The sequence below is a fragment of the Schistocerca piceifrons genome, chromosome X (genome assembly GCF_021461385.2).
Source record: "Schistocerca piceifrons isolate TAMUIC-IGC-003096 chromosome X, iqSchPice1.1, whole genome shotgun sequence".
NCBI lineage: Eukaryota > Metazoa > Arthropoda > Insecta > Orthoptera > Acrididae > Schistocerca > Schistocerca piceifrons.
In genome coordinates this window covers 790,712,387-791,000,744 of record NC_060149.1, presented here as the reverse complement: position 1 = coordinate 791,000,744, position 288,358 = coordinate 790,712,387, and the positions used below count along the sequence as shown (strand labels likewise).

At 40.1% G+C, this 288,358-nt stretch overlaps 1 protein-coding gene across 1 annotated transcript; it reads left to right on the top strand.

The window, feature by feature from the left end:
* The first annotated feature begins 49,602 nt into the window (after positions 1–49,602).
* On the top strand, positions 49,603–277,444 carry LOC124721998 (WD repeat, SAM and U-box domain-containing protein 1-like). The gene is made up of 18 exons (XM_047247174.1): positions 49,603–49,650; positions 49,745–49,858; positions 52,534–52,705; positions 58,285–58,430; positions 94,086–94,291; positions 112,481–112,719; positions 137,377–137,467; positions 145,943–146,055; positions 161,003–161,148; positions 193,189–193,360; positions 200,304–200,449; positions 207,595–207,794; positions 213,460–213,692; positions 223,565–223,655; positions 252,075–252,184; positions 258,499–258,646; positions 262,053–262,208; positions 276,058–277,444. Exons 2-18 carry the CDS (start codon positions 49,749–49,751, stop codon positions 276,216–276,218), a joined length of 2,640 nt encoding a protein of 879 aa, XP_047103130.1. The 5' UTR covers positions 49,603–49,650; positions 49,745–49,748; the 3' UTR covers positions 276,219–277,444.
* Positions 277,445–288,358: the final 10,914 nt, after the last annotated feature.

Here is a 288,358-nt window from a genome sequence, read left to right as displayed (position 1 = left end):
CCAACCAATTGCTCAATACATAGTATCAGTACTAGGAGTAAGAATAGTCCACATAAAAACCTAAAATCACTTACCTTGGATCAGAAAGGGGTCCAATATCCAGGAACACACATTTTCAATAAATCACCAGCAACCATTAAAAACTTGGTTTCAGATAAAGCACAGTTTAAACAGAGTTTGAAAGACTTTCTGGTAGGCAACTCCTTCTACTCTACAAATAAATATCTTAACAGCGACTGTTAGACCATCTTAAGGAAAAATTTTAGTTTGCACTAATAGGTCACAACTGACAAGATTAGGTATTTTATGAATGATAAATTTATTAAAAGTGCATAGCTGTGTTTCATCCTGACAGAGTATTAATTCTGTAAATATTAGGTGTTCTAGTTTGCTGAAATGCATTTACCTATTTTGACAGTCTGCTGATAATTGATCAGGGTAGTGATTATTATATTCAGATGTTTTATGTTTTTTTTTTTTTTTTATGTTACACTTTCTGACTTGTTTCACACCCGTGAGAATCATCTCATTTTTGGGTCTCTGGCACAAAAACTAAATCTAATGTAATCTAATTCCATTTCATTATAGTCACAGAACTTTGTAGGTAGTAGTCCTAGTGCTGTGTTGACATTGCCAAGTCTTGTAAACATTCTCTAGTCCATGTAGTAATTTTGCCGCAAGTGTCATATCAGAGCAGACTTGATCACTTATTCTACATTATTTGCCCACAAAATTGAAATACTGAATGGGGATGAGGTATTCATTTATTTTTGTCTACACCAAATCATTCACATGCAGTCAATGGTTCCGTGAATAATTTTGATAACTACTTTTACATTGGGAATTGACAAAATGCGGTTGTGGGAGTGATGTAATCAACTAATTGATATGTGACAAGTGCAGTGTCTCTCTAATTTCTCATGTTCTTTGATGCTTCCTGTTCTGGTTTGTTTGCTAATGTGTACACATGTGTCTTTTGTATCTGTGTACAATAAAGTGTGGTTTACACTGAGGTGAAAAACAGTCATAGAATAGCAATGTGCACATGGTGGTAATATCATGTATACAGTGTATAAAAGGACAATGCATTAGCAGACCAGTCATTTGTATTTGAGTGATTCATGTGAAATGTTTCCAACCTGATTACAGCCATATGAGGCGAATTAACAGACTGTGAACATGGAATGGTAGTTGCTGCTAGATGTGCGGGACTTTCCACTTCAAAAATCATTAGGGAATTCAGTATTCTGAGATCCGCAGTGTCAAGAGTGTTTCGATAGTAGCAAATTTCAAGCACAGTGCAAGCTATTGGTGGCTCCATAATTGTGTGGGCTGTGTTTACATAGAATGGACTTGCTCCTCTGGTCCAACTGGACCAATCATTGAATGGAAATGTTTATGTTCAGCTACTTGGAGACCATTTGCAGCTATTCATGTTTGAAACAATGGTGGAATTTTTATAGATGACAGTGTACCTGGTCACCGGGCCACAATTGTTCGCACTCGGTTTGAATAACTTTCTGAACAATTCAAGTGTATGATTTAGGCACCAGGATCACCCAACGTGAATCCTTTCATACATTTATGGGACGTAATTGAGATGTCAGTTCATGCACAAACTTGTGTACCAGGAACATTCACACTTATAGAGACAGCATGGGACGATATTTCTGCAGGGGTCTTCCAACAATGTATTGAGTCCACGCCACGTCATGTTGCTACGCTACTCCGGGTAAAAGCACGTCCAACATGATATCAGGAGGCAACCCATAACTTTTGACACCTCAGTGTATTACACTGTTAGTCCGTGAATGTATTTTATTTGTAGGAGATAGTGTTCTTCCATAATTTGTGAACCCAAAGAAGCAATTCTGCTCTCGTGGATAGGTTATCTGCTGCAGTTGGCATAGATAAGTACCATCAGGCATACCACACGTAACCTTCTACATTCCATCAGTGGTACCGTCCAGGTCATTAAAAATGAGATACAGATTCTACATTGCCCGCCTCCCGTTTTTCAACCACTAGACTCCGTGCCACACACCGATCCACTTTGCAACATCATGGTTTCAAACACACTGGTCATGACATTGGACACAGTGATATAATCACATAACATTGCTTCACACATAATTACAGCACTGTTGTAAGACATCAAATTCAGAGTGAACATATTTCCAGTCATTTCGCGTTCACTGGTACCGCATGTGAGATCAACAGAAATATCCACTCATCAGCTTTCGCAGTCCTCCCACACTGTATTTGCAAATTCAGGCCCCACTGTTTGCAACTAGTCAATTGAAAACTTAGTTGCAGTAAATGGAGAGCATTTTCATGTAACAGCAAATTAGTGACTCTTTTAAATAGTTCACTTTGGTGACCAGTAATCTTGATCAACGTGTTACTTCAGTAGTGTTGGACATTATACAGGGTGATTCCAAAAGAATACCACAACTTTAGGAATTTAAAACTCTGCAACGACAAAAGGCAGAGCTAAGCACTATCTGTCGGCGAATTAAGGGAGCTATAAGGTTTCATTTAGTTGTACATTTGTTTGCTTGAGGTGCTGTTGACTAGGCATCAGCGTCAGTTGATGCTAAGATGGCGACCGCTCAACAGAAAGCTTTTTGTGTTATTGAGTACGGCAGAAGTGAATCGACGACAGTTGTTCAGCGTGCATTTCGAACGAAGTATGGTGTTAAACCTCCTGATAGGTGGTGTATTAAACGTTGGTATAAACAGTTTACAGAGAATGGGTGTTTGTGTAAAGGGAAAAGTTCTGGACGGCCGAAAACGAGTGATGAAAATGTAGCACGCATCCAGCAAGCATTTGTTCGCAGCCCAGGAAAATCGACTCGCCGAGCTAGCTCGAACAAGAAGCACAACAATTCATATTTCAGCAGGATGGAGCGCCACCACATTGGCACTTATCTGTCCGTAACTACCTGAACGTCAACTACCCGAGGCGATGGATCGGCCGCCAGGCAGCCCGTGACAGAGCACTTCATCACTGGCCTCCAAGAAGCCCTGATCTTACCCCCTGCAATTTTTTCTTATGGGGGTATGTTAAGGATATGGTGTTTCGGCCACCTCTCCCAGCCACAACTGATGATTTGAAACTTGAAATAACAGCAGCTATCCAAACTGTTACGCCTTATATGCTACAGAGAGTGTGGAACGAGTTGGAGTATCGGGTTGATATTGCTCGAGTGTGTGGAGGGGGCCATATTGAACATCTCTGAACTTGTTTTTGAGTGAAAAAAAACCTTTTTAAATACTCTTTGTAATGATGTATAACAGAAGGTTATATTATGTTTCTTTCATTAAATACTCATTTTTAAAGTTGTGGTATTCTTTTTGAATCACCCTGTATTATGATGCTCCCTGCACCAAGCCTGCAATGCCCTCATGATGGTGCTTATTTCACATTGCACAAAATCAATGGGTTAAAGGCTCACACAAGTCCTGTACCATGAGAGGCATGATGACATGATTCTGTCTGAATTCTGGAGACATCTGCATGGAATGATTATCAGTTTGGATGCTTTACTGTTACACATTTGTCAACAACAATTGCTACCAAAATGAGGTTAATTTTAATTTCTCAGGAAGGGCAACCATTATATTAGTTACCAATAAAGCACACACCTTGCCCAAAACATATGTCACAGTGGCCACCGTGATAATTTCCATTCACTCTGAAGGAAGAGTGACCAGCCCAACATGCTGCTGCCTCGCTACCATGCCACATCTGCCTGAAAGTCACAGAGTGTTCTCGAGGACCTGTGAACTCCCCATGCCACTGTCAAGCGGCTAACTAAGCAGTTGTAAATGTTGCAACTATTGATCATGACAGCTGAGCACAAACGAGCCCCTTGCACATGCCCACAGTGGTTTCATAGCCATGAGATCACTCAGACAAATGTTTACTGTTCCACAGACATTTTGGTCAACTGGCAATGAAGTGCAAGAAATTATGTTTGCACCTCAATGCCGAGAGATGATTTGGCTCAGGTGCAACAGTTTGACACCCATTTACAGCACCTACTGTTTTAGAACAGTTAGCACCCTATGTCAAAAAGACAGTATAGGACTGCTCAGCCTAACGCTTTTATCGGCATGCCCCCAAAGCTGCCGACTACCGAATGACTACACGGCACTACATCACAAAGGCTGTTCATTACCAACCCATATTCGGGGCTAGTGTTATTAATCAAATGGGATCAGAGATCAGCACACTGCCACACTAAGGCCAATTTAATGGCAGTTAACAAGTCCGTCATATGTGCATATGGTCACAATACGTTTGAGGCTGACAATTGCCTCTTTGAGAACTGCAAGTGGACTTACAAATTAACCAACATTGCTCAACCTATTTCAGGTGCTGATTTCCTCACACAGGCTGCACTGACCACCAATTTACTAAATGAATGACTGATACACTCTGTCAACAGTCATACTATTCTTGCAGGAAAGGCTCATTCATCAAAGTACACAATGTGCAATGTGTATAATTTAAGTGCTAACACCTCAAATGACCATCATCATTACTGGGAGTCCTACTGCTGCAACTTGAAATTACATCTCCATACCATGAAACAAGATTATATAACAATCAGGTGTGAAATAATCAAGTTGCATGAGGACAATGTGGTGTTGAATGCTACCCTATTGGAAACAGAAGGCAAACTCCTAGTGGCCCACAAAACATAAGAACAACATAGGACACCTCCACATTGCATCTGTGCTTTGCACACAACTGCGTCCACGGAGTAACTGTGGCCCGTAGAATCACTGGGCATGGGCACACATACTACGGTTCACCATATCTCTACCAGACCTGGTCTGCAATATCGTCACAAGTCCATTGGATTGCTTGGAAATGACTACCACTGATATCCAGTGGCTACACAATGTTACCAGGGGAAGGAACACCTCACACCCCTCCCCCTCTGTCTGCTACCAATGGCACTCCTACCAACCATCATTCTACGGTTCTGGCTGTGTCATTGACAGTCAGTTACATGTCCATCATGCCCAGCCACCCACACACAAGCTGGCTGTGAGTTCAAATTTGAACTCCCTCTCATCTTTTAGGAGGGGAGGGGGGGGGGGGGAGGGAGCAAATGCTGTGTGGGAGTGACATAATCAACTAATAAATGTGTGACAAGTGCAGTGTGTCTTTAATTACTCATATTCTTTGTTGCTTCCTGTTCTTGTTTGTTCACTAATACACTGTTTTTCCCTGTATGTATTTGATATGTAGTAGATGGTGGCCCTACATGGTCCCACATTGTACAGTAATTCATACTGTAGACCTATACTGAAATGTACATAATAAAATTAATAAATGCGTACATTTGGTAGACTTTGCAACTGAACATCTTATAGAAGCCTCTTTATGGACCTAGGGATTGTTACATGTATACACTCCCAGGTGGTATTTTTGGTTAACAGCAAGAGTGAATTTAGGATGAACTCAGCAATTCACAATCACATAACTAGATGAAGTAATAATTCCCATGTCAGCTATGTATCCCTTTCTAGGGTTCATAATGGAGTTTTATTTTTGCGTACAAAAGTCTATAAAAGTGGGCTGCAAGCAGAAAACTGAACATTTGCAAATATTTAAAAACAAAACAAAATAATACCTCATTAGCCACTCTTTCAACAATTTATCAGAATATTTGAAGTGAAGAACATAAATTCTGTTAAAAATTAACCTCACTGTTTCATATAGATACATGAAAGTGGCAAAACATTGAGTTCTTTCAAAGGTGTCAAGTGATGGAAGAGAAAGGCACTTATTTCATTATTTCCTCTTTTGTGTAATAAATATATTTTTGAGAGATATGTCCTAAAATGTAATGCAGTGTGGCATTACAAAATGTACAACTGCAAAGCAGGCACATTTGACTGTTTCTGTGTTGATGACTTTACTCAGACTGTTTAATGACTTCTCTTTTAAGTATTCCTACTGTCGAGTACTGTCTGTCAACATACTCTGAGGAATTTTGTAGTTGCATTTTTATGTTTGTATCAGCAGTCAGAGTTTTGAGTTGATGAGAACAGTATATTAGGATCACCAGAAGACATTACCAATAGACCATTCTGAATGCTTAGGGACAGATCATTGCAAAGTATGATAAACAGAATTGCTCAAAGTGTGAAAATTGAGGAATTCCTTGTCTTACTACTTACTGCTTTAACCAACACTTTCACTACTTGTTTGGTGATTACAACTTTTTGGACTCTGTTCAAAAGGTATGATCTGAACTGATAACTGCATTTTCCCCTAATTCGATACTACCATAATTTCTCAAATGTAATGTATGGTTGCCAAAGTTTGTGAGCTCAAGGAATAGCCTGTTGTGTGTTTTTTTAAATGCACTATAGAATTAATCAAAATGAATATAAAGCTCCATTTATCATTACCCTTTCTAAAAAGACAAACTTTTGGAGAACCAATAAGCAATAACTTCTAAGGAAGCTCTTCAGGCCAATAGTTGTTGCACTTGCAGCTAACCCACCAGCACTAGTTTATGTGGCCAACTGGTACTGAAACATGGAATTTCATCTAAATTACTCTAGCATAGGAATGATTTGTTAACAATTAATGAAAATTTTGAGAATTGTTAACAATAGTCCTTTATTATGCATTAAATACAGATGATAACTTGAAATGAACTTCCAGTGTGCTATATTTTAAAACAACTGTTGAAACAAAACACATACACCACAGTCTCTCCCAGTGAGTTTCCAATAGTTCTATTACAAAAGTCAGCATGAAATTTTTATGATCGTCCACCTTTCCCTTTTCAGTGGCTTAGTAAACAATAAATGCATTATTCACTGAAGTATTTAGTAGTCTTCTAATATGGATAAGTTATTTGGAGGAAGTAACTTCTTTTGTGATCACAATATCGCCTTTAGAAGGGTTGGTCAATGACAGCAGCAGTACTTGACTTAGTTACAAATATAAGTCGGGGTTTTGAAGACAAAAGAGTCTAGAGCACTGGTACCTTGTGAGCTTAGTAAGGTATTCAATTGTACCTCATGTAAGGCCCTCGTCAGCAATGTAAAATCATGTGGTGCTGGGGGAGCTGTTGAGCGAATTCCTACCTAAATAACAGACAGCAGATTGTATCAGTGCAAGGAGTAGACTCAATTGAAAAGAAGTTGAAATGGAGTGCACCATAGGAACCTGTAATGGGGTCTCTGTTGTTCCTGATTTTTGTTAGTGACATAAGCATCAATGGGCACACCTTGCAGTTTGCAGATAATAACATTTGTTCTCAAAAAGGGAGAGTGTCGCTCAGGCTTTTCAACCAGCAGAAGTCCTATTAAGCAAAGCCAAGGCCTAGTTTATTATGAACAGGATGAAATTTAGTGAATACAAAACACAGAATGACATGGAGCCTTATTGAAACTGGAGCCCTGTGTGACACAGCAGCCATGGGCTTTTTCATTGATTCTATGTTAACATGGCAACAGCCCACAAAATGGTATATTCCAAACTTTCCTGGGTCCTGTATCTCCTGGGGAAATTACAAGGTGTAATATCGGACAAGTAGCAACCAACAGTGTACCATGTAATTTTCCAAAGCTGCATGAGACATGGGCTGCTGCTGTGGAGGCACTCTGCAGGCTGCAAGAATATACTTTGTTTTAGCCAATCTTTATTCAACTGCGTTGCTCATATGGAGGTAAATCATGCACGCTACAGAAAGAGAAATAAATTTCATCACCACAGCACTGACAATAGACAGTATAGAAAGCCCTGGATGTTGATTAACAAAAACACAAAAGGTGTCCACAGGGCGGCTCTCAAACTGTTGAATGCAATACCTAAGGGTATCCTGTCATTACCAGTGGAGCAATTTAGGACTAAAATTTTGTCTGGACTGTGCACTATGTTCTAGAACTGATTTCATAGTTGTATTGTCATTGTACATTAGACTATAATCGAGTTGTTCTCTTCATTATATATTTTATAGCATCATAGTTTAAACTGCAGTCTTTCATTCATTTTATTGTTGTAATACTACTGTAATCTCGATGCAGTCTGTCCAGCTATGGCTGGTTAACAACACAGAGCTGGTAATAAATGGACAAGATGTCAGACTGGTTTTTGAAGATAATCAGCAATATTATCCTAACCACAGGATTATTCATTAGGCTTTGTGTTATAATACTGCAAATTTCAGTAGGTGTGAGCGGGCAAGGAAAAAGTTATCTTGGGAGCAGCACAAAGCTTGTACAGTGACTGAGTACAGAAGGATTGATAAAAGAAGAAAGTTTGTCACCAATGTTTATAAAGTGATTGTTGAATATTTCACATACATTTTTTGATCAGAGGAAACACCATCTTCATCCTTAATGCATGTTATTGATTGACGTCTTTCCTTTTCACCACCCGTCTCACTGATGACTTTCCATATAGCTTTCGATTTATTACTTGAATTGAGTATAAACTGCCAGTTGTACATTCTCTTGGCTTCACAACAAACTTGTTCACTTTGAAATAGTTATTGAATAACTTGTTGTATGTAGTTTTACTGTAAGCGTAGAGTAGTCTTTTGTTTGTACAAGAGGTTTGTGTTCCTGACACCAGCAGTTTATTACTAGACATTTTCCATACAGTTTGCTTAGCTCTAAGTTTGGTTGGAAATGCTACATCTTTATGGTTGTACAGAATACTCAAATTCTGGTACCTTACAGTTAACATCACTATCACAATGTACACCCTTCCAGTCAGCTTCATGGAGCACATGTGTGAAGGTGAATAGGCTATATTATTTTCTTCAAACTTTCCTAACGGTCTGTCAACATCTTGAAAGGTCAGGTACAGCCCAAGCCTTTGCAGCACCTGTGCTGAATGTCTATCTTCCAGCTGTTCTTTTTGCCCTCCCTTGGGAAATATGTCCGGGTAGTTTTGGGAATTCGTTCTGAAGCTTTAGTATCCTGACATCAGAACAGTCCCTCAACTGTTTTTCTTTCTTTCTTCATTCGCCATCTCCTGCCCTTCCTCTGCTTCAACATTTGAGGTTCCTCTTTGTTTCTTCTTCCTTCCTGTTTGCTCCTGAAGGCTGGCCTATATGTTTGACGTGTAACAGCTGACTGGTAATGTGTTATTCCTAGCCCCGGGTCAACAGGTAGTGTTTGCACGTAGCCCCTGCTACAGGCCAGGCGCAGGGAGGGATGACTGCCTGAGCTGTTACCTTCCCCAATTGCCAATATGTCACTCTATCAGGAGTTTGGGAGGTGTGACGTGAGGTGTGAACAATCACGTAAGGCAGGTGAGGCCCCCTTGGTAAGACCCCAGTTGGAAGGAAAGCACCATCGAAGGCACTGTCAATCATGGGGGAATTTTCTCACATTGAGCCAATCATCATTTCTGTCTACATCTACTAAATGTAAACAGAATGAGGCTAAAGATTCAAAGAATCTCCCAGTGGCACCTCAGTCCCTCATGGTATCAAATACTGAAGAAGGTCAGTCCTTTGCTACTGTTAATGTGTTTATTATTCAAAAAGGTTTTGCTGCAATTGCAGGTCCTGTGAAATATTGCTACCATTTATGTAATGGAACTTTGTATTTGGAGTATAATTGTGATTTTCAGGCCCAATCATGTTGAGGCCCACTGAATACTGAATTCTTTGTATGGTGTTATTTACACTAGACTGCTTGGAGGTCTGACCGAGGGAGAAATCCAAACTTACCTCTCAGATCAGGACATCACTGCAGTCCATCAGGTAATGAAAAAGGTTGATGCAACTTTAGTGCCTACACACACTCTTTATCTCACATTTGATCAAGCAGTGCTTCCACCGAAGATCAAAGTAGATTATGAAGTGATCACGATCAAACTGTACATTCCAAACAGGATGTGTTGCCACCAGTGGCAACATTACAACCAAATTCACATGTCCTGTTGAAACAAAACCAAATGAGTTATTTGTGGTAGGGTTGCTCGCAAGGACAATTGCCACCTCCTCCTCCATGCTGTATCAATTGCAACAGCGACCATGCAGCCTCCAGCAGAAGGTCCACAGCATTAGATCCAAATAGGAGGAATTATGGCTGCTCTTCGAATCATAGCATCCACTCTTTCTCTGCCTCCAAGAAACAAAACTGCATCCTTGAGATCGCTATGACCTCTCATATTTCCTTCTGGTCTGCTTTGACCTTCCTGCAGAAGACAGCATTCCATCTCATGGGGGAGTCATATTGCTCATCTTGGATGACATTCATAGCCAGACCATCTTACTGAACACTTGGCTGCCAGCTGTTGCAGTTGACACTATCCTTCCTTGCTTAACCTTTGTTCTTTGCAGTGTATACGTCCCTCCATCATTTGGTGTCGCCAGGGCAGGCTTCCTCCAGCTTATTGATCAACTGCCTCACCTCTGCTCGGTGACTTTAATGCACACCATCGCATTTGGGGCTCTTCCAGAACCTGTCAGAGGGGTGCTCTCTTGGCTGACCTCAATCAACTCAACCTCTCTATCTTAATAATGGAGCACCGACATTCCTCTCAGACTCCACACACACCTATTCCCATTTGGACCTCTTGTTCTCCAGTGCCCACTTTTCCTGTCATCCTGAATGGTCCATTCTCTGTGATATGTACTAGAGTGACACTCTCCCATGTGCTATCTGTTTGCTGACTCCTATCCCACCTATGTGTAAAGCCAATTGGAAGCTTTCTGAGGCTGACTGGAGCCTTCAGTCCTCCCTGGAGACCTTCAAAAAACATTTCCCCAGTTGTGATGACCAGTCATAGTTCCTCACAAACATTATCCTTACCATCATAGAACATTCCATACCTCGCACTTCATCTCTACCATGCTGTGTACTGGTCCCCAGGAGAACTGAGGCATACTGTGATGTGAGTCACATGCGAAGACCTGTTCTCTGCGTTTATAACCATCATCCTTTGATGGCAAACTGTATTTGCTGTAAACAGTTGCAAGTGCAGTGTCATTGCATTCTTCACTATATCAAAACAGCTAGCTGGATTTCATTTACTAGTTCTTTTAACAGTTCCACTTCCTCTTCCGTCATGTGTGGGGCAACCTCCATCGTCTGTTTGGGACTAAGGTCTATTACCTGATTTCCAGTATGACTGTAGCAGGTGATGTCATTGTGGACCTGGTAGCTATCTCCAACACCTTGGGCTGCTATTCTGTGGAGATTTTGAGCTCCACCCAATATCACCCCACCTTCCTCCCTCGGAAATGAGTGGAGGCGGCTTAGATGATACCCTCCTCCTCTCAGAAGAGTGACTGCTACAATTCTGTCTTTACCATGGGGGAAATAGATCATGTTCTCACTTCATCCTGGTCTTCCACCCCAGGGCCAGATGATGTTCACATTCAGATGTTGCAGCACCTTTCTCTTGAGGGCAAGCACTTCCTCCTTCATACACACAATCACATTTGGGCAGATGGCACATTTCCCAGATGCTGACGTGAAGTCATTATCATACCCGTATCTAAGCCCAATAAGGACAAACACATTCCTTTTAGCTACCACTCCATTTCTCTCATCAGCTGTGTTTGCAAGATGATAGAATGTATGATTAATGGCTGGTTGGTATGGTGGCTCTAACCTTGCAATCTACTAACCCTTGCACAATGGGGATTTCGAGCTCATCATTTTGCTGTTGACCAGCTCATCACTTTATCAACTCATGTCATTAACCATTTTCAGCCAAAATACCCAATGGTGGCTTTGTTTTTTGATTTGGAGAAAGCCTATGACACCTGCTAAAGGGCTGGTATCCTCTGTACTCTATACACATGGGGCTTTCGATGCCGCCAGCCCTGTTTCCTTCAGAAATTTTTAAAAGACCAAGTATTCAAGATATGTGTGGATACAACCTAGTCAGACATCTTCATCCAGGAGACTGGGGTGCCTCAAGGCTCCGTCCTGTGCATCGTACTCTTTGCTGTAGCCATTAACCCTATAATGGCCTGTCTCCCACCAGACATCACAGGCTCACTTTTCATCGATGACTTTGCGGTGTACTGCAGTTCTCCACATACTTGTATCCTTGAGCAGCATCTTCAGCCATGTCTTGAGCATCTTTACTCGTGGAGTATCGACAATGGCTTTCGCTTTTCCACTGACAAAATAGTCTGTATGAATTTCTGGTAGTGCAATCTCTTTCTTCCACCATCTTTACATCTTGGGCTTGTTGCTTTTCCATTTGCTGAAATTATGAAATTCCTTGAACTCATGCTTGATAGAAAACTTTCTTGGTCCTCCCATGTGTCTTATCTGGCTGAACGCTGTACCCAGCCTCCTAATGTCTTACGTGTTCTAAGTGGTACTTCCGGGGGAGCAGATCATACCACCCTCTTCCATTTGTACAAATCCCTTGTCTGTTCGAAACTAGACTCTTGGTGTTTTATTTATTCATCAGCACATCCATCAATTTTATGCCATCTTAATACAATCCACCGTCTTGGGATCCGTTTGGCCACTGGTGCCTTTTACACTAGCCCAGTTGAGAGGCTCTATGCAGAAGCTGCTGCGCAACTGCTGTTATACCGGTGTGATGTTCTCCTCAACAGATATGCTTGCCATTTATCTGCTATGCCTAGCCACCCATCCTACACCTCCTTTTTCGATGACTCCCTTGACTGCCAGTATGGGGTGCGTCCCTCTTCTCTGTTACCTCCCAGAGTTTGCTTTCAGTTCCTACTCCAGCAGCTTAACTTCACACTCCTTGCCAGTTTTCCAGTGGGTGTGAACCCATCACTACCTTGGCATTGCGCGGTGGCCTGTGTTTATCTTGGACTTTATTTACTCCCTAAGTAAACTACTCCCAATTTGATCTATTGCAGTAAGTTTCTACCTCCGCACACAACATAGTGACAGCACCTTTGTGCACAGTAATGGTTCTAAAACTGACTGTGGTGTCTAGTGTGCCTTCGTCATTGACATGGACCATTTCCGGTACTGGCTTCCAGAACACCACCCAATATTTACAGCAGAGCTCTTCGCCCTCTATTAGGCTACCTAATACATGCAGCTGGAGAGGCTTTTTAATTTCCATCAGTCGATTGGACTTAATGTATAATTTCTTTTAAGTTCTTTTACTTCTTGATATTCTAAGGTTACGACATGGGCACCTTAGTTGTCTTTGTGCCAGTGGGTTGGCGATGACTGGGTCTGCAGGATTACATGATTGAAGTATGTGTTGCAACGATAACTCCTATCTGTATTTCAGGAAATCTGGCGTTGGAGGGGAAGGATCCAGATGACAATGGTTAGGAAATGCTAGTACATTAATAATCAGGTAATGACCATTCATTCCTCTGGGCTGCTTGTAGGCGACAATGTCAAAATAAAATGTTCTGCAGAAATTGTGGCAGTACTGTGACTGCCAGAAGTAAGATTCCACCTATTTTCTAACTCCTCCACCCACAATCTGTACCATAGTGATCCCCTCACAGAAGCACAACATAACCTTCAATTCCTACTCAAATCCATATGCCTATCCCAGAATCTGTTCCCTGAATCCATCTCCCTCCCCCCTCCAACAACCACCCTCCCTCCCCCCCCCCCCTCCCCGCACACACATATTTTACAAGCTTTCTAAAATCTATAAACCCAACAATGCTGGATGTCCAATTGTAGGTGGTTACTATGCTCCCATTGGAAGATCACCACTCTTGTTGACCAGCACCTCCAACCAGTTGCCTGTAGCTTAGCCTCTCATATCAAACATACAAGCCACTCCACTTAGCAATTCTCAGCCATCCCTACTCCATAGCCACCTGGATCCTTATTTGTCACAGTTGATGACACCTCCCTACACTTCAACATTCCTCAGGCCAATGGCCTGCCATCCAACACAACCACTCTCAATGTCCTTCTGACATCAACCCACTACCTCACTCCTTCTAAACCTTACTGATTACATCCTCCTTTGAGAGGAAGATACATTGCCAGGAAAAAAAAATCACAACCCCAAAAAATAATTAATGTAGAGTATTGAAATTTCAGGAATACATTGGTCTAGGTAACATATTTAAATGATTAGCATTGCAGGATCACAGGTCAATGTAAGCACAAGATAAACCAATGCAAATGTGAAATGCTGGTACATTAATAATCAGTTTACCTGCCAGAATTCTGAATGTGAGCATGCAGACATGCATGCATTGTGTTGTACAACTGCTGAATGTCTCTTTGTGGGATGGAGCCTCTTGCAACTGATCAGTCAATACAAGGATGGTTAATGCTCTTTGTGGATGACACTGGAGATGTCATCTAATGGTGTCCCATAGTGCTCGATTGAATATGGATCTCATGATTGAGTAGGCCAATGCAACATTTCATCACTCTGTAGAGCTTGTGGGATTACAACAGCAGTACGTGGGCGAGCTTGATCCTGTTCAAAAATACTCCCTGTAATGCTTTTCCAGAATGGCAGCACAACAGGTTGAATCACTAGATTGACATACAAATTTACAGTCAGGATGCGTGGACTAATCCCGTGATTGCTCCTGGTGTCATACAAAATCATATTCCAGACCATAACTCCAGATGTAGGTCCTGTGTGTCTAGCACATGAACTGGTTGGTTGCAGGCCCTCATCTGGCCTCCTTATAACCAACACACAGCCATCACTAGCACTGAGGTAGAACCAGCTTTCATTTCAAAACACAACAGTCGTCCACCCTGGCCTCCAATGAGCCACTTGACACCACTGAAGTCACAAATGACAGTGGTTTGGGGTCAGTGGAAGGCACACTACAGGGCATCTGTTTCAGAGCTGCCCTTGAAGCAACCAATTGGTAAAAATTCATTGTGTCACTGTGTGCTAATTGCTACTGCAGATGCAGCACAATTCGCCAGAGCCTCACGCCAGACATGATGGTCTTCCCTCTCAGTAGTGTCATGTGACTGTCCAGAACCCCCCATCTTCTTGTGACTGTACTTTCTCGTGACCACCCCTGCCAATGATCATCTATAGTGGTTACATTTCTGCCAAGTCTTACTGCAATATCACAGAAGAAACATACAGTTTCTCATAGCTCTATTACATGACTTCGCTCAAACTCAGTGAGGTGCTGATAATGGCATTTTTGTTGCCTTAAAGTGGTTCTTGACTAATATCAAGTCGTTATGTTTAGTCCCAAATTCAACCAACACTATAGTCGTTACAGCATGTATTTAAAGCAAGCCTCATTTGCATCCTCATAGTGGCGCTACTACCAGCACTCTTATGCGACTCGCATGAAATTTTAATAGACATCAGAAACACACATACCAACTTTCATTTGTTTTGCACAACTGCCTCTTGGTACTGCAATATTTTTTAGTCAGTGTATTTAAGCAAATCCACAGCACAGCCATGGGCACCTGCATGGCACCCTTCTATGCCAATCTGTTTACAGGCCTTCTAGAGGAATCCTTCCTACAACCCCAAAACTCCAAACACCTTGTCTGGTTCTGATTTGTTATCGATATTTTCATGATCTGGACCTAGGGTCAAGATATCCTATCTTCATTCATCCACAACCTTAACACCTTCTCTCCCATCTTCTTCATCTGGTACTTCTTAGCCCTATGTGTCATCTTCTTGGCATTGTCCTCCATCTCATTGATGGCTTCATCCATATCCAGCTGTGTGGCTGGATTGAAGAGTTGTTAGCAAACAGAACACAGGATGTTGTTGTCAATGGAGAGACATCTACAGACATTAAAGTAACCTCTGGCGTGCCACAGAGGAGTGTTATGGGACCATTGCTTTTCACAATATATATAAATGACACAGTAGATAGTGTCGGAAGTTCCTTGCGGCTTTTTGCGGGTGATGCTGTAGTATACAGAGAAGTTGCAGCATTAGAAAAATGCACTCAAATGCAGGAAGATCTGCAGTGGATAGGCACTTGGTAAAGGGAGTGGCAACTGACCCTTAGCATAGACAATTGTAATGTATTGCGAATACATAGAAAGAAGGATCCTTTATTGTATGATTATGTGATAGCAGAACAAACGCTGGTAGCAGTTACTTCTGTAAAATAACCGGGAGTAGGCGTACAGAACAATTTCAAGTGGAATGATCATATAAAATTAATTGTTGATAAGGCAGGTGCCAAGTTGAGATTCATTGGGAGAGTCCTTAGAAAATGTAGTCCATCAACAAAGGAGGTGTCTTACAAAACACTTGTTCAACCTATACTTGAGTATTGCTCATCAGTGTGGGATCCATACCAGGTCGGGTTGACAGAGGAGATAGAGAAGATCCAAAGAAGAGTGGCGTGTTTTGTCACAGTGTTATTTGGTAAGCGTGATAGTGTTACGGAGATGTTTAGCAAACTCAAGTGGCAGACACTGCAAGAGAGGCACATTGTATTGTGATGTAGCTTGCTGTCCAGGTTTTGAGAGGGTATGTTTTTGAATGAGGTATCGAATATATTGCATCCCCCTACTTATACCTCCTGAGGAGATTACAAATGTAAAATTGCCGAGATTCGAGCGCGCACGGAGGCTTTCTGGCAGTCGTTATTCCCGCGAACCATACGCGACTGGAACAGGAAAGGGAGGTAATGACAGTGGCACGTAAAGTGCCCTCCGCCACACACTGTTAGTTGGCTTGCGCAGTATAAATGTAGATGTAGATCTCTGTCCATGTCAAACTCACTAATCACCAACAATACCTACTTTTTGAGCACTGTCACCCTTTACACATCAAAAAATTGTTTCCATTTAGCATGGCCACTTGTGCACAGCATATCTGCTGTGACGATGATTTGTGACATACCCATAACCTGTTGATGCACTTGGCTCCATGTATCTCAAAGTCTCAAATTTCAGGGTTTTGAAATAATATGCTGAATACCAATTCTATAAAGCATAGTGCAAAATTATGTAGACCACACAATAGTTAAATTTCAAAGTGAATATTCCTACTTTATTTGCACTATAGCATTGTTGATTGTCAGTTCAAGTTTTACATATTACAGTTTAAACAGGTGAGGCGACATGCACCTCCTCCTTCGTAAATGTATCCAGATGAGAATTAATTCAACCACTAATCAGAGTCACAATGTTTATTGAATTTCATGGTGGTATAATATGCAGTGACAGAAATATGTAGTTAACAGTGCACATTATATAACTTGCTACACAATCACCAACATGAATTATACTGTCCAGTAAGTAATAGTGATTGAACATTAACACTTTGAGTTTACATATGTGACATAGGTGTCATGCAGATGATGTCAAATCACAAATTTTCACATGAGATATTAGGCCTTTGATACTTAGTCTGGGACTTTCACGCGGAATGATATAGCATGTTTCTGAGTGCTAGCCTGTCACAGAACTTTCTGTTGCTTTGACGTTGTTCGTTTGGTAGTGCACCCATGAGTCTAACTCAACTCGACATAGAGATGTTACCTGGTTGCTGACCATTCACAGACTTTCACTTTAATTGACACTAGTTGGACACATCCCAGTGATTTTGGGGGAGGGGTGGCTATTTTAAGACAGGCACAAGAACTTTATGTGATTTATGAAATTACTTAACTTTTAAAATTTTGCTAGGTTAGATTTTACTATTTTGTGTGGACTCAAGGACTTTACTATTATCTAGCTTATGAAAAATGTTTCAGGTTAATAAACCATAAAAGCATGTGGAACATCATTATGTTTTCGTAGTCTGAAATCCCATATCTACAAGTAGGGCATCTCTCCTGAAATCCATATTCTGTGATCCTCAGTTATCCAAAATCTTAATTAATGACTGAATTAATTAGTGAGAGTTGTTATGTGATTCAGAAAAAAATATAGCAAAAAAAAATTATACCATCACAGGCCAAAATCCCACTGACATTAAAGCAAAATAGATTATTGAAATTATGAGTGTCCAAACTTTTAATGTCACTTATCCCATATGTTAATTAATTTCAGATAATTTAAAATATGGTCATGAAAAATTGGGAATGTCTGTTTTTGAATGAGTGGTAATAATACTTCCTATCCTGCCCATTAGCTCAATATGTTTTCCCATTAAGTGTTGTTGCAGGAACTTTAATTAACCACAACTTTTAATTTCTGAGTATTCTAGTAAAACTACATCATTTTAATCAGGAAGATAAATACAGACAATTGAACCACAAATTTAAATAAAATTTCACATAAATAACAAATTTACACATTCCTGTATATCTTATATTATGTGTGTAATAGCATTAGATACAGGATGAAAAAGTGAAAGAATTTTAGTTATTCATATGAGCAGAAAACACAACAGTTGCAGTATTTTACAACTTCCTATAACTGTTCACCCTCCAACTGAATTAAACAGATACTTATGACAATTAGCTTACTGGATAATTCAGTGGTCTATAAGAGTCTTACATGTATCAAAATACATAAAAAAGAAGCAATGTTATCATAATACTTTAAACTAATTTTCAAATCAAGTATCCTAACTAAATGTTACCTAACAGCCTTCCCTGGCCATCTTATGACATAAAATTTTACAAAATTTCAAAACATACAAGTGTGTAACTACAATATTTCAAAACACATTTATGTCAGAGAACTTCATGGGTCATAACTTATTTTTGATATTTCCCAAATTTTTCACCATGTTAACACAGTTCATTACTCATCGTTTGCACCACCTTCACAAAAACCACACTCATGGTTTGCTGTAGGTTCTTTCAGGGATTTCTCCTTCAAATTTTCACTCACATCCGATGTATTGTATTGTATAGTATTGTATTGTATTGATCCAAAGTGGTGTTCGGCATTTACAAACACGAAAAGACAAACAAATTTTCTAAATTGGTGCACTAATAATTCCTATCTGTATATCTCCAATAAGAATGATTACTCAATAATTGGACATTTACGTGTTATAAAATAACACAGCTATCAGTATAATGTCACACAGAGAATTTACAACAAAGGTCTCGTCTGACTATGACTTAACTTTCTTGAAATGAAGATTGAGTTAGTGAAATTCATTGCATTTTTAATTCCTGTTTGAAAATGATATCAAATAGGTGGTGAACAGTACAGTATCATAGAAAATAACTTTGTAGCAATTTATATTCAACAAGTCATTAAATAAATTAGTACTTCACTTAGCTTCATTAAATAATTTTCAGTATTACTATCATTTTTTTTTCCATGAAAGCATCACTCTGTTTCTGAATACATTGCTGTAATGTCCAGCAGGTTTTCAACAAGTTATGTCATATTACTTAGGCATGCCATCACAACAAAAGAATATTATTCTCTTGTGTATCATTTCACTTTCCAGTTTATCAATGCTCATTATACCACTTATTTATTCTGTTTCAGACATGTTGACTGAAGAGGTACTTTTGCAAAAGAAGCTGTTACAAAGGCGGGGTCCCTAATCATTACTGTTTCATATATACTTCAAAGCACTTAATTCAGTTTGCCACTTCATATTCAGTTTCTATTTCATCAATTCATTATAATATACTTCTCAATTACATAATACATTGCTACTTCATATACTTCATTCTGTTTGGCTTTATACACAAAAAATGACTCTACTGCATAATTCTCAACAGCAACCACCCATATTAATGACAAAACATTACTCTCTATCACATAGCAGAGAAAAATGTATTCAAATAATCACTTTATTTTCCTCTTGTTTGAAGAGCAAGTCTATGACACACTTTGTTCTCACTAAAATTTTGTGTATGCAACAGTTATTATTACTGCAATATTCTTTATTTTGGCCTGAAAGACTTATAATATGGCACACATGCACTGAAAAGATGAACTTTCATACAGACAACTGAACTTAATTAAATTTTACTTTGGGGCAATGACTTTCTGAATTTCATATACTTAGGAAAAGTTGGTTTAACTGATTCTCAAAGCTAATTCAACCATCACATTTATAAACAATTCAAGAGGGAAAATTGTTTTTTCATACCACAAATATGTTCCCTTAGGTGGGCTGTACTGTGTGAGCTAATATGGATGTTGTCTGTTAGCTACATTTGCAGATATAGATTAAAAAAACTGAAATCCATGGGTAAGAGTAATTTATTTTTGCATTTAACAATATCTCCTACAGTTTTACTTTTTTGAGTTAGATTAAGTGTTTATTGCTTTATGATACTCCATGAAATATGAACTGTGCATGGAGTCATATTCCCTTCATGCTGAAGGTTGTTGATAAAGTGAAGGTGGGGTTAACTGTACCAGTAAAATTTGTCGTTAAGTGGATTGGTTCAGTTTATCCCAGACAGTTGCAAAACATCTAATAAATTACATAAATGTAAGGTTTGCACGTTCAAGTAAAAACCATTTTTCATGCAGTTTCATTTGCTTGCTGTCAGAAATTGCCTGGAAATTCAACTTTATGTTGACCTCTAAAGGCTCTGATTTCGTGAGTAATTTCAAAGAAACACATTCTAGTGCCCAAGAAAAATACCATATATAACACAGCCCTTGTTGGTGTTGCATTTCCTGACATTTGGAAAGGCTTTCATGTTAGTAGTATCAAACGTATCAGTTCTCTCGTATTTTATGCCTACAATTTTTTATCGTCTTACATATTGGGCAGACCTTTCCCAGTCTGACAACAAATAACAAATGATTCACTGGGAGAACATGCAAGCATATCTGCAGATGACAATGTTCAGAATCTTGGACACCAGCCAGAAGATAAGCAAACAGAAATTACACATACATTATAAGTTTGGCCATGTACTAAAGCTGGTACAAGTAAAAAAAAATGAGACACAGAAGGAAAGGAAAATAAACTGTCCTTAACAGTACAGCAGTTAAACAATGGACAGAGGCAGCAGCAAAAGACAGAAGAGCAAAGCTATTGCCAAATGAGCATAAATTAAATTAAGTATGCCAAATACTGACAGAAAGGAGCAATAGCTCTGAAGATTCTGATCACGTCCAATACACTGATTCATCTGATGCTAACTTGTACACAAGTGTTGAAAATGTTGAAACAGTGCAGAAAGGTGACTTTGTTGTAGTTAAGCTACAAGGTAAAACTGTCACAAGTAGTCACAATTATTTGCTAGAGTGATTAAAATGTATGTTGATGACTGAAGTAAAAATATATAAGACAGTTGTTTATACTACAAAATTTGCAGCTACAGAAGAAGAAGATACTTTTTTTGCGTTAAATGAAATAATTGCCAAACCACTCAATGAACTATGTCTCACTATGCAGGTAATTTGGTGTGACATCTCTAAAGCACTGACTTCTTAATAACAATGTCGGGTATTCACAAGAGCTACAGAAAAAGTTCGCTATTTACATTGTTCAGAGTGGTATTGAGAGTGACAGGTTCAAGTGTTCACACATTGCACAAGTTCGTCGAGTGACTCAGTCGCGGAAGCAGCAGAGCACTCGAACCGACCTCAACGTTTGAGACAACGGAGGTCTGGAGAACATGCATGAGTATGGTACTATCATGACTCGAAAGCAGGTCCGGGAGCTGATAGGGACAAGCCGGGCGGTGCGGAGCGCAATACCTGCAGCTCGACGGCGATGCGAATCGGTAAACTGGCACGGATGTCAATCCGGCCTCAACACCCAATGTGGCAGAGGCACAGGGACACGAATGCGTGTCCAGGAGCTGCGACAGACACAGGAGGCATTGTCTGGGGTTACCAGCTGAAAGCGTGCTAAGCTGGAGACTAGGTCTCTACAGCAGATGGCGGCAGGTGCACGCCAGATTCTGATGGGTTCGGCAGCTCGGGTGCTTTTTTTCTGCTGTGGGTGGTGTGGCGCATCGGTGATGCAGCATTGCTGTTTGAATCGGAGACGGTGGCTGGCGCGCGGGACGTAGTCCACTGGCGGCTGTGGTGGGGGCGACCGGTGCACCTGTGGTGGGCGCAGTCCGAGTGGCCGTGCCAGCTGCCTGGGCGGGGTGGTGTTAGGCACGTGTGGTGGCGCGACGACAGGAGGCTGCCACTGTGCATCACCGGCGGCTATGGGTGCGGGCTCCGTCTGGCTACTGGCAGAGGGAGTGTCGTCTGTGATCAGGTCTTCTGCTGGGTCGAAGAAAAGCGTGGCTGCTGGAGTGGACAAGATGTAGGCTGGCTTGACGTGGTCAATTGACACTGTAGATGGCTTCCCGTTGCACTTGATGATGAGCGTTTTGTCACCTCGGCAATCACTTGGTGCAGTCTGCAGTAGGGCGGCCAGAGAGATGATTGTACTGCATTGGTACGCAACATGACATGCAGTGCAGCACTGTAGGTCAGTTTGCACGAATAGCTTCCTGATGCCTTGCTGCATCAGTGCGTCCGCTCGGAGGCTGGCCATGTGAGTGCACAGACGTTCTGCCAGAGTGGGTGTCACGGTGTCATGTGGGAGTGGTACTTCTTCAATGAAATCGCCCAGGATCGTCAGACGTTGACCGTAAACGGGGTCGGCAGGTGACGCGCCGATCTCCTCCTTCGGCGTTACTCGCAGGCCGAGCAGCACCAGTGGGAATGCCTCTGGCCATGAGGTGTCGTGGCAAGTTAGGGTGGCTTTCAAAGTCCTGTGGAACCATTCGACCATGCCATTCAACACCGGGTGGTAGCTTGTTGTCCTGTGTAGCCGAATGTCACACAGTCTGGCGACGTGCGTGAACAATGCGCAGTCAAACTGGCGACCGCGGTCAGTAATCACATGACTGAGACATCTAAAGCGTGCCACCCAGGCGTCGACGAATGCGGTGGCGATGGTCTCGGTGGCGATGTCCGCAACAGGCATTGCTTCTGGCCATCGAGTGAAGCGGTCCACCACGTTTAAGAGATACAGCTTGCCTCGAGAGACAGGAAGCAGGCCGATGAGGTCCACGTGAACATGCGCAAATCGGCGTGTCGCATCAGGGAAGGTGCTCACGGGTGCGTGGGTGTGCCTCCCGACTTTGCCGCACTGACATGCCGTGCAAGTGCGCGCCCGTTCACGGCAGTCCTTCCAAAGCCCGGGCCAGATGAAGCACGTGGCCACAAACATCGCAGTGGTGTTGGTGTTGGGGTGTGAACGTCTGTGGGCACAGTCGAAGGCACTGCTCCGGAATTCCTCCGTAAGGAACGGTCGGTGCATGCCAGTTGAGATGTCACACCAAATCTTCCGTGCAGAGCCGGGGACAGGCACCAGCTCCAGTTGCAGGCCGCTGGAAGTGTCATGCCGGAAACAGTGCAGTTCTTCATCACTCTCCTGTATTTGGGCGATGTCCTCAAAGTTCAAAGAGGGTGAGATAGCGGCACACGCTCGAGACAAATAATCGGCAACAGTATTTTCTATCCCCGAAATGTGTCGAATGTATGTTGTAAATTGCGACACGAACTCTAATTGCTTGAGTTGGCGCGGTGAACACTTAGTGTGGGTGTTATGGAACGCATGCATAATCAGTTTATTGCCGGTGAAAATGACAAATTGTCGTGCTCCTAAGGACAGTTGGAAGTATTTCACCGTCACATACACCGCAAGCAACTCTCGGTCATAAGCGCTCCAAGCGTGTTGCGATTTGTATAGCTTCTTAGAGAAAAAACCGAGAGGCTGCCAGCTCTCGCCGACGCACTGCTCTAACGCCGCACCAGTGGCGGCCTGGCTGGAGTCCAAGACTACAGCTAAGTACGCGTCATCTACTGGGTGAGCGATCAGTGTTGCTTCTGTGAGATTCCGTTTTGAGTCTGTCCAATTCACAGGGGTCTTTCCCTTTGAGGTAGGACCGTGTAACGCCTTAGTCAACGGCTCTTGCATGGCGGCAGCGTTGGGCAGGTGTCAGCGATAAAAGTTCAACTTGCCAAGGTAACGGCGTAGTTTTTTGTGTGTCTGCGGTCGCGGCATGATCAGTATCGCTTGCACTTTCTCCGGTAGTGGCGTCGATCCGGTGGGGGTAATTAAATGGCCGAGGAACTCGATTTCCGTCACACTGAATTCGCATTTTGCTGCATTAATAACGATGTCGGCTTCACTCAAGCACTGAAAGACGGTCATTAGGTGGCGGCAGTGGAGCTCGGGCGTCTTGGAATACACCAAGATGTCGTCGAGGTACGCGAAACAAAATGGCAAGCCTCACAAGACACCATCCAGGAACCGCTGCCAAGTCTGGGCAGTATTCCAAAGACCATAAGTCACAAATAGGCTTTCAGAAAGCCCAAATGGCGTTACAATAGCTGTTTTTTCAATGTCTTCGGGCGCCATCGGAATTTGGGTGTATGCCTTTGCGCACTCTGTCTTGCTAAACACCGTGCAGCCCACCAAAGCATAACTGAAGTCTTGAAGGTGTGGGACTGGGTATCAGTCCGACACCATTTGCAAATTAAGGGCGCGGTAGTCCCCAAATGCACGCCACTAATTGTCTTTTTTAGGTACCAAATGTAACACCAATGGCCATGGGCTGCTCGATGGTCGAATGAGGCCTTGCTGCAGCATGGCTCAAACTCTGCCTTTGCTGCTGCAAGTCTATCAGGCGCGAGTCGACGTGGGCTACATTATTGAGTGGAAAGTCGTAGGACCCCTGTTGACAGGTCACGGGTGTATTACACAAAGGAAGGAGCTACTCATGTAGCAGGGGTATTCGTGGAGTGCTCAATGGTTTTTTTAAAGGCTATGTGATACTTTGTATTCTTCTCATAACATACATTTACAGATTATCCGATCATGCTGTACAGAATACACGTCAAATTTAGCCTTATGATATACATAATTACATAACAGTATTTTTACCATTACTGGTTGATACTGGACACAGAAATATTATTAAATTGTTTTTCTTATGATGTGATGGTACATTAGCTTTATATATGTGTACAATATTATACACAATATAATAATAAACAGTCACACTGTAAAAATGATGGCCATAGTAATTATATAAAATTGTTTTTCTTATGATGTAACAGTACATTATCTTTATATATATGTATCCAATATTATACCCAATGCTATAATATTAAACAGTCACACTATTCAAATGACAATTTCATTGTTGATAAATTCTTCAATTGAATAGTAGCATTTTTCCAAGAGGATATTATATCTATCTCCATGCTCAGTACATCTCTACCCTTGAGTTTATTGTAAATTTTCATTCCCATGGACTGAGGTGTCTGTTGGTAGAGTATTAAGTGATGTGAAAGCATGAAATTTTCTTTGTGTCTAGTGTTGTACGTATGTTTAAAATGGTTTTCTTCTGTCAGCTCATGTTTACTATTTAAAAAGATGATAATTTAAAATCGGTACAATGCAGGGATAGGTAATATTTTTAGGTTCTTGAATAATTGGTGGCAGGATGTTCTTGGAGGGGCAGCACAGATTTTTCTAATAGTTATTTTTTGAAGTAGCAGGATTCATGACATGTAGCTTGAATCCTCCTCCCCCCAAATTAAACCATATCTAATTAAAGGTTCAAAGTAACCGTGGTTCACCGCTTTTCTGCAGCTTATGTCTGGTATACCATTGCAAAGGCAAAGCTGTTTAATTTTGGAGTTAAATAATCTATATGTGCTTGCCAGCTTAGATTTTTGTCCAAGTTTATTTCCAAGAATTTAATGGACAGAGCTTCGACCATAACTTGATTTTTGTGTACAATACTGAAGTCACTGATATTTTATTGTTTGGTTCTAAATTGTGTAAAGAAGGTCTTGAAACCATGTATCTAGGTTGTTTAGTGTGTTTATAACACCATCTGGAATTTCTCCCACATTTTGTTTTTCAAGGAGTACTGAAGTATCATCAGCAAACATGACTGGCTCAGCAGTGATATTAAGAGGTAAATCATTTATGTAAAAGAGAAACAATATTGGCCCTAAGATTGAGCCTTGATGGACTCATTGTGACAATGTACCCCCATGGTGTTAGTTGTTATGATTAGCGTTTGCTACCTGTTTGTCAGAAAACGCCTGAGCCACTGCAGAGCATTTTGCCTGATGCCAAATGTGTCTAGTTTATGAAGCAGCATGGAGTGATTCACAAATCGAATGCCTTTGTAAGGTCACAGTAGACATGTGACATGTGACCATAATAAACTTAATGGCCTCCTTAGCTGAAGAGCATTTTGTTACCAGCTTGTGGACTGCAATATACAACTACAGACTGGATCGTGTGTTTGACGCTGTGTATGACTGTTTAAGTGTTTTAAACTCTAACAAACATAATTTACAATATGCTCCTCTGTCCTCTCTACCATCTACATCTACATCTACATCCATACCCCGCAAGCCACCTGACGCTGTGTGGCAGAGGGTACCTTGAGTACCTCTATTGGTTTCCCTTCTATTCCAGTCTCGTACTGTTCGTGGAAAGAAAGAGTGTTGGTGTGCCTCTGTGTGGGCTCTAATCTCTCTGATTTTATCCTCATGGTCTCTTCGTGATATATACGTAGGAGGGAGCAATATACTGCTTGACTTCTCGGTGAAGGTATGTTCTCGAAACTTCAACAAAAGCCCGTACTGAGCTACTGAGCGTCTCTCTTGCAGAGAGTTTATCTATCATCTCCGTAACACTTTCGCAATTACTACATGATCCTGTAACGAAGTGCGATGCTCTCTGTTGGATCTTCTCTATCTCTTCTATCAACCCTATCTGGTATGGATCCCACACCAGTGAACAGTATTCAAACAGTGGGCGAACAAGTGTACTGCAACCTACTACCTTTGTTTTTGGACTGCATTTCCTTAGGATTCTTCCAATGAATCTCAGTCTGCCATCTGATTTACCAACAATTAATTTTATTTGGTCATTCCATTTTAAATCACTCCTAATGCCTACTCCCAGACAATTTATGGAATTAACTGCTTCCAGTTGCTGACCTGTTATATTGTAGCTAAATGAAAAAGCATCTTTCTTTCTGTGTATTTGCAGCACATTACACTTGTCTACATTGAGATTCAATTGCCATTCCCTGCACCATGCGTCAATTCGTTGATGCATTTCAGTACAATTTTCAGTTGTTACAACCTCTCGATATACTACAGCGTCACCCGCAAAAAGCCTCGGTGAACTTCCAATGTTATCCACAAGGTCATTTTTATATATTGTGAATAGTAATGGTCCTACGACACTCCCCTGTGGCACACCTGAAATCACTCTTACTTCAGAAGACTTCTTTCCATTGAGAATAACATGCTGCTTTTGTTACCTAGGAACTCTTGAATCCAATCACATAATTGGTCTGATAGTCCATATTCTCTTACTTTGTTCATCAAACGCCCGTAGGGAACGGTATCAAACGCCTTGCGGAAGTCAAGAAACACGGCATCTGCCTGGGAACCCGTGTCTATGGCTCTCTGAGTCTCGTGGACAAATAGCGCGATTAGATTAGATTAGATTTACTTTCATTCCAATTGATCCGTAGTGAGGAGGTCCTCCTGGATGTGGAACATGTCAGAAAAACAATAATACATGACAAATATTTACAACTAAAACAAATAAGCTAATGTACCATTCCACAGGTCCCAAGTGGAATGATCGTCATTTTTAATGAACACTAAGAGTCATTTTACAAATACTAATGCACTGAATTTAAAATAAAAAACGTTTTTTATTTATTTATAAGGTAATAAACATGTAATACAACTACTGTAATACTTATTTACAATGAACACATTACTGCACTGAAATGGTGCAGAAGTCAGATTATACTTACACACACACACACAAATTTTCAATGAACACATCACTGCACTGAAATTGTGCAGAAGTTATGTTGTACTTATATACAAATCAGTTGGTTTTACTAAGAAATTCATCAATGGAGTAGAAGGAGTTGGCCACCAATAAATCCTTTAGGCTTCTCTTAAACTGTATTTCATTGGTTGTTAAGCTTTTTATGGCTGCTGGCAAGTTATTGAAAATGTGTGTTCCTGAATAATGCACACCTTTTTGTACAAGACTAAGTGACTTTAAATTCTTGTGAAAATTATTCTTATTTCTAGTATTGATTCCATGAATTGAGCTGTTGGTTTGAAAAAGTGATATATTTTTAATGACAAATTTCATTAAGGAATAAATATACTGGGAAGCTGTAGTTAGTATCCCTAGTTCCCTAAACAGGCTTCTGCAGGATGTTCTTGAGTTCACACCACATATAATTCTTACTGCACGTTTTTGTGCCCGGAAAACTTTAGCTTGGCTTGATGAATTACCCCAAAAAATAATCCCATATGACATTATGGAATGAAAGTTAGCATAGTATGCCAGCTTTTTCATTTTTATATCCCCTACGTCTGACAAAATTCGCATTGCAAACAGAGATTTGTTAAGACGCTTCAGCAGTTCTGTGGTGTGCTCCTCCCAATTGAATTTATTATCAAGCTGTAATCCCAAGAATTTAACACTGTCCACTTCTTCTATCTTCTTGTCATCATATGTTAGACATATACTCTTGGGACACCCCTTACAAGTTCTGAACTGCATGTAGTGTGTTTTTTCAAAGTTTAGTGACAAAGAATTGGCTAGGAACCAGTGATTAATGTCCACAAATATTTTATTGGCTGATCTTTCTAAGACTACACTTGATTTGCTATTTATTGCAATGTTTGTATCATCGGCAAACAAAACAAACTTGGCATCTGGTAATGTTACTGATGAAAGGTCATTGATATACACAAGAAAAAGTAAGGGCCCCAAAATGGAACCTTGTGGGACCCCACATGTAATTAGTTCCCAGTTGGATGATGCCTGATAGACATGTATCAAGCTCTTTCCTAATAACACCCTTTGTTTCCTGCCAGAGATATAAGATTTGAACCATTTTGCAGCATTTCCTGTTACACTATAATATTCTAGTTCACTTAAAAGGATATTGTGATTTACACAGTCAAATGCCTTTGATAGATCACAAAATATACCAGTTGCCTGCAATTTTTTGTCTAATGAATTAAGCACATTTTCACTGTAAGTGAAGATAGCCTTCTCAATATCAGAACCTTTTAGAAATCCAAACTGTGACTTTGACAGTATGTTATTTGAGATAAGATGGTTATAAAGACGACGGTACATTACTTTTTCGAAAATTTTTGAGAGCTGGGTTTCACATGATCGTGTTTTTCGAAACCCATGCTGATTCCTACAGAGTAGATTTCTAGTCTCCAGAAAAGTCATTATACTCAAACATAATACGTGTTCCAGAATTCTACAACTGATCGACGTTAGAGATATAAGTCTATAGTTCTGCACATCTCTTCGACGTTCCTTCTTGAAAACGGGGATGACCTCTGCCACTTTCCAATCTTTTGGAATGCTACGCTCTTCTAGAGACCTACGGTACACCGCTGCAAGAAGGGGGGCAAGTTCCTTCGTGTACTCTGTGTAAAATCGAACTGGTATCCTACCAGGTCCAGCGGCCTTTCCTCTTTTGAGCGATTTTAATTGCTTTTCTATCCCTCTGTCATCTATTTCGATATCTACCATTTTGTCGTCTGTGCGACAATCTAGAGAAGGAACTACAGTGCAGTCTTCCTCTGTGAAACAGCTTTGGAAAATGACATTTAGTATTTCGGCCTTTAGTCTGTCATCCTCTGTTTCAGTACCATTTTGGTCACGGAGTGACGGGACATTTTGTTTTGATCAACCTACCGCTTTGACATAAGACCAAAATTTCTTAGGATTTTCTGCCAAGTCAGTACATAGAACTTTACTTTCGGATTCGTTGAAGGCCACACGCATAGCCCTCCTCACACTACATTTCGCTTCGAGTAATTTTTGTTGTCTGCAAGGCTTTGGCTATGTTTATGTTTGCTGTGAAGTTCCCTTTGCTTCCGTAGCAGTTTTCTAACTCGGTTGTTGTACCACGGTGGCTCTTTTCCATCTCTTATGATCTTCCTCGGGACATACTCATCGAAAGCATATTGTACGATGGTTTTGAACATTGTCCACTAATCCTCAGCACTATCTGTACTTGAGATAAAACTTTTGTGTTGAGCCGTCCAGTACTCTGAAATCTGCTTTTTGTCACTTTTGCTAAACAAAAAAATCTACCTACCTTTTTTAATATTTCTATTTACGGCTGATATCACCAACGCTGTAACAGCTTTATGATCGCTGATTCCCTGTTCTGCGTTAACTGTTTCAAATAGTTCAGGTGTGTTTGTCACCAGAAGGTCTAATATGTTATCGCCACAAGTCGGTTCTCTGTTTAACTGCTCAAGGTAGTTTTCAGATAATGCACTTTAAAAAATTTCACTGGATTCTTTGCCCCTGCCACCCGTTATAAACGTTTGAGTCTCCCAGTCTATATCTGGTAAATTAAAATCTCCACCCAAAACAATAGCAAGGTCAGGAAATCTACTAGAGATATTTTCCAGATTTTCCTTCAGGTGTTCTGCCACAACAGCTGCTGAGCCAGTGGACCTATAGAGACATCCAATTACCATGTTTGAGCCTGCTTTAACCGTGACCATCACCCAAATTATTTCACATTCCAGATCTCCGTCAATTTCCTTCAATACTATTGCACTTTTTATCGCTATAAACACGCCTCCCCATTCACTGTCCAGCCTGTCTCTGCAGTATACATTCCAATCTCAGTTTAGAATTTCATTACTGTTTACATTTGGTTTCAGCCAACTTTCCGTTCCTCGTACCATGTGGGCATTGTGACTGTTTATTAATGAGAGCAGTTGTGGGACCTTTCTATAGACGCTCCTGCAGTTTACTATTACCACACTAATATTGTCATTCGCTGTTGCGTTTTGCCTACTGCTACCTTGTCGCGTCCTAGGAGGCGTCTTGTTGGGCCAAGGGATGGAATTCTCTAACCCGAAAAACCCACACGCACACTCCACACGTACTCCGCTAACTTGTAGCCGCTTCCTGGGTGTAGTGCATGCATGACCTATTCATGGGGACCCTACATTTCTCCACCCGATAGCAGAGCTCGAGAAATTTGCACCCCAGATCTCTGCAGAATCGTCTGAGCCTCTGGTTTAAGCCTCCCACTCGGGTCCAAACCAGAGGCCCGTGATCGGTTCTGGGAATGACATTAAAAATAGTTAGCTCCGTTTCCACCCTGCGATCCAGGCAGCCGCCTTCACCAACTCCGTCAACCGTCTGTATGAACTGAGGATGACCTCTGAACCCAGACGGCAGGAGTCATTGGTGCCAACATGAGCAACAATTTGCAGTCGGGTGCACCCAGTGCTCCCTATCGCCGCCGGCAGGACCTCCTCCACATCTCGGATGAGACCCCATGGCAAGCAGAGTGAACACTGGCCTTCTTCCCTGACCTTTCCGCTATTTCCCTAAGGGGATCCATCACCCGCCTAACATTGGAGCTCCCAATCACTAATAAACCCCTCCCCCCATGTGCCTGCTCGGACCTTGCTGAAGGAGCGGCCACATGTCCACTCACAGGCAGAGCGGGCGATGCCACACGGACAGCCTCCACATTGACCCTCCGCCTCATGCGACGTGAACATCGTTGAACCCGCCACTCCCCTTGGGAAGAGGGTGGCCCAACTGTGCCTGGTACCCGCGAAGATGTCTCGACAGCAGGGACTGTGGGTGAAGCATGTAACACCTGGGGTGTACCATGCGATGCATCAGACTCCCCACTGCCCCTACACTCCGAGGCAGCAGCCTGAAGACGGCTGACTGTGCCCATCAGCATGTTCAGCTGTTCGCGAACAGTGGCCAGCTCCTCCTGCATCCGTACACAGCAGTCACACATCCTGTCCATCCCAAGGAATCAACAATTTACTGTAGAGAGTTAAGTAATCAGTTTTGAACTAGACTGCTAATTCAGTAAAGGCGGCTAATAGCTGACTAAACTGTGGTTACTAGACACTTCTTGTTGGAAACAATGAGACTAAGCACTAACTGTCTCTGGACAGTATTCGAAACAAACACAAAATCTATGGAACACTATTACTAGTGGTCGAAAATTAAAGTTTCCTAAAAGCAAAAACACACGGAAAAAGAAGTGACAAGTAAGAAAAACACAGTTAATACTTAAATTTACGTTGCTTGCTGCACAGGAGATGTGTAGCAGACGGCAGTTACCACTGACAATCATGTGGTGTCAGCTAACAGATACCTTTCAGAACATTTCCAGAATGCTTTTTAACGACATTCTGCTGTATGTCTACTGATATAATAGAGATATATGCAAGTTCACTGCACTACTAGAGAAGAAAACCCTTTGCATATAAATTGACATCGATCTGTGTTAAAAGATGATAGAAAGTAGGTGGATTAATCAGCTGAGAGGGGCTGTAATGAGTTATGATTTAATGGTAGACTGATGATGCATTCTAGAGACAGCGAGATGTTGTGGCAGGTCATGTATTACACTTTCAACCATTTTTTTCTGATGTTTTCTCATAGCGTATCAGTTGTGTGGTATAACTTTCATTCAACTCATATATAATTGTATGTTCTACGTGTGATTTAGAGAGCTATGTACCTGCGATCATTAACAGGAAACCCCTCCATACCACAGCCAGTGGAGCACTTCCAACACATGTGCGATGAACCATGTCTACCAAACCGATGGAAAACCTATTTCAGCATCCTCCTCTAAACAAATGAAGATGTATGCAAAGTACTCCATTCCCCTGCCACATCTTGAACATAAATTGAGTTGGGGGTTTGTGAGGTACTGTAATCCCTGCGTATACATTTGCTTCACAGTTATTGTGTTTGGAAGAGATTGTGTTCTGTTCTCATAGTTAGTGCAGCATTGGTGTAGTCTGACATGTCAAACACCACTGCTATGCGTTTGTCTTTTTCCTCATAAGATGTGGTAGTTTCATGAATTTTCCATTGCTGACAGTCATTTTATATGACTGATGCGAGCGTAGAATAATTTTTGAACCATATTCGGACATGAACAGTGTGTGCTATACACCTCCAGAAAGCTATATAGTGCATGTTTAACAAAGAATCTATTTTTTCCTCTTGGTGTAGAAGGTAGTAGTTTTATCATCATAAAGTTTCTCACCATAGTAAGTAGGATAGAAATCTTAGAGGGTGAATATATGTCAGGTGTTGGACATATATTTTCTCCATTGGAGTATTAATAAAATCGCATTCCATGTGACTAAAATATTGGAAACCACACTGCTTTTACATTTTAGCATGTTTAAGTGTTGAATCGTGTAGTCTTACGAGTGTATGTTCATGTTCTGCGACAATTTCTCTTTTTCCAATACTACAGAATTGCTAGCACAAGTGATTTCTGTACAGTTTTTTAAACTCCTTCCTCCTGGAGTTCCACCATGCATAAACCATACGTTTCTTCTTCTTAATCACCTGTTATATCACCGCAACAGTCTCAAATGTATCAGGCTCGTATTCGCTACACACCAGTAAAGGGTGCTAACCTCCTCAGCATGGATGCATCGAGAGAGATCGTGTGTAATTGGATGAGTGATGTAAGATTGGTATCAAACAGTCTTCACAGAACAGCAGCTACAGTAGTGGAATGTGCATACTGGTCTGTATCACTAGTATCAGTCGGTTGTGCAAGTTTGGAAGTCGTGTTATGCTCTTTCTGAAAGCACAATATCGAAATATATTAATTACATGGAACTCAGTTCATCCCGTTCTTTAACAAGGTATCGAATGTAGTGGGTATAGTGCGCCCATTCTTCCGGTCAGTTCCAAATTAAGTCGGCGACAATGTGCGCAGGGAACGTTGGTTAAAGGCCAAGGAACAGTTACAAGATGCATAGAGAGAGCATCTAGAGTTTTTTCTCAGGATCATTAGTCGACAGGTTTAATCAAGGGGCAGCTCATTTCGATATAGAGGGCAGAGTACTGCTATGAATATGATTCTTTTGTTGGGATGGTAGTTATCAAAGGTGATCTTTCAATCTCAGACTTTATTCTACGAATGCAAGTATACTTTGTGACTCTCAATCACATAGGGAGACATAGGCAATTGCAATAAAATCTTACAGAATGTATGCAGTGTTTTGGCTAAGGAAAGTAGTTTTTGCACATTCTCTCTGCTAATGACTACTTCCCACATTAAAGAACAGTATTTGTCTCATGTCATGTAGGAAGTGTAACAGGGTTTGCGATATGTCCACATGTATATAGCACTTGCAAAGTAATGGAGGGTATGGTTTAGCAGTGATAAAGAAAATGAGACTCATGCTGCAGTGTCATTGGCTGATAGCATAACGAGATTGACACAATGAAACTCTTTGTTGTATTGACAGGTCGTCGAGAGTGGCGGTCTGGAACTAGAGTAATTGGGAAAATTGCCTTATGGGAAACCTGGCAAAATTACGAAAATTAATGGAAAATACGTAAAACTGAGGTAAATGCGACAGAAATGTGGAGGAATAAGGGTACTTACATGATCGCCTGGGTGTACAAAAATCATTCCATTCCTCCACCAGTGTAATTGACAACTGATTCTGCATACTATCCATGCTCTATGGGTTTAAGTCCTACAGAATACCCCCATGTTCCACATGTGGTTATGCATTGTAAGCCATAAAAATGAAAGACGCAGTGTCCAAAGATTCAGAGATCATGATGACGACTACCTAGGCCACCAAAACAGTAACCCCACATGTGATTGCAATAAGCACCACCAGTATGAGGAATCAATGCTTTTGGACTCTTAAAAAATGGAACACTGAGACATCTGCTACCACATCACTGTGGAACATGAGTTTAAATGTAGACGTCATCACCTTTAGATATCTGTTTGGAAATGCTCTACAATACTGCAAAATTTACCAGTTTCCATATGTTGCAGTCTCATCCACATTTTCGTCAATAAGAAACACCACCTCTGTCTTTTATTTCAACCATCCTGTGTGTTTTGGGAGCAGCTTAGTTTACGCCATGGAATGTCCAAGTTTCTGTAAGAGCTCAAGGATCGAAAAGTGTTAATGTCAGTTTAGCACCTAACACAGACCTCAAAGTCAAGGTAGAAAACCAAAATGTATAGTGGTGTACAGAGCTGTAGCCACACACTGTTTGGATGCATTAAAAAAAATCAATGTATCAAACTGCTTATGAAACATCAACACAGGAACCCTCTACTGTGACTGATGGTCTGTGGGATATGGTCCTTCCTCCAGCACAGACGAAAAAACTTTGCACTGCTTTGTGGAAGCAACATTAACCACTGGCCACCTGCTTCAGTGTGCCGATACCTACATATTTAATAGGATCGCCAGATATGTTCGATGTCAGCATGCAGAAAGTGTTTGTTTTCGACATATTGGAAATGAGAGGCATGTTAAAACATTACCACTGTTCTCTACCGGGTGGCGTTAGTGAAGTTTTAATAGTTCATTGGATATTATAAAAGCAAATTGTGTGTGTGTGTGTGTGTGTGTGTGTGTGTGTGTGTGTGTGTGTGTGAGAGAGAGAGAGAGAGAGAGAGAGAGAGAGAGAGAAGAATAAAAAAAAAAGAAGAGGAGAGATTGGGTGGTTGGTTGTTTGGGGAAGGAGACCAGGCAGCGTTGTCATCGGTCTCATCGGATTAGGGAAAGATGGGGAAGGAAGTCGGCCGCGCCCTTTCAGAGGAACCATCCCGGCATTTGCCTGGAGGGATTTAGGGAAATCACGGAAAACCTAAATCAGGATGGCCGGACGCGGGAGAAGAAGAGAGACTTTGCCATTAACAAAGGATCTGACGATCTGACACTGTTACACTGTTGTATTTCTAGCGTAGTAATCATAGGAATATGATAAAGATTAGGACATGTACAGGGGGATATTTATAGACAGTCATTCGGTATCGATGAATTGTAGGTGTAGTGCATCCGAATTTCTTTGTACCGTCCATGTATACCCTGCATAGTTGAGAATTTCCTTCTGCATGTTAGTGTTCTATTTTTCTCGTTGCGATATCTCTCTGCCCAATCAGTGATGGGTGGAGGAATAGACAGTCTTCTAACTAATAGAATGGTGCTGTCAGGACGTGATGGGATTTCGAGAGAATGAACTGGGATGTGGGACTTGCCAGGGGACATCTCTTTCTCGTCGGAATCAGGTGGATACAAATGCTATACCGTGGAACCTCACTTAACGAGCACTGCTCATAACGTGCAATTCGCATAACGAGCAAAACAAATGGTAAAAAATAACTCGATTAACGAGCAATGTTATACATAATGAGTGACGATGACTAGTGTGATGTCACCCACCAGCCTTTTGTGCATAGCAGGAGAAACGTTCAACAACATAAACACCTTTCATTGTCTGCAGCTACCATCTTAGTGCAGCTTATGATCATACATTTTTCTAAATTTGTGTTCACATAGTGTTTTTCTGTGTGGGAACATTAATAACTTTCGTAAAAATGTCCCTTAGATAAAGTCATTAGGAGACGACAATAAGGGAGAGAAAGTGGCCTTAGAAATGAAACGTAAAATCATTGAAAAACGCAAATGTGGTGTGAGCATTGCTGATTTAGCATCCATGTACACTATGTGATCAAAAGTATTTGGACAGCTGGCTTAAAATCACTTACAAGTTTGCAGCGCCCTCCATCGGTAATGCTGGAATTCAGTATGGTTTTGTCCCACCCTTGGCCTTGACGACAGCCTCCACTCTCGCAGGCATATGTTCAGTCAGGTGCTGGAAGGTTTCTTGGGGAACGGCAGCCTATTCTTCACAGAGTTTTGCACTGAGGAGAGGTATTAAGGCCTGGCACAAAGTCGGCATTGCAAAACATCCCAAAGGTGTTCTATAGGATTCAGATCAGGACTCTGTGCAGGCCAGTCGATTTCAGGGATGTTATTGTTGTTTAACCACTCCACCACAGGCTATGCATTACGAACAGGTGCTAGATCATGTTGAAAGATGCAATCGCCATCCCCAAATTGCTCTTCAACAGTAGGGAGCAAGAAGGTGCTTAAAACATCAATGTAGGCCTGTGCTGTGATAGTGCCTCGCAAAACAAAAAGAGGTGGAAACCCCTGCATGAAAAACATGACCGCACAACAACACCACCACCTCCGAATTTTGCTGTTGGCACTACACACACTGGCCGATGACGTTCACCAGGCATCTGCCAAACCCACACCCTGCCATCAGATCACCATAATGTGTATCGTAATTTGTCACTCCACACAACATTTTTCCACTGTTCAGTCGTCCAATGTTTATGCTCCTTACACCAACCGAGGCGTTATTTGGCATTTACCAGCTTGATGTGCGGCTTATGAGCTGCCACTCAACCATGAAATCCAAGTTTTTGCACCTCCCGCCTGTCATAGTATGTGCAGTGGGTCCTGGTGCAGTTTTGGAATTCCTGTGTACTGGTCTGCATAGATGTCTGCCTATTACACATTACGACCTTCAACTGTCGACAGTCTCTGTCAGTCAACAGACAAGGTCGGCCTGTGTGCTTTTGTGCTGCAAGTGTCCCTTCACGTTTTCATTTCACTATCACATCGGAAACAGTGGACCTAGGGATGTTTAGGAGTGTGGAAATCTCACGGACAAACTTATGACGCAAGTGACACCTAATCACCTAACCATGTTCATTGTCCGTGAGTTCCACAGAGTGCCCCATTCTGCTCTTTCACGATGTCTAATGACTACTGAGGTCGCTGATATGGAGTACCTGGCAGTAGGTGGCAGCAAAATGCACCTAACATGAAAAACGTATCTTTTTGGGGGTGTCCGGATACTTTTGATCACATAGTGTACAATCGGTGTGCATCAATTATGAGGGTTGCCCAGAAAGTAATGAAACGTATTTTTCTCTCGCCCAAAAACAATACTACTAATGCGAAATGTTACGTATGTATTATTTGAAGACGCCTGAGTGAGTGAGATTCCGTCACCTTCGACAGATAGCGTAGCTGCAGGACAGTTTCAAAATGGCGTCTGTAGGTGATGTACGCTACAAGCAACGTGCGATCATTGAATTTATGACTGCAAAGAAAGAAATTATGGGGAATATTCACAAACGCTTGTTCAAAGTCAATGGAGCATTTGCTGTCGACAGAAGTACACTTAGTCGCTGAGCACGGAGGGTGAGGTCATCAAAAGGTGGCTCGGTGGAGGTCCATGATTTACAGCACTTGGGGAGACCATCCACGGCTGTCACACCTGATATGTTGCAGCGAGCTGATCTTATCATGCGCCATTAAAGGATGCCATTCCTGGAAGACATTTTGAGGACTATGAGGAGGTGATTCACACATGAAGCACTAGCTCTGCCACCAGGACAAGGATTGGTACCGACAGGGCATATGAGCCCTTGTTTCGTGCTGGAGGAAGGCCACAGAATGGGATAGAGGTTACGTGGAAAAATAAGGCGTGTAGATAAAACAACATTCTTTCATGTGTGGAATTCTCATTAAGTTCAATAAAGATTTGTTGGAAAAAAATGCGGTGCACTACTTCCTTGGCAACCCTCGTACTTGCGCTATCCTCAAGAACATTGACAAGATTAAGGAGATAGATGCTTCAAAGGAAATGGCTCTGAGCACTATGGGACTTCACAGCTATGGTCATCAGTCTCAAAGGAAGTGTCAAGAGTATCTAAACAACGGTTTCGTATTATGGACGAAGTCGGAAGATCGCTCTTTATATGGATAAATAGAAAGCAATTGCAAAGCAACATTATTAGTGAGAACATCATTTGTGAGAAGGCGAGAATGATTTTCGCCATCCTGCTTAAGAAGACGCCAGGATGATAAGCGGCCAAAGAAGTTTATAAGGTAAGCCATGAGTCTTTGAGAAGTTTAAGAGAAGACCTGGCATCGACAGCATTGTAAGGCGTGGCAAAGCAGCCAGCTCCCACACAAAGGCAGCAGAGAACTTCACCAGCAACTTCAAGATGCTCGAAGGTTCTGAGGGTTATCTGCTCCAGCAGGTTTTGAATTGTGACGAGATTGTTCTGTTCTGGGAAAATATGCTGAATCATACCTTTATAGCAGCAGGGGAGATGATTGCCCGATCACAAGCCAATGAAAGACGATCTCACATTGCTGTTCTGTGCCAATGCAAGCGGCAATTTGAAAATTAAACCGCTGCTTGTTTACCATTCAGAAGCTCCATCAGCCTTCAAAAGCTGTAATGTCCAGGAGAACTGGTTAAATGTGATTTAGAGGTCCAACGACAAGGCTTGCGTGACACATGATCTTTTTTGTGATTGGGTCAATAAAGTGTTTGGTCTTTCAGTGAAAAAAATATTTACTTGAGTTGAATCTGCCACTCCATGTCTTGCTTGTTATGGAAAACTCTCCTGCCCATTGCTGGCCGGTGTGGCCGAGCGGTTCTAGGCACTTCAGTCTGGAAACGCGCGACCGCTACAGTCGCAGGTTCGAATCCTGCCTCGGGCAGGACGTGTGTGATGTCCTTAGGTTAGTTACGTTTAAGTAGTTCTAAGTTCTAGGGGACTGATGATCTCAGATTTTTAAGTCCCATAGTGCTCAGAGCCATTTGAACCATTCTATTGCCCATTTTCCTGGTCTACAAGACCACCACCTTGAAGAGTTTCAATTCATCAAGATCCAGTTTCTGCCTCCCAATACCACTCCATTACTCCAGCCTATGGACCAGCAGATTATTTCTAACTTAAAGAAGTTCTACACTACAGCATTCTTCGGGCATTGCTTTGAGTCGGCTGAAGCCCAATCTCACTCTCAGAGAGTTTTGGAAATATCGCTTCAACATCGTTGCCTGCGTCAAGATAATCGAAAAGGCGTGGGAAGGGGTTACCAAAACTCTCACTTCTGCTAGTAAGAAGCTTTGATTGGAGTGCATTGTCGAATGTGACTGTGAGGCATTTGAGTCAGTACCCTGCGGAGCCTGTAGTCAACGAGATTGTGTCTTTGGCCAAGAGTATGGGACTAGAAGTGGAGAACAATGATTTCTATGAGCTTGTGGAAGATCACAGCCAACAAACGACCACTGAAGAGCTTATGGAGTTGCAGTGTATTTCACAGCCGGAAGTTGTGGAGAAGAGTCCTTCAGATGAAGAGGAGGATGAGAAGGTGGAGATAGTAACAGCAAAGCAGTAATCTTCTGGCGCAGTAAGAGAAATGCTGAAAGCATGGTAATCGGTTGCAACGTACGCTGAAAATCATCACCCCAATACAGCAGTGGCTATTCCCGCTACAAATTTATTTTACATCATTGCTATGTCGCATTTTCGCCAAGTGTTGAAGCGTCGGCAGAAACAGATGACTATGGACAATTTCTTAGTAAAAAAGAATTAGTTATGTGTGATGAATAATAAAGTACATAATACTGTATGTATAATTTTCTTTTAATAAATGCGGTGAATAAGATAAAACTTTCAGCACTTTTCTGCACGGAACGCATTATCCTATTTTACATTAATTTATACGGGATAAATTGTTTCGCTTAACGAGTGTTTCAGACTACGAGTAAGATTCCAGAACGAATTTTCCTCGCCATGTGAGGTTCCACTGTACATCGAAGGCTGGAAGATTCGTGAGCATATGGAAGGTAAGCAACACTCTTGATGAATGAGGAGTAGAGAGGTGAGTTCTATACCGCTTCTTCTAAGTTTTATGGGCAAACATATTACAAGCTCCCACATACGTCTCGAGAAATGACTGCAACGAGAAAATTAGGGGCTAATACAAGGATTTTTAGCAAGACAAAATCAACAACAGAAGTTCCGTCTTTTGTTTCCTCTATAAATAAGAGAGATATTCTTCCGCGAGTTTTGTATGCCTATAGATGGATGGAGTGATATGTTAACAGATGTACTAAATTTACACTTATATTTACAGTGCGGTATATGCTTACTGCGCAACCCATCGTACGACGTGTGGCGGGGGGTACCCTGTACCACTACTAGTCAGTTCCTTCCCTATTCCTCTCGCAAACAGAGCGAGGGCTAAGGACTGTCTATATGCCTCCATATGAGCGTTAATTTCTTGTATCTTATATTCGTAGTCCTTACGCGAAATGTATGTTGGCGAAGGCAGAATGCTTCTGCAGTCATTTTCAAATGTCAGTTCTCTAAATTTTCTCAGTAGTGTTGCTTGAAACGAACACCATCTTCCCTCCAGGGATTCCCATTTGAGCTACCTGGCGAAAGTAATCCGACTGCAGGAAAAAAATTAATCGCTATGGAAAGAGGCTCTTATAATCAAATTTTATTACTTAGTCAATCAATTTGCTATCAATGGCGTCGCCGGGCAGGAGGAAGGGAGGCAATACTGCCACAGATACACACTACTGGCCATTAAAATTGCTACACCAAGAAGAAATCAAATTATAAACGGGTATTCATTGGACAAATATATTATACTGGAACTGACATGTGATTACATTTTCACGCAATTTGGGTGCATAGATCCTTAGAAATCAGTACCCAGAACAACCACCTCTGGCCGTAATAACGGCCTTGATACGCCTGGGCATTGAGTCAAACAGAGCTTGGATGGCGTGTACGGGTACAGCTGCCCATGCAGCTTCAACACGATACCACAGCTCATCAAGAGTAGTGACTGGCGTATTCTGACGAGCCAGTTGCTCGGCCACCATTGTCCAGACGTTTTCAATTGGTGAGAGATCTGGAGAATGTGCTGGCCAGGGCAGCAGTCGAACATTTTCTGTATCCAGAAAGGCCAGTAAAGACCTGCCTCCTGCGGTCGTGCATTATCCTGCTGAAATGTAGGGTTTCGCAGGGATCGAAAGAAGGATAGAGCCACGGTTCGTAACACATCTGAAACGTAACGTCCACTGTTCAAATTGCCAGCAATGTGAACAAGAGGTGACCGAGACGTGGAACCAATGACACCCCATACCATCATGCCGGGTGATACGCCAGTACGGCAATGACGAATACACGCTTCCAATGTGTGTTCACCGCGACGTCGCCAAATACGGATGCGACCATCATGATGCTGTAAACGGAACCTGGATACATCCGAAAAAATGACGTTTTGACATTCGTGCACCCAGGTTCGTCGTCGAGTACACCATCGCAGGCGCTCCTGTCTGTGATGCAGCGTCAAGGGTAAACGCAGCCATGGTCTCCGAGCAGATAGTTCATGCTGCTGCAAACGTCGTCCAACTGTTCGTGCAGATGGTTGTTGTCTTGCAAACGTCCCCATATGTTGACTCAGGGATCGAGACGTGGCTGCACGATCCGTTACAGCCATGCGGATAAGATGCCTGTCATCTCGACTTCTAGTGATACGAGGCCGTTGGGATCCAGCACGGCGTTCCGTATTACCCTCCTGAACCCACCGATTCCATATTCTGCTAATAGTCATTGGATCTCGACCAACGCGAGCAGTAATGTCGCGATACGATAAACCGCAATCGCGATAGGCTACAATCCGACCTTTATCAAAGTCGGAAACGTGATGGTACGCATTTCTCCTCCTTACACGAGGCATCACAACAACGTTTCACCAGGCAACGCCGGTCAACTGCTGTTTGTGTATGAGAAATCGGTTTCAAACTTTCCTCATGTCAGCACGTTGTAGGTGTCGCCACCGGTGCCAACCTTGTGTGAATGCTCTGAAAAGCTGATCATTTGCATATCACAGCATCTTTTCCCTATCGGTTAAATTTCGCGTCTGTAGCACGTCATCTTCGTGGTGTAACAATTTTAATGGCCAGTAGTGTAGTTCGCTAGTTGGAGCAGTAATCAGGCGTTTTTTTCGTTGCCCTGAGATCTTTCAATCTCCCACCTGCACAGTGAGTGATGGCCAAAGTAATAATATTACGGAATTTATAAAGTGATACATAGTATTAACATGAAGTTTACAACCTCTCTGTGCTGCTACCTTAAGGGACTTCATAGGTGCTGAGGCATCTGGATACTTTAAGAGAGTTCGAAAGTGAGTAGGCATCTTATGACAGAGGTAGACTTTGCTTTTGGCACTATCAGACTCGTATGATGAAGAACACAAAAGATGCACTGATTCTTCTTTACCTGAGAGGAAAAATAACCTATACCAAATTGTTGTACAGGATTTTCATAACAAGTGCCAATACTTTAGCGATGGGAAAACGTGTGCATGCCCAATTTCTTCTGTCGTCGAAAATAACTCATATAAAAGGGAGGAGTCTACATTTCACGTGAGACGTTTGAGGTTTATAGACAACATCGTCGTCTACGTCACGGGTGGAACTGCAGTTAGAACTATATGTCCAAGCTGCATTTGCTCGTCTTGCAGTGTGGCGCAGTCAGCAGCAGGGGCGGTTACAGGGGCTTGGCCGACCGGAAGCTGCAGCTAAGCCTCGCCTGACAGGAAGGTACAAGGAATGATCTGACAAGTTGGCTCTTGCCCGGAGCCTTGGGGACAACTCCTCGCCATGGCACGTGTGCTGCCCTCTGAATGGCTGAATAGTGAAGTAGCCAGTACACTGGTTGAGCAGCAGCTGAAGCAGATGTGTGTGTTGTGTGAGGAGATTGCATATGGCAAGTGTTTGTGCTGGACGTTTATTCCCACCACCTAAATTGATTGTTTCACTGCTTGGTAGTCACAGTTACTGTCTCTGTGGGCTCTGAGCACCTGGTGCATCTGGTGTGTGGATACCTTGATATATGTGAGCTACTGCCAGCATGGTCGATGTGCATGCAGGCCTCTTCTGTGCAGTGCGTCTCCCTGGCAGATGGCAGATGGTGCACACTTCATGATCGTGGGCATATAAGATCAGAATTCCTTTTTTTTTCTACCAGATATGTTTAGTAAAGTGTTGTGTTGAAGGACGGAGTTCGTGTTCTCAAATGTTGGTGCATACAAGACCTCAGATATATTTAGCACTACAGTCTAGTTATGGCAGAAATTTAATTACCTGATTTGCAAAAATATTTGCATGTGATTCTGAAATGCTGAAAATGTGTTTTATTTTGGAGAAGAATCACTGTAAGGTGGTGGTGATTGTACTAAGCAATCTATTTGATTCCCGTAAATTGTTAAACAATTATTTTGATAGGGTAGGGCAATTGAACTATTTCCTGCCATTTTTGATATTGCTATTGAACCAGCCTTGCCTTTGTCCCCAGCATTAGCTAATAGGAACACAGTGGGGATGGAAACGTCCATCTGCGTATTTGGATGTATTGGTTCATGAGTGTGTACACACAAACAGAAAGTAACTGCTTGAGAGAGACAGAAACAGGAAGCGAGTCTAGAATTTCCTCGTCAAAGGAAAGCCACCACCTGATGCTTTGTTTGGGGGCCATGAGAACAGAGGTCCCTTGGGCAGGTAGGCATGTCACCTTGGTCTATGTGTTTGAGGCACAGGTGTTACCACACGAAGAAGCCACTGGAGAGAAAGAACAAAGGATGCCGACTTCCAGTCTGTGGCTGGCGGTATTTAGTATCATGATCTGTAATTACGACATTGGGCAATTTCCGACCTTCATGGCACGCAGATGCTTGTGGGTATTCAGTCAGTGGCATCTGGATGACAGACACACGTGCATGCATCCTAAAAGGGTGGCTAATACATCATTGAAAGCTTTGTGGGGGGGGGGGGGGGGACGGGGGGGGGGGAGGAGCCCAGTCTCCTGCAAACTGATTAAATAAACAACACGGAAATTGAATTCAACACGATATTATTGACATTGTTTTGAATTTCATGCCATGAAATCCTTCCTCTCCAACACAGACTGGGTCTTTTTCCCAAAAATTTCTAGATAGTGAGGGGAGGGGAAGTGGGGGAGGGAAGGGAGAAGTGAGGGCTCGCGGTTTAACTGAGCATCTCTTTTCCCAGATGGGTTGCTCGCCATGGTGGCCGAGCGGTTCTAGGCGCTTCAGTCTGGAACCGCATGACTGCTATGGTCGCAGGTTCGAATCCTGCCTCGGGCGTGGATGTGTGTGATGTCCTTAGGTTAGTTAGGTTTAAGTAGTTCTAAGTTCTAGGGGACTGATGACCTCAGATGTTAAGTCCCATAGTGCTCAGAGCCATTTTAACCATTTTTAAACCAGATGGGTTGGGGAGGGGGAGGAAGGGGAGGGATGGTGGGGAAACCACTTAGCAGAACAATACCTTAAGGGAGTCCTGGGAAGAGGAGGGGCGGGTGTCACATGAGTAACCATTTAGTAGAGCAACAGTTTAAGGTCATAACTCAATCAGCTGTCATAGTTCAATTCATTTGCATATTGATTTGGTATAATTAGTGCACCAAAACCAGCACTGAGCGACTACTAGTGTCACAATTCCAGGCCATGGCGTGCCGAATTGTGAGGCTGATTGGAATTGAACTTACAGCAAGCCTACTCCAAACTTAGTTGATTAATCTATGTAGTCAGAGGAGTGAGGAAATTTTTTAAACTTTGGACTGCTGAACTTTAATGTGGGGCAATTGGTAGGTAATGTCAGGGGAGAATCCTGTGCCTGCCTAAAATTCTGAGCTTAGAATAGATGATCTGACAACCATGACTGTAGGTCTCTACTTGTCCTTGTTAGTAATAGGTTGGGGAAAAACGTGAAGTTGATAGGGAGACCAGCACTCTTTGTCTATCAGAGACGCTTGGACCTGTAGGAGGAAAGAAACATCCTTTGTACCAGGTGGAAAACCCAGAAATCTGATGTCATTGAGACTGTCCCAATATTCCAGGTCTTCGATCCTAATGTAATAGAGTCTGTCACAGTATTACAAGTCAGCCAGCATGACAATACCCCACATAGGATTCTTCAGTTTCCCGCCAATGTTGTCTTAGGACAGCAGCCCCACTTCCACAGCGACTTTTTCTGAACTTCCTGCCATTTTATAGATGCTGCAGTTGTCCTTACGAGAAGAATACTGCCAACCTCTGTGATCTAGTCTTTGTGGCACTACTGTCGCTTGGCAAAGCCTTGTGTCATGTGCTTCAATTTGTTTTGTGTGCAGTGTATTGAGTGCAATAAAGTTCGATTATTCGATTTTATATGAGGGGAAGTCAAATGAAAACTGAACACCTGCCACAACGAGACCATGCAATGGTTCCACTCAAAAATAATCACCACATGCGTTAAGACATTTATTCCACTGGTATATAAGATCAGTTCCTGTTTCATAGAACGTGGTGGGTGCTGATGGATGGCATGCAGTCCTGTAGTTCCTCGTCGAATAGAAACTGATGTCCACACATGTCTTTCTTGAGGAAGCCAAAGATGTGAAAATCACATGTTGAACATCCAGGCTGTATGGAGGATGCTGCAGTGTTTCCCATCCACACTGCTGAAGTATAGCCTTCATCCAACTGGCAGTGTGGTGGCAGGAATTACAGTAATGCCGTTTGACAGCATTCCTCCTAGGGGTTTTGAGTTTATAATGTGTTGCAGTTTGTGCAAAGTGTCTTCATAGCACTGCACATTAAATGGGGTTCCACACTTGAGGAAGCTAATGAGCAGAGGGAGCCCCTGCAGTCAAAGAAGGAGGTCATCATGGCCTTACTAGAACTTGTTTGAACAGCTTTGAATTTCTTTGGTGGAGGAGATGTGGGATGTTTCCACTGTTGGTCTTTCCATTGGCGCCATGTATGATCATGGGGATCTCCTCCTTTGACTGGGGCCCTCTATTTGTTGAGTTCCTCGAGCATGGAAATACAATCAATGTACAGTGCTCTGAAGACACTTTGCACAAAGTGTGATGTGTCATAAAGTCAACATGCCCAGAAATGCTGTTGAACGACATCATCCTGAAACTTCCTGTCAGATTAAAACTGTGTGCCCGACCGAGACTCGAACTCGGGACCTTCGCCTTTCGCGGGCAAGTGCTCTACCATCTGAGCTACCCAAGCGCGACTCACGATCCGCCCTCACGGCTTCAATTCTGCCAGTACCTCGTCTCCTACCTTCCAAACTTCACAGAAGCTGTTCTTCAAGGTTCACAGAAGGGCTTCTGTGATGTCTGGAAGGTAGGAGACGAGGTACTGGCAGAATTGAAGCTGTGAGGAGGGGTCATGAGTCGTGCTTGGGTAGCTCAGTTGGTAGAGCACTTGCCCCCAAAAGACGAAGGTCCCGAGTTCGAGTCACCCTATTCATGATGTGAGCCCAGGGGCGCAGATGCAGGAATCCTGCACCACCATTCAAGGCATGGTCATAGTGGAGGTTGTTTGCTGTTGCGTTCTTCCCTACTATTATGAAGTGTTAAGTATGTAGCTGTGTTGTGTACATGATGTGACGAGTGTTTGTACAGTGTAGTGTTGTGTTTGGCCGGCCGATGTGGCCGAGCAGTTCTAGGCACTTCAGTCTGGAACCGCGCGACCGCTAAGGTCGCAGGTTCGAATCCTGCCTTGGTCATGGATGTGTGTGATGTTCTTAGGTTAGTTAGGTTTAAGTAGTTCTAAGTTCTAGGGGACTGATGACCTCAGCAGTTAAGTCCCGTAGTGCTCAGAGCCATTTGAACCATTTTAGTATTGTGTTTGTGTTGTTATGGATGAAGGAAAGGGAGACGATGAAACTCAGTGCTGGCACATAGACTACTACTCTCAAAGGCCATCAATGGGGCCGCCGTGTTTAATGTCCCCATCTGACAGGTGTATCACCATCAACAGTGCTGGCACAACCATACAAGCAAGCCTTAGCGACCTCAGCTACAGTGGTTTAGCCTTAAACTGTGAAACATAATTTGTCCTACAACAGTATTGACTGTATTGTAAAACTGAATAGAGTAATTTATGTTACTTCAGGTATAGCTTCAAGTGTTCATCTGGCTTGAACAGAATTGGAAGCTCTAGTTACAAACGTGTTGGGACCAAATGCTATTCAGAATGCAATAAATGATCTAAAAACAGAAAATTTATTTTACTGCCTCCAAACTGATTCTTCTGCCAACATAAACAGCCAAAAATGGCATTCAAAATAAGTTAGCAGATTTTTACAAAAACAGCGATGAGTCTGCTCATGGTGTGTTTCAAGCAGTTCAGAAGTAGAATTTATCGTTTCAAAATATATGTGGGCTATGTACCAACAACATAAATGCTAATTTTGGAGTTAACTGTTCTTTGCTTAGAAACATGAGGGATTCGATATCAGATTTTATTAAGAGAAATTGTACGGACAAACATTGCCATAACTGTATGAGACATCCGATGAGTTTTGTATCATGTGACAGGCTGTAATTTTGACAATTTACGCCCACTTTTCCGACTCTGCCATAAAAAGGGATCAACTGAAAGAAAGGCATGAAATGAAATGCCATGTGGGGACAATATGGCTCTCTCTCTCTTACCCAGCAGAGATACATTATTATTAAATTGGAAGTTATTTTGCACGCTTAGAAGAAAACTGTCCAATGATTTTGCAAAATTTATTGATGCTTGACAGTGACATTAGCATGATTGTAGACACATTTAAAATTTGTGTATTAAAACTATAAAATGTCTGGAAGAGAACTTCATAACAATTTAGGATGTATTTATAATTATGGATAATCTTAAAAATACACTAACAAAAAGAAAACAAGATCTATTCTTTTAATATGAAACAGCAAAAAAATTAAACTGGCTTCACCGAAACTGACTAGAAAAATTCATAGAATTTGTTTATTATTTTAGTTTTAGAGCACCTAAAAGAATAGTTGTTTTAGTGACGAGAACTGATTAACTGCACTAAGCGATATAAATTCAAAACTCAATGTTGAATATCACCATTTTTTAACATAATTGCAAATTTAAAGTTACAAAAAACTCCATTTCAGTTTGGATGATCATTATTGGGGAACTGCATTATTAAGCAAATTACGTGATAAAATATAGGCATCTGAAGGTTTTGACGAATTATTCTAACACAAAAAGGCAACAAATATTTAATAAGAGAATGAATGATTTTACAAATTAATTACAAATATATTGTTGATTCCCTCCACTTCAGCTATCACAGAAAGAGTTTTCTTTGCAATGAATATTACGTGAAGAAACAAAACAAAGAAAGCATCTCCGAATTTGGTAAAAAACAAATTATCCATTTATTTCAAATATAGACTGCAAAGATGCTGTGAAGCTGTTTGTTCCTAGATTAGATTATACTTTGACTGACAGTTATTTCTGAAAAATTTCTAAAAGCAATAAAAATATAGTTTAAAGAAAGTAATAAATGAAGTAAATAACACTTTCTTTTCATACAATGTACCGTCTGTTCCTATCTTTAACAACAAATATACTTTATTTGCAAAAAAAAAATAAAAAAAAGGTCTGTCCTACACACGCCAATTCATAATCGGTTTCATTGTTGGTTTCTTAAGCGGGTTTTGACCTCAGAACAATTAAAATCCAATTTCATTGTCGTTTTTATGCGGTTTTTAGCCTTAGGGCAATTAAATACCTATTTTTTCGTATCTGATGTTCTACGACCTTTCCATAGCGGATGCGCTTGCCAAACCTACGCGATCACGCATATCGCACATTATATACAGTTGGTTTAACGTGGAGTTCACATGGTAGACGTCGTATTACGATTCGTCTGTCATTTGTAGGCGAAACCATATGCGTTGTGACGTTTACTGCGCCTAGTGGGAAAAATTTCTTTTTTTCCCATAATATTTCTTACTTCTTCAATAATATGCCGTTCAAATTTGTCATCTTCCAAAGCATCAAGTTTTTAAGCCTTTTGAAACTAGAACTTTAATTATAGTCATCCTGTATATTTTAAAAATTCGAACTACAAAAAGCGCGCGTTGCGCTTTGCTTCAGTCACTCGATACATGCACGCCCTGTTGCGGCAAAACTGTTAACTACACTGACAGTAATCAGCGGTGGGCTGGATGTTTTGTACTGGTAGTGTTACGTTGAGCTAAGGTGTTGTATTTGTTTATTTTTGTTGTTTCTGCAGACATTCACACAACAGTAACTCAGATTTTTGCACATCTAATAGGATATGTATATGTTGTAGTACGATGTCACAACCCAACAAGAGAGTTAAAACTTTGCAAATACTACAGTCTCATAAGAGCGATGTCATAACATGTGATTTTGGCGGAAACCATGCCTTGGCGTCGGGTTCTGGGTGAGTGTGTTAATTGCGGATATCATATCGTATAGTTAATGTTTTACGTGGGTTGTTGCACTCTATTTTACAAAATATGGCACTAAAGACCATGTTTAAGGATACTGTTTTAATTGCCACCTTATCACACAAGCAAACCGCAGATTATAAAGAAAAGCAATGGTGTTCACACGAGAAAACTGGATAAATCTCACAACAAGGAATGCAGTTTTCAAATAACTGGAATTGTTTAACATGTTAGACGCAAAAACTATATTTGTCTGTCCATTATTTAATATGCAAAAAGAGGCGGATTTAACAAACTATTTGTTTCAACTGTGACTCTTATTTCTTGTCGCCTAACAAAATATTGTGATAAGACGTATATGTACTCTTTATGACATTTGTTGACAAAATTCCTTAGTCAACAAAAAAATCATCAGTGGAACTGTCTAAGTGAAAGTTGAGTTTGTCAGAAATGAAAACATTAAACGTTAACAATATAATTTATTATTATATTTGAGTGGTTAATCATCTTCGACTCCTCTTTAAATCTGTTAAATTTATTGCTGTTCTCAGAAATTAGACACAGTGATCCTTAGAACTGCATGAGTATAAAAAGTGGCTGCATGTATGAGAATAAGACATGTTCCGTAAACATTAAAAATTCATGACCAGCCACATTCTAGCTATTTGAACTAGAATTTTCATATCATGGAGTTGTGACTGATTTTATGTGGTTTGTTTCCCATATCAGTAACCTATTAAAATAAAAAAAAAATGTGTTATATGTATATGAACAATTGAGAAAATTTTATGTGCACATACTCATCAGCTAGACAGGCATGTAGTGAAAATCTAACAGGGCACATGCCTGTTGCTTTAAAAGCCTGAAGTTAATAAGCAATTAAATAAGATGCCACCAGACAGTTGAAATTACTGTTTTTTTCTCATTCTGTCTAGACTACAAATTTGTCACTGGACTGTTGTAGCTTAATTAGTATTAAATCATTATGTTCTAAGTTATGCCAATTTGTGTGAGGCAGTCATATGCGATTGTTCCATTATCTTCATAATTCTCTGAGATTATTTCATGAGAGATAGACCACTTTCATTTTTTGTAGTTTATTTACATAGTATGTACAAAATACTTGTCAGAAATTTGCCTATTATTTAATGTAGCTTTTCTAATTTTATCTTGCAACCTCATTAACATATGGCCATCAGTGCCCATTTTTCATGACTTTTTCATTTATGTGTAAAGACTGAAAATTTCTGTTCTGGTAGAGGAGAAAAGAATCACATGTTGTTAAATCAAGTTATCAGATACTGCATTATTTCTTCACCTTTTCAGCATGTTCGAGAAAGCCATGGAATCGTGTGTATCCAGTGCTAGTGCCATGTCAATTGATATTTGTCTTGCATTTTATTCTGCTCATCATCATGGTTTGTCTATGATTCATAATGACTGTTCATCCTTTTCACTTTAAAGGCGTATAAAACAGACAGAAATTATTTGAATGATTGCTGTGTGGTTTGTTCCTTTACTGTATCTAACTCCAACTTTTATATCCTTCTCCCTGGCTTCTTATGCAGACTAGCAGTAACTTTAAACTCAAATTATCAATTTTCTATCACTGAAAACTAGCAGTAGACGGGTTTATTGCCTTTGCACAGATATATGTTTCTGTCATTGATGTGTTCAATTATTTTGTGTTTGGGAGACGTGCCAGTTACTACACATGGTAGGGGTTTAGGCCACACTTCTCTTTGCTGATACTACACTGGTCTTGTAAATAAACAGCTTAGAGCTCAATTTAAATTTCTGTGTTTTGTGTTTGGCAATGGAGTAACGCATCTTTTACTGTTACGCACTTACTTTTGCAAGTGGAGCCCAAGAACCAGCGGTGCCTATGTTTGAATTTGCATTACATGTTTCTAGTTTCATTTTTTTCTTTTCTTTCCCTGAATTTCGGTTCTTTATTTGGATGATAAAAATCTACTCACCAAGCAGCAGAAGATGGAAATACATGAAAGGCATAAAATTACTAACTTCTAGCAGAAGAGGGGGAAAGATTTGGAAGAAAGGAGATGATAAAGCTTAAGGATACATGAAAAACCACTGGAAAAGTCACCAAGGACGCTAGGTTGAGGGAGACTTGCTGATTAGAGGAGGAGCAAAAATGGCTTATTCTCATCCTTTATGGTAAGTTTTCCTTAACCGTTTCCTATATGCTTGAGCCCTACCAGTCTGTTTTCCTGTAAAAACCACCCTCTCCTTTTTTATGCTGTAAGGACAACTCCTTCTTCTGTTGGGTAGCAGTTTTAATTCCTTCTATTTGTTTTTATCTGCTTGGTGATTGGATTTCTGTGTACCCATATTGAAAGTATTTTCAGCTCATTATCACTTATTGCAGATTTAGTTTTTTTCTTTTGGGTATATGGGGCATTGCTTTCTCCAGTTTTCTTGTTATTTAAACTACTGCAAGCCAATGGATGAAAAATGTTTGAGACACAGTGGGAGCTTAACACAGAGGTGTTTAAACTTCAGTAGGGGAAGAATTTCCATTACTAGAATTTGGCTAGTTGAGACACATATGCAACTAATGGAGGTAGAAATATGCAATATCTAAGCTGATGGACACTGTTATCTGTATTTTTAATTTCTTGTTGTTGTAATTATGCAAAAATTTCAGAGACAAGAAAATATGGGTTTATGACTGGCATCCTGGCTTGGGATATATTGAAACCCCATACTCTCCTCTTTTGGGTCATAAGTATGGAGTTACATCAGTAAGATTCTCCCCTCAAGGTACGATGCTGGCTACCTCGTCAATTGATGGCACTACTGCGTTGTGGAACGTGCAGGTACAAGTAGCTTAAAATTTCGAGGAATATATTTATTAATTTACTTTTTTGGAAAGTATATGCAGATCTACAGGGTATCCCAGGAGTAAACGTGAATATTCAGGGATATGACAGTAATGATCAATCTAAACAAGGAAGTCTAGTAAACATGATCTCTAAAATTCACACCTTAAGAGCATTTCTTCATCTTTGATAGTGTGAAACAAATCTCTTTCAATATAAGCTCTTTGCTTTCCATTTTTTGGGAGGAGGTAGTGTAGACCAAAACAAGGAAAAAAATGTGTACCTTAAGAACTATAACACTTGTTCAGTAGAAGAGGTGTGTTTCACAGTGTGAAAGTGAAGAAGCTCATAGCTCCTAAGGTATGCAGTTAAAAGATCACATTCACTAGTCTTTTCTTTAGAATTATGATTTGTCATCGGACACACTGTATACTCATCTTGTAACTTTTTTGTATTAATAGCTATGTACTGGTTATCCCAAAAAACACCAACAATGCTTAGTATGTTGTGCGAGAAGGTACACTGATCAGTTTTTGAGAGGGAATGCATACCCGGAAACACACGGCTCAGGTGCTGGAAAGTGTCGAAGTTTCGGATGGGTATGCATTCCACATTATGTTAGTGCGATCTGTTACTCGTTTTGGGTTTACTGTCTGACATTACAAATTGGCTTCAAACTGCAGACCGTCTTCATCAATGCAGAGTGTACGTCAGTGGGCTGAGCTTTATGCACGTTAGCCAATATGTGTGATTGTCTTTGAAGTATTTCAATCACTCCGTGGACTCGAGCAGTAAGGTCCTCTATTAACATTACAGTTGTGCCATATACCTTACTCTTCATACTATCCCACAGGAAATAGTTGAGAGGTGTCAGATTTGGTGATCAAGCTGGCCATGGAACTGGTCTCCCCCCCCCACACACACACACCAGTCCATCAATTGGGATATGAGATGTTGAAGTAATTCCACATATTGACATCAAAGTGTGCTGGATCTCTGTCGTGTTGCAACCAAGTGTCCAATGGAACATTTGGTGTCACTACATCTAAGATAAGCAAAACATCTCTAATAAATGTGAGATAGAGCAAGCCTGTCAGTCTGTTTGGCAGTAGATATGGCCCAATGATGTTGTCACCAATTATCCTGGACCAGATATTAATATCAATCCCGTGTTTGTGATTTTGAATCACCTGCCCACACAGATTTTTGTCTGCCCAAACATGCATGTAGTGTAAGTATAACATGCCCTCTCCATGTGCATTCCGGGTGGAGTCATTCCTGATGTGGAAAGGGTCCTTCCGGATGCCATGAAGAGCACAGGGTGCAGCCAGCTGCAGGTGGTTGCTCATGTCGGCACTAATGACGTGTGTCGCTTTGGATCTGAGGAAATTCTCTCTGGATTCCAGCGGCTATCTGATTTGGTGAAAGCTGCTGGTCTTGCTTATGAGATGAAGGCAGAGCTCACCATCTGCAGCATCGTTGACAGAACCGACTGTGGACCTTTGGTGCAGAGCCGGGTGGGGGGTCTGAATCAGAGGCTCAGACGGTTTTGCGACCGTGTTGGCTGCAGATTCCTTGACTTGCACCATAGTGTGGTGGGGTTTAGGGTTCCGTTGAATAGGTCAGGAGTTCACTGCACTCAGCTGGCGGCTACACGGGTAGCGGAGGCTGTGTGGCGTGGACTGGGCGGTTTTTTAGGTTAGAAGGCCTCGGGAAAGTACGGGGTGGGCTGCAATCTCAAAGGATGCATGGCAAATACAGGACGTGCTTGGATCAAGGAACCGTCGGAATTGTTGTTGTAAATTGTTGTATTTGTGCTGGGAAAGTCCCTGAGCTTCAAGCGCTAATAGAAAGCACAGAAGCTGAAATCATTATAGGCACAGAAAGCTGGCTAAAGCCTGAAATAAGTTCTGCAGAAATATTTACGAAGTCTCAGACGGTGTTCAGGAAAGATAGATTAGGCAGAATTGGTGGTGGAGTGTTTGTGTCTGTCAATAGTGGTTTATCTTGCAGTGAAGTCGAAGTAGATAGTCCGTGCGAATTGGTATGGGTGGAGGTTATACTTAACAGCCGAACTAAGTTAATAATTGGCTCCTTCTACCGACCCCCAGACTCCGATGATATAGTTGCAGAACAGTTCAGAGAAAATTTGAGTTTCATAACAAATAAATAGTTGGTGGGGACTTCAACCTTCCCTCGATATGTTGGCCAAAATACTTGTTTAAAACCGGTGGTTGGCAGAAAACATCTTCCGAGATTGTCCTAAATGCTTTCTCCAAAAATTATTTCGAGCAGTTAGTCCACGAACCCACGCGAATTGTAAATGGTTGCGAAAACACATTTGACCTCTTAGCCACAAACAGTCCAGAGCTAATAGAGAGCATCATGACTGATACAGGGATTAGTGATCACAAAGTCGTTGTAGCTGTGCTCAATACCGTTTCTTCCAAATCCACCAGAAACAAACGCAAAATAATTTTATTTAAAAAAGTGGATAAAGTGTCACTAGAAGCCTTCCTAAGAGACAATCTCCATTCCTTCCGAACTGACTATGCAAATGTAGACGAAATGTGGCTCAAATTCAAAGATATAGTAACAACACCACTTGAGAGATTCATACCCCATAAATTGGTAAGAGATGGAACTGATCCCCCATGGTACACAAAACAGGTCCGAATGCTGTAGCAGAGGCAATGGAAAAAACATGCGAAGTTCAGAAGAACGCGAAATCCCGAAGATTGGCTAAAATTCACAGACGCGCGAAATTTGGTACGGACTTCAATGCGAGATGCCTTTAATAGGTTCCACAACGAAACATTGTCTCGAAATTTGGTAGAAAATCCGAAGAAATTCTGGTCGTAAGTAAAGTACACAAGCGGCAAGATGCAGTCAATACCTTCGCTGCGCAGTGCCGATGGTACTGTTACCGACGACTGTGCCACTAAAGCGGAGTTATTGAACGCAGTTTTCCGAAATTCGTTCACCAGGGAAGACGAATGGAATATTCCAAAATTTGAAACACGGAGATCTGCTAGCATGAATTTCTTAGAAGTAAATACCTTAGGGGTTGCAAAGCAACTCAAATCGCTTGATACGGGCAAGTCTTCATGTCCAGATTGTATACCGATTAGGTTCCTTTCAGATTACGCTGATACAATAGCTTCCTACTTAGCAATCATATACAACCTCTCGCTCACCGATAGATCTGTACCTACAGATTGGAAAATTGCGCAGGTCGAACCAGTGTTTAAGAAGGGTAGTAGGAGTAATCCATCGAACTACAGACCTATATCATTGATGTCGGTTTGCAGTAGGGTTTTGGAGCATATACTGTATTCAAACATTATGAATCACCTTGAAGGGAACGATCTATTGATATGTAATCAGCATTGTTTCAGAAAGTATCGTTCTTGTGCAACGCAGCTAGCTCTTTATTCGCATGAAGTAATGGCAGCTATCGACAGGGGATCTCAAGTTGATTCCGTATTTCTAGATTTCTGGAAAGCTTTTGACACCGTTCCTCAAAAGCGACTTCTAATCAAGCTGCGGGCCTACGGGGTATCGTCTCAGTTGTGCGACTGGATTCGTGATTTCCTGTCAGGAAGGTCGCAGTTCGTAGTAATAGACGGCAAATCATCGAGTAAAACTGAAGTGATATCAGGTGTTCCCCAGGGAAGCGTCCTGGGACCTCTGCTGTTCCTGATGTATATAAACAACCTGGGTGATAATCTGAGCAGTTCTCTTAGGCTGTTCGCAGATGATGCTGTAATTTACCGTCTAGTAAGGTCATCCGAAGACCAGTATCAGTTGCAGAGAGATTTAGAAAAGATTGCTGTATGGTGTGGCAGGTGGCAGTTGACGCTAAATAACTAAAAGTGTGAGGTGATCCACATGAGTTCCAAAAGAAATCCATTGGAATTCGATTACTCGATAAATAGTACAATTCTCAAGGCTGTCAATTCAACTAAGTACCTGGGTGTTAAAATTACGAACAACTTCAGCTGGAAAGACCAAATAGATAATATTGTGGGGAAGGTGAGCCAAAGGTTGCGTTTCATTGGCAGGACACTTAGAAGACGCAAAAAAGAGATAGCTTACACTACACTTGTTCGTCCTCTGTTAGAATATTGCTGCGTGGTGTGGGATCCTTACGAGGTGGGATTGACGGAGGACATCGAAAGGGTGCAAAAAAGGGCAGCTCGTTTTGTATTATCACGTAATAGGGGAGAGAGTGTGGCAGATTTGATAAGCGGGTTGGGTTGGAAGTCATTAAAGCAAAGACGTTTTTCGTCGTGGCGAGATCTATTTACGAAATTTCAGTCACCAACTTTCTCTTCTGAATGCGAAAATATTTTGCTGAGCCCAACCTACATAGGTAGGAATGATCATCTAAATAAAATAATAGAAATCAGAGCTCGAACAGAAAGGTTTAGGTGTTCATTTAGATAGGTAGGAATGATCATCTAAATAAAATAAGAGAAATCGGAGCGCAAACAGAAAGGTTTAGGTGTTCGTTTTTCCCATGCGCTGTTCGGGAGTGGAATGGTAGGGAGATAGTATGATTGAGGTTTGATGAACCCTCTGCGAAGCACTTAAATGTGAATTGCAGAGTAATCATGTAGATGTAGATGTAAATGTAGGTTCACCCATGAATACCACCAAGGAATTGTGGCTGGAGTACGCATTGTTGTAAATACCACTGCACAGACTGTACCTATCGTGTGTACTCCTCCTCCTGTAATACCTGGAGTTCCTGCAGATGGTATGGATGGAGCCTGTGTTCATGGACAACACGCCACTTCTGTGTTCAGCGCCTGTGCCACCATTGGAATGAAGGTGGCTGGACTGAACATTGTCAGTACGTCCTCCTCCAACTGTAATGTTCGAGCTTAGCATGGACGACCCGCATCACATTTTGGTCTCTGCTGGAGGACAAACAGTAGACCAGGGACAGTATTCGCAAGTACCAAGCACAAAGTGCTATTACTTTACTGTGCAATTTACACGTCTCAGGTAGAAAATACGTACGTACAACTTTTCAGTTTCTCTGAGGCATGTCTCAATGTCTGTGAATGTGGAATGATATTGGATATGTCTGTTTGGAAAATGTTCTGCATATGCTTTTGCAGCAGCTCTCCCATTGCAATCTGCTTTGTTGTATTCAAGCACTGTGTTGATTATTTTTGCAGCTGTGTACTGTTACATGCCGCACTGCTGTCAACAACATTACTGCACTGGTATACCAATCAAGGTCCGCAGTAGTATGTGCACAAGGGCTGTGTACAGGAATCTAGTGTTTGTTCTCGGACTTCGTCGCTCTACAGCACCCAAGCTGTGTGTTTCCAGATGTGGGCTCCTTGAAAACTTGTGGCCTTCCCACACAACATACTAAGCGATGTCAATGTTCTTTTGGTATACCCGGTATAAGTTACTTAATCTGTGACAAGTGTTAACATTACTTTCACAAGCTTTGGATATATATAAAAATTTGTATCAATAATTTAGAGTAAACTGAATTCAGTTTTAAACCTCTGTTTCTCTGGGTATTGAGAGGTTATGCATACTGTTATTTACAGACTGGGAATCGAATTCACACGTTCGTACAGACAAATGGTGTAGCCGTTAGAGTAAGCAGATTTGCACCAGATTGCAGTTTACTTATTTCAGCTGGGGATGATGGCTCTGTTTGTGTATGGAGTATTCGCCACAAAAATCTTGTTAGGTAAGTTGTACCTAATATGTTTCATTTAAGACAAGAGTGTGTCATTGAAGTTGCCAATTGATTATGCATTACCTCTGTTGAATGCTGCACTTTGTATTAAATTAAGTATTGTACCTAACTGTGCAGTCTCCGTGATGAAATTTGGTTGTGATGCAAATTTTCAAGATATAAATTAGTTGGTGACCACTCTTGTCCTAGGTGTAGATCATTCAATACGCGATTGTGCAGCAAAAGGTGTGAATTACTCTTAGAAATCCTAACAGTGGATTGAAAATCCAGTATGAGAAACTTCATAAGATCCTTTCTGGTAGGCAGGGCTGTACTGAGCGCATGGCAAGATAGGCCCCCGCCAAGGGTGCAAGCACAGAGGGGGTAGCAAAATATGACCAGTTAAAGAAATATGATTTAAGAATTAAGCAGCGGAAGTATGAGAGTTCTCCTACCCCTCGTGTTGCTGTCTTCTGCATATGAGAAGAATCCTTTCCCATACACGACAACTGTAAATGCCCACTGTTGTCACAGTGTCATTTATGCAGTGTCATTTCATCCAAGCAGTCTGATAATGAAAAGACTATTACCAAACAGATGTCTACCACTGACATGGTTTATGTGGCAACAATGAGCTCATTTCACACAGCTGCCATGTGCACAGCTCACTCGGTTCACGCAGTTGCTACATTCACAACTTGCTTGTGTTCAACAGGCAGCTCTTGCTGAAACTTCACTATGGTGTTACAGGACCTCAAATGTCAGCAAGCTGATGTTGAAACAAACACAGTATGCTATTTCACAGAAGGCATCCAATTTCTGTCAAGTGAGAACTGGAATGAGACTTGTTTGAGCTAGCGTGTTTTAAAATATTTAACAGAATAATGAGTGTAATGGAAAACAGATCTCTCATATATCAAAACATTTCATCTGACTTCACCCCCTGCGGGTCCGGGGTATTCCTGCCTGTTGTAAGAGGCGACTAAAAGGAGTCTCTCACGTTTCGGCCTTTATGTGATTGTCTCCTGTAGGGTTTGACCTCCATTTTTCAAAATTTTCTCGAAGAGTGTGCCAGTTGGGGAAGATGCCTTACATAGTGCATTGTGTCCATCATGTGCTGGTACCTGTTGCATTCTTCGTTGACTTGGATCTGCACTTCTGCCCATTTTCCAACTGTTTTCCATCAACTGTGCAGGTGCAGTATTGTTTTCTACGCTGACGATGATAATGGACTTATTTGCTTGGTAGTACCTGATATCCAGCATGGTAGCCACTCTGTTGTGGTGGGGCCGCCACGTACCCTGTTGGTTGTAACCCCCTGACCACACAGGGATCGCTCTGCTGCTGCCTGCACCATTAACTCCCCATGTATGCTGAGGAGTAGATGCCCGTCACCCTGGGGCATCGGGACTCACGGCAATGGCCATCCTGCCAGGTGGCCTTTGCTGCGGCTGGGTGGTGCCGGTTGGGAGGGCCACTGGTTGGAGTGGGTGGCATCATGGTGGATGACACGTGATGAAGCGTAGTACATCATCTCTTGCTAGTGGTCAAACACCAGCAGTCTCTAAGCATTCATGGGCTCAATTCAACCCACAGAAGTATGACCCCAAATTGTTCCCCTCCCAGACCACACCATGGGAGGAACGTCAGGCTAAGGTTAGCAGCAGCTCTTCTTTGCCCTGGTACCTTGTATGTCTGAGAGCTGATGTGGAATCTTTCATGACTATGAAGCCTCAGTTTTTTGTTGAGCATTTAGAGGACAAGTTTAGGGAGGTGGAGAGCTTGTCCAACATGAGATCTGGATCAGTCTTGATCAAAACAACATCCTCTGCCCAGTCATGAGTGTTACTCGCTTGTGGCGAGCTGGGGGATGTTTCTGTAACCATCACACCCCATGACAGCTTAAATATGGTCCAGGTTATCATATTTCACAGGGACCTTCTTTTGCAGTCCAACGATGAGCTGCACGCCAATTTAGAGCGCCGAGGTGTACATTTCACTCGGCATGCCCACTGGGGTCCGAAGGATAATCAGGTTGCCACCGATGTCTTCATCTTGGCCTTTGAGGGTGATACATTACCTGCAAAGGTCAAGATGATGGTCTACCACTGTGATGTAAAGCCCTATATCCCTCCCCCAATGCGGTGCTTTAAATGCTGGAAGTTCAGCTATATGTCTTCCCGCTGTACTTCCAGCGTCACATGTCGAGATTGCGGACGCCCATCACATCCCAATACTCCATGTGCCCTGCCTCCCATCTGTGCCAACTGCAGAGAGCACCATTCGCCTTGCTCACCTGACTGCAGGATTCTCCAGGAAGAAAGGAAAATCATGGAGTACAAGACCCTGGACCGACCGACCAACTGACCGACCGACCAACTGACCGACCAACCTACACTGAGGCTAAAAGGAAATTTGAACGCCTGCATCCTGTACATATGACATCATCTTATGCTGGTGCTACAACAGTTCTAGCCCCATCAGCTCCACCAACCCCAGTCACCTCTCGGAGCTGGAAGACTACACCTGCTCCCTGTTGCTCCTGCACCACCTACATCGGGAGCAACCCCCCCCCCCCCCCCCCCAACCCCCACCATCCACCCCAACCATCAAGAATACCAGTACCCACTTCTGTGGCAGACAAGCTAGGAAGGGGTCCCTCGGGTCACTCCCTTCCCAAGTCTCTGCTAGTGGGAAAGATGACACCCAGAGCCCAAAAGCAACTGGTTGTAGGGCTTCACGCTCATCCTCAGTCCCAGAGACTGAATCAGTGAAGTTATCTCAGTCAGGGAAACTCAAGGAGTAGCGAGAGAAATCCAAAAAGAAGATCCCTTTTGTGGCGGTGTTCGTAGCGACAAACACTTGGCTGTAGAAATGGCTTACGAAGTCACCGCCACACTTTTAATAGCGGGCCGACCGGTCCGCTGGAACAGTAAACAGAAAGATGAAACCCCAAACACTCTGATTAAATAAAAGTCGGTACTTATCTTTATTGATGAAGATACATAAACACAATAGTGAACTCCGTGTCTACAGAGATCTGCCTAGTTCGAGTCGGAGCGGCTAGGTCAGCGTCGGCTGACGACAAACAACAACTCTGCTGCGATGAACACACAACTGACTAACAAGTACACAATTCGGTGGTGAGTATACAACTGAGCGGCGAATACAGAACTGTCCTAGCGCTCGCGACTCCAGCGCTTAAGAAGCCAGAAGCCAGCGGTGGCGCGCGCAGACTTGCGGCGATTTCCTGTCTCGCTGGCGCTGCTTATGCGGACGGCGTCCGGACTTTGATGCTGCCAACCGTTTGGCAGCGGGCTCGGGTGGCATTACTGGCTAGGATATAACACTCCTCCCCCCAAATCGCCGGACCGTCGTTGAATAATGACGTGGCAAGCGTCGACGGCGGGGGAGGGATCTGGCCGCAGGCGTAGCAGAAGAGACCGGGGCGGAGACTGTTGTCGGTGGCAGTCCCCGGTCCGCACCCCAGCATTGGCTGAGCGGGGCCTCGGGAAACACCGACTGAAAACCGAGGTCAGGGTGCACGCCTGTGACTACGGGCGCAGCTTCTGGTACTGGACGCGACGGGGCGTCGGGACCCACGAAGAGAGGCAGCGTCTCCTGACGCTGCGTCGACGGCTGCTGAGTGGGCGCCGGACAAGGCGCTGCGGTGTCAGACTCCTTGGGGGTGCCCAAGGAAAGCGGCTGCAGGACAGGCTGCACAGCCACTGCTTGGGAAGGCGGCCCGGCTGAGGGGTCGACGTCCATCAGCTCCGAAGGCGGTGGCGACTGAAGAGGGACCGCAGGTGCCGGAGCGACCACCTGGGGCGCTCCCGGATGAAGCTGCGCGGGAGGCATCAACGGGACGGGCTGTCGGCGTGGTAGCGGCGACGGCTGCTGCTGCTGCCCTGGAGGCGGCAGCGAAGTCGGAAGGCGCGGCTGGAACCCGCCGCGGACCAAATCTGTGGACAAAGAACGAGCGGCAGAATCCGGGCGGCCAGCGCGGCGCAACTGGTTCTGATGCCTCCTGTGCACCCCAGTAGCACCTTGAACAGTATAAAAACCGCGACCCTGGACACTTATCACGGTACCACGTTCCCAACGACGGCGACCGTGATAAACTCTGAAAAAAACGGCGTCGTTGCGCTGAAAACGCGTGCGATACTCAGAAGCGGCTGGTCGATCCGGGGGGTGCAACAACCGTAGGAGGGTGCGATGACGACGGCCGTGGAGAAGCTCCGCAGGCGAAGGGCCGTCGCGTGGCGTGGTCCGGTACGACGACAGGAACGTGATGAGGGCCTGCTGACGAGAGTGCGTAGCACGAAGGCGGTCCATATGATCCTTGAATGTGCGTACAAAACGTTCCGCTGCACCATTCGATTGAGGGTGGAACGGCGGAGTAAGAACATGGCGAATGCCATTGGCAGAACAAAAACTTTCAAATTCAGCAGAGGTAAATTGTGGACCATTGTCAGACACTAAAACTTCTGGATGACCCTCAATACAAAAAATTGAAGTCAACGCCTGTATAGTTTGTGCAGACGTAGTAGACTGCATGGGCACAACAAACGGAAAATTACTAAATGCATCTATCACGATGAGCCAACGAGAATTCCAATATGGACCAGCGAAATCAATATGCACTCGCTGCCAGGGACCGGCAGGGCGTGCCCACTCAAAATAGCGTTGAGGCGGAGCAGCTTGGTGTTCGGCACACGTCGAACAATCTGTAGACATCTGCGTAATCTGCTTATCAATGCCGATCCATGTACAATGATGGCGGGCAAGCTGCTTGGTGCGGACCACTCCCCAATGACCTTGATGCAACAAGTCGAGGACCTTGGATTGGAGCACTTGGGGAACCACTACACGAAGCTGGTCATTCTCGGTGCGTAACAGCAAAACTCCGTGCGAAACAGACAACAGATGATGTTGCGGATAATAGCGACAAACCACAGGATCCGATATGTCCTTTGCCTTGGACGGCCAACCACATTGAACAAAACGTAATAGTAAACTCAGATGAGGATCCGTAGCTGTCTCACGTGCCACCTGACGATAATCAATCGGAAAATCCCGGAGGGATTGATGCTCATCGGCGTCAATCTGATGGCAAGAGTCGTCAGAGGAATCGAAGACATCATCCGCAGCAATCGGCAATCTAGAAAGCGCGTCAGCGTTTGCATGCTGAGCTGTAGGGCGATACAGTATCTCATACTGGTATTGTGATAACAAAAGAGCCCAACTTTGTAGTCTCTGAACTGTCCGCTGAGGAACTGGTTTAGACGGATGAAACAGTGAAGTCAGGGACTTGTGATCTGTTACTAAATAGAATGGTCTACCATAGAGGGAGTGATGGAATTTTGTGACACCGAACACAATAGCCAACGCTTCCTTGTCCAATTGGCTATAATTACACTGAGCTTTGTTTAGCAACTTAGATGCGAACGCAATAGGACATTCGGTGTTACCGACTCGGTGAGACAACACAGCACCGAGGCCGAAAGAAGAGGCATCACAAGCTAACACCAGAGGCTTGTTAGGGTCGTAATGGACCAGACAACGATCATTCAATAAAGCCTCTTTAAGCTGCTGAAAGGCTGCTTGGCAATCAGCTGACCACACAAACGGAACATTCTTATGGCGGAGACGATGCAACGGTGCAGCAATCTGTGATGCATTAGGTATAAACCTAATATAATACGTCAATTTGCCAAGAACTGCTTGCAATTCATTCAGATTGCGAGGGGCGGGCAAATCACGAATAGCTGCTAAATGTGACTGGGAGGGATGAATGCCTTGAGCATTAATAACATGTCCCAGATACTCCAGCTCCGTAAGGAAAAATGAACATTTATCGATGTTGCAACGTAGGCCTGCCTGGGACAACACTTTAAACAAACACTCCAAATTACGGAAGTGTTCAGCAGGCATCCGACCGGACACAACAATATCGTCTAAATAGTTGCAACACGATGGCACATTAGCCAGATGTTGTGACAAAAAACGCTGAAAAACAGCTGGAGCTGATGCACAACCAAAAGGCAAATGCAGAAAATGGAACAACCCCAACGACGTGTTTATGACGAAATACTGTTGTGATTGCTCGTCGAGGGGCAATTGCAAATATGCTTCACGGAGATCAATTTTGGAAAAGAAACGAGCTTCCCCTAACTTATTCATCAGCTCGTCCGGTCTAGGCAAAGGAAAAGAATCAATGACAGTCTGAGGATTAACTGTCGACTTAAAATCAGCAAACAAACGTAACTTGCCAGACGGTTTCTTTATAATAACTAAGGGAGAAGCCCACTGGCTCGCTGAAACGGGTTGAATAACACCGTTGTTTTGCCAACGACGAAGTTCATCTTCTACAGGTGCCCGGAGGGCGTGAGGCACTGGACGAGCACGACAAAATCGAGGCTGAGCATTATCTTTTAACGTAATATGAGCGGCAAAGTTCGCAGCACAACCTAGTTCGTCTTTAAATATGTCACTGTATCGTTTACACAAATCGGTTATGCTGTCTTGAGGAACAACAACAGAATTAATTTGCAACACATTGTCTTGGATAGACAGGCCAAACAAGTCAAAACAGTCTAATCCGAAAATGTTTACACTGTCTGTAGCGCGGAGCACTGTGAATGAAACTGTTTTTGTATTGCCACGGAATGTGGCTGGCACGCTACATACACCTAACACAGGAATTTGTTCTCCACTATAAGTAGCCAAAGAATGTTTTGCCGCTGAAAGTTTAGGGCGGCCGATAGCCGCATACGTAGCACTATTTGTGAGAGTCACAGACGCACCAGTGTCTAATTGAAAATTGAAGGTCTTATCCTGAATGCGTAGCTTCACAAATAGTTTATTACACTGTCTCTGGATCGGTGCAGTGGAGGCGGAAGACACAAAATCAGCGCGTTTAGCGCGTGTTCGCTGCTTACGACAACTCGTGGGTTGGGCGGGTGGAACAACAACTCCCGCTTCACTTGCAGTCCGTACATTACTTTTTACAGCGTTTGAATTACGCTGGGGTCGCATAGCAGAGGGCTGGGTGGGTGGCTTATTGCAAACAAGTTTATTACCCACACGAACCGTGGAAGAGTCTTTAAAAGCGACCTTCTGGGCGGGCTGGCTTTGAAGAACATGAATATCCATGGGCTGGGCAGCACTAGAATTGTTCTTGCGTTTACGCAAACAAACAGTCTGGATGTGTCCTTTCCTTTGACAAAAGTGACAAACCGCGTTTCTTAACGGGCAACGTTCACGAGGATGAGCAAGAACACACTTAGGGCAAGACTTAACTCTATCATTTTGCACACGCGGCTGACGAATGTGTTTAACATGACGCGGCCGGCTAGTGTTTACAGTCTGACTCTGCCGGTGGGGCCGCGGGCGTGACATAACTTGCTTAGCACAGGCAATTTGAGAAATACATGGCTGATCTAACTCACACTCAGCATAGTCAAAAGTATCTTGGGCTTCAATGATGTTCATCACAGTCTCTAATGACTGGTCAGGCAACTTTAAGATAGCAGCACGAATACGAGAATCTGCAATGTTTTGAGTAATAGCGTCTCGTAACATGACATCACTGTAGGAAGCTCCACACACACAATTAAATCGGCACTGACGGGTGAGGCCCCGTAAATCTGTTAACTACTGTTTATTAGATTGATGTGGCAGTTTCTTTAATCTGAAGAACTTGAATCTGGCTGCTGCCACATGAACTCGCGACTCGAAATACTCAGCAAGCTTGTTAACAACAACGTCATAGTCTAAAGCTTCTGGCTGGGATTCCGGGAACAACTTACAAAGTAGTCGATAGATTTCCACGCCTGCAGTGGAAATTAAATAAAGCTGCCGCTCAGTACCTGTGATTTTGTAGACTGACATGTGCGCCTGCAACTGCGCGAAATATTCTCGCCATTCTTCTCTGGATTCATTAAAAGCCCGGAACTGTGGTGCTGCCTGTGCTTGTTCCTTTTGTGTTGGAGGATTAGCCGCTTGTTTGGCGATTGCTTCCACCAGACTTTGTATTTGCTGACTCTGTAACAAGATCAACTGTTGTAATTCGGCAGACATAGTGAACACAAATTAAACCAGCCCCCAAAATTTTATCGCTATAATTAGTATAACAAGAACAAGTTGAACCAGCCCTGCACACGAGTTCGGAAGACCTCGTCGCCAGTTTTGTGGCGGTGTTCGTAGCGACAAACACTTGGCTGTAGAAATGGCTTACGAAGTCACCGCCACACTTTTAATAGCGGGCCGACCGGTCCGCTGGAACAGTAAACAGAAAGATGAAACCACAAACACTCTGATCAAATAAAAGTCGGTACTTATCTTTATTGATGCAGATACATAAACACAATAGTGAACTCCATGTCTACAGAGATCTGCCTAGTTCGAGTCGGAGCGGCTAGGTCAGCGTCGGCTGACGACAAACAACAACTCTGTTGCGATGAACACACAACTGACTAACAAGTACACAATTCGGTGGCGAGTATACAACTGAGCGGCGAATACAGAACTGTCCTAGCGCTCGCGACTCCAGCGCTTAAGAAGCCAGAAGCCAGCGGTGGCGCGCGCAGACTTGCGGCGATTTCCTGTCTCGCTGGCGCTGCTTATGCGGACGGCGTCCGGACTTTGATGCTGCCAACCTTTTGGCAGCGGGCTCGGGTGGCATTACTGGCTAGGATATAACAATCCCCAAGACCAAAAGAATTGTGGTGGCACCCACACCACCGCTACCTACAAGCTCTGCGTCGGCAGATGAGGTGGAGATTCTGGCATCTGCTGAGGACCTAGATATCGCCAGATCCTCAGACACAATGGATATAGACTGCTCAGGCAGTAAGTCGGTGGCAGCAGGTGACCCTGAGGCGTAAACTGCCTCATTGAATGTTCCATGCCTTCCCAGTCTCACCATGATGTCATCCTCCAGTGGAATTGCAGCGTTTTTTTTCCACTGCTTGGCTGAGCTACAGAAACTGTTAATCTTTACACCTGCTTTCTGCATTTCCCTCCAGGAAACCTGGTTCCTGGCAGTGCGGACCCCTGCCCTCAGCAGCTATAAAGGATATTACAGGAACTGTAGTGACTATAGTTGGGTGTCAGGTGGAGTTTACGTTTATGTCCTAAACTCAGTCTGTAGTGAAACTGTGCCCCTTCAAACCCCTGCAATGTATATCTTCCTCCAGATGGTGCAGTACCCCTGAATGTATTATCTGCACTGATTGATCAACTCCCTAAACCTTTCTTACTTTTGGGAGATTTTAATGCCCATAACCCCTTGTGCGGTGGCACCGTGCTTACTGGCCGAGACAGAGATGTTGTAACTTTACTGTCTCAGTTCGACCTCTGCTTCGTAAATACTGGGGCCAACACACATCTCCGTGTGGCTCATGCTAGTTACTTGGCCATTGATTCATCAATTTGCAGCCCAGAACTTCTTCCGTCTATCCACCGGAGAGCACATGACGACCTGTGTGGTAGTGACCACTTCCCCATCTTCCTGTCACTGCCAATGGCATCAGGCCCACGGACGCCTGCGGCAGGAAACACGATCCCTCATTCTTTAGGGTGCCCCCAGTGAAAGACAGTCCCTTGATGGTTGCTGGAAGTCGCTGAAGCAGAAGGAGTGTCTGCAAGCTCAACAGCGACATAAGAGTGACCCCGGTGAAAGGCAGTCCCTTGATGGCTGCCGGAAGTCACTGAAGCAGTTAAGGAGTGTCGGCAAGCTCTACAGCGATATAAGCGGCACCCTTCCCTGGAACACCTCATAGCCTTTAAACGGCTCTGTGCCTGTGTTCACCAACTTATCAAATGACGGAAGTAGGAGTGTTGGGAGAAATACGTCTCAACCATTGGGTGCCACATGTCACCTTCCCAAGTCTGGGCAGGGATCAAATGTGTTTTCAGGTACCAGACCCCAACAGGTGTTCCCTGTGTAAACATAATTGGCGTGTTATCTACTGACGCAATTGCAATTGCCGAGCGCTTTGCTGAGCGCTATGCTCAAGCCTCTGCATCGGAGAATTACCCCCCCCCCCCGCCCCCCTGCTGCCTTCGCACTCTCAAACGGAGACTGGAAGGGAAAGTCCTCTTGTTCACTACATGGCACAGTGAATTCTTTAACACTCCATTTACAGCATGGGAACTCCTCAGTTCACTTGCACATTGCCCTGCCGACACTGCTCCTGGGCCAGACTGGATCCACAGTCTGAGGATTAAACATCTCTCATCTGACTACAAGTGACATCTTGTTATCTTCAACCGGATCTGGTGCAGTGGCATCTTCCCATCGCAATGGCGGGAGAGCACCATCATTCCAGTGCTCAAACCTGGTAAAAAGCCACTTGATGTGGATAGCTATTGGCCCATCAGCCTCACCAATGTTCTTTTTAAGCAGCGGGAACGTATGGTGTGTCAGCAGTTGTGTTGGGTCCTGGGGTCACGCAGCCTACTGGCTTCATGACAGGGCAATTTCCGCTGGTGTCGCTCTGCCACCGATAATCTTGTGTTCCTCGAGTTTGCCATCCGACCAGCCTTTTCCAGACTCCAACACCTTTTTGCCATCTTTTTTGGTTTACGAAAAGTGTGTGACATGACATGGCGACGTCATATCCTTGCCACATTATACGAGTGGGGTCTCTGAGGCCAGCTCCTGATTTTTATCCACAATTTCCTATCGCTCCGTACTTTGCGTGTCCAAGTTGGTGCCTACCATAGTTTCCCCCATATCCAGGAGAATGGGGTCCCGCAGGACTCTGTATTGAGTGTATCTCTATTTTTAGTGGCCATGAATGGTCTAGCAGCAGCTATAGGGCTGTCCGTCTCACCTTCTCTGTATGCAGACGACTTCTGCATTTTGTACTGCTTCACCATTACTGGTTTTGCTGTGCGGCGCCTACAGAGTGTGGTCATGGGCTGTAGCCCACGGTTTCCAGTTTTCGGCCGCCAAGTCGTGTGTTATGCACTTCTGTTGGCGTCGTACCATTCACCCGGAACCAGAACTTTACCTTAATGATGATCCACTCACTGTAGTGGAAACACACAGATTCTTAGGACTGGTTTTCGATGCGCAATTGACTTGGCTTCCTCATGTTCGTCAGCTGAAACGGAAGTGCTGGCAGCACCTCAATGCCCTCCACTGCCTGAGCAACACCAACTGGGGTGCAGATCGCTCTATGCTGTTGCAGCTCTACAGAGCCCTTGTTCAATCCCACCTTGACTTTGGGAATCTGGATTAGACGGCGCACTCAGCATTGCATTTACTCAACCCACTGCAACACTGTGGTGTTCATCCAGCGATGGGAGCTTTTAACATGAGCCCGGTGACCAGAGTCCTGGTGGAGGCCGGAGTCCCTCCATTGCAGGTTAGGCATGCACAACTGCTGGCCAGTTACGTTGCACATGTTTGTAGTTCTCCTGTGCATCCGAATTACCGTCTCCTTTTCCCACTTACAGTGGTTCATCCCCTGCATCGGTGACCCAGGTCAGGGCTTCCAATTGCAGTTAGTGTCTGATCCCTTCTTTCCGAACTGGAGTCCTTGCCTTTACCACCTATACTTGATGTCCATTCACGTACACCTCTATTGTGTACACCTAGGCCGAAGCTTCACCTGGATCTTTCACATGGCCCTAAGGACTCAGTTGAGCCTGCGGCTCTCCGCTGTCAATTCCTCTCGATTCTTGACATGTATCGAGGCCATGAATTGGTTTACACCGATGGCTCAATGGCTGATGGTCACGTTGGCTTCCCGTATGTTCATGGAAGACATATTGAACAACACTCTTTGCCAGATGGCTACAGTATTTTCACTGCAGAACTGGCGGTCATTTCTTGTGCTGTTGAGTGCATCCGCTCAAGCTCTGTCGAGTTGTTTCTTCTCTATACTGACTCCTAGAGCAGCCTATAAGCAACTGACCCTGCCATCCTTTGGTAGTGACCATCTAGGAGTGCATCTATGCCCTGGAATGGTCCAGTTGTTCCGTGTTGTTTGTGTGGACCCCAGGCCACGTCGGAATTCCAGGAAATGAACTTGCCGACAGGCAGGCCAAACAGGCTACATGGGAACTGCTTCTGGAGATCGGCATCCCTGTAACTGACCTGCGATCATTATTATGCCACAAGGTTTTTAGCTTCGGGAGACGGAATGGTGTAATCTCAGTATGCACAAAAAACTGCGTGCTATTTAGGATACTATGAATGTGTGGAAGACCTCCATGGGGGCCTCTCGCAGGGACTCTGTGGTTCTCTGTCAGCTCCACATGGGCCACGCTTGGCTCACACACAGCTACCTCCTCTGCTGTGACGACCCACCTCAGTGTCGGTGCAGCGCCCGGCTGACGTTGGCCCATATCTTGGTGAACTGTCCTCCTTTGGCTGCCCTGTGACAGACTCTTCAGTTACCAGACTTGTTGCCATTAATTTTAGCTGACAACACCTCATTGGCTAATTTAGTGTTACATTTTATACGTGATGGTGGGTTTTATCATTCTATATATAAGTTTCCATGCATGTCCTTTGTGTCTTTGTGTTCTCTACCCTAGTGCTTTTAGCCTGGATGTTTTATTTGTAAGAGAGTAGCTGGCCTTTCTTTTTTATTCTTGTGGTCGGCCAGCCACGGTCATCTGCTCTCTTGTTTTTATCCCTTCTACATGTTTCTTCCTTCTTTCTGTGGTTTTCTTTTCCTGTTTTGTCCATAGTTGTGTTGGTTGTCCTTCTGTTGTTCTTCTGGTTCTTCCATTCTCCTGTTATTGTGCTGTATGTCTCCTTTCTTTTCTTCTTTCCCTTGTATAATTATTTTACCGGGAACAAGGGACCGATGACCTCGCAGTATGATTGGTCCCCCCCCCCTCCCCCTCCTTTAAACCAACCAACCAACCAACCAACCATTCATCTGACTCAATATCCTGTCAGGAAATGTATTAAATGGAAGATCTGTGTCTAATCTTGGAAAATGTGCTGCTGAATTTGGTGCTAAATATAACGGACAGATTGATATGACATAGCTAGTTAAAGTAATAGCTGCTTTCAAGTTCAAGGTAAAAGAGCAGATTAAGAACATTGAAACAGATTCCTATTTGGACATTTTAATTTTTTACAAAGTATGGATTGAGAGAATCTTATCCAAATGTTGAAATAGCTTTGATTGGGACTGCAGTATCTTGGATGAAAGTAGACAGCTGACCCTAAGGTTTTGTCCATAGGATATGATACATATGTTAAACTTCACATCAGTGAGTTTTCTTCATTCAAAACAAACGTATTCAAAGGAAGATTACAAAAAAAAAGTAATTCCTGTAGACAGATATTGTCTCAGCTCTAAATTATAGCCCTTTTTCTTCTGTTTCTAATTAGCAATGTATATGCTATTGATGATTTATAAAGAAAAAATAAAATTTGTTCTTTATTATTAGTGATGTTATTGGTGTGTGGACCCTATTGAATCACACAGTGCCTTTAGATTCATTTTTCTGATCTTCCATATGGCTCTCATTCTCTTATCCATAGTCTATTTTGCTTTCTTCTGTTCAATTGGTTCCTGGGTTTATTTTATTTTTTATTTATTTATTATTTAGTTTTTTGACTGAACAGATTCGTATCTACTACTTCCACTGCATCTGCATTTTTGTGAGGTCCTTTTTAACTTGCTTGATGCATGGTACAGTCTTTAATTTTTGGATGTGTGCTATAATCTTGTGTGTAAGCCTTATTGTTGGTAGTCTTTTGAACATATCCACAAAATAAATCTTCATTTTCTAATGTCTGTTGCCGGGTTTGATAATTTCTATGTTGCTTTATGGGATTTCCATCTCTATCAGTCCTCCATTTTGTCTGGGCCAACAATTTCCCTTATAACTCTTCGCTCTTCCTTCAGGATGATTTCCAGATTGTCCTTTCTGTTGAGAATAAATTTTGCTTGTGTACAAAGCTTTGCTATTGATTACCATGTTACAATGTCTAATCTTTGTTTGTGTGGAATCCAAGTTTGGTTTTAGATGTGTGTTTCCTGTGAATGTGTTCTTGTAATTAAACTCTTAGTACTTCCTTTACTAGTCATGTTCATTCTGTGATCTCACTGTCATGATTGAAGCATCTGGCACTTTCAGTTTGCAATACTCCATTTTTAATTTCTTAATGTTAAATTTAGTACTGATAAACTTGTGAGAGGGGGATATATGCCAAATTTTTCATCACATTCCTTGAGGACTTCTGTCTCATTGCTGTGATTTCAGTCTTCTAGGCCTACTAAATGGTCTTTCAAGACTAAGCAAGGGATATTAACATCATCTTTGTTCACCAAAGCAGAATAGGTTTCTAGAGATTTTAATTCTTTTTCTCATTCTCTAATGACTTACCTGAGATGAGTTTGAAGATGACTAGGCTAGTGACTGTCCATCTACTAGGGAAATACCTTTTTTGATTTTAAAGGATTCTGATATTTCCCATGTAAATTTTACTTTGGATGTTGTGTCCATGAGCATTTGTTTAGTGAAGCTTACTCTACTGTCTTAGGATATCAAACAGAACTTATCAGTCAGTCAAGTCAGCTCTTCTTGAAGCCAAGAAAAGTGTACATGATTCAGCTGTTTCAAGTTGCCTTATTGTTCAGTATAGTTTTTAGTTTGAAGATCAGTTCTACACACAAAGACCCTGATAGAAAGCTTGCTTTGCATTTACTTATTTTATTTCGTGCTGCACTTGCATTCTTTGAAGTAGGTAAATATGTAGAGAATATCTTGTCTGTGGTTTGAAGAAAAGGGATCCCCCTGTAATTATTTACATCTATCTTGTCTCCTTTATTGTGGAGGTGGTGGATGAGCATGTACTTCCAATCATCTGGCAGTTTTTCTATGTGCCAAATATCTGTGATGTGTGTAAATTGCTAAAGTGTGTTTGTCCCTATATGCTTGAATCACAATGCAGCAATGCTATCTTTCCCAGATGTCTTGTTTTTAAGAATATGTTTGTAGAATTAATGTTTGGTGGGTGCTAGAAGGTGGTTCTGGACAGTCGTGTAACTGAGAGAAGTGTCAAAATTGCTCTCCACAGTTGTCCTGACGTGTCAGAGTGAGTTTACTGGCCTGAATCCTAAAGGATATTTTCTGTGGTGTGTATACACAGCTCTTTCCTCTGAAACTCATGCATCTTGTGATCCCAAAAATATTGTAGGAAGGTTCTTGTAGAATGTAAATACTTCTGGATTAAAGAAGATTACTCACTGAAAAGGAGAAGCAATGAGGCATCTCCCCCTGCGGGTCCAGGGGTTAGAATAAGCCCAACATATCCCTGCCTGTCGTAAGAGGTGACTAAAAGGCGTCTCTCACTTTTTGGCTCTATATGTTGATGTCCCATTTTATGTTTTGACCTGCCACTTTCCAAATTCTGCAGAAATGTGGGCCGTATGGGGAAGGATGCCTTATGTGATGCATGAGTTATCCATAGTTCCCTTAGATTCTATCTCCTGATCCTCTTGTCACAGCTTTGAATCTCCACCTGCAATTCAGCTATATGGGCAAGGACACTTTCCAGGGTATGTCATCTTCTTCCATTGTCTCCTGTCCTCTTTCGCTCCCATGACGATATTGATTTTCTCTGCGCCCACTATCCAGCATGGTAGTCAGTTCGTTGTGGTGGGGCCATCATGTACCCATTTGGTGGTTGCCCCCTGACAACACAAGGATCGCACTGCTGATGCATGAGCTGTAAACTCCCCGCGTATGCCAAGGAGTAGATGAGTGTCTTCTTGGGGCATCAGGACTCCTGGCAACGGCCAATCATGCCAGGTGGCCTTCGCTGTGGCTGGGTGGTGCCCATATGGAGAGCTCCTGATCGAAGTGGGTGGCATCAGGGCGGATGACAAGCAATGAAGTGGACTAAGTCATCTCTTGCTGGTGACCGTACAGTGCCAGCAGTCTCTAAGAAAGGCAAAATCGAGTACAGTGCGGACAGATATGACCCTAAATCGTTTTCTTCCCTCGCTACACGATGGGAGGAACGTAGGGCTACACCTCGGTATTTAGTTTGTAGCAGAATGTATGGGCACTCCTTTCTACCTATGAAGCCTCTATTTTTTGTTGAACATCTTGAGGGTAAATTTGGGGAAGTGGCAGCACTGTCGAAGATGAGAAGTGGTGCAGTCTTGATTCAGACTGCACCCCATCCCAATTCCAGGTGTTACTCGCTTGTGACCAGCTGGGTGATATTCCTGTTTCCGTCACTCCCCATAAAAGCCTCACCATGGTCCAGGGGATTATTTTCCATCACGACCTCCTCTTGTAGTCTGACTATGAGCCCCGCACCAATCTGGAACTGCAGGGTGTTCATTTCATCCAGCGCATTTACAGGGGACCCAAAGACTACAGGGTTGCTAGTGGTGCCCTCATCTTGGCCTTTGAGGGTGGTTCGTTGCCTGGAAAGGTCAATGTTAAACCATACATCCCTCCCCCTATGCGGTGCTTTAAGTACTGGAAATTCGACACATGTCTTCCTGCTGCACTTCCAGCACCATGTGTCAAGACTGTGGACGTCCACAGCATCTGTGCAACTCCTCCCACTTGTATCAACTGTGGAAATCAGCGCCCCAGCTGCTCACCAGACTGCACAGTACTCCAAAAGGACCGGAAAATCATGGAGTAAAAGACCTTGGACTGGTTGACTTACCAGGAGGCTAAACGTAAATTTGAATGATTAAACCCCATTCGGTTGACATCCACATACGCTGCAGCTACATTACAATCACCATCACAAGTACCAGCCATACCACACTCTGTGCCATGAACAGGGGCCCTTACTTCGGGAGCAAGCACCCCCCCCTCCCTCCCCCCAAATGCACGGGACATCATTCCCCTCCCCCTAGCCAGAGAAGCAACAGCCTTCTCCGGCTCCTCTTGTGCGGAAGGGGTCCCTTGGGACCCTCTCTCCCAAGGTCTCCACGAATGCTGCAGCGGAAACTCGCTCATGGCTGAAGGAGCCAAAAGCTGCTGGACAAAGAGCTTCACGGTGTTCCTCCATGCATGAAGCTACTTCGGAGAAGTCTTCCCAGCAAGCCCCTAAAGAGAAACGAGAGGGCAAGCAAACAGAGAACTTTTCTAAAAAATAGGACCCTCCGTTGACCCAAACACCACCACTCCCTGCCAGTCCTGCACCTGCGGGTGAGGTGGATATCTCAGCATCCCCTGAGGACCTGGATCTCACTGATGCCTCATCCACAGTAGGAATGGATACAAATACTCAGTTGGTGGCAGCAGGTGACCCAGAGGCGTAAGCTGCTTCCTTGCATGCTTCATGCCTTCCAAGCCTCATGATAATGTCATCCTCCAGTGGTTTTTTCCACCACCTGGCTGAGTTGCGGCAACTGTTAAGCTGTACACCTGCTTTCTGCATTGCCCTTCAGCAAACCTGGTTCCCGGCAATGTGGACCCCTGCCCTGCCCTCAGTGGCTACAGGGGATATGACAAGAACTGTAGTGACTATAAAGCCGGTATTACACGACGATCCGCCGCGAACGGTACTGGTCTATCGCGACAGCCATCTAGCAGTAGAACAGGTGAAACTACGAAAATTAGCACACACATTATCTGCACGCAGGAATAGAGAGCAGTTCTAAACTGCCGTCAATCCGCGCATGCACTGTAGGCAGCGATAATTCGCGCATGCACAGAAGGGTGTACCACGGTGCTTTCTGCTTGTTGTTTGGTTATTGTAAGGCATCTAGTGGCTAATTTCAGATGTTTGTGTTTGGGATTTTTCGCGTTGGGGATCTTTTGCATTTTTTTCTGTAAACAGGTTTCACAAATGCAGAAAAGAAACTTTTTTTTTTTTTTGCAGCAGACTCTTTATATACTAGCTGTTTGTGAAAGGATTTTTTTCTATTGATAGCTTCATATTCTAGAAATGAAATGGAGCAGAGAGGAATTAAGCATCTGAAATCAGGCATACAGCGAGGAAAGGTGTATGTATGACCCACTGTATCATAATAAGGTAGTCTGAAATTGTTTCTTTCTGAGGAATATGCATATAACGTTATACGGTGATTTTCGATTTGTATCATAATGCCTTAGTTACGACAGTTCAGGTTTGATTTAATTGCACCTCTTGCTTGATTTCAACGTGCCAGAAAAGAGAAACTGGCAGTGAAAGGGAGAAAGTCTGTGCAGTTTGCCCCAGTGCAACAGGCAAGGACTGCAAAATACGAGTATAGTCTAAACTTGGAAAAATAACACAAGGTCACCTAAGTATCGGTCATTTAATGTGTTGCAAATTGCAGTGCTTACATCCATAACAACTTTTGAAATGGTTGGCAGTGCTATTCTGTGGCTAAAAGCCAGACTCTTAAAAGATTCCCCATTCACCAGGAAACTTAATGTTACAACCAGCCAGCAACATAACAGGGCGTTCACTGGTATTTTATTAGTGATCTAGGCTGGTATGATCACAAAACATAACAATATAATTCTTACTCTCTAGAAGGTGAGATAGCCTCCCTCATGACTGTGTCAAACTTACGGTTTCCATCTTCTATCATAGACAGCAGCTTCTCGAAACAGGCCATGTCCATCCTAACGAAGTTCCGAAATTCTTGCGGATCTTCGGGCCTCAGTTCTTTCATTAACAGTGAATATATTTCCCTGCCTTCCACCCTTCATGTCAGCCAGGGTCGAACCCAACAACGTTTGACTTTTCATTTTCGTCGCCTTTCTGCCCTAATCCGAAGATTCACAGTCACTGCCAGGGCAATAGCTCCAAAAACAAGTGGATCCTCCATGTGCAATATGCTGTATAAATGTAAATTTCGATATACATATGCCTGTGTAATCAAGTGTTGTAATATAAAACTGTTGCGTCTGTAATTCAGAACAGTACTAACCTACATTAGAGAAAAACTATCAGTTAATACATAATGGTAGAAAACAATTTCTTTATAAATAGGAACCTTGAGTTCCTGGATTTTTCCCAGGTCTCCCACTTAAAAATACATTTTTTCCCGGGTGAAAATATGCTATTGCCATGTTAAGTGACAGTATACTTTGCCTCGGAACTGTAAAACTTATCCTTTGATAGGATATGGTTTTATACAGCGGTGTAGAATTTCCCCATACTTTAGAAAACGATACTCAGGGGGAAAAAAGATCTTTGATGTGCAGCAACATGTACGCTGCATATTTTCGTATTACGAAAGTATAAATTCGAATTCCACCAACAGGAAAAGTTAATGGTTTAAATTAATATACATAGTGTTGCTACAAGAAAAGCAAAGCTTTCGCATATAATATTTGTCTCGAAGATTAATAAACTACAAGAGACGCTAAGCTTTCACTTATAATGTTGATCTGTTTAGTGCATATTACACGTTAATATACACCACACAAATACACCAGCAAAATTTTTAATACAGACATAAATCTCTGATCTTCTGGGCTCGAAATTCTTCTAAATAGCTCGTCGTCAAAGATTTGATTTTTAAGAGAGACCAAACACCACTCTGTGATTTAAGAAATCCATCGTACATTCTCGCACATAGTTCATCTTGCATAGAAGAAAATTTACTTTGAAAATAACGCTTTCCTAACAACAATTCGCAATATTTTCCCTGTGACCTGTTTGAAATATGTTCATTTCAGCGGTTGTCAGAGAGCGCCAGATAAGAGTCGTCATCGCGCTTGCGCAGCTACGATGATGTGAGGATACTCCAAGAGCATCAGAATTTCGTGAACCATACTAAAATGCATAGTTTGCCTTACAGTGCACATTGGTATGTCCAGATTCTCAATGAGGTAGGCCTCGACCAGATATGAAGCTTTTCAGTGTGGTTTTTGGGATCTAAATTTGCTTGGAGTACCAGTACTGTATTATGTCATGTTTGGTTCTTTATTATGGCATAATGTCATACGTGCTAGAAGATGAAAATGTGCACCTGAAATGCAGCGAACAGTTGAAACTAGCCAATAGTGTGGAATAAATTGACTGCCTCAGCAGTAAAGCTTAATAAAAGGCAAATTTATTTATCAAACTGACAAAAATAACTTCATTGTTCTCCAAGGTTATTAATGCTTGAGTATCAGAAAGGTGGAAATAAAATAAAATCAGAAACTAGTAGCATAGTTTACCCTTCCATAATTATGTGAATGTATTTTAATTCAGTTGATAGCTCCCGGCCACAGAAATTAAGAAAAAATACTTGTAAAAAAAAGTTCATTTTGTAGCGCACATCTTTGTGAAGAGTCTGATACATAAAAGATATATCTTCGAGGATATGTAAGACACGTTATTTGGTCTTAAGTGTGCAGTGAAGTTCCACGCATCTTCAAACAACATTGTTATACTGCACGTCTCTATATTTCGCTCTGTGGAACTCAAACATGTATATTTTTTAATGGATCCCATCAAACAATTTCAGGACAGTGGAAATTAAAATGTCCTGTAGCGCCTCTCCTGCTCCCAGTCGGCCGGTTTGACACCCTGCCCCCCCCCCCCCCCCCCCCAACTTTTTTTTTTAACCCCTCTCAATTAATACTGGATAGGATTATTTGTAACCAGGAGAACAAGAACTCTTCAGAAAAACTGGACTCTTTATTGCCTATTAGCTAATAACTTGCTCTTCTGTGTGACAAAATTAAATATAGGACACCTAAAACCAGTAAGGACAAGAGACGGGCAAGACAGTTCACATTTCTTCAATCTTTTGGTCCTAGCAATTTCTGCGAAAGGACTATTACCTTATCAAAGTTTGTCAAACGTTTTGCTACATGAAAAATGGAAATGTCGTTGTCTAATACTGAAAAAGCTGTTAATACAAATAGTACCCAAGACTGGTGTGGTTTCTCAATCTGATTATGTCTATTTTGTCACTGTGCGCTGGAGAAAACAAAATAGGCCTTTCTAATATTTCAACAGTTGTAACACACACCAAATAAGCAAGACTGTTTTGGCAATAATGATCATTTTTATAATATGTCAGAATATAATTCACGAAGTACCAATACAAAGTACCTATTTGGCCTACTACAAGCAAAAAGCTTTACGTTAGGAAATAGTTTCACATTTAATTCATACGCTCCAGTTTCTTATGCATGATATCGAAAATTAGTAGAACGAAATTTTTGTATAAATTTGGAATCGTCATATTCTTCCATAATTTGTGTGATGTCCCCGTTTCTTCTCCTTCCTCGTTCTAACAAACAGTCTTTTCATCACTAATTCTCTAACTATTCCTACCACTGCCAAAACTCATTCTCCGGTTAATTTCACTAACACTGCCACAATCACCGGTTTAGTTATCCAGCGATTATTCTCTGGTCAGGCATTATTACATGTTCGTACAGTGCGTTTTCCGCGCTACTCTCAGAACGGAACTTAAGCAGCTGCTAGCCAGGGACTACAACTGGCCCTGTCTCATGTGGCGGTTGATCAAAAGATTTGTCAAAATTTCACTTTCTTGGATACACCGAGAAGATAATACATAATCTTTCTTACTTGTTAATTGTTTATTTCCACTCTGGTAGTCTGAATCTATGAATTTCGCTAGTAATTATAACAAGGCTGAACATTCGCAAACCGAATCAACAACATAAACAAGCAGCACTTGGCATTCACCAGTTCAGCTTTATTCCGCTCAGCTCATATAGCCCCGTCCCGTTTTGTCTGCAGGAAAGTTTATTTCTAAATGTGACGAGGATTCCCCTGGCAGAGACATCACATACACTATGCACGCATTCAAAAATCAACTTATAATTCATTCAGAAATCAACTTAGAATGTGTTCAAAAACCAGCAGGGGTGCGTTTCAAAATCATATGAATAATCGATAGACCAACATGCGCTGGATGCTGGGTGCTTTATGAAACATGTTTTTTTTTCTCAAGAATATGAATTTGCCCCTCCCCCCCGAAATTGCCGCCTGGTTCAGATATCCCGGTTTGCCCTCACTCCGCACTAGATCTGGGCCTGCTGCACACGCGTGAATCTGGCAGCTTGGTCATGCCAGTAAAATTTTTCTGGGTATTATGTGGCTGGTTGCTGCTATTGCTGCTTACACAGCCAACAGCCACATTTCTGCAGCCAGAAGCAGGAGAAGGTACTACTCGTACGCGACTCAACTGCGCATGTGCATGAGCCCACTCGTAACTGATTAAATGAGTCTAATGTAAACAGTTGTGACGTCACGCTCATTGAAGGCAATTTGTTGTTATGAAGCATTGCATAGTCTTCCGAAAGCCTTTGACACATTTTGCTGTTGGCAGACGCTTGTACGAGCACTGTTATTTTATATGGCGCATTTTCTTTGCAATTTAAGTTTTACTTTCGTTTTTTTCTCTCGTCTGTGTTTTAATGCTGCAGTATTAGTCTGCAGTAGCGGTATACAGTAATATTCTTTGTTAGGGTAACGGTTCTTACCACTGAAAATTACAAGAATTTAACTGAAAACTAAACAATGAAAACTTCCCGGATTTTTTTCGGCTTTCTCCCGGATGAAAATATTTCCGGGTTTTTCCTGGATCTCCCAGTTGTCCCGGGTCATATACACCCTGTCCTACTTTCGGGAGATTTTAACACCCGTAACTCCTTGTGAGGTGGCACACTGTGCTTACTGGCTGAGGTAGAGATGTCGAAACTTTCCTGTTTCAACTCAACCTCTGCCTCTTAAATACTGGGGCCACCACACATTTCAGTGTGGCTCCTGGCACTTACTCGACCATTGATTTATCCCTCTGCAGCCCAGGACGTCTCCCATCTGTCTGTTGGAGAGCCCATGAGGACTTGTGAGGTAGTGACCACTTTCCCATCTTCCTGTCATTCCCCTAGCGCGATTCCCCCAGACACCTACCGAGATGGGCTTTAAACAAGGCAGACTGGGATGCTTTTACTTCTGCTGTCACCACTGAATCTCCCCCACAAGGTACCATCAATGTGGTAGTTGCGTAGGTCACTAGAATGATTGTTTCTGCGGTGGAAAACATGATCCCTTGTTCTATACTGTGCCCCCAACGAAAGTCAGTACCTTGGTGGTCGCCGGAAATCACTGAAGCTATTAAAGAGTGTCAGCAAGCTCTACAGCGACATAAATGGCACTCTTCCCTAGAGCACCTTATAGCTTTTAAATGTCTCCGTGCACGCATTTGCCAGCTTATAAAAAGACAGAAACTGGAGTGTTGGGAGAGGTACGTCTCGACCATTGGGTGCCATCGTCACCTTCCCAAGACTGGACGAAGATCAGACATGTTTGTGGGTGCCACACCCCGACAGGTGTTACTGGCATTAACATCAGTGGCGGGTTATCCACCAACACAAACTAAATTGCCGAGCACTTTTCTGAGGACTATCCTCTAGCCTCTGCATTAGAGAATTATTCCCCAGCATTTCGCACCCTCAAATAGCGGATGGAAAGGAAAGCCCTCTCCTTCATTGAACGTCTCCATGAACCCTAAAATGCTCCATTTACAGAGTGGGAGTTCCTCAGCGTTCTTGCACATTGCCCTGACACAGCTCCGGGCCAGATCGGATCCACAGTCAGCTGATCTAACATCCCTTGTTGGACTACAAGTGACATCTTCCATCATCTTCAGCTAGATCTGGTGCGATGACATCTTTCCATCGCAATGGCGGGAGATCACCATCATTCCAGTGTTCAAACACGGTACAAAACTGCTTGATGTGGATATCTATCAGCCCATCAGCCTCACCAACATTCTTTTTAAGCTGTTAGAATGTTTGGCTGTTGTGTTGGGTCCTGGAGTCACATGGCCTATTGGCTCCATGCCAGGGTGGTTTCCACTGGTGTCGCTCTGCCTCTAATAATCTAGTTTCCCTAAAGTCAGCCATTCGAACAGCTTTTTCCAGACGCTAACACCTGGTTGCCGTCTTTTTTGATTTACGAAATGCTTACGACATGACCAGGCGACATCATATCCTTGCCACATTAAATGAGTGGTGTCTCTGTGGCTTGCTCCTGATTTTTATCCACAATTTCCTATCACTCCGTACTTTGCGTGTCCAAGTTGGTGCTTCCCATAGCTCCCCCCATATCCAGGAGAATGGGGTCCTGCACAGCTCTGTATTGAGTGTATCTATATTTTTAGTGGCCATTAACTGTTTAGCAGCTATCGGGTCACCCGTCTTACCTTCTTTGTATGCAGACAACTTCTGCATTTCGAACTGCTCCACCAGTACTGATGTTGCCGAGCGGCGCCTACAGGGAGCCATCCACAAGGTGCAGTCATGGGCTCTAGCCCATGGCTTCCAGTTTTCAGGCGCGAAGTCATGTGTCATGCACTTCTGTCGGTGTCGTACTGTTCATCCGGAACCAGAACTTTGCCTTAATGACGATCCACTCACTGTAGTGGAGACATTTTGTTTCTAAGGACTGGTTTTTGATGCCTCATTGACGTGGGTTCCTAATCTTTGTCAGCCGAAGCGGAAGTGCTGGCAGCACCTCAATGCCCTCCACTGCCTGAGCAACACCAACTGGGGTGCAGATCGCTCTATGCAGCTGCAGCTCTACAGAGCCCTTGTTCAATCCCGCCTTGACTATGGGAGCCTGGTTTATAGTTCAGCGGTGCCCTCAGCATTGCGTTTACTTGACACGGTACACCACTGTGGCGTTTGACTGGCAACGGGAACTTTGAGGTCGAGTCCAGTGACCAGCATCCTGGTGGAGGCCGGAGTCCCACCATTGAAGGTTAGGCGTGCACAACTGCTCGCCAGTTACGTTGCACACATTCATAGTTCACCTGAGCATCCGATTTACTATCTCCTCTTCCCACGGCGTTTCATCTCTCACATCATAGGCCCAGGTCAGGGCTTACGATTGCTGTTCGCATCCAGTCTCTTCTGTCTGAAGTGGAGTCCTTGCCTTTACGCCCTATACGTGAGGTCCATTGACGCACACCTCCATGGTGTACACCTAGGCTAAAGCTTCGCCTGGACATTTCACATGGTCCTAAGGACTCAGCTATCCCCGCGGCTCTCCGCTGTCACTTCCTCTTGATTCTTGACATGTACCGGGACCATGAAGTGGTTTACACTGATGGCTCGATGGCTGATGGTCACATTGGCTTCGCGTATGTTCATGGAGGACACATTGAACAGCACTCCTTGCCAGATGGCTACAGTATTTTCACTGCGGAACTGGCGGTCATTTCTTGTGCTCTTGAGCGCATCCGCTCAAGCTCTGTCGAGTCAGTTTCTTCTCTGTACTGACTCCTTGAGCAGCCTACAAGCAATTGACCCCACCATCCTTTGGTAGCAACCTTCCAGGAGTGCATCTATGCCTATGGTCCAGTCGTTCCATGTTGTTTGTGTGGACCCCAGGCCACGTCAGAATCCCAGGAAATGAACATGCCGAAAGGCTGTCCAAACAGGCTACACGGAAAGCGCATCTGGAGATCGGCATCCCTGTAACTGACCTGCGATCATTATTATGCCACAAAGTTTTTCAGCTTTGGGAGAAGTGTGCAAGACCTCCATGTGGGCCTCTCACAGGGGCTCTGTGGTTCTCTGCCAGCTCTGCATTGGCCATGTGTGGCTAACACGTGGCTACCTCCTCAGTCGTGAGGACCCACCTTGGTGTCACTGTGGTTCACATATGACTGTCGCCCACATCTTGCTGGCCTCCCCACATTTAGCCGCTCTGCGATGGACTTGTAACCTTACCAGCACACTACCTTCGATGTTGGGTGACAATGCCTCAACAGCAGATTTAGTTTTATGTTTTATTCATGAGGTTTTTTTTTTTTTTTATCATACCATCTAAGGGTGGGCATTTAGCCTTCTCTCAGAGGCCGCGACCCCCCACCATTTTAACTTTGTTGCACTTTCTTTGCATTCGTTTGTCTTGGTGGTAATCTTTTCCCTATATGTTTTCATCTCACCTTGTCTTTTTGGGGTGGACATTTTAATGTGTTGTAGAGTGGCTAGCTCATCCTCTTTTATTATTGTGATCAGCCAGCCCAGACCATCTGCTCTATGCTTTTAATACCTCCTTCTACTTTTCCTGGTGGTGTATGTTTTCTCCGTTTTTTGTTCCATTTGTTTTCTTTTTAGCACACACACACACACACACACACACACACACACACACACACACACCGTATGGCCCTACAAGGTGCTGACTGGACTAAAGCTGTATTTTGGGAGGTGTACTGGTTGTAGTGCTGGTAGTATCAGGTGGTACAGGTGGGAGGAAAAGGGAGGTGGGTGGGTGGGAGAGTGTTGGGGGTGAGTGGCTAGCAGTTCGATGGGAGGACGCTGGTTTGCTGTCTAGGAAAGTGGGAGGGGGCGGGGGATGGCATGTATACGGGCTCAGAATGTAATGCATGATTGTAGGGCCAGTGGGGACTGGCACACGCTGAAAGCAGTGTGAGGATGTGAATTCAGAGGGGCTAACAAGACAGAGGAAGGGGAAACTGTCAGAAGGAGGTGTGGGGGGTAGTGGATTACTTGAGATTGAGGGCAATATAATTGCGGTAGTGGGGATATGTTGTAAGGATAACTCTCATCTGCATAGCTCAAGGAAGCTGGTCTACATCTACTTCTACATCCATACTCTGCAAGCCACCTGACGGTGTGTGGCGGAGTGTACCCTGAGTACCTCTATCGGTTCTCCCTTCTATTCCAGTCTCGTATTGTTCGTGGAAAGAAGGATTGTCAGTATGCTTCTGTGTGGGCTCTAATCTCTCTGCTTTTATCGTCATGGTCTCTTCGCGAGATATACGTAGGAGGGAGCAATATACTGCTTGACTCTTTGGTGAAGGTATGTTCTCGAAGCTTTAACAAAAGCCCGTACCGAGCTACTGAGCATCTCTCCTGCAGAGTCTTCCACTGGAGTTTATCTATCATCTCCGTAACGCTTTCGCGATTACTAAATGATCCTGTAACGAAGCGCGCTGCTCTCCGCTATCAACCCTATCTGGTACGGATCCCACACTGCTGAGCAGTATTCGAGCAGTGGGTGAACAAGCGTACTGTAACCTACTTCCTTCGTTTTCGGATTGCATTTCCTTAGGATTCTTCCAATGAATCTCAGTCTGGCATCTGCTTTACCGACAATCAACTTTATATGATCATTCCATTTTAAATCACTCCTAATGCGTACTCCCAGATAATTTATGGAATTAGCTGCTTCCAGTTGCTGACCTGCTATTTTGTAGCTAAATGATAAGGGATCTATCTTTCTATGTATTCGCAGCACATTACACTTGTCTACATTGAGATTCAATTGCCATTCCCTGCACCACGCGTCAATTCGCTGCAGATCCTCCAGCATTTCAGTACAATTTTCCATTGTTACAACCTCTCGATGCACCACAGCATCATCTGCAAAAAGCCTCAGTGAACTTCCGATGTCATCCACAAGGTCATTTATGTATATTGTGAATAGCAACGGTCCTATGACACACCCCTGCGGCACACCTGAAATCACTCTTACTTCGGAAGACTTCTCTCCATTGAGAATAACATGCTGTGTTCTGTTATCTAGGAACTCTTCAATCCAATCACACAATCGGTCTGATGGTCCATATTTTCTTACTTCGTTCATTAAACGACTACGTGGAACTGTATCGAACGCCTTGCGGAAGTCAAGAAACACGGCATCTACCTGTGAACCAGTGTCTATGGCCCTCTGAGTCTCGTGGACGAATAGCGCGAGCTGGGTTTCACATGACCGTCTTTTTCGAAACCCATACTGATTCCTACAGAGTAGATTTCTAGTCTCCAGAAAAGTCATTATGCTCAAACATAATATGTGTTCCAAAATTCTACAGCTGATCGACATTAGAGATATAGGTCTATAGTTCTGCACATCTGTTTGACATCCCTTCTTGAAAACGGGGATGGCCTGTGCCCTTTTCCAATCCTTTGGAATGCTACGCTCTTCTAGAGACCTACGGTACACCACTGCAAGAAGGGGGGCACGTTCCTTCGCGTACTTTGTGTAAAATCGAACTGGTATCCCATCAGGTCCAGCGGCCTTTCCTCTTTTGAGCGATTTTAATTGTTTCTCTATCCCTCTATCCCTCTGTCGTCTATTTCGATATCTACCATTTTGTCATCTGTACGACAATCTAGAGAAGGAACTACAGTGCAGTCTTCCTCTGTGAAACAACTTTGGAAAAACACATTTAGTATTTCGGCCTTCAGTCTGTCATCCTCTGTTTCAGTACCATTTTGGTCACAGAGTGTCTGGACATTTTGTTTTGATCCACCTACCGCTTTGACATAAGACCAAAATTTCTTATGATTTTCTGCCAAGTCAGTACATAGAACTTTACTTTCGAATTCATTGAACGCCTCTTGCATAGCCCTCCTCACACTACATTTCGCTTTGCGTAATTTTTGTTTGTCTGCAAGGCTTTGGCTATGTTTATATTTGCTGTGAAGTTCCCATTGCTTCTGCAAATATTAAGCACCAAACTATGTTTGAACTCAGAATCTTTCACTTAGCAACCAAATACTTTAACCATTCCACTAACACACTTCGTGATGGTGATGGAGGCAAGGCTCCATATGGCCTGGATTGTGAAGCAGCCATTGAAATTGAGCATGTTTTGCCACCAGGTGGCCAACTTTGTTCTTGGCAACAATTTGGCAGTGGCCATTCATCATGGTGGATAGCTGGTTTGTCGTCATACCAACATAAAAACCTGTGCAGTGTTTGCAGCCAAGTTGATATATGACATGGCTGCTTTCGCAGGTGGCCTGGCCTCTGATGTGGTGGGATAAGCCTATGACAGGACTGGAGTAGGAGGTGCAGAGTGAGTTGATTGGACAGATTTTGCACCTTTGTCTACCACAGGGATACGATTTCTGTGGCAAGGGGTTGGGAGTGGGTGTGGTGTTAGTATGGACTAGGATGTTGTGTAGATTGGGAAGGAGGTGGAACACCACTTTACGGGGGGGGGTGGAAAGTATCTTGGGTAAGATGTCCCTCATTTCAGAGCCCTGGTGAAGGATAAGTTTCAGTATTTTTAGTCCAGAGTGATATTGTGTGATAAGGGGGCACTTCATTGTCACCGATTCTTGGGGGTGGTGGGATGATTGGGGGTGTGAGAGGTCTACTCCAGTTCTCTCAGAGGCTTATCTTGCCCCATCAGATCCCGGGTCACATGTGAAAGCAGCCATGCCATGTAACAATGTGGCTGCAAATACTGCACAGCTTTTTATGTTGGTATGATTTGACTACCAACCAATTGTTCACCAGGATGAGCAGCCACTGCTAAACTGTTGTCAAGAACAATGTCGTCCACCCAGTGGCACAACATGCAGCTGAACACATCATACTCAATTTCAAGGGTTGCTTCACAACCTGGGCCATTACTTCTCCACTAAGTTGTGCGATGAAATCACCTTGTATGATTTGTATACCAGTTCTTTATTGCACATCATACTAAAACCATTGTACAGTAGCTCCATGAACAATAAAATATAATTTGGTTTTATTTTAATTTTTTGTAAAGTTTATGCTCTTTGTGACTTATTTACTACAGCGATACATTTAATTTCTTGTGTGCAATATTTTATATAATATGGTTCAATTAAGTAATTTTTTCAATAGTAATTCATTTTTATTAAACCTACTTAAAATTGTAAAATTAGCTAAACGTGTGTATAATTACAGGGGGAAGGGAGAGGGGGGGGGGGGGGCAAATTTGGGAGTTCTGGCTAGGACGCAGGATCACCTCAGTATAGCTCTGTTGATGGGCTGTTGTGGAGCTTACTATGTCACATCCTTATTTTAGAAAAACTTCAGGGCAGTAGCCTACAATTAATTAAGGAAACTTTGAACAAGTACATCTATCTCTACATCTATACTCTGCAAACTACTGTGAGATGCATGGCAGATGGTACATCCCATTATGCCAGTTATTAGGGTTTCTTCCTTCTCAAGTCATGTATGGAAAGTGGGAAGAATGATTGTTTGAAAACTTCTGTGCATGTAGTAATTATTCTTATCTTACCCTTATGATCCCCATGTGATCTATACAAAAACTTTGTTAAAGGACTTTCTGGGGATAGTTTACGTCTACAGGAGTCTTCCAGTTCAGTTCCTTCAGTACCTCTGTGACACTCTCCCACAGAGTAAACAAACCTGTGACCATTCATGCTGCACTTCTCTTTATGTATTCAGTATCCCTGTTTCTCTTGTGTGGTATGGGTCACACACACTTGAGCAATATTCTAGAACCGGTCACAGAAGTGATTTGTAAGCTATCTCTGTTATAGACTTATTGCACTTCACTAGTATTCTATCAATAAATTGAAGTCTACCACCTGCTTCACCCACAACTAAACCAATGTGATCATTCCATTTCATATCACTACAAAGTGTTACACCCAGGTATTTGTATGGGTTGACTGGTTCCATCAGTGACTCATTGATATTATAGTCATAGGATGCTATGTTTTTTCGGTTTGTGAAGTGAAAGATTTTGTGTATCTGAACATTTAGAGCAAGTTGCCAATATCTGCACCACTTTGAAATCTTATCAAGATCTTACTGAATATTTATTCAGCTTCTTTCATATAGTTCTTCAGTATAGTTAACTGCATCATCTGCAAAAAGCCTGATTTTACTACTAATATTGTCTGCAAGGCATTAATAAACAACATGAACAGCAAGAGTCCCAATACACTTCCATGGGGCACACCCAAACTTACTTCTACACCTTGCAATGACTCACCATCCAAGATAACATTCTGTGTCCTTCCTACCAAAAAGTCCTCAGTCCAAGCACAAATTTCACTTGATACCACATATAATGGTACTTTTGACAATAAATGTAGGTGTGGTATTGAGTCAAATGCTTTTTGGAAATCAAGAAATACTGCATCTTCCTGATTGCTTTGATCCAGTATGTTGTGAGAAAAGTGCGAGTCGGGTTTCACATGCTCAGTGTTTTCGAAACCCGTGCTGGTTGACATTGAGGTGGTCACTCTCTTCAAGATACCTCATTATGTTTGAGCTCAGAAAATGATCTAACATTATACAACAAATCAACGTCAATGATATTGGACGTTAGTTTTGTTAATCACTTCTACTTCCCTTCTTGTAGACGGGTGTGACCTGTGCCTTTTTCCAAGAACTGGGCACCATTTCTTGTTCAAGGGATCTATGATAGATTATAGTTAGAAGAGGTGTAACTTAGCCGCAAATTCAGTATAGAATCTGACAGGGGTTCCATTGAGGCTGGAAACTTCTTCTGTTTTAATGATTTCAGCTGTTTCTCAACACCACTGACACTAATACTTAATGTCATTCAGCTTTTCAGTGGTGTGAGGATTAAATTGGGGAAATTCTCGTGCATTTTTCTTTGTAAAGAAACACTTGAAAATGGAGTTAAGCAGTTCAGCTTTTGCTTTGCTACCTTCAATTTCAGTTCCTGTCTCATTTGCTAGGGACTGGACACTAAGTTTGGTGCCACTGACAGCTTTCACATACAACCAGAATTTCTTTGGGTTCTGTGAAAGATCACGTGACAGTATTCTGCTGTGATAGTCATTGAAGGCATCACACAATCCTCTCTTGACAGTCAAACACGTTTCATTCAGCATCTCTCTATCTGTAGCTCTACACTTTGTTTTACACCTATTATGCAGTAATCTCTGTTTCTTTAGAAGTTTTTCTACAGTGACTGTATACCATGGAGGTTCCCTCCCATTATGAACTGTTCTATTGTGTACATATCTGTCCAGTGCATGATCAACTATTCTTTTAAACTTGATCCTCTGCATGCCCCTGCCCTGTGCTGAAAGCTTCAAGTTCCTCAATGAGATATAACACTACTGAGTTTTTATCTAGTTTACCGAACACATGTATCTTTCTGCTTGTTTTAATTGTTCTTTGTGCTTTGGTAATATTGTTGCCACAAATGCATCACTGTCACTGAGACCAGTTTCGATGTGGACGTCCTCAAAGAGGTCAGGTCGGCTTGTTGTCATTAGATCCAACATATTTCCATCGTGAGTGGGGTTCCTAACGATCTGTTCTAGGTAGTTATGAGAGAAGGCATTTAGTAATCTTTCACATGATGTCTTATCATGCCCACCACTAACAAAACTCTAATTTTCTCAGTTAATTGTTGGATGACTAAAGTCTCTATTGATGATCACAGTATGATTGGGGAATGTAGAAACAAGTGAACTGAGGTCTTCTCTAAAGTTTTTGGTTATGTCAGGAGATGAGTTTGGTGGGCAGTGAAAGGAGCCAATTATCATTTTATGCCCACCCTGATTCTGAGTCTTGCTCAAACAATCTCACATGCATCTTCATTTTCTATCTTGGTGGATTTGAGTTTCTTGTTTACTGCAACAAATATACCACCCATTTGCCTATACTTGATATACATAAATTTTCCCCAAAAACCTCACTGCTATAAATTTCAGGTTTCAACCAGCTTTCTGTATGTAGTACTATGTGAGCTTCACTGATTTTCATGAGTGCTTCAAACTTTGGCACTTTGTTGTGAATGCTTTAGCAATTTACCGTTAGGATTTTAATACTCTCACCTGTGGGAAGCATTTCCTTCAGTCTTACACTGATACTTCTGGGTTTCCTACAGCTACCATTATCTGGATTGGATGGAGAGTTGCTTAATCTAAAAAAAACCATATGTGCACCCCACTCAGTCAGCTACCTGAGTAGCAGTTTCTGATGTGTAGTGCACAACTGACTGATTTAGGGGGACCCTACAGTTCTCAACTCTATGGGGTCACAGTGTAGCTTGTCACAGAACCTTCAAAGACTCTTGTTCAGTCCTTCCACTCAACTCAGAACCAAAGGGCAATGATCAGTTCTGGGCACAATGCTGCAAATTATGAGCTTCATTGAAGTTCCATGCACAAGGCTGGTCTTCTCAACCTTCTCTGCTAGTCGCAGGAATGACCCATGAACGACCTCGGAGCCCAGATGACAGGCATCATTTATTCCAATGTGCACCCCAATCTGCAGTTGGTTGCACCCTGTTCCCTCGGTGGCTGCTGGGATAGCCTCTTCAACATATTGAATGAGGGCTCCAGGCATACACACTGAGTGCAGCTGGTGTCCTTTCCTGTCCCTTGCTGCCATTTCCCTAAGGAGTACCTTTATTCGCCATACTTTTGAACTGCTGATGATTAATAGACCCCTTACCCTTTTGTTCAAATGGCTCTGAGCACTATGGGACTTAACTTCTGAGGTTATCAGTCCCCTAGAACTTAGAACTACTTAAACTTAACTAACCTAAGGACATCACACACATCCATGCCCGAGGCAGGATTCGAACCTGCGACCGTAGCGGTCGCGCGGTTCCAGACTGTAGCGCCTAGAACCGCTCGGCCACTCCGGCCGGCTTAACCTTTTGTGTTTGCCGCCTCCTGACACCAGAGTAAACAGGTTTTTCCAAAACGGGTGAAGTGAGTCCAGTCCTACTGGCTCAGTTTCAGTGAAAGATAGCATTCAAACTTGTTGGTTAGGGGGAATGTTGCAACACCCTGAGTCCTCCCTGGTCCCTATCCACACCTAAATCTACCATTGACTCGCCACTCAGAGGCAAGTGGACAAGTAATGAAAGATCCTGTACTTTCTGCAGAGAATACAAGATCCACAGGAGAGGATAGTGCTTGAGATACATGTGGTACAGATATCATGGGTACATGACCCTCGGGAGCTCTTCCAACACACTGATTTTCAGCAGCTGCCAATCGTTTGACAGTAGTCAGGGTGATTTCCAGCTGATTATGAACATCAGTCAACTCATCCCATGTTTGAGAACAACATTCACAGTGGGTCTACATTCTGGCTGGTGCAATGTATTATAAGGCAGTGGAAAATAACTTTAAATTAAACCCACTGATCCTCTTTCAATTTGTTGAGCTGAAATGTTGCTGATTCCCTATAATAATTGAAGCAAATACTTAAAACAAGATTTCTGTTAAGGCAACACAAACACCTGGTGTAAAAATTACTAGTTTTGTAAAACGTTTTGGTCTTAATAATAGTTGTTAGCAAACTCAAAAACAGAATTAATTTACGATACATGCAGATAATATATAGGACTACTCCTCTAGATGTAATACCATATATTAGTTAGAAAATCTGCTGCAGTAAAAATGCTGGTTTGTTACAGATTGCTCATAGATTATGCAGAGGACAGTGGTAGCTTCCAAAAATTCTTGAAAATGCGTGTTTATCTATGTTGATGTTCAGCCAATTCAGAGGTGATGTATTCTTTGGCTGAACTGTAAATTACACACACTGATTTGCTATGAAATATACTATATATCCAAAACACTTGTACCAGAAACTTACAAAAATATAGTTTTGTAAGCATCCAAAAATTCTCAGAATAACCTTTGTACCGGAAACTTACAAAAATATAGTTTTGTAAGCATCCAAAAATTCTCAGAATAACCTATCTCTCATGTAATTGTACAATGAAATTAGAGAATGATTGTTTTGGACAATAGATAGGCCTGCCATTCTCAAAAATTTTGACAGAGCAGTGTTAAGTTTAAGCCTACAATTGATGATAAAAGTAAGAGTTTATCACAGTACCCACAAATGTTCAAAATTTCACATTATATCACAGTACAAATGGGTATTGATACAGTCTGAAAGATTATGCGGGAACGAAGTGAACAGTAAGATATGCAAATCTAGAACTTTAAATCGGCACATGATCTTGTACACACAGTTTCACACAAATGAAAATTCCTAAGTCAGTTTTTATATATTATAAATAAATGTGTATGTTGCACAGATTTTTCACTTGGCTGATTCTGTGCACACTTGTACACTAGTGTGCTGAAGAAGAACACTGCAGCTTGAGTTTATCTCAATCAAAAACCCAATTTTGCTGCTTTGTTACCTCAGTCATTTGTAAGCGTAATGGTACACCTTTTTTCCCTTTAAGAAAATAAGGTTACAATGATTGTGTGGTGTAGTTGGGAGTAATGTATGTAGGAGATGAAGTATAAAGTAGAATACAGGGCTTTTTATGGAGTGAGTGAGCAACCAAGATTTTATGTAGATGTGGTACTGAAAGTACTCATATTAACCAGCTCTCAAACTGCTCGCAAACTGAAACATGCTATTTGATCCACAAAGCCTTCTTTATGAAAGAGATGATGTAAAGTAGTTAGTTTTAAGAAATATTTCCATGTCCAGGTGTAAACAAGCAAATAGGTTGTTGACTGTTATTTCAGAAGTGTGGGTTGCATATATTATCTTACTTTCCAGCAAACATAAAACTACATTCATAAATTTTACTTCTTTAAACATACCACTAAACTTGAGAGAGAAAAATCGAGGTCCTTTCATTACCACAAAAGTGAAGATGGGTGATTGCTGTGTTCTAATGGATACCTCTAAGAATCAAACTAAGTACTTATCTATGGGGCATGGTGCTTGTAACATCAATGTATCTTCAGTTCATATAGAAACAGAAAACGATACCCATTTTCATTATGAAAGCAGAGTTAGTAGCAGACACTCTGTCTCTGAGACACACTGCCCAAACAATGTGTTTAGTGCTCTATGATGATGAAGGCCATTACTATTACTATTAGGTGACATAATTAACTGTGAATAATCAGTATGTTCAGAATTATGAAGGTCATATAGTTGTTCCTTGTGCGATTAATTTTTACAATTTGTGTAACAAAAAGTATGTATTACTCTCATAGGACGTTCCAGCCACATGAAGGAACCATTCAGGCTGTTGCATTTGCTCCAGATTCCTGCTATTACATAACAGCCTGTTCCCAAGGAGTCATGAAGTTGTGGGAAGTTACTAATGAAGAAGAAACAATTAACTCTCTGATATCAGTTGATGATGTTCATGATCTTGGTGTTACAGGATGTGATTTTTCACCAGTTCAAGGCCTCACAGGTTTGTTAAAAGCATTTTCGATCACCTGCGCCCCTGTATGATGTTGCAGTATAAATTATATTAATCATCTAGAGTAGCATATGAATGACCATACATATTACAATTACTCAACCACTGAATATTTTTAACTATAGCATCATTGACTAACATAAACATATTAGACTCCACTTAATTATTATTTGAATTTTTTGTATACAACACAGAACAAATCACACAGTAGTACTGCATAATTTGTATTAATCAGGTGCTAATGATCATGTATTAATATGAATTTGCTGTTTTAAAAGAAATTTTTATTGCTGAATCTTAATTCTGCCTTTGTTAGGCACATTAAGATTAAAAGAATTATTCCCTCTGTGAAATTTGTTTTCTTTCTGCATTTATGGAAAAGCTAAAACTTACTCAATGACTGTCTACTGAGATTAAATTCTTTGTAGGTTTCCCCTACCTGTTTTAATACTTTCATCTTTTAATGTATAAAATGAATATCTCACAAATGTACTGCTAAATGACATAAACTATAATCTATTGCTTATTCACTCTCTGATACTGTGACAATAAATAATGCCAGGATGCATTTGTGCTCACCAGATAAAATAATGGCTATATTTAACAAATCACTCTAATGTACAGGGTGGTTATAATTAAACTTTCACTACTTGAGCCAGTGGAGACAGAAAACTATTTACCGTATGGTTACCCAACTTTTTAGGAATGATGATCATTCTGTGCACTGCAGGATTTGAGGTTTTAATGGTGTTAGTGTCATGATGTGCTGTTAGGCTCCAGGTCTGGTGCGACGACATAGGACTGAAACACAAGCGTTGGCGTCCCATACAGTTGCAGACAGTCAACATGAGTCTGGAAAAGGTGAGCAGGGCCTTACTCGTATGTTGTTTTATCAAAACAACAGCGATAATGCTGCTGCTCTTCATAGGTATTGATGCATTAAAGGAATATGGAGAAGTCATCTTTCCATGCCAGGGTTGAAGAACGTGATTCAGAAGTTAAAGTTGACTGACACTTTGGGAATTGTTCATGGAAGAGGCAGAAGGCCAATTGTGCGACTAATCTTTGAAGAAGTTGCTGTTGCCATGTTTGAGAATGATTGATGCAGTGTGTGATCTTCAAGCATTGCACAAGCTGTGTCATTACAGCTAAACATTCCATGGTCAAACATCCCACCTGAGATGTTTCAGGCAGTAGTATAGCAATATCTGGTGTGGTTCCAGGCTGTCATGGATGCAGATGGTCATCACATTGAGCAGCATTTACAACCTGGCATGTAAATGTGCTCCATAAATAACAAATATGTGAAAATGAAAATGTGTTTCTTTTAGTGTTTTATTTGTTATTTCTCTTTCTCATGTCCTTACAAATGTTTCCACCAAGTTTCATTGTCCTACAAGCATGGTCACCACCTCAAGTAGCTAAAGTTTAATTATAATAACCCTGTATAATAAGTGTCAACTTTCTTCTTTTTATCAACATGAAGTCTATGCAGGAGCAAGATGTGATGATAAGAGGAGGGATTTTTAGAGCAGGGCCTATGGGTTTGTTTGTTTGTATTGTTGTTGTTGTTGTTGTTGCCGGTGGTGGTGGTGGTGGTGGTGGTGGTGGTGGTGGACATCTTCTTCTTCAGTCTGAGGGCTGATTTGGTACAGCTCTTGACGCTACTACCAACTTGCTTACTGTATATTTTAGTATCCCTCTACAATTTTTATCCTCCACGCATTCTTCCAATACTAAATTGGTGATACCTTGATGTTTGATGTCTCAGAATGTGTACTATCAACCAGTCCCTTATTTTAATCAAATTGGGTCACAAATTCCTTTTTCCCCCAATTCTGTTCAGTACCTCCTCATTGGTTATATGATGTACCCATTTAATCTTAGACATTATTCTGTAGCACTACATCTCAATAACTTTTATTGTCTTCTCATCTGAGCTGTTTACTGTCCCTGTTTCGCTTCCATACCAGGCTACACTACAAACAAATACCTTCAGAAAATACTTCATAACACTTAAAGCTATACTCACTGTTGTTAAATTTCTTCTTCAGAAATATTTTTGTTGCCATTGCTGTTCTCTGTTTCCATCCTCTCTGCTTCAGTCATTATCAGTTAGTTTAGTGCCCAAATAGCAAAACTCATCTACTACTTTTAGTGTCTCATTTCCTAATCTAATTTCCTTACCATCACCTGATTTAATTCTACTGCATTCCATTACCCTTGTTTTGCTTTTGTTGATGTTCATCTTATATCCTCCTTTCAAGAGATTTTCCATTCCGTTCAGTGCTCTTCCAAGTCCTTCCCTGCCTGAGAGAATTACAAGGCATTGACAAATCTCAACGTTTTTATTTCTTATCCCTGAACTTCAATTCCTTCTCCAAAATTTTTTTAGCTACTTGCTGAATGTACAGATTGGCAGCTGCTGCAAGTTGGTGTGCAGGAAGAGCTTCCAAAGGTCATGTACCTGTGGTACCAGTTCTCTAGTACTGTCCCCTCCTTGTGGATCCTGTCTGCTCTGCAGGAAGTATGGGATCTGTCATTCTATGTCCAACTGACTGACAGGCATCTCAATAGTAGATCTAGGCATCCTGTACTGGGTAAACATGCCTGGGGGGACTCAGGGTGTTATACTGAGTCACCTAACCAACAAGTTTGAAGTGCCGTGTTTCACTGGAATGGAAACTGAGCTAGTAGAACTCACTTCACCTGTTCTGGAGGAACTTGCTTTGTCCCATGTCATGGGGAGGCAAACACAAAACGGTTGGGTCTATTAATCATTGGCAGTTCAGACTTATGGCAAATAATGGTACCTATTACAAAAATGGCAGCAAGGGACAGGAAGGATCACCAGGTACACTCAGTGTGGATGTTGAAGAGGCTAATCTGGCAGCCATAGTGGGACCTGGATGCAACCAACTGCAGATTTTGGCACACGTTGGAACAAGTAACCCTCCGAGGTCATATTTGGATCATTCCAGCAACTGGCAGAGAAGGTTGAGAAGACCAGCCTTGCACATGGACTTTCAATGAAGCTCACAATTTACAGCATTATTCCCAGAACTCATCATGGTCCCCTGGTGCTGAGTCAGAGGAAGGACTGAACCAGAGACTTCAAGGGTTCTGTGGCAAGCAAGGCTGTGACCCCATAGGGTTAGTTGTGCGCTACAAAACAGAGGCTTCTACCTAGGCAGCTGATCATATGTGGGGTGCACACAAGGTTTTTTTGGATTAGCAACTTTTCATCCAGTCCAGATAATGACAACTGTAGAAGACCCAGAAGTGTAAGTGTAAGGTGGAAAACAATGCCCCTTACAGGCGAGAGTATTAAAGGCAAGAGTATTAAAATCCGAGTAGTCAACTGCCAAAGAATTTGCATCTAAGTGCCAGTATGTGAAGGGCTCCTGAAACACAGTGATGCACACACAATACTAGGTACAGAAACCTAGTTGAAACTTGAAATTGATAGTAGTGAGATTTTTGGGGAAAATTTAATTATTTATGGAAAGGATAGGCTAATGGGAAAAGGAGGTGGTGTATTTGTCACAGTAGACAAGAAAGTCAAACCCATCGAGATTGAAACTGAATATGCATGTGAGATTGTTTGGGCAACACTCAGTATCAGGGTTGAGCATAAAATGGTAATTGGATCCTTCTATCACCCACCAGACTCACCTCCTGATGTAACTGAAAGCTTTAGAGAGAACTTCAGTTCACTTGTATGTTACTTCCTCAATCATTCTGATGACTTCAATCACCCAACACTCAATTGGGAAAATTATAGTTTTGTTAGTGGCAGGCATGGCAAGACATAATGTTAAACATTACTAAATACCTTCTCTGAAATCTACCTAGAACAGATAGTTCAGAACCCCACTCCTGGCAGAAATGAGTTAAACCTAATGGCAACAAAATAGACCTGACCCCTTTGAGTGTCCACATAAAAACTGGTATCAGTGCCCATGACACAGTCGTGGCAACAATGATTATCAAAGTACAAAGGACAACTAAAACAAGTAGGAAGATATATATGGTCAGTAAAATAGACGAAAAAAGTGATAATGTTTATCTCAATTAGGAACTTGAAATTTTCAGCACAGGACAGGAGCATGTAGAGGAACTACAGCTCCAGTTTAAAAGCTTTGTTGACCATTCACTGGATAGATGTGTACCTAGTAAAACAGTTTATAATTGGAGGGCCCTCCATGGTATACAATCACTGTAAAAAGCTTCTAAATAAACATACACTACTACATAATAGGAGTAAAGCAAAGCATAGGGCTATAGATAAAGAGCTGCTAAGTGAAATGCATTTGGCTATCGAGAGAGCAATGCAGGAAGCCTTCAGTGACTACTATAGCAGAATATTGTCAAATGATCTTTCAAAAAACCCACAGAAATTCTGGCTGTAACTTATTGTCCAGTCACTCGTGAGTGAGACAGGAACTGAAGTGGAGGGTAGCAAAGCAAAAGTTGAAATACTTAACTCTGTTTTCAAATGTTCTTTTACTATGGAAACCAATGAGTATTGCCCCAGTTTAATCCTTGTACCTCAGCAAAGGTGAGTGAAATGTGTTAGTAGTGTTGAGAAACAGCTGGAATCATTAAAATTGAACAAAGCTCCAGGGCCCAGTGGAATCCCTATCAGATTCTACAGTTAGCTCGTCTTCCAACCATAATCTATTGTAGCTCCCTCGAATAAAAAACAATGCCCAGGAGTTGGAAGAAAGCACAGATCACCCTGGTGTGCAATAAGAATAGTGGAAGTGATCAACAAAACTATCATCCATTATCTTTGACATTGATTTGTTGTAGAATGTTAGAACATATTCAGAGCTCAGACATAATGAGGTATCTCGAGCAGAATGACCTCCCCCTTGCCAACCAGCATGGATTCCAAAGACATTGGTCACATGGATCCCAACCCGCACCTTTCTCACATGACATTCTGAAAGGTTTGGACCAAGGCAATCAGGTAGATGCAGTGTTTCTTGATTTCTGAAAGGTGTTTTACTCAGTACCATATATATGCTTATTTTCAAAATTATAACCATATGGGCCATCAAGCAAAATTTGTGACTGAGGATTTTTTGGTAGGGAAAATATAGCATGTTACCTTGATGGAGAGTCATTGCCAGAAGTAATTTTGGGTGTGCCCCAGTGAAGTGTTGGAATCCTTGCTGTTCGTGTTGTATATTAATAACCATGTGGCAAATATTAATAGTAATTTCAGATGTTTTGCAGATAATGCAATTATCTGTAGTGAAGTGCTTTCCGAAAGAAGCTGCATAAATATTCAGTCAGAACTTGATAAGATTTCAAAGTGAGGCAAAGATTGGAAACTTGCGTCATATGTTCAGAAATGTAAAACTGTGCACTACACAAAATGGAAAAATGTAGTACCCTTTGACTGTAATATCAATGAGTCTCTGTTGGAATCAGCCAACTCCTGCAAATGTCTGGGCATAACACTTTGTGGAATATGAAATAGAATGATCACATATGCTCTTTGTAGGTAAAGCAGATGGTAGACTTTGGTTTATTGGTAGAATACTGGGAAAATGCAGTCAGTCTGCAAAGGAGCTTGCTTACAAATCACTGGTGGCTCAAGTGTGTTGGACCAGTACCAAATAGTACTGACAGCGGATACTGAATGCACACAGCAAAGGGCAGCAGGAATGGTCACAGGTTTGTTTGAACCATGGGGGATGTACCCTCTGCCATGCACCACTACACAGTGGTTTGTAGAGTATAGATGTTGATGTAGACTGAATAACATCAGGGATAGGCTACAACCTTGTCTCACTTCATTGTCAACCACTGCTTCCCTTTCACTCTACTTGACTCTTATAACTGCCTGAAATCTTTTACTCCCTGAATTGTACACCTGCTGCCTTCAGGATTTCAAAGAGTGCATACAGTTCACACTGACAAAAGCTTTCTCCAAATCTACAAAAGCTATGAATGTAGTTTGCCTTTTCATAAAGCTTGTAAGATAAGTTGTAGGGTCAGTATTGCTTCATATGTTCCTACATTTCTCCGGAATCCAAACTGATCTTCCCCGAAGTCAGTTTCTGTGAGTTTCTCCATTCTTTTGTAAATAATTCTTGTTACTATTTTGAAACCGGTTTAATAAGTGATTAAACCAGTAGTTCAATAATATTCACACCTGTCTGCACCTGCTTTAATTTAATTGGAATTATTACAATCTCCTTGAATTCTGAGGGTATTTTGCCTGTCTCATTCATATTGTATACCAGGTGGAATAGTTTTGTTATAGCTGGCTCTTCCAAAGCTATTAGTTGTTCTGAAGGAATGTTGTCTGTTCCATGGGCCATGTTTATACTTAGGTCTTTCAGAGCTTTGTCAAATTCTTCCCACAGTGTCATATTTACTATCTCATCTTCATCTGTGTCCTCTACTCTTTGTATAATATTGCCTTTAAGTAAATGTCCCTTGTATAGACCTTTTATATGCTTCTTCCATCTTCCAGTTGTCCCTTCTTTCCCTTTTTCACTTAGTACTACCATATTTACCTAAGTATAAGATGATCCTGAGTATAAGATGCCCCCCTCTCCCTTTTTTAAGAGGTTGCTTCAGAAAAAATTGTTTTTAACACATTCTGATTAATCAAAATTACAAACTTTTTTATGGACATGAAATATTTGCCAGAAAGTTCACACCATACATCTTCTAAACTGATGCCATTTATTGATTTTCTACATTTTTATAATACTAGGAGAAATAAAATAATCAAAAAGAAATTGTATCATTATAATCTTCATTGGGATTGATTTTCCTTCCTGTTTCAACCGAATGTCACCATCTTGTTCTAAAGCTGATAAAAAGCTGTTAATGTTTTTACCCGTTGTTTCAACACTTGAGCGGCAACTGAATTTCTCATTTGTAATCCACTTAGTAAATCATTACAGTCTCTCATAATCAGGAAAAATATTGTTCTGGATTCTGTATCAACTAATGTTTTTTTAAGGACGACATTTCTTTTTTTGAATCTTACCTTTGGTTAAAAAGTGGCATTAATATTTGTATACGGTATCCATACATGTATAAGAACATTTATTGCAAACCTGTTCAGACACAACAAAATTTTACATTATGATTGAATTTAACAGAGCAATAGCAATGCTCTGTTGTAGTAGATATTTAGTAGTTTCTCGTGTATCTCTGGCGCTTGTGCTGCATGAGTCAGTGTCGTGTGATTGTTCGAGCAATGTCGATACTGTATCAAGTGCTTCATTGTATCAGGAAATCTCGAGCCTATTGGAATGTTAGTGTAATTTGCTGAGCCCTGCCCTTCCAGAATCTTCAATGTAAATCTGCATGTGAATCCAACAGCCAAAGCTTCATCTCTAAATGTAAGACAGCCCTATAAATCTAAGACTGTCCTTATATACTCTACTAAACAATGTAAAACTGTTGACCTCAGCAACAATAGTTTAATCTGCGAATATAAGACTACCCTGTATTTTTCTAATGACATGTTTGGGGAAAAAACCTAATCTTATAAACAGATAATTATGGTAGTTTTCCATCTGAGCTCTTGATATTCATACAGCTGCTTTTCTTTTCTCCAAACATGTCTTTAATTTTCCTATAGGTGGCATCTTTATCCCGTAGTTATATGTACTTCTGTATCCTTACATTGATCTTATAGCCATTCCTGCTTAGCCGATTTGCAGTTTCTGTCAGTCTCATTTTTTAGACATCTGTATTCCCTTTCAACTGCTTCATTTGCTGCATGTTTATATTTTCTCCTTTCATCAATTAAATTCAGTGTCTTCTATGATATCCAAGGGTTTCTACTAAGCCTTCATTCTTTGCTGCCTGCACCATTTCATCTCTCAAAGCTACCCATTTGTCATCTACTGTATCCGTTCTCCTGTTTAAGTCAATTGTTGTTCCCTCTGAAACACTCAACAACCTCTGGTTCTTTCAACTTATCCAGCACCCATCTTCCACCTTTTGCAAATTTTTTCAGGTTTAATCTACAATTCATAACCAATATATTGTGGTCAGAGTCCACATCTGCCCCAGGAAATGTCTTACAGTTTGAAACATGGTTCTGAAAGCACTTGTCTTACAATTATATAAGTAAACCTTGTAGTGTCTCCAGGTTGTGTCCATATATACATCATTCTTTCATGATACTTAAACTAAGTGTTTGCGATGATTAAATTAGGCTCTGTGCAAAATTCTGCCGGACAGTGTCCTCTTTCATTCCTTTCCTGAAATCCATATTCACCTGCTATTTTTCCTTCTCTTCCTTTACCTACTATCAAATTCGAGACCCTCATCACAATTTTCATCTCCCTTAAATAATCTTAATAATTTATTTTATCTCATTATACATTTTTTCAATCTCTTCATTACCAGTGGAGCTAGTTGGCATATAAACTTGTGTTACTGTGCTGATTGTTGGCTTTATGTCTATCTTGGCTACAATAATGCGTTCACTGTGCTATACTGGGTGAAATAATGATAGAGCAGGAATAGGTGCAATAATGAATAAGAAAAATGGCCATATAGTAAAGGGTTATTTGTGTCAAACAGAAAGTATACTTTGATGATCAGACAAAATGGGTGTGCAGCAGGCACTGTAATTACACATACCAGTGAAGTTAAAGATAGATATGATAATATTAGTGAACTGCTAAAGCATGTCAAGGGGGATGAGAACTGGGTTGGAGAACAAGTGAAATAGTCTTCAAAGAGGTGTGTAAATGCAGCTGGAAAAGTACTGAAATTGGATCAATAGCAGATGAGATACTAGAATTAATAAAGAAACAAAAAAGTAAAATAGTTGAAAGTGAATAACAGCTATACGGGGTGTTAAAACTATCCAGTATTACAGGGGATGATAGTATGTATCAAAGCAAAACAAAAATGTCTAATGACCAAAGGTCCTACAAAGCATATGTTATGACATACAGTATGTGATCAAAAGTATCCGGACACCCCCAAAAACATCTGATTTTCATATTAGGTGCATTGTGCTGTCACCTACTGCCAGATACTCCGCATCAGTGACATCAGTAGTCATTAGACATCGTGAGAGAGCAAAATGGGGCGCAATGCAGAACTCAGATTTCGAACGTGGTCAGGTGATTAGGTGTCACTTGTGTCATACAACTGTACGCGAGATTTCCACATTCCTAAACATACCTAGGTCTACTGTTTCCATTGTAATAGTGAAGTGGAAACGTGAAGGGACACATACAGCACAGGCCAACCTCGTCTGTTGACTGACTGAGACCGCCGACAGTTGAAGAGGGTCATAATGTGTAGTAGGCAGACATCTATCCAGACTATCACACAGGAATTCCAAACTGCATCAAGATTCACTGCAAATACTGTGACAGTTAGGTGGGAGGTGAGAAAACTTGGATTTCATGGCAGAGCAGCTGGTCATAAGCAACACATCACATCGGTAAATGCCAAATGGTGAGTCGCATGGTGTAAGGAGCATAAACATTGGATGATTGAACAGTGGACAAACATTGTGTGGAGTGATGAATCATGGTACGCAATGCAGCGATCTGCTGGCACGATGTGGGTGTGGTGAATGCCTGGTGAACATCATCTGCCAGCGTGTGTAGTGCCAACAGTAAAATTCGGAGGTGGTGGTGTTGTGGTGTGGTCATGTTTTTCATGGAGGGGGCATGCACCCCTTGTTGTTTTGCATGGCACTATCACAGCACAGTCCTCCTTTGATGTGTTAAGCACCTTCTCACTTACCACTGTTGAAGAGCAATTTGGGGATGGTGACTGGATCTTTCAACAAGATCGAGTACCTGTTCATAATGCAAGGCCTGTGGCGGAGTGGTTACATGACAATAACATCCCTGTAATGGACTGGCCTGCACAGAGTCTGACCTGAATCCTATAGAATACCTTTGGGATGTTTTGGAATGCTGACTTCATGCCAGGCCTCACCGACCAACATCGATACCCCTCCTCAGTGCAGCACTCCATGAAGAATTGGCTGTCATTCCCCAAGAAACCTTCTAGAACCTGATTGAACGTATGCCTGCGAGAGTGGAAGCTGTCATCAAGGCTAAGGATGGGCCAACACCATATTGAATTCCATCATTACCGATGGAGAGCACCACGAACTTTTCAGCCAAGTGTCTGGATACTTTTAATCACATAGTGTATGAACACATTGTTCATAGGAGGTGCTCTTGTGATGTCGTCCATGGCAATGCATTACTTGTCCTAATACAAATGACTACCCGATAATTAAAGTCTGTTACAACCCCTGGCATGGAATGCTGCAAGGTAGGAAGGCCCCACAAACATGAGGTGGCAGATATGAGTACCGTTGTTGCATTGATGCACCATTTCATACCAAGGTCAACAGCGTGCTGTGATAATGCCATCCAGTATTGATTTAAACATTAGTTGTCTCAGTTCTCTGCAGTGAGTTGTCCCTTTTACGTTGTGTCATTGTCCTGTAGTCTTGTTACATCTGTTTACATTCGCGTACGTTTCTCCTAACTCGAAGTGCGTACTGTGATGTTTGGCTTACTTGTCCTGTAATCATGTTACATCTGTTTACATTCACATACATTTCTCCTAACTTGAGGTGCATACTGTGATGTTTTGCCCATTTGCATGTTTGTGGTGCAGTACAACATGTTTCCTCTCTTGCAAATACTGTGACAAAACCTAGCAATGGGGGCCTTTCATTCCACAAGGAAAATGGCAGACATAATTTACTGCTATAGTTTAGCAGATGGAGTTAATCTGAGAGCCCATAACCTGTACACTGAACGATTTCCAGCACTGAGTACCATCTGTTAAGTTCTTCAGCCGATTGTTGCAGCATCTTGGGGAAACAGGTTCCGTAGCACCCAACAAAGTAGACGGTTGAAGGCCTCATGTGGTTTGCACGCCTGAAATGGAGGAGCATGTTCAAGGTGCAGTGGAGATGTTCTTGGTGATAGATTACTAGGGCCATACGTGCTACCACAGAGATTAACTAGTGCTCATTATCACTGCTTTCTGAAGAATGTGCTGCCTTTCTTACTGGAACATGTGCTATGTCAGGACAGGCTACAGATGTGATTCATGAATGATGGTGCACCAGCACATTTCCTCTGCATTGTGCATCAGCAACTGACAGAGACATTTGAAAACTGGTGGATTGCCCAGGTAGGTTCCATACCTCGGCCTGCTCATTCCCCAGACCTAAATCCTCTAGACTTCTGGTAATGGGGACACATGAAGCAATTGGTGTATGCCACTGCAGTAAATGATGTGCAGACCGTACACAGTTGTGTCTTCCATGCATCTCGGCACATTCAGAACCAACCAGGGCAATTTCAAAGAGTGCATGAGCCCTTACATAGAAGGGTAGAGGCTTGTGTTGAGATGAATGGTCATCAAGTTGAGCACATCCTCTGAACAAGTGCTCATACATCAGAATGTATGCTTTATAGGATCCATGGTTAGAAGATATTTTTCTTGTTTTGATGCGTACAGTCATCCCCTGAAATAATGGATATTCCTTTCCTATGCAGGTCACTCAGTGATGAAACTATCAAGATATGTAGAAAAGGTAAAGAAAATTGATGGATAAAAGATATCATGAAAGAGATACAAAATTGAAACGAAATTCTGCACACGTATGGTGTGGTATTAACAAACAGTCAATTTAGAGACCACAGAATAAGGAGCTAAGGAGCACAGTCGTTAGAGATTAAAATGGGGTGTGGCAATTGAAGTAGAAATAAGGTGCAAAGTTGGAAAAACTACTTTGAGAAACCATGAAGTAAACCGGGAGAAATTAAACCAATTGAAAATAAGGACATAGTGCTAGAAGATGAGGTGGCAGATACAATACTCTTTTCTGAACTTCAGTAGCTTTCCATCAACTCAGAAGAAACAATTGCCCAGGTATTATTGAAATACCAGTGGCACACTACCTGGAACCAGGCCAAGGGGTGGAGCAACAACTTTTATAGCTCACAAATGAAATTTGGATAACTAGAGATGTTCTATCAGATTTTGAAAAGAATATAATTGTTGCACTTCTGAAGAAAGCAAGAGCAGATAGATATTACTGCACATCAGTGTGCTGTCACATGCATAAAAAATATTAACAAATATACTATATCAAACAATGAGCTGGAAAATTAAGGTGTATTAAGAAAGGACCATTTTAGCCTTAGGGAAATAAAGGGCATTCAAGAACACACTTTAGCACTGTGAGAAATGATAGAGGGCAGATTTAGGAAAAACAAGGATACATTGGAATAAAATGTTTTTCTCTCCAAAGCAGTGTGGTATCAACTACAGAGATAGAAGGGTAATAACTTCTCTTTACACAAAGCAGACAGGAGTTATTAGCATTGATAGAATGATACAAGAAGGCTAAATCAGCAAATGTGTAAGGCAGAATGGCTCTTTTTCACTACAGGTATTCAGTTTGGGTTCAAGGGAAATGTAGGAACTCGTGAGGCAATACTGACCTTATGACATATCTTAAAAGGTAGACTGAGAAGGCTAAACCTACATGTATAGCTTGCATTTGTGGTTTAGAGAAAGCTTTTGATGAGTAAATTCATTGAAATTCTGAAGATGGCAGTGGTATATAAAGGACTTGAAAGGTTACGTGCAACTTGTACAAAAACCAGATTGCATTTGTATAGTTAATAAAATGTACCTGTAACCTAGAAGTTACAATAATGGACAGCCACTGACTTAATGTCTATTAATAATTCATTTATATCATTTGAAGGTGAAGTAGTAGTTGAGAAGAGAGAGAGAGAGAGAGAGAGAGAGAGAGAGAGAGAGAGAGAGAGAGAGAGAGAGAGAGAGGGGGGGGGGGGTTGTGGCCTATTCCTGATGTCATTTTATCTTTACATGGAGCAAACTGTGAAGGAAACCAAAGAGAAAATTGGAAAGGGAATTAAAGTTCAGGGAGAAGAGAATTAAAACTTTGAGATTTGCCATTGCCAAGGTTGAAAGCTGAGGTATTGGAAGAGCAGTTGAATGGACAGGATAGTGTATTGGAAAGTGATTATAAGATTAATATCATCAAAATTAAAATAAGAATAGTGGGATGTAGTCAGATCAAATCCTGTGATGCTGAGGGAATTAGATTAGGAACTGAGATACTAAAAGTAGTAGTCAAATATTGCTACTTTTGCAACAAAATAACTGATGTCTGAACTAGAGGGAATATAAAAGTGTAGACAGACAACAGCAAAGAAAGTGTTTCTGAAATAGAGAAATATTGTAACGTACAGTGCAAATTAAAGTGTTGGGAAACTTTTTGTGAAGAAATGTGTTTGGAATCTAGCCTTGTACAGAAACAAAACTCAGATGCTCAACATTACAGACGAGAAGAGAAGGTGTTGAAATGTGCTGCTACAGGAGAATGCTGAAGAATAAATGAATATATTGGATGACTAATGAAGATTAGTGAATCAAACCAGGGAGGAAAGAAATTTATTGTACAAACTGACTAAGCCGGCCGGAGTGGCCGAGTGGTTCTAGGCGCTACAGTCTGGAACCGCGCGACCGATACGGTCTCAGGTTCGAATCCTGCCTCGGGTATGGGTGTGTGTGATGTCCTTAGGTTAGTTAGGTTTAAGTAGTTCTAAGTTCTAGGGGACTGATGACCTCAGTAGTTAAGTCTCATAGTGCTCAGAGCCATTTGAGCCGAACTGACTAAAAGAAATGGTTGGTGTGATAGGACACATGGTGAGGCATCAAGAATTTGTCAGTTCAATAATACACTCCTGGAAATGGAAAAAAGAACACATTGACACCGGTGTGTCAGACCCACCATACTTGCTCCGGACACTGCGAGAGGGCTGTACAAGCAATGATCACACGCACGGCACAGCGGACACACCAGGAACCGCAGTGTTGGCCGTCGAATGGCGCTAGCTGCGCAGCATTTGTGCACCGCCGCCGTCAGTGTCAGCCAGTTTGCCGTGGCATACGGAGCTCCATCGCAGTCTTTAACACTGGTAGCATGCCGCGACAGCGTGGACGTGAACCGTATGTGCAGTTGACGGACTTTGAGCGAGGTCGTATAGTGGGCATGCGGGAGGCCGGGTGGACGTACCGCCGAATTGCTCAACACGTGGGGCGTGAGGTCTCCACAGTACATCGATGTTGTCGCCAGTGGTCGGCGGAAGGTGCACGTGCCCGTCGACCTGGGACCGGACCGCAGCGACACACGGATGCACGCCAAGACCGTAGGATCCTACACAGTGCCCTAGGGGACCGCACCGCCACTTCCCAGCAAATTAGGGACACTGTTGCTCCTGGGGTATCGGCGAGGACCATTCACAACCGTCTCCATGAAGCTGGGCTACGGTCCCGCGCACCGTTAGGCCGTCTTCCGCTCACGCCCCAACATCGTGCAGCCCGCCTCCAGTGGTTTCGCGACAGGCGTGAATGGAGGGACGAATGGAGACGTGTCGTCTTCAGCGATGAGAGTCGCTTCTGCCTTGGTGCCAATGATGGTCGTATGCGTGTTTGGCGCCGTGCAGGTGAGCGCCACAATCAGGACTGCATACGACCGAGGCACACAGGGCCAACACCCGGCATCATGGTGTGGGGAGCGATCTCCTACACTGGCCGTACACCACTGGTGATCGTCGAGGGGACACTGAATAGTGCACGGTACATCCAAACCGTCATCGAACCCATCGTTCTACCATTCCTAGACCGGCAAGGGAACTTGCTGTTCCAACAGGACAATGCACGTCCGCATGTATCCGGTGCCACCCAACGTGCTCTAGAAGGTGTAAGTCAACTACCCTGGCCAGCAAGATCTCCGGATCTGTCCCCCATTGAGCATGTTTGGGACTGGATGAAGCATCATCTCAGGCGGTCTGCACGTCCAGCACGAACGCTGGTCCAACTGAGGCGCCAGGTGGAAATGGCATGGCAAGCCGTTCCACAGGACTACATCCAGCATCTCTACGATCGTCTCCATGGGAGAATAGCAGCCTGCATTGCTGCGAAAGGTGGATATACACTGTACTAGTGCCGACATTGTGCATGCTCTGTTGCCTGTGTCTATGTGCCTGTGGTTCTGTCAGTGTGATCATGTGATGTATCTGACCCCAGGAATGTGTCAATAAAGTTTCGCCTTCCTGGGACAATGAATTCACGGTGTTCTTATTTCAATTTCCAGGAGTGTAGATGGAAGTGTAGTAGAAATGGCAAGGGAGATGAAGGCCTGACTACAGTAAGCAGCAAAGAAGTCTTTGGACTGGCAGTCACCAAAAGTGAAGAGGAACTGAGTTGGGTGCTTAGTGGAATCAAATGTGTGCCACCTCATAGCCATTACATGCATATAAACAAAAAGGGAACTATTGTATTGGTGTGCACAGCAAGTGGACATGCTGAATGACTGAATGTTTAACTGGGGCAAGGGTTCATTAAAGAGATGAACAAATTTTGCTATCTCAGAAGAAGAACAGATAAAGAAGGAAGTTGCAAGAGGGACATATTGGAAAGGATTGCGTGAAGCAAGAAAGCTTTTTATAAAATGAATCGCCCACTGAGACCCAAAAATATTAACCCCAAGACTAAGAAGAGATTTGTGATAATCTATTTTTTGAACACTGTTTTAACTGCATCTTTGCCACTGATTTAAGTCAGTTACTGTTAATGTGATTATCACAATATGAGCTAGTGGTATTCTCTTGAATGTCTCTGTGAAAAGAACTGAACAATTTACTTTTAGAAACATAACTGTTTCATATATGTGCCATGAAGATATTGTAGTTAATTGTTATTCTCTGAAACTCTTTCTACAAAATTGTCAGTACATCCAATAGATTTTTTTCTATGGCATTATCTGTGTACGTAAGTGAACATTTACTCTAGTTGATATACAGAATAATACATAAGTGAGACCTTAATATTTTTTAGCATTTTCTGTAGCTAAACTTGAAGCTTTACGTACTGGTCATATCAGGTCATTGAGTACCGACTGGCCACCATGTCATCCTCTGGCATTGGCACCGGCCAGATCCATTACGGAGGGGCCCGTAGTCAATGCACCGCCCTCCCATCCGTTGTTGGCTTCCCAGACCTCAGAGCCACTACTTTTCATTCGAGTAGCTCCTCAGTTGTCATCATGAGGCTGAGTGCACCCCCTTCCAGCCTTCTCACTGAGGAAGAATCCCTGACTGTACCAGGAATCGTACCTGCGTGCTCCGCGTAGCAGTCTGATGTACTGATCACTGAGCTATGGAGGCGATTTAGCAGTATCTCACTAACAAAATTTAGGTCATTTTCCTCACCTAAAAAGATACTTCTCAACCTGGTAGTATTAAGGGCATATATCAAGTCACTGATGCCACCACCTTGAAACAAGAATTATATTACCTAAAGAATGCATTGGCAACAAATGGTTGTGACATAAATCCAATGAACAGAGCTGTGAAGTGGAAGAAAGTAGTAGGCATGAAGGGGAAAGAGAAGAGATTACTGTGACAATTGGTTTTTCCTCCCCCAATGTAAAGGTGTGAATACAATTTTTCCAGTAATTATAAAAGAAACAATGTTTTTAAGATCTACTGAAGCCACTGCCAATACTTGGAGTTTATGATATTAGCTGCAAGTGTAATCAAATGTATGTAGGGGAGAAACGTTGTGCAGTTAAACTATACTTGGAAGGTGAAGAATGACATGTGTACCTTAAGCAACCCAGCAAGTCAGCCATAGTTAAACATAGTGAAAACCGTGATCAGAATATAGACCTTGATAACGTTCACATTTCAGCATAAGCACCATGTGAGTGTAAACAAAAAGTCAGAAAAGAAGTCAAGATTGCAAAGCACCCAAACAGCTTTAATGGTGATGACAGTCTTAGGCTTCTGGCAGCATGGCTTCTTGCCCTTAGTACTATGCTGGTGTTACTGGCATTTGCTAACATAAATTCAAACAGGGTACCACTCACATCCCACCCTCGAGTAATAATACATCAGTTAATCCTTCCACCAAACATGGCAAAGCCATTCAGTGACCTTTCCTAAACATTTATGGTTATAAACATACAAAATACAATGTGTAACGTGGCGAAACTTTGACAGTGCGCCACAGTGTGCAGCCAGTTCCTAGAAGAAGGTTTCAACAAGGAGGCTGAAATGTCGAATTAGAAGATTCTAGTATGGTGACATGGTGTGATTACTCAAGAACTTTAAACATAGTCAAGAGTGGGCATGAAAGCCTACATTATAATCAGAAAGAATACATTCTCCAACAAAAAATGATGCTGTCTTTGTGGCCAATCTGGACACTGTTCATTAACACATTAAAGACAAGACAAATGGTGGGAATACAAATTATTTAGTTTCCAAATAGAACACAAAATAGTGCAAATAAAAAGTATAGAGAATGACAGAGCCAAGTTACATCCTAGTAAGTACACATAAAGTTACAAAACTAAAGTCCACCGAGTCCAAATAGCAAGTGAAAGTCAATGTAACAGGTTATAGTCAGTTTGAACACAATGCAGATAGAGACTTACAGAAGGCTGTATGGGCTGTACTGTGCCTTATAAACACTACTAACATATTGGCTCCCTCTACTAAATCAATGGTGGTACCAGTGTCATTAATGGGACACTCTCTGGATCATACATTTCCCTATGGGCACAAGAAGTGGTCCACTTGAATTGTGAATGACCAACTACAAATGCTATCCAGATTTAGGTTTTATGCAGTATCATTCAGACAATGTAGGCAAATACCAAAGCATATTTTTTAATCAAGGAATGTGTGATTTATTCCCTGCTGTAAGTGTTAGAATTTTTCTGAATAATTGTGTACTTGTGTTTACACCAGTTCCCATCAAGGACTTGTATAGCCTTTTCAAATGTTTTGCAAAAAAGACAAGGTTTATTTTTACACTAGTACTTGAATTAGCGAGATCTTTTCCTTGTGGATGCGCAAGTGATAATTGTTTCTATTTCGATGAGAATGTGACTTATTACTAAGGCACTCGATACTGATCAACCCATCAAATTTCTTCCTCTGGCAGGTTGTGTAGTTTGCTTTGTAGCTGGTGTTTGTTCATCCATGAGAAACCACAACAGGGCAACAACAAACGTACATTTGCCAGTATACAGAATATTGTGTGTGTAATCGGTAATGGTGTACATACTATTATCTTTCTTTTTAGAGAGCAATGAAGAGCTGTTTCATCGTTATAACTTTGCCACTTGCGGTAATGACCATCTGGTGAAACTTTGGGAGCTACTTGTGGGAAAGAAAGAAAAACACCACACCAAAACTCCTCTACAGCTTAAAAGTGTTGTGTCAATGGAGGGACACTCTTCAGCTGTTACATGTGTCAGGTTTTCACCCAGTGGCTCATACATTGCATCTGCAGGAATTGACAAGATATGTTGTATCTGGGATGTAAGTGATGGATTTCCTTGCCATAATTAAAACTCACATTATAAAATTAGAACTTTAATAAATATAATAATCAGCACTCTTTGAATTTAGTCTTAATCTGTAACTTGTGAAGGTATCTGGTAGAATTTTCGTTTTCTTTTGAGCTTTTATTTTAATTTTAATCTTCTGTATAATACCATCTCCACATGAAATCTGAGCTGTAGTGTTGTTGCCAAACTGTGCACAGCAGTTGCATTACAGTGAGAGTTAAAATTTTTCTTTCCATCCATTTTTATTTCCATATTCGTCTTATGCTGTCATAATTTTTTTATTTTCTTATAAATACGCACATTTTACAGAATGTATGTATCAATTCCATTTCATTACTCTTTCACAAAGTTGTAGAATACAACTGCTAGATGACTCTGTGAAATGAGTGTTGCATATGATACATAACCCTAACAGCAAGCAGTATCTTGCAACATGTCATGTTAATACAAAATTACAAATAATACTAAAACACACATCAGTTTATTTAAAATAAAGGGTAGAGTAGTAACTTAGCCATGTGCAAATGAAAAAAAAAGGGTTGATATTTTTGGTAGAATAAGCAGTGTGAAAAGGATTGAAAGGAATTGAAGTAAAAATGTGGAATAATTAAATTTCAGCAAGAAAATAGAGTGAAACTGCTATTGCGTCAATGCAGTTATGTATGCTTCTGGATATTTGTTTTCTTGTTTGCATCACTGTTGTTGTGCAAGTCTCATTGCAGACGAGGATTCTCTGCATTCACTTGTTCCTAACCACACTGAAACGAAAAAATTGTGCTGTCCATTTATTTAGTTCGCATAAGACAGAGCATCAGATATTATATGACAACTTTGTTGATCAATATGCCTATCCAGTATACAGCTGTCGTGGGTAAATAAGTGAAATTTATTTTAATGCAGAGTTTTTTACAATTTTTAAAATTTGATAACTTCCTTGAACATCAAAACAACATTCTGTGCAAGTTTGATGAAACTGCATTTATGGCATTCAGTGGAGTGTACTTGCATGCATCTTCACCAAATGCGAATACACAATTAACCATAGTCCAACATACTAAATATTTTTTTGTAGACTCACACATTCTAACCCAGTCAGAAGTGGCTATTGACCGAAGTACAGGTTAATATTCATTCATATCTTTGCTTCAAGAACCCCATATACTCCATTCATTCCAGTCATACAAAGGACTGTTGTTTTGCTGTACTTTTGAGAGGCACTTATTTGAATTTATGGTCAACTGCTCCCTAGCACAATATGGTACATTGTTGTATGTTTATTCCCATTTTTAAAAAAAGTTAAATTTGTTAATTTTATCTTCACAATGTGGTTTATTGCCATGAATTTTTTTCTTAACACAATATTTTCTTTGTTACTGACAACTATAGCTTGAGGGAAGGTATCTGTTACATGTACATCTGTGTAAGCACCCTCTATAGCGGCCACACGAACCAGATGCCTCACCATGAATTAAATGCTCCGAACTTCAGTCCACATTCTGGGGAGAAACATAATTAAACTCTCTAATAAGTCTAATGAGAGTATGTTTAAAATAAAAATCTGTATTAAGTTGATAAAAAGGAGAGTCCAGCCTGGAAAAGGAATAGAAAGGTCACTCACTATATTCTTGAGGCATTAAGTGGTCAGTGGACACACAAACCAGACTGAAAATTTTGCTAAGCATCTTCATAGCTAACTGATACACAACATGTTCAAAATGACACACACATACATAAGGGTACTAGTGTCCCATTATACTTGTGCTGCAGTTTGACTGAGGTGAGGGGCTTGTATTGGGTGGAGTGGGTGGGAGGGGAAGAGAGGGAAGTGTGACTTGAGGGCTGAGAGGGAGAGGCAGCAAAGCAAAGGAATAGGAATGTGGCACTGGTGAGGCATGGGAGGTTGCATGTGGCATATAGTGAAGTGGAAGAGTGCATTTTGAAAGGGAGAAGGAGACTGCAGAGAGGGGAGAGAGTGAGTGTAAAATGAGTGAAATGAGGGACGTGGGAATGGCAGTGGAGGTGGGGGTGGGATGGGCTAGCAGAGATTGAGGATAAGAGAATTGTGGTATTCGAGGAAGTGTTGTAAGGTTTATTCCTATCTAAATACCTCACAGAAGCTGTGTTTTGGGGTGGAGTGGAGGATATCCAGATGGCACAGGTTTTGAAGCAGCCATTGAAGTCCAGCATGTTCTTAGTAATGTCTTCTTCTGCTGGTTGGCCATTCCTGCTGTTACACACAGTTTGGCAATAGCCATGCATTTGGGTGGGCAGTGGGTTGTTGGTTGTATCTGCATGAAAGATTGTGCGAAAGTTTAAGCAGTGGTGGTTTATTGACATGACTGCTTTTAGGTGGTAGTGCCCGTGATAGAGTAGGGGATGCCTGTTCTAGCACTGGAATAGGATGTGCTATGTGAGTGCACAGGACAGGTCTTGCACCTTGGTCTTGTACAGGTATATGATTCATGTGGCAATGTGTTGGGAGTACACCACAGATATGGTTTTTTTTCCCTACTTGAAACAGTTGTGGGTATCTACTGACATGTCCGATGATCTCGTGTCATAGACACTGGTAGAATAAAAATAAACAAACAAAATCAGTGATGTAATAATATTTCAGTGCACTTATTTTTAACTGAAAGACGTCTTTCTGTTTCGATATTGCTGTTCAATAAATGTATGTTGTCTCCATTGTGTTTTTAAAATCATTTTCGTGTGAAGAAAGACTTTGAAAACACTAATAAGATCATAGGCATCTAGAAAATTTCACAGAATTTGTCAGGATTTTTCAGTAAAATGTTTTGCAATAGTAGTCCACTATCTTATAGGTAATATAAGAGGGCATACCTTGTATCAGTACATGGAGTATAAATGCATACAGCTGCTGTTGCTGACAGCATCAAGCAGAACTAAACACTTAATGCCAGACATGTCTTAAAGACAATTTTGACTGTGAATGTATATGCGTGTTGTCATGCTGTTAGTAATAACTGTTGATATGGTTAATACTTCGTGATTACACTGCTGTATGTGTAAATTGTTGTTTTTGGTCTCTGAAGAAAGCATGACCAGTCAAAGGCTTGTGCCTATGTGAACATTTGAAAATGGCTTCACAACTTAAACTGTTCAGCAGTGCAAATGGAAAAAGGATATAGAGTGAAACCTGAAACCCCATTTTTACACTTTTCAAGGGACTTAAAAAAAAAAACTGGTGTAAAATGTGGGAAATAGTGTTGTAAGGTGCAAAAGTTACGTATAGGATACCGCCCTCCACTCAGTGTATGATATATGTACATAACAAGCATCAAAAGATTTGTCAGGGACTTGTTTATTATCTAATGAAGATTTATTATTGAATAAAAACTGCTGATGTAACTGGAACTGATAACTGTTTGGGAAGTAGGAACGTTTTGACTCAATTTCGTATGTCATAATCAATGTTTTTGAAAGCCCGCAGCAGTCATTCATTATTTAAATAATGAAATACTGCACTAGTTACATATTTTTTCATGCTTAGCATGACACTTTTTGAGAATTTTTTCTCATTGTCAAGTGCAAGTATGTAGATAAGTATTTTGTATGGTGTTTGAATATGTGCTATTCTGCATCTCTTGCACTGTAGTTGTCTTTTTGAGGTTATTAGGTTCTGTACCTCATCGGCTATGTAGAACACACACACACACACACACACACACACACACACACACACACATTGTTTTTTGTGTAACATTACTATAATACGTATGTAAATGCTGCATTTGACAATGAGAATAAATTTGAGCAATGCGAAGTGAATGACAGCATCAACTAGTGCTCCAAATGGCCATACGCCGAAACACGCTAAATATGGTTCGACAAAGGTCTCATGATGTTCACAACAATTATGAAATTGCATTTGCGCAGTAGAGGCATTTCGGAAATGGTTGTGATTGGTCAGGATATCTTCATTCAAATGAACCTAGTTACTCACATGCCATCAGCCACCATGCCAAGTAGAGCTTGGTAGCGGCGGGAGATACGACACGAATTGTTCCAACTTTTACACATTTACCAGTTCAAATCCGCTGAGTAGAGTGCCCTGGTGTCAAGAAACTTAACCACGTAATATTTGTAAACACTACTGTGCAGCCAACATCATGCCAGCATCATTTTTTCTCTACAAACATTTTTTCGTAATGCGTAAATCGTGGGAAAATTATAAATATGTTGACACAAAGCAGAGTGCAAATTAACATTGTTAGCACAGAAAACTTGATGAGACCGATAAAAAAATGTTGTAAACGGTAGGAAAACGTTAATTATGGGAACGTAGAAGTGGGGTTATGCTGTAAAGAAATTTTACAGTCTGAAAAAATGTTATCATGTAAACATTTTTGTGCTGTGATTTTTCTTTTTTTTAAAAAAAACCTCCATGATGTGGGTCTCACCTAGAATGATCGTGTTGTCAGTGGTTCATTAAACTGTAACAATGCTTTCCTTCCAACTATACTGATTGGATGAAATGATTTCAGACTTTCACTATGTAGCCACTGTCCTCTAATGTATGCATTTATTCTTTATTGTGGGGTCCAAATAAGTTTGTACTGTATATGGTAACACATGGGTTTATTTGTGTAACTGTGTACATAGTAGCAGGGCTGGATTGATGGTTAGGTGCAGACCAGTATTCTTACTGCAGTTAATCTCCCATATTGCCTGGTAAATCCATATTCTGATGTTACCAGTTCCTTGGTGTGGCAGTGTGGAGCCCTAAGACTGCCACACTTACTCCTCCTACAACGGAAAAAAAGGTAATTGTTAGTTTACAAAAATACCTGTGAGTCCAGGTAGAATTGAACTTTTCTGTATTGCATCATCACAGTATCATCCTCTTCTCTTGACTTTGAAACAGCACAGTGCTTGTGTATAGGTGTGTGGCAGCCACAGTCTGAGTTTGTGGAGATGGGGATGGGACAGAGGCCCATCCAGTAGTGGCTGACAATTCAGCAACATCTTCGGCAGTCGGGTATGTCGATCTATGACTGACAGACACGAGTTTCTTTTCCTCAGGAGAGTCAGTGTCATGTCACCATTTTACAAATGGGTAGGGGCTGTTTTAAAATGCTCAAAATTTTACGTAGCAGGCCTCAGCACAAAAAGGGATTGCAACTCTTCCATCTTCCACACCATTAGAAGCTGCATAATATGGTTTGGTGTCATTCTTCTGAGGTGATTGTCATGCAGTTGCACCATGGTTGAAAACACCACTGCCTCCCAATGGTGACCTCAGCTGGATGTCACCCATTCCGGATATGTGAAACACAATGTCTATTTCAAAGTAACGATGCAGGTCACACCTCCCAGTGTCTGATCTTGTAGTATTAAAGCTTCTGGCCAACTCACAAACCTGTTGATCACTGATAACTGTCAGGCAGCTGTGGAAATTGTGACAAAAAGGTAATGGGCTGACAAGACCCACAGGTGTCACGAGCTTCTGAGTTGTGCCTGGATGTCACTTTGCACTGGTGACAGGGAACTCGCCACTGGATCCACGAGCAGCAGTCTTTCTTCATACGAGACCCTAGAAGCATTGTGCTTTGTGTTATCAGTACCCTAAAAGTGCATATGCTTGGATGACTTAATACGCGCAAGGTTGTGTGCTTAGTGACTAATATAAAAAAAATTTTATAATACAGGGAGCATCATATAAGTCCCAGTTGCTACAACTGAGAATAATTATGTACTCAATGCTGAGGAACCTTCCTTTAACCCGATGTATCAATGTTTGTGCCTCGATGATGGTCACTCTACCAAAATTGATTGTCAATGTTGCAGCATCATTTGATGGTTTTGTGATGCTGCTCTTTAAGTATATTGAAGATGTACAGCACTGTTAACCAAAAATAAATGTTGGTCTGTCAAGAGATAGCTTCGTGTTACTTCAACAAAAATCTGTCCAACTGCAAGATTGAGATTATGTAAAAATTCTCCACTTTTATTGTTGTACCTCTCTTCTTGGAAATGACTTGTCTGAAAGTACAAACATAACTGAGAATTTTCCAAGAAAGGAGTTATTTAACAGTGGTCTTAAGTTTTCATAACTTTTGTTTATGTCATACATTCTATTTTTTTCTGCTCTACTGGTGCTGCTTTGCCTGTATGGTGTTTGATTATTTCTAAATTCTTTTTTATGAATTTATCATTAATCCACACACATGGTTAATTAATATGTATTTGTTTTTGCACTGATGTACCTGTTTTTTATTCTGCTGCATGTGTTTTGAGTTTGGTTTTTGTGCCCACCCATCTACAAGTTACAATGTATTGTGGCATAAAGCGTAAGTGCATAAAATGATCGTAAATACAGTGAAACCTCTATATAACGTTTTTCAAGGGACCACAAATTCTGAACACTGTATAGAGGAAAACACTATAAAGAGGAAGGCTTCCAAATAATAATTATAGGGCATTAATGAAGATCAGGATACCACTAATCAGCTTTGACAAATGTTGCCATAGATGACATTTTTAATTTTCACAACATATGATATTCATTGCAAATGATCAATGTATCAACTGATTAGTTTTTTAAATTAAAACATGGGGCTTGGTAGGTGGATGGGTGAAAGTAAGTGGATCAGTTTGTACGGTAAAAAGTTATAACAGATTCTTAAGATTGACATCATTGTCCAAAGCTGACAGGTGGTATCCCATTCTTCAGTTGACCCAATTATAGAATATGAGCCAAATTTTGTTTATGATATACTGAACATATTACATAAAAACACAGTAAATGGCACAGATTAAAAAAGAATTAGTTACAAAAAAATTACTTCAATAATTAAATTATGAAATGGAATTTAAATTTGCACAAAACTCTAGGAACCTAAGCAATCTGAAAATAACATACCTATGATTTTTTAAAATATTCAAGCAGGCTTGCTTGTTTTCTATTTCTCCTAGACTCTATGGCAATCATTTCTTGCTCCAAATGAGCAAATTGAACTACTGATCTGTCCTCAAGTCTATGGGCCATCATGTATCTCCTGAATGTTTCAAAGGCTTCAGCTACCTTAGTATATGAGGGCACAGGGTCATCTTCCTTGTCACTGTCACTTTCACTACCACTATTACTCTCCAAGCTTCTCTCTGCAGTCAGCTCCTCAATACTTTGTACTCCTGTGGTTGCCACGTTGTCATCCACAGCCACAAAGTCCTCAAAAGTGACAGAATCACTGCCTATTAATTGGTGAAACTCTTGCAAATCACTTGCAACTTCTTCCACAGGAGCTGCCATCTCATTCTCACAGAATCCCGCTTTTGTGAAACAGTTTTTAATAGTTTCAGCACTGACTTCCCTCCACGAGTACATAATTAAATTTATTGCCTATAAAATATTCAGCTTCAGTTGTGAGCTTTGCTGGCTTCCCAGTTTTCTTTGGTCCATCAAATTCAAGGCCTTTTTTTACAAGGGCTGTCCTATATTTAACCTTAAGGGCATGTATTATGCCCAAGTCCAAAGGTTGCAGACGGCTGGTGCAGTTGGGCGGCAGGAAAATTACTTTCACATTTCTCAGAAAGGGTACGTCTGGTGGATGTGCTGCACATCTATCCACAAACAGCAGTACTTTTCTTGCAGCACTCCCCATTTTGGCGTCAAATTCTCTGAGAAAACATAAAAATATTTCACTCGTCATCCATGTCTTGGCATTGTTTGTATATTTGCACGAAAACGTGGAAATGTTTTTGAAGCACCTCAGAATTTTTGGCTTCCCGATAACCAAAGGTTTCAGTTTTTCACTGCCATCGGCATTTGTACACAACAAAACGGTAAGACATTCCTTGCTCTTCTTACCGCCATGGCAATTTTCCCCACGGAAAGTAAATGTCTTATCCGGCATTAAATTGAAAAACATGCCGGTTTCGTCAGTGTTATAAATGTCATGCAGTTTTTAGCCCTGTATCAGATTAGGGAGAGTCTGCATCCACTGAGCTACAGTTGGTTCGTCCACACTTTTACTTTCTCCACATTCCGATTTGTACACAACACCATGACGCTGTCGAAATTTATCAATCCATCCATTGGATGCCTTAAAATTGTCCATTCCTAACTGCAGTGATATTTGAAGCGCCTTCTCCTTCAAAATAGTTCCGTTTATAGGAATGTTTGCAGCACGTGCTTGCTGAAACCAAGTTAATAAAACTTTCTCCATTTCATTGTAAGTCGATGGTTTCAAATGCATACGTTTGGAATTTCCACAATTCTCAAACCCTTCCATTATCGACGATCTGTTTTTCATAATAGTGTTGAGTGTTGAAGGGGCCAGTCCCAATTGCTTCGCTAGCTCCACGCGACTCACGCCAGGAGATGCCTCCACTTTTTTAATAATAGAAACCTTCTCTTCCAGAGAAATATTCTTCCACTTTTCACACATGTCCACTGATGAAAGCTTTAAAAAAATGTTATATCGAAGACACACACTTACTAGGCACACGAACTGTTTGCTGCTCAGCTCACACAACACGCTACGAATACAAAGCGTCGACTGAAATGGTGCCATAAAGATCGCAAGCAGAATGTGTGTCACATGTAACGTGACCGGGTTCTGCCGCTGACATATGAAATATGCTGAGCGCAGGCTTTCCGAGCCGGTGCAAACTGTGAATCCACAGAACGGAAAACGATGCGTCTACATCCAGTCACTTAAACATTATAAAGAGGTAAATAATTGACCAGGGTTCCAAAAATATGAGCGTTACATGGAGGGAGACGAAAATTTAATAGTCATGGGTGACTGGAATTCGAGTGTAGGAAAAGGGAGAGAAGGAAACATAGTAGGTGAATATGGATTGGGGGACAGAAATGAAAGAGGAAGCCGCCTGGTCGAATTTTGCACAGAGCACAACATAATCATAACTAACACTTGGTTTAAGAATCATGAAAGAAGGTTGTATACATGGAAGAACCCTGGAGATACTAAAAGGTATCAGATAGATTATATAATGGTAAGACAGAGATTTAGGAACCAGGTTTTAAATTGTAAGACATTTCCAGGGGCAGATGTGGACTCTGACCACAATCTATTGGTTATGACCTGTAGATTAAAACTGAAGAAACTGCAAAAAGGTGGGAATTTAAGGAGATGGGACCTGGATAAACTAAAAGAACCAGAGGTTGTACAGAGATTCAGGGAGAGCATAAGGGAGCAATTGACAGGAATGGGGGAAATAAATACAGTAGAAGAAGAATGGGTAGCTTTGAGGGATGAAGTAGTGAAGGCAGCAGAGGATCAAGTAGGTAAAAAGACGAGGGCTAGTAGAAATCCTTGGGTAACAGAAGAAATATTGAATTTAATCGATGAAAGGAGAAAATATAAAAATGCAGTAAGTGAAACAGGCAAAAAGGAATACAAACGTCTCGAAAATTAGATCGACAGGAAGTGCAAAATGGCTAAGCAGGTATGGCTAGAGGACAAATGTAATGATGTAGAGGTCTATCTCACTAGGGGTAAGATAGATACCGCCTACAGGAAAATTAAAGAGACCTTTGGAGATAAGAGAACGACTTGTATGAATATCAAGAGCTCAGATGGAAACCCAGTTCTAAGCAAAGAAGGGAAAGCAGAAAGGTGGAAGGAGTATATAGAGGGTCTATACAAGGGCGATGTACTTGAGGACAATATTATGGAAATGGAAGAGGATGTAGATGAAGATGAAATGGGAGATATGATACTGCGTGAAGAGTTTGACAGAGCACTGAAAGACCTGAGTCGAAACAAGGCCCCCGGAGTAGACAATATTCCATTGAAACTACTGACGGCCGTGGGAGAGCCAGTCCTGACAAAACTCTACCATCTGGTGAGCAAGATGTATGAAACAGGCGAAATACCCTCAGACTTCAAGAAGAATATAATAATTTCAATCCCAAAGAAAGCAGGTGTTGACAGATGTGAAAATTACCGAACTATCAGTTTAATAAGTCACAGCTGCAAAATACTAACACGAATTCTTTACAGACGAATGGAAAAACTAGTAGAAGCCAACCTCGGGGAAGATCAGTTTGGATTCCGTAGAAACACTGGAACACGTGAGGCAATACTGACCTTACGACTTATCTTAGAAGAAAGATTAAGGAAAGGCAAACCTACGTTTCTAGCATTTGTAGACTTAGAGAAAGCTTTTGACAATGTTGACTGGAATACTCTCTTTCAAATTCTAAAGGTGGCAGGGGTAAAATACAGGGAGCGAAAGGCTATTTACAATTTGTACAGAAACCAGGTGGCAGTTATAAGAGTCGAGGGACATGAAAGGGAAGCAGTGGTTGGGAAGGGAGTAAGACAGGGTTGTAGCCTCTCCCCGATGTTGTTCAATCTGTATATTGAGCAAGCAGTAAAGGAAACAAAAGAAAAATTCGGAGTAGGTATTAAAATTCATGGAGAAGAAATAAAAACTTTGAGGTTCGCTGATGACATTGTAATTCTGACAGAGACAGCAAAGGACTTGGAAGAGCAGTTGAATGGAATGGACAGTGTCTTGAAAGGAGGATATAAGATGAACATCAACAAAAGCAAAACAAGGATAATGGAATGTAGTCTAATTAAGTCGGGTGATGCTGAGGGAATTAGATTAGGAAATGAGGCACTTAAAGTAGTAAAGGAGTTTTGCTATTTGGGGAGCAAAATAACTGATGATGGTCGAAGTAGAGAGGATATAAAATGTAGGCTGGCAATGGCAAGGAAAGCGTTTCTGAAGAAGAGAAATTTGTTAACATCCAGTATTGATTTAAGTGTCAGGAAGTCATTTCTGAAAGTATTCGTATGGAGTGTAGCCATGTATGGAAGTGAAACATGGACGATAAATAGTTTGGACAAGAAAAGAATAGAAGCTTTCGAAATGTGGTGCTACAGAAGAATGCTGAAGATTAGGTGGGTAGATCACATAACTAATGAGGAAGTATTGAATAGGATTGGGGAGAAGAGAAGTTTGTGGCACAACTTGACCAGAAGAAGGGATCGGTTGGTAGGACATGTTCTGAGGCATCAAGGGATCACCAATTTAGTATTGGAGGGCAGCGTGGAGGGTAAAAATCGTAGAGGGAGACCAAGAGATGAATACACTAAGCAGATTCAGAAGGATGTAGGTTGCAGTAGGTACTGGGAGATGAAAAAGCTTGCACAGGATAGAGTAGCATGGAGAGCTGCATCAAACCAGTCTCAGGACTGAAGACCACAAGAACAACAACATGGAGGAAACTGTAATGTAGAGGAAACGCAGTAAAGAGGAAAATTTAACATTGTTTATATGGGCTTTTAGTCGGGACCGAAAAAAATGGATGTAACATAGAGGAAATCATTATATGGAGGAATGTTATAAAGAGGTTTCACTGTATAGGTAATCATATGGTGATTTGTAAGGACATAATAAAGCTGACATTTCACAGTAACAAGCCATCACATTGTTTCATAAGATTTGCAGATACTTTTCACCCTCAATCCAACCATCCCTAGAGTGTTGAGAAGCATTGGATCTAATTATCTGATTGCCAAATTGTCACTCATAGTAATATTTCTTTAATTAAATAAAAAACTTTTGCTGTGGTAATAGATACTCCCTTCAGTGTTTTTGTTCACTGTTTATAAACATTCTAACCACACCTCAGTTTTATAAGGCTTACCTAGACATATCGGGCACTGACTAGGTGGACTCTTATCTCCCTAGCTGCTTATTTTACCGAGATGTATCCTTCAAAATTTTTTCTTCATCCTCCCAGTAGGAAGGGTGGGTAGGTCCCAGCACTTGATTGAATGCAATGACTTGTGTAGCCAGTCCTCTGGATTCAGGACTTATTCAGAGTGCTGCTATTTACAGTAACAGAACATGTGCTGCTGGCCAGAATGTGTTTTTAATAGTCTAGCAGAAAGGGAGTAGTTTTGAGAAGGTTTCACCCTCCTATATCCACAAGTGCTTAGAAGGAATCTGTGGCTCTTTAAAGTCAGTCGAGTGCTTGAGCAATGGGACACTGTTAGTTGAAACTTCTAATTCCCAGCAAGCAGCTAACCTCCAAAAAGCTAGATGCCTCAGGGACATACAATAGAAACAAAACTGCACAACACCTGGAACTACAACAATGGTGTTGTGACTTGCAGGGATCTACTTGACATTCCCAGAGAAGAACTGAAAAATGAACGCATTTTTGATGTGCAAAACGTGATGAAAAGGGTGAATGGTGGTATAGTGATATTGGACTCCTTTATACTTACTTCGGACAGCACAAAACTTCCTAAGCACGTGGCCTTATTTCCCCACCCTAATGCACTGTTTTAAGTGCCAGCACTTTGGCCACACCACTGTTGGATGTAAGGGAGAAGCCACTTGTGGCAAATAGGGTAAGGCTGCCCAAGAAGGAGTTGGATGTTCATCTCTTGCTACATGTATAAACTGCTCTGAGCCTCGGCCAGCTTGGTAAAAAGTCCACTTTAATTTCATTGGTCCTTTTTTAGAAACTTTCTGGTTATTGCTTTTTCTTGTTTTCATTATGTTATTCATTGTCCATCTGCGATAGCAGGCGTGACTGTCAAGGCCCTGTCATAGATATTTTTGATAGGAGAACTCTTGCACCTTGAGTTTGGACAATAGTCCTCAGTTTGTGGCACAGTCTTTCAAGGACTTTTGTACACACAATAGCATTCACCACATCATGGTGTCTCCCTTCCATCTGAAGTCAAGTGGCAAGGCAAAATGGCTTGTCCAAACATCAGCCTGTGTCAGGGCATTTGGACAGTACGCTGAATGGATTCTAGCTGACATCCATCCACAGCTAGTACGGTCACTGAATTATCACAGTTCACACCAAATATCAACTTGTGGCTTGCCACTGAAAACAGTTCAGTCCCAGGATGATTTCAGGCCCCCCACTCTGGCTGCGGGCCCGATGCCTTGTTCTTCATCGGCCCTGGCAACTCTGGGAATCAAACAGGCCTGGTCATACCCACCTAACCCAGTGGTTGGGGCTTCACCGGCACCGACTTGCTTCCTGCAGCAGGTGCCACCATCAGTGAGGCTGGAAGCCAGGTTTCTATCACCAGAGCATCTCCTCTCCAGTCCGTTGTCATCGCTGCCCATGTCAGCGCCCCTCGACATGTCCTCTGACATCCAGATGGCTCCTGCCCCATTGCCGGTTGTGTCCGCTGGTCGCACCAAGGCCCACAGGCAGCAGGCATATCCTCAGCCCACTCGCTTTCACATTTGTACATGATGGTCCAAGTGTATCAAGAACTTCTCACACCTTTGGCTGTCGACTGATGCTATGGACATCTCTTCAGTCACAGCATAGTGAACAGCGACACCTAGTCTTTGCCCCCTCCCATCCCCCCCCCCCCCCCCACCCCCCTACCATCCTCCTCCTCTGCAGGGGAGGGAGAGTGATATAACTCTCTGGGTACTACAGTACTACATCTACTTCCCCAGAGCAGATGTAAATTGGGCCATTACGCGAAGTGCAGTGCGCACTGACATTCACACGGTCCACCTTCAAGTATCCGAGGCAGTTCCAGGGGCAGCCTAGTCACCAAGCACCATCACCAGTTCTGCTGCGCATGCACAGTACTACACCAGTGGCACCTGATGTTGATAGCATCTTTATAAGGGCATGCACAACCCTTCAGTCCCTCAGTCGTTAAATGTGCTAGAGACTTGTAAACTACTTTCATTGTATTCTTGTTGATGTCATTCTGTGACCTAATAAATTGTATCCATTTTATGGCTTTGTGTTCGTTGTTAGAACAGAAACATTGGCACTAAATGAAAACTCTGGCAAATGCAAAGCGATTAAGAATACAAGAGGAATTAGAAATTCAAAATGACATAACATGCCGCAGCAGTACATCCTGATCGTCACATCCAGCTATTAAGTAGCTATGCAAATAACATATTATTGTCAGCCAGTTGTAAATAGTTCTGTGTGAATCACTATACCTTAGATGTTAGAGGACATCATGTAAATGAACTGTTCTGATGTGGCTGAATAAGATAACAACAGTGATACATGTGTCTATGTTGTTGTTGTGGTCTTCAGTCCTGAGACTGGTTTGATGCAGCTCTCCATGCTACTCTATCCTGTGCAAGCTTTTTCATCTCCCAGTACCTACTGCAACCTACATCCTTCTGAATCTGCTTAGTGTATTCATCTCTTGGTCTCCCTCTACGATTTTTACCCTCCACGCTGCCCTCCAATACTAAATTGGTGATCCCTTGATGCCTCAGAACATGTCCTACCAACCGATCCCTTCTTCTGGTCAAGTTGTGCCACAAACTTCTCTTCTCCCCAATCCTATTCAATACTTCCTCATTAGTTATGTGATCTACCCACCTAATCTTCAGCATTCTTCTGTAGCACCACATTTCGAAAGCTTCTATTCTTTTCTTGTCCAAACTATTTATCATCCATGTTTCACTTCCATACATGGCTACACTCCATACGAATACTTTCAGAAATGACTTCCTGACACTTAAATCAATACTGGATGTTAACAAATTTCTCTTCTTCAGAAACGCTTTCCTTGCCATTGCCAGCCTACATTTTATATCCTCTCTACTTCGACCATCATCAGTTATTTTGCTCCCCAAATTGCAAAACTCCTTTACCACTTTAAGTGTCTCATTTCCCAATCTAATTCCCTCAGCATCACCCGACTTAATTAGACTACATTCCATTATCCTTGTTTTGCTTTTGTTGATGTTCATCTTATATCCTCCTTTCAAGACACTGTCCATTCCATTCAACTGCACTTCCAAGTCCTTTGCTGTCTCTGACAGAATTACAATGCAATTAACTAAAGAAACAAGATAAGCAGGAAATAAATCATTGAAGTAGTAAGGTGGAATGGTGCCATGAGCTGCTGATGGAGATCTCCCCTAGCTATCATCCAATGGTCAATTGTGCAGCCACAGATCAAGAATTATCTCAACATTCTAGCAGTGATAAGGGTATTATAACACTGATGAATTAATTCAGCGATTGGACTGTATGTGATAGATTCGTGCTCCTTTAGAAGAGTAATTCTTTGCCAGTACACCATGGAAGTAATTTTCCACCATGAGCATGTGAATGAAGATATTGACACAAGATATCGTAGTAGACCATATTTGTGTAGGATCTTTAGGTCGGAGTTATGATAAAACACAGAGAAAATAATTTAGGAGTAGAGGAAACAACTCACTACATAGTATGAGCATTGAGTCATCAACAGGCACACAAAAAATAATGAAAACTTTACCACTTTCAGACGAGTCTTTCAAGAAGCTAGAGTAAGCATGCATGCATGCGTGGGCAAACACACGCACACTTGCGTGTGCCCTTACACACACACACACACACACACACACACACACACACACACACAAAAGACCACTGTGCAGCTACAGTGTGCCTGCCGACAAATCAATATTTCTATTATTTGGTGAGTTGTCTCCTTTACTCCTAAATTATTTACAGTCTGCTCAAACTGTCCTTACCGTAACAGACTGAGCAAGTTAGATTTCAACATCTCTGTGGTAGCAACATCATTTGAGATGAAGCATTAGCCCTGCTGGACAAGAATGGAGAAGGGAATGAAGAAACCATACTGGCATTTGCTTGGAAAAGAAACACAACTAATGTGAAGCACAAGAAAGGTAGTGTGTGCCATGTTCCAACATGTGTTCTGGTGCATTATACCAGCTAAGTGGCAGAAACAGTCATTGAATATTGTCAGGATTCCAGCTTCTGAGACTTGTAAATGATTTGAACATTAAATGCTGCCTTAAGGAAGCTGTAGCTCTTCTGCTTCCCTCTAGGGGAAAAACCCCATCTTGGGTCTCCCGCCATATTGTGACAAAACATGTCTGACTTATAGTTGCATACAATATTCATACTTGTGCATACCACAACAAATATAATTCCTTAAAAGTGCTGCACATTTGGAAAAACTGTTGACTGAACATGTGTCATGATTCAGCAGTTAACCGTTTAGTGCTCCATGACAGTCAGTATCAGTGAACTGTAGATCCAGACAGGTGAAGCCTGGTTACATGCTATTAATATGTTTGCATTGGCTTTTATCTTGGAATGTTTGTGTTACTCCTAATCATGTAGGCATACATTAAATGCATTTTTGATAATTCTTTTGTGGTTTTGTAACTGCCACTGCCCTGGGGAGGCATTTACATAAATAAATTATGTTACTTAACTCTGTCTTTAAAAAGAAGTGTTGTTTTTTCATTATTGAATTTCTTGAATTTTTCAACATCAGGTAAGTGTTTCACTTGTAAAGATTAGAGGTTCATCAAAAGGACAGGCACAAGCTTATGAGAAGACAAGAAATTATTTAGGGAATATAAATATTGACCAACTTAAACTGTTAATTGCTAATATCTGGCATTCATGTGCAACTTGTAGATTAATTTGTAGAAATGTAGATGAACTTAGAATGATTTATTCAAAAAACTTTAAAAACGCTGATATGACTGTGTGACTCACAACAATTTTTATTTTTCTTCTGCTACTGTTATGCAGCATACAACACACAATAAATCAGTATGTGGACATTGATTGTGTGTTGTATGCTGAACAAATATAACTACTGACTTAACGGTGACTACCTTAGATCCATAAGATGGATAAAATCTTTTCTTAAACTGTTTCTTCTTGGTATGCAGTATGTTTCAGTAATGTATGATCTTAGGGACTTCATATAAGTTACATGTCATCTCATGCTATGGCAATTGTGCAACAAGACCGGGGTGTTGCAGAAGAGAAAGTGTTTTAGGTTTGTTGCAGACCCACTAATGCTACAAATTGTGCACGACAGTGCGCAAGTGAAATTGTGTGGCTGCTTAAAATATTCTCCAAAGTTGAAGTACATGGGACACTATGACTTTTGTGGGCAAAACATCTAAATTCAGGGTTGCTACAAGTTCTGGAAATCAGGAATATCAGGGAATTTCAAACGCATCAGGGAAGTATCAGAGGGGGGGGGGGGGGGGGGTAGACTGAAAAAATCTCATATTTTTTTGTCTCTGTAGCATGAAATTGTTTGTTTACTTAAATGTCATGCTTCGTCACTGGCTTGGCACAGCTGAGTACATGCATCACTTTCAGACACTCTCATTCTTACTGCTTCTCCGCTTCCCACCCCTCCCCTCCCCTCAGCTTGAGGTCAGTGCTGCCATCACTACTTGCTGCTAGCCTAGCAGCTGCCGATGAGAGGCAGGGCGGCATGAGTAGTAGTTTGTTTGGATGTGATTATCAGAGCTTACCGACGCAGTGGCCAGAGACAGTGGTCATGTGTGCTTGAGTTGTGTCTGAGTGATTGTGTGAGTGCACTCGTTTTCTGACAAAGGCTATGGCCAAAAATGTAGTTGTGAGAGTGTGATTGTCTTTTCTATGTGTCTGTGTGGGGCTCAGCGATCATCTTTACGGTGAGTTGCTACCTATCCTCATTAGTATTTACGCAAGTAATCTGTTGTGTGGGTGATCACCGCAGTCTCATTTCATCGACATAGTGTCTGTGATACGTGAATAGCTGGCCACATGAGTGGACTTCCATGACGGGCCAAAACTTCAGGCCATTTCTGTGAGTATCTTGGATTGGACCTGCCAATCTGAAGCCCATACTTTCCCACTAATGTGTGGGCCCTGCCTGTCGGATCTAGTCTCACCGATCTTCCCACAGGCTGGGTCTGTCTGTGTGTGATGTAATGCGGCAGAGTTTCATAGTTTATCCATGGACCCAGGACTGTGGTGCTTCTCGGCAGGGCAGAGGCCACAAACGATGGATTTCAGGAACTGTGACTGTCTCACCGGAAGTAAATTGTATAGTGCGGTGTTTTATAGACATTTTATTTATTCTAGTACATTTTGGCACTTTGAAAATAGTTAATACTGGTATATTAGGAAGTATGGATGATAAGAAGAAGAAAATTGTGGCAGTCACTGGCAGTTTGTACACTATGTACTGATGTGTTTCTTGAAAGAAAAAGCCCATAATACCTGTAGGATAATAGACATAACACAGTGGGCAATAACCGACAGTAACAAACATAGTAGAACCAACATTTTATTCGTGGTCACGTACAGTGTTGGTTTACATAACTCTTCCCACCTTATACATTTCTTTCAAGAGGCCTACTTTTTTCTGAACTTGTTTCTGAAAACAGTGAAGGTATTTTAAATCTGTCTTGTGACTCCAACAAAATGCGTATTTTTGTAACCAAATGTGTTCTGCTTTATTGAAATAAAATAACATGTGTTCTTAATGAAACATATATACCATTTGGCTTGCTTTCTCCATGTAAAAGCAGTTCATTAGACAAGATGTTGATGTTAGTACTTAAGATTTTTGCTCACACATTTAGAAATACATAAGCCCTTACTTTTTTTGTCAACTTATGTCTTTACTTACCCTTGAGACCTCAAAATTTGTCAGGGAAAAATGCTAAAACTTGTCTGGAAATCAGGGAAATATCAGGGAATTTCACTTGGGGAAACTTTTGGCAACCCTGAAATTGCACACAGATTCACCATGAAATATTGGTGCTATATATCCCAAATGCCCATCCATAATGAAACAGTGCCAACGATTTGACCAAGGCCACACAGATGTGAGTGATACCGATCAGGAAGGACCACAGATGACAGTGTCTAGGGAGTTAAGGAATTGGCTCGCAGCAATTGCAGAGTGACTATCGCGAATCTTGCTCAGCAGACACGCATCTCAATTTGCAGTGTTTATTCTGTGATCTGTGGTTATCTGCAGTATCAGAAATGGTGCTCACACTTGGTTCTGTAAACTCTGTCATCTGCACACAAGGTTTACAGTATTTGAGGACTTTTTGAGCTATACTCAGTGGAAGGCAATGATTTCCTAAGCTTCACCATTGTGGGCAATGGGACAGGTTTCCAGCATTTCACACCTACAACAAATGGAATGGTGATTCACCACCTCACTCCTATGGAAGAAATGCAAAATTGTGATATCAGCAGGGAAAGTCAGGGCCACTGTTTTCTTTGAATGTTAAGGAGTTGTGTACACAAAGTTTGTGCCAAAGGGCACAGCCACCAATGGTGATTTGTACTGTGCAACTGTGACATCACTACAAATTGGTATAAAGAACTAGAGGTGTGGAAAATTAAGCAAAGACATTGTCGTCCTCTACAGCAGTGCAACAACCCACATGGTGTGCACAACATGAGCTTTGCAACGACATTTTTGATGGGAGGTTTGGAAGCATCCACTGTACAGTCTAGATTTTGCACCATGTGATTTCTACCTTTTTAACAAGCTGAAAGCATATCAGTGAGAAACAGATTTTCCAATGATGAGGATGGTCACACAGTGGTTCTCAGATGGGTCCATGACCAAGCAGTGGAATTCTATCATCACAGAATTGAACGATTCATAGAACATTCCAATTGCTGTGTAAAGAAACTTGTTGATGTTGTTGAAACATAGTGTCATGTATCTGTGTCACATTAAAGTTTAGTGCAGCTTTCAAGAAAAGTTACTTGACCTGCTTTAATAATGTGTGACCTTCTTTTCAAAGTTCCCTTGTAAAAGTGTTAGTTGCAGGAATATTACCTAATATTTTACTCACGTGAATGTTCAAGAAACATAATACTGATTTAAACCTTCACTTTTGTACCTATGACACATTTGAGAAATAAATAACTTGAAATGATAAGGAGAAAACAGCAAAAAGTAAATAAATTATTTTATTTTACTCTGCTGAAATTTGGTGACAGAAGATAAAAATGTTACTGTGTATTCAGGAAGTTTACCCTGTATGCATCTCTAACAGTTATGGGGTCCATAGATCCTCAGAAGAAGAGTGGCAGCTAAAAGGCAAATTGTAGTTGCTAATTCCTTGCAACAGTTTCAGAAGTACAGGGATGGAGAAATTTATGACTTTTTCTCCTTCAGTTTGTTGAAATATCAAGTTATTTGAAACCAGTAGCATTCTATTTAGCAACAAGTTAAGGAGTAAATTTTCAAAAACACCATTTGCTGCAATGAGCATTGAGAAACTCCAAATAGTGACTGTGACCGGGGATAAGAATTTTTGTTTTGAGTCCCTGTTATATAAACAGTGAGAGAGAACTCATATAATAGCTTGATACTGTAGTGACTATAATAGATTTTCTGTTTTTGGAAAAAAAAAGTCACTATCTTCTTTGTCGCTGAGTTCATACTGGTAGTTCATCCATAAGAAATATTTGACTGATTACTATTCATGTTGCTCAAATGTATTTGAGTGTAGAATATTTCAAATGTCAAAATCTCATTTATTGTTCCTTTATCCATATATTAACTGGACCATAGTCAGCTGATGAGGTTGTTATATAGCCTTTTCCAAGTGGCTGTAATGGTTAATTCATGTGGCTATACTTCGTTTGCATACTGTATGTGTTTTGACTTTGGAAAATTTCCATACGATTGTTCCATGGCTATACTGTATTGCATCAGTCAGTACAGCAGATAAAGACATGTGGCACACAAACATTTATGAGATTATGATTGTTTTCAAACAAGAATTCATTTTGATTGGTGCAGCTCCTACTCTAGCGGTCCATAACACTTGATAGTGAGTAGGCTTTTTGAAACATGTTGTGTATAATGGAAAAGTAAAGAAGATTTTGACCACTGAAATGGTAGCTACACAAGAATTCCCTGTACTAAGTTAACATGACTGTGGATAAATTTGTCTTCATAGATAACTTCACATATTCCACAAATATCTTCACAGATATGTAGTTTAACAGCTTCAGTAGACAAATAATTCCGTGGATACCAGTGTTAGAGTAAAAAAATTGTGGTAGTTGTTTGACATCCTATGCCATCTTTAACTATTCTTAAATGCTGCAAAAATATGACAGTTTTCTTGATATTCTCCATCATCTGCAATTGTGACAGTTGCCACCAGATGATGATCAAAGAAGATGAAAACCACTTTGCAAATAAATAATTTTGTTTTGTAACTATCATCATGCCATGGTTATACTCAATGGAAAGCTCAACTAACTTTACTTTCATCAAGAATTTACAAAAGTAATTGTCTTCTTCTGCTGTGTGAATTTAGCATTCTGTAGAATGAGACATACTGATAAAATTTTCTTGTGCAATAATGCTAAGAATATATACATAAAAGATTCCTGTTGTGCAGTCTTAGTTCATCCACAAAGTAGAAATGTTTGATCAACCATTGACTTGTGCTGGTATTTATCACCTATATTCAGACCATTTTCAAAACAAATTTCTGGTCCACAGTCATAAAAATAAAATTTTCAGAACAGAATTACTACAGGTCTTACTACATTTTTTTTTGTAATTTTTCAGACATGTATAGCTTCTGTTTGCCTATATATGTGCACAGTTCAAAAGGTGTTGATGACCATCACGTTTCTTCTGTTCTCTCTTATTGTGACACTTTTCACTGCAGCTGTCAGGGGAACTTCTAATTAATATATTATGTACCCTGCATTTAAAATGTTCTGCTAACACTTAGGAAGTGAGAGCTATGAGGACTCAAACATGGTTCTGGAACATAAAACTACAGTGCCTGAGAAAAAGTGAAGCAACAAGAACACGTGTCGATGTAACTTTGTACATGTACACACCGTGATTAGAGTTGCAGTTCTTTGTAACTGTTAAATGGCCACCAGAGTGCATTAATTTTGGTTGTGTTTATTGTTGTTACCAGGGCTGGTAGGGTATACACTGATGTGTCAAAAGTCATGGGATACCGCCTGATATTGTGTAGGATCTCCTTTTGCCCAGGGTAGTGCAGCAACTTGATGTGGCATGGACTCTACAAGTCAATAGAAGTCCTCTGCAGAAACATTGACCCACGCTGCCTCTATAAGCATCCATAATTGCGAAAGTGTTGCCAGTGCAGGATTTTGTGCATGAAGTGACCTCTTGATTATGCACCGTAAATATTCGATGGAATTCATGTCGGGCAATCTGGGTGGCCAAATCATTCACTTGAATTGTCCAGAATATTCAGAAGTCAATCATGAACAATTGTGGCCCGGTGACATGGTGCATTGTCATCCATAAAAATTTCATTGTTGTTTGGGAACATGAAGTTCGTGAATGGCTGCAAACAGTCTCCAAGTAGCTGAACATAACCATTTCAACCAATGATCGGTTCAGTTGGACGAGAAGATCCAATCTATCCCTTGTAAACATAGCCCACACCATTATAGAGCCACCACCAGCTTGTACACTGCCTTGTTGACAACTTGGGTCCATGGTGTCATGGGGTCTGCACCACACTCGAATTCTACCGTCAGATCTCACCAACTGAAATCGGGACTCATCTGACCATGCTACGGTTTTCCAGTTGTGTAGGGTCCAACTGATATGGTCAGAAGCCCAGTAGAGCCACTGCAGGCAATGTCGTGCTGTTAGCAAATGCATTTGCGTCAGTCGTGTGCTGCCATAGCCCATTAACGCCAAATTTCACTGCACTGTCATAACAGATATGTTCATCCTACATCCCACATTGATTTCTGCAGTTATTTGATGCAGTGTCTGTTAGCACTGACAACTGTACGCAAACACTGCTTCTCTGTCATTACGTGAAGGCCATCGACCACTGCGTTGTCCACAGTGAAAGGTAATGCCTGAAATCTGGTATTCTTGGCACAATCTTAACACTGTGTATCTCAGAGTATTGAATTCCCTAATGATTTCTGAAGTGAAATTCCCATGTGTCTATCTCCAACCACTGTTCATCATTGAAAGTATCTTAATTCCCACCGTGTGGCCATAATCGCATCAGACACCTTTTCTCATGAATCGCCTAAGTAGAAATGACAGCTCCGCCCGTGCATTGCCTTTTTATACCCTGTGTACACAATGCTATTGCCATCTGTGCATGTGCTTATTGCTGTCATATGACTCAGTATAAAGTGATGTGAAAAGTACCAGATGTTGAGTGATCACTGTGAAAGATATGGAAATGGTGTGTACTAATGTGAGGCAGCAGCTGACATAGTTCGAAAGAGACCTTATTATGGGTCTCCATTTGGTTGGCTGGTTGATTCTTGGAATATCCAGATTTGTGGGGCATTTAGATGCAACTGTGGGCCATTATTTGGCTACATGGAAATGTGCGGGCAGGCAGACTCATCCACGTATTCGGCCAAGACTGACCACCGCTATGGGGGGGGGATTCCCTATTGTGCCTAAGCCCATCGTAACCCCTTTGCATCTGTGCCTGCCATCCGAGAATGAGTGAAAGACTCCCAGCAACATTCTATGTCATCCTGCACCATTGGTAGCCAGACTAACAAATTGTCCCATTGCATGGGCTGTCGTTAACAGCACGACACAAATGACTGCATTTGGAGTAGTGTCATGACTGAGAAGCATGGACTGCTGATGAATGACACCATTTAGTGATGAATCACAGTTTTGCACTGCCCAATATGACCATTTTCAGCAAGTATGGCAGTGATGAGGGGAGAGGTCCCATTCATCCAGTATTTTGGGGAGGCACAGCGGTGTTCCTTGTATCATGATGGTGTGGGGAGCCATCAGTTATGACTTCAGGTCATGGCTGGTAGTGATTGAGGGAACTCTGACAGCACGATAGTATGTCACGGACTTCGTGCATCCTCAAGTTTTAGCTCTCGTGCAATAATATTATTGTGTTATTTTTTAATGGGATAGGGCTTGTCCCCACACTGTACATGTCTCAGTCTACTGTCTGCATGATGTTGAGGTACTCCTGCAACCACCAAACTCCCCTGATATGTCCCTGTTAGAAAATGTGTGGGATTAGCTCAGCTGTGTTCTGGTACCAGTATCCAGGGTATTGAGGACCATCTACAACCGTTGTGGGCAATCCTGCCTCTGGAGAGGATCCAAAAGCTTTATGACATCCTTCCTGACCCAATCAGTGCATGCATCCAGGGCAAACAGGGTGCAATATAATACTGATAAGTGGGCTCTTACTGCCAAGTTCAAATTTGACTCGATATTGTAATCGCTGAAATAACGTAACATACTCTCTCAACTTGTGAAGTTCCATTCTTTTCCTCCTCCCCTTCGTGGTGCTCAACCTTTTCTATCAGGCATTGTAATATACAGTGACAGTCATAAGGAGAATGACAGTTTTTTGACTTCACAGAGTTTTCAAAAAGTTGTTTACAGTGTTATTTAAATGAAATAATGAATTAATTGCAGAGGCCATTCTTTATAGACTTACCTGACAAGTGAGCTCATAGAAACATATTGGCTCAGTGCAAACTTCTCTTATGAAGATTTCCTGAATATAGAAAAAACATTTTTCTGTTGTAATACTATCTGTAAGCTACTGCATGCAATTGCACAAAATTATATACTGCAGTTATTAATATAGTATTAATGTAATATTTATTTTTATTTTTTATTTATTTTCTGTTTTATAACAGCAGTTTATATCAGTCTAATTAAAATAAATTTAAAGTCTGGCAGTAATCAGGCATCATTTTGTGTTAAGTTTGTAGTAGGAACTCACAGAATGGTTGTAATGAGAGAGTAGCAGCCATGTAGTATGTTGCATTTATTGCTCTGTATTGTGTGAAGATGATAATTATTTTTTTTCTTTTCTTTCTTTTCTTGTGCAGTTGAAGGGGTCCTGCCTGAGTGTTTTGGATGGGCACTTGCGTTATGTAACGTCCTGTGCATTTTCTCGTGATGGATCATTGCTAGCATCAGGTTTGTGTGTACTGAAATATGTTACATAACTTACAAGTGGTTTTTCATCATTCATATTACATGGAACTGACATTTCTTCTCTTCTAGTTTCTGTGTAGGAAGTGATAAAACTCTGAAACATAAAGATACATAACCTATTAGAACAATTGAAAAATCCAAAGAAAATGAGAACTGACATGAGTGAAAAGAGGTTAATTAAGAAAATATAGTGTCTTTGATCTTAAAAGTTACCGAAGATCAAGGAAAACAGAAGATTCATCAAAAAGTAATAAAATAGAACAGAAGTCACTGACTAAAAGTAATTCTGTTTGAATGTAGAAGGATAACTTAAGAACATTTCCTGTATTTTGTGATACGCATCGTCTGACCAATATACGACTTGCCACATTGACATGGAATCTGGTACACGCCGGCCTTCCTCAAACCGAGGTCATCTTTGGCACTCCCCACCAGTGCACGAGTTTTATTTGGAGGACAAAACACAGTTCCGACCGGTGTTTCTTCAGAATGGGTACTCAGAGTGGCAGATTCAACGTGCTCTCTGCCCAACCACTGCAGCACAACCTGTTGAGATAGATGAAGTCACGAGGGAGGAGGTAGGCGCTGCATTTATTCCATACACAGGCGCACTCTCGGGGAAAATTGCCCGCATTCTGAAGAAACACCGGGTCAGAACTGTGTTTTGTCCTCCAAATAAAACTCGTGCACTGGTGGGGAGTGCCAACGATGACCTCGGTTTGAGGAAGACCGGCGTGTACCAGATTCCATGTCAATGTGGCAAGTCGTATATCGGTCAGATGATGCGTACCGTCGAGGATCAATGCCGTGAACACCAGAGGCACACTCGACTGATGTATCCGAGCAAGTCAGCGGTTGCTGAACATTGTTTGTCGGAAAATCACGCCATGGAGTATGACCGCACGAGGATTCTGGTACAGACATCGAGATATTGGGACAGCGTTGTTAGAGAGGCCATCAAAATTCGCACCAATGATGACCTCATAAACCGTGACTGTGGCTATAATCTTAGCAAGGCTTGGGAACCAGCGATTGGGTTAATCAAGAGTAAATCGAGCAAACGTATAGTTGTGACGACCACGGCGGACAGAGCCATCACACCGACATCATCTCAGACGCCGTCGCAATCTGTTCCACCGCGCGACCGTGGTGCGGGGCGCGGATGGCAGAGGGAGCGCGCCGCGGGCGGAGGGTATTTAAATTGGCCGCCGCCGCAACCGAACCCAGTTCCCTCTGAGCAGCCATAGTGTACGGATCTCCGTGCCGGCACATTCACAGGAGCTCAGTCCGTCAGTTCACCTGATGATGGCGACATGTACGATCGCCGAAATATTGTGCCCGTTGGACACTATAGACCGGCAGCACACCTGTGGATATTTTGATTAAGATTCAATATGTCTCATCAGTGCCCAATGGCATAATAGCAGCACATGAGTGGGTGCAAATGGAGCAGTATGATCTGTCTTCGGGAGATGGGCTAATGAAGGTTGAAGCCAGGAGGATTATGGGAATGGAGGATTTATTGCAGTTACAGTTCCGATCTGTGCAATTCAGAAAAGCTGGTGATTCTGGGAAGGATCCAGATGGCACAGGCTGTGAACCAGTCATTGAAATGAAGAGCCTCATGTTCGACAGAATGCTCAGCAACTAGGTGGTTCAGCTGTTTCTTGGCCACAGTTTGTTGGAGGCCCTTCATGCAGACAGATAGCTTGTTGTTTGTCATGACCATGCAGAACACAGCACAGTGGTTGCAGTTCAGCTTGTAGATCCTGGTATTGCAGGCAGATGGGATAGATGATGATTGTGACTGGATTGGAGTAGGTGGTGGGGGGAGGGTGTATGTGACAGGTCTTGCATCTAGGTCTATTACAGGGATATGCTCCATGAGCAAAGGGGTTAGGAGCGGGGGTTGTATAGGGATGGATGAGGATATTGTGTAGGTTCGGTGGGTGGTGGAATACCACTGTGGTGGGGGTGGGAAAGACAGTGGGTAGGACATTCCTCATTTCAGGATATGATGAGAGGTAGTTGAAACCCTGGCAGAGAATGTGATTCAATTGCTCCAGTCCTGGGTGGTACTGAGTTATGAGGGGAATACTTCTCCATGGCCAGACAGTGGGACTTTGGTAGGTGGTGAGTGACTGGAGAGGTAAGCTGCGGGAGATCTGTTTTTGTACAAGGTGGGGAGGTTAATTACAGTCTGTGAAAGCCTCAATGAGACCCTTGGTATATTTTGAGAGGGACTGCTCATCACTACAGATGTGATGACCATGGGTGGCTAGGCTGTATGGAAGGGACTTCTTTGTATGGAATGGGTGACAGCTATCGAAGTGGAAGTATTGCTGGTGATTGGTTGGTTTGATGTGGATGGAGGTACTTATATAGCCATCTTTGAGGTGGTCAACATTAACGAAGGTAGCTTGCTGGGTGGAGGTGGTACAGGTGAAGCAAAAGGGGGAGAAGGTGTTGAAGTTCTGAAGGAATGTGGATAGGGTTTCCTCACCCTTGATCCAGATCACAAAGATGTCATCAGTGAATCTCAACCAGCTGTGGGGATCGGGATTCTGGGTGATTAGAAAGGGTAAAGGGTTCCTCCAGATGATTCACGAATAGGTTGGCATAGGGTGGCACCTTGCGGGCGCCCATTGTCGTACCCCAGATTAGTTTGCATGTGATGCCTTCAAAGGAGAAGTAATTATGGATGTGGATGTAGTTGGTCATGGTGACTAGGAAGGAGGTTGTAGGTTTGGAACCTGTCAGGTATTGGGAAAGGTAGTGTTCAATAGCAGCAAGGCCATGAACACTAGGGAATATGGCATCAATAGTGACGAGCAGTGTTAAATGAAATGGAAGTGTTGAGGTTTGGTGATTGAAAAGGTTGGTATCTGTTGTTTAGGAGGGTGGGTTATTGGTATTAGGCTGAAGGTGTTTGTCTACTAGAGCAGAGCTTCTCTCAGTGGGGGCACAGTAACCACCCACAATGGTGTGTGTGTCTTTGGTGGTTGGGTTTATGGAGTTTAGTTAGCATGTAGAAGGTAGGAGTGCAGGTAGTGGTAGGGGTGAGTAGAAAGATGGACTCCTGGGAAAGGTTCTGGGATGGGTCTAAGGATTTGAGGAGAGACTGGAGGTCCTGCTGGATTTCTGGAATGGGCTCACTATGGCAGAGTTTGTAGGTGGGTGAATCTGATAGCTGGTGGAGTCCTTTTGCCAGGTAATCAATGCGATCAAAACAGTGGTTGAGCCTTTGTCAGCAGGTAGGATTATAAGGTAGGGATCAGTTTTTAGGTGGTGGATTGCCGTTCTTTCTGCGGATGTAAGTTAGCTTCCACATAGAGTGATTTGAGGAATGATTGTGAGCCAAGGTTTGAGGTTAAGAAAATCTGTGATTTGAGGCCAGTGGGTGTGTATCATGGTTGGATGGAGGAGTGAATTGAGTCAGACAGGGTTCAACATTGGTCTTTGGTTGAGCCTGAGTGGTAGGGTTGGTGGCGAAAAAGTATTTCCACTTAAGGACCAGAGAAGAAGAGAAGGTCTTTAACAATTACTGCATGATTCAATTTGGGAGCGGGACAAAAGATGAGGCCTTTTGAAAGGACTGATGCTTCTGTAGAGCTAAGGCTTTTGGAGGAAAAATTCATGGCTTTTTTTGGATCTGTTTAGGCTCAGGATTTTTTATGGTGGCAGGAGTGAGTTTGTCTAATTCCGATGAAGGCCATTTTGGCCAAAAGCTTACTTGTGTGACAGTATTTCTGTTGTACTTATCTCCGACACAGCATCCCCACTGTATAGTGAGTAGCAATTTATCCTTCTCATAATATTGTAAAAAAAAAATGAAATTAGATTGCTAAACACCAAAGAAAATCAGAAACAAAGAAAACTGATTTCAAAATAAACATAAAAAAATCACAAAACAAAGAGAAATGATTGCAAAACAAAGGAAAAAGTTCACTGGATGAAAAGATAGCTAAACAGAGAGAAAATGTCATTGAGTGAAGAGAAAGAGCATTGAACACAGAAAAGACACTGCCAAATGACAAAAAAGTGACAAATAACAATTACAGATAACACATGGGCAAAACAAAAATTATATTATCAGGAAAGATGACTAATTGTATAAAAAAGAAAATTCACTCCAGAGAAGAGTGAAACAGAATGGCTGACCACTATTTGCCTTTAAAGGATGAAATTCCAAATACTGCCAATAAACACGTTTAAATGTGGAAAAATTTATTATTTACCTTTGGGAGATGAAATTCGATAAACACATTTAAATGTGGAAAAAAGCTATACCCAGTCTTTTGTGCTGTTAGTTCCTTCTTCAGGAGGACAGGAGGATAAGTTGGGAAAGGTTGGAAAGAAAGGATGAATCACTGAGACCCATGTCATGAGGATGAGGGGACAAAGATCAAAGATTTGGAAACATAGAGTTGGATGTGGAAGGTAGTAGTTTTGCTAATACTGTGACCGCCTCAATCCAGAGATAATAGAATAACATAGTGAGAAGAAACATAGATTAAGAAGAACAGAAATGTAATGCAGCTATCAACAGTACTAGGAATTTCACCCTTTGAAGGTAAATGCCATCCAGCCATACCGTCTCCTCGTAATTTCATAACTTTCTCAAGTGAATTTCCTTTTTGATGCATTATTGTGAACCATTTTCCATGTGGCAAACCAAAGATTTTGTTGTCGCTAGGACCAGAAGTGTCACCAAGCTCCCGTATTAAAAGGAGGCGTTAAGTGCGTGAACAGAGGAAAAGTGAGAGTAAAAGAAGATAGTTTTATGGAGGATGTTGTTTCTGAATGTGCTATTGGACCCAGGCACAGAACTATGGAGGGTTTTGAGTGCTGGTTAAGCTGCAGTGACAATACCAAAGAGGACCAGAGGACTGAATAAGGAAAGAACATGTTTGTACAGTAAGATGCAGAACATATATGGACAATTAATCAGTAAGAACTTTGTTGATAAGTGCAGAAAAGCTGTCAGTATGCAAAGGCAAAATTCAAACCGAAACCAAGCAACAGTAATTAAGGAAATGAATACTACCACTAATAAAAAATGAAAGTTTTTTAATACAAAGAGAAGAGAAATTCATCACTGAATAAATAGAAAGAGAATGAGATAGAATTAAACACAGAGACGAGAGCACTAAACTGAGAATAGATGTTGCTCAACAAAGGAAAGAGAATATTAACATGGAAATTAGATTACAAAGAAGGCAGATAGCTAAAAAACAAGATATCACCAAACAGATGAAAATGACCTCAAAATTTATAAAAAAAGAGGGTGGCTAAAACGTCAACAATCACAGAAAGAGACTGGAAAAAATAAGGAGTAGAAAAGCTAAATTAACATATGGGTAATGACATACAGTGCAGTCAAAGGATGTAACAGAGACGTGTTGAGAGACAACAAAAAGTGAAGGAATAATTATTGAAGATTGAGGACATTTTCAAATGTGAATTGGAGGTTATGTCATAAGTTTAGACAAGGTACGGAGTGAACAAAGTAAGAACTTAAGAAGGAAACAGAACAATTGACAGCCATGAATTGCAGAAAAAACTGAAGATGGTGGGCATACAAATGTTAAATTCAACTAATGAAAGGTGCATTGACATGCATGTGACTTAATGTTGATTGAGAGATGCCAAGCTTTTCGAAACAGGTATGGATGTCATCAGCTTTACCTGCCCACTCAACTCCTATGTATTAAAAAGTGGTTATTCTGAATTTATGAACTGGAGTTTGATGACATTCCTGGTGTATTTCATTGTGTTAATATTGTGTGAATTTAAGCCACAGGATATTGGCTAGAATTAGCCATTTTACAAAACGACTATGACAGGAAAATTGGGGAAATTCAAGCTCCTACAGAGGCAGCAGTTATTCTTCTAGTACACCATTCATGACAAACAGGAAACGGAGGAACTAATAGCGGTACTCGAAGTACCTTCTGCCACACACTATAAAGTGGTTTGAGGAATATAAATATAGATATAGGTGTTCCTTAAACCACTGTGCATGATTCTATGTTGCATAGGCAAGAGTTGGACTGAAAAATGACTTGCCCAGTGGGGAAGATTTGATGTGTGTAAGATTGAGAATAATATTGACATAAGTCACAGCTTCCATCATTCTTTTTGTAACAAGCGCAAACTCAATTGAGTGTTCCTGTGCCATGATACCATTGCTACTGGTGTGTTGATGCACTGCTTTGCTCTTGTCAAGCTGGAAGGAAGCATTTCCTTACACAAATTATGACATGATGTAACAGGAATCGTGATTCATTTCCGTTCTTGTATGGTTATAACAAAATATTGCTACGTTCTCTTCAGTCATAATAAATAACCTACATCTAATACATACTCCGCAAGCCACCATGCAGTATATGGCCTAGGGTATGTTTTACCTCTACCAGCCATTTCCCTTTCTATTTCACTCGCAAATACAGCAAGGGAAAAAGACTGTCTATATGTCTCCATATGAGCCCTGACTTATCTCATGTTCGTGGTCCTTATGCAAATGTATATTGGTGGCTGTATGATTGTTATGCGGTCAGCTTCAAATCCTGGTTCTCTAAATTTTCTCAATAGTGTTCCTCAAAAAGAACATCACCTCCACTCCAGGGATTCCCTTTTAAGTTTGCGAAGTATCTCCATAATACTTGCTTGTTGATTGAACCTACCAGTAACAAATGTAGCGGTCTGCCTCTGAATTGCTTTGATGTTTCTTAAGCCTGACCTGGTGGGGATTGTAAACGCTCAAGCAGTACTCAAAAATGGGTCGCACTACTGTTCTCTATGTAATGTACTTTGCAGATGAACCACACCTGTGTAACACTCTCCCAGTGAACCAATATCAGCATTCACCTTCCCCAGTACAAACCATACATGGTCATTCCATTTCATATTGCTTTGCAGCGTTATGCTTAGATCTTTAATTAACCTGACTGTGTCAACTAGCACAGTACTAATACGATATTCAAACATTATGGGATTGTTTTTCCCACTCATCTGCATTGGCTTACATTTTTCTACATTTACAGCTAGGTATCATTCATCATGTCAACTAGAAATTTTTTCTTGAGACATCTTGTATCTTCCTACAGTGACTCAATTATGACATACTCCTGTACACCACAGCATCATCAGCAAACAGCCCCAGATTGCTGCTCACCCTTTCCACCATAATATTTATGCATGTAGAAAATAATAGCAGTCATATTATAATTCCCTTGGGCACTCCCACTCACACTCTCTGGTAAACACTCACTGTCAAGGACAACATACTGGGTCATATTACTTAAGAGGTTTTCGAGCCACTCACATATTTGGGAACCTATCCCGTATGCTCTTACGTTCATCAACAGGCTGCAGTGGGGAACTGTGTCAAACTCTTTTTGTAAATCTAGCAGTATGGAATTTGCCTGTTGCCCTTCATCCATTGTTAGCAGGATATCATGAAAAAGAGGGGCAAGCTGAGTTTCACATGAGTGATGCTTTCTAAATCTGTGCTGATTTGTAGGCAGAAGCTTTTCCACCCCAAGGAAATTTATTATACTTATACTTAAACTGAAAATATGTTCAAGAATTCTACAGCAAATTGATGTTAAGGATATTTGTCTGTAATTTTGTAGGTCAGTTATTTTACCCTCCTTATATACAGGGGTGACTTTCGCTTTTTGAGTTGGCATGGCACATACAAGACTTATCTCCTGCAGATCCTTCCCTTAACTATGTGCTCTGAGACATATTCTTCCTCATCCATCATGTTTTCCTCGAAAAATGCATTATAAGATTGGCCATGATTTTGAACTCCATGTTTTGACTGATGCACATTGCCTTTCATATTTACTAACAATTTTAATCATTTACTACTTTTGATCAACACTATTGACAATGTCAGTTGAACATCTGATAATCCTCACCATTTTCATGATGATTATACCCACCTGATGCACTATGAGAATTTCTCGTAGTCAAATTCACTTTAATAAGAAGTTTTCTATTTTCTGTTTGTAGAACTAACCTTCTAAGCATCTAATGAAATGTCAGAAACGATAGAAAAGTATTAAGAGAGGTGACCAGTATAAGAATTTAATGAAACAAAGGTGTTTTGGGTATGTGAGATATTTTATAGAGCAAAATAATCAGGAGTCAAAGACAAGGATGAGAAAACTATCAATGATAAAGAAAGCATGACGGAGTTGCTTAGTCTCTGAAAAAATATGAAACACAAAATTTGTGATATTAGGACATTTTCTTATCTTGTTATTATGGAAACAGAAGAAACAGACCATGTAATTGATTTATCTTCTATTTTCTACATAGTTCTGATGACATTGTGCATGTAGTACATAGCTTTTGTTGTGATATTCTTAGATGTTAGTTTCTACGTGTAGATTTCGAAGAATAATTGCATCACTTATTTTGAATGTTTCTTGTTCTTAAAAATAGGTTCCAATGACAAGACCCTTGCAGTATGGGACCTGACGGGAAACCTGACCGTAGACTCAGAACTGACAAAACCATGCTCTGCCCTACGTCACTATGCCAACAATAATACTGAGGTGAGTACAATGAATGGATTTGCACAAGTACTTTGTCAGTGGGAAGAAATCCATTACAGCTCATTTCTATTTGTGTTTGTATTCATGTGGTGCTCATTTTTGTCTTTTTGGATCTATAAATTCTTTTTTCGAGAAGATCACTCAGATTCTTAGAACTTTTTAGGTGATGGCATTGTTTTTAAAACAGTGTAAGGCTCCACAGGTGGTCTTGCTTGCCCCTGTTCTAGGACCAGTAGACGTTCTTGAGAGAAATCACATCAGACGGATGAATTTTTCAGAAATTTGTGAGAGATTGGAACAAATTAGGGATTGAAGTTTACTTTCTTACTACAGCTGAGTCAGGTTGCAGTACTGAAACAATGTGGCCAGCCAGGACAATGTACCTGTGTATGTGGTTTTCAAATAGCCTGCAGATAGAGGTAGAGTGATATGGAAGTGTGGGTGGAATGAGGTCTGCATATGCATAGTGTCAGAGAGTGGGCAAACGATGTCTGAATTGCCAAACTGTGTTGCTGTGGACAACAGTCAGGTTCATTTGTCTGTGGTACATTGCATTACATGTTCAAATCTGTGAGGAGAATGATAAATTTTGAAACTGATGTCAATTAATCGCGTACATGAGAGAAATCTTAGTTCTCATCTTGACTACATTGTGTCCACTGCTTCACTGCAATAGTCTGCATGATGTCTGAAGAAGAGAACAGCTAAGTGGTAATGTCAAGTACTGTGATGAATATTCACCAGTCAATTCGGAGATAGGGACACCAGACTGTGTTCAGAGTAAAGACACTCTGACTATCTAAATTTTACCAGTGAATTGTCGAAGTATTATGATAATGATTGAAGCAGAAGGATCTATAATGCCCAAGTATTAATAACAAAGTTCCCAAATTTATCATCCTCTAGGAAAGTTCTCAGGCTCAAATTATTCTTTGGATTGATAGCTGGCTAAAACCCAAAGTAAAAAGCTCTGAGAAATTTAGCGAGTTGGGGAACATTTATCAGGACAGGTTAGATGCCATATGAGGGGGAATTTCCATTGCAATTGACAAAAATATCCTCTCTATAGAGGTTGAAATGGAGTGTGACAGTGAAGTCATCTCGTCCCATTTAACAGATCTAGGTGAAACCAAGTTAATTGTTGGATGCTTTTACCAGCCACCCAATTGAACTTTGACAGTTCTAAAATCATTCAAAGAAAGTCTACAGTTAGTAGCATGTAGTTATCCAGATCATGCGATAATAGTTGGAGGCGACTTTAACATTCTGAGTATAGACTGAGATGTCTGTGGATTCATTGCAGTTGATGCAGACACACAGTCTTGTGAAGGGCTTTTGTACACAGTTTTTGGAAAACTGTCTTGAGCAGCCAGTTCGCAAGTCCACATGCAATGGAAATATCTTAGACCTCGCAGCTACAAGCAGGCCAGACCTTATCAGTGGCATCAGTACGGAGATGGGCATTAGTGATCATGGTGCCATCATAGTAATTGTGGTTATGAAAGTTAATAAATCAGTCAAGAAGGCTATGAAAGTGTTTCTGCTAGAAAGAGCAGATAAGCAGTCGTGAGCATCTCGCTTAGCAGTGAACTGCAGTCATTTAATTCCAGTATGATGGGCATAGAGGAATTATGGGCAATGTTTAATCAGTGTACGAAGGGATTAATAAAATATTCTCAGCTTTCAAGCTGCATCAAGTGGTTAACTGCCCATGAACTTTCGGCAGAGATCTCCTCTGCCACTGTCAAGTAATTGACTGTCATTTTAATGCTGCTGCTGCTGCATGTAGGTAGCTGTGTCACTGTCAATGAAGTCATTGGTGCCCAGTCTCGCACCAGTCTCACAGAACCTGCCTCAACTCACCAATCACAGGTTCCTTGGCCATACTCAGCTGCAGTCTACTGTCATTATTGAGGGTGTTTTCCAATATTTTGACCTCTGTTGCTTCTTTTATTACGCTATCCCAGAAGCTGTGGCCTATTCAGTAATAGAGGTATTGTCAAATGCAATTCAGTGTCCATTTTCCAGTGCATGCTCGCCTAAAGCTGATTTTTTGAGATAGCATAGGCGGAAGCAACTTTCATGTTCTATGTGACATTTTTCAGTAGTGCAGACAGTCTGACTGACATAACACTGCCCACACCCCCACAGTATTTTGTATATTCCAGGAGTTCTGAGGTCTACATTGTCTTTCACAGGTTTCATTAGTTGCCGGATCATTTCTGGGGGCCTGAAGACACTGGCAATTTTATGTTTCTTCAGGAGCTGACTAATCTTCCCTGTTATTGAGCCACAAAACGATAAAAACACAATCTTCTTTGCGTCTTCTTCAGAGACCTTCTACCTTCTGCTATTGCGTCTTAGATGAAACTGCTTGCAAACTTTGTCTGTTGTTGTAACTATTTTCCTCGAAAACTCTAAGTAATTAGCTCAGATCCGTCAGCAGGTTTTTGGTGTGTGTGACAGTTTCAGCTCAATGTGCCAAAGTCCTCAGAACAGACCGTTTCTGTGCTGGGTGGTGGTAGCTAGTGGCATACAGGTGCCCAGTGCGTGAGTGGGCTTGCAGTAAATGCTGTGACTGAGACACCCATTGGGTTCACAACAGGTGGGAATGTCCAGGAACGGAAAGGAACCACCCTTCTCTACTTTAATCGTGAACTTTATGTAGTCGTGGTGGATGTTGTTGATGTGTTCCAGGAATTCTTCCAGCTTTTTATGTCCGCGAGGCTATGTGATGAAGTTATAGTCAATTTAGCAATAAAAATAACTAGAATTTGCAGATGATGTCCTCAAAATGCTCCATAAAGAGATTGACTACAGCTGGAGCTAATGGGCTCCCCATTGCAATGCTGTCCATCTGGCTGAAATATTCTCCTCCATTTAAAAAATATGATGATGTCAGGATATGTTCAAATAAATCTACGACGGTGTTGTCAAATAACTGGGACAGCAAGTCCATGGTGTCTGTGATGGGTAGACATGTGAATAGAGAAACCACATCAAAACTGATCATAATATCCCTTTCACCAAGGTGTAGATGTTTAATTCAGTTGATGAAGTCCACCATATTTTTTATATGGTGCACACAATGTCCAGCATGCATTGAGAGGAGGTTGGCCAAATGCTTTGCAAATATATTGGTTGGCGACCCAGTGGTGCTCTTGGGGATCTGATGGTGCTTACTATAGGCCTTAAAAGTATACCCTTCTTGTATACCTTTGGCAGATGTAGAACTTGGGTGGTCTGGGTGCCTGGCGGAGGTTGTTTTAGTGACACACTCTTCCAGCAATGACTGTTAGATAAGTCTTCCTCACTATTCTGGATGTTGGGTCCTGATGCAATTTTTCATATGTATCTTCTTCGAGCACTCATCTGATTTTTGCATCATAGTCGTCTCATTCCATTAGGATGGCAGCATTGCCTTTGTCAGCTGGCATGACAAATGTGAGTGAGAGGATCATTGTGGAGAGCATGGAGGCTGTTGTGTTCAGCTCTAGTCATGTTTGGGGCATGCAGTTTGCATTTTCAAAGAATTCAGCCCGTTTCTCTTTCTCTACGAACTTCTCCTGCAATTTCACTGGGTCCTAATGGAACAAGCCGACTATGATGTGAAAATTCGACAGATGCTGAAGGAAGATGGTGCAAAAAACTGCTTCAGGACCCAACCCCCAGAATGGTGGAGAAGACTTCTCAAACAGTCGCCGCTTGTAGCGAGTGTCATTAATAACCACCTTCCTCATGCACCCAGACCACCCATGTCCTACATCTGCCAAAGGTGTATAAGGATATTCCTTTAAGGCATATAGTGAGCACCATCTGATTGCTAATCCATTGACTCGAAAAGCATTTGGCCAGTCTCCTCTTGACACACGATGGCTAGTGTGCACACCATATAAAGAATACAGTGGACTTCATTGTTTGAATTAAACATGTATGCCTTGGTGAAGGGGATATTATGATTAGTTTTGATATGATTTCCCTATTCACGTTTGTGCCCATCGCAGACTCTATGGACCCGCTGTCCTGGCTCTTCGACAACATCATCATGGATTTATTTAAACATACCCTGATGTTATCATATGTTTTAAATGGTGGTGCATATTTCAACCAAATGGACGCATCACTATGGGAAGCTGGCGTCTGCAAAACTTAGTTGTTTTTATTGCTACATTGACAATTCCTTTGTCATGTGGCCTCATGGACATGAAAAGCTAGAAGAGTTCCTGGAACACATCAACAACATCCACAACCGCATAAAGTTCTCACTGGAAGTATGGAAGGATGGTACCCTGCTGTTTCTGGAAGTCCTTGTCTGTCGTAAACTCAACGGGTATCTCAGTCACAGAGTTTACCACAAGCCCACACACACACACACACACACACACACACACACACACACACACACACACACACACACTAGTATCTGCTTGTCACCAACTACCATCACCCAGCACATGCACCGTCTGTTCTGAGGCCCTTGGTACACTGAGCTGAAACCACCTCAGTGCCGAAATCCTGCCGAGGGATCTGAGCTACTTACATAGAGTTTTCAAGGAAAATGGTTACAGCAACAGAAAAATTTCACAAGCAGTTTCATCTAAGCCACAATAGCAGAAGGTCTGTGATGGAGATGTAAAAAAAAATTGCATTTTTATCATTTTGTGGCTCAATAACAGGGAACATTAGCCGACTCCTGAAGAAACATAAACTCGGCATAGTCTTCAGGCTCTGAAGAAAGATCTGGCAACTAATGAAACCTGTGAAAGATGATGTATTCCTCAGAACACCTGGAATATACAAAATACTGTGTGGGTGTGGGCAGTCTGATATCAGTCAGACTGTCAGCACTATTGAACAGCGCCAGATAGAACATGAAAGTTGTTTCCATCTATGCTATCCCCCCAAAAAAAATTAGATGTGGTGGAGTATGCACTGGAGATGGACACTGAAGTACACCCTGGGATCCTGTGATTGGTGAGTTGAAGCGAGTTCTGCAATCGCACATCCAAAACATTGCTGTATCTAGTGTATGACTGGGCACCTGTGACGACATTAGCAGTGGTGCAGCTATGTAAGCATGGCAGCAGCATTCGTGTGACTGTCAAGCTCTTTACAATCACAGAGAAGATCTCTGCCAAAAGCTCGTGGGTAGTTAACCACTTGATGTGACTTGAAACTGAGAATATTTTATTAATGTTTAAACAGATATATGCCTAGTAAGTGGATTAAGGATGGAAAAGGCCCATAGTGGTTTACCAATGAAATTTGGTAAATGCTGAGGAAACTAAGGCTGTTGCACCACCAGTTCAAAAGAGACTGCATAAATGATGACTGGAAAAGGTTAGTAGAGTTCATGTGTCTGTGAAAAGATGTATCAGCAAAGCATATAACAACTTCCATAATCATAGATTAACAGAAGATCTGGCCAAGAACTTAGGAAAATTCTTGTCGTATGTAAATTCACTAAGTGGGTCTAAGGCTTTCATCCAGTCAGTCATTGAACTGTCTGTGTAGCAGTTGAAGATGACAAAACAGTAGCAGAAGTTTTAAATTCTGATTTTAAGAAATCGTTGAAGCAGGAGAATTGTTCAATCATACCACTGTTTGACAATCCCACGGAGTCCCATATGAATAGCATCACGGGTATAGAGAATCATGTAAAAGAGTTTAACAGAAATAAGTCACCAGGTCTGGATAGATTTCTAACTCAGTTGTACAAAGTGTACTCTACGGCATCATCTCTCATCCAGCGCAAAGTCCCAAGTGACTGGAAAAAAGTGCAGATGACTCACGTATGTAAGAAGGGTAAATGAATGGACCTGCAAAATTAGAGGCCTATATACCCTTGACATCAGTTTGCTGCAGAATTCTTGAACATATTCTGAGTTCGAATATAATAAATTTGCTAGAGACCTAAAAGCTTCATGTCCAAGAATGAACACGGTTTTAGAAGGTATAGCTCGTGTAAAACTCAGCTTGCCCTTTTCTCACATGATATACTGTGAACTATAGATGAAGGGCAACATGGAGATTCCATATTTCTAGATTTCCGAAAAGCATTTGACTCTGTACTGTACTGCAGACTGTTAATGAAGGTACAAACATACAGATTAGGCTGAAAGACTTCTGAGGTAATAGAACTCAGCATGTTGCCCACAATGGTAAGTGTTCAGCAGAGAAAAGGGTATTATCAGGAATGCCCCAGGTAAGTGTGATACGACTGCTATTATTTTGTTTATACATGAATGATTTGGCAGACAGGGTGGGCAGCGATCTGTGGTTGTTTGATTATGGTGCTGTGGTGTACTGGAAGGTGTCAAATATCTGTGACTACAGGATGATACAACATGATTTAGACAAAATTTCTAGTTGGTGTGATGAATAGCAGACAGTTCTAAATATAGAAAAATGTAAGTTAGTGTGGATGAGTAGGAAAAGCAAACCTGTAATGTTTGGATACAGCATAAGTAACGTCCTGCTTGACACCGTAACATCATTTAAATATCTGGGTATAATGTTGCAAATTTATATGAAATGGAACAAGCATGTGAGAGTTATGGTAAGGAAGGCAAATGGTCGACTGCTGTTTTAGTGGGAGAATTTTAGGAAAGTGTGGGTCATTTGTGTAAAGGAGGCCACATATAGGACACTAATACCAACTGTTCTTAGTATTGCTAGAGTGTTTGGGATCTGCACCAAGTCTAACCCAAAGACATCGAACTATTTCAGAGCTGGGCTGCTAGATTTGTTACCAGTAGGTTCAAACAACTTGCAAGTTTTATGGAGATACTTCAGGAATTCAAATGGGAATCACTGGAGGGAAGGTGTTTTTCCCTCGCTCTGTCTGGTAGTGGAACAGGAAAGGAAAAAACTAGTGATGGTGTAGGGTACCCTACACCAAGCACCGTACAATGGCTTGAGGAGTACATGTGTAGATGCAGATTTAGATGTAGCTAACACAGCTTTGTGAAGACTTCAAGTACAGTATTTCTCAAAATGACAATTGTCTAATGACAGTATCTTTGAAACTGGTTGCAATAAGTGTCATTTATTATGATTTGCAATATATTACAAGTAAAAATGTAATACTCCACAAAGACTATTGTAAAAATGGTTGGTAATGGTGTCATATTTTTTGCTGTCAATGGGGATTATGAGTGTAAACTAACTTGTTCAGCATTACAGTGAGAGACCACATTTATGACCAATTACACAAGCAAACAATTAATCATTGTCTATGAAGAAAATGACAATGATTTACATTGGTTTGATATCAGAGTTAATAATGAATTTATGTGGCTCCATTCTAATGAGTTATTAGAGGATACAACACTAGGAACAGTATGAGCTGCATACTTTCATAAGATAAAGATTCCTAATCTGTAAAGGCTGGGAAGTTCTCACATGCTATGTATACAGTTGATATGTTGACAAATACATTTTCTAAACCATCAGTCTTAAACCAAGAATATTATTACTTTACTTTGTTCTTAATCTGCATCATAATATCACTGTCACTGAGATCTGAGCCGGTGTCCGAACCATCTGATTGTAAATTTGATGATGATAGTTTCAAGGCTCATATCCATCTTCACCTCTGTATCAAAGACTTCTACCTGAAGCTTTTCAAAGAACTACACACAGTGTGTCCACACTGAAAGGGGACATTGTTGCTTCATGCACAAGTGATTCAGTGTCTGTTATCTTGAATGTTTTGTTTTTTTCTCCCACATAGCCTTCAACATGTGCCCAACTTAATTTCATTTCATTATACTGACAGTGATATGTGGGTAAACAGAAAATTGCATGACCACATTCACATCCAAGAAAGTGAAATTCATAAATTCTGTCATGTGACTTGTATAAATTAACGAGCTGCAGGAGTTCAGTGTGAGTCTGATTTATGCCATGTGGAATATTTTTATTTCTAAGCCAATGCACAATATCTGCTTTTGCTGGTGTTTGTGCTGGGCGTTTTCTCTGTAAAAACTGAATGATAATGGGCATGGTGCATTACAATGACTAATTTGAAGTAAGGTATGGCAAGAATTGTTCAGTAAACCACTTCTTGAAACTGACAGCATTTGTTTCTGAATGTTAGTCAGTCACTGCTTTTTTTCTTAAACCTAAATACAAATTTACTCTCAGGAACAAAACCAGAAGAGTCAGCGTGCAGAATAATTATCCAAGAACCTATTCCTATGGGAACGTTAAAATTGCCAGTACAACCAGTGATTTTTCCAATAGGTATTCCAGGAATGATTCTGATTCACTCAGGTTTCATCAAGGTGATACACTGTCGAACTACCTCCTTCTCTTGTATCCTGCATCTATATAAGGAATGTGATTCATACTGTATCTGTATCACTTCTTTCAATCAGAAACTCTCTTCTTAACATATTTGAAACCAATGCCTCTTAAAATTCTTTGCACTGGTGGACCTCTAACTTTGAAGCCAATTTTCTCATGCATAATTGTAACAAGTTTTTGTGATATCAGGTATCCACATTTCATATACATTTCAAACATAGAGTGCTTTAAAATATTGTTGTCAAAACCGTCCATTTGTGTTAAAGGTTTCTCATGATTTGGTTGCTTTCTAAGTGACACAAAACCAACTTTTCCTGATGTTTCTACCACTGTGACACTTTTGTTTACAACTCTCTTTAGTTATCTTACTGACATCACCTGCTTCTGCATTCCGTTCTTGTATCTTCATTTGTCAACAGTAGGAGTCTTACGTTCAAATTCACATTTTAAATAGTTATAAATGCGGTAAATAATTCCCCTCATCTGCTCGTGAAGCACTTCATGTTTATTGCTGTCATCTGACATATTTATTTGGAAATTGCACTAACACATTGACAGATACACATTCACAGATATATTGCTACACAAAAATAACAATGACAGTCAAACGAATGATTTGGTTTTTGTGAAGTAGGGCAACAGTGCAGCGCACATGAGAGAGATTCTTGCCATCTAGCTGTAACTCACAGGACTAGCCACACAGAAGGAGAACAAATCGTATCAATGCCAGGGGTTACTGGAGGAAGATTTGCAGAATGGCCAAAAATTGGGCCACGTTCCTACATGTCGTGGTCTTCAGTTGGTTCTGAAGAACCATATTGTTCAAAAGCTCAGCAACAATTCCAATCTTGTTTGTGTTGCTGTTGACCACTTTAATGCCTCAGCTATATGGTGAGGGGCTACTTTTCATTCTTCCATTGTTTCTGTTCTGTTGAAGACTTTCCAGTATTCCCAGTTGAAACTTCCTGGAAGATTGAAACTGTGGGCTGGAGCAGGACTCAAATCTAGAACATACACCTTTCATGGACAATTTCCCCACCTGCTTAACCATCCAGGCACATCTTCCATCTTCACAGCTTTATTTCTGCCAGTGCCTCTTCTTCACCTTCCAAATTTCACAGAAATTCTCCTGCATACTTAGCAGGAATGGAACTGTGAGAAAGAGTATTTTGGAGAGGTGTTGATGAAAGTGAAGCTGTGAGGGAAGGTTGTGAGTTGCGCCTGGGTGGCTCTGTCAGTAGAGCAATTGCCTACGAAAGGCAAAGGTTCTGGTTTCGAGTCACAGCCTACCACACAGCCACCGAGCGAAGTGGCTAGTACACTGGACTCTCATTCGGGAGGATGACAGTTCAGTCCCACGTTCGGCCATCCTGATTTACGTTTTCTGTGATTTCCCTAAATTGCTCCAGGCAAATGCCGGGATGGTTCCTTTGAAAGGGCATGGCCTATTTCCTTCCCCATCCTTCCCTAATCCGATGAGACTGATGACCTCACTATTTGGCCTCCTCCCCCAAACAACCCAACCCAAACCCAACCCTACCACACAGCCAGCCAGCCAATAAGTTCCAAATCAGTGTACTCTCTGCTTCAAAGTGACAATTCATTCTGAATTGTATTAATTGTTTGTGTCCAGGAGGGTAAATTCTGTATACATTATATATGAAGTGCAACATACATTATATATGAAGTGCAACATAGCTCACAATGCCTCCCTCTCCTCCCTCCCACCCCCCCCCCCCCCTCCTTTCTCTGGTAATCCATTTATCACCTGTCTGTGATGTATATACTTTTGGAAGGAAGGAAGGAAGGTAGGTTAGTTAGTGTTTAACATCCTGTTGATGATATAGTCATTAGGGGCATGTGCTTGGATTGATTGTAGAAGGGGGAAGAAAACAATCATGTCCTTTTCAATGGAACCACCCTGTTACTGGTTTTAAATAATTTTGGGATATTGTAGTAAGTAAAAATTACACACAAATTATGCTGTGAATGTCTTATGAAATACGCTGATTTCTGCAGAGATTTTTACGGAAATGGTTAGTAAATATGGCTGACATGGAGAAGTGATAAAGTCCTCTCACTGTGTTACATGGAAAGTGTGTGAAGTTCCTGTGTAATACAAAAATTAGGGAAGCATATAGTTATACATAGATTTATTTAGTATGCATAAATTCAACTTATTTCTGAAATGATATTATAGATCACTTTGTTATTGGTCAAAAGTGGTTAAGTTTTTTAGTTACCAATGTCATAAGCAGATAATGACATTGGTTGCAACCACTGACAGCATTCTTGAGTTTAGAGAAATTTCTCTTACAGCACATTAGTGGTTGATGTGAAATTGTTATGGCTGTTGATGTCACTGTGACAAAAGTGACACATTGTTTTAATACGTGAAGGCAAGGAGAAAGTTTTTCAGTCTGTCAGGTAGATTGAGTATGTATCGATGAAACTTCATTTTTATTGTGTTGGGATCTGTTGTTCAATAACATGTTTTGTGTGAACATGGGAATTCACCTGACATTCATGAATGGCTGTAAGGATTGCACTCCTTCATTTTCAGCAGTTAACAAAATTGATACTTGAACTCTCAACATGCTGTATGTTTCTGTGGATTAGACATGGATGTACCACATCTGGCCAAAAATGGAACAGTGGTAAAAGAAAGTGGGTAGAAGCAAATAGCTTTGTGCCAATGAAGGTAAAGTTCACATCCTCTGTCAGTAACTTTATGGTCATTGTTTTCTTGGATGCAGAAGGAATTCTTTGTACTTATTACTTTGTGAAGAGTAAAACAGTAATTGGTGAATACTACACAAGTCTTCTGGACGAACAGGATGAAAAAGAAATAAATGATTTGTGTAAGTTGCAGGACTGTGAACATACCCACAAAGGTGTTTCTACAATGGAAAAAGTGAAGAATATGAAGTGCAAATTTCAATGTCTATGACTCTCCAGATTTGGCACCCACTAATGTCCAGCTATTTCCACATCAAGAGAAATTTGCGTTTGGAAGAAATTGGTGGCCAATAAAGGTCTTAAGGTAACTGCAGATCTTGCAAAATAGAGCCCTGCAAGCATGGGGCCTATCTGCACTGTCTTCATACATGTGCAGTGTGTGAAATAGAGAGAGAGCACGAAAACACTTCATGAACTTCTGCGGATGTTGCTGCAGATGACCGATGCTTCCTCACCTAGTAACACAAGCAAGTGAACACTTAGCTGTAGGCATGCATATATTGCATGCTTTGGCACAGTGAAGCGGATATCATGCGCTCACAATCACTTGCACATAGGTTGCGAATTTGTAACGTGCACATGTTCGATGCACTTTGCTTCCCTCCCTCACAGACTTGGACAACATTTATTCAAATGAGGAATAAAGATTAAAAATTATAATTCATTATTTGTGTATAACAAATGAAAATACTTCTTTGAAATATTATTCATTTACACAAATAAAACATTTATTCATTACCTATGAATAAAAAAACTTCATGAATAATTGATAAATTTGAAATCCAATGACATTTATTCCTCCAATTCTTTGTAATTCATTAAGTAAACATTTTTCCAAACATCTCATCAGAAACTTTATTTGATTTTTGAAGATTTGCCGTTGTGTCACACTAAACGTAATACTTTCTACACATGTAAAGAGGATAGCAGTGCATTATATCACCTAACACCATCTTTATTTGAGAATAACTATACAAGACTTCGAATTGCAATCGTCTTCAGCAAAGACTGAGAAGTCATCAGTTCCACACCAGTAACCCCCCCCCACCTCCCTCCAAATAATAAATAATTCATAGTAATTTGATTTTACCCTCATCTCCCAAATTAAATTCAAAATAAAATCATCTTTGTATGACAGAAGATCATTTTAAACTCATGATATCATTTCTTTTAACATTTCTTGGGTTATTATGTGTCTGCAGTTTGTTGTAAGCCTTCCTCGGTTGTGGCCAGCAAAACAGGTAAACTATTTGTTTTTAAATCATATTCCAATTGGGGTAGAAAGACAGAAAAAGTCTTCCAATCATCTCTTGACACTTTCTTGATAGATATAGTTGCCAGTGTGCTGTGCTACTCTTCACTGTTCCCAAACACAATGTCTCTTCTGGAATTTTTCAATCTTGAAGCTCTCTGTAGCTGCATAGCTGTGTGTCGCATTGAAAAACTATTCCGTCTTCTAAAAGAAAGCTTATTTGTAATTAATCATAAAATAGTTTCAAATGACTTTAGTCATTCAGCATCATTCCAGAAACATCTCAGGAAATTAATGTTTAGCAGCCACTGAGTTTTTGCTTGGTTCATTTTATCGCACTATGATCATAGATGGTGTAATTTTATCAATGAGACATCCATTTTCAGTAGTGTTAGCAATCTAAGGAAGATATAGCAAATTAAGAGTTTTTGTCAGCTGGCTTCTCATCTTTGGCTACTTATGTGGCATACTTGCACATGTTAGCAGGAGGAGGGGGGGGGGGGGGGGGGGGAATGTACTGGCAGGTGCAGAGACAGTTGACTGGGGCTGCATCGATGGTGTAAGTGCTAAGAGCCATTTGCCTATAAGTATTTTTAAGTTCCAGTTGTTACATTATAAATCAAGTAACATGGTGCTGAAATCAAAGGTTGGTTTGAGCACTGCAGTGTTTTGCTAGGCACGGTAGTGTGCCCTAACTTCCTGCCACCTCTGAAGCGACTTACATAGTCATTTAAAAGGGAACCTACATTTCGACATGAACTCTTAAACATGGTGCAACTTGGCTTGTAATTATTAGAGTTGGAAGAAGCGGTATGTAACAGAGGAAATTGTAGCTGCAACAAGTGACTGAACTCCATACCTTTAGTTTTGTTGTCTGGAACTTTACCCACTGAGCCATATTTCTGGACAAACTATTAATAAGTTTTTTTATCAGATAGAAACTGCACTGAACCAAGGGAACAGATACTAATCATAGAACTGTGTACAAGAAATAAATAAAGAAAATGCCGTAGTATTCTATGTTATTTGTTATTTAAGTTACAAATAATTTATTTTCAGGTAAATTTATTTGAATGATATGTACTAGAATAATTGTCAAGATACAAATTTATTCAAATAATGTCCATCTCTGCTTATCACTACACCTTATGCATCCTTCCTCTTTGTGGTCGTTGCAGTTAATATTGTAAACTGTAATGAGTTCTGGTAGTTAATTTGCTCAGTTTACTCATGAGAGCCTGCAGTGTAGCTAGACTGAAGTCGTTTTCTTAGTTATAAAAAAAAGCAGACAATTGTAATCAGTTGTCACATTCTTCAATATAAATCTGTTTCATTTGTTGTGTCCAAAATGGTCTCAATGTCAGTGTGATTTTAGCCGGAGTCTGTGTTCGAGCATTATTTCATCAGCTTTTATTCATGCAAATTTAGATTTCCACACCTAAATCAATGATCTTCAGTAATATTCAGCATTTGATTAAAACATTACATTTTGTTATACATAGTCATACTTCGTTGCTGTGGTAATAACTGATGAATCTTAGGTATACAACATTCATTTTCTACATAGAAAACTGACTGCTAAAAAAATTCTAATTCTAAATGTAGTAATGCTTGCAAGGCCCATTAGTGCAACTACGCTGTGACAAAGCTGTACAGAGGCTGTATTTTCTAGTGGTGTGGCAGGGCCATACACCTGTTGCCCCACATTCACCGAGTGAACACTATGTGATACCGAATGAAAGCGCATGATACCTAGTGAGGGAAATTACTGGTTGCATGCTTCCCCATGTGTGTGTGAAGCGAGTGGTGGGCAGTGGGTGCTACTAGTATGGTTTTGTCATGGGATGTACTGCTCTAGTGCAAACTGCACACACCATTACAGTTCCACCTTGTGTTCCATTGAGATCATCCTCATTGGGAACACATACATGCCCAACAACTGCAGAAAGAAGCATCATGCATCACGACTCCAAAGTATAAGAATTAACCTAGTTAGTACTCTTTAGTGGAACATTTAAAGAAACCATTAAATCAAAGTATTATTTTCTAGTAAAATTAGAAATGACTTTAATGAAATTGTTTCCTGTTCTTATAACCAACCACTAAAAAGAAATGAACATTGCTGTCATAGAAACAAATGTGCCTTATGCTGACCAACTACAGCATACAGAACGTTAAAAAGAATATTACATATGGCAAGTTACTTTTTCTGCTGTTGCCCCCCTCTAAATTCATTTCTTAAGTACTTACAATTAAACAATATAAATATCAAAATATTCTGTCAAGTTACTCAGTTGGCATCCCACAAGCCATTTTAATTAAGCTTTCTCTTTTAGCCTTTTTTTGTGCATTGAGCTGAAAGAATTAAAGAAAACCTGATGCTGAATAATTCTCTTCATTCTCCTGTACTCTCTACACACAATATGTAATAAATATATCATTTTTGCATATTTATAACCAATTAAAATTGTGAAAAATGTAGCTGTTGTTCTTTTATTCACCTGTTTTGGTGATGAAAATTGTATGTCTAGTAGTATAACATCAAGCAGTTGTTCTGTTCATTATTACGAGTACAACCTAAATACCAATAGGAAAATCTTACAGTAGCAGAACCTGTGTGCTTATAACTGTTTAAATTGTTTTCAGCATGGGTTACTGGATGAGGAAGAACTTATGAGGCAAGCAGAAAGAGATAAAAATGAAGTGAAGCTTTTACAGTCCATTGATGGTCATGAAGGTGGCATCAACACATGTCATTTTTCTGGGAGTAAGCTTCTGGCATCAGGATGTGGGTTAGTTGTAGCTTTATAGAAGGTGTTTACAATTTCTTTTTGTATATTATCCATCTTTCCAGTATGTATTTAATTACATATAACACAATCAGTGCCTTCTCTGTGCGATAACAGTGGAAATACTGTCAATGACAGTGCTGCTAAAGTAGAGTTACTAAACACAGCCTTCCGAAATTCCTTCACCAAAGAAGATGAAGTAAATATTCCAGAATTGGAATCAAGAACAGATGTCAACATGAGTAACTTAAAAGTAAATAAACTCAGAGTAGTGAAGCAACTTAAATCATTTAATAAAAGCAAGTCTTCTGATCCAGTAGCCAGTTAGGTTCCTTTCAGAGTATGCTGATGCATAGCCCCATACTTAACAATCATATACAACCACTCGCTGGGTGAAAGATTCTTAACCACAGACTGGAAAGTTCCACAGGCATACCACTATTCTAGAAAGGCAGTAGGAACAACCCACTAAATTACAGGCCCATGTCGTTAACATCAATATGTAGTGGGATTTTTGGAGCATATATTATATTCGAACATTAGGAATTACCTCAGAGAGAATGGTCTATTGACACGCAGCCAACATGGAATTAGAAAACATCGTTATTGTGAAACACAACTAACTCTATTCACATGAAGTGTTGACTGCTATTGACAAGGGATTTTGCTTGTGCGACTGGATTCATGATTTCCTGTCAGATAGGTCACAGTTCATAGTAATTGACGGATAGTCATTGAGTAAAACAGAAGTGATTTCTGTCATTCTCCAAGATAGTGGTATAGCCCTGCTCTTTTCGTTATGTATATAAATGATTTAGGAGACATTTTGAGCAGGCATTTTATGTTGTTTAAAGATGATGCTGCCATTTATCATCTAGTAAAATTAACAAAAGATGCGAAACAATTTAGAAAAGATACTGGTATTGTGCGAAACTTGGCAGTTGACCCTAAATAATGAAAAATGTGAGGTCATCCACATGAGTGCTAAAAGGAATCCGTTAAACTTTGGTTACACAATAAATGAATCAAATCTAGGCTGGAAATTCAACCAAATATGTATGAATCACAGTTATGAATAACTTAAACTGGAAAGAAAACACAGAAAATGTTGTGGTGAAGGTGAACCAAAGACTATTATTTATTGGCACAACATTTTGAAGATGCAACAGACCTACTAAAGAGACTGCCTACACTATGCTTTTCTGTCCTCTTTTGGAGCATTGCTGCACAGTGTGGGATTATTACCAGACAGGTTTAATAAAGTATATTGAGAAAGTTCAAATAAGGGCAGCAGGGTTTGTATAATTGAGAAATATGGGAAAAAGTGTCACGGATGTGATACAGGATATCAATAAAACAAAGATGTTTCTCGCTATGGCGGGATCTTCTTATGAAATTTCAATTGTCAACTTCCCCCCCCCCCCCCCCCCCCCCAATGCAAAAATATTTTGTTAATGCTAACCTAGATAGGGAGAAATGATCATTATAATAAAATAAGGGAAATCGGAGCTCGTACGGCCTTTCCAAGCAGTGTTTGAGGGTGGAATAATAGAAAATTATTGTGAAGGTGCTTCGATGAACCGTCTACCCAGGCACATAAGTGTGATTTGCAGAGTATCCACATAGATGATGAAAACATCACTTTTAGCAAATGTGGGAAACCATGACCAGAATTTTATTTGTTGAGCAAAGTGTAGTTTGTCTTTGCTAATCAGACTTCATAGTTAGATGGAATGTGTTTATGCAACATGTTATTCTGTTTATATTAGTGAATACATAGCATATTATCTCAGTACTGGTTGTTCAGTAGTGATGATTGTGAAAAGGGATCACTCTAGTATATAGAACAGCTCTCCTACAAATAAATGAATTTGAATACCTAATGTTCATAATATTGTAGACTAATAATTTATTTTTGGTCATTGCTGCTTCTGTTGTGTGCTATGTTATTTTTGGTGCAGACTGCAGTACAGAAAATAGTATACTATATATAATGAATGTACTTGGTGTCTGGCAGAGGCTACTTAGAGAGAAAATTCTTCAGTTGCAAGAATTTTTCCCATTACTAATACATTTTGACATTGGTGTTGTGATATGCTGTTTTCATTAAAACAGCCACTGTTTGTTGGTTTATTCAGGGATTAATTGTGGTGTACAAGCACAGAACTGAGTGATTGTTGTACAGGGTAAAGTGTCACTAACATGAGAGACAACAAAATTCTGAACTTTTAGATAGACCGAACTTCTTTTTAAGTAAGATTGATCCACCTAACTATTCAATTTTGTGAATGTACTTGGTGCTTTCAACAATCTTTAGTAGAAAATGGAAGACGTGGGTCAAATCACATAGCTTTCTGTCCTTGCCAGGAGCCTCTTGTACTACAGTATAACCTGCTTTTACATTCCCGGAATTAACATTTTCCCACATTTTTTATCATTCCCTTCAAATTTCCTATGTTCACAATGTTAATTCCCACCCAGTTTCATGTTAACATATCAGTAATTTTCCCCTGATTTACATTTTATGAAACAATATTCGTGGAGGAAAACAACTGGCGTGATTGACATAAAATGATGCAGGTATAGCATTTGCCTTCAAGTAGTGTTTACATACGTTATACATTTAACTTTCTTGACACCAGACTGCTTCACTCAGCAATTCTTAAGTCACAAAAAACGTAATTTGTATCCTGCACTGCCAACCACAACTTGGCGTTGTGGCTGATGGGAGTAACTGTTTTGATAGAAGACGGAAGAATGCGCAGCTTCTGAGGAACATTCATTCGTTTCGAGACAATACCAACTTTATCTGTCAGTACTGTGTGCTACAATAAGTAGTACCGTTGCGTTATTGTATCCGTATTGTTTCGGCGTTAACTTCACTCTGTGATAATGATCACATACAGAGGATATCCATTTTCCAGTATTTGTAACTTGCTAAATATGGTAGTTTCCTTTGTGGTTTGTATACACATTGTACAGTGTTGTTTGCTATCTAAGGTTGGCAATGCGACAAGCCTGTTCCTACAACCGAAGTGAGTCGATTTCAGTTGACACAGTTACTCTCGACAACTGCCATGCGAAGAGTTTGGGTTTGCTACTTTGTTTGTGTGCACCGGGTAGCGTGTTCGTAGCCTTGTGTGAAGTGATTGAAGTCTGTGGTTAGTTGTTTCTTTCACATTGTTGTTTTCTGTCACAATTTAGGATGGAAAACGCCGGTTCTGCCAAAAGAGACAGGAAAAACCTTTCTATGGAAGGAAAGGTCAAAATTCTGGAAATAGTTTATGCTCACCATGGAACACGTGTTGCATTAGAACAGAGTTTGGGAACTCAGGTATCTGCATTGAACACTATCATGAAAAACAGAGACTATTTGGGAAAGTGTAAGTAACAGTGGGCCAAATTAAAAGAAATATGCCAGCTATTTGAAATATGCAGCACTGAAAGAAATTGTGAAGAACTGGTTTCAGGTAGCACGTGCATCGAATATTCCAATAAACGGTGTGATGTTGCGCGAAAAGGCACTGAAAGTCACCAATGTACTTGGGATCGAGGACTTCACAGCATCAAACGGGTGGATAGATAGAGTCAAGAAGTGGTGCAATGTAGTGTACGAAACTGTATGTGGTGAAGAAAACAGTGTGGACATAAAATCTGTTACGGAATGGCAGAGTGACAGGTTACAAGACCTTTTGGAACAGTATAAACTGAACGAGATCTTCAGTACTGACGAAACAGGTCTCTTTTACAGTGTACTGCCAAATAAAATGCTTGCTTTTAAAGGCGAAAACTGCCATGGAGGTAAACACAGCAAAGTTCACCTGACAGTAATGTTAGGCATGAACGCAGATGATTCTGAAAAAATTAAACCGTTTGTGGTTGGCAAATCTAAAAAACCATGGTGTTTTAAAAACATAAAAACACTACCAATGAACTCCATTGTCAACAAAAAAGCGTGGATGACATAGGAATTATTTGAGCATTGTCTTGATGCAAGAATGGGTACTCACAACAGAAAAATTCTCCTGTAAGTGGATTGTTGCCCTGTGCATCCCAGAAATATAAGACTACATAATGTGCAATTAGAGTTTCTGCCACCAAACTGCACAAGCAAATTACAGCCTTTGAATTTGGGTATCATCCATGCCTTCAAAACATACTATAGGAAGGTGATTGTGCAGAAGGCATTAACCTTGATGGAAGTTGGGAAAGACCCAGCCTCCTTTAAAGTGTCCATTTTAGATGCTTTGCATTATAGTGCGAAGGCATGGACAGAAGTAACGGCGGCCACCATCTCCAATTGCTTCCGAGTAGCAGGATTCATCGAAGCCGACCACGGAAATGGGTCTGATGTACCAGGCGTGAGTGTTAGTGACTATGGTGAAAAACCGCTTCCTTCGTCATGGGAAAAGCTGCAGCTTCAGCATCTGGTTCACAATTTTTTACACATTGGCGATGACGTTGTCACTGTGGAAAGTGTTTCTGTTGACGACATTATCGACTTTCACACACAAGAAAATGCAGAAAGTGACAGTGACTTCGACAGTGACAGTGATAGTAATGAAGACAATTAGATTCCCTCATTTGCAACTGTTAATGCAGCAGTGGAAACAATTAAATATTTCAGCTGCAGATGTTAATGACTAAGTTTTCCATTGTGTTTATGAACTCGAAAACCACATTGAAAAAATACATCAGGCAAAATTAAAACAACCCACAATTTTGGATTTTTTTGACAAAAAGTAGTAACTACTGTATTCATTTGTTAACATCGTATTTATAGGCCAGCCAAATTAAAGATCAGTATAATAAATATAAATGGCATATTAACGTGTTGTAAATGTGTGCTTAAAATGCTTAAGTGCAGTATGGTTTCCTTCCCTGTAATTTTGGCTGTGGATACAGACCCTGTATCGTAACCCTGATGTCTACATTGATTTGAAAGTGTCTGTTTGGCTGGGAGCTGACTAAGTCAGTGAGTGTGAAATAAAGGCTTCAGTGACAGATTGGTCTGTAGTGTAGTGCCATATTTAACACACTTTACACATTTCATGCACCTATATATACGAAGTTGAAAACAACAAGATAAATGGGTGGTACTGCATACATCTGCTGACATCACTTTCGCAGGAAAGTTACACTTAATGTGCACTTTTCATAGGCTTCAAATATAAATACTTAAACTGCCAACTGCATCACTTTAGCTTTGCAAACACATAAATCAACATATCGGCTGTGTGGTTTGTGTTATTTTTAATGCGATTTGTTGTGCTAAACTGTCGGTGAATGTCATGTCACTTGCTAAATGTAGCACTAAATTCAGATAACCTTTAATAAGAATAAACATTCCCTGATGAGTATTTTTTCGCCTTTTATCTACATATCTCATACAAAAGTACAGAAATGGAAAGGGGTCCCCATACACAGCCAGTAAAACTTAAAAAAAGTCATTTCTCACATTTCACATTTTCCTGCAGTTTACGCCATTTTTTGCAAGTCCCTTGAAAAGTGTAAAAGCCGGGTTTTTCTGTATGTGATCAACAACAGCTAAGGGTGATCAGTCTCTTTAGAGAGTGCACATGTGTTCAGTATATTTATAATCATAACATTTATTGACAGTTAAAATGAGAACATTGATGCTCATAGAGCACTACATGCTTCGCTAGAAATCCAGTTCAGAGCATCCGAACTACCGCATCTTTTTTCCTCCCACAATAGAGGCCAAGGGGACTGATGACCTCAGATGTTAAGTCCCATAGTGCTCAGAGCCATTTAAAAAAAAAAAAAAAAAAAAATAGAGGACCAACTCCATCTTTCCCCACTGTTGCGTCTTGTCAGGGAGAAACTGCATGCAGCACCATAGTGTGTACCCCATCCTCATATCTGCCCCAGCCTCTCCTTTGGACCAAAAGACTCAATAGACCCTATGGTTTTTCACTGCCTGTTCCTGGACATCCTTGATGCATTTACAGGCGCATGTGTGGTATACACTGATGGCTCTGTGATCTACAGACAAACTGGTTTTTCCTACACACATGCAATGTGAAGTGAAGTACACTTCTTGCTAAATGGATATAGTGTATTCACTACAGAACTGATGGCCATTGTTTGAGCCATCAACCGCCTTCATTCTCACACGGGCGAGTCATTCTTAATTGGCTGTGACTCTTTGAGTAGTCCTCAGGTTGTTGACCAGTGCTACCCCTGACCCCCGTTGCTTACGACTATCCAGGATCTCCTGTATGACCTCCACCACACTGGATGGTCGGTTGTCTTGTATGGACCCCCTGGTCACATTCGGATCCCAGGGAATGAACATGCTGACCAGTTGGCCAAGACAGCTATCAGGATATCGACTTTGGAGATGGAGGTACCGGAACCTGAAATTCGGTTGACTCTGCACCGACAATTGTTGGAGACTTGGAATGCGGGTTGATGTGCCCTGGTTTCTCAGAATAAACTGTGAACGATGAAGGAGACCATGACTGTGTGGCAGTCTTCCTTTTGTGCTTCTCACGGGGAATGTACTGTACTCTGTTGGCTTCGCATTGGCTACACTTGGCTGACCCACGGCTGCGTATCTCAGCATAGGTATCCACCCCACTATCAGTGTGGTGCCTGTCTCACAGTGGACCACATCCTGCTGGGCTGCTTTAATTTGACTACCTTATGGCGAAACCTTAAACTTGGAGACACATCACCTGTGGTGCTAGTGGACAATGCCAAAGCAACTGATTTGGTTTTATGTTTTACCCGTGAAAGTGGTTTTTACTCCTCTCTGTGACGTAGGGCACATTAGCCTCATCAGCCGAATAAGGGATTGGAGGGGTGCCCTGTTGCCTGCTCTGACCCGAGGCGCCAATGGCTGTCCTTGCTTGGTGATCCAGCCTGGGTTCATGCCCTTCCCACCTTTTTAATTCTTTGTATTCTTTTACATCTGTCATTGGTTGACAGACTAGTCATCATTGTTCTCTTTCCTGAGATTTTATCTGTCCTTGTAGCTAGGTCTCTTGTGATAATGGAGGTTATGGAAGCACATATCGGTTGTAGTGTGTGTGTCTCCAGGCACATAATGTGCCCTGGGTTCCTGCAGCTGCTTTCTGGTTCCATTGGAGTAACTCTCCTATCTTCACACTTTTATCTCCCCCCCCCCCCCTCCCCCATACACACACACACTTCTGCTTGCTTCTATCTGATGGCTTTCTTGATTCTCAGATGCAGTTGAGTCCGTTGGGATAGGTCTTTTGTGTAGTTCGTCTCTGGGAATTATTCTTATCTTGACACACATAGGATTAAGGAACCAATGATATCAGTCTATTCATTCATTCATCCATCCATCCAATTCAGAAGATTATCACTTAATAACATGTGATCAGACAAATGAGTAGCCTGGAAAATTATAAAATTTAGTAAACAGAGAAACATAACGTGATCTCAAAGTCACCATACTTCAAGAGAAGACGATATAAGCTCCAGACTGGAAAAAACAAGAATAGCAACTGGATCTGTTCTGTATGGATAAAAATTACCACAGGGAAATCTACAATGTGAAAGTTCTGAGAAGGACAGATACTGGATCACATCATTGCACGATAAAACAAAGAGTTGAACAAGTAGCTCCAATAAATCCAAGGAAAAAGCAACAGTGTTGGAACGAGTGTGTAAAACAGTGGTAGATAGACAACAAACTTGATTAAGATATCTGAGTCATAAAACAGAAGAATCACATGTGGAACTCACAAAACAAAGAAACATAACCCAAAAAATAATAAGAAGGGATCAATGCCAATATCAAAAAGGTATATTTCTAGTAATAGAAGCTAATAGTGAGGAAACAAACTCAAGAGATCACTACAGAATATTTAACAGACAACTACAAAATATTTAGCATACAGTTACAAAGATATATTCTCCAATATTAATGTTAAAAGATAAAAATAAGAAGGTGGCCCATAGCAATAGAAAAAATACAGTTATTGTAGCAGAAACATTTAGTAAATTACTAAATTGTGAAGATCCCCTGAACAACTGCAAATAAACAGGTACTTACATTAAAACACCAGTGGAGAATGTAAACTCACCCACAGTCCATGAAGTCTACAAAGCTTTGAAAGAGATCAAAAACTACAAAGCAAGTGGAGAAGATTGAACATTGTGGGACTTTGGAAATATGCAGCAGAACCACTGAAGATGTCATTACACCATTGCATAGTGAGAATGAGGAGCAAAGAACAACTACCAGAACATTGGACTACAACTGTGAGCCATTCATTACACAAAAAGTAGCAAATCAAATCCAGACAACCATAGAGGAATTTCCCTTTTGGATATCACATATAATGTCATGTCGACAATGCTGTACAATTGTGCTAAAGATCATCTTGATCTGGAACTAGGAGAATACCACAGAGGATTTAGGCTGTGTATAATCTGCACAGAACGTATAATTACTTTGAAATTTGTTATGGTTACCATGCACCATGCAGTGAGATAAAAACAAGAAATCATAACCTTTGTAGACTTAGCTTATGATAGTATCTGCAGATCTCCAGTGTTAAAGATAGGAAGGAATTTCGGTCTCCAGCCCAAATTAATAAAAATGATAAAATTAAATCTGAAAAACACTAGATGTAAAGTAAAGTTCAGAGGAGAAATATCTGAGTCTTTTATGACTGAAACAGGTTTAAGACATGTAGGTGGTTTATCACTGTTATTCTTCAATCGTGCTGTGGAGTGAGTGATGAGGGCATGGCAAAAGGAAAATCCTAAAAGCATAATAACTGGAACCAAGAAAGATCAAATAAATTTAAATTGCATGGATTACACAGATGACTTAGTGTTACTATAGTTCAATTCTTTTATCGTGGCGGTTCGTGCATGCCCGCCCAGACGCGGGAGATTGCTGCGTTGCCAGTTGTACGCGCCAAGAGAAGCAGCGCCATAGTATAGTTCGCAAACTTACGTTTAGGGGGGAGCGCGCAGTTTATGAAGTAAAGCCACCACGGCCGCATTAACCCTTTCGCTGCTACAGAGATGTGCTCCCTGCATTCCACGATGTGCGCGATTTTGTCATCACTGCATTGCTCGCCTGTGCAGACACATGGTGTTTCGACTGCTTTGACACACTTTATCATTCGACTTCATAAAAACTATTTGGCCCAAAAACTTAATTTTTACACATCTTCTTGACTGATACCTTCCCGCCATAAATGACTTAATTTTGTTTCGATGTTCAACGCAGTATTGTGCAGCATTAGATGTAGTAAACAATTGCATGAAATTTTGAAGAGTCTGCAGAGGTAAAAGTCCATAGCGTATACTTTCCATATGGTCGATTTTAGTTGCCACTAGAAATTTCAAAAAATTACATTCAAATGAATAAAATTCATGAAGTAAGACACTTCAATATTGTTTTTAAATAAAGAAAATATTAAGCACCGAACAAGGTTTGAACGCAGAACCTTTCGGTTAGCAGCCATACACGTTAACGATTACGCTAACGCAGCTCGTCATTCAATGCATCTCCTGGAGGATGTTTTTAATATCACGCAAAATACCGACGAACACTGTTGGTATGACTATGAATTACTCACGTTTCGTTGAAGTACAATAGGAAATAAACAATTACCGCTGTTCTTTATTGTGAAAAAGCGGTTAGTGAGAATGATACAAACACCTTTCCATGCTATGGCCTGAATTAGGAGGTTTAATTAATTAATAGAATATGAAGCAATTGGCATAAAGAATGTTTTTTCCAAACTTTCTATAAAAGAAAGTCTGCTATCAAGACATTGCTTTTGTTCGATTACTTTATTTATGACTGAACGTTTCTAAAACTGAAGACACTCGTCCGTGCTCTGCACTGCAGTCGAGCTCTGGCAATGTCGTTCTCTGTTCATTGGCTGACTGTGTTTTGTGACGTCAGATGCGCAGAACAAACCTAAACTTGGCCGCCATCATAAATGACACGCACTTTAGCTAATAACATTCACGAAGCCAGAAATTAAATAAAAGACCTACAGAATACAGCACAAAAAGTAGGACTCGAGATATAATTTGAAAAGACTGAGATAATGGTAACAGAGGCACTAGTAATCAACAGCATAACAGTAAATAACATGAAAATAAAAATAGTGAAACAGTTTAAACATCTAGGAGAAATTATAACATATAACTTAGACGAGAAACTTGCATGGCAAGAGTGAATTAATAAAATGATAAAAACTCAAAAATTAACATGGTCTTTATACAATAAACAATGCATATCAATCAAAACTAAATTGGAACATAAGATGGTGGTTCAACCAGAGGTGACATGTGGAATGAAACTCTTTTGAAACTCACTAAAAAAATAAAAAAATAGACTCGACAAAATCCTAAAAAGTAGAGAGAAGTATAGCTATAACATGCATAAATAAGAAATATCAAAAAGATTAATAATTGGAAGTAGTGCCAAATGAAATGGTGTACAGCAAACTAGAACCCATTACACATATTGTGTGGAAGAAAAGGATTTCTTTTTTTTTTCTCATAATTAGGACAGAACAAAACAGATTACAAAGAAAATTTATAGAGAAAATTTAGAACATGAAGTAACAAGTAGGATGGATAAGGAAAATCAAATTGCTAGAACTAACTCTGTATGATTTGCAAAATAAAACAGGAAATTTAAAGAAACTGAAAGACATAAGAATAAGGTTCAAACCAGAAATAGACAAATGATAGAATACAAAGGGCACTTAAAGATGAGTAATGATGAAAAAAGATCATAACCAATGAGTAGCTACTGGGCAATTAGGAAAGAAAACATATTGTAGATGATGACCAGAAAATGCTTAACTGAAGTGGTCTAATGAGGCTGTAGAAGAAAAAGAAGAAGAAGAAGAAGAAGAAGAAGAAGAAGAAGAAACAGAGAAAGCTCGTGTAAGTTTTCTTTCTGAATAAAATCTTTGATATGAAAGATGCATTACAGTGACATTGAATTTCATTTTTAATTGGTGTGATGCTAATAGTTTATGAAATAACAGAATTTTTTACAATTTTAGAGTAATTTCCAGAAGTTTACAAGCAAATGCAACCGTATGAACCTTGTATGGGCCTCTAATGTGTTTTTCTCAGTTTCAGCAATGACAGCATAAATGTTTTTTTTTTCGGACCAGAAATTGGTGGCTTAAACTTGGATATGAAAAATCAGTTTCCAAGTAGCAAAATTATTGCCAGCCTCAATCTCTGTAGAAATTGCATTACATATAACTTTATCTTGCCTCAAGAATTTACATATTTAACTTTCTGAAGCAAAACACAGAAATCTTACAACGGCAAAAGCATTAAAACAACATGTGTGTACTGTATTGCATATGCATTAATTGCATGCATTCGGTAAATTTTGTCTTGTGGGCCTTTGTTACCATGCATTCTGCACTGGAACATGAGAAAAGAGGTATCATGTGGACATACCTTATCTTGAAAAATTAGTTCACATTACGTAAAATTGATGATAATCTCAGGTCTGAGTATATCAACACTATACAGTATTTCTTTCATTTTGATGTAATGGTGTATAAAAATCACTGCCAGTTTTCTTTAATGAATCATTTTGTACCCAGAGAGAAATGGCTTGCTTTTGTTGCCGTGTCTTGAAGGTATCTTTAACTAATAAATTTCCCCTAAATGAGAAATATTGTGTGCTCTTTCAGTACAAAATTTAATAAACCACTCATATCGTATCAGATATTGCTCATAAGGAAACATATCTTTGTTAAAAATTTTAATTTGGTTGAAATTTTACTGTTGAAGTTATTTTAGATATAGAATCTTTCTTTTAAGATACTGGGGATTGAGATTTCAGTTTATGTGATGAATATTAATAAATTGCTATATCGTTTGTTGTGTACATTTTTAATGCCCTTTCTACCCAAAGTACTCTGTAATGCTGCAGGTTTTTCCCCTTCTGACTTACTGCTCTTAACAGATGTCCCAAGGTAACCATATTAATTTAATCCTAGATGGCACTGCAGTTGGTAAAAAAAGCGTGTAACTTTTGCTTAAAATCACTATACAGTGCCCAGCTAAGTAGTACTTTAATTAATGAAAATGGTGTGAACTAATTTTTTTTAAATAGGATCCACCTTTTTAAATGCATATAATGATTACATATAAAAAATCAATCCATAAAAACAAATTTTTATAGTACTGCACATTCTGCAAATAGTTCAGTTGGAATTAGCTTTATCTGAAATACACCATATGGAGGTAGCCCAAGCGGATTACGTACATTGTGAGGCCTCGATGAAGGACTATTGTTTGTAGTGTCTGTTGTGTTTTTAGATACTTTGTTTTCTGTTGCTGTATTAATTTTTTCCAGAAGGAAAAAGTGCAGTGGACGAGGTAGCAGACTGTCCAGTTGTTATCATTGTACCAGGCTGACGGCTGTTTGTGGAATATATGAAGCAAGCAGTACAAGAACAGCCATAAAACAAGGCACACTACAGAAAACTGCTGCTGTATTTGGTAGAATATTGAGAGAGGCTGTGTAGAAAAGAAAATAGGGTTGTTTGTTGCAGCCTGCTTCGAAATGTGGAATAAGTACTCAAGACTCTGGAATGAATCTCCCGTTGACAAAAGCCTAAGACTAACAGCATGTATGGTTGTAATTGTTTTCCTGAAATTTACATCTTTTTTTCCTTTTTTTTAAGAAATGGTGAGACCATATTTACCTGAAATTCAAAATTGTTAGGTGATATCCAAGTGAAATTACAGAAACTAAAGCTGTCTTCCATATTCAGTTCCTATATGTAGCAAGTTTTTTCCTACCAGTTATTCTACAGTATGTTTTCACTCATCCAAGACAACAACTGTATGTGCAAATCCATTTCATGCAACAACTAATCTAATATTATCAACCACTATTAACTACTAAACAAACTTACCATCAAAATAATATTGTAGTTTTGTAACCAAATAAGAAATTCTTTGATAAACACAACCTTATTCTGTAAAACTACAAAACATTGAGAGATGCTTGACAATGACGTCTTTCATTTTGTTTGCATGAACCTTGAAGTATTAATATTGCAGCAGCACGTATAATAGTTTCCTCATCTCTAGACATGACGTGGCAGACAATACGAAAGCAATACAACAAATAGCATTGCAGACTATGCGAATACACTAAGAAATGTGTACTGTCAGTCTGAACAGAAACAAAGTTGGAAACAGATGTGAAATACTGTAGAAAATAATGTGTCCAGTGGCATTGTGGATGCAACTTCACACAACTTTTTACGGTGATGGCGTCACTAGTGAGCTTTCGACTATCGACTTTTGCAAGCGATTGTGAACGACCCCTGTGTGAAATGTGTGCATTTCGATTATTCATTCCTGTGTGACGTACCTGCGCAGTAAGCCTTTTAAAAGAAATGTTGCATTGAAAGAATCATATCACAGATATGTCACACTTACCATTAAATGTCAATAAATGTCAATTAAAGCATCAGTGATGAACGCTTCAAGAGACCTTATGATAACTAATGCACGATACAAAACTTGGATGAGTAAGCTGTTGCGTAATGGATAAGGTTACCTCAGTTAGAGGTTAGAGGTTTGCAACTTGCTGCACACTTTTTTTTCCCAATTAAGCATTGTTATGGTTGTAATACAATACATTCTGCAATATTTCATGTTGTTAAACATTTCTGTCTGGTTAGAGAACGAAGGACAAAATAAAAATTTGCCTGTTTATTTCCAAATGTGTGATGATTTTCAAGTGCGTGGTAAGGCAGCAATCTAAGAAGACAGCTTACATTCATGTGAGTGAAACAAGCAACAATAATATTCATATTGTTCCTTGTCACAAATACCTCACAGTTTATTTCCCAATATGTGGCAATTTCTGAGCGTGTGATTAGGCAGGAACCTCAGAGGACAGCTTAAATTACTGCAAGTGAAACAATGAACAATAACGTTCATATTCTTCCTTGTCACAAATGTTTCACCAATTGCGCAGCCACAAACGTATCCTCCTAAAGAGTTCTTGCTACAACTGAGGCTCTCCTGTCACTAACACATCCGTAAACATCAACTTTACATAATAGCGATAGACAAATAACTTCTTCTTGCAGGGGTGTGTGAAGAGACTAGTTTATGAGCACCAGTCAGTACTCACATGGACCTCGTTTCTAGGATTGTCATCGCAGCTGTGGAAATAGTAAACAAAGCTCATGGGATCCTTGACAGTTGATGGTGCATCACAGTACACCTCGCTGTGATCGTGTTGCTCAACATTTTGAACAATACCTGTACTGGAACAGATCCGCATTTGTTACGTACTGTACTGTACTGTACACTGACAGAACAGATTGAACACACTGTGGCACAGGATATGGAGTGGGATGCATGAGTGGCGGAAGGAAGGCAGTGAAATAAATCTACATCTACATTTACGTCATTACACTGCAATTCACAGTTAAGTGCCTGGCAGAGGGTTCATTGAGCAACCTTCAAGCTATTTTTCTACTGTTCCAATCTCTAATAGTTTGAGGGAAAAATGAGCACTGAAATCTTTCTGATTTCTCTTATTTTATTATGGTGATAATTTCTCGCTATGTATGTGGATGCCAACAAAATATTTTCACGATCGGAGGAGAAAGTCGGTGATTAAAATTTCACGAGATTATCCTGCCGCAACACAAAATGCCTTTATTATAATGTTGCCACCCAAATTCACTTATTGTGTCTGTGGCACTATCTCCAGCATTTTGCAATAATACAAAATGATCTGCCCTTCTTTGAACATTTACATTGTCCTCCATCTGTCCCACATCACACAGTGTTACTCCAGAAGAGGGCAAACAAGCACTGTGTAAGCAGTCTCTGTGGTTAATTAAATGAAACTTAATATATATTCTCAGTGATGGAATACAGAAACCTCTGGAGCAGAGGTAAATATTGATTGTCAGTCTAGGAGTTCGGTCAAAAATAATAAAGGAACGGTGAAGAAGATAGCTGATGTTTCATGTGGATGTGGCTAGTGGTCTGTCCTGGTGAGCAGATCCAGTGGCAGACAGCAAGAGCCACCTGTCCTGGCTGAAGTATGGAGCGAGAGAGTGGAAACCGAGATGGCAAAACAGCTGCACCCCCATCCAAGACACCCCCCACCCCCCACCCCCCACCCCACCCCTCTCCTTCGGTGACCACTCGTGTGAATTCCCGATTGATTAACTCGATGGTGTAAGCAAGCCAACACATTCAGCAGAGGGCTTTGTCAGAGGCTTGTACTGGAATGAGCTGCTACAGTCCTGAAAGACAGGCTGGGTTGTCATGTAGGCACTGCAAGAACTCACATTGGTGCATTGTTTGAAAAAGCATGGGAGAAAAATTTCAGAATCAAATTCTATTATGAACTCTTAAGATATTCTTTGACTGGCTGGTACCCTCTACATCCTCCCACTTCCACAACTGTTTACAAAAGGACACCAGACACTTATTCAGAAGGTCGGTTGCCCAGGTAATGGACCTACAGGCCATGGAAGGCCTCTGTACGATCTTCTTCTTCTTTTTTTTTTTGGCAAAGACTTGTGACACAAATTTTCTTCTTAAGTGGGATAGTTCTAACATGGAATAATCTTTCCATGTTTGTTGATAGCAAAAAAGATATAAATCTAGTGGTTGTTAACACTGAAAATAGCCATGAATTGCAAATAATTTAAAAGTTTATACTTAATACAAAGTCAAAATTCACTGCTGCTTCTTCAGTACACATTATTTCTTCCATTAATAAAATTCCTAATTGTGTGCTTATTGCGTTGTATACCTGATACGTTAGTTATACAAATTAGAGGAAATGAATATTACGCTCTGACAAGATGTCTGTCTATAAAATGTTATATCTGTTGGGAAAGATAGAAACAATTTGATTCTATCCTTAATTTTTAAGTAAAGGTAAACATTCTCTGCACATACATGGAGTGTATAATTTGAATACCATAACAATAAAACGTCATTTTGTAAATAAAATAAGTAGATTCTATCTTAAGAAAAGGTATGGTAGCATACTGTAATGCCTCCAGACATTAGGCTATAAAATTAAGTAGGGGATTACAAAATAGATACTGATCCTGAACAAAAGAAAAGTTTGTTCCCAGTGGCAGAACTTTAGGAAGGGCACTAATGGTGCAGTGCCTCAAAATTATGAATGTAAAGATGAGATAGCAAAACTGCTACTGTCAGAAGGATTTAGCCGGAACTGCCCTTTCTCAGCAGTAGCAGAATAAATACAGGACAGCCTCAGTAACTCAGCAGAATGTAAGAAATAGACAGAAGTGGCCAAGGCCAATGTCCGCCAAAATCGACAGAACGATCTATGGCAATCTCACTGCTTCAGTAGCATAAGAAACTGTGCTGTTGAAAGATTGTCAAAATGACTCTCTAGTTTATGGGGGGAGAGAGAGAGAGAGAGAGAGAGAGAGAGAGAGAGAGAGAGAGAGAGAGGGAGGGAGGGGGGGGGGGGGCAAAGGTAAATATATAAACAGACCTGTACACATAGAGAGATATATGAACATCAGTATTTTTTATAACCATACAAATGGTTGAAAGATCATGTGATTATTGAAATTGGTCCAACAATTCAAAATCATGAATTTGTGTGAGCACACTGAAGACTGCATCACGAGGTGATATACTGACAAAATACAGGAATTATTTATAAGATTAGGGGACAAAAAGGTTACTCAACATAACCACAAGTTTCTAACATTAAAGTTCTCAGACCCAAATGCATTTTGAAAACCGCTTGTATAGGGAACAATCCAGAGGTTTTTCACCCAGACATTACAGTGAGATCTAGCTACAGCTTCTACACAATTACAGTAAAAGGCTGGATATCATGTAGAGGGAGATAGTGTACCTACTCACTTTAAATCACCTTGTAGGATAACAGTCCTTCCAAACATGTCATATTGGAATACTTAGGAATTCATCTGAAGAGATAAACAATTAAGTCTTACATCAAGATCAAAGTTACACTGTAGCTTGAACTTGAGTCTGGCATTGTAAACATGCCAATAAAGTCAAATATTAGCGAAAATCTCAAGGTATAAATTTGTATCATGTTTATTGTATACCAGCCAGATATACCAAGTGTAGAAATAACAAGTCTGGCAAGAAATTTGTTGTGTATTATCTTGGAATATGACAATACACATAGAAAGATGAAGTAACGATATGTGGGAAAAATACCATGTTAGTATTCCTTAAAAGTACAAAACTCATACAACTAAACAGTGGTGCACCATCAAAGTAAATGCATTTAAAACACGCATACAAGATTTTAGTAGTATTGGTCCCTAAGCATTAAGTAAATAGATGGAGACACTCTCTTTTGACTTTCCAAGTAACAAGTAATATACATCGATATGCAAAAATTAATTTTCAGTCAAAAATTATCTAATGCACACAAACTGAATTGCTTGAAACAGGAAAAGTGTCATCATATTCTGATCTTAGAAATACAATTTTTAGGAATTGAACAAGAGGCACTTGTTTCTGCTAGACCATTTATAATGTGCATTATATGCATGTAAAAAGTTTATTTATAATTTATTGTCATTCTACTTTTCATTATAGTGGAGTAAATAATATTGGCACACGAACTAGTGCTCAGGATATGTAATGGCAGCAGATCTGATAAATTCTTCAAACTGCCCACCTTCTCTAGCATCGTACCTCCACAAAACATTCAGGTATACCTTAAATCTCACTTAAACTTGCGTAGAAATCTGAACATGGATTCTTCGAACCTTTAGCCTGCATCTGACCATCCCTCATCTCAGTACGACTCTGTCAAGTCCCTTTAGCAGCAAAAGAGCACATGAAAAATTCTGATTAATCTAAGGAAAGAGGATTTGAGAATATACTAGTACAAACTTATTATACTTAAGTGCACTACAGACAAGACCTGGTTTCAAACAATAATTCCGATATGTGCTACTAATATGACAGTACACCAAAAGTTTAATATCTCACCACAATGCATTAAATCATTGGCCTGAAATCCACTGGCACAAAATGTAGATCATATGCATGTGTAGTATATTAAATAGCCCTCAAAACTCTCTTAAAGAGGTTAACACAAAGCAGTTCTATGAAGTCATGTCCCTTAACATGTCTCCATCAGATTTTACAGTTAGCACAAGAGCAGTAAAAGTATATGTAGTTGATTATAAGTCACTAAAGCAATACAAAATTAAAATAAAAGATATGTAAAAGCTTCTCAGTAGTGTATGCTCGAAGTACAGTAGTTACATGTCAGTAATGCATACCGAACCAGGTAGTACAGTGCTTAGCACACTGGACTTGCATTCGAGATGATGACAGTTCAGATCCATGTCTGGCCATTCTGATTTAGGTTTTCCATGATTCCCCTAAATCACTTAAGGCAAATGCCAGAATGCTTCCTTTGAAAGGGCACAACCAATATCCTTCTTCGCCCTTCCTTAATCCAAGTTTGTCAACAGGACATTGAACACTAATTGTCCTTCTTCCCTTCAGTGATTCAGAACACACACAAATGAAATTCAAGATTAGCATTCACAAAATTATTTGAGATGGTTGCAATCTGTGTGTAATAGATTTATTATATAGTTCTTTAAGTTTAATGTTTTATATGGTAAATAAATAGCAAGTTACCAATGATTGAAAATTGATTATAGGTGAAAGGGAAAAAATACACAAAGTTTTCTGTAAGATTTTGAAAGGATACATTCAGAACATGGCTTAACCCAGCACAAGCACACATGCAGCATTTTTACAAACGTCAGACGACAGGAAACGGTCACGTGGGTGGTGTGGTGTGGAAGTGGTAAGTGTCGAGAAATGTAATGACAGCACTGCAAAGCTAGTGGGGAGGAGATACTTTTTGCAATACAAGACGTAGGTTTCACCAAAGGGGTAAGGAGAGGAGGGATAGACTGTAAGAGGTGTGGGAGGACAGGGGTGGAGAGGGGAGAATGTGCAGTCACTGGGGAAAGAGAGGAGGTAAGGCCTTCTGGGGTGACAGAGGCATGATGGAGAAGAGAAGAGAAGAGAAGAGAAGAGGAGAAAAGAGGGGGGGGCAGTGTGTCCAGAATTCGCAGATACATGTGTGCCCGCCAAAACGACACCGTAGAAAGTGTGTGCTTTGTTGAACAGCTGGAGATATCTTATCAGTTACATAACATCAGCTGCACATAAGGCAGAGTAAGGCACTGTTATTTAACAGAAGACCAACCATCAGTGTTAACTTGTAGAGGCATATTTGAGACTTGAATGGCTTTTAGTTGAAATGGAATAATCAGTACAGTAAAATTTCATCTTTGTAAATCAGGTAGAAAGTAGTGGCTCAAACGAGCAAAACAAACAATCAGAAAGTTTCAACTTGAAACAACAGGTTATAGAAATAAAGTGATATATTTCATCTCTGTTTTAAGATTTTTATGTTGGCTTAGTGCATCTGTGTGGTGAATTTCAGCAAATAAAAGGTTCCAAAACTATTGACCGCCAACCTTGGGAATTTAACGTTTGCACAGAAACCACAACAGTGTCATGTCAATACAAAGAAAATTTTGATGTGGATGGGATGCAGTAACTTAGACTTTAGATGAAATTACACTAGTTAAAACAAGCAGGTAGACACAAAGTGCTTACTAATCCCATCAAACACTGGGCAGGAAAATTTTATGAAGAAATGCAGAAGGAAAACAGTCAGTTCAGTGGACATAAAAAATTAAAAATGTGCACAGTTATTTTTATCTCTTATGAATGATGCCATGAAAGAAAGGAACAGAAATAAATGCTTCCAATGCTCATCTGCAGAGCGATGCAACATTAGTTGCAAAGAATGAATTCAGTTTGGGGTATAATGTTCCATTGAAAAGAAAGAGTGAACAGAATGGACACTGCAAAGAGAGGGGTGGACTTGGCAATGAAGCTTAACACTCACAACATGAAGTTGTAAGAGGAGACTTGATACATTCTTTCATCATCTTAGCACAACAAATGAGTGATGCCTAAAAACCTACTGTCACATATTTGTGATCTAGTCATTCAAAAGCAAGTTGGATTCTGTCCCACAGAGCTCATTAATATCTGTAACCACTGAAGAGTCAATAAAGGTCATGAGTGATTATAGCAGCTTAAAATCTATAGACAATGTAAGAGCCAGCATAGTAGATATACACATGGAAAATCCTTCTCACAAAGTTAAAACAAAATTAACTATGAAACAACCACTGGACAGAGAAAGAGTATCTCAGTTTCAAATCTTATCTGTTCAGAACTCACCATCAATCCTACCACAATATCGTGAAACATGTGCGTTGGAAGCCAACAGCAGATGATACAGGTGAACTTTGCAATAATTAATTAATCAATCATATTCTCAGTTACTTTATATTGTGCCATATTATTATCCCCAGTATTCATCTTACCATATTTCTCATAACAATACTTTGTTAACTTCATATGACATGGCTTCCTTTTATCACGTAACACTCAACAAACCTTCACTGCTCCCTGTGCTAACAGCCAAAAGTAACCCAAAATGACAAGTTGTATTAAGCATCTAGAATGAAATGGTATAGTCTATTACAACATTGGCACTTCGTCTCATCCTCACATCTTGCAGGGTGACAGTGCATCAATCAATCTGTAGCCTCTTGAAAACAAAATATCACCATGTGCAAATTTGTCCAGTTTACAAAGCGAGAAAAAGAAGGCAACCAAAACATAAAAGGTGGAGGGGAAGAATCTGCTCTGTTATTTCATAGTGGTCCCTATCATGTATACGATAGGGGCAGGACTGTGAAATAACTTTAAACAGTTTTAGAATACAAGAAAGAAATAATGTAATCATTACTTACAGAGAAAAAACAGAAAGAAAAAAAGGAATCTGAGACAGAGAAGGTAGAAGGGAAAGGATTTAATCCTTTGCTCCCAAAATCTGATAGGTCACACAGTGTTCTAGTGGCTTCAGCAACACAGGTGCTAGCCTAAGGTCACATAATCCCTTTTGTAATTAGGTAGACACAATGGAAATTGAGAAACTTAATGGCTTTAGGTTTTCCTTTCTGAGTCTAGATGCCGGTATAGCATCTGCTCCTGGCCCTAAAACAAAAACTCACTCACACCAAGGCTTAAGGTTTAGGCACATACAATTTTGACTGTAACATAGATGCAGTTTACTGTGGAAAGGGAAAGGAACGGGGGAACATGACCCTTAAGCCCTCACAGCTGTTCATGGCGCTGGAAGGGCGGGGGGGGGGGGGGGGGGGAGGAGGAGGAGGACCTATGCTCGGAAACAGCCCACAGAAACAGTGCCTGATAGGAAAAATGAAATACAAGAGAAAAGATTGTGACATGAAAGCGAAACAGAAGAAAATGTCACAATCACCAACTCTGTGGTCACTATGCCATGTCTTGCGAGCTGCAGGGTCCTGGAGATCATCATCAAAAGTATCATCTAAAAAGTACCCATAATTAATATGCACAAAATATGAAGGCAACTGACCACTATAAATCAAATGGGACATATCATCGTGTGACAAAGTGCTGCTAATAGACCATTACGTAATATATAAAAGCTGTCTCTCTAAAAACATTAAATTTACTAAGGCTAAATAAATGAAAATTCTCATATCCAGTCTAGAGTCATAATTTAATTAAGTTAACAATGTGTTTCCATTTTAAATGGAATGAGCATGTGAGAACTGTGGTAAGGAACACAAATGGTCAACTTCAGTTTATTGGGATAATTTTAAGAAAGAGTGGTTCACCTGTAAAGGAGATTGAATATAGGATGCTGGCATGACCTCGTTTTGAGTACTGCTAGAGTTTTTGGGATCCACACTAGATTTGGTTGAAGGAAGACATCAAAACAATTCAGTGGTGGGCCGCTAAATTTGTTACCGGTGGGTTTGAATAACATGTAAGTGTTACCGAAGTGCTTTGGGAACTTAACTGGTAAACCCTGGAGGGAAGGTGATGTCCTTTTCGAGACACACTGTTGAGAAAATTTAGAAAACTCACATTTGAAGCTGACTGCCACATGTGTAGACAGCTGGGTGGCAGGCATGTGGCACCCAAATGTGTGTGGCACAGACTCAGTGGCAGCTGCCGCCCACATGGTGGCAAGGAAGAGATGTCCCTGATACTGAGGCCAGGACCCTCAGGCCCAGAATGTGGGCTGATTCAGTGGATACATACCTGTTAAACCGTGGGGTGCCGAGTGTCGTGGGCTGCAACGTCCCTGGCGAGGGTGGGACATATGGCTACAGCAGGTTACCAGTGCAGCCCAGGCGAGGGCAGCACAGTATTGGTGACAGGTGGACCACAGTGTGAGGTTTGTGGCATCGAACGGGCCACATGACTGAGCAGCAGTAAGCAAGTAAGTGATGGCATGGACAGCTTGGCCAGTAGACCGGGCAGGCATCGAGGTAGTGAGGCCGACAGGTCCAACTGCATGACAGTGTGTGGGATGGCACAAGTGAGCCCAGCAGCTTGTTTGACAGGAGCAGCAGGCAGGAAGCCAGAGGGCTGTGCCAGTGGCAACGTGTAGTTAACAGGGCAGTGCTACTTGCCAGCACTGTCGTCAGATGATCTGTGCCAGCTTATACAGCTCACTCGTGTAGTCTGCCTTCCTGGGCAGGTGCTGGCGAGCATGCTGCACAAGTGCAGAAGGCATGTGGCAGGACGGTATACCTCACTGCAGCGAGTGGCGCAGTTAGGCTCTGCCCTGAGCACTGTAGAGGAATGTGCGGATGTGGTGTGTCCCAGGCCACACAGTAAGATGCTACACGGCTTCCAGACCGTGACTGTGGCAACTCTTGTTAACTGGCCACACGGTCTCGAAAGTGAGCTGAAGATTTTGTGGTCACCCTACGAACTGAACTGTGGATTAGATGCCGTTTCTGAAGCCAACTTGTATGGGGTGCGAAGTGGGATGAGTGAATATCGGAAGGGAGGCAGCAGAATAAATGAGTTAATTAATGAAAACTTAGAATAAATTATCAATGACAGAATACAGAAAGGGCACCCCCTGAGGCTGGAGTTAGAAATGGACTACCAGTATAAGAGTTTGGTCAAAAATAATAAAGGAATAGGGAATTAGAAGGATGATGCTTAACATTTGTGTGGCTGGTGGCAGTTCTGGGACAGCAGGACCAGGGATGGATGGCAGAAGCCAACTGTATACAGCTCATTCATGTGGTCTACCTTCTGAGGCAGGCGCTGGTGAGTAGTGTGGGTATGTCTGCACATTCAGCAGAGGGCTGAAAGTGTACATTGTCAGCAGCTTTTACCAGAATTAATTACTTCTGTCCTGAAGGATACACAGGGGGTCACGTATGCATTGCAAGAACTGACACTGGTATATTGATTGAAAAGTATATGAGAAAAGTTTCAGAATAGAATTTTTTATGAACTCATAAGATGTTCCTTGACACACTGGCCACCCTGCACAATGTGATTGAAGTGTGCAGTGTCCTCTGAGAGTTGTTTTATTACCCAATAGTTTTTGTTGTACATTTTAGGGAGTGCATATTACTAGCTTTTTCACCATTTTAAATGTGTTTTCAGACAAAGAAAGCTAACTGGACTAATAAAATGAATATATCTGTGTAACGAACCATCAAAGACCACCAGTACCTTATTTCAAAATACTCAGAGAATTTCCTCGAACAACCTCCAAATTTTTGTCAGTGAAGTTTAGGATCACCCTCTGTAGTAGGGCAATGAAAAAAATAGTGAGAGAAAAGTTACTGAATTTTATCAAATTATTGTTATATACAATAAAAATGGGGCTCCTATTTTTTAAAAAAAGGATGATCTTGTTTTTACTAATAGTAACTGAAGTTACTGGTATTGGATGTCAGCTTTATCCTATATAAAATTATGATGATGTGGTGTATGATGTCATACTATGCACAAAGAGTAAAAAGGGGGTATAAGGTAACAATTGATTGGAATTGTGTTAAGGAATACAGTAGAAAACGAATGGTTAGCTTTGAGAGATGAAATAATGAAGGCACCATAGGATCAAATAGGTAAAAAGACAAGACCTAGCAGAAATCCTTATATAACACAGGGATATTGAATTTAACTGATAACAGAAGGAAATCATTCATATGTATTACTTACTCCTCGGCTCTACAGCCCTTAAATGGCCTTGGTGTGCATCACAATATCCTGCCATTCTATCTGATCCATGGCTTTCCGTCTCCATCCTCTGACACGCAGCTTTTTCATGTCTTCTTCAACTCTATTCATCCATCTCTTTCTGGGGTGTCCCCTCCACCGTCTGCCTACAGCCTTGCCATCAAAAATCCTCTTACATGCTCTGTCTTCTTCCATTCTGTCCATGTGCCCTGCCCACCGCAGTCTTCTTATTTTAATGGTAGTTACAATGTCAGGTTCTTCAGAAAGGTGTTGTAATTCCGCATTCGTACAAATGCGCCAAGCTTCTTGATCATATATTGGGTCATATATTTTATGTAGCACCTTTCTCTCCCATATGCTAAGGATCCTTTCCTTATTTACACTCATGGTCCATGTTTCAGCACCATACATAACAACTGGTCTTATAACTGTTTTGTAAATGAGGATTTTGGATTTTCGTGATAGAAGTGAACTCCTAACCATGGGAAATACGGCAAAGCAGCATCTGTTACCTGCTACTATTCTAGCTTTCACCTCGTTACCAGTGTCATTTGTCTCAGTGATAGTCGACCCAAGGTACTTGGAAGTGTCTCACTCTTTCAAACTCCCTGTCGGCTATCCTGAGATTTGGTAGGTTTTGTTGGTTGGTCTTTGCCATAGACTTGGTCTTTTCAACATTGACTGTCAGGCCAAGTTCCCTTGCACCTTTCTCCAGTTGTTGATAGGCCTCACCTAGCACAGCAGTGTTTCGTGCGAGTAATGCCACATTGTCAGCGTAGGTTAGGTACTGTAGTGAACGATTTAAGAAGGTTCCTCCTTTATTTAACTCTATCTGACTTATGACTTTTTCTAGGCAAAGGTTGAATAGCGATGAGGAGATATTGTCACCCTGTCTAAGTCCCTTCTTCACTTCCACTTCTCTGGAGATTTTGCCCAGTATTTTTACTTTACAGTTGGTTTCGTTGAGGGTCATCATAGAAAGTTTAATGAGCTTCTTAGGTATTCCAGCCTCTTCCATTACATTCTGCAATGTCACTCTTGAGATGCTATCATAGGCTTGTTTAAAGTCGATATAAATCTGGTGTATGTTAATTTGATGTTCGTAACATTTTTCAAGTAGTATGCGCAATGTGAATATCTGGTCAGTTGTTGACCTATTTCTTACAAAACCACTCTGATAGTCTCCATCTCTCTCTTCCACATATGGAGTAAGCCTGCTGGTTAGAATCTTGGAGAAAACTTTATATGTAGTATTTAGTAGGGAGATTCCTCAATAGTTCTGGCAGTTTAATTTATCTCCTTTTTTATGTATGGGGCACATTATAGCTGTTTTCCACTCCTTTGGTATGCTCTCCTCTTGCCAGATATTCAGTATTATTTTATGAATTGTTTTCCACAGAGTTTCCCCACCATATTTGAGAAGTTCAGCAAGGATCTAATCTTCTCCAGGCACCTTATTGTTTTTTAAGGTGTTAATGGCTTGCATCGCTTCCCCCAGTGTAGGTTCTGGTGTTGAAACCTCTGGTCCATAGTAAGTTAGTTCCACCAGTTTTCTCGTTCCAACCATTCTACTTCTGGGTTCAGTAACTCTTGGAAGTATTCTGCTCACCTGCCAAGTATTTTATTACTCTCCCGTATCAAATCCCCTTCTTTGTTCCTACACACATTTGTTCTGGCTTGGAACCTGGTCTTTCCTTCTTTAATCTTTTGGTACATTTCACGACTTTGCTTCTCTTCTCCTAGCTGTTAAATTTCTTTCAGTTTTTTTCTTTTCTACTGCTCTTTTCTTCTGTCCGCAGAACCTCTTCGCTACATGGCACTTTTCATTATATTCATTCAGATTTGCTTGAGTTCTTCTCTGCAATAATGTCATTTGTGCTATATTACATTCCTCAATTCTTCTCATACATTCTTCGTCAAACCAATCTTCCTTCCCTTGAGCCCATTCATGTCCTAAAACCTCTCCAGCTGCCTCGAGGATTGCAGCCTTACATCGTTTCCACATTACTTCTATATGTTCGTTTGATGTCTCAGTCTCATTCTGAATCCCCTCTTCTATTATCATCTAATATGTTCTCTGTATTTCTTCTAACTTCAGTTTCTTAATGTCAAACCTCTTTTGTTTGTGGCCTTTTTGCTTACTCAATAGTGAGAGCCTTTGTCTATATTTAATTCTCACTAGATGGTGGTCTGAATTGCAGTCAGCTCCACGTTGGCGCCTAACATCCATTATGTCCGATCCGTGTCTCCGATCAATCAATACATGGTCTATCTGATTTCTGGTTTGTCCATCTGGCGAAATCCATATTTCTTTGTGTATTTTTTTTGTGTGGGAAACATGTACTGCCGACAGTCATGTTTTTACTTATAGCAAAATCTACAGCCCCAAGTCCATTGTTGTTTGATATTTCATGGGGGCTATGTCTTCCTATGGTTGGCTGAAAGGCCTCTTCTTTTCCTATTTCTACATTTAGGTCTCCTATTAATATCTTGACATAATGTTTGGGAGCCTGATCATACAGTTGTTCTACCTTGCTATAAAACTTGTCCTTCTGTTGTTCATCTGTCTCCTCTGTGGGTGCATGTACATTTATCATTGTAATGTTGAAAAAATTTCCCCTTAATCTTAATATGGACATCCATTCATTGATTGGTTGGAAGCACATCACCACATGTTTCAGTTATTTAGCGACCACAAAACCTGTTCCAAAGGTATTCATCCTCCCGCCACTATAGAAGATAGTGAAATTTCCTACGTCCATTATGTAATTCCCCTTCCACCTAATTTGGTGGAGAGCCAATATTTTTATACTGTAGTTGTTTACTTGCGTTTGCAGCTGATGTAGGGCTCCAAATTGGTATAGGCTCCGCACACTCCATGTTCCTATGTACATCTCTCTTATCCTTTTTTTGTTTGCGAGGGTCATCATCAAAATATCTGTCTGGCTTATTCCTTTGCTAGCATTCACAACAATTGTTGTTTTACAGGGGGAGATTGTTAATCCTCTGCTCAACCATTTGGGGGGTTGCCTCTTACAGCTCGCAGGGTAGCTGGCTCCATGTTCAGGGGAGCATCCTTAGCCTTTGTAGATCCCTGTACTAACTGCAAGGCAGCAGGCGATTTGTATCGGGTTTACTCCCTTAGGGAGACTGGCTTCACCGCACCTCGAGAGCCCTCCCTGCCCTATGTTGTAGGATGTTAAGAATGATAAGGGAAAAGGATAGGCTTAGGATAGGATTGGACAGGAGATAGGTCGTTGTGGGACGCACTTCGTCTGACTCCTCCCCATTGGCCTGTCCGGCATCGGTGGCCCTGCTGGTAGCTATGCTACCGCGGGCATAGCCCTCTGGATCCAGAGCACCCAAACATCCACGCCCACACGGACAGTGCTACATTAAGGTGGTGTCCCCTGAGGAGGATCCATACACATCCAAATGTATTACCAAAACAAATATGAGAATTTTTGTTTTTCTTACAGTATCTTTATTTATTCACCAATCTCAACTTCATACACGTGTTCTAGTGCTTTTTCCAGTCTTGGAATCACTTCTGGAACTCATTTTTCATTATGGTGACAAAACGGCACCCTTTCATGGTTTTCAGCCTCGAGATTAGAAAGAAGTTGCAGAGGGCCATACAGTGGTTGAGGCAGTGTAACAGTTTTGTTTTTTGACAAAAAATCATGAACAAGCATTGAGTTGTGATGCAATTTCCACAAGTGGTTTTCTCACAATTCTGGTCATTTTCTTTTGATTGCTGTACACAAGTGCTGTCGAACTTCCAGGTTTTATTCCTAATTGACTGTACGACCATACGACATGAAGTCATGATGCACTATCTAATCAAAGAAAACAATGAGAAGAACCTTCATGTGTGCTTGAACTTGTCAAATTTTTTGTGGTCTTGGCTCCTCAGGCAATTTCTGTCTGGATTATTGGGCCTTGGTTTTGATGTTTCAGGTGTTTTGTCACCTGTTATAACCAACTTTAGAATGTCTGGATTGTTGTTGATTTCATTCAGAAATTCCCGAGTCATGTCTGCACAGCGTCATTTTTGGTCAGAATTCAACAAGTTCGGAACACATTTCATGCGCAAAATATTAAAAAAATTGCTTGGCATGAGCCAAAGAATATGGTGGCTTAATCAGCAACCTCTCTTATAGTGACTCAGTGATTTTCCAGAACCATTTTCTTTACTCCTTCCACATTGTCATCAGTAATTGATTTGCTTAGGTTTCTAGGGCAGTCATCATCTTCTTCAACATCTTCTAGACCCCATTTGAAATGTCTATACCACTTTCAAACTCTGGTCTCACTCGTAATAGACTCGCCAAAAGCCACAGTCATTTCAAATGTAAGTCTGCACTTCATTCTGTTCTTCAAGCCAAGTTTAATGCAAATTCTTTGATCTGTCTTTTTGTGAGTAAAAATTTACTGAGCACTCGAAAACATGTATAACCTTGTCAGCTGTCAACAATAAGCTCTAAACATTCAAAACAGCCCACAGCTGAAAATGCAAACATACATCAGGAACATGTTTACGAACAAGATAAAAAGATAGTTTTGAAAATTGGCTGTGTAAAGCCCGCAAAATTAAAAAAAAATTCTGTTACTTTTTTATCACACCTCATAAGTACAGTATGTATGTATGTTCCACACCTTCTTCTAAACCACTTGACTGATTTCAACCAAACTTGGTACATGTATCACTTACTGTCTGGAAATTATCACTGTGGGAGTAAGAACTGCCTACCTATCAAAGGGATGAGAAATCAGAGTAGTCCATCGGATGCAAATACCCATAGTTTAATCATCCAGTATTCAAGAACGAGAGCACTTAGAGACTTGCAAATAACTTTACACATAATTTCAAACCTTCACAAAACTTTTTCTCACTTACGACCCCCCCACAAACTGATGAAAGGAAACAAGTTTATCATTTACTAGATTTTCGCTGTTCATGCAGTAAAACTGCAGTGTGAAACGTGATAGTTTAATTTATTACTTCTTCATGTCTATCTCTGTTCACAATACATTTCACAGACAGTTGTCACATATACCACTGGATGTATCTGCAAAATTATATTTGTGTGCAGCACATAGTTCAGGAGATTCAACGTCATAAATGTTGAGCTGGGTGAAAACGAAACTGCAGGGCAAAATTCGCTAGAGATACAGATGAAATGTGTATACAAATATGTGTGAAATACATTAAATATAAGTGTAATATATTTGACATGAATATACATGGGCAAAGCCATGGGTAAAAGGATCATTCTAAACCTTTGGAATGATTTCAACCAAATTTGGTACACACATTAGCTACAGTCTGGAAAGAAATACTATGGGGTAGAAACCACCAGCATCCTATTGGGAGTGAGTGTGATATTGTGGAAGGAGGAGGAGATATACAGACAGTGAGGAGGAAGGAAGAAATGGACACATATAGGAGAGAGGAGGAGATGGACAGACAAAGGGGAGGTTGAAATGGGCCATTTTTTGTCTGCCATATATATTATGTTCTTCTTATAAACATGTCCCATGATGTACTATGTGCTGATCTTACTATTGCTTTTGCTTCATTTCTTTTCCAGTGGCATTGCTCTTTATCTACTAATGATTTCTTCTGTAAGTATTCATTGTATGCTTTCTGTTTATCGTTAATGACTTTTTGTATCGCTTGATTCCATATTTTAAACCTCTTCTGATTGGCCCTATCTTTTTCACATAGCACTTCTCTTGCTATTTGCTTTATAAAATTTTTAAATTACATCGATCTTTGTTCATGTCTTTAGTAGTTGGGATTTCATTGAACAGTTGTGATACTACAGGTATCCGGCATAAAACACAGAGAGTGAAAGGTTATTTATAGTGTTTTCAAAACTGGATGGCAGTCATAAGAGTCAGAGGACATGAATGTAAAGCAGTAGTTGAGAAGGGAGTGGGGCAGGGTTGTAGCTTATCCCCAGTGTTATTCAAATTATACATTGACCAAGCAGTAAAGGAAACCAAAGACAAATTTGGAGAAGGAATCAAAGTTCTGGGAGAAGAAATGAAAACTGAAAGGTTCGCCGATGAGTCTGTAATTCTGTTGGATACAGCAAAGCACTTAGATGAGGATGTAATGGAATAGATAGTGTCTTGAAAGGAGGATATAAGATGAACATCAACCAAAGCAACTAAGAGTAATGGAATGTAGTCAGATGATTCAGAAGATGTTGATGGAATTAGATTAGAAACTGAGACACTAAAAGTAGGAAATGAATTTTGCTTTTTGGGTAGTAAAATAAGTGATGATAACTGAAGTGTAGACAATATGAAACGTAAACTGGTAATGACAAGGAAAGCATTTTTGAATAAAAGAAATTTGTTAACATCAAATATAAATTTAAGTGTTAGAAAGTCCTTTCTGAAGGTATTTCTCTGGAATGTAACCTCCAACAGATGTGAAATATGGATTATGAGCAGTTCAGAAATGAGGAGAATAGAAGATTTTGAAATAACATGCCAGGTTAGCCGAGAGCGCTAATGTGGTGCTTCCTGTACTACTCGGGTAGGTACACCGGCCCCGGATCGAATCTGCCCGGCAGATTACCGTCGTCGGTTGGTGTGCCGGCCAGCCTGGATGTGGTTTTTAGGCAGTTTTCCACATCCTGCTAGGTGAATACCGGGCTGGTCCCCACGTTGCGCCTCAGTTCCACGACTTGCAGACATCTGAACATGTTCGCACTATTCCATTAATTACACTCGACGCAGACAGCAGGGGTACACTAATTCCGTCCCGGGGAGCACGGGGTGGCGGCAGGAAGGGCATCCGGCCACCACTTTCCACTAACCTTGCCAAATCCGTTCCTAACAATGCCAACCCTGCGTCAGCACGGGACATGGAACCAGTGAAAGAAAGAAGGAAGGTTTTGAAATGTGGTGCTACAGAAGAATGCTGAAAATTAGGTAGGTAGATCACCTAACTAATGAAGAGATACTAAATAGAATTGGGGAGAAAATAAATTTGTGACATATCTTGATTAAAAGAAGGAATTGATGATAGGACACATTCCGAGTCACCAAGGAATCATCAATTTAGTATTGGAGGGAAGGGGTGGGTTGGGGGGCTATAGAGGGAGAGCAAGAGTTGATTACAGTAAGCTGGTTGAAATGGACGTAGGTTGCAGTAGTTATTTGGAGATGATGAGGCTTGCACGAGATAGAATAATGTGGGAAACTGTATCAAACCAGTCTTCGGACTGAGGAAAACAACAATAATATTTCTTTTACATCTGTATTAGTTTTTGGAATAGAGATTGTGGTCACCAGCCGATCTTTTGTGTAGCTTACTTCTACATTAGGTTGGAAGGTGACAGTGGTTGTGAGTTGGCAAAGCCAAGTAATGTGAATATGAAGTCTTCGGTGTGGTGCTTTACTCATCTGTGGTCTGGTCCAAGGTGTAAGTTGGTTGATAGGTTACAGTTTGGTTGAGAATTAGTGAGGGTGTATCAAATGTTTCAGTTGATCCCCATCTTGGTAAAATGAACTTGGTTACCTTGTGACACCATTTGAATGGCATTTTTGTTGGTTGTGTGTTCTTAAAGACATACTTCTCAAAGGAAACAGAAAAAAATACCCCTAACTAAACTGTGTATCACAAAAAGTCTCCCTTTCTTTCTTCAAATTACTACTGCTATTTTTATGTCACAATGCATACAATCATGATGTGATTAAAATAGAATTCTGCAGGTTGAATTAACTTCCCTGCCTAGTAGTTTTTAGTTCAACAATTCATCTTAATAGCCATCTTTGCACAATTTTGCAAATTAAGTATATTTTCTCTTACTTAATAGTTTCCTGTCTAAATTCCAGGGACAATAAGATTCATGTTTGGACCCTTAATGAAGATGATCAGTTTGTTGAGACTAGTGTCTCACCATTAGAAGGACATCAATACAGTGTTTACAAAGTCAACTTTTCTCCAAGAGGTGACAAATTGGCTTCATGTTCTCTGGATGGTGCAGTAATCATCTGGAATATAGAGGTAAAGGGTTTTATTCACTGGAGATTTAAAGTAATTTGCTTAACAGACATTAAAATTTACGTTGTTTTTAAAATCTCATCACAGATCTAGCTTTATAAAATGTGGTGTAAAATCTGGAGTGAAGAGGAAGCAAAGCTAGGTTATAAACATTCATATAACTGATTTTATTCATGTGTTAGTGAGCATAAAGCAAACTAAAAGCTAGCAGCCACAACAACAATAAAATGTTGTTATTCTGTGTCCTGGGTTGAGGGGCGGGTACAACACTTGAACGAGATTGTGTAATATAAGAAATTTACTTGCATTATTTACAGTTAATTAAAGATTTTTTCAATTCATAGCCACAGCACTCAACAATTTTTTAAAAAGTGATACCAAATTTATGTAGTATATTGCAAAAAAAGTAACTTTCAGTATTTTGTGGCTTACACTACTAATTCTGTTGGAGTGTGCAACAAAAAGGTTTCATACTGATGCCAGCGGATGTGATCTTAGAGCTGTCATTCAGATTTCTGGACGATAGATGAAGTGAAGACATAGAAAAAAAAGAGATAGTTATAAGAGAATCAATTTCTGATTACATCCCTAACTTGTAATGATCTTCATTGTGTTTGTTAAATGCCATTTGCTTTATGAGTTAACTACACTGTGGAATTCATATGGACATGTTGAAAGTTCGAGGACATATTCCAAGACTATGGAATTATAATAATATGCAACAATGCTAGAAAATATCAGGACACACAGTGCATTTACAGAAATCAAGTAGAAATGAACGTTGGTCATTCTGATTATTTATCTCACTTCTCTAACTGATATTTGTGAAGAACAGAAGGGAAACCCTGGATTGGAACTTTTATAAATAGTTCAGTGTGCTGGAGGAGAGAGTGGTTCAAAGGTAACAGACTACAGATCCAAAGGTCTCAGGTTTGATGCCTGGTCAGTCAGATTTTTACCTGCCTTTGTTCGTGTGGAACTGTTGGTCCCCCTTTAACTGGTGGGTGAGTGAGTTCCAAAGTTGGAGGAAGGCAACAGCGTACCACCTGTAATAGGGCCATGCCTATTACAGCACTGTAGTGTTCAAGTCAACCTTTGGGTTGATGACTGCTTTATATTTACTTGGGGAGAATTAAGAGTAGTGGAGGAATGCTGTGAAGGAAAGATTATATAGTAGAAAATAATTACCTACAGATCATGTCTTAAATACGCTGCCTGACCAATACAGTGAAGCACCTGGAAAGGGAGGAGGAAACGAAATGAAATGTCATGGTTTGAGAAGAGGATATGTGATGTCATTTCAGTGATTACAAAAATTGAGTCAAATTAACAAAGACAACGGCTATAGTCATCTTGTCGTGCAGTTCTTCTTGTTAAGTCCATGCTCCCACCCCCAAAGAAGATGACAGTTTGAGCCCTCTTATCAGAATAATATTGCACCCATTCTGGCCTGGTTACACACTGATTCAGTTGGTAAGGCTGTTGTGAAGCCATTGTATCCTTCCCTAAGGCAAGATGGCCCACAACTATTGTAACTGGTCCTCACTATCCCAATTAATGGCACTGGAACAGAGTTGACATCTGAGATTGTCCCAGATGTGTTTTATCACTGACAGATCTGAAGACCTTGCTGGCCATGAGAGTACCTTAACATCACGCAGACAGTTCATAGAGATGTGTGCCATGTGGATGAGCATTGTCTTGTTGAAAAATAACATATCTCCCAATACATACACATGAGTGGTAACACACAGGGACGCAGCATGTAGTAGCTGTTGCAGAGCTGACAGGGTGCTTGTAGCTGCAGCAGTTTGTTTAATGTGTAGTAATTTATTATAGTTTTTGTTTTTATAACATACTTCTGCAAAGAAGTTAATTATATCTGTCTATTTTACTGTGCTTATTAGTGTTGAGTAACTTACTCTAAGTGTTTTGCATAAATTTTAGTGCATATTTTTGTGTGAGGCGGCTTTATTTTGTATTAAAGACTAGAAGCAGTGTAGCAGCAAAATTTAAATTTCACCCAGCAGCTTCTTGGGTTAATGTTGCATCAGTTATGATAAGACAAAACAAAACTTATTAAAGGTGGATAGGGGCTGGCCCTGTTGTGTAAGGATGCAGGGGCGGGGGGAATTGGCCACTGTTTGCAAATGGATGGAAGCTGCATTGGCCACAATAGACAGTCTTCAGGCTGCTACCCTGGGCTGCTGCAGCATTGGGGCACCTAAGATGAATACTGTGGCACTTCTGGAAATATAGCACTGCCTGGAATTCCTGATGCCCCTGTCGGTTGACACTTGCATGAAAGTGATTGACAAACAGTGGCCGGGTCATGAATTTCTAGGCAGAAGGCAAAAGAGGGTACTAGCTCCGTGCCTGTCCCTTTATGCCTCAAAAACAGGTTTGAGGTATTGGCCACTGCTGAAAGTGCATCTGAGTCAGTACAGAATGCCTCACATGTTGGACCATGGCTAATCTTTCTGAGAGGTCTGGACAAGCACAAAGGGTGGGATAGTGTGTCATTGGAATGTCCAATGTTAAACGGATAATGGAGTTCCTCAGGGAAATAGAGCACAGATCAGAAAAGGAGGCCATTGTCCACTCTGTTTGCTTGCCAGGGGGGTCTTGTCTGAAATCTAGAGATTGAGCAATTGAGCATACTGGCTACACTCAACTACAAATTGTGGCTCATGTTGGCATGAATGACACTTGCTGCCTAGGTTCAGAGGCCACCCTCAGCTCCTGCAGGCAGCTGGCTGATTTGGTGAAGACAGCTATTCTTGCTTGCAGGGTGGAAGCAGATCTATCATTTCATAGTATCATGCTCTGAACAGACTGCAGTCCTCTGGTTTGGATCCAAGTGTAAGACTTAAACCAAAGGCTCAGATGATTCTTTGACAATCTTGGCTGCAGATTTCTCAACCTCCACTATTGGGTGGGGAATTGTAAGATTTTGGAAATGGCTACCAGTGTAGCAGAGTACATGGGGTGTGCACATGTGGTTTTTTAAGGATAGAGAAATCCCTCCACAGACCTTATAAGACACATTTTGAGTTCAGATTGGGTATTATTCATCATAGCAGATAGGAGAAGGAAAATATTAGTATAGTATTAGTTAATGTAGAAGTTTCCACAGAAAAATCCCATAACTAGTCTCACTTATAAATGTTGCCCACATAGTACTAGGAACAGGAAACTGGCTGAAACCAGATGTTAATGACTATGAAATTGTAAATTCTGATTGGAATGAGTGTCGCAAATATAGGTTGGACACCGGTGGTGGAGGCACCCACTTATTGCTAAGATTGTTTCGACTACACTGCTGAAGTTTTGCTGGGAAGCCCTCACGCATCCTCTATTCAGTACCGGCCTCTCAGCGTGTGATTTCCATACTTTTGGAGCTGCTTCGGACAAAGAGCAGCGCACCTGGGTACAATCACGGTTCTGTAGGCAACTGCAAACATTTTTTCATGAAAGCATTGAACATCTTGTCTCTCAGTGGGATAGATGTATTAACAGTTATGGTTATTAAGTTTGGAATAGAAAATGGTTTACTTTGTTTTCCATCTGTCTCATTTTCATTTGCCTGCCCCTTATACATAGCTGCACTCTCTGTCCAAGTCAGTTCTGTTCTGGTGTATGTTGGTGAGGTGTCAGTAATGAATGTGCTTGCAATGCTAGGTGTTGTGCTTCATTGATTACCCTTCCTTCATACTTGGACTTGATTATGATTTTGATGCAACATTGTTTGGAGGAGACACTGGGTGTTTCAAGACATATACATCATTATGGCTCTAGGCAGTGTAAGAGCTGTCACCTACATGGGCAGTACATCATACCTAAAAACTTTATATTCAGAAGACAGATGGATACTAAAAAAGCAGTAAGTCAGCTTCACATCAGGGATCCATCAGTGTTTTCCAAAGACACTGCTCACGACCCAACAAATGGCTGAAAGAATTCGACCGAATTGCCAAATACGGTGTTTGGGATGACATGATGTGTTTGGCAAATGTCTACATTTACTTGAGTGGCTGTTCCCAGCAAATTCATGCTGAACTGGAGAAAATATTAGGTGACAATGGACCAAAAGTCTATGTAACAGAAGAACAATTCAATAATTGGGCCCCATGTCATGACAAAGTGACACAGTCATATATACAGAAATAGGGGAGAGAGAGTCACTGATAACTGAGTAGGGGTGGTAATTACAGTTCTCATAGTGGTGAGATATTTTCATGAAATAATGGTCATGAACTTTCTTGTCTAAATGCCAAAACAGTTTGCGAACTCCTACCTACATAGACGGAAATGCCTATCATGATAAAATAAGAGAAGACTGAGCTTGCATAGAAAGGTTTAGGTGTTCATTTTTCTCAGGTGTTATTCAAGAGTGGAATGGTCAAGAACTAGTGTGAAAGTTATTTTATGAATCTTCTGCCAAACATTTAAGTGCAAATTGCAGAATATTCATGTAGATTTAGATTAAATTTATGTATTTTTCTCTGGTAATATGAATAACTTCAAAAGAAAATATGTTCATTTGTATTACTGTTACTGTTGCTCTGTTATGTAGTGGCCTGGAAACAGCCAGCATGTACCAATACACACCAAAAAATCATGTATATGTAACCTGTAAACTGACTCCTCGTATATAATTTTGATATACACTCCTGGAAATGGAAAAAAGAACACATTGACACCGGTGTGTCAGACCCTCCATACTAGCTCCGGACACTGCGAGAGGGCTGTACAAGCAATGATCACACGCACGGCACAGCGGACACACCAGGAACCGCGGTGTTGGCCGTCGAATGGCGCTAGCTGCGCAGCATTTGTGCACCGCCGCCGTCAGTGTCAGCCACTTTGGCGTGGCATACGGGGCTCCATCGCAGTCTTTAACACTGGTAGCATGCCGCGACAGCGTGGACGTGAACCGTATGTGCAGTTGACGGACTTTGAGCGAGGGCGTATAGTGGGCATGCGGGAGGCCGGGTGGACGTACCACCGAATTGCTCAACACGTGGGGCGTGAGGTCTCCACAGTACATCGATGTTGTCACCAGTGGTCGGCGGAAGGTGCACGTGCCCGTCGACCTGGGACCGGACCGCAGCGACGCACGGATGCACGCCAAGACCGTAGGATCCTACGCAGTGCCGTAGGGGACCGCACCGCCACTTCCCAGCAAATTAGGGACACTGTTGCTCCTGGGGTATCGGCGAGGACCATTCGCAACCGTCCCCATGAAGCTGGGCTACGGTCCCGCACACCGTTAGGCCGTCTTCCGCTCACGCCCCAACATCGTGCAGCCCGCCTCCAGTGGTGTCGCGACAGGCGTGAATGGAGGGACGAATGGAGACGTGTCATCTTCAGCGATGAGAGTCGCTTCTACCTTGGTGCCAATGATGGTCGTATGCGTGTTTGGCGCCGTACAGGTGAGCGCCACAATCAGGACTGCATACGACCGAGGCACACAGGGCCAACACCCGGCATCATGGTGTGGGGAGCGATCTCCTACACTGGCCGTACACCACTGGTGATCGTCGAGGGGACACTGAATAGTGCACGGTACATCCAAACCGTCATCGAACCCATCGTTCTACCATTCCTAGACCGGCAAGGGAACTTGCTGTTCCAACAGGACAATGCACGTCCGCATGTATCCCGTGCCATCCAACGTGCTCTAGAAGGTGTAAGTCAACTACCCTGGCCAGCAAGATCTCCGGATCTGTCCCCCATTGAGCATGTTTGGGACTGGATGAAGCGTCGTCTCAGGCGGTCTGCACGTCCAGCACCAACGCTGGTCCAACTGAGGCGCCAGGTGGAAATGGCATGGCAAGCCGTTCCACAGGACTACATCCAGCATCTCTACGATCGTCTCCATGGGAGAATAGCAGCCTGCATTGCTGCGAAAGGTGGATATACACTGTACTAGTGTCGACATTGTGCATGCTCTGTTGCCTGTGTCTATGTGCCTGTGGTTCTGTCAGTGTGATCATGTGATGTATCTGACCCCAGGAATGTGTCAATAAAGTTTCCCTTCCTGGGACAATGAATTCACGGTGTTCTTATTTCAATTTCCAGGAGTGTAAATTGCATCAGGGAACATGGAACTAACTAACTCATTAACTAACTGTGCGGAATAATTGAGATATGTTGTGAATTGTGACATTTGCTTACCATACTCCCTAACTGATTACACCACTGCAGTCACACTGTTCTACTTAGTGTATGGGTGTGAGCAGAGGTGATACTCGTCCCCTTACTACCATTATATTTTGACTATACAGGGAGAAATTACATCAGCCAATGCATGACATAAGTGGCAGAAGAGATTTCAATTGTCGCAATACGGAAACTTTACTAATTGCAATGTTTTGTGTATGCTGAGATGTGGAATAGAATGCTGCTTCATCAAGAAAGTGGTAACAACCAGTGGCTGATAGTTTTAGAAAATATGTTTCTAAAATTTATGTTTATTGTGTGACACAAAGTTTTCATAAACAGCAACTGTGACTTCATTCACTTAGTATGCCTTGTCAAGTTCCAGTTGTATGGTTCTGCTTAACTTATTTCCATTACACTAGAAGTATGATTTACGATGTATATAATGATTATGTTTTTATTTGGTGCAGTTCAATGATACATTCCGAATACTGTTTAGTTTCTTATTTTAAGTAACTGCTATGTTTCTCTTTCCTTGATGTTACAACAAAGAAATTTTGGCCATTTCTCTCACACTAATACTGAAAAAACTTTGCTACTACTATTATTATAACTACTAATCAATACCATATATACTTTGGTAAATGTAAACTTTGCCAATAAAAGTCCGGGCTTTATCAGCTACTTGGTGATGCAGCTTCATTTAACGCTGTAAGTGATGCTTTAAATGTATGTTTTGTGAGTTAACATTCCATAATTCTCCTATGATGTAATATTGCAGACTGGAATGCCTATTTGCCCAAATTTGCATTGTAGTGGTAGTGGAATCAGAACATGCCGATTCTCACCAGATGGACATCTGTTGGTCATAGCAGGTGATGCAGAGAAGGCGTGTGTGTGGAATATTGATTCAATGGAATGTCTGATGTAAGTTTCACATTGAAAACATCCATTAAATTAATTTTTTTAAAAACATTGTACATTTCTGTTCTAGCATCAATAGAATTAAAAAATGGAATCTCTAATGTACTTTCCCAAAATTGTTATTGTAGCCAAAGTATGGTCTTTCAACTTAAATTCCTGAGATTTACCATATTTTGAAATTATAAGTATTATTTAGCTTTACAAATTAAATTGGTTGATTATTAGAAGAGATAGAAGGGGCCATGAAAATGTTTGTTCATTCACCTGCTAGAAAATAGGCTTGGATTGGTTATTTTGTCTGCATTGAGTAACAGCTTGTAACATTGTTTCTGCACTTATAAACCCTTCTTTGTAAGTGATCTTTTATCTCGTGCTTAGTATTGCCAGTTATTTTATCTGCATTGCGTAACAGCTCGTAACAATGTTTCTGCACTTATAAACCCTTCTTTGTAAGTGATCTTTTATCTCGTGCTTAGTATTGCCACCAGTGGATGTCCCAATGGAAGCAGATGAACTGGCGTGGGTGAAGCAGCAGAGTACTGTAGTTCAGGAACCTGCCACGAAGAGCACACCCGTTGTTTCATATGGGCAGACTCACTGAGACTCACTGACGTCAGTGTTCACTTGCGAGTGGCAGTAAGCAGAGCAAGTCAGTGCGCCTGTGGAGTTAGACCACTATGGACGTACCATTGAATAGGTGCCAAGAGTTATCTTGTGCCCAGTCATTAGCTGCCCGTGCCAACCGAGTACTGAGCTGTTGTCATGTGCGTATCTCCATGTCCCATAGTTCAGTTCTCATGACATGTTAGTTCCATTCACGGGTTTTTATTCCCCAGTTATTATTGTTCCCCAATTACAGAGGTGCCATAAGCCTGGAAAGTACCATACCATCCATGTCGAGTAGCAGAATTGTCACACCTTCTGTGGATACTAAATTCTGCAAGCTAATTTATGAAAAACAGAAGTGGGCTGAAACTAATGTTCTCCTTCCACAAGAGATGTCCTGTTCATGTCAGTGATACCCTTAAAGTGAAACTTCTGAAGCAAGAAGTCAGTTGCACTTGAATATTTCTAGTGTTGATTACCAATTCTAATTTTTCTGCTTTTGAAGTTACTGAATGCTGCTGTGCTTTCCACTTACAGTCAGTACCAATCTTGGCCTCTTTCACACTTTTTTCTGAAGTGTAATAACAGTGATCAGTGACTGATTTGCCATGCAGCAGATGTTTTATCATGATAGGTACCTAGTAAAACCATCAATGTAATAGTGGGATGTGATGCCATTTCCTTCTTTGAGTCATTTAAGTGCTGTGTTTCAACTGGTTTTTCATTTGTAGGTAATTATAGATAACCTAGATTTCACCTGGTGTAATCACATGGTTAAAAATACAATCTCTTTAACTAATAAAAAGGAGTGTGCTGTTATTCTTGCCATTTCCTCTTGAAGCTTTCTGGGAAAGTGCCAGTTTCTGTGGTACCCATTTTATGAGACACCCTGAGGGAACAGCTGCTGATGGATAACATCTTTGAGGAATTTCCAACTAACACTGATTGCAGTCATAATATTTTCAGTGCTCTGCTATTCATTAAAATATCTCCACATTCTTTATATTAGTGCCTGGTTAGCAGTAGTTAAGGTTGTCTGATACAATTCAGCTGTTAGATTCCCCCTGGATTTTCATCGTTTAAGGTTGACTGATGTTAGAGCTATTTTTGATTTGATTCGATTTGTTCATCCAGGGATCATCTCACAATGACATAGAATTTGTCATCATAATACAATGAAAATAAATAGCTCAAAGTATGCATACACATAGAATTTGTAAGTATGCTTTTATGAGGATGGGGTAGGTGGTCGGCCGTGCCCTCAATGAAAGAATCGTCCCAGCATTTTCCGTAAACAGTTTAGGGAAACGTAAGCCAGGATGGCCAGCCAGAACAAGCCCCACCCTTCTTAGTATGAGACTAGTATGTTAACAACTGCACTGCATCATTCGGTTGGTCTATACTGTACAGTGTTCTTTGTGGTTTCTCTTAAATGTATCAGGTTAATGCTTCAGTGAGTCCATTCAAAAAATTTCATTGTACATCATCATCAAGATGAGTTACAACCCTCTCTAATGAATGTAATATCTACACACCATTAAAATTCTTCCTATCTTCTATCTGGATTTTAATGCTTGTAAAGTGCACTGTTCATTACCTATTTGTATATTTTGGAACGCTATATGTCACAGTGGTTAAGTATGATCTGTAAAGGCCAGATACATAGGTACATAAAAATAGGCACATAAAAAAAATCACATATTCTGCTGCAGAATGTGAAAACACAAAATTACGTAATAAACTATTTCTTAGTGAATTGTACCCAGTTGAACTATTTTATCACAGCTAGTTTGAAGTAAACTCATTTTCTGCATGTAATTATTGAAAATTAACCAATTTTCAGTTGTTGATGTTGCACATCATCTGACGAAGCCCAGTTTGGAGAGATAATATGCATAAGAATGTGTTTGCAAAATAAAAAGTGCACAAATGCTATGGTGTATCAGTGCACTTTATGCTCTGGAGTCACAACGGTTGGTAGAACAATTTGTGTATGACACACACTGCATAATGCATCATAGGACCCAGCTCTGGGACTTACTATAGAACAAAGAAACAGTTATGTTTCTCTAGGTCAAGAGTTGGTGTGATTCAAATGCTTTTAACATGGCAGTTTTAGCTGGCATGTGTTTTGAACTATGGTTGCATCAAATACTGGTAGAGGTTGGGCCTGAACTACCTCATTACAGCACTGCCAGCCTCAGCAGACAGTTGTGTGGTAACCATTACCAAATGCCTTTGTGTTCTGCATTGCTCATTGGTTTCTTTTCTTATTTTGAAATGAGTGAAGAGACTAATCCTGGTTCACCGCAGGCTTCGATTATGACTCTCACAACATGAGAATGTATTCCTATTCTTGCAACAGTGAAACATTGCACTTGATAGTTCATGTTACATCAAGGTAGGCTGGTTATACTGCAATAGTCATGTTGCTGCAGCATCAGCCTCTATACACATAACAGCCAATATGGTTTTCCAGTTCATCTGGAGCTGGAGCTGGAGTAAGCTATTGAGCAATAACCTTGTACATAAGAATTCATTGTGGAGTGGCTACTATAGTGACAGCAAATAAACAACTGCATAATAATGTAGATGTAACTGTAGCAAAGTACATGCTTTCAATAACAGAGCAAGGAAGTACATAAAATAAGCATTTGATGACAACCTATACCTTTTCAACAATACAGTGCATAGTTTACAAAATAAGTAATAACCAGTGTTCATAGCTTTTCACTCACCAGTTTATGGTGATGATTGCACAGTTCCATCCAGCTCCTCATCATCACTTTTGTCAGAATCAGTACCAAGACCATCTTTATCATTGTCATGACCAAAACAAACCATTAGTTGTTCATGGTCACTGCTCGAATGTGTTTGTCATTGTGCTCGAATTTTCATCCATGAGGCTGCATCCACAGTTGCAAGAGCTTCTCGCAACAGCCTCTCCACCTCTGTTATTGTAAAGGACTTGATATTGTTCCCTATGTACATCTTCACATAACTCCATACTAACTGAGTAGAGTTGAAATGATAGTGATATGGTGGCATTCTTATTACAGTATGATGCTGCTCCTTGGTGATTTCATCTACAACATGTGTAGGCATCACAGGCATACTTTTTGTAACAAGTGAATATAAAAGAAATTTCATCATACTCATATCTACAGTAATATTTCACACCTGCAACCACTTCACTATAAGTTCTTTGTGATTCTGGCTTTGGTCAGTATCATGGAATGATATGGAGGTTTGTCCATTACAAGTGTTGTAGGGACAGGAATCTTTTAAAAAAGATTCTGGAACTATTCAACGACCCCTCAACAAATCCAAGTCTTTGTGGTAATCACTTGTCTTTTTGCACCAAAACACTAGAAGAGTATCAGGAACAAAATCACTGTAATAGCCAGCATGGACCATAATTAATCTAGCTCCTCTTCCAATCAGATGATGACTGCTACTGCTTGGAGTGTCATGCATCCAGCATTCACTGACAAATTCCTCCATATTAACCCACATTTTTTCTAGTTCTTTTAGGGAATGAATGTCTTTGTCCAGAATTTCATCCAAGAAAATAATTCAAACCATAACAGTAATCACCTTTTCTAACAGGACTTTGTGTCCGACTAGTGTTTTATAATGGAAACCCACATTTTTCAGCACCATTATTAATGATGTTTCTCCCACCCCTGAAAAGCTTACTTTCTTTTAATGACACTAGGAACTTTGCTACGCTAGGATACTCTTTCCTTGCTGTAATATATGTGTCTGCGAACTGCATCAGTCTGGAAAAAATCTAAGTCAGTGGCAGTGTGAGCCTGCTTTTTCTTCTTTCCAGAAGTCTCTAGGAATACATTATTTGATCCAGACAGCTCAGAATCATTACAGATCATGTCTATGTCTTTCGACTTTTGCGATAACACATCCATACTTACTACTTTTCTTGAACAACTTTGTTGGCAGGAATTGATGACTGTTCATGAATACTTACATATCCTTCCTCCTGCTTGTAAAACTTGAGAGTTCTCTGTGGTAACTCCAGTGCCTGGCCGTTTGGAGGCACACCTCAACACACATGATTTCCACTATGTGAAAAGTCTTTTTGGTGGCATTTTCCAAGTATCAGAACTCCTTAAATGCTAGCAAAACAAAACGTAGTACAACACAAGCAGGTGTTAGAAACTACACACAATGCGCGTTATTTATGTTCACACAAAATGAAGCTGGCAACATGGGAGCTTCGAGATCACAGCATGTAATGACTGGCAGTGATTACTGTGCCATAACTGGATCACTCCCCATGCCTAATGCCTCCCGCCTCTTCTTCTGTGCTTATTAAACTGTTATGCTGCCAACTTGAAACACATATATCAAGTGCAAAATTTTAGAAGTCTGGGTATATGTCCACATGTTAGTTCTGCTTGTAGAAATGAAGAAGACAGGTGCAGGTTGCTTCCGTGCAAGAGGGAGGTAGGGCTTGATGCCCTCTGTCCACCCTCACTCCTCTCGCAGTTATAATTCTAGCTGTTTACACTCATGGCCAAGTGCCAGTTTATAGTGTTCTCATTCTGCACTATAGTACAGTAAAACAAAACCTGTTGACATATTTTGACCATACCAGAATTCTTCTCTAACATACAAACAGAGTTATTTTCAGTTTAATTTCTATGCTAAGTGCATTGTTGGCTCTATCTGAATCATTGTCAACATCCAGTTTTGCCACTATAGTATGTTTAATTTTGGGCTTTGTGTTGCCCTTGTGTTGTGTGTTACATGGACAACTAAAGTTTTAATTCTGTGGTGCCTGAAGTGTGTTCTGTTACCTTTTTCATTGCACAAGTTTGTAGCAATAAGTAAACAGATTAATAATCAATAAAGGCAATCATGGTGAAAAAGTTCATTATAAGCACAACAGATATGATTTTCATTGATGTATTTTCTCATTAGAATAGAATTGAAGAACTATATCAGTTGTGGTATACTAATTACTGAAAAAACTGGTGTTTAGTCAGCACTGTTGGTTGTGAACTGCAGTGTGCAAGCGGCAATGAGTTAGGAGAATATTGTCAGTTCTAAAAACAAGCAACTGTCATTAGAGTGATACCCTGATACCCCATTCAGCTCAATTGAAATAATTTAAGTTATGAAGTCAGAAACTTATCTCAATGTGACAAATACAGAGACAGTACAAAGATTGTGTGATGGAAGAATACAAATAAAGAATCAAGAAAAAGTGGATATGTTTGTAAAAGAATCCAGTACATGTCTTACAAGAAAGGGAGAGAGACTGTGGCTTTATGTACTTTGAAGTAAATACCATACAAGTTCAGATATGCTATCTTCTTGTTTGTACGTGATTTGTAAAGTAAGATATGCATTGACAGCATTCCATGAGACATTGTTGTTTGCACTAATTGTGCTGTTAGGTAAGAGCTAATGTGGCCTTGAAGGAGAGAGCTGAGTATATATTAATTATTCTAGAAGGGAGTTACTTAACATTGTTAAACTCTGCAGCTGTTGTTGTGGTTCAGTCTTTAATATGTCTTGGTTGAACTACAGGGTGTTACAAAAAGGTACGGCCAAACTTTCAGGAAACATTCCTCACACACAAATAAAGAAAAGATGTTATGTGGACATGTGTCCGGAAACGCTTAATTTCCATGTTAGAGCTCATTTTAGTTTTGTCCACCTACACTCAATGGAGCACGTTATCATGATTTCATACGGGATACACTACCTGTGCTGCTAGAACATGTGCCTTTACAGGTACGACACGACATGTGGTTCATGCGCAATGGAGCTCCTGCACATTTCAGTTGAAGTGTTTGTACGCTTCTCAACAACAGATTCGGTGACCGATGGATTGGTAGAGGCGGACCAATTCCATGGCCTCCACGCTCTCCTGACCTCAACCCTCTTGACTTTCATTTATGGGGGCATTTGAAAGTTCTTGTCTACGCAACCCCGGTACCAAATGTAGAGACTCTTTGTGCTCGTATTGTGGACGGCTGTGATACGATACGTCATTCTCCAGGGCTGCATCAGGGATTCCATGCGACGGAGGGTGGATGCATGTATCCTCGCTAACAGAGGACATTTTGAACATTTCCTGTAACAAAGTGTTTGAAGTCACGCTGGTACGTTCTGTTGCTGTGTATTTCCATTCTGTGATTAATGTGATTTGAAGAGAAGTAATAAAATGAGCTCTAACATGGAAAGTAAGTGATTCTGGACACATGTCCACATAACATACTTTCTTTCGTTGTGTGTGAGGAATGTTTCCTGAAAGTTTTGCCGTACCTTTTTGTAACACCCTGTATATCAGCTGTTCATTTCAGTTGTTATTGGAAATACTGCCGATTATTTATTTTATGTCCTTTTCTTGGTTTGATTTTGATCTCGATCTTATTTAAAAATAAAATATAAAGTTTATACACAGAAAGAGCCACTAACTTGGGAGAGACACATAGTTCATTATTTGTATTTGTTGTATGTTTTCTGTAGTTTTATGCTTCGCTGCATTTTCATACCTGTATTATTTACAGGTCATGTGAGGGCCACAGTGATGCTATCGTAGATGCAGCCTTCTCACCAGATAGCCAGTTTCTTGTAACTGTTTGCTCAGATGGTAACTTTAAATTGTGGTGTGTTGCACCTTGCTTGGATCAGTGCCTTATTACACAGGAAGCTGCTCATGATTTGGGTGTTCAGTGTTGTGACTTTTCTCCTTCAGAGGGAATAGCAGGTTGGTTTTTCATTATTAGTTGTAGTACCACGACAATAATTTTGTGTGTGATAATGCTCACCTTTTAAATATATTTTCAAAACAGTGGGCAATCAGGTAACATTAATGAGACTGCATAAACGTGGAAAATTATGAAGATTTTCACAATAATCTTGTACACATTACACAGTGGGCACTGTATGTACAGTTTCTGACATAAAAACCTTGCTGCCAAAGTGACTATTGTTTTAAGATGACAATAAACATGGAAATTATTGGAATCCCAAATCCAGCCATTTGATTAACCTTCCAACATTTTAGGATGTGACAGTATCTGGAGGAAGTGATGTCATCTGCTTGAGCTGTTCCTCTGCTGTATCTACGTGTTGTGTAGTGGTAAATGAAGGGCAGTGCAAGCATGACATTGCACATTTGAAACATTTCTTCTGTAATTTTTCAATGCATTTCATTTGCCTGATGGAAGTATAATGATAATCTCTTTTGCTGAAACTTCCTGGCATATTAAAACTGTGTGCCGGACCGAGACTCGAACTCGGGACCTTTGCCTTTCACAGACAAGTGCTCTACCAACTGAGCTTCCCAAGCAGACTCGCGCCCAATCCTCACACCCTTACTTCTGCCAGTACCTCGTCTCTTACCTTCCAAACTTTACAGAAGCTCTCCTGTGAACCTTGCAGAACTAGCGCTCCTGAAAGAAAGAAGAAAGAATATTGCGGAGACATGGCTTAGTCACAGTCTGGGGGATGTTTCCAGAATGAGATTTTCACTCTGCGGCAGTGTGTGCGCTGACATGAAACTCCCTGGCAGACTAAAACGGTGTGCCGGACCGAGGCTCTTTTTGCTGTCTGATATGACAGCAATAGCAAATCTGTCCAATAAAATTTTTGTGAAAGAGGTGCTCAAGAGTTTGCTCTCGATGCTGTTGGATACTGGCAGCCGACGGATGGAGGCTGGCCATGGACCGGGTGTTTGCAACCACATCACACTTTGCACATGCTGCTGCTCTTGCTTTGGAAAGTGTAAAAAAGTTTAAACTTATTTATTGTTGTAGTGTTAGTCTCTGAGCAAAATTTCTGTTATAAACTGAATGAACACCACATTAAGGTACATTTACATCTTGGAACTGTATCAACACAAGTATTTGTGACATGTATACGCCTCTCAGGGACATGTATTGCAATTTGTAGGAGCACGCTACTTCCAAGTCATACATGTCTGATTGTGCTTTTTCGTCTGGTGGTTTGTATCAGTGTGTCTGGTAGTGCAGAGCTGTTCAGAATTTGTGATAAGCTTCTCAAAATGACACGGAAGACTTAACATTTTCATGTGCTGGTGCACTTGCTCTGTTGGACGAAGAAAGGAAAGGAAGGCAAAGGAAGCACTGCTGGATGAAGAAAGGAAAGGAAGGCAAAGAAAGCACAGATGATGGCAGTGAGAGTTCCTTCACAAATGGGTTACTCATGGAGCTTATGCAATGCTATACTCATTAAAGAGTTAACTCTTGAAGACGGTGCTTATTTCAAAAACTGTGAGAGAATGAGCATGGAAGATTTTGGTAATTTGCTGTCTCATGTGGCTCCTCTTGTGTTCAGAACCAACACAGACATTTGAAAAGTGATTCCACCAGAGGATCAGTTGGCAGTGACCCTCAGATTTTTTACCACTGGGGGTTCCTTTTCCACTTTAATGTACTTGCATAGGATACCAAAAAGCTCACTTTGCAATATTATTCTGTGGGTTTGTGAGGCCATTGTACAAATTTTATCCCAAGAAGTGAAGGCAGGATTAAAGTTATTAAAATTCCTTACTTGTATGAACTATAATATAGAAATAATATAATATATAATAAAATTCTTAATTTTTTTCATTGTTGTGAAGCTGGCAAATATGCCTTGTCGTATAATTTCATACAGAGTGATAAAATAGCATTTGTAAAAAGTTTGTTTTATAATTTCTATTGTTAAGACCAACAGTGAGCACTACTGTTCTGTTTGATTTTCTATAATTTGAGCTATTATGTTTTCTTTTGGTAGAGTACCATAATCAGCTTCAGTAGTTGTGGATTCTAAAAAATTGTTAAATTTTATCTTAATTTGCCCATGAATGATCAATATTGTTTACATGAAACTGAAATATATAATGCGAAAAGCACTGTATTATCTCCAACAATTCTCAAGAAAGACAAATATATCATGATTTCTTTACTGAAAATCAGTTTGTATTACTGGTGAGGAGAAGCTAATCATAATTCATAAACTCTGGAAAGGAAATGAATTTCCCAAAATTTGCTACTGATGAGATAGTTTTAGTGTTTTGTAGTGACTGGCTTTCTTCAGCCAGTGATACTGATCAAATTTCTGATAACACTTTCTTTGCAATGAACATAGCTGACAATATTTATTTTCTATTTTATCTTATTCATTCTTATACATTACTTTCCTTCAGCACATTCATCAAATCAAAATTTGCCTCTTGCAAACAATTATAAATTCCGTTTTTTAACTTGACTATTATTCTAGTATGGCCATTCTCAAACAAATATCTTAGTTTGTTGGCAACTGCTTCATTTACATGGCTAATCTGATCCAATTTTCTGTTTGCTAAATTTTTTCCCACTTTCTTTAATATTTTTATTAAACCTTCTGTACTGTCTCCTGCTTGTTTCCATTCTCTTTTGTGACTACATAAATTAGCACTTTCGCTTCAACTTGCACATGCACTGCCACTTGCATCTGCAATTTCTTCATGCTCTTCGGCATTAGGAGATGGTTTTCAATTTCCACAACTTCTTGTGGAGGCATATTGAAAGTAAGCTCATCCACCTCACGATCATTCAAATGAAAAATATTTCTTCTCCTTCTGGAGGTGGGGCTTTGTTGGTGTTCAAAAAATACAACACATTTGTAAGCAAAGTGAATGACACACTGTATTCAAGATATCCTAATGTATTTAACACTTTTTGTCCAGGGAGTTGATATGTAAAATGACTTTCTTTGCTGTTTTCTGTGAGTGAAAAAGAATGGCTGGAAATTTCCAAAGGGTATGAAGAAAAATGGAATCTCCCCAGGTGTTTGGGAGCTATAGATGGGATACACATTGACATTGTGGCACCACCCAGTAGTGGAATTGTTAATTTTAATTATAAACAGCCCTTCAGCATTATTTTGGTACTGAAGAGCTCGTCACCAAACCCGCCGCAAGGCGGCTATCTCTTTGGGAAGAAATGGTGCCACACTCCACAATGGATCTACTTGAGGAGGGATCTGCAGGATTTCAACTACCTTTTACAACTTGGAGGTCATTAAACCGGCTGCGCACTGGAGTAACTGGGTGCAAATCAAACCTATTTAAATGGGGTTACAGTGATGGCGACAGGTGTGAATGCGGAGCAATACAGGACTTGGACCACCTACTGATCTGCCCAGATATGTCTATGACATGCACTAAAGATGATATTTTGAAAGTCAATGACAAAGCAATCTACGTTGCTAATTTCTGGGAAGGGAAGATATAATTGGAGCATCCGGACACGGAAGAAGAAGAAGAAGCATTATTTTGCTGGCAATTGCTGATGCTAATTCTAAAATAATCTATGCTGATTGTGGTACACAAGGTCACATTTTGGATGGTGGTTTACTTAATGACAACACATATTACAGTATGTTAGAGAACCAAACTCTGCAAATACCACCACCATTTCCTCTTCCTGGTAGGAATAGGCATGTGCACATGTTTTTGTAGCAGATGGAGCCTTTGGCTTATAAGAAAATATCATTAAGCCATTTTCAGATCTGTATCACAAAAATAGTTGACAACGTAGTTGTGTTTATAGATTGTTTAGAGCAATAAGGGTTTTTGAAAATGTGTTTGGCATTATAGGCTTTGTTTTTAGAGTTTTAAGGAAACAAATGCTGCTGATTCCACAAAAGGCTACAGTGGTGACACTAGCTTTCTGTGTATGTACATAATTTTCTTAGAAAACATTAACACAGTAATTGCTAGGAGATGTGTAAACGTAAGGTTGTGCTTGACATTTTATAATGTTTTTAACTTCATTTATATTATACATGTTTTTAATTTCATACTACACTATAATCATAAAGGAACTATAATGACTTGCCTTTATTGTTTTGCTGATTGTTAAATTGTGCCTGGGGATACCCAATTTCCATTTCTCTAATAATTCTTCATCCTTCAGAACCGAAAAAACTTGCACTTTCGAGCCTGTAGGGTAATTGCCTCTACACCTTGTCACATAACATCTGTACGGCATTTTGTCTCACTGACACCAGTGTCTCATTGGTTTAACAGTAACATTCTCATAAAGTCATGTGAATATTACACTACCAGTCAATTCAAAACACACTGGAGGATTATGTATTTAACATCAGTTTTTTCCTCACTTTTTCAATCCAGTTGGAAATGCTTTGATGAAATTCAGTGATATAATCCTAAGAAATCCTCAGTGTTAAATGTTGCTACAGTAATGTAGGTGGAATAATCAAATGTTGATAATCTTCAGCTTCCTACTAGCCTGTGACTTAATCTATTATTACTGCTATGGCTGGTATTATTTTTATTATTACTATGTTGCAGAAAATCAGTGCCATCCCATGCAGTTTGGCTAACAGCATAAGTGGCAACTATTTTACCATACTTGCCTCCAGATGTAACCATCTTTGATTTACAGCCAACACTCTGCCTCATTTACTTTGCGTGATTAATTGCTCATCATTGTAAAGAAGGAATGTTTTTTATGTAGCGCAGTTGAGCACATTTGTATTAACTAAGTTGTCGAAGCCAGAAAGATGTTCCTATTATGAGGGAAATGTGGGGAGAATCACTTGGAGCTGAACTCGGTACCCTCCCATTGAAGGTCTGGCCATTAACTATTCAGCTTCAAAGACCACTGACAATGTTTGCCACTTAGTCAATATGTGCTATAGCAAAAGGTAAAAGCGGCAGATTCCATTTACAGAAAAGTATTAGTATCTTCTTGGAACAGATCTAGAATGCCAATAGGATCAGGTTTGCTTAAGGTTTGAAGAAGTATTTCCTCTTTCACATGTTCCCAATGTAAAAGCAAAAGCTGTCGCCCTGTATTTCATGTGCATCAATGCTGTACGGGTGCTGTTAGGCATGTGGCAGTGTGCAGATGGAACTCTTCTCAGTTTCTGTTTTTCGTTTTGTGTGCATATCACTTACAGATTCTTAATATGAAAAAAATGTCCTTACAGATGAATGGGCCTCATGATTATCAGTATCATTACTGACTTTTTATTCTGGCATTAGAGGTAGAATGTATGATCCACTCTAAAGCACACACTCTTTGCTGAAAAGGCATTTCTAATCATAGGACTTCAGTAATGAAAAAAGGCAAGGTTTATCAATGTGGTTAACCTCATGAATTAAAATAAAAATAGGCTATAAAAATGAATATTAATAGCTGTTAATTTGATTAGCATTTTGATTGAAAGGAAATGTTGTGACGTAAAACTAAGATTTCGATGAGTATTGAAACACGTAATTGGTAGTTATTTAGTTAGCATTATTTATGCAAAAAAAGGATATAGAAATATAATTAAATGCTAATAGGATAAGTTGTTGTAATTTATACATTCATAACTAATTACAGGTACATTTGTCAATTAATTCTTTATTATAGGACGAGAATATGGACCTTACAATTACAGATATTTGCTTGCTACTTGTGGTGTGGATTCACTCATAAAATTGTGGCATATCACTATAAATGCTTATGAGAAAACTGAAGAGTGTAATCTGTGGAAACAGTTTGCTGGTCATGGAGGAGTCATTACCTGTGTTTGTTTTGCACCTCCTGCTGGTGAAGTACTTGGTTCCACAGCAAGTGACAAAACAGCTCGTCTCTGGAATGTAGTAAGTCAAAATTTTCCTCATAAATTATGCTTTTTTATGTTTGAGCAATATTTTGATTCAGGCTGGAGACTGAAGATCTTTCCTGACAGATTTGCTACAACTTGATTGATTAGTATTACTTTGTATGATTTGTACTACTGCTACTAATACCAATGTGGTTGTTATTGTTTTATGGAATTTCATAGTTAAGAATTTATTGTTCATATTTTTTCTTTCAAAAAGTCTGAATATGTTATTGATTTTCTAAGACCATGTGCCATTAAAACAGAGGGCCTACCTAGTAAAAATAAAGTACAGTGAAATAAATCTATTGAATTATACCTTTTGTTGAGATATTGCTACTTGGACATCAACTGGTCTTAGGTGCAGTATTGGCCCATGGTAATTTCCTTTACTCAAATAATCAGAAGATTAGTATAGAGTATAGCCACTACAGTCAACAGTACACAATCTACATCTGTTCGTGATACTCCCACGAGACATTTCAGAATTTTTTTTATGTATGTTGGCCCATTTGTCCCTCAGTTATATGTTGCAATTCTCAAAGGGCATGAAGTTCTGGCGTCCTCTATGCATCATATCTCTCAAGAGCTTAACAGGTGTACTCTGAATAATCAGAAACAGACATGATGAATGTAATGGCTTGCATATTCTCTGATCTTAAATTTTACATTGTGTCTTGAAAGATGGATAGTTGTGTGAGGAGAGAACTCATCTTCCATGAAAATGACTGCGAAAAACTGTACTGTCATTTTGATATGGTTTGGGAGGGAGGGTGGAGGGGAGGGGAGGGGGAGGGGCAGGAGTAGGAGGAGGAGGAGGAGGAGGGGAGAGAGAGAGAGAGAGAGAGAGAGAGAGAGAAGGAAATTGGCACCTGAAAGACAAACAGTGTCTGAAGAGATTTGTTAAATGCATTTGGCTGCACCATAACAAGGTTGAATTATATCTCACCACTATCTTGGTACAATACTGTTCCCCCGTTAGTGGCCTTTGATATGAAGACATACAGGTTAGTGATGTTCCTGGATTTATTATGTTACCATTCTGCCTGAATTCTTCTGAGAATATATTGGCAATATCATTTATCCCCACCCCTTCCACACCCTGTAGTTTTTTACTTTTCTTTTATATCTGGTTTTCTCCTTCCATTTTTCTACTTGTTTTTCTTTTATCCATTTTAGATTAACATACTTTAATTGGCTGCCCATCGTGTTCCTTTTTACAAGAATTTTATTGAAGAGGTTGAAAAAAATCAGCCAACCAGTTGCAAAACAAAGATTTATTAGTCCTTGTCATAGGTTTTGATATTCCAAAAAATATCAACTTCAGAAGGAGTGGACTTCGGTACATCATATGATGATACATTAGATTAGCTGAAGTCAAGCATCTCTTGTCATATACAAAATTGACAAAAACAGGAATTATCCCAAGCCATGGCTGTAGGTAGCAGCCAGATTACATTTAGTGTACTTCAGAATGAATGCTCACTGGTAAATGCCCACAGGTCTTGTCAACATAAAATTATAACAGGAGACACAGGATAAAATATTTCCATACGTTAAGTGTACATCATGCCAGAGTCAAAGGCCAGGATTTTTTCATCCTCTTCAGATTTACACAGTTGCTGATTCACAACTGTGTTAAAATTTTGAGAATTTTAGTGGTTTGTAGAGATTGGTAACCCAGTAGTTTTATCTTTTCAACCCATAGACCCAATTCCAATTACTCAGATGACATCTTATATCCAGGACTAACTACTTATCAGTGTCTTTCCAATTACCTCGCTGGACATCCTTTGGTGTAATATGGCAACAGATATGGAAATTACATTATTCCATAACATTTCTGGACAAATGTATTAATGCTTGTGATTCTGTTGTGCAATCAAGTAGTCATTAAAACCAATTATCCCAAAGTACATAATATTTTATAGCATCAATGAGGAAGAAAGGCTTTGAATGTAGAAAAATATGATTAGTGTTAAAACTAGGGAAGGTTGGTATCTCAAGAAATAGTTATTACAACTAGTTGTTCCTATTGCGAACTGCATAGGAAGGTCCTTCAGGAGACTGTCACTTCTAGAGTGGCCTCAGGAAGTATTTGACCTGCCTTGGATTGTCTGACCCTACTGCAGGTGGCTATACAGTAAAATTACTTACACAAACAGCATTTGAGAAACATTTTCCTTGACATTAAGAAGCTTATGATACTACATGGAGGTACAGGAGTTAATACAGCTTTACAGCTGGAGCTTCCTGTGAAACATAATAATTTTATTGAAACGCTTCATTTTTTAAATGATTATTCGACTGTCAGATACAAATTAGGCAAATATATACGAGGGTTGTTTTTTAAGTAAGGGCCGTTCGCGCGTATAGTCCCGTAGTTCGTGCGGTCGCCGCAACAAGCCACCGCGCCACTTGCCGGCATCCTTCCCGTTCACACTGATGCAAGTTGCAACTCTGTAGCTGACGTGTACGCATCGCTGTGCTACTTTATAATGTTTACGATTATTGAATCGCCCGCCGCGTGTGAGATACGGTCAGTGATACGTTTTTTGACTGCGAGAAGCCTATCAGCTGCAGAAATTCATCGTCAGTTAACAGAAGTTTATGGCTTGAATGCAATGAGTGAAGGTAAAGTGCGTCAGTGGGTTAGAGAGTTTAAAAATGGCCGTCAAAACGTCCATGACGAAGAACGCTCAGGCCGGCCCTCTGTGATCACTGATGATTTGGTGGCTGCAGTAGAAACAAAGATTCGTGAGGACAGAAGATTCACAATTTCCACTCTTTCTTTGGAATTTCCACAAGTTTCAAGATCGGTTTTGTACAAAATTGTGTCTGAAAACCTAAACTTTAAGAAACTGTGTTCTCGGTGGGTACCCAGACTCCTCACACAGGACCACAAAGGGAAGAGATTTGCCACTTCATTGGACTTTTTGATTCGTTACGAGGAAGAAGGGGATGACATGTTGAGTCAAATTGTCACTGGAGATGAAACATGAGTATCCCATATCACTCTCAAAAGCAAGCGACAATCGATGGAATGGCGACACACAACCTCACCCGTCAAGGTCAAAGCCAAACAGACGCTGTCAAAGCGCAAGATTATGGCAACTGTGTTGTAGAACCGGCGCGGTGTTTTGCTAGTGGACTTTACGCCACGAGGAACGACAATCAACTCAGATGCCTACTGTGCAACTCTAGAAGCTCCACAGAGCAATTCAAAACAAAAGACGCGGCATGCTGACAAAAGGAGTTTTGCTCCTGCACGATAACGCTAGGCCTCACACCTCTCAAAAGACTCAGGATTTGATTGATTCTTTTGGCTGGGAAGTTTTGGACCATGCACCATACAGCCCCGACCTTTCACCTAGCGATTTTCACCTTTTCTGGTACCTGAAACACCATCTTGGCGGGCAGCGCTTCAATGACGACGATGAAGTGAAAGTGGCCGTGAACTCTTGGCTGTCGGAGCAGGCGGCCGAATTCTTTGAAGAGGGAATTAAAAACTTAGTTGTACGGTATGACAAGTGCTTAAATAAGCAAGGCAACTATGTAGAAAAATAGGTAAAAGTGTGTAGAATCAGAAAATAAAAGTTTTTTTACAAAAGTATTTGTATCTTTTTTTAAAAATAAAAATGGCCCTTACTTAAAAAACAACCCTCGTACATTAGAATTGTCGAACAGATTTTATTTGCATTCATTATTAAAAATTACCTGTTCTGGTTCAACATGAAAATCCTCAGATCTGTAGACAACAGTAGAATAACTAATCAACAAATGCTCTATGAAGTACATTTGTGAATACCATCATCAGTATGTAGCAGAAAGTACCTGACAGTATCAGTTAGAAGAGTAAACTATCCAACTATGAGAAAAATTTATATACTACGTCACAGGATAAAGTAGTGGTTTGATAGGATCCACTATATTAATATAACCCACAAGGCTATTGCTAACAGGCAGAATCTGGTACATCTGTCACATTTGAATAAAATTAATAGTAATTTGAATTAATAGTAATTTTTATTTGTTTGGTGAGAATACTGTTCTTTAGAGATAATTAATTAAAATTTGTAATTTGTCAAGGTTCAAACACATTATAAAAGCATAATTTAAAAAAAAAATTCTTGTTGGCACATATTTTATTCTTCCCTTTCTGGAAGCCGAACTGATTTAATGTGATGATATTAGATTTTGCCATGAAATTTTCGATCTGGTCTGCAACAGCTTTATCAAATACTTTTCAAAATATTGAGAGAAGATGTACTTGTCAGTAGATTCCTACATCTTTTTTTGAACCTTTCTTGAATAATGGCTTTGCTACTACGTACTTAAGAGCATCTGGGAAGCATCCTTCTTCAGATGAACTATTTTAACCCTTCCAGACATTAATTTTTCTGGAGGAAGGAACATTTTTCTTTACTATCTAATGAGCTAGGTGATTTTTTGATGATTTTAGATGCGAGATTTATACACGCATATGTACCTGTGTTCAAAATACAGGGTGATTCAAAAAGAATACCACAACTTTAGGAATTTAAAACTCTGCAACGACAAAAGGCAGAGCTAAACACTATCTGTCGGCGAATTAAGGGAGCTATAAAGTTTCATTTAGTTGTACATTTGTTCGCTTGAGGCGCTGTTGACTAGGCGTCAGCGTCAGTTGATGCTAAGATGGTGACCGCTCAACAGAAAGCTTTTTGTGTTATTGAGTACGGCAGAAGTGAATCGACGACAGTTGTTCAGCGTGCATTTCGAACAAAGTATGGGAAACAACTCAGTATGAACGTGACTCGCCTAAGGTGAACGTTTTCTGTGCCATTTCAGCCAATAAAGTTTTTGGTCCCTTTTTCTTCGAAGGTGCTACTGTAACTGGACTACAGTATCTGGAGATGTTAGAGAATTGGCTGTTCCCTCAGCTCGAACAAGAAGCACAACAATTCATATTTCAGCAGGATGGAGCGCCACCACATTGGCACTTATCTGTCCGTAACTACCTGAACATCAACTACCCGAGGCGATGGATCGGCCGCCAGGCAGCCCGTGACAGATCACTTCATCACTGGCCTCCAAGAAGCCCTGATCTTACCCCGTGCGATTTTTTCTTATGGGGGTATGTTAAGGATATGGTGTTTCGGCCACCTCTCCCAGCCACCATTGATGATTTGAAACGAGAAATAACAGCAGCTATCCAAACTGTTACGCCTGATATGCTACAGAGAGTGTGGAATGAGTTGGAGTATTGGGTTGATATTGCTCGAGTGTCTGGAGGGGGCCATATTGAACATCTCTGAACTTGTTTTTGAGTAAAAAAAAAACCTTTTTAAATACTCTTTGTAATGATGTATAACAGAAGGTTATATTATGTTTCTTTCATTAAATACACATTTTTAAAGTTGTGGTATTCTTTTTGAATCACCCTGTATATTTTGTGCACTTTTATGGACTAAAATAATTGATTTTGAAATATTGACTACTGTAATAAATAAACTGATCATTCAATAAGTACCATGCAAAATAACAACAATAATAATAATAATAATAATATTCAGATATACAGTGGATGTAACTAACCAACACTTCCCTGTATTCAGCGGCAACAAGTATGAACAGAAGCTACTGTGTACTACTACATTATCTTGTTGTGCCCGACAGATGGCAGCACTTGTGCCTGGGGGAAAGATTGAACATTCACAAATGTGTACAGGTGGTTTCCAATGAGGAAAAAGATTTCTATTGCATCTAATACACAGTAAACATTAATGTACACAATTGTAGCCAGAGAGTCTGAAAGGGTTAATTACTCTAGTGGGTATTTCATGTTTTCCAATCATTTTTTGTTTGTTTTTAAAGGAGAATATTACTTTTTCATATCTGTAACTGCAATTTGTTCAAATTGAGTTAGAACTTTCCTGTTACCCTGATTGAAACCAAAGAGTTGTACGTTATCTAGGTAACCACTTAAATCAGCATCTGATTTTGATGCATTTATGAAAACCTTATTGAAATATTCTGGTATTTCTGAGGGATTTACTATGGATTTGTCACCTATCTTAATTTTGAAAATTTGTGGACTGCTGCCTATTACACCAAGTTAAGACTTTACGATTGACCACATTGCCTGTGATTTATTTGTATGGTTCAGAACGAATTTTCTGTGTGCCACTTTTTGCTGCCTATACCACCCTTCTAAATACAGTTCTATACCTTTTTACATAGTCTATAAAATTGAAATTCATAGTACTTTTCAGTTTATTATGTAACTATTTTTGTGTGACTTGACATTTTTATATCAGCAGTTATCCATTTCAATTTGTTCATGTTTTTTAATGGCACACTATGGGGGGAAATATTACTTTAAAAACATGCAAAAAGCTCTCAGGAAATCTGTCGTAATTTTTAGAACTTGTAGTACAATAATCCACTGACCAGTTTACTTCTTTAAGCCTACAATAAAATAAGTTTATATTTTCCTTACTGAAGCAGCATTTGATGCACATTTTTCTAATGGCTGGTTCATTTATTTTTGCTAGCTCCAAAAACAGTGCAGAATGGTCAGAAATACGTAAATCAATGCAGAATTTCTTTCCCATCATCAAATGAATAATTTGTCAGAATGTTATTTATACAGGTTGCAGTTTGTGTACTCTCTCGTGTGAATTCTGTGAAGTTTAGCTTGAAAGCAGATGCTTGAATGAGAGTAATAAATTCTATTGATTCACTAGATTCATTTACTATGTTTATGTTAAAATCAGCAGCTATGATAATCATTTTCTTTCGCTCTTTCGTTAACTCCTTAGATTCAACATAAATACTTTTGTTACTTATTTACCTGAGACTCTGTATATGAAAATTATTACAGTGTTTTGTCTCTCTAATTCTATATAGCAACTTTCAAATATGAGGGTTGGGACTTAAATAGTGGCAACTATTTATTCACAACTGATACAAAAGAATTACATGTTTGCACCTGTTACTGTCCTTCAAAGTAGTCACCAGCGCTGTGTAGAATCCGTTGCCAGTGATGTGGAAGGCGTAGTATACCGTTTGCAGAGCCTGTTCTGTTGATGGTGCGAATGGAATGGTCTAAGTTATGGTGATTCTTGTGTACGACTTTGATGGTGTTATCCTAATGCATTACATTTCTCCATGGCAAACTGTCAGTGCACAGTATTACTGTTCATTTTTGGATCAGCTTTGCAAAAGAAGCAGCAACACTTGCTGCGCAACCCACCCATAATTTTGCACAACAATGTACAGGCACATACAGTGCAAAATCTGTAGCTGCTCTGTTCTGTTCGTGGGACTGGGAAGTACTGTACCATCCACCATCCTCCCTGGACTTAAGTCTTTGTGACTTTGATTTGATTCCAAAGATGAAGGAACCACTTCGTGGCATTCACTTGAGAACTGTTCCAGAGATTCAACAGACAGTAGACCGCTCCATTCGCACCATCAACAGAACAGGCTCTGCTAACGGTATACCACGCCTTCCACATCACTGCAACAGGTTCTACACAATACTGGTGACTACTTTGAAGGACAGTAACAGGGGCAAACATGTAACTCTTTTGTATCAGTTGTGAATAAATAGTTGCCACTATTTAAGTTCCAACCCTCATATGTCTTCATCATTTAGAAAATTAAAATTTTCTCTTACTTCATATGTTAAAGAATTTTTAATTACTGTGCAGGAACCCTCATGAATTTTGTTACTTCTACAAAAGCTACCAAGTACAACATGCTTGTCTAATTTAGTAAGAATTATGATGCAGTGTTTTGTTAGCCAATGTTCATTTAGGCAAAGGACTGATATATTTCTCCCTGTCTACTAGAAAATTTGTAGATCATCAATTTTTGCCCCTCTGCCATTAATATGTTTCATATGTAAGCCATTGATGTTTAAATGCATCAAAAATGTATTTTTACTGTTACCTGTTGTTTTAATAATGGATTTTCTGGATGGATTTTTACATTTCATTTCATTAGGCAGCTTGTCGCCCCATCACTCATTTATTTTCCCTATTTATAATTTTGCATATGTCACTAAACATCTTGCTGAACTTTGCTGACCCTAAAAACTTATCTGGATCTACAAATATTGTTCCTAGACTCTTACGTTGTTCTGTGACGCTTCTGTTTATTTTGTCTATGAATTTGCCCCTCACTGATCTCCTACAGATAATGGCACTAATTGCCACTCTTGATTCTGGAAATACATCTTTTACTGTTGTGATCACATTTCTTGTTTCATTGATGATGTCTTCTTAAGTGTAGATTCAAAGGGAATTTGTCCCGACATGGATATTAGCTGCTATGTAATTTGCATTACAATTTACACTTTCTGTTAGGCTGTGTTTTGCTTCAAGAACATTCTTCAAACATCTGATGTGTGGCTTGAAGCTACTAAATTTTTAGGAATAGAATCTCCGATTAGTAGAAATTCATTTTCAACACTTTGTTCGACACAAACCTTCGTTCATATATAATTTTTTTTTGCATTTTCTTCTGTCAAGGAATTTATTTTGTCTTTAAGAACTTAAAAGTCTCTGTTCAGCAACCTCATAATATCATTTTTAAAGCTCAGTGAGTTTGTCAAGTCTACATGTTTGTCACACTCCATACACAGCACGACCAAGGAAGCTTGTCATTTAAAAATTTTAAGTCAACCTCCGTGCACTTGTCATGAAACCAGATGTTACACGTAATACACTTTTTAAAATTTGCTTTTCACATACGTTGCATGCTTAACTACTATATGTGAGTTTTTTTGTGGAGGTTGAAGTGTCACTGAACTGACCTGTTGGGGCCAACTTGAATTCGAGAGAGAGAGAGTAATTTTCTGCATCTGTAACATTAGAAAAAAGTAACGTCATATCCATTATTAAATTTGCCCATGGTACAGAAAAGTGACACTACGCAGCTGTAAGATTTTTGACCATTTACCCGTAACGTAAAATATCTGACAGGCACTGCAGCAAATTTTAAATCTAATCTGAAATTATTTCTTCTGGCTTGCACCTTATATTCTTTAGATGATTTTTTCATTAAAATCGAGTAGCAATGTGTAGTACAGAAGCTAAAGATGTTTAGATTTGTTATTACATTTGAGTGGTTTTCATCTGTAACATGTTGATGTAAAAGGTTAATATGTTCATTTCATTAAATTTAAGCTCTTAGGAACACTTAAAGTTGTATCATATACTCAATAATACAAACAAATCATGTTTATATATCCTATAAACTGACTTATTCATCATAAAAAAATAGTTGTGCAAATGGTTTATTGAATATCAAATAGTGGATGCTAAATATGGAACATTCTGAATTTAAAATTTTTGATTTTTTTGTGTTGAATTATATGAGGGAGTGTAAATGGGCTGTAAAGAGAGGAACACTGAAATGATAAAGATTTGTGGCTCTATATGACTATTGGGTACATCTTTTTCTCATGTGGTTGGTTATCTCACACTGACTGGTGTCTCATAATTAACCCTTCAGTTGTTGAATTCTGCACTGTTATTGATTTACCATTTTTTTGTTTTGGATGAAAGTTTGGTAATGACACACAACAGTTATTTTTACAATGAAGAATTTCAATTCTCATTTAGAAGTGATAGATACAAAGATAAATTGCTATGTGTTGAACTCAGCATATTTTTACTTCTACATGGAATTGTGTACCCCAATAATTATTGAATGGTCTTGCTGCCTTACTGAATAGTTATTTTATTTGCTTCCTTACTAAATACGTATTATATTTTGTACTCAGACTATGATAATCATTGCCAGTTATGTATTGTAATTTTATGTTTTATATGTACAGTCAAGGATTAACAACATTTATTTCTTTCTTTCTCCATGCAGTACACTGGAGAATGCCTTCATGTATTAGAAAATCATAACAGCATGGTTACAACTTGTGCTTTTTCCACAGATGCTAATCTGTTTGCTACAGGTATTTATTTTGCATTCAGTGATAAAATCTTATTCTGTAATTGTTTGAAATTTATGTTGATATCGCTGTTTCACAATGTGACACAATTGTACAGAGCTTCATTAGCCTTTTATATTTGTCAAAAAGTGTGCTCTTCACTTTCGCATTTTTCTGCATGCTTACCTTGATATATGTTACTAAATGTCGTTGACAATACTGAATGTAAGTTATCTGTAAATGTGCAGATAGCGTGCTACTGTATAAATACAGGAATATCCAGAATCGTTGCAGTGTCTTTCGTTGGTACCTAGTTCAGGAATTCTTTTCAAAAATAAGTTTTATATCAACTCCACAAATTTAAACTGTGAACTATACAATTTTTTAAGTGTTAAGGGTTTCATTTGTTGCTGGGTAAAGTGCAGTAAAGATCTGTGCAAGAAGCACTACGTCCTTTGTAATGATATTGATTTTTTGTGACATAATGGAAAATTGTGTAAACAATTCTTGAAGTTCTCTAGGCCATATTTGTTTATCTGCAAGTGCTAAATATGTTTTGATAAATTCTGGGAAGCTGTAATGTTTCCACAATGAGAAGAGCAATATGTCAGCTTGCGCGAACATCTAATAAGTGAGATCTCTATTTATTCAGAAAACACACATTTCCATAGTGAAAATATGAGAGTTCATTAACTACATACATTTCTTACTTAGCTTGTGCATGATGAATATTAAAGTCATTCATATTGCTGTAATGGTAATTTTTCAGTAACAAAGACATGTGAACTGATTTAGAAGTTGTACAGTGCATCATTTCGAAAACTGTTTTGGAGTGGCAGAAACGTTTTTGTGAGTGTGGATATACAGTGAAGGAAGATGAACACAGAGGGCAACTGATGACAAGTCGAACGATTAAGTGCGTCACGGCTTTCACTAAATTGAATAAAGCAGTAAAGTCATTGATGATAAGGAAAAAAAGTTATGCTTCTCCAAAACAGTGTTTCTGGCAGTCTTGTAATATGATTTGAACAAGACAGCTGTGTGCAAGGTTTGTTTCACATGCTATGATGTGGAAGAAAATGAACTGTTTGAAAGTCGCATAATGTCTTGTGATGACTTTTTATACATGATGGAATGAGACAGACTGAGTGACGGGATGCAGTAGTTATGTTAGACTTGTGTCATTTCTAAACCCAACCTTGTGCACCATCTCTGATAAGGCCATTGTCAATGGAACATTAAACACTAATTTCAGAATTTTTAAGGGATTAGTGCAGTGTCAAAGTAGATAAATAATATTAAAAATAAATAGCTATTCTTTCAAAAATCAAGGGAGAGGACATATTTCATTGTGCTGTTTTCCCACATTTTCTGGATGGTATCGGCAGTTTTCATCAAAAATTTGTGCCTCCAGGTAGAACAGTAAACAAAGAACCTATCTGGCTGTGTCAAAACGCTTGCTATCTCAAATACAGTGTGTTCACCTATATCTTTTCACTTATCATGATTTGTTCCTAGAGCGTGGACTCTACACTGGGTTATTTCTTGTTAACTAAACCTCAGTTACTTGTTGAATAACAAATTCCAGCATCACATCATCCACCTTATTCATTAGGTTTCATTTGTCACCTCCTGACTATTTAATCTTCCCAAAACTGAAAATGCATATGAAAGATTCAAGAATTAACTCAACTGAGTGGAATGGAAATGCTGTGACCAACAAGCTGATGTCAGTTTCAAAACAAAACAGAAAATACTTCTCTCATTGTATGAAGAGATTGAAAGCTCTTGCTGAACAGTGTATCATATCAAATGGATCCTATTTTCAGTAAATTAACTGCCAAAACTTAGACGCTGGTAATTTTGAATTTGTTACTGGTTTAGTCCATGAGCTTATGAATTTTACTGTGTACTATGCCTCACAAACTCTGTCCCATACCAGATACAGGTATGAATCTTGAAAGGATCTATTGTAAGGTGACATTGAGGTGTCAGGCCTTCACTTTGAAGTTTCTATTGTGGCTGTAATGTCTGATTTCATTGTGTGTTCACTGACCTCACAGTGCAGTGAGTGGATTTACTTGTGAATAATATTACAGGTAAACTAAAGTATGTTCATACCTCAGAAGAAAATGTACTATCTGATTTTTCCTGTGCTGGATACCAGTGTGTCCACTCCAGTTCATAATGAACACTCATTTCTAAAGTGAGGAGCTATAAGTCTCACTTGTGCTCACCAAGCTGCCTATTGTACAGAGATACCTTACAGGATATTCCCAAGCAGCGTTTGTAATATAGTTAAGAACAATGTATTGAGTTCTGTCTTCTTGGAAGAAGCGCATCCAGTCACAAGATGGTTTTATGTTATGCAAGATTTTGTTTTGTTTGCTATGCGATAGTGGCAGCTATATTCATTGCCTTTAAGATGTCAAGGAATAGTGCATCAACCTGGGTGCCATAGTCTGTCATCCTCTGGATCTTGAGTGCGAACAGAATGAGTAGCATTTCACAAAATCATTGTTTGGGGATTCCATGTTAATTTCTAGAGCGGTGGTTATTGTTCTCCTACAAGACTCTTATACACGATTGTAAATCGTGTTCCATAATTTTACAACAGATTGGAATCATCAGTAAAGGCCTATAATAATTTGCATGTGTTTGATGACCCTCCATTGAAAAAGAAATGGCCTGCACCTTTCTCCAACCACTTGGAGTATTTCATCACTCTAGTGTCACACAGTAAACTGATGCCAGGATGAGTGAGTTCTTTTAAGCTGTCTATGTATAATTCTATTCATATCTTATCAGGCCCAGTTAGTTTTGCTCTGTTGAACCGTTTTAACTGATTTTCTGTTCTGTGATGGCTTACCACAATACCTATCGTTTTGATGTTTGTGCATGATGATCTTCTACTGTGAAACAAGTTTGGGTTACTGATTTCAGTAATTCCACCTGTTTATCACTTTATGTTTGGATACCAGAATTATCACTGTGCAACTCTATAGTTGATTTTGATCCATTTACTGACTTTATGTAAGACCAAAGCTTCTTCAGATTTTTCATCTGCTTCATCACGAAAATTTTATTTTTGAATTTATGGAATACGTCTTACATTGCTCTCCTTACATTCATTTTAACTTCAGTCAGCTTTTGTTAATCAACAAGGCATTGACATAGCTTACATCTGTGATAAAACTGTTTTTGCTTTTGCAGTGACTGATTAACATGGCGGTTCCTCACAACTCACAAATTGTTTAGCACATAAATGTCCAAAACATAATGTGCAATTCTTGTGAATTTTAGTCTTTGAAATTTCCCATCTCCATCCCCAGAGATGAATATTTGATGTTGACTACTCAATAATCTGTGATCTGTTTTCTGTCACATTTGCTAAGAAGAAATAGACCAGTGACCCAATACATGACCACTGCACACTGCAAGACTGAATGCTGGCTTGTGGCATTGTGGCATGTTACACAATAAGGAAAGTATATGAGTGGGGGAGACACAAATGAGAAATCATTCTAGTGACAATATGGGCCAAAAGTAGGGAAATCCGCTGACATAAGCAACTTTGACAAAGGGCTGTTTGCTATGGCTTGATGCCTGAGAACTGGCATATTGGAAACAGTGAAGCTGCTCAGCACTTTGTGTCCTGTTGTCATGAGCATTTATGGAAAGAGGTTAAGGACGGCGAAATCACAAATATGTTGGATGTCCTTGTCACATCAGACAACATGGACGTCAGAGGCTTGCCCATTGTGTAAAGCAGGATTAGGTGGTGATCTGTAGCAGCTCTGGTGACTGACTATATTACTGGCGCAGACACAAATTTTGGAAAGCACATCATTCAGTGCACATTGATGAACCGGCTCCACATAAAATGACCCCTACTTTTTCCCATGTTGACCTAGTGTGATAGTCAATTACTATTGTAGTGGCCACAGGATTGGCAAGAGTGGAATGCAGGTTGATGGAAATGTGTTGCATGGTCAGGTGAATTACATTTTGTGTTACACCAGGTTGATGACAGTGTCTGGTGGTAATAATCCAAGGCACCACGATAGCTGTGGTTTGTCTACATCCCTTCTTGCTTGATGTCTTCCTCGATGTCAACAGAATCGTTCTGCAGGATAACTGTCCATGTTACAAGGCTATAATTGTGCTACAGTGGTTTGAGGTGCATTATAGTGCACTTTGCCACTAAATTCGCCTGATATGAATGTGACAGAACACATCTGGGACACTATAGGTTGCCAGTTCATGCCCACAAACCACTGCATAGGCCCATGCCCATGCCACCGTACTGTGGCTTGCAGAGTATTGATGTAGATGTAGAATTAGAGACATAAGCAGAGAAAAGGATGAAATAATCAGAGATGTTCAGAGTGATTTATTTGCTCAAAAAAATAAAAAAAAGTATTGCTTTGAAGGATAAGTACACATTATTTGAAAAGAAAATACTCATCTATCCATTGCTAGAATATAATAACCCGACATTCGGTGTAAATAAAATGGGCATATTTATTAGCTCTACCATGTGAATCTCATCAAAAGAAGACAATTGTAACCCTCAGGAAACTGTGAAAGACATCTCAGCTCAATTTAGTAAAGGTTTTTCAAAGTTGTATGCTAAATGCATGACATACAACTTCTCAGTTGTGGAAAATGGGTACAGAAGAATGTGAAACTATTTGGTAAATGTGAAACTATTGGGTAGCAGTCGTGCACGCAATATATCAGAATTATTGATAAATGAAGGAAACAAAGATGCTGTAACTTACCAAAGGACAGCATTGGTATATTGATAGGAGACAATAAAAAACACACAAACACACACACAAATTTCAAGCTTTCACAACCCACGGTTTCCTGATGAAGCAACCGTGGGTTGCAAAAGCTTGAAATTTGTGTGTGTATTTGTGTGTTTTTTATTGTCTCCTATCAACATACTAACGCTTTTGTTTGATAAGTTACAGCATCTTTGTTTTTAGATATATTTTTCCCATGTGCTGTCCTACAATATATTTATTCACAATCAGTTTTGACCATAATCATCTTCATATTGGAAAAAATATTGTGACAACATCACATGTCATACATGCTATTTAACCAGAAAAGATGCCATAGCTGACTTACAAATGTCAGAAAAAGATCTTCACATTATAATACCTGCTTAAGCAAGCAGAAAATGTTGAAAACATGGAACTACGCAACAACAGTAAGTGCACAGCAGCATTGGTCAGGCACAATGGATGTTGTTGTGCCTGAGCAATGGTGCATTGCATTTACCGTTGTCATATGCTTCCACATTTTCGATGTCTCTGCTTGCCTAAGCCAATATTATCGAGCGAAGTATCTTTTCCTGACATTTGCAAGTCAACTATGGCATCTTTTTCTGGTTAAACATCATGTATGACACATGAAGTTGTCACAATACTTTTCCACTGTTTGGATAATTGGTGACCAAAACCAATTGTGAATAAATATATGGTAAGTGAGCACAGTCATACCATGCATTTCTTCAAGTATATTGATGTTGTTGACAGTTGATTGAAAAAAAAATACATAATTGTAATGACTTGGCCACTAAGGTATGGCCTACCAGACCTGGTTGTGTATAAACAAATCCCAGTTTCTGCACAGGCTTGGAACTGTAATGTATTTTTACAAACCTAGAAGTAAAAAGATCATTTTGTGTGGTGATTTAACTTAGATTTTGTTCAAATTTCATGTACAGCAAGCAATTTCATAAATTTTGTAATAACTTTTAATATCCAAAACATATAATGCATTCAACTAGAATAACATGTAATTAAAGCAGCAGTATAAATGCAATATTCCTGGGCCCAGAATTTCTCCCATTTATGAATGTCCTGAAGTGCTGTAGTGCACTGTGAGCATCAGGGTATCTTGTTATGGGTTAGTTTAGAACAAACAAAGGACAAGTCATTATCTACTTTCATGTACAGAAGACACATCAGAGACCTCATAAATATCATTATGTTTAAAAATATACTTCAATCACCTGGGATATTATTTACAAGGCAGATGATGTAGATAACTCCACTATTCCTTGATATACTGTGTCATCATTCCAGTATGGGCTTGCAGTAAAATGAGTCGGAGTTGTTATGTAAGCATTAAAATCAACTCGACATCAAAACAGAAAGCAAGGCAAACAATAGGGATAACATATTGGGCTAGGCCAATTCACATACAGGTTGCACTTAAATTACACATGTAATTTGCAGGAATTTCACAATGCCATAATTTATGTTCTTCACCTTTTTTATGCATATGAACTCATTATAAAATCAAAATTTATTTTAGATAACAATATTTATGCATACAAAATAGTTTTACGAAGTGATAAAACAGGTAATTTTGTAAAAGAATTAATTTTTTAAAAAACAATAAAAACCTTACTAACAAAAGAGTTAACCAAATCCAAAAATTATTAAAATCCTTTAAAACAAGACTGGATTTCCAGAAGCCTTCTGTATTTCAGATATGAGCCATTAGCCCATTTAACAAGGCTCATCCAATGAAAGAAACAACAGAGAAAAGATTTACAGATGAAAGGAAGAACGAACACAGTGACTTAGGTTTTGGGAAGAAAAGGAAATGAAGCTGTGATTGGCTCAAGTTAACATGCTCTTCTAAAGGGAAATTCTCGAGAATAATAATGTATTGCAGTCTACAGCACACACATATTACAGTGCATAAATACTTAAAAGTCAATGGAACAAAGAGGTTTGTGCTCTTCCAACAGTTGTTATATCTTTTATCCCCTATCATGAACATGATTTTGTGGATAAGTAACAAATAAAAAGCTCCTGAAGCTGCTGGTGTGTGAAAACATCTGATTAACATATATATCCCACTTTTAATGCCAGCTTTCATCCAGGTTATGTTGCATTCAGAATATATTACAACCTCACTAGGTATTATGAAGTTTTTTATGGTAATAAATATGCTGCCTTCAGTGGTGTCCACACTATTATTATGTTATGTATTCCAACCAGAATTTAAGATGTCACAGCTGTTCACATCTGTTTTTAGTGTTACAAGGCCGTTGTTGTTGTTGTTGTTGTTGTTGTGGTCTTCAGTCCTGAGACTGATTTGATGCAGCTCTCCATGCTACCCTATCCGGTGCAAGTTTCTTCATCTTCCAGTACCTACTGCAACCTACATCCTTCTGAATCTGTGTAGTGTATTCATCTCTTGGTCTCCTTCTACGATTTTTACCCTCCACACTGCCCTCCAATGCTAAATTTGTGATCCCTTGATGCCTCAGAATATGTCCTACCAACCGGTCCCTTCTTCTCGTCAAGTTCTGCCACAAACTGCTCTTCTCCCCAAATCTATTCAATCCCTCCTCATTAGTTACGTGATCTACCCATCTAATCTTCAGCATTCTTCTGTAGCACCACATTTCGAAAGCTTCTATTCTCTTCTTGTTCAAACTATTTATTGTCCATGTTTCACTTCCATACATGGCTACACTCCATACAAATACTTTCAGAAACGACTTCCTGACACTTAAATCTATACTCGATGTTAACAAATTTCTCTTCTTCAAAAACGCTTTCCTTGCCATTGCCAGTCTACATTTTATAGATTAGATTAGATTAGATTAATACTAGTTCCATGGATCATGAATACGATATTTCGTAATGATGTGGAACGAGTCGAATTTTCCAATACATGACGTAATTAGGTTAATTTAACAACATACTTAAGTTAATATAACAACTTTATTTTTTGCATTTTTTTGTTTTTCTTTATTTTTTATTTTATTTTATTTTTTATTTATTTTTTTATTTATTTTTTATTTTTTTTTATTATTTTTCTTAATTTATATCTAAAAATTCCTCTATGGAGTAGAAGGAGTTGTCATTCAGAAATTCTTTTAATTTCTTCTTAAATACTTGGTTATCTGTCAGACTTTTGATACTATTTGGTAAGTGACCAAAGACTTTAGTGCCAGTATAATTCACCCCTTTCTGTGCCAAAGTTAGATTTAATCTTGAATAGTGAAGATCGTCCTTTCTCCTGGTATTGTAGTTATGCACACTGCTATTACTTTTGAATTGGGTTTGGTTGTTAATAACAAATTTCATAAGAGAGTATAGATACTGAGAAGCTACTGTGAATATCCCTAGATCCTTAAATAAATGTCTGCAGGATGATCTTGGGTGGACTCCAGCTATTATTCTGATTACACGCTTTTGTGCAATAAATACTTTATTCCTCAGTGATGAGTTACCCCAAAATATGATGCCATATGAAAGCAATGAGTGAAAATAGGCGTAGTAAGCTAATTTACTAAGATGTTTATCACCAAAATTTGCAATGACCCATATTGCATAAGTAGCTGAACTCAAACGTTTCAGCAGATCATCAATGTGTTTCTTCCAATTTAATCTCTCATCAATGGACATACCTAAAAATTTGGAATATTCTACCTTAGCTATATGCTTCTGATTAAGGTCTATATTTATTAATGGTGTCATACCATTCACTGTACGGAACTGTATGTACTGTGTCTTATCAAAATTCAGTGAGAGTCCGTTTACAAGGAACCACTTAGTAATTTTCTGAAAGACAGTATTGACAATTTCATCAGTTAATTCTTGTTTCTCAGGTGTGATTACTATACTTGTATCATCAGCGAAGAGAACTAACTTTGCCTCTTCATGAATATAGAATGGCAAGTCATTAATATATAATAAGAACAACAAAGGACCCAAAACTGACCCTTGTGGAACCCCATTCTTGATAGTTCCCCAGTTTGAGGAATGTGCTGATCTTTGCATGTTACGAGAACTACTTATTTCAACTTTCTGCACTCTTCCAGTTAGGTACGAATTAAACCATTTGTGCACTGTCCCACTCATGCCACAATACTTGAGCTTGTCTAGCAGAATTTCATGATTTACACGATTTACTCTCTACTTCGACCATCATCAGTTACTTTGCTCCCCAAATAGCAAAACTCCTTTACTACTTTTAGTGTCTCATTTCCTAATCTAATTCCCTCAGCATCACCCGACTTAATTCGACTACATTCCATTATCCTCGTTTTGCTTTTGTTGATGTTCATCTTATATCCTCCCTTCAAGACACTGTCCATTCCGTTAAACTGCTCTTGCAAGTCCTTTGCTGTCTCTGACAGAATTACAATGTCATCGGCGAACATCAAAGTCTTTATTTCTTCTCCATGGATTTTAATACCTACTCCAAATTTTTCTTTTGTTTCCTTTACTGCTTGCTCAATATACAGATTGAATAACATTGGGGAGAGGCTACAACCCTGTCTCACTCCCTTCCCAACCACTGCTTCCCTTTCATGTCCCTCGACTCTTATAACTGCCATCTGGTTTCTGTACAAATTGTAAATAGCCTTTCGCTCCCTGTATTTTACCCCTGCCACCTTTAGAATTTGAAAGAGAGTATTCCAGTCAACATTGTCAAAAGCTTTCTCTAAGTCTACAAATGCTAGGAACGTAGGTTTGCCTTTCCTTAATCTTTTTTCTAAGGTGAGTCGTAAGGTCAGTATTGCCTCACATGTTCCAATATTTCTACGGAATCTAAACTGATCTTCCCCGAGGTCCGCTTCTACCAGTTTTTCCATTTGTCTGTAAAGAATTCGGGATAGTATTTTGCAGCTGTGATTTATTAAACTGATAGTTCGGTATTTTTCACATCTGTCAACACCTGCTTTCTTTGGGATTGGAATTATTATATTCTTCTTGAAGTCTGAGGGTACTTCGCCTGTCTCATACATCTTGCTCACCAGATGGTAGAGTTTTGTCAGGACTGGCTCTCCCAAGGCCGTCAGTAGTTCTAATGGAATGTTGTCTTCTCCCGGGGCCTTGTTTCGGCTCAGGTCTTTCAGTGCTCTATCAAACACTTCACGCAGTATCGTATCTCCCATTTCATCTTCATTTACATCATCTTCCGTTTCCATAATATTGTCCTCAAGAACATCGCCCCTGTATAGGCCCTCTATATACTCCTTCCACCTTTCTGCTTTCCCCTCTTTGCTTAGAACTGGGTTTCCATCTGAGCTCTTGATATTCATGCAAGTGGTTCTCTTTTCTCCAAAGGTCTCTTTAATTTTCCTGTAGGCAGTATCTATCTTACCCCTAGTGAGATAAGCCTCTACATCCTTACATTTGTCCTCTAGCCATCCCTGCTTAGCCATTTTGCACTTCCTGTTGATCTCATTTTTGAGACGATTGTATTCCTTTTTGCCTGCTTCACTTACTGCATTTTTGTATTTTCTCCTTTCATCAATTGAATTCAGTATCTCTTCTGTTACCCAAGGATTTCTACTAACCCTCGTCTTTTTACCTACTTGATCCTCTGCTGCCTTTACTATTTCATTCCTCAAAGCTGCCCATTCTTCTTCTACTGTATTTCTTTCCCCCATTCCTGTCAATTGTTGCCTTATCCTCTCCCAGAAACTCTGCACAACCTCTGGTTTAGTCAGTTTATCCAGGTCCCATCTCCTTAAATTCCCACCTTTTTGCAGTTTCTTCAATTTTAATCTGCAGTTCATAACCAATAGATTGTGGTCAGAGTCCACATCTGCCCCTGGAAATGTCTTACAGTTTAAAACCTGGTTCCTAAATCTCTGTCTTACCATTATATAATCTATCTGATACCTTTTAGTATCTCCAGGGTTCTTCCATATATATAACCTTCTATTATGATTCTTGAACCAAGTGTTAGCTATGATTAAGTTATGCTCTGTGCAAAATTCTAACAGACGGCTTCCTCTTTCATTTCTTACCCCCACTCCATATTCACCTACTATGTTTCCTTCTCTCCCTTTTCCTACACTGGAATTCCAGTCACCCATGACTATTAAATTTTCGTCTCCCTTCACTACCTGAATAATTTCTTTTATCTCATCATACATTTCATCAATTTCTTCATCATCTGCAAAGCTAGTTGGCATATAAACTTGTACTACTGTAGTAGGCGTGGACTTCATGTCTATCTTGGCCACAATAATGCATTCACTATGCTGTTTGTAGTAGCTTACCTGCACTCCTATTTTTTAATTCATTATTAAACCTACTCCTGCATTACCCCTATTTGATTTTGTATTTATAAGCCTGTATTCACCTGACCAGAAGTCTTGTTCCTCCTGCCACTGAACTTCACTAATTCCCACTATATCTATCTTTAACCTATCCATTTCCCTTTTTAAATTTTCTAACCTACCTGCTCGATTAAGGGATCTGACATTCCACACTCCGATCCATAGAACGCCAGTTTTCTTTCTCCTGATAACAATGTCCTCTTGAGTAGTCCCCGCCCAGAGATCCGAATGGGGGACTATTTTACCTCCAGAATATTTTACCAAAGAGGACGCCATCATCATTTAACCATACAGTAAAGCTGCATGCCCTCGGGAAAAATTACGGCTGTAGTTTCCCCTTGCTTTCAGCCGTTCGCAGTACCAGCACAGCAAGGCCATTTTGGTAAGTGTTACAAGGCCAGATCAATCAATCATCCTGACTATTGCCCCTGAACTACTGAAAAGGCTGCTGCCCCTCTTCAGGAACCACACGTTTGTCTGGCCTCTCAACAGATACCCCTCCATAGTGGTTGCACCTACGGTACGGCCATCTGTATCGCTGAGGCACACAAGCCTCCCCACCAGCGGCAAGGTCCATGGTTCGTGGGGGGGTACAAGGCCATATTGCAGTTAATAAGAAAGACAAATTTGGAGCTCTGCCATGAATATTCCTGCAGTGTTTGGCCCACGTATTGCATATGTCAACCCAAGACAAGCCAAAGTAACCTTAGATGGAATCTGCAACAGAATTCTTGTTAATATCACAAATCATAACATTAACCATGAAAAGAAGCAACTTGTGATACACACAGTATATGTGGTATGCTAATAACTTATCAGGTAAATACACTTAAATTACCGAGCGAGGTGGCGCAGTGGTTAGCACACTGGACTCGCATTCGGGAGGACGACGGTTCAATCCCGTCTCCAGCCATCCTGATTTAGGTTTTCCGTGATTTTCCTAAATCGTTTCAGGCAAATTCCGGGATGGTTCCTTTGAAAGGGCACGGCCGATTTCCTTCCCAATCCTTCCCTAACCCGAGCTTGCGCTCCGTCTCTAATGACCTCGTTGTCGACGGGACGTTAAACACTAACCACCACCACACTTAAATTAGTAATTCACTAAATGAAACATATAGTAATTCAGATAAAACTATCTTAAGGGTTTTCCTTGTTTACCAAATAATCCACTCTCCCACAACCCATCAATGCCAGCAAATAACACATTTATGTTATAGTATGATCAAGGGGAAGTGTGCATTAGCTAAATGTAAATGTCACACTAGCAGCCCACTTTGAAGATACAGCACAGTGTAATCACATTGTCTAAATCACTGTAGTGGCCCGCTGTATATATTCCAAAGGGGGCGATGAAGTAAAGTTCAAATTGCTGGTGGCAAGCCAAACTGCCATGACCAACCCTATTCAAGGTATGATTTTGGTCAACTTCTCCCATTCGAAGTGCAGTTCTATCGTAGTACACACCAAATGAAATGCAGTGTAGTCACAATACATTACCTTATAATTAAGATTGGAAAGTTGCACAGGTCACACCAATATTGAAGAGAGGTAGTAGGAGTAGTCCACTAAATTACAGGCCCAAATCATTAACGTTGATATGCAGCAGGATTTTAGAACATATATTGTGTTCGAACATTATGAATTACCTCGAAGGAAATGGTCTATTGACACACAGTCAACATGGGTTTAGAAAACATTGTTCCTGTGAAACGCAACTAGCTCTTTATTCACATGAAGCGTTGAGTGCTATTGACAAGGGATTTCAGATCGACTCCGTATTCCTGGATTTACGGAAGGCTTTTGACACTGTACCCACACAAGCAGCTCGTAGTAAAATTAAGCAGCTCGTAGTAAAATTGTGTGCTTATGGATATCATCTCAGTTATGTGACTGGATTTGCTATTTCCTGTCAGAGAGGTCACAGTTCATAGTAATTGATGGAAAGTCATCGAGTAAAACACAAATGATTTCAGGCGTTCCCCAAGGTAGTGTTATATCCTTACAGTTCCTTATCTATATAAACAATTTGGGAGACAATCTGAGCAGCCGTCTTCAGTTGTTTGCAGATGACGCTGTCGTTTATCAACTAATAAAGTCATCAGAAGATCAAAACAAACTGCAAAACGATTTAGAAAAAATATCTGAATGGTGCGAAAAGTGGCAGTTGACCCTAAATAACGAAAAGTGTGAGGTCATCCACATGAGTGCTAAAAGGAACTCGTTAAACTTCAGTTACACGATAAATCAGTCTCATCTAAAAGCTGTAAATTCAGCTAAATACCTAGGTATTACAGTTACGAACAACTTAAATTGGAAACAACACATAGAAAATGTTGTGGGGGAAGGCTAACCAAAGGCTGCGTTTTATTGGCAGGACACTTAGAAAATGTAACAGACCTACTAAGGAGACTGCCTATACTACGCTTGTCCGTCCTCTTTTACAATACTGCCGTGTGGTGAGGGATCCTTACCAGATAGGACTGATGGAGTACATTGAAAAAGTTCAAAGAAAGGCAGCACGTTTTGTATTATCGCGAAATATGGGAGAGAGTGTCACAGAAATGATACAGGAATTGGGCTGGAAGTAATTAAAAGAAAGGCATCTTTTGTTGCGACGGAATCTTCTCACAAATTTCCAATCGCCAACTTTCTCCTCCAAATGCGAAAATATTTTGTCGACACCTACAAAGTGTGGAACGATCACCACAATAAAACAAGGGAAATCAGAGCTCATATGGAAAGATATAGGTGTTCATTCTTTCCGTGCGCTGTACGAGATTGGAATAATAGAGAATTGTGAAGGTGGTTCGATGAACTCTCTGCCAGACACTTAAATGTGATTTGCAGAGTATCTATGTAGATGTAGATTCACTGCAGTGGAAGACACAGTGTTTCCCCACATCACTTAGGCAACCACCACAAATCATACTGTCCACTCTTGTGTTCTCCCTCACACAAATTCATCAGAGAGACAGGCAGCGTCAAGCCCCACCATCCAATGGCATCATCTCATGGCTTTCAAAAACAGCTCTCTCCTCTTTGTAAGTCACAACCTCAGTTTCCATGCACTCCACTGCTGAAATCCACTCGACTCACTCTTCACTTACCTCTATGCCACACCAATATCAGGACTCAGCATACCAGCCACTCCCAGTAGGGGACACCGTACAGGCTTCCTTCAAACGATCAACAATGCAGCAGATTCAAAAATGAGTGGGCAGTCGGCACAAAGTACACCATTCAGGCAGAAAACTGATAACTGATGGATCTCAAATAGTGTAAGAGTGTCGTGGAAGAATGAGGCCAATCTATGACCAACCAAAGTGTGAAAACAGATGATCAAATGTCCACAGTTATTTTAAATTGGACAAGAAGATTCTTTGCAAAGTAATGTCTAAAGCAAGTCAGCTTGCAGATAAAGCTTACATAAATGATTCTAATAACAAATGTTAAGCCACATGGAATATTGTCAGAAAACCTTTACGAACAGATGTCAAACAGAAAACACCAGAATCTCTTCAGTATAATGGTCAACAAATAATACACCAAGCACATTTCTGATGCATTTAATAAACACTTTTCTGGAACAGCTAGCAGTTTTTCAGTTGGTCACTCTCCACCAACAAAATTTTTCCCTTCAAAGTGTATAAGATATGCCAAATCAGTATTCTAATGCCTGCAGGTCCTCCTAATCATTAGGAAAGTAAAAAATTTCCACTCATCTGGCCTTGATAGGGTTTGTTTAGTTATGCAATAAAACGGGATGCTAATGAAATAGTACAACCACTTTGCAACATAATCAACTAATACACGAGTACTGACATTTTCCCACAGCCAGTCAAAACTCGCAAGATATTTCCATTACATAAGAAAATGGACAAGCATGAGATCAACAACTACCAACCAATGTCCCTCCTCCCAACTGTATTCAAATAATAGAGAAATTGTTTATACCAGAGTAATGTCCTTTCTTGATAGTAACTCCCTACTAACAGCACAGCAGTTCAGCTTTTGTAAAAATAAATCCATCAATGAGTCTCTCTTTTCATTTACTGGCCAGATAATGCATGTATTTAATCCAAAACACTATGTTTCTGGGCTTTTTTTGCTTACAAAAAGATTTTCTGTTGTCAGTCACACTCTGCTCCTTCACAAAGTGGATTCTTATGAAATAAGACTATTCAGTAATAAATGGTTTCATTCTTATCTATCAAACAGAGGGCATCTGGTAGAAATAACAATACATGATTGATGAGCAACACATTCAGATACAATATTAGTCAAAGCAGGTGTCCCACAGGGCTCAATCTTAGCCCCCCTCCCATCCTTCTATTTATTAATGACCTCCCAGAACATCTACCTTCACCAGTACCTGTGTTATTCACTGATGATACACACCTTTTGTCACATTTCTCCACAGCAGATGAGAGTTGACTTACTTGACAGCAGTGAAAGGCTTCTATACTGGCTCTGTGGTAAGACCCTCTTACTTTTTAAAATGGAAAAAAAAGCTTGTATGATGTTCTGCCCACCAAAGAACCATACAATACTCATGTATAGCACCATCAGTCATAGACAAGAAATTTAATGATAAGATCAATGAGACTAAATTCCTGGGGCTCTGGATTGACAACAAACTAAAATGGAATATCCACAAAGATAAACTACTGTGCAAAATGAGTAGCCTCTGCTGCACCTGTAAAGTACTCTGTCAAGGGTGTGACTCAACTACCATTAAAACTGTGTAGTTTGCTCTAGCTGATCATCTCATATGGCATTCCTTTCTGGGAATCTATACACAAGAAAATATTTATTATACAAAACTGAATTGTCAAGATCACGATATGATTGCTGCCACATACTCAGATCAGTCCAATCTTCAAAGAACTGGAAATATTACCTGGCCCAACATATACATCCTAGAAACCATTTCATTTGTAAATAAGAATCGTCTTCTATTTAAAACATCTAGTGATGTACATCATCAGCATCTTGTGGTGATGCTAACATTCATGTAACACACCAAACTTACTAATTGCCATGACAGTGTGATAGCACACAGGCAACATACTCTGTAACAAATTAGTTTGCCCAATCAAAATCAGTAAAAACTCTTTCATGAAGGATGTTACCAGTATAACACTCCACCATTGTTTTTATTTTCTTGCCGACTTTATGGAGACCAATTTATGTCACATGTGGACTTCAAATTTCTTATATATAAAAAAAAAACAGTATATAGACACCAAATCAACCAGATGACCATATTGTCTTTCTAATCCGTAAGGATTGCTCTGTCTGTTAGACTGACCTACTGTCTTCTGGCATAAAATTTATGTGTGTGCTAAACATACCTGCTTCCTCTGTGTAGTACATGCTTATCCTATTGAGGGGACCACTAAAACTCTCTGCCTGTTAGTTGAGCTCAATACATTTACACCCAGGATTGTTGGAGACTCATTTGATCTTCTTGTTCAAGTCCTACAGTTGAATCCGAAGTTGAGGACTGTAGTCATTCTTGATGGTACACTAAACTTTTTCACAAAAACAAAACCATTATGCTGCTGAATACAAGTGTGATTCAAGAAGTATCTGTGTTATAAATGAAGACACATTTTTTCCCAAAATCAAATTATTTATTTTTCCAAATAGCCTTCTTTTAGAGAATACACTTTTTACAGTGTCCTGGCCATTGTGTTAACACCTCCAAACAATCAGAATCATCCAGCAAAGGCAGGTGCTGTTTTTTTTATCTACAAATCATTTCTTCATGTTTGGCAACAAGAATAAATTGTGGCAATCCAGCCCAGGCAAACACAGAGATGTATGACTGCAATTAATTTAATGCAGTTCTGTGACAACAGCTCCAGATTAATGTGCTGACACTTAAGGATGATGAATCAGTCCTTTCTTCTATACCAGATGGGGCCATTATTTTTTTTCTGCTGTTTCTTGAAACAGTCAATATCCCACTATAGAATTAACCAAGGATTGTTTTTCAATTTTCTGAGAGATGACTTCTTAAGCAATAGAACCCAGTACATTGTCCTCGATGGTGAGTGTTCATCGGAGGTGAGGGTATCATCTGGATTGCCCCAGGGAAGTGTGGTAGGTCCACTGTTGTTTTCTATCTACATAAATGATCTTTTGGATAGTGTGGATAGCAATGTGTGGCTGTTTGCTGATGATGCTGTGGTGTACAGGAAGGTGTCATCGTTGAGTGACTGTCGGAGGATACAAGATGACTTGGACAGGATTTGTGATTGGTGTAAAGAATGGCAGCTAACTCTAGATATAGATAAATGTAAATTAATGCAGATGAATAGGAAAAAGAATCCCGTAATGTTTGAATACTCCATTAGTAGTGTGGCGCTTGACACAGTCACGTCGATTAAATATTTGGGCGTAACATTGCAGAGCGATATGAAGTGGGACAAGCATGTAATGGCAGTTGTTGGGAAGGCGGATAGTCGTCTTCGGTTCATTGGTAGAATTTTGGGAAGATGTGGTTCATCTGTAAAGGAAACCGCTTATAAAACACTAATACGACTTAATCTTGAGTACTGCTCGAGCGTTTGGGATCCCTATCAGGTCGGATTGAGGGAGGACAATTCAGAGGCAGGCTGCTAGATTAGTTACTGGTAGGTTTGATCATCACGCGAGTGTTACGGAAATGCTCCAGGAACTCGGGTGGGAGTCTCTGGAGGAAAGGAGGCGTTCTTTTCGTGAATCGCTACTGAGGAAATTTAGAGAACCAGCATTTGAGGCTGACTGCAGTACAATTTTACTGCCGCCAACTTATATTTCGCGGAAAGACCAGAAAGATAAGATAAGAGAGATTAGGGCTCGTACAGAGGCATATAGGCAGTCATTTTTCCGTCATTCTGTTTGGGAGTGGAACAGGAAGAGAAGATGCTAGTTGTGGTACGAGGTACCCTCCGCCACACACCATATGATGGCTTGCAGAGTATGTATGTATATGTAGATGTAGATCTATGGGTATGACCTCCTTCGATCCCAATAATTCATCACTGTTGCTTTCCCAGCCAGTGAGTGTGTCTTTGCCTTCTCTTGCAGCAGATTTTCCAGCAGAAACCCATTGTGTTGATTGTTGCTCAATTTCCTAGGTGTAATGATGAATCCAGATCTTGTCAACTGTTACAACCCAATTCCAAAAGTCCTTTGGATTTCGCTTAAATTACTCCAAACACAGCTTTGAATTTGAAAGCCACACATGCTTATTGTCAACTGTCAGCTTTTGTGGCATCTATTGCCCAAAAATTTATTCATCAGCAACTGATCCTGTTAAATATTAATTTCCATTTCAGTCAACTCACCTAATGCCAATGTTACATTGGCACTATCATTTGAGAACCAGTGAAAATCATGTTGTGAATTATTTCAGTAATATATGCCAGACTTCGTAAGTGATCTTTATGAAATATTGATGTTTGACCATCTTTAAATTTCACTTTTTTCTGATCACACATCTTCCCATCCAAAAGTAAAAAATAAATCACTAACAGTGCTGCACATTTCCTTATTGGCAAAAACCACATGCCACAATTTACTGAAATAGCTGTTGAACCTGAACTTGCTTATGAATCAGTGTAATTTTTGTCTCAGAATCATCTAACAGTTGATAACATCATTTTGCTTTCATGATGACAACTGTCTTAAAATATTCACTTACTGAGTCATCCACAGGAGCACTTACACTAACACCTACAGTGAACTTTAGCGCACTGCACACAGACAGACAGCAACATAGTGGGCTGAATCATGTTCTAATCTACAGCGACAAGTGTTCCCTCAACAAGCATCAAGAGTGTATTGTCAGTGTAGGTTACAGCTCCCAACATCATGAATTATGAAATTGGTCCTGTGTGTCACTATCTAATAAACTCTGGTAGTTGTCACTCTGTTGGTCAATGCCACAGTTACAAACTTTCATCAGTGATACCGAGGGATGGTCCATTCTAATCACTGAACACAATTTTACGCTGTTCATCTCTCTGGTTGTTATCTTTTGTTACAATAACAGAGGCACACTGTGTGGTGCCAGTGTGTATGAGGGAGGCTGGCTAGTAGCATTGTTGCTCATCACCTAGCTTCTTGCAAGTGAGTCCTGATGATCCTGTCTAACACTGTAAGTAACACAAATCGATATTTGGCACTGGCAGGGGTATGGATATGCAGCTGACCTGATTGGCAAAAACCACATGCCACGATTTACTGAAATAGCTGTTGAACCTGAACTTGCTTTTGAATCAGTGTAATTTTTGTCTCAGAATCATCTAACAGTTGATAACATCATTTTGCTTTCATGATGACAACTGTCTCCTGCTAGCCAACAACACATTCTAACTGAAATTCAGTTAGAAAGTGTTACCACCATTGTACATCTACAATTCTTCCTAAAAAAGTACAGTATCTAAAAAATCAGACCATCTATTTATCAAGCAAATACATTCATTATTGGTTACACATTTTCATACTCTGTACATGGTTCATACACCATCTAAAACATGTCACTTTGAATTATTGAAACCCATGAAGCACAAATTGTCACAGCATGAAGGATACCTGTCTGGCCTATATCCAATTAAAAAAAAAAAAAAAAGAAAAAACACTTTGAAAAATCATTTCCATCCAACTAACTCTAGTCTAGTCATGAGGCCTGCAGTTTATATGACTCTGTTGAAGTTCAAGTGCTCCCTATGAAACATGGACTGTGCCACAGTGGGGTGGCTTGCATGCGTCAACAATACAGATAGTTGTACCATAGGTGCAACCACAGTAAAGGTGTATATGTGGAGAGGCCAGACAATTATGTAGTTTCTGAAGAGGGGCAGCAGCCTTTTCAGTAGCTGCAGGAGCAACAGGCTGGACGGTTGACAGATCTGGTCTTGTAACATCAGCCAAGATTGCCTTCTGTGTTGATACTGCGAACAGCTGAAAGAAAGGAGACGCTACAGCCGCTATTTTGTCAATGGACATGCAGCTCTACTGTATGGTTAGATGATGATTTCATCATCTTGGATAAAATATTCTGTAGGTAAAATAGTCTGCATTCAGAAGTCTGGGCAGGGACACCTCAGGAGGATATTGTCATCAGGAGGAACAAAACTGGCATCCTATGGGTCAAAATATGGGATGTTATTCCCTGAATCAGGCAGGTAGTGAGAATGTTCCTACATTTCTCTGCAACACAAAATGGTCTTCCTTAGGGTTAGCTTCTACAAAATTCTCCATTATTCTGAAAATAAATCATGTCAATATTTTGCAAGTATGACATTAAAACTGGTGGTTCAGTAAGGTTCACACCTGCCAGCACCTACCTTCTCTGGAACTGGAATTATTACGTTCTTCACAATGTCTGAGGGTATTCTGCCTGTCTCATATATTTTGCATACCATCTGGTTTCTAGAGAATATCATCTACTCCTGGGACCTTGTGTCCACTTAAATCTTCCCGTGCTCTGTCAAATTTTTCTTGCAGTATTGTATCTCCCATCTCATCTTCATGTACTTCTTCTCATCTTTCTATAATATTGTCCTTAAGTTTGCTTCCCTTACATAGATCCTCTAAACTGGGTGAGTCACGTAAGACATAACAGCCCTTTTATTTCATAAATGGTTCCAGATATTGAAACAAGGTTTTTGGCAAATTCTAGTATTGTAAGAAGCATGTACTTTGGTGTTTGATAAAGAGTCTTAACTCTTGTATTGAGCGAATTATTGAAGCAAGTATGATTTTAAAAAATATAGAATTATATACTTCTTTTTTTTTAATGGCATCCAAAATTGCTTGGAAAGACAAGTACAGTGATATAATGCTTGTTAATGTTGAGGTTGAAATTTTTCACAAAAGAATCTGAGAAATATTCTAAAATTAGAAGGCAAGTCAGCCAGAATTAATGTCGCATTGTAAACATGCTCATGCCAGGCTATGTCATATCAAGCGTTCTGACTTTACTTGTATGCAATGCAGAACTAGCAAAAGGTGTGTCATCTTTTGGCAGGTCATTTCTGCTTCATCATTATTTACATGAAAGCGTGTAAATCAATTTGGAGAGGTAAAATGTGCTACATTTATACGGCGAATGGTGGTACAAGAAAAAGTGCCTGGGAATGTGGGATCAGCCAGAGGAGTGTCATTTTCATCTTGCATTGACATAAATTCTGCCTTTATCATCCATCACTCCATCAGTACTTGGAGGACGTGATTTCAAAAGTCATATAGAATTTTGATGGTTGTTCTGCATTGCTTGAGATATGGATACTGTGTTTCTCCAACTTGTGTGCTCTTTACCAAAGAAGAAAAATTTACAAACCATGGTAATGTAAATTTATGTAATATGCACAACTGGCGCTGAAAATGCATGCTAGCTTCGTCAGGTACAACAGCAATAACCGTGAAATGTAAACCTATGGTACAGCATCGTAAGAAATTCCAATGTGTGACTTTACTTCATCCCAGGGATGTTAAATGGAAATACATGTGCACACTTTCTTACAAACGTTCTACATGTTCTTCTAGAAGAGGTGCCACTGGACAAGCGACAGTGTATGTGGTTCCAAAACTGCAGCTACGCAGCTCACTCTTACCGTGTTGCAATGCAAAAACTGAACGAAAAGTTTCCTGACCATTGGATACGATGGAATGCTGCAGTACAGTGGCTGAGGAGGTCTCTTGATTTGACTCCTCTTGATTACTTTGTATGGGGAACACTGAAAGATGCAGTTTATCATGAAGCCTGAACTCTGCCAGACAGTATGTGCTGTTGGATTGCCACATCATGCAGGGGCATATCATCGATGTACTTTCACATTTTCATCCATCTCTCAGATGTTGATTGCAATTGTGCCTTACTGTCAGTAGTAATTTGAGCACATACTTAAGTAAAGTATAAAACTACATTTATTTACTAAAGTATTTGTTCTGTGGGTGACATGTTGTCAGTTATTCTGAATGAACTGTTTAGTTTACTTAAGGTATATTCCACCTAGTTACAGTTTCAAGTAGTATTTATAGACACATTTCCCCAACAGCGGTTTTAAGAAGCATTGAAGTGTGTCCAGGCAAAGACAAGTCAGGCTTTATTATTTTTCTTTTCTGAAATCTATGAGTAAAAAACTTCCTTTTTCCGTTGAAGTGGGCTGTTTATCATTATGAAGTATGAATGACTGATTTTTCTGTTTGCACTTTGGCAGGTAAACAACAATGGGGAGAATTTAAATGGAAGACTGCCTGACAAAACAGAAGTTGTTTCCGCAAAAACCAGGAAACATGCACACATTTGAAATAGTTTTCCTAAACCCCATCTGATGCACCAGAAGCTAGCATATGCCATAGTTCCTTGCACAAAAACCATAGTTGGCCCTGTATTTATGTCATATAGGAAATGAGGTTTTATCTTAGCCAATATATTCTGGATAAATGACAGCATCAGTTGTAAATATTGAAATCTTGTGCGACCATCCTCAGTCCAAATTATTCGAAATTTGTAGGAGCGTATCATAATAACACAACATTTTCTATAAGGTGTAACATATACTTTGATGATTACTGCCAAGTGACATCTTCACTTTTACTGCATGTAATAATTTTTAAAATTTACAGAAGAGCCTATATTGTAACCTTAGCAGTTGCCAGTCCAACATACTGTGAGGTTGTAGCTTACACAGCCAACTAGCTAGTTGGCCAGGTCCATTTCGTGGATCTGGCATGCTACCAGCAGCACTGCAGAGCTAAGCATTGTGGCTGCCCGAGGTAGCTCTGACCATACTCAGATTGAATGCAATAGACATCAGATATGAAGAGCATCACTACAACCTTGACAAAGCCAACTAGATCTCTAATCTACTGTGGTGGTGTAAAAACTGTTTTAACATTGTGTTTCTTCAGAATACTTGTGAACTTGGTTGTCAATGGTTTGATATATTTCAAAAGTGCCAGTTCCTTGCTCTCATCGTTGAGTTATTTTGATTCTGCATGTTGTACATGTTGTCTTCTTAATTTGTGGATCACTGTAACCAGTCCTCCAAAAGACCTACCTCAGTTGGTGTGGTTTGATGCAAAAGCTTTCCTGGTCAATTATAGCCTGTGTTATGTGGAAAAGATTTCTCAAAGTGGTACTGTTTTTGAATGGGTGGCGGCAACTGCAAGCATGCAGATGTAGATCTGTATGTGTGCTTTGGCTTAAGGTATATAAAGTGACCAAATATACTGTCTTGCTTCTTCCACACTCAAATATCAAAGAACTTTGCCAGCCGTTGTGGCCGAGCGGTTCTAGGCGCTTCAGTCTGGAACCGCGATGCTGCTATGGTCTCAGGTTCGAATCCTACCTCGGGCATGGATGTGTGTGCTGTCCTTAGGTTAGTTAGGTTTAAGTAGTTCTAAGTCTAGGGGACTGATGACCTGAGATGTTAAGTCCCATTGTACTCAGAGCCATTTGAACCATCAAAGAACTCCCTCTACCTGCATGATGAATATTATCTCCTCATGGATAGGGTTGATGTGTCCAGGAAGTTCATCCAGTGATCCCTACAAAGATTTCATCTACATATTTATAGAGATACTCAAGTTTGAAGCATGCAGTCTCAATTACAATTTCCTCAGACTGCTCTGTGTAGAGATTTGCTGTTCACAGTGCCATTGCAGATCCCTTAGCCATGATGCCCACTTACTTGCAATAAGTCCCACCACAAAAAAGTAAGTAAGTAAGTGATGAACATCATGCCCCACTGAAGGTTTCTGTAATTCTGCCAGATATTTAGTCAGTCCATATGCCAGTGAGATGACAGCATTTGCTACCAGACTCTTACAGAAGCCTATGCAAGTGAAGGTTTGCTGGTACCCGAGGTGGTGGTTATGTTATCCGTTTGAGTGACAGGTCTGGGTTCTTCAGAAGAGCAATAGTCTTCTTCATGTCGAACAGCACATCTTCTATGAGTACCATGTGTGCTGGGTCCTGCAGCAACATGGAAATTTTCTACAAATACTCAAAGGCACAAAATAGAACTGTCACATTGTCTTTATTTGCTGATAGTGCTGTAGTATCTTTATCCTCCCGAAGAGTGTGAAGCATTCCAAATTCTGCCGCTTTGACATTAAGTTTTAGCAATTTTAACATTGTGATAATTTTCAGGCTTCCACAGACATATTATTAATGGTCTGTTTTGACAGTATCTTGTTTTGGTGTGGTTTTCTAAGTTGGTGTAAAGTAAAGACCATCAGTTTGCCATTGTGTGTATTGACGAATTACTGAAAACGTTAGTGGGGGGCACTTTGTCCTCTATATGAAGAACCTATGTGTGTTTATGAAATCATCTAATTTGTCAAGGGGGATATACTGGAGAGCTTCTGCGTAATGTCATGTACCAGAATGGCTTGAAAAGAATCACTGACATTAGTGGCACAAGATGTCTAGTTACATTCCAAATGCACTCTCACCACCACTTACTTTCCGTGTGGTAGGTTTTATTTTGGGCATGTGAACAGTGTGACAATAGGGGCCCCCCCCTGTCACCAGCATTTTTTATGTGAAAATTCCTAGTTTTTTAAATGAAACAAATATTATTAACTTTTTGCATCTTTATTTTTCATGTCAACAAATGTACAGCCATCTGCCACTATGGAACTTCAGATTGTAGTGTGTAATGTGCCAGTGTGTAATGTAACTATGTTGGTGCATGAGAAAGAACATGGTGTAATCAAGTTTTGATTTTGAAGAGTTTTTCCACACAAAGAGCACTCTGCGCTTCAGCATGACAATGCCAGACCATATACGAGCACTTCAACACCTTCAACAGTCATACACCTAGAGTTCACTGCCCCATCCAATTCTCGTCTGTTCCCAAAACTTAAAGAACACCTTTAAGGAAATCATTTTGATAGTGATGAAGCGGTGGAAAAAGAGGCGAGGTTGTGACACTGTTGACAAAGTCGAACATTCTACAGTGATGGTGTTAACAAACTGGTCTCTCGTTGTGAGAAATATGTTCATCACCAGGGTAACAATGTTGAGAAATGACATGAAGAATAAAGATGTAGAATATTAATAAAATGTGTTTTAGTTTTCACCTAAAAAATTCGGAGGTATTACTTTTCAGCATGCCCTCATAGATGATAACTTCATTGTGTGGTCACTTGGCTGGGAGGGCTGAGATAAATTTATACACATCAGTATTATCCGTCCAAGAGGGCACTAACTTCATCATGAGGAGGGAGAAAGATAGCTGTCTCCCATCTTGCTATCTACCTACAAAAAAGAAAGATGACATGTTAGCGTACTGTGTATACATGGATCTGTATTTGTATGCTTCCACTGCTGCTACCCATTCCAGTGCAGTACAGTTTTGTGAAATCGTGGCCACAGGCCAAAAGTGACCAGGGAAGTCTGCACCTCAAGAGAGGTCTCCTGATGGAATGGCTACTGCAGTACACAAATTAAGAGAGCAATGTGAGCAACACGCACAACTGAAATAAATTAACAAGAGAACATGCAACTGACTTTTCTGAAATATGAGAGACCACCGACAGCCAAGTTACCAAGTATTTTGAAAAAGCAAAATTTTAAAACAATCTTGTGACCACAGAAGATTGAGACATATATTCTTAGTTCCAAGGATCCAGTAGGACTGTGCACATCTGGTGTCTGCTGCATTCAGTGTGAGTGTGGGCTGTTTAACATCGAAAGCACACAATCCTGAGTTCTGCAGTGCTGTTTGGAGCTTGCTATGTACATTCACATTGGTCAGAAAGAAAATCTGGCAGTTGTTGAGAACTGCTCAGAAGAAAGCCATATGTGTGATGTCAAATGTATCAGAATGTTGTACAGAGTCAGTGGGTCTTAAGAGACCATACTGAGGTTTGAGTGTGGCTCTTTCCATCCAGTCCCACTCAGCCTGTGGCACTAGGAGGGAGGGAATTGCTGTGTGGCATTGTCCAAACAAAGGTGACCTAAATACCATTTCAACACTTTCTCAGATAATGATGAGAGTGACATTAATTGAAATTTCCTGTGATTTCCATGAATTCACCCAGCTGGAAACCCAAGAACTTTACGTTAGTTCAGCTCATTCCAAAAGGTGACAAGAGTATTTGAGTTTGTGTTAGTCTAGGAGTTCATGCCACTTGTTGGTTGATTTAGCTAGTAGTTGATAATACTTTTTAGGGCGATACTGAACAAGTTGTCCTATTGCTTCCTATCTTGGGATTCTGTATACCACTTCAGTCTCTTGCTCTCTCTCTGCTTCTCCTTTTTTTTTGTGGATGTCACAAGACATCCATTCAAGTTAGTCATTGATCCCTTTACTCAGTTTTTTTATTACAGAGGGCGAGCAGCCCTCTTACCGAACACGCTGAGCTACCGTGCCGGCTTGCTCTTGACATGAAATTTTTGTTTCAATGTGTCTATTTGTTAGAGCTTGTTGAGTATCTGGATTATAGAGTATATGTTTGTTTTTGTATTCTGGTGATGTGTTTCATGACCCTTTTGCTGTTATTTCCATAGATAAACTAATGTACTTACCCTGCATGCTTTCTCAGATGTTCTGCGTTATTAATGAGCTTACTTTTGTATGATGGTGCATAGTCTGAATGAATATGCTGTTCATGTGTTAGCACTATCATCCCACCTACCAATCTCACTATTGCTGTGTGAATGTCATAAAAGCTATGTGCATATAAGGACAGGTAGTTTGGCAGAATGTTGCTATTCAAAATATGAATACTCTCTATGAGGTTTCTGGAGGTGTTGTTTATTGGGAGCCATGATCCCCAAGTAGTCCAAGGTCCTCTAAATTTCATGACTGCTGTTATAATGTCTGTACTGTGATTTTCAGTTTTTCATCGTCCGGTGCCATTAAAATTGCAAAGTTTGTGATGTTTTGTAAGTCATTGTTTATTTGCATGATGATCTTGTGTTGTATTCAGAGGTATAACTCCCTCCTATATGTAATTGGTGATTTGACCATTTCAAGCAGCATCTTCTCAGATCCAGCAATGCTGATTTTCATATTGAATTCCTTAGTACAATAGCACCTTACCTTCTGTTGCGTGACTTTGAGAAAGATACTGCTTGCTAAATTGCACATTTAGCTTGATTTAGTAGTACCATTGCAAAATAAATCCATTCAGATCATTGGCCCATTTCATGTATACACTCATGGTTTGCCAGCCTTGATGGGGGGCATCAGGGCCAATGTTGAATGTGATCCAGCCAAAATGCCTAGAGATCATTACTGAGTGTGAACAGGAGATGTTAGATGATGTTCTTGTGTAACAATATCTGATTTGAATGACCTGATGGGAGGCTTTCTGCAATCCTTTCCACCAGGAACACCTTGTATTTTGCAGCTGCAGCAACAGCTCCTGAGGTGCCCTGGCAATCCCCAGGCTGCATCTTTCTTTCTGAATCTTCTTTTATTACCTCTCTAAGTTTTAGTGTGTTTGAATTTTATACTCATTAACATGTTTGCTAAGGCTGCCCATAACATGTGGAACAGGCATCGTAAGCCACCTGTAACCTGGAAAACAGAACACTTTGAGCATCCACCTTCTCCTCCACTGAGACTTGCAGTCTTCTGCTGGTGTTGGAACTGTTAATCAACATGTAGTAGTAGTAGTAGTAGTAGTAGTAGTAGTAGTAGTAGTAGTTGTTGTTGTTGTTGTTGTCATCATTGTTGTTGAACTATGCAGTTGCAGTGGTAAGTGTGACACAGTCTCAAAGGACACCTGAAGACCCTAATCTTGCCTGGTAGCATTAATTAAGTAATTAATTACTACTCTCTATCAGTGTCATGTGTAAACATGGTTTTTCTCTGTTGTGTGTTTATTGGTATATTCATTTTTTAAAATTTTCCATTAGTGTATTTCACTGAATTAAGCAGTTATGTCTACTGCTTATGAGAGTAGGTCTTTGTTTCACTTGTGTATGTATTTTAATGATTTGTATGTAAACAAAATGAACTGTATCACCTTTTGTGCATCATGTGTGTTTATAATTCAATTTTAGAACCCCACAGCATATGTACTGAGCAAAAGAGTCTCTGATGAATGTACATGAATAAATTAAGGACAATATGTCTTACTAGTAAATAAAATAATATGTACAATTAAGTGTAATTCATTTAAGAAAATATTTTGTACAATCCAGTGAGGAAAAAGTCAAGTGGTTTGGGAGTTATAGGCTATTTAAAGAGCCATAAATAATTAAAAGTGCTAGTTGTGTATTGTGTAGGCATGATGTAGTTCTGTTATGCATCTATATTGCTTAAAATGTACATTGTGGAATATGAGCTGATGTAATGTTTTAGGTTCCCTTGACCGGAGACTTATTGTTTGGCAGTTGCCTCAGGGCCTGGTAATGCAGTCTTATGTTACTGAATCATTTATAACAGAAAGGATTTGCAAACAGAAGAAGAAGGTATGTTACATTATATATACATACATTTGGTATAGTGCTGCCATAAGTACTAATGTCATATTAATCAATATGTTTGGAAAATACTGCTTTACCACATGCAATAACATGTGCTTGGTTAATATCTAATAGTAGTAGTAGTGGGAGCAATAATCTTGAGTGGAATTGTGGTTGCTTACAGAGGAAGAACAACAGTTTCAGAAACTTTTACTGAAAGTGATGGTCATTCTGGTTGTAGAAGTAAAAAGTAATGTGCTAGTAAGTCTAATTATGGCAAAACCAACAGCCATGTCGTATTCAAGAACAAGGTGAAAAGTTCTCATCCTAGATGAGTTTTATACTGCTGAAATTTTGTTATGTTACTACATGTCATACCATTAATCATGTTTCAATTTAGTCTGTACCATAGTTTTGTGTATAAGACCTTTTAAAGTAGTTTCATTGAGTAGATGAACTGGAATTAAGTGCCATCACAAACTTGTTTGCTTTAGATTGAAATGTCATCAAAAATTGGTGAAAGCTTATGAGAAGTCTTTTACTTCATTTTCGACAATGAAGAAAAAGGTAGCTGATTTCAAATGTGACTGTACATTTCCATAAGATAATCGACATGAAGAACACTGTAAGATTGCAAGCATAGATGAAACCACTGTGGTAGTGCATAGTATGGTATTGAATGAACAGTAATTAAAGATGAAACAGCTGACACTATAAGTGTATTAAAAGAAACACTACAAACATGCTGTATTATCAATGATAAATCTTTACACAAGATCAGTGTTAGATTTTTTTGAACGCTGACCAAAAGTAAACATGAAAAGTCAGTGTTACAGACTGTTTAAAAAAAGTCCAGCTTATTTTGTGTAGCAGTTGGAATGTATGGATGGGACATTGATCCACCACTGCAGCAATCAGAGTAGACAGTGGAAGCTGTAGACCTCCACAAGAATAGGTGAAATCGATTTCATCTGCTCTAAAGGTAATTGCTAGTGTTTCCTGGGATGCTAATGGCATTATTTGTATTGATTACCATGGTAACCCACAGGGCTACCACGTAGACTTCGGCCACCAGCCAACATTGGACGTCATCGTATGACTGGAACATAAGGCGTAACAGTCACTCCACGTCCACTAATACAAAGAGTGGCCGCAAATGGGAGACAACGTCGATGAGCAACTGCACAAAATGGGTGTGTAGGTGCCTCCCAGCTCCACCTGCAACATGCCATCTATGTATGCAATTGTTGCCCGATTATTGCCTCAATCTACTCTCGCTCACTGTACTATTTACTACATTAGCTAGAACTCTACTGTAACTTTCTTGCCACGTGGCTATGCCATACATTGCATCCATTGTGAACTATTGTTCTGTGAAATCATGAAATATACTTGTTCTGGAGGTGCTGTCTCCTGTTTTTTTTTTTTTGTATTTTATTTTTTTATGTGTAACAATATAATTGGTGGCGATCATGGGCATTTTTCATGTCCATTATGTAACTATAGACTCAGCGCAAGAGGCTACCTTACCGGGTGTGATGCTGGAAGACATGTCACCTAAGTTTCTGCAGTGGCAGTTAGAGACAGAAATGTCAGAAAGTCTTGTGTGTCCATGTTGCTCTCCCAGCTGTTGGCTACAAATCTGCCACCTTTCCCACCTTACGACGAGGTGGTAGAAGAGTGGAAAGTATTCAAGAAGAGGTTTCAGCAGTGCTTTGCTGCATGTTGTGCAACAGATCCAGCTATGGTAAAATCACTTATCCTGCCATGTATCTCACCCAGCACATATCAACTTTTGCGCAAACTGGCCGCTCTCGTGGATCCGGCACACTTGACCTTTGACAAAATAGGTGCTCCATTACCTACCTACTTTCACTGACACTGTCATGTCTTTGCATCCCGTATGGAAGCTTATCAGTGTCATAAACAGCCAGACCAGTTATACTGGGCAGGGGTGACTAAACTGAAGGGACTCAGTTGGAAATGTCATTCTGTGATTCCGGTAAATAAGGAATCATATGCAGAGGGGATGATTAGGGACTCAGCCATTCTGGCAGCACCGATAAGGAGGAACCCCAGAAAGCTCTACAATTTGTGGTTATTACTTTGGAGCACATGTTAAAATGGGCCCAATCTTTCAAAGTTTCCCAGGCTTCAGACCGTCAATTAGAATTGTGGGATGAGGTGGCAGCCTTTGCATCAGACCCGGGAGAGGGATCCAACTTTGCTGTCACAGCAAATGCGGCAACAGTAGAGCACAAAGACAACCACACTTCAGCTACATCTCACAAACAAGGAAAGAAGTCTCGGCCCTCTGACTGGTGCTCGTTTCTGTAGTGCCAGGTCTTTTTTTTTGAATGCATGTCACAGATGATTTCCCAGACAATTGGGCAAAGTGCGAGATGCGCCAGAAGGAAGGACATCTCAAGTCTGTCTGTCATGCTGTGGACAAAAAACACTACCCTCAACAGGACTTAATCAACATTAATGTGCTTTTGTGGAGTCTCGCACCACAGCGGTTCCACCTAAGGAACTGAGCATCATGCTCACTTCGTGCAATATACAGGTTCAGCTACAGGCTGACACCAGTGAATCTGTTAAACTCTCAGACTTTCTCCAGATGGAAGAATCGCCGCTTCTATCCACAGGTCACTGCTTGGTGTCATATAACAAACACATTTCACTCAAAGGAGAACTCGCAGTCACAGCAACATACAAAAATGTCACAAGACATGTCACTTTCCTGGTGGTACACAGCCCGGATACAGAGTATCTGGCCTTTATACTTTTTCTGCTTTTTGGATTTGTCACCCATAACTTTGTCCATGTGGTCTCAGAACAAGTACCATTTTGGGAATTGGAAACTCTCAGTAAGGAGTACCCTGACATTTTTTGTGGTGGTCTATAAAAAGCAAAGAACTTTACGGCCCCCTCACTTCCTCTGTGTCCCTTGCACTGTAGTATACTGTCAACAATGAGCTAGCTAGATTGACAGCCTTGAATGTCATTGAACTCATCTCAGCAAGTGAGTGGGCAACAAACCTTGTATTATTGTGAAGAAACCATAAGGAAAACTGCGCCTGGGTTGAGACCTTAATCTTATGGTCAATTCCCAGTCAAAGATTGATAATTATTCCTTTCCAAAATGAGACAAACTTTTCTCTGCTCTTTCAGGAGGCCAGTAATTTTTGAAGGTCAGTTTCTTCAAAGCTTGCTCACAACTACATCTGGATAAGGAATCACAAAAAGAGGATGTGTGTGATGTCCTTAGGTTAGTTAGGTTTAAGTAGTTCTAAGTTCTAGGGGACTGATGATCTCAGATATTAAGTCCCATAGTGCTCAAAGCCATTTGAACCATTTGACTATATCATTTCAGATGCTTAGTTTTCTGGGTGATCAGTCCCCAGCAATCTTTGAAAGGTTTCTTGGGTAACTGCTGCAGGGTGTGTTCCAGGGTGCATAAATTATCAAGACAACATTGTGGTGATGGAGCCCACAATGGAAGAATGCTTACGGTGGCTGTTCCACACCTTCTAGACTGCAGGTCTCAAATGCAATCTCAAAAAATCTTCCTGTGTTTTCTTCACTCAGTGATGGAATACCTAGTACACATCTCTCACAAAGGTATTCGGACGCCATTGCACTTCCTTGCCCCACCTTGGGACAAGTGCCCACTGACTCCAGTACTGGGCACTCTCTCTCAGCATGTGCAATTACAAAATTTACTTCCACAATACCACTCAATACACCAACATGGACACCGTGTCCCGTCTCCAATGGGCCCCAACCCAGAGTTCAACCAAGATGAGAGTTTGTGCTTCCAGCTGGACGAAGGCACTTGACAGGCAAGGCCATTTTTCACATTATGGGGATCCATGTGGCTGCGACCATGGTCAAGTACACCATCTTACAACAGGTATGGGGGTACATAAAAAAGCACTGGCCAGACCACATTCCCAGTTTGGACTCCAGCCCATTGTGGCATTAATTTCCTCTCCACCACTGGCTAATCCTGCCATCAGTGTGAACAACAACAAGCGGCTCCACACCAAACGTTCTCACCCTGGCCAACACCTCACACCCGTAGGAGGGCATTCATGTCAACTTTTCCAACTTTCCTTACGTGCTCCACGAGTATGGAGGCTACAGTTGCAGCTCTCAGCAGAATTTTTGCTGTTGAACGACTTCCTCTCACACTGGTGTTTGTCAGTGGACCACCACAGTTTCTCTCCCAGGTTTTTGCTGAGAAATGGCATTCAGCACCTGCTGTGTCTGCCTTTCCACCCTGAATCAAGTGCTGAGGCCGAAATACTCATGTGAACATAACACAGATGAAGTAATAAGTGACCAACCCGCCTGCAGATGATGCGTTAATGCTTTTTCCAGTTCCTACAGGTTGACACTGATTGGGGAGAAGAGTCCAGTACAATTCCTCTCTGGCCATCAGCCCTACATGCACCTCCATCTTATGTTGCCAATGCCTGTGAGGCCATGTGTACTACTGCCTCCATGCTTCTGGCTGGGCACCCGCACGTGGGCATGGGACTTTGGATGCCAGGACAATTGGATTCCAACTGCCACACAGCAGCAGTGGGGCTGCTACATGTTCAGTCTGGCTGTGGGGGACCAGACATTGACATGCCATCTAAGTCAGCTCTGCCTGGAGCAGGGGACTGGCCACTGCCACCCCCAGGCCCTCTGGCAGACACACATGGCAGCGACACCCCCTTTTGTTTAATTTCTGCTGGACCCTCTGCTATCTCCCCTCATGCTCTCGAGCTGTTCCTGTCATTGGTTCTCAGCCCTTTTCACCAGTCCTGGCCACACCCTGATCTCCCTCTGTTAGGCCACCTGAGACAAACTGGATGTTGGAAGAAAATCGGGCTGTATCACTATCACAACCCCAACCACTCCAGCTCCTTCCCATTCCCGTACCCGATGTGGACATACTCTGGCCTCCGCAACCAGCATCAGAGTAACCAAGACTCTGAATGCACCACAGGCCAGGGATCATCTGGCCATATGCTCACGTCTGTATTGACTGGGGCCCAATAAAACTAAAGGGACCATCTGATGCTTCCAGTGACATCAGCCTGCTTTGGAGCACTGCCTGAGTGCCCGGCTGGGCAGGAGCAACTTGCCGAGGTGCAGCTTGCCATTTCCTCGTGGAAGAGATGTGGTAACCCACTGGGCTACCACCTACACATAGGGCACCAGCTAGCATATCCAACATCAGCCATCATCACATGACTAGCACGTATGACACGATAATCACTCTGTGTCCAACAGTGTGAAATATGGCCACCCTGACTGAGCGACCGTGCACAGCAGCTGTGCACTTGCAACATGCTGTCTATGTATGCAGTTGCCACCCGTCGATTGGCCTCAGTCTGCTCTTGCTCATTGTACTATTTACTATGGTAGCTAGAACTGTACTGTCCCTGTGTTGCCATGGGGCCGTACCATACATTATTTCATTTGTTCTGGAGCTACTGTCTGGTGTGTTTTTTATGTTGCGAGTTACAATAGTTACATTGAAAATGGCACGACACTAACAGGTAGATACTGCACAAGCCTTCTTAACCAAGTGGATGAAAAAATATATGTGAGAAGAGGCCTGGGCTCGGGGGGAGGAGGGGGGGAACTTCTTTGACTTCTCAATCAGTCCTGATGTTGCAAATATACACAGGGCACAGCACCAGTAGGGAGTGTCCACTGGAATGGACTGCATGCATTTGCAGCCTCAGGACTGATTAAAAACGCCAAAGAAGTGACATTTCAGTGGGCAGCTGCACCACATGGTTAAGAATGACTTGTGGAAAATCCACCACCAACCCACCCCCTGAAATATGTTTGGGTCCAATAAAAATGTTATGTATCTTCAGACTTTCCAGTACTGCACTTTAGGGATTGAGTGTACATGTTAGAAGAAGCTGGATGAAATGCATAGAGTTAAAAGGAGAGTACATAAAATGTAAGTGAATTAAAATCATAGTCTTTCATTACCAGGCTGAGAAATTTTCACCTTGCCCTCCTATATAGGAGTGAATGCGTATCTTTATTGATCCTTGGATATATGACAATTTCTTGAATTTAAATTGTGTAGACATCTGCCTTTCAACACATTCATTTCAGGACAGGTTTTGATCACACACATGTCGTCCTATTTTTAAACTCCCTCATACTGTACACAATTTTTGTTTCTGTATGTGGAAGTATATATATATATATATAAACAGTGACAGAAATACAATAGCGCTTGATACATTTGAGCCTTTCATTTAATGTTATTTTTGATCATTAATTATCTCTTTCTTCAGCTGCTGAACTGGGGTGTTGAAGATGTACAGGAATGGCTACGTGAATTGAGGTTTGTGGATGTCGTAGAACAAGTGGCTGCAAATTGTCTGACAGGTCAACAGCTTGTGACACTACCATCTGAAGAAATTTTGGACCTTCTTGAGATAAGTTAGTGTTTAGATTTCCATTGTAATAATGTATACATATGAGTGGAATTAGTGAAGTAGTCTAGTTTCTTTTAGGAAAGTTAATCCCGCCATATTACATTTTTAGAGGAATGTAACTTTTTAGATTCACATGTTCATAGTAAAGTGAATAACTGTAGCACAGTAAATTGATAGTAAGAAATAAATAAATAAAAATAAAACTTGTTTTGAAAATTGTATTAAGACTTTTTTTAAATTTTTATAGATGGTGATGACTCATTACTGATATATACACTCATGCTCATAAATGAAGGATAATTGCAGAATGCAGTGCCACACAACGTGGCACTACATAAAACTGGCGCTAATAGGTTAGGCACATAGGGAACACACACGACTCAGATCTGTAAGTCCACGGTATTGGTGATAAGTTGACAAAACCATCCCAAAACACACGTGCTACTAAACGCCACTGTTTCTTGCATGTGTACCCTGACATCAATATGGGATATGATCACCATGCACACGCACACAGGCCGCACAATGGGTTGGGATACTCTGGATCAGGTGGTTGAGCAGCTGCTGCGGTATAGCCTCCCATTCTTGCACCAGTGCCTGTTGGAGCTCTTAAGTGTCGTAGAGGTTTGAAGATGTGCACCAATACGTTGACCGAGAGCATCCCAGACATGCTCGATGGGGTTTAGGTCTGGAGAACAGGCAGGCCACTCCATTCGCCTGATATCTTCTGTTTCAAGGTACTCCTCCACGATGGCAGTTTGGTGGGGCCGTGTGTTTTCATCCATCAGGATGAAAGTGGGACCCAGTGCACCCCTGAAAAGGCAGACATACTGGTGCAAAATGACATCCCGATACACCTGATCTGCTACAGTTCCTCTGTCAAAGATATGTAGGGGTGTACATGCACCAATCATAATCCCACCCCACACCATCAAACCACGACCCCCGTACCGGTCCCTTTCAAGGACATTAAGGGGTTGGTATCTGGTTCCTGGTTCACACCAGATGAAAACCCAGCGAGAATCACTGTTCAGACTATTCCTGGACTTTTCCATGAACATAACCTGGGACCATTGTTCCAATGACCAAGTACTATGTTCTTGACACCAGGCTTTACAGGCTCTCCTGTGACAGGGGTCAGTGGAATGCACCTTACAGGTCTCCGGGTGAATAAACCATGTCTGTTCAGTCATCTGTTGACTGTGTGTCTGGAGACAGCTGTTCCATTGGCTGCGGTAAGGTCCCGAGCGAGGCTACCTGGAGTACTCCATAGCCATATGTGGGCACTTATGGTGAGATATCGGTCTTCTTGTGGTGTTGTACACTGTGGACGTCCCGTACTGTAGCGCCTGGACACGTTTCCTGTCTGCTGGAATCATTGCCATAATCTTGAGATCACACTTTGTGGCACACGTAGGGCCTGTGCTATGACCTGCTGTGTTTGACCAGCCTCCAGTCGTCCTAGTATTCTATTCCTCATAATATCATCAATATGTGTTCTTTGAGCCATTTTCAACACACAGTCACCATTAGCATGTCTGAAAATGTCTGCACACTTACTCACTCCGCCATACTCTGACATGCACCAACACACCTCTGTGGATGTGGACTGCTGCCAGCGCCACCGTGCGATGACCGCAGGTCAAATGCACCGCATGGTCATACCACAAGGTGATTTAAACTTGCAAACTGCTCACCAGAGCATTGTTTCGCCATGTATCAGCATTATCCTTAATTTATGAGTATGAGTGTACATTGCATGTTATTTGTTGAGCTTAGTTGTAATAAGAAAAGTTGCTGCATTTAATACTCTCTTGGCCTTTTTTGATAACAGAACATGCTCACCAGAGCATTGCTTCACCATGTATCAGCATTATCCTTAATTTATGAGTATGAGTGTACATTGCATGTTATTTGTTGAGCTTAGTTGTAATAAGAAAAGTTGCTGCATTTAATACTCTCTTGGCCTTTTTTGATAACAGAACATAATTTTACTTATTAAGTTAGTAGTAGCTATTTTTAAGTACTTCATCCTGCTCTGGGTCATTCATTGTTCTTAGCTCTACTCAGTATTGTTTCTTTTTTGTATGATTATACATGCATGCTTAAGTGTACCTGAATATGAGACTTCGTTATTCCAACTCCAGTTTCAATAGTATCACATGCAAGTTTCCTTGGTCATTGCCTTTCACTTATCAGTAGAGATGCATCTTTCTTGTCTGCTTATTTTTCAGTATAACTATGTACATGAATGAAGAGAGTATGTGACTGAGTAAATACTTTAATTCCATAGTCTTTAACATTTGTCTCACTTTTGATTATCTCTAATTTTACCCATTCTGATTTGCATTTTTATTTGTACTTTGTTTGCTGTCAGTTACAAGAAAACATGTTTCTATCTCATTAGTAAGAATTAGCAAAAAGCATGTATTCAACATAATTAGTTTTATGCTCATCAATTTGTTGCAGGAATGATTTTGTTATTGTCCTTCAACATGATGGTTTTCAGATACTTGAAATTGATGTTTTAGCCATTTTTGTGTCTAAAATACTGTTGTGGAGCTTTTCCTGTGCTCTCTGCACACTTAAATTAGCAAATTTGCTAAAGGTGGGAGTCTGTTTTTCATCAGGGATTTCTTCAACTAAATTGCCATTCCAGCAGAGTTATTTCCACAACAACTTCCCTCTACTTCTGCAAGGGTTTCTCTGGTCAATCTTCGTGTTATGTTACTACCTTATTTCATTATGAGCAGTTAAAGCTTCATTTTTAATTAAAATTCTTCATTCCGTTGATTCAAGCTGACAGTCCAATCTTGATCTGTGAAACTTGTTTCTAGTTGGCTTTATGATTAAATGCTGCTCTTCAACTAACAGCAGATGATTATCTTCTGTACTTTCATTAGGGATAACTATATGTGCTGAATGAGTTGTAATTCTTGATGGTGTGCTGTGTGTAGACATTAAGTCATTTACATTTGCATTCATGATTGTAGTGACAGTTTATTTATTTTCTTTCTTTCCTTCTTCGAAACTTATGGAGAAGTTGTATGTACAAATGTGAGTTAATAGTTCTCACTCTTGAGCATTTGTATCACCAGTAATAACAGCATTGTAGTTGTATGATTGTTTTCCATAGATAGTGGCACAGTGTGTATTAAATAGGACATAACTTCCAAGCCTTTGTTTGATGTAGCAAGGTTATATACTTATTATAATTTTCCACTTTGTATTAATTTGGGAGATCTCCTAACCATAATTTTTAGGCACACCTGTTGCACGCATTATTGATGCTGACACTCAGCACATCACATTCAGAATCATTGTTGCATTTTTTATTTATTTTATTGTCATTTGTTCATATTGCATAATTTGTGAATCTGAAATTAACCTAAGAATGTTTACATCCACAGGTGAAGAGGGAGAAAGACAAAAACTGAGATCCTACCTTTTTTGGTTGAAAAAAGCTGACTATGGTGTGTTGGATGTACCAGTAGACAAAGAGATTCCACATGAATTTCTCTGTCCTATTACACATGAAATTATGCAAGATCCAGTTATTTGTTCAGGTATAATTAAACTAGTCACTGTTACAAAGATATTTTAGTTACAATAAGTGACTGCAACAAACTTAAGAATATTGCTAGTCGATAGAAGAAAAAATGTTGTTCATTGTCCTGCTGATACAGTTGAATTACCATATTCTGTTACATTGAACAAAATGACTAAGCTGCTTATTGTGATGACTGATCTACTAATGCATTCTGTTTGCCATGCTTGATGTCACAGATCATACCAACTCTTACAGTTAAACAATAGAATAACAACAACATGAAAAGAATAGATTGCCTCTCACCACATGGAGGAGGAATTGAGTTGCAGACAAGCACACTGAAAACGGACTGCTAGGTGTTCAAGCAATCGGACTAACTCCTTCATCAGATGCACACACACACACACACACACACACACACACACACACACACACACACACGGCCACTGTCCTAAGCGCATCCTTGTACACTCTCATAGGCAGCACTACCATCTTCCACCACCCCACCCTGCTATCTCTCACCCCCACTTCTTGAAGACTTTTGTGTACCCCCACTATTCACCTCAGTGACTGTTGCTGCTTGTTTCAGATGTAGTTGCAGTTAGGTCTAAGTGCCCAGAGATGACAGTGGCATTGTTTTCCTGAGTTATGCCTTGTGAATGGTGATGTGTTTTGGTTTGTCTACGTCTGATGAAGGACTTAGTTCGATCACTAAAATATCTAACAGTTTTTTCAGTGTGCCTGTCTGCCACTCAACAGCTCCTCAATGTGGCGAGCAGCAATCTGTCCTTTGATGCTGTATCGAATCTTTGTTGTTGTTGTTGTTGTTGTTGTGGTCTTCAGTCCTGAGACTGGTTTGATGCAGCTCTCCATGCTACTCTATCCTGTGCAAGCTTTTTCATCTCCCAGTATCTACTGCAACCTACATCCTTCTGAATCTGCTTAGTGTATTCATCTCTTGGTCTCCCTCTATGATTTTTACCCTCCACGCTGCCCTCCAATACTAAATTGGTGATCCCTTGATGCCTCAGAACATGTCCTACCAACCGATCCCTTCTTCTGGTCAAGTTGTGCCACAAACTTCTCTTCTCCCCAATCCTATTCAATACTTCCTCATTAGTTATGTGATCTACCCATCTAATCTTCAGCATTCTTCTGTAGCACCACATTTCGAAAGCTTCTATTCTCTTCTTGTCCAAACTATTTATCGTCCATGTTTCACTTCCATACATGGCTACACTCCATACGAATACTTTCAGAAATGACTTCCTGACACTTAAATCAATACTGGATGTTAACAAATTTCTCTTCTTCAGAAACGCTTTCCTTGCCATTGCCAGCCTACATTTTATATCCTCTCTACTTCGACCATCATCAGTTATTTTGCTCCCCAAATAGCAAAACTCCTTTACTACTTTAAGTGCCTCATTTCCTAATCTAATTCCCTCAGCATCACCCGACTTAATTAGACTACATTCCATTATCCTTGTTTTGCTTTTGTTGATGTTCATCTTATATCCTCCTTTCAAGACACTGTCCATTCCATTCAACTGCTCTTCCAAGTCCTTTGCTGTCTCTGACAGAATTACAATGTCATCGGCGAACCTCAAAGTTTTTATTTCTTCTCCATGAATTTTAATACCTACTCCGAATTTTTCTTTTGTTTCCTTTACTGCTTGCTCAATATACAGATTGAACAACGTCGGGGAGAGGCTACAACCCTGTCTTACTCCCTTCCCAACCACTGCTTCCCTTTCATGTCCCTCGACTCTTATAACTGCCATCTGGTTTCTGTACAAATTGTAAATAGCTTCTCGCTCCCTGTATTTTACCCCTGCCACCTTTAGAATCTGAAAGAGAGTATTCCAGTCAACATTGTCAAAAGCTTTCTCTAAGTCTACAAATGCTAGAAACGTAGGTTTGCCTTTCCTTAATCTTTCTTCTAAGATAAGTCGTAAGGTCAGTATTGCCTCACGTGTTCCAGTGTTTCTACAGAATCCAAACTGATCTTCCCCGAGGTTGGCTTCTACTAGTTTTTCCATTCGTCTGTAAAGAATTCGTATTAGTATTTTGCAGCTGTGACTTATTAAACTGATAGTTCGGTAATTTTCACATCTGTCAACACCTGCTTTCTTTGGGATTGGAATTATTATATTCTTCTTGAAGTCTGAGGGTATTTCGCCTGTTTCATACATCTTGCTCACCAGATGGTAGAGTTTTGTCAGGACTGGCTCTCCCACGGCCGTCAGTAGTTCCAATGGAATATTGTCTACTCCGGGGGCCTTGTTTCGACTCAGGTCTTTCAGTGCTCTGTCAAACTCTTCACGCAGTATCATATCTCCCATTTCATCTTCATCTACATCCTCTTCCATTTCCATAATATTGTCCTCAAGTACATCGCCCTTGAATCTTACAATTTGTATAATCACTGTCTGGATGCATGGGTACAGCTTTTCATGTTTGTGTACATTCCACGAGTCAATACACTTACTGTGCACAGTCACAACATGTAAAGCACTGATATACATGCTAAAGAAGTAATTGCAATTTGGTCATCACAAACTCCCACCACAGAAAGTTACCATCCTAGGATGTATTACTACAACATTAAATTAGAAAATAAAAATTAATCTTTTTTTAATAACTGGTTGTACAAATTGCACATTTCCATGTAGCACTCTTCAACAGTTTTACCACCATTGAAATATAATTCATTTTTGTGCTCTGTACATCCAACCTAATGTGAGTTATGTTATATTCTTTGGCAGTGCAGTTCACAGTATTTTCTGTGAGTTCCTTATTGTGGAGACTTTTTCCTGTACAGTTCAATTATCTGTGAATGTTAAATCTTTTTCATCATAAATATGACCCTTAATAAATATGGCAGAATTATGATGGACCCAACTGGAACAAGTTTACCTATTAAGTAGTTAACTGATATTATAAAATTTTGAAGGACAGATAGTGTCTCCATGACACTCATGCTTTCTTCATCTCAGGTGTCACATGATGGACCCAAGTTTCATCCCCTGTGATGATATGGTGCGGTAACTGAACACCCTAGATCTACATATGCATCTACATCTACACACTGCAAGCCACCTTGCAGTGTGTGACAGTGGATACCTTTTGTACCTCTGCTACTCCCCCATTCCTCTTCCAGTCTCGAATCGTTTGCAGGAAGAACTAGTGCCAGTAAGCCTCTCTGTGGCATCAAATCTCTATCTAATTTTATCTTCAGGGTCCTTTCAGGCTCCCGCCCTGTGCGCATTATTTTCACCCGGTGCGTATATATACGACTGTAGCAGTCTACCATTATTATTGAGATAAAAATGAGACGCAAAATCCAGTATTGTCAGTGTAAATCGTTTCCTTTTTTTAAATCTTTGTTCAGAAAGTCTTATTTTGTTCAAAAAAGGTACTCTATTAGGAGAAAAAAATACAAAACATATTACGTTAGTAATACTTCAAAGTGTGATATCTCTCGAAACAAAAATTCAAACATAAAGGCACATTACATTTTACACAAATGTATCTTGTGTCACTTCGTTTATCATGTTTTGCACATACAGTACACCTTCTCTGGGCGGCCTTCTTCTATGAAGTTCCTGGGACTAGCGAGACAAACTGGCGCTCGGTTAGGCGTAAGAGATTGTCACCATCAGCCTATCTCCTTCCATGATGTCTGTTTGTGGCTGGTGGTGAATCTCTAGGATCTCCTTGATAAGTTTCTGTTGAAAATCAGATACTGAAATATTTCGTCTCGTTTGAGTTTTATATAATGCATGCACACTGAGCAGAGACAGATCCACCAAATGAAAAAATTGTTTTTTATACCATTTTACAGTTTTTCGTACACATTCTGCTGAACTTAGCATCGTGTCACTCCTGTCGACGGCCCCCATATTTTCAGTGTAGCTTACGATGCAAGCTGGTTTTGTTTTTGGTTCATTCATGGTTCTGTCAATTTTGTCAATCGCTGTAATTTTGCTTGTATGAAGAGTTGAAAGCATCCTCACTTCCTGCTTGTCCTGCCACTTCAGAGCAAGAAGTTTCTCTGTTGACATAAACTCGATCTCGCCTTTTCTAAGTTTTTTTGATAAAGTAGGCATGCCTTTGCGGTTTGTTCTCACAGTTCCACAGACATTAGTCACTCTGTTATGCAAATAAGAAAATAACGTTGGGCTAGTGTACCAATTGTCAACATATAATGTGTGACCTTTACCAAGGTAACGTTCAAGTAAAGTGAGAACAATGCTTCCAGGTATTCCAACATATACACCAAAGTCAGTTTCTTTTTTTACGTCTGTTGCTGCACCCACATAAATAATAAAGTCAAGAATATAACCAGTTTCACAATCACATAACACAAAAAATTTTACACCGAATTTGTGGCGTTTGGAAGGAATGTACTGCGTGAAGAAGACACTAAACTTTCGTCAATGCACAAATTTTTAAAAGGATAGAAAGCACCTGGAAATACTCTTCTTAAGTGATCCACAATTCGACGTAATTTCCATATTTTGTCATCTCCAGGGTCCTTACTGTTATCAGCAAAATGTAACATTCTAAGTAACAGAAGATATCTATCTCTTGGCATGATTTGCACAAACATTGGATTAGACAGTAACTGATCGTTGGTCCAATAATTGTTTATTTCATTTTTTCTCACTTGAGCCATCAGAAAATTTACAGCAAGGAAAGAGTAAACTTCGTCACTGTTTGTGTTTTTCCAACGTCGCAGTCTTGATTTTTCACTGGCATCATTGCAAAGGCGTTCATAATATAAATTAGATTGTTCAGCTATGTAGCTCACAATTTCTTGGCTAAAAAAAAAAAACTTGGAAGCGGTCGTATACAGTACATAGATCATCTAAATTGACGATTTTGCAACCAGAACCACTGTTATTGAAATTATTTACACTTTAGGGACCCAATCAGAGTCTTTCCATGTAAAATCAACTGTTTTGTGTCTCTTAGGAGATTTTCCAGGCACACGCTCAGGCTCTTCTTCAGAATTGGAGAAAGAATCGACGATAACATCAAAATCTGGATCTGCATTTACTGGTTCAACGTTTGTTGGTTCACAAATATTTTTTATATTTGTGGTGACAGATTATCTGCCAGCTCATCGTCATCATTATCTGTCCACCCATAATCAGCTGGATTGGGCTTGATGATTTCCTCATCGTCACTTTGGTTTAGAATACTCAGCAGCTCATCATCTGTAAACGGACGGTAATGTCGCGTCATTTTATTTGGTGACGCAGAAACAGCCGCACACCAGCTGGGTAATATAGCGATACGAATGAACTCAGCAGAAAGAGAATTCAGCATTCAATAATCGTTCAGGTATTTCCTAGTATTCCAACAATTAAACTGCATACTTGCACAATAATTACCTCCGACTCGCTGGCCCGATTGTCAGCATTATACCTAACTATACAACTGTAGCAGGGAACCGGTGTAAGTATTTTTTTGTAGCAAATAGTATATATACGTCTGGTGCACTGAAACGATTAGCATATATTTACGTCTGGAGCAGTGAAAGGATTAAAAAGAATTGAATGTATTTGAATGCCAAAATTTTTAGGAAAAATTTTAAAGGTGCTGAGGAAGGTAGAATAAGGCAGATGGTAACCCTGTAGTCAGTCAGAGTCTTTTAAACAGGAGCATATTAACCTTTTTTGTACTCTGATAGGAGCATTTATGACTACATCGTGTTAAAATGACAAATTCAGAGGGCTGTGTTCTCTTATAGTTATTCATGTAATACATCGGCTGGATGTAATTCCTATTTTCGAGTTTCAGCGCAGTTGCTTTCCTATCACGGTACCTAGCCCGATGATGATAAGCATCTTACATTACAGTAAAGGAAGCCCCTGAATCGACTAGCACCTGGACTGGATTGCAATCAGTGATGATGTCAGTGAGAATTCATGACATCCTGAACACTATCATCCATGGAGGATTTGTGTCTGTGGCAGCCTCATCTCCAGAGATAGTCACCTTGCTTAGTTTTCCTGAATTCAGTGGCTGGCAAGAGGCTGATAGCTCTGTATGGTGATGGGGTATGGCTATAACATACCCTGGGTACAGAGGTGGGCTTCATCCCACAGACTGTGTGTAATCATCTGCAGTTGGCTGATGTGAATAAAACTTTGGAGTCGGTTGACAACTGGCAGCATAATTAGTTGTCAAAAACTCGTGCATGTCGTCTGCAGTAAGGTACAAAGTGTCTGGGGTATCCACAGTGGAAACATACTGGTGTGTTGTTGTCTTTCCTTCAAATGTCCGTTCTTCGATGGCTATAGTTGGTGTAGGAGTTGGTTGCAGCCATGTTGGCCAGTCGCTAGATTGTCACTCGACAGCTGTGACGTAAGTCAGAGTTGGTCAAGTACATTCTTCCTGGCAGGTTCGACTGATAGTAGAGCGCAGTGTTAAAGATTGATACTCCTCTTCTTCAGCATTATCTGTTACTTCCTGACATGTGGATTGACATTCATGGCTCCATCGCTTTTGTACGCAGTCCGGTATTTCTGGCTGCTGTAAACTGCTGTATCTCTTCTCTTACTATCTTCCACAAATGATGTAGGGACCACTTCAGCAGTTGGTCATCATACCCCTTTCATCTGTATCTTTTTCTGATTCATTTCTTCAATTTGCGGGCATCACTTGACTAATTCTTCTGTCATTGTAGAATTCTTTACCAAATAAGCTTGGTGCATTTCTTCTGCGACTCCTTTCATCAAGTGTGGGATTTTGTTGACTTCTGTCATGTTCAGATTCACGATGTTTCATAGTGCCAAAATGTTCTTTATGTATAACTGTGTTGTTTCTCCATGATGTTGGGTCACTAAGTGGACTTGCTGCTTATTATTAGCAAATGTTTTCTTCAGTTTGGCATGGAATTTGTGTCAGCCATTGAGATTCTCTTCATTGTTCATGAACCACTGCTGGGCTGTGCTACCCAAGTAACAGTAGACACAAACACATCATCTCATCCCACCTGTCGTATTTGGTGACTCAGTTGAACCTTTTCAGCCAATTTGTTGGGACCTGACCTTTGTCTTTGGAATGGTTGCCCAATGTACAGCTGACTTACTGCTGCTTTGGAATCCATCTGCCTCCTGAATACATGGGTCTTGGGAACAATGTACTGTTTGTATTGTGGTTCCCGTCTGTGTAGGCAATGGCTTTTATGTTGCCCAACTGACACAACAGTGATGTATATGTTTTTAAGTATGCAGCATCTCCACCAAACAATGTTATATTGAAACCATGATTGAGTCCAAATCCGAAGGCAGGGTCCTCAGTGAACTGCAACATTTAACACTGAAAGCATGTTTATTACTGATACTGATGTACATCAGAACATAACTGAGTTTCTGAATGGAGAGTGCTGCTATTTATTCAAACATTAAATATTACAGAATGCTGGTATTTATATGAACATTGAATATTTCAGAATATACAAACATTAGAAACATAAGGTATTTCAAGAACCTTCCAAATAATTATTGGTGTTTAGGGTCTGGACTGTTGACCTGCAGCATGCCAGCCAGACATGCTAACCTTTTATGCCACACTCCATGCCACGCACTACGGCTCCCTGAGATATTATTAATCTGAACTAGCAATGGACGTCAACTGATACCTGCTGCATTTTGACACATCTCTGCAGTATGCCCTTTGCAAAAAACATTGACATCATTCTACTTCATAATAGGGACACTCATGCCATGTATACAATGTAATTCAATCTGGATAGCTAGGGAACAACTGTGAAAATAGGCCTCAGAATGACACAGGACAGAGTAGAACAGGGCTGACAGCCTGCCACTGGGCAAGATACATTTAACACATTTAAGATCCAATGCAGAGTTGTAGTAGAGCTTCTGAAATCAGAAGAAAATGCGTGCTGAACAACTTGTGACTTCATTAGCACAAGCAATATATAACACTTCTGCTAGAGAGGTCCAACTGTTGTCAAGTGTATATGCACTCATATGTGCTGAAAGTAAGCCAAAATTAAGAGGAGCACTGATGGGTACAACAGCAGAGTCAACTTTTGCACTAAATAGTACAACTGAGGATTGGTTGAAAACAAAAATGCACACTGATGATCCGAATGCTTTATATCATCTACCTGTAAAAGCAGCACTAACCATTTTTGGTAAACTTCTTGACTGAAAGAGCATTGAAATCAGCAAAACTTTATCAGTTCTTGATGTCGATTAAGTTGTTACTGCCACAGTTTAAAAGCTTTGCATCCTTATAGTTCTGCCTGACACAAATAAAGGTCACCAATTTTGTGCCTCAGTCTTCTTTGGAAACATTTATTAATTACACATGCATAAGTTCACTGCAACATGTCAGTAAGCTCTCAACAAAATAAAATAACTGTTTTGAGCCACAAGTAAATAAGAAGAATGTGGACAACTAATTTTTTGTGAATGCAACTTAAACTGTCATCAGCTGTATAAAGCAATGATGACAATGAACATTTGTGCCGGAGCGGGACTCAAACCCAGATTTACCATTTATCGCAGGCAGTCACCTTACCATTTGGCTATCCGAGCACGACTCATGGCCAGATCCAAACTTCTATTTGTCGTCAATCATGTGTCTACAACCTGTCCTCATACATTCATTATGTATATTCCTGTGCAGGGGAGACACTTTTCTTGAGAGTCATGTGTCCAGTGTTGGTGGATAAAGGGAAAGTGACTTTCAAGTAAAATGTCTCCCCTATACTGGAATATACATAATGAATGTCCGAGTACAGGTTGTAGACACTGGTTGATGGCGGATGGAAGTTTGGATCTGGCTGTGAGTTGTGCTCGGATAGCCGAATGGTAAGTCCACCACATGCAATAAGCAAGAAATCTGGGTTTGAGTCCCACTCCTGCACAAATTTTCATTGTCTTCATTCCATTACACAGCTGTTGGTAGTGTATATTCTCAACTGCAAATACATTTCATGTATTCCAATAGTTAGTTCTCTTGGCAGATTAAGTATACAGGGCTGGACAAAAATATGGAAATATCAAAAACACAACACATTACCACATCTAATACACTGTAGGAAACCTATTGAAATTCAAAACGGCTTCCAGTTGTCTCGGAATGAACAAATAAAGATCCTATATGGTTTTCAATGGAGTCTTATACCATTCTTCCTGCCACTCTCAAGTTCAGGAAACCATAATAGAGGTGGATAGCGATCATGCATCCTTCACTCCAAAGTAGACAACAAAGGCTCAGTAATACTGAGATCTGGTGACTGTGGTGGGCAGGGGAGGTGCAGCAATTCATCCTCATGCTTACAAAACCAGTCCTGGACTGTGTGAGCTGTGGGAACAGGAGCCTTGTCATCATGGAATGCAGCCTCCTCATTGGGGAACAAGGATTGTACCATAGGATGGACCTGATCAGCCAAGATGGTTACATAATCTTTAGCTGTTATGCAACTGCTATAGCAAGAACAAACACGATTTATGGAACGAATTACTTTATAGAGCAACACTTAAAGATACAGGTTGTGCGTAGCACTGAACACACAGACTGGACAACAATAATACAGAATATAGAACAGGGTGGCACTCATTTGTGATTGCTTAAATAATACTGTTCCTATGCCAGGCGGCTGACCCAAGTGGTCTCTATAAGTGGGCCTGTGAACTGTATGGAAATGCGATCTCTGAAATTGCGCATGTCATGAGTGAAGGTACATCAGCAGCCATGCATTGTAACCATTGGGCTCATTGAATATAATGATATGACTGCCTAAATGTTCACCAAAATCCCACCATGTTTCACTCTTGGGATCTAAACTCAGCTGGAAGTTGGAGACTGCATGAAACAAGACTCATCTGACCAGATGACATTCTTCCATTGCTCCAGAGCCCAGGTTTCAAGTCTTCAGCACCAGATTTTTCTTTTGTGTGCATTTTCAACACTGGTGAGTTGTTTTGGGATTCCAGATCATCCTACAGTTCTCTTACCCAGAGCTCCCTATGCGTTGCATTGGTGCTGACAATGTTCACAAGTGTGACATTCATTTCTGCAGTGAGATTTGCAGCTGTCATCTTCTTGTTTTTCATCACAATCCTCTTCAATGGCCATCTGTCATTATCACTCAACGTGCTCATTTTTCCGCATTGTGACTTAGTATGGACTATAAATCTTCGATATGGTGCCTTTTGAAGCACTGAGCACTTTGGTTCCCTTCATTACGGAAGCACCCACCATATAGCATATCCAAATTCACTTAGTTCTGACATAATGCACTCACAACTATACAGAACATTGGTCTGACCATAACTGAGACTTGCAACATGCTGAGGACATTGGACAGGTGCCATGCATAGTCAAATACAACGGCGCAACATGCAGGCTTGGCTATAGTCTGCATTTATGTTCAGGCATGAATTTATCGCAGTTTTTCCATGTATTTGTTGGGTCCATAGTTGCTGAAGCGTAAATTCGCTCTAGCAACCTCACACATACATGTGTAGTCAGCTTGCATACCAGTAAAATCACTCCACATCAGTATTTGGCCGAGTCCATAAATAAAATATCATCTTCCAGGGAAACATCAGTTACCATTGGCATTGTCTGACTCACAGAAAATGAGGGAGCTCGTGACGGCTTGAGCTTGAATCAGCTGGTCGACTGGTCTCACATGATCAATCAACCCAAGATATTGTGTGTCCCTTTATGGTAGCACCTTTACTAGATATACACACAATAAAACTTGCCAATTATTCCACATAATCCATCGATATGTCCGTATCAAAATTTCTGCTTAGTTTCCTGTGTTACAGTGTATAGTTCGAGTCGCACAGTTGATAGGCTACAACCTTGTCTTACCCCTTAAACACTACTGCTTCCCTTTTATGTACTTTGACTTTTATAACTACAGCCTGGTTTCTGTACAGATTGCAGATAACGTTTCGCTCTCTGTATTTTAGCTCTGGCAACTCCAGTTTTAAACAGTGTATTCCAATTAACATTGTCAAGAGGTTTTTTTTTTTTTTTAAAAAAATCTACAAACGCCCTGAATGTAACTTTGTCTCTCTCCAATCTGTATTCTAAGGTAACCCTTAGATTACATTAGATTAGATTTACTTTCATTCCAATTGATCCATAGTATGGTTGCTTCATGTTCCTGCATTGCTGATGGTTAATCTCCCAAGGTTTTTGTGATGGAAACTCATCTACCCCATGTGCGTTGTTTTGGCTTTGGTCTTTCAGTAGTGTATCAAGTTGTTCTTGTAATACAACGAGAGTTCAAAAAGTATTATACACATTATTATGACAGGCCAAGTAAATTTTGTTGAATGCTGCAATACAATTCATAGTGAAACAGATACATGACACTATTTCTCAACATAGTCTCCAAGGCTCTGTAAACAGTGGTGGCAGTGGTGGGAATGTTATACCAGTCATTCAGTTCCTTGATGATAGAAATTGTCTCTTTGGTCAAGGAGCCATTCAAGAACTGCTGTTGAACGTCCTCATCATTGGAAAATCTTCAATTGCTGTGAATCAGTTCCTGAATTCTTGGACATTGTCTCCTTTGTTCAATGTTTATGGCTTTCCTTCTTGATAAGTATCACCTATATCTGTACTGTAGTGGTCAAATTGTTGGCAGCATTTCACTGTAACTGGGCACAACATTGCCCATGGTTCATATACTGCCAGAATTTCATATTGAATCTGTGTGCAATGTAGACATTTTTCATACAGGAATCATACTGTCATCTTTACTTCAGCTTTGAAATACATTTCCAGTTGCCACAGGATTTCACTCCCACACTGATATATATTTGTTAACCGTGCCACAGCAGAACTGTGTCTGCAGGGAATCTGGAACATGTACTCTCTCCTGAAATTTCACCACTCAGGTTGTGCAGCGGTTTTAGTATGGGACTACATGTACAACTTATTTTTGTAAGTCCCCTCATATCACGTATCTCATATCATCTTCATCCATTCCCTATTCCCATTCCATAATATAATCTTCAAGTTCCTGTACTTCAGATAACCCTTCCACTTTTTAGCCTTTTGTATGCTTAGTCATCAGAGTTCTTGGTGTTGAAACAGCTGCTTCTCTTTTCTCCAAAGGTTTCTTTAATTTTCTTATACACAGCAGCTATCTTTCCCATAGTCATACAAGTTAATACACCTTCATGCTTCTCCTCTGGCTATTTGTGCTGTGCTATATTGCAGTTTTTTTAATTAATTTTTTATCTCTGTATTCCCATTTTCTGAATTTTTGTTTTTCTCCTTTTGTCAATTAAATTTAGTATCTTGTATGTTATCCAAGGATTGCTACTGGGGTTTGTCTTGTTCATTTAGTTGTTCCTCTGCTACCTTCAATGGTATTTACTTGACCTGTTTCAGTCAGTCATTAATGTTACCTTTGAAACTCAAATGATCTGTGGTTGTTTCAGTTTGTCCATGTCCCATCTCCTTATTAATTTCCTACTTTTCTGCAATTTATCCTTCATTAATCTGCATTTCTTAACTAATAAGTTATGGCCAGAGTCCACATCTGCTCCAGGAAATGTTTTGCTCCACTTTTGCACAGGTTCCACTAAGTATGTATGGCTGGACAACTAGTCTGGCATAGAAGTAATAAATTGTCCACACAAACCTTCCTCGTGAAGCAGTCTATTAGTGGAAACCATACCAAAATCCCTACAGTAATTCCTAAGATTAGCCTTCACATACAGCAGAAATATACTGTGGGGAACTATAATTTATAATATATATAGATCATTTGTAATGAGTAAACTGACCTTTCATTTTCAGTTTCACTGCTGTTATTTTTATTTTTGCTTTTGTTGTATACTACTCTTGTCCATTTGTATTTATTACTTGATTTAAAGTCATCACTTGGCTGTAGCTTCGTGAATGGCAGATATTCATTTGAAGAAAGACAAATTATATCACTCCACTGTGATTTGTGGTTACATTCATTTGTATTAGTCTGCACTATTGTGTCATCATATTTTTTGAGAACCCGTGCTTTTTGGTAACTGCAACTTTTAGAAGTTTTCTGGTGCTTCAGATCTATTTTCTTAATTTTAATATAAATGTATCAGTTATCGACTGTTATCATCACTTTGAAGCACTTCATAATTTCATCTTTGTAATTCACTTCTGGTGTTAAGGTCACATTTTCTTCACACGCATAGTGAAAGTATGACCACTGAAAATAAAATAAATAATATAAAATAAATTTCTTAGATACTTTGAAATGAACTTCAGTAGATGCCTAGTTCCTTGATAGCCTCATTTTTGCTATCTTCCTGTATTGCTCACTATGTCCGTAACACTTGGCTGTGCGAAATCCTTATTCATATCCATCACTATTTAACTATTCATGGATGTTTTCATCTCCAGGAGGAAAGCATTGCTTCTAACAGTAACAGAATATTTCAGGCTTCATCTTTTTGTTTTTTTATAAAAGTCATAAATAATCACAGATAATTCTCATTCGGATAATTGGAACATTTCTGTTCAAGTACAATTTTGTGTCTTTTTTTTTTTTTTTTTTTTTTTTTTTTTTTTTTTTTTTTTTTTTTTTTTTTTTTTTTTTTTTTTTTATAGGACTTCCAGGGCTTTATCTGAGTTTTGAAACATTTGCAGGTGATACAGCATTTGGTGTAAATTTATTAAAAATCCTCAGGTTGTTGTCTAATAGCAGCTACATTTGTGGATAATTATCAGGTTAAATAACAGTTTTCCACCAAATTGTAACCTAACATTTTTCTCATTGTATCATTTACTTAACTGTTCTAATTTTGTGTTTGTAAAATTTTATCATATAGATTTTATGAACTTTTTTCCAGATGGGTTCACATACGAGTGTGCAGCAATTAATGAATGGTTCCTCAGTGGAAAATTTACTAGTCCCATGACCAACAGTCAGTTGAGTAATACCAAATGCATTCCAAATACAGATCTTAAAGCAGAAATTTGTCAATTTCTTTATGGTGAAACAGCATCCTGAATTTCAGGTTTTGTATTTGTAACCCACCTGTATGTACATGCCACATGTAATGGTGTTACATCACCTATTACTTCTAAATTCTAAAATCACTAGTCATAAAATGGTGACTGATTTTGTTACTGTGCACAGCTACTGTTCTCATTCTGTCTCTCACATGTGAAAACATATGCTTTACTGATGCATTGCCTATTTTCAGGACATTATAAAGCTAGTTTATTCTTTTTAAATTTGTGTGCACAGTTAGCTGAATATCCTACCATTGCTGATTGGTGATGTGAACATATTTTTGTACTTTTGAACTTTCGCTACAAATTGAAATGTCTATTTTTATGCAGTGTTGAACAACAGTTTGTGACAAAGGCAGTGTGCCTTTACTTTTTTATGTGAAGTTGAAGCTTCTAAGTTTTATGAAGGCTTATTGCTGAGGATGGTACACTTTTCAAAACACAAATGTGTAGTCAGTGTAATGTTTGAATGCCATGAGTGACAGAATTCCATTATCTGTGCTTAACTTTATTTACAGGTGTGTTAGATTGCTTAACAGTGTTTATGTAAGTGCATTAGCACTTGGAGTAAGTAAACAAACGCCGACATGCTTTACAGTTCAAAGTCGTTATCATGCCAGGAGAATTGGAATAACCTCAATGACACCATTGCTGTAATTGAAGTGTGTAGAATCTAGTTTATTGTGTTGTTGATACATTTGAACTTTACTCTTAAAGAAAAAGAAACATTTGTTGAATTTTATGTATTATCTTCAGCTTTTTTAAAGCATTTTTATTGGTAAATCATGGATCTCCGTTTAAAAACCATGTCCTGTTTTAATGAGTTAATATATCATTGTTTTGTAATGAAAATTAGAGATATCACAGTTTATGAGACGATTTTTGTGATGTGTGTAATTTGTGTGTTATTCCATATGATTGGGAAATCCATGGCACCTGAATATATTTCATTCCTACAGTTATATTTTTGTAAATCTTGCACCAAAATTAAGTATTAATCAAGCAGTATTTTTAATTATGATTTATCCAGAAAGCTCTCAGATCTCATTGCTGTTTCTGCCGAAATTATTCTCATTGTTACATGACATTTGCAGTACTCAGTAGCATTCTATGTACCCAGGATAAAAGATACTTTTTTTATCACAGAATTTGATGAATTTACTGAGTACTGAACTAGTTATTTTAGGTTCAAGAAATGTAATTCCAGCTAGAGTAAACTGTGTAAACAAGTGTTTCTGTGTTGCTGTTACAAGCATTGCAATACATTTTTTTTTAAAAAGGAGATTTAAATTCAGCCTTGAATTTCATTATTGATATTACTATATTTGTTCAGTTTTATTGCCATTTTTCATTGTAATTGTCGTAACAAAACATTTAATACCAAAGTTTGGAAGATTGTGGCACTGTGACAGATGACATCTGATCGAATATATGAGTACCTTCACGATTAACAGTTGGACTCTCTATGTTTAGCACACATAAAATTTAGTGTTGTTAACTAAATGGAACAACTGCCACAATGAGATAGAATGATGTACAGACCTGACAAGCTTGTTCTTTTTCTTGAAAAATTGGTGTAATGAAAGTTAATACATTTCCCCAATAAGGCGGACAGCAGTTATTTTCTGTGAAGCTATCAGCTAAGAATTTACATTAATAGGTCCTATGGCCTGCACCTTCATAAAGAGTGCTCCATTGGTAGGCATTAGTTACTTTCCACTCTTGATTTGATTGTTTTGTTTTGTACTATTTATGGAACTGGTAGTGTGTGACAGAGGTAATGTTGAGAAGAGTGTAGCATTTGCATATCATCTCTTATTGTAGATACTGATGTTCCTGAATTATAATTACAAGACCATCATTATTACTTTTCCTGACATTCAAAAGTGTGTGTGTGTGTGTGTGTGTGTGTGTGTGTGTGTGTGTGTGTGTGTGTGTCTCACATGCCCTCTATTGGAGGCTCCACCAACCTGGACTGTGCAGGTTGCTTACAGGCACGGCCTCGCCCCCTGTCGGACAGTGAGGATGTGGCATTCTTTGTGCCACTGACTGCCCCTGTGAACGTACCTGGGCCTAGGTGTAGAGCACCATTTGCACAGGGCAGCAGAAGTGGTGTTGGCCTTGGGTTTATTGTTCTACTACTGCGTATTCTCTGAAAAGTTTTCTATTGTGAGAAACTAGGTTTTATTTCTTTAAACTTCATTTTAGACTTGAACCTGATTCACATGACAAGAATCTTCATGTAGATAATCCCCCTCCGTACCTCTAGTATTACACCCCTTCTTATTATGTGTAAATAAATGTAATTCACTAACATTCGCATTGTGAAACATACTTACTTCTCCTTTTGTGATGATTTGCATCCTTCATTAAGGCTGGAAGTTGTTTGCTGTGTGCATAAAAGATTTTGATAATTCCCAAGGGAAAATAATGACATGCTCAATTACGATAACTTTTCTTTGTTTAGAAACTATTTCTTTGGGTTGTAGGTAGTATTCAGTTGTGCAAAATCTTGCCTTTCACTATTTTTATTCAACACTTTTAAATATCTTACCATGTCACAAGATTTTTCAAATGTTTGTGCAGATTTGTTCAGATAAGGTCAGTTGGCACAACTTATAAAATAATGTCAATGTTCTGTCGTTTGCAGTCTAATATGTCTTGTGGTACACAGTCCACTGAGACTGATTCGACATTACATCTTAATTGTTCACGTGGTTGGTCACATTCACGTAGGCCTCAGTGTGCAGAATAAGCTGCAGGGAATGGAAATGAGTCAATATTAGCAATATCAAAGAAAGGAATCTAGTACATCAGCATTCTTTATAGACATTGTAATTTTTACCCAAAAAATTACTTTTTTGCTTTTGTTTCAAAAGTATTTTTTCCCCTTGTTGTATGCTGTAATAACAGATAAATTTTGTGGATTGGTTCAGGTATTAGCGATGGGTAGTCCAAAAACTGCATTTACTTATATATATTTATACTAACAATACACATTGTTTTTCATATGTGCCTGTAATCTTGCAGCCAAATTTCTTGAATGTTTTTTCTTCTGACACCATGCAAAAATTCATAACTAGAACAAGAGTTCTGAATAGTGAAATTGAAATACCTCAGTAAAAGAGAGACTCTTGCAACCTTCAAAGAGGATAATGGAAACTACGGAAAAAGCAAAATATTGCAGAGATTATTCAGTACAAAAAAGGAAGTTTACATATGAATTTTGAATGCTACATCAATTTATTCCCTAAATATTTATTCTTATTGTTGATGCAGTTGTCCTGTACATTTTTAAAACTGCTCTGTGAAGGTTTGCCTGTTATAGTTTATCCATTTCTTTAAAAAAAAAAAAAAAAAAAAAAATCCTGTTTCCTCGTAACTCAGCTAACTCATGGAAGTGTCTTGGTTGAGCACCCATATGCAAGAGACACAAATACATGGGACATGTGATCAATTTGCCATTCTGTCATAAATAATTTTGTCCATTACTTTTCTCTTTGTCATGAATTTTTTAATTTAAGTTAAGAAATTGATTATAGAATGGATAAGTATATACAGTTACCAACACATCCCTATGTGCTACAAATTAAGGAAGCAAAACTCAGCTATTTATGGTAGTGTTTACTATATTTGTGCTTCTCGAATACAGATGTACTGTTTCGTGCATAGTGTCCCAGCATTCTTTTGCCTTCAATCTCTCTCTAGTTTGGATGTAGTTTCTTTTATTCAGAATCCATAAGAAATTGGTTTCATGTTAAATAAGTGCCCTATTATGGTATATTAAAAAGAAAGAAAGATGATTACCTGTATTTATATCACAGTTTAATGTAATTCATACAACTAAAGTGTGGTGTGATTATGCAACTGACATTCTATACTGATGACGAACCAATAGAAAGGAATATTGTTTCCAAACAAACCCATTTGATCATTGATGTCTGGAGGAAATGTGATATCTTATTGGAGCATTATCATAATTACAGTGTTGAAAATGTGGGACCACTGGATTGTACAAGTGATTGTAGTAGAACAGTAGACCTTTAAACGGTGAAATGCAAAGACTTACTTGATCATAGGTAGTTTGGTATTTGTAACAGAGTCCTTAAGATCAGGGTAGTTGTTTTGATCAGTCTGATGATATAGATGATGTTAGTTAGTTACATGTTTCATAGCTTATTTGAGTGCTTCTTTTATCACAGTGATGTAGAACAAGTCAGTTTACAGGATATGTATACTTGAATAGTGTGAAGATTAATGAACACATTATTTTTCAGTCCTAATCTTAAAAACATTTAAAAACTAGTTTTTTTTCAGGCTACTGCTTTTTAAATAGAAATTCATCCGTGGAATAGGAGGTGGACAGGACAAATGAGTTTTGACTGAATTCAAAACTTGCTTTGCTACCTGTTCAACATTTTATGTTATTTAGCAAATGACCAAAAATTTTGTTGCTGCTTATCGAATTCTTTTCTTAGCCACTGACAGCTTTAATAATGAATAATAAAGTTCATTTTTTCCTCAAGTTTGTAGGCATGGACATCACTGTCCTTCTCAAATTGTGATGCATTATTTACGATGAATTGCATAAGTGAGTATATGTAATGGTTTTTTTTTTTTTTAATTTAATTTTATCCATATTTTGTTGCTGTGAAATGTGTCATCACATGGGAAGTATGAATAAAAATGCATTTGGTGTTAATTTTTTGGTTTTTATTTAGTTACATGCAGCTGGAAATTGTTTTAATACATAATTTAGTTCTGTTCTAGGATGAGGTAAAATTTTTGCTCCAAACACTCAAGGAACAAAATTTTTAACCTTTTCACACTAGCATACTTTGGTTTATACTTTCCGTCATCACATGTCACATCAGTCAAGGTGTACATATGCAAATGTGCTGCTTGAGTGACATGTTTTGCAATGACAGAAAGGATAAACCAATGTCTGTTGGTGTGAAAGTGTAAAATATGTTCGTAATTGATTCTGTTCTGATGATTGATAGAAATATTGTTTCCAAACAAACTCATTTGCAAATTGATAGTTTAGAACATACATTTCACCTCACTCAATTGGAACTAAATTATGTATTGAGATGATTTGCACCTAACGATGGAACCACAGGGTCTGAAATTCATCATGTAATTAAATAAAGCACGAGAAAATTGTGAGTGAAGGCATTTTTATTCATACTTCCTCTGCAGTTAAAATGCCTACCTCCTTGAAGAGGTACCTACTTGAGGACCACAGGTGAAAACCACCTATTTGTATTACCTCATGATTTTCTGCAATTAAGTGGTGTGTTGTCCCAGAAAATTTATCCATAAGACATTATTGAGTGGAAGTATGCAAAATATTTCAGGATATTGATTCATTTGTTTCCAAGACTAGCAATTATACAAAGAGTAAAGGTATCGGAACCCAATTGTTTGAGAAGCTTGGTAATACGCTTCTTCCAGTTCAAGTTTTCATCAGTATGTACACCCAAAAATTGTGAGTATTCTGCTCTGTTTACTGACCCCTGTTCACGCTCTACATCAGTTGTTGGTATGACTGTTTGTTGTACAGGACTGAACATAATGTGTTTTCTCAATATGTAGGGAGAATCCATTCTCATAGTAGTATTTAAAAATTCTTTGAAAAACATCATTAACAATGTCTTCTATGGCACTCTCCAATGGTATTTATTGTAATGCTGGTATTTTCTTCTGCAAAAATTGTCAATTCTGCTTCTTGAATGTTAAGTGGAAGGTCATTCACACATATAAGAAATAGGAGTGGACTCGAAATTGAATCCTCTGTGACTCCCTTAGTGATTTCTCAACAGTCACTAAAATTTTCTACCATTCAAACATTGTTTGAATTATTCAGCACAATGTTTTACATTGTGTTTGTTAAATATGATTCAAACAAGTTGTGTGTAAAGCCATTGATTCCACAAAACTTTAGTTTTTCTAGTAGTGTAACATGATCTACATAATCAAATGCCTTGGAAAGATCACAAAAGCTGCCAAATGGTGATATTTTATTTTTTAGGGCTTGTAATGTTTGATGAGTGAATGTATGAATAGCATTCTTAATCAGGCAACCCTTCTGGAATACTAAATATGATATGCTAAGTAAATTGTTTCTGCTGAAATGTGACACTATTCTTGAGTGCATTACTTTTTTGAATATTTTGGGAAAGGATGTCAGTAAGGAAACTGGATCATAATTATGTATATCTTTTTTTGTTTCCTTTCTTACGAAGACATTTAATAATAGCATATTATAATATATCTGGAAAAATTCCCTGTGCTAATAATGCATCACATACAGTGTGTGGCTGGTGGAATGGTCAATATTCAGGGATATGACAGGAACAATCATTCAAAGCAAAAACTTTCAGTAAACATGGACTGTAAAATGCATACTTTAAGAGCTATGAGTGCTTCATCTTGAATGCTGTGAAACAAATCTCTTCTACTGCTAGCTCTTTGTTCTCCATATTTTGAGAGGTGTTTGTATGGACCAAAGCAAGGAAAAAAAAAGTCAAGTAAAGCCGGCCGTTGGAGGCCGAGCAGTTCTAGGTGCTTCAGTCTGGAACCGCGCTGCTGCTATGGTCGCAGATTCGAATCCTGCCTCGGGCAGGATGTGTGTGATGTCCTTAGGTTAGTTAGGTTTAAGTAGTTCTAAGTGTAGGGGACTGATGACCTCAGATGTTACGTCCCATAGTGTTCAGAGCCATTTGAACCATTTTTTGTCCAGTAAACATGGGCTCTAAAGCTATAAGTATTGGTTCATTTTCGCTATTGTAAAAAACATGTCTTCTACTGAACAAGTGCTCATAGCTCATAAGGGATGTATTTTGGTGCCCATGTTTACTGGACTTTTTTGCTTTGAATGGTTTTTCCTGTCATATCCCTGAATATTGACCATTACTCTTGGGACACCCTGTATATCACTAATGATATTACTTGTTAAGTTAGAACAAATCCTCAGAATCCTATTTGAAATTCCATCAACAGCACATGAGCTTTCGTTTTAGAATTTTATCAGTTTCAGTAAAGGATGTTGGTTAGAGTTTTGTGGAATGACATTTTTAACATATTCTCTTCCTTCTTCAGGGGAACCATTTAATCCTATTTTTGCTGCTACATTTAGGAAGCAATTGTTAAAAGTACTCACAATGTGCGAATTGTCAGTCAAACCATTGTCATTTAGTTTAATTGCTATGGCACCTAGTACACTGACTGGCTGCCCTGTGTCCCATTTGTTAGTGACCCATTTAGTTTTAATCCTATTACCTGTATTATTAATTTATGTCAGGGTCTACATATTTCTTGACATTTCAGTGACTTTCCTGAAAATGTAATAGTATTTTTGTAGTATGCAAGTAATGTCAGCTCTTGACTTATTCTGGCCTTTATAAAAATTTATCTCATTCTCTTACATAAGATTTTAATTATCTTAGTTATCCATTGCTTAATTTAATTAAAATGGATTTTCTGGAAAATATTGACACAAACCTACTCTAGAATAAAGTGAATCTGACAGCAGCATCTCTCTATGTATATGTATATCTAATCCCATACCATATCTCTGTCCCACCATATTCCTATTTCCTCCTTAAAAACCAATACCAAAGGTCACTGTTAAGCTAAAGTGTTTCTGTCAGCAGCAATGGAAGTACCTGAAGATTAGTATCATGTCCTGTATCTCTGTCATATTAACAAGTTTCTTATTTGAATTTTCATTTTTATGTATTTTTAACATGTTAGGCCATTATTGTGTACTGTTTACAGTTATTGATATGACCCTCCCATCTTGAAAGACAAAATATATTCTTTTTGTCTTTGTGTTCAGAAGACAGGTAGCAAAAAAATAATTCAGTGACATTTACTTCATTCATAAAAATTGAATTATTTTAGTGGAGCTTATCGATGTAACTATTTCAGTAATAAATTTGCAATCACAGTAAGTACAATACATCAAAAAGAACAGAATAGTGCCACAGTGTGCAAACAGAAGCTCATTATCTCCTTTGGCATTAAGCAACATAGCTAGTGCAAATGGTCTTGAACTTAAACTTAAAGTAGCAAAACGGATGAGTTCAATTTAGCACCATTAACTTCAAATCTGTTATTTACTTGCTGAAGAATTCCATCTTTGATTGCAGGGTGGCCCTGTTGTAACAACTATTAAATGTTTCCTAAACATTTATGAATAATGTTGAAATTAATTGTGTGCTTCCTCGGGGTTGTTTTCAGATAACAGAAATTTTGTTGAACATCATAATACATTGCTTCAAGGGGCTTGCACCTTTATTTTAGTTATGCTTGTTGACATTATGCAGTGTACGTATTTCTGTAAACCATGTTTATAGTTCTTAGAGCAAATAACTGCTTCTATGTGCCTTTTCTTTGTATGCCCACCACTTTAATTTTAACATTATACAGAAAACCTTATATTATTTTTAACGGATCCATTAGGGGCAAATCCTGTACAGTGCAACTGAACTGCTGAAAATTTAATTCTAATCAAGTCTAGTACTGTTGCTGTTTATATGGTTTTTTTTTTTTTTTTTTTTTTTTTCGTCATACAGGACTATGTAAAACTGTCCTTTTCCTTTGTAGTAACAGGTTAATATTTGTTATCTTTGCAGTAAATTGTAGTGTTACTGTAAGTCATGCAAATCAAAGAAACATGATATTTCGTATTTGTCTCCCCCCATGCATTTATTTACTACTTTTAATGTCCATTGAAAAATATATTTTAAACTTATCCCACAGATATTTTGTAGATTGTGTACACATTTCTTCTCTGCTGGCCACTATGTGATTTGTATTAGATGTTATGTACAGTACCAAGGCATCAGTATTCCTTCGTATTCTGCTCACAGGCACTACAAGTGAATTATTACTGGTTACACATATAAGTTTATGTGTTACTATTTCATTTGTTTGATAATCTTAATTAATGACAAATATAAAATACAGCAGTACCTGTCAGACATTGACTATATGTTTCCTTCACACATGTAGGATACCTTGTAAGCTAAAAAGAGTATAATTATTGAAAAGTTTCATAATATGATGAGCTGTACACACATACATAAATTGAATATCTTGTTTATGTAATTGTAATTTATTTATTCAATAATATAAGTATCTTAAGGCTTACAGTTTGTGATCCTCTAATATATATCACCTTCATCAAGTTAAACTTAAGTGAAAACTGCCAGATGCACTTTCACGTAATGTAAATTCTGTTAATGCACTGACAGTTTCATTTGGAGTCAATGAAGGACATCTGATGTATTGATGCCAGTTTTGTTTCTCATTCTTTTGTCAATTCAGTTTAAGAATTTATTGTGTTCATAGATAGGTAGTAAAAAAATAATTCAGTGACATTTCCTTCATTCATAAAAATTGAATTATTTTAGTGGAGCTTATCGATGTAACTATTTCAGTAATAAATTTACAATCACAGTAAGTACAATACATCAAAAGAACAGAATAGTGCCAGTGTGCTAACAGAAGCTTATTATCTCCTTTGGCATTTAGCAACATAGCTAGTGCAAATGGTCTTGAACTTTGCAGTATGTCATGCGATGTATCATGATGGAGGCATCTAAAATATCTATGAGGTACTAAATAGTTTTTGTCATTGTAACAATCATATTTTTTATCATAATTTATCATTTTGAAAATATATCTCTTGACCATTATATTTTCAATGGTTCAAGAATCACCAGGCCTGTGTTTATAGTTTTTAAATATATTTATCATTTAAAAAACACTTATATATTTTGAGATTTGTAGATAAATGTGTGTTTATATCAGAAGATGATTATGGTTTCTAATTGTTATTTTCCATAGCTGCCATAATTATATTTCAGGCAAATTACTTTAAACATTGTTACCAGTCACTGACTATGTCTGGGATTTACGATATCTTCACAAAAGCAATCAGTGTTGTGGGGAAATCATCAAGTTTAGTAACTCCTAAAAACTGGAGTTTCATTACGCTTAAATTATATTTCATATTGTTCTGCGTATTGATAAAATACACACACAGAAACGAAATTATGCACAAATTTTTCTATGAGAAATAAACTTTGCTGGAAATTAATGCCTTGCTTCTTTATTATACCCAAACCACCATGATGCTCTTTTGTTTTATATTGATCCTTGATAGTGCATAATGAGTCATAAATACCTGTTAAATTGCTTTTATTGTATGACTATTTGATTTCTGACAGGTGATTTGAAATTTGGATTCATACACTTTGGAAATATGTGCGTAGAGGTAATGGTGGGGAAGAAACTGAGCAACAAGGTTGCTAGTGTTTCTAGGTAACACATGAGATGCTTGCTGACATCTTTCATCACAGATGCAGTTAGTATAGTCAAAACAGTTTACATCACCTTGGTGATAATTTTTGAAAGTTTTGTTTTACTCATTTTCATACATTTTTGTTGCATTTTAGACAGTAAAATTAATGTTTTGGGCTGCATAAATGTGGATAGAATGAAGTATGTCTGACCTTGACTTTTGGCTATGGACTCTCACTTACAGAACATGAAGTACAGTATATTAAAGAACCAGTTGAGACAAATTATTAACCTTTTTTTCCAAGCTGCATTGTGACTACTAGGGCGTGCTATCTTACTACTCCGTGCAGGCCATAGTGCTCCACACAGACCTCTTAGCAAGTACCCATGGCTGCCACCACACAGCAAAGTTGTGCTACGCAGTTGAGGCCACAGGCACTGTTGCTATGCAGCACCACGTGTAGGTGGGGCTGTGTGGACTTCTTTTGTCTGCATTTTGGTGTTATCTTCTATTTACTTACAGCAGTTACACTTACTTTTTAAAGAAAAATACAGGAATTTGGAAGTGGTAAATTATAAATGTAATATATAATTGAAGAAAGGAGTAAAAGAAGACAGGAAAGAGTAGATATCATAACATTCTCCGACACCACCTGGGAAAGGGGACTTGATATTGAAGTTCAAGTCCAACATCCCCATGTGGTGCTACCCATTTTATTAATTATCCACATGAATATCCCTCTTTGAGAAAACTCGATTTGTTCAGTTCAGCCGGCCGCTGTGGCTGAGCAGTTCTAGGTGATTCAGTCTGGAACCGCGCAACCGCTACGGTTGCAGGTTCGAATCCTGCCTCGGCCATGGATGTGTGTGATGCCCTTAGGTTCGTTAGGTTTAAGTAGTTCTAGAGGACTGATGACCTCGGATGTTAAGTCCCATAGTGCTCGGAGCCATTTGAACCATTTTGTTCAGTTCACGTAGATCTAATTTATGTCGATGACGTTTGTTAGAGTGCTGTGTGAGTTGATGTTTGTTAGGTTACATAACAACTACTGTTAGTAGATTATTTAATAAACAAATTCTGCATGGCTTTGGAACAATATCCTGCCTCAATATAATCTAATTAAGTTATGTACTGTTCTAAATAGCTGAAGGAGAAATAACAGGCCACCACTAACCTATTATAAATCTTCTAAAAACATTTTTGCAGAATAAATCTAGAACTTTTTGAAGTAGCAGACCCATTAATTTTATATAATTGTGTAATATGCGTGATCTGTTTCACTTGTGATTTACACATTTTGATTTTGCTTGCTTACTTTACAAAAAATTTATATTACATTCATATTATTACATTTATACTGATGTGTTCATTTATGTAACTACTTAACAATGTTGGGTACAGGTTTAATGTGGATTCTAGAACAATATCTGTCCACAGACTATTCTAATTACTTCTTCTTTTAGTTAGATTCATTCATAAGATGTTGTAAATTGCAATTTTTGTCTAACATTCACATGAATAGTTGTGCATGTTTTACATGTTTTATGTTATGTATATTTTGTGTGTCTATGTTATGTCAGTGTCACTCATACCATCATCAGTACTGGAGCTACTCGAGCTATCTGTGTTGGCCTGTCTTCATCTTCTGCACCTTCTGTATTGCTGAGTCTGTTTGTATTTGTCACGCTCTGCTTTTGAGATGTTGTTGGCAATCTCGTTCAACTGTACCCATGTATCTGGGTTCATCAGTGCATTGTAGAGTGCTGTCTTTGTTATGTGTTCTATGTGCTGTATCTAATGCATTTAAAAAGGAATTTCCC

Coding starts and splice junctions, on each gene's coding strand:
- LOC124721998 (XM_047247174.1), top strand. CDS start 49,749: ATGTCACAACCCAACAAGAGAGTTAAAACTTTGCAAATACTACAGTCT. Junction 137,468..145,942: donor TGGATCATTGCTAGCATCAG/GTTTGTGTGTAC, acceptor TCTTAAAAATAG/GTTCCAATGACAAGACCCTT. Junction 223,656..252,074: donor TGCTAATCTGTTTGCTACAG/GTATTTATTTTG, acceptor GTAATGTTTTAG/GTTCCCTTGACCGGAGACTT.